At 40.1% G+C, this 288,358-nt stretch overlaps 2 protein-coding genes and 1 pseudogene across 4 annotated transcripts; all 3 read right to left on the bottom strand.

The window, feature by feature from the left end:
* Nucleotides 1-60,764: 60,764 nt before the first annotated feature.
* On the bottom strand, nt 60,765-87,218 carry FAAH2 (fatty acid amide hydrolase 2). The gene is made up of 11 exons (XM_031944293.1): nt 86,805-87,218; nt 82,281-82,363; nt 81,468-81,604; nt 80,154-80,363; nt 73,283-73,402; nt 71,945-72,080; nt 69,577-69,694; nt 66,418-66,537; nt 63,415-63,526; nt 62,541-62,735; nt 60,765-61,373 (listed from the first exon to the last, which is right to left on the bottom strand). Exons 1-11 carry the CDS (start codon nt 87,000-87,002, stop codon nt 61,198-61,200), a joined length of 1,605 nt encoding a protein of 534 aa, XP_031800153.1. The 5' UTR covers nt 87,003-87,218; the 3' UTR covers nt 60,765-61,197.
* Nucleotides 87,219-117,812: 30,594 nt separating this feature from the next.
* Nucleotides 117,813-121,581, bottom strand: LOC100919902 (annotated as a pseudogene).
* A 4,623-nt stretch (nt 121,582-126,204) lies between these two features.
* On the bottom strand, nt 126,205-225,714 carry TMLHE (trimethyllysine hydroxylase, epsilon). Of its 3 annotated transcripts, XM_031945142.1 has the most exons (9): nt 225,352-225,714; nt 199,918-200,089; nt 178,053-178,234; nt 167,708-167,884; nt 140,108-140,384; nt 134,237-134,356; nt 132,437-132,673; nt 131,518-131,656; nt 126,205-129,186 (listed from the first exon to the last, which is right to left on the bottom strand). In XM_031945142.1, exons 3-9 carry the CDS (start codon nt 178,231-178,233, stop codon nt 129,055-129,057), a joined length of 1,263 nt encoding a protein of 420 aa, XP_031801002.1. In that variant the 5' UTR covers nt 178,234; nt 199,918-200,089; nt 225,352-225,714; the 3' UTR covers nt 126,205-129,054. The 3 variants fall into 3 exon arrangements, with proteins under 3 accessions (XP_031801002.1, XP_031801004.1, XP_031801003.1); XM_031945144.1 differs by lacking the exon at nt 199,918-200,089; XM_031945143.1 differs by lacking the exon at nt 225,352-225,714 and having other exon boundaries at nt 199,918-200,165.
* Between the last annotated feature and the right edge of the window lie 62,644 nt (nt 225,715-288,358).

The following is a 288,358-nucleotide window of genomic DNA, read 5'->3' as shown; positions in this document are numbered from 1 at the left end:
CTCTCATAATATCCTTCTGGAAAAGATAAAGTGCAATAAGGCTACATGACAGTTCCGATAGTAGGCTCCAATGACTGGTCCAGTGACTGAACACAAGGAATAGTCTTTAAAGTCAGGTGGCAGGAAGTCTCTAGTTCCGAGCTTCACAGTCATCTGGGATTAACCCAGTGCTGTTAAACTTGTCTGTCAGTGACTTAGATAAAGGCATAGAGTATCTGGATCGAATTTGCAAATGACAAAGTTGGAAAGACTAGCTAGTAAAAATCTCTACAGACCAAATCACTGGATTGAATCTAATAAGATGAAATGTAATAATATCAGTCAATCAATAAAAATTTGTAAAATGCAGGCTATGTGCCATGCACTGTGCTAAAGGCTAAGAAGGCAAAAGGTATTTCCTGCCCTCAAGGAGCTCTAATCTAAGAGACATTCGGATGGGCATTCTTCCCTTTGGATTTTTAAAAATCAACTTAATGGGCAAAAGATGGGAGGTATGGCTAGACAGCAGTTCATCTGAAAAATATCTGAATCTTGTAGTGGGCAGCCAGTTCAAGGTAAACCAACAATTTAATATAGTAGCCAGGTTAATGCAATTTTCGGCTGCATTTGAGAGGCAGACTGCCAAGAGCTAAGGAGGTCAATGTCTACCTGGTCAGCCGACAGTGGCGGATTTGGGGTTTTTTCCAGTTTTTAGGTACCACATTATAAGAAGGAAATTAATAAGCTGACGAGAATTCAGAGAAGGACACCCAGGAGTAAAGGACCTTCATTTAATTAAGGGGACATAATAGCTGTAGTCAAATATTTGAAAAATTATGGAAAGAGGGATTAAATTTGCTCAGTTCATTCCAGAAGGTGGAATTGTAAAGAGCCATATTTGGCCAAAGTAGAAGTGGGGTCTTCCTCCCTGAAGATTTTTAAGAACAGGCCAAATGACCTCCTCCTCTGGTATGGTGCAAACAGGTATTGAAGCCTGAAATTAATCAAAGCCATCAGTTGAGGAAGATAGCATCTTTACTGAGATGGAAGGAATCAAACCTGCCATCCTGGAGGGACATCTAGTGTATTTCCCAACTCAAAAGACCTATGTAAAAAAAAAGCTCTTCATATCTTTAGGAGGAGAATGGGAGGAGAGAGTAAGAGGTAGCAAATCTGGTCATGAGACCTCAGTGACCCTGGCAGTCCAGACAAGGAAAGCTACTTCAATCTGGCTGTTTTGTCTTTCATGCCAGGAAGCCCAATGGAAAGGGACAAGGATGCTAGAAGCTGAGATCCAGCTTGAGCTGGGCTTAAGGCAAAATCCCTGGGGCGGGAGTGGAAAGGACATAGGGTATAGTTCAGCTCAACCTGATCAAGAATAAATATCGTAAGAATAGGAATGTAAAGACATTACCGAAATCCTGATATTACAAGGATCATTGAAGAGAGTGGCGGCCATATCACATTTGGTATTAACAATTTCTATCATGAAATTAACAATTTTCTGTTCTTCACTTCTCTGATTCTCATAAGACAGAGTTTTCTCAATGACTCACCAACTGGCATAACACTCAGTAATATGGGGAGAATGGGAGAGATCGAGCAACACATGTTGGGGATAGTCCCCAGCAAGCAAGCAGGCATTCCACAGAACAGAGGAACATAGGGAAGAAATTAAAAGGAAGGGTCCGTTTCATCAGAAACAAAAAGGGAAGGGTAACCCACTCACACTTGTCCATTTATTAGTTTTTGGATAGCTCATAGAGTTGTCTGGTTTCTAAGAACATCTCCTAATGTAGTCCTCTGGTCTCTCCTCTCAGACATCCTGGAATAGGTAGGGTTGTCAAGTCATTTGTAGAGATTCTTTTTTCTGTTGAAATCTCTTATAAAAATATATTTGAATACAACTCAAGTTTGTTTTGTTAAGCAAGTCAAGCAGAGAGATCTAGTAGAAAAACATCAAATTATGAACCAGAGAATGTGTTTTCCCTCATATTCCTTACTTTACTTATCTAAACCAAATATTTGGATACTGCAAAAACAGAATGATAGGAGAATCTAGAAAGAATTTATGAGTGTTTTATTTCTAGAATGAGGATTTTTAGTTTTGAATTTTATTTCTGCCCATATAGTTAGGTAGGCAGAGGCTAAAAGATGCCTTTTAAATTCACATCAACCCTACCGTCATTTAATTTCTGGCGTTCCTCTACTTCATACTTCACCTCAGATTTAAGTTCCAGAAAGGCAAGGAATTTTAATTTATTTTCTATATTTTCCTTGTGAGATGTTAGCAAACTGTTATGTTGATCGATTTAGGAATACAAATACAATAGAAATCAAATACAAACTGGAAATATCAGAAAATTCTGAACCAAATTCTCCTATTTGACATAATTTTCTGCTCTTGTTAGTGAATTTTCACCAAACCCCAAATCTAGTTATTTATTCATTCCTCCTCCCTCAGAAAGATAAGATTCTGCTAAGGAACTAATAACAGAACATTTTTAATGAGAAGATGACTCCTAATATGATATATTATACATTTTATATAAATATAATATGTATAATATAACAAAATATAAAATAAATTCATTTAAAAGTTATCGTATTACTTCAATTGGAACAAAAGTTTTCGAGATGGGATTATAAATGTATTGGTAAGTAGTTTCAAAATAGTCATATCAAGTAAATATAATAAAATATCATTTGCACCTTAAGAAATGCTCAGTAATCAGGTGATAATTCCAAATTTAAAAATAAACCCAAATAAAATTGACTTTTTCAATTTAGGTAACACAACATATTCCATAAATGACTCTCCTCTTAGGAAACCGAATGCATTACAATTCTTTCCGCCAAACAAAACAATGTCTCTGATCTAGTCTTAACAATTAAGAGAATATTTTGTTATGAAACATTTAAGGACACAAATATATAATTAGTAATAGATGACAAGGCCAAATACTCCTCTACTTGGTTGTTTAGAATATAGAAAAGACGAAAATTCTAAGCTAAATAGTTCAAATCTTACACCTGCATCTTATTATAGTAGCTCAGATGTGCTTCAGTATTAGTCAATGAGATAAAAATCTAGTGCTGTATTTAAAATGACATAATTATAGAGATTTACCATAAAAGAAGAGACCTATAAATATACAGTAAAGGAATAATGCTTGCCTTATTTCATGTCAATCCCAGCCAACAGTCAAATAGGTAGCATATCCAGGTTTAAAGTCAGCCAGGTGGGATATTTTTTATTTAACAGGAACTACATACTGGGAAAATTGAGTCAGGAGGCTCCTACCTCAGCCCACGAGGTAGTTCTCCCAGCCTTTCCCACGAGAACTCGACCTATAATTCATGGATGACAATCCCAGTGGATTGTTATTTCATAGCACTCCTTGATGATCGTACCTAGAGTCACAGTCAGAATAATATGTGCTATAGTCCCATAAAGTCTCAAATAGCAAGTTCCAATAGTCGTAGCTTTGGGTGGATTCGGTTATTAAAGATCATACGTCCTAGAAACAAGTATCGACTATAACACCACATTGATTACGGTAAGAGATTCAGCATATAAAAATGACAACTTCTTGGCCGTAGTTAGAGATTTTTGCTATATGAGGAAGAAGCAGGGACATGACTATCACACATCAATACTGTTCCTAAAGGCCCTACTCAAGGCTCAGAATGGTTATAAGCAGCCAAATACATAGAGCCAGGTGAGTAGCTGTCTTATATGGGAAAGTGAATTAAGAAAATACAACTCTGGTCTTCTCAAGTTTCCCTTCTTAACCTTCTTCCCAGGGACAGAGAGCTAGCTACCTACTGACTTTAGATCTCGGCTGTCACTCCCATTGGGCTGCTGTCATTTTTCTTGACGTCTCATTTAAGGTTGGCCCAAGGACACAACATACCGAAGAATAAAATTCAAAAAAGAACATTCACGATCTGAAACAAGTTTTGCCTCGAACAGCAAAGTTTTCCGGATCACAGTGGAGCTCCCTAAAGCCTATTTCTCTTTCTCAAATTTATCCTGATGCCACAGTGGACAGAGCATCAGCTCTGGAATCAGAAGGATCTGAGTTCAAATATGGCTTCAGACACATACTACTTACTAATTGTGTGACCCTGGTCATGTCACTTAACTCCAATTGCCTCACCAAAAACCAAAACAAAATAATTATCCTGATATAAAAAGCTAAGTTAGACTTTCATGAAGTAAATTAATTGGAAACCTTTAAACTGCCAGATAATTATCTCTTAATATTAAGACTAGGGTTGGTATAAAATGTAACTTCAGGATAGACTATTCCAGATATAACTTCATAATTCACAATAGTCATGCTATAACTCCCTAATTACCATGAATAAATTTCTAATTACCACTCCCTCCTCATCAAAAAGTGTTTCCAATGGGGAAGGAGATTTCAGTTTTCTAAATGAAGCAACTCCAACAATATACCCGATGAGATTGGCCCGATCATAATTAACCCTAGTAATTTAATAAATAATCTGACAATTTTCATAAATGATAGCAAAATAATTTTAGGTAGAACTTCCTCTTTACCATAGATATAATTACTTCAGAATATTAATAATTTTCAAACCTTTTTTAAAACAGTTCAGCTACTTATGTAGCATCATCTAGATCAGGAAAAAATTGTGATTCTATCAGTATATCTATCTGCACAATATCATAAACGATGGTATAGATTTAAGATATAAAACAAAACCCCATTTCTAGTCAGAATAGCTCAGTTCAGTTTTATAAATCTCTAAATTAAGCAGAAAATCATTCTGAATAAATTTAAGTGGAACTTACATAAACCATGTATAAACATTTCATTGTAATTAGGGGTACTAGGGATTTTTACCTCAGTAGCTCTTAGGTTTAAGCATTAAAGAATTCATAATATGTCCCCAGCAGAGTTGAAAGAAATTTATAATTATATAAAACATCTTATCAGAAAAAAACAACCAAAAAATTTCCATTATTATATCCGTAAATAAAATACTCTTTCCATTAATAGTATAACATAACAATATCCAAATTAAAAGAGAATCTATTTTTTAAACTATGTTGGTGTCACCAAGTTTCACAATATAGACGTACTTAATTTTATGGGAATGATACTAGGAAATACATGTAAAATTTTTAAAAACAGTTTGAATTCACACCTGTTATCATTAGATTAATGTAAAGTGTGCTGGGTTAAAGTATTACAAATGTCTGAGCCCTAAAGGTATTTAATCTAATGCTGGCAAGGCATGGTCCACTTTCCCAAGCAGAAACCTTTGAGAACTTTCAAAGAGGGAATTAATTAAATAATAAATCTGTACAGTGCAGGGAAACATTTAAAGTCCAAATAATGGTCATAAATCACCATAACCAATTGTTTTTTACCATTGCCAATATTTTTATGGTATTATCTTCTATATGTCTAAAGAGGGTTTGTTTTTAAAAAAAAAAAAAAACAGTCTTTTAACAATTAAATCCATAATCTAAAAGAATTAAAGAAGAGTTCACTTGTCAATTTTTCTAATACAATGAATTTTCAAATTAATGTTAAGTATTTTCTTTAATACATTGCAAATCACATAACTAAGGTAACTTGGCTTAAAAAAATCACACAGCTAACAAATTTCATGATCCATAATAGTATAATAAGTATTATGATGCTGATGATCATAAATTTCATTTAAAATGAGACCAGATTAAATTCAGTTACACTTGGACCTAATTTCCAAATAGTATCATATAGAACCTTGATTTGTAATTTCAATTAGTATTATATGTTGCACGAGGGCTATTTATCCCATGCTTTTCACAGTATTTCCAACTAAACCACTGTAAAAAAAAATCTTCAAAATGACCCCATAGAAGAAATTGTAATTAACGCATTTAGGAACACTTTGCTTATCACATTTCTCCTAACCTTCTATAGTTGTCTGTGTTGGCTTTCAAATCAAGTTACAATGTAATGTCCAGACCAGCTTTCTAGAGGATCTCTGGACTGACCTTGGTCTTAGGTCAAGTGATGAAGGCAGGAGAGCCACCAAGAGGATGGTCAAAGATGGAGGCCCCTTATTTCAAGTCCTTTCAGCCTTTAAATACCTCAGTATGATTACATCACTACAGCACACTGAGCATGTGCCAACTGTAGAACCATTACAGCACCATATCACGCTAAGTATATGCCAACTAGAGTGACTACATCATTACATCACACTAAATATATGTGAGCTAAAGAACCATTATTTCATCAATAGCACTAAGTGCTTAACTATAAGCACCCTGCTGTCCTTGTTTCAAGTATACCTTTCCCAGAGTTCTCCCACTATCTGCAGTCCTCTACATTACAAAATATTTATTTTTAATCTATTTACTGACACAGAAGTCAAACTTGCCATCTCAATATGCTTAGACCTTCTGAAACTGGCACAGCGGAGCCCAGAATAATTTTCCAGGGACAAGAGGAGCTTGGAATTGTGGTTCAACTACTGTGAATAGTGTGTCCTGCCTTTGTCCCCAACCCTTCCTAGCTACCTTTCATATTTTTCTTCCAGCCTTTATTTCTTTTTCCAAATCTTTCAAACCATTACCCAGACTAAACTCAGCAATCAGGGTTAAAGAACTTTAAAAAATACAATTGACCAAATGTCACACACATTATCAGAAAAAACAACAAAAAATTTCCATTATTATATCTATAAAATAAAAGACTATTTACACTGATAGTATAACATCATAATATTCAAATTAAAAGAGAATCTATTTTTTCTAGGGGCACACAGCTAGTATCAAGTGTCTGATACAGGATTTGAACTTGGGCTGTCCTGACTCCAGAACTGCTTTATCCAAAATCAGGTGTTCTCTAAAAGATCAAAAACTCTAGATCTCTCTTATTTTTCCAAATAGAGATAGAAACCCATATCACCTGTTCTTAGTTCTAATATAGGAAGAAGTTTGTGGGGCCCAATTCTTTCTTTAAAATCCATAAAGTTTTTTAAGTAATTACAAAATTACTTTTTTGTAATTTGTAAAATTGTAAAATTCCAAAAATGTTTAGGAATCCTCTTGAAACCCAGGAGTGGGGTTCTGGATTCTTCTGACCTTATTAACAGTTTATCTAATTTTTTTTTTTCTGCACAGATCAACTCACAGCTATTTTTTCAAAAGAACTCTTACTTTTACTTTGCAGAATCTGGAGTTAATAATTTAATGTCATAAGTCAAGAGTTGTATTTTTCCAGTTCTTACCAAATGTCACATACAAGCAGCTTTCACAATGGTAATAAACATTTTAAACAAAAATTGCTAAAATTTTAAAGTGATTGCATCGCATTATGAAATAAAGTATCTTAAAAGACCAAAAAAACTTTTTTTTTCCCACTTTTAAACACATTGTCCTGATATCCAATATACTGGATGGGCAAAGTTTGCCAGATTTAAATGGAATATGATCTAAAAATTTTAGCTTTGGGATCCAATTAAACCTGAATACATAAATTTTTAGTATTCAAGATAATTTTTGATTTAAAGATTTTAGCCTAAAGAGCAGGAAGAGATCTTACTCTATGGAGGCTTCTGAGTTAAACTACAATCATTTCCACACTCAGCTTCAGAGTCAGCACTTATTACATTTTTACTGAAGACCTTATTATAAAGGAGTATTTATTTAATTTCTTTTTTCCTTCCTTTTTATTTGTTTGGACTAAATTTTGATGTCTTGTGGAGTCATTAAGCTTCCATTTGCCTGGTTCTAGTTTTTAAGGTATGATTTTCTTCAGTTAGCTTTTGTATTTCTTTTTCCACTTGATTAATTCTGCTTTTCAATGTGTTTTTTTCCCAGTGGCCTTTTTTTTTTACATTTGGTCAATTGTATTTTTTAAGAAATTATTTTATCCAGTCACCTTTTTTCTTTTTTTAAGCTGTTGACTGTCTCTTGCATGTCTCTCATTTCTTTTCTCATTTTTTCTTCTACCTCTCTTATTTGCCTTTTAAACTACTTTATGAACACTCCCAAGAAGGCTCTTTGGACTTTAGACCAATGCATATCACCCTTTGAGATTTCCCGTGTGGGCATTTTGTCCTCATCTGAGTTGGTGTTTTGGTCTGCCCTCATAGTTGGTCATTTTCTTTCTTTTTCCCATCTTGTGATTTTTAAGGTCAAGCTCTGCTCCTGGAGCACAGGGTACACTGTCCCAAGCTTCTTGTGTAGTTCTGAGCCTTGGCTTTGAGCACAGGGACCCCTGTGTTTGCAGGGGGGAGCTTTGGCTGCTTTTTTCCAGGAAACAGTCTGGTTTCCCAGAGTTTGCCTTCTGAGCTGGGACTTGGTGCTGCCTCCCTGATTTGCTCCTCTACTGAGCCAGGGTCTCAGTTGCTGATCTGCTGTGATTAAGACCCTCTCGTGGGCTTTCCCAGAGTCTGTCTGAGCTGGGCTGAACCCCTTTTTCACCCCAGTGAGACTGACCTTTCTTGAGGTCCTTCCAGTTTGAATTGAGCTAGAGAATGGTTTCATTCTGTCCGATTGTGTTCAGAGGCTGATTTCATGTGTTTTTTGAGGAAAACTGGGAGAGCTTGAGCAGCTTCCCGATTTCATTCTGCCATCTTGGCTCCACCCCCAGAATGTCTTAATTTCTGTTGGATAAGTTATAGGTAGAAAGATTAGTTATTCCACTGAAGAGATCACCTGAAGAAAGAGTAGGGTTGGAGTATGATCTTCCCCCCAATTCCTGCCCTTCCTTTTTCTCCTCTCTCAATAGATATGCCGTATCAACCAGGTTATCTATTATAGAAATGTTTTAACAAATGAGTAAGCAAAAGGGCTTAGCCTTACTTAGAAATGAGCACTTTTGCTTAGCTTATTGTAAAAATATTGGGATTCTCACCTTCCTTTTGTACTGTTTCCTGAAACTTTCTTACTTCTCCAGGTGAAGAGATGAAAAGGTGAGAAAGATTTGTATTGGGTAAAAAAATCACACATTAGCCCAATTAGATAAAGGCCAAAAGTTTTAGCAAATCTTAATTTTAATTTTAAGCTAACCAAAATCCTAATCTGACAAAAGGAAGAAGTTTTTAGTTCAATTTTAACTTAAATTTGGCTAAAATGCCTTCCTGAGGGGCCACGTAGCTTAGGACAGGGAGCAGAATAAAGGATCTCTTTTAGTTGAAAATTTGATACCTCCTGAACTTTTTCAGCCCTTCAAGGAAAAGTCTCTACCCAAATAATAAAGGTGTCAACAAAGCCAAAAAGAAAAATACGATCAGTTAAATTAGCCTTATCACAATAACAAAGTTTACCAGGCCTCACACACATAAGAGATTTCACTTAACGTCTTTCCCTTGTTTTTTTCCGTTGCTTCTTCTCCTCGAGTTTAAACTCATCCTCTTATAAAAACCAATCATTAGAAATCAGTTGTATATAATAAAGAGACTTGTAGATTCTCATTAAACCTATTCCTTGTTTGGGAATTTCATCATCCATAACAAACTCTTTTTCCAAGGCCGATGACCTTGGCCACACCAATGATTTCAAGAAACCTGGCAAGCTTACTAATTTTAAATTAAGGTGAATCTACAGGGATCCCAGAGAAGGGGCTGAGCTTGTTTCTCTTGCCTGTTAATGTTAAGTATTTTCTTTAATACATTGCAAATCACATAACTGCCCTTAGGGTTGCTGTGGACTGTGCTCTTTGACACCTGGTTATATCCCAAGGTGAACTGCTCTGAAGAAACAGAATCAATCCAGATAGGGCTTTCAACTCATCTCCTTTCGACACACAGTAATTACCAGTTTGGGGTTTGAACATTATCACAATAACTCCACATAACTGAGTTGACAATCTTCACAATTTTCATAAGTGATGGCCAAATTTTCTTAGCTGTAACTTCCTCTTAACAACATAAAACAGGGTCAGCAGGGCTAATAATAAACACATTTTTTTACCTTCTTTTAGTTGTTGAGTTCATACTCTAATAACATCCAAGTTACTGGATGACAAGATAAATATGGGCACTACAATTTCTGAAAGAAGCCTCTTCGTATCAATTTTCTCTTTTTTCCCCCATCATTCCATAATTAGTATTTACTGAGTCTCATCACTCAGTAGTGACCCAACTGGTAGGATTTTTTTCCCTTTTGCTGAGTTATTGCAGCTCTGGGATTTCTCAGGAGGGAGTGGAATTCCTCTTCCTATTATTCCCTTAAATAAATTTCCCTTTCGCAAAATAGATAGGAGTCTCATATAATTTACAATCATGTTTCCAATTTTAACACACACACACACACACACACACACACACTCCAATTTTAAAAGTTACATTAAAATTGACCAACACTTAACTTTGGTTTGTAAGACTCCCTAAATCCTAACTATATGTTCCAATCAAGCTCAATTACTTTTAGGTTGTTTTCCCAATTCACATAAATCATTCCTCTTTGTGTGAGCCAAGAAAGGGTTAAGTGCTAGTTTTTATTTCAGAGTTCAGATTTTCACGCTGGAATTTTCACTGACACAGCCCCCCCCCCAATCTGCCTCTTGAATGCAGACCTGTTTATCGCCAGAGTTTTTAAAATGGCAGCAAACTTTTCATAGAACTCACTATATTTTCTTCATCTCTCTCTCTCTCATCCACCCAGCCTTGCTATAGTTAGGGAGAGAGAGTGAGAGAAAGAGCCTCTCTCCTTTATGCACTATCCTTCTATTCCTTGGGAACTTAGGTATTGGGATCTTATTAATTACCAATCAGGTGATATTAATTTATTTGAATTCACTTCCAAATTACCTTCATTCATCTCAGCATCTTAAAAACTTAAAATTATTTAGTATGAGGCAGCTACATTCAATAAGGAGATAGTAAAAACAGTTAACATTCATATAACATCTGCTCTATGCCAATCACTTTATACAATTGTGATCCTCACCACAATCCTGGGATACATGAACTGATGCTGAGTGAAACGAGCAGGACCAGGAGATCATTATATACTTCAACAGCAACACTATATGATGCCCAGTTCTGATGGACCTGGCCATCCTCAGCAACGAGATCAACCAAATCCTTTCCAATGGAGCAGGAATGAACTGAACCAGCTACGCCCAGAGAAAGAACTCTGGGAGATGACTAAAAACCATTACATTGAATTCCCAATCCCTATATTTTTGCCCACCTGCATTTTTTATTTCCTTCACAGGCTAATGGTACAATATTTCAGAGTCCGAGTCTTTTTGTACAGCAAAATAACGGTTTGGTCGTGTATACTTATTGTGTATCTAATTTACATTTTAATATATTTAACATCTACTGGTCATCCTGCCATCTGGGGGAGGGGGTGGGGGAAGGAGGGGAAAAATTGGAACAAGAGGTTTGGCAATTGTTAATGCTGTAAAGTTACTTATACATATAACCTGTAAATAAAAGGCTATTGAAATTTTTAAAAAATCCTGGAAGGTGGGCTCAATTATTATTCCCTTACAGAATGACTACTCCCAAACTTCACTAACAGATTACAAAAGCTCTGACTGACTATTAATATATTTAAATTTTTTTCCCAATTAATAATATACTCGGGCTCCTTTTTTGTCCTGCTTCTCTTAGAATCTGGAGAGGGTTAATACTTAATAAGTTATAAATCAAGAGTGCTTATCTCTCGCACAGTTTTCACCAATATTACTTATTTTAAAAACAGCTTTTACAATGTTAATATACATATTAAACAGATTACTGACATTCTAAAGTGATTTCGTTTAAGGCTATGATATAAAAGCCCTGATCATAGTGTCTTAAAAGACAAAAAATATTTTTGCAGTTTTAAATGTATTGTCCTGATGTCTGATATATTGTGGGGGGGCGGGGGCAAAGGCAGTTCTCAAGATTTAAAAATCTACAAACTTCAGCTTTGGGATCTTATTAAAATGAATTCATCGAGTCATCTACAGCCAGAGAGAGGACTGTGGGGACTGAATGTGGATCACCATATCACATTCTCACTCTTTTTGTTGTTGTTCTCTTGCATTTTATTTTCTTACTCATTTTCTTTCCGTTTTGATTGGATTTTTCTTATGCAGCAAGATAATTGTATAACTATGTTTATATATATTGGATTTAACATATATTTTAACATATATAATATATATTGGATTGCTTGCCATCTAGGGGAGGGGGTGGGGGAAGAAGGGAAAAGTTGGACCACAAGGCTCTGCAAGGGGCAATGTTGAAAAATTATCTCTGCATATGTTTTGAAAATAGAAAGTTTTCCAAAAAATGAATTCCTCTAACTTTGGAGTAACAACAATGAAACCTCTTAGCTTTCTTTCCTCAGTCCTTGCTAGCTTCAGGCTGCTAGGTCTAGATCTTCATCATTACAAAGCTATAAGTTAAAGCTCTGCCAAAGGGGAAAAAACATTTCACTAACTTTTTTGTGGCAGTCTCACACTGTCTTTTTAGGTTCTGAAGACCAAGTCATTCTAATTCTGCAAAAGGCAGCCTATTGTTGAGTCCAGTGGAATAGGAAGGGACTATCCCATTATGCCTTAAGCTTGAGGAATTTTTTCACAAGTACAGGGACTCAAAACAAAGTGCCATCCATCCAGAGAGAATCTGCTAGGTACAAGGACTATAGGCTGGGCACTAAGACCCAGGGAAATCTTGCCATGCTTTCACGGGGGGGGGGGGGGGGGGGAACACCTAAATTCTTCCTTAGGCCATTTATCTCCACACATATGTCTCCTGGAGAGAAGAGGAGACACAAGTTCCCAAATGGAGTGGTCCCCGTGAGTAGAGAGAGCTTGTTAATCAGGGTGCTGGAGTTGGAGAGGGTCAGAATCACAAGACTGCCCCATATTGGGTGCCAGGGATGTTGAGAGCTGTGGGTTGTAGGGAAAGAATTCAAGTTCCAATTGTCTCCAAATTAAGTATGGTGATTATTGGAGTCACACCCTCTTTGGGCCTCCAAAAGCCAGGCACCACCAGAATAAACCCAGGCATCATATAGAGAAGAAAGAGTAAGAAAGAACAGGAGAATTAGACAAATCAGGGAAATTGGGCCATCTCAGATATATTTGGACAAAGTCATGGGAAAAATTCCTGTGATTAGTATATTTCATGATATCCATGGAAAAATCTTTCTGTTCTAGAAAGAGAGAGAGTCAGAATATAGTAGCTAGTTATGCAAGGTAAAAGTTCCTTTTATACACTTAGGCCATTGGAGCTGGGGCAACAGCTAAGATTCCACTCACTATTCCCAAAACTTGCAAGTACCCGAACCCATACTATGAAGCCACTAGACAGACTACAAGAGCTTTTGCGGGGTCAGGTAAGTGGACTCCAAATTGATTGCCCATGAGTCTTGTTTTTCCTAATTCTTAATTAAAGAGACAAGTGTGATCCAACCAAAAATGATGTGACTCCAGATACAACCAGGATTATGTACTTACTTGACCTGGAGGAGAGGGGGCTTGGGATCGAGACACAAGAGGCCCATGCTAGTACAGGGAATCCGTAAATTCACTCCCAGAACCTTGGAAGATGTATCTTTGATGAATCCCACTAGCGCTGCCACCATTTAATGTCAAGTCCTGAAATAAATCAAAACCATGAATTAAGGAATAAAGCCTCTTTAATTAAGATAACAAGGTAGCAAATCTCCCAGGCTGGGGAATGTCCAGTGCATTTCCTAAGTCCAAGGCCCATGCAAAAGCTTCTTATACCTTTAGGAGGAGAAGGGGAGGAGAAGTAAGGTAGCAAGGCTTGGTTATGAGACTGCTCTGGTCCTTGGCAATCCAGACAAGGAAAGCCATTTCACTGAGACTATTCTGCTGTTCCTGCCATGAATCCAAATGGAAGGGGTCAAGGACACTGGAAACTGAGATGCAACTTAAGGTGGGCTCCCACCCAAAAGGCAAAATCTCTGGGGGCAGAGGGGGACCTAGGGTGTGGTTCAGCTCAACCTGATCTAGAATAAATATCTTAAGAGTAGGAATGTAAGGAATTACTGAAATTTTAATATTACAAGAATCATTTAAAGGAGCGGCCGTCCATATTGCATGTGGTATTAACAATTACTCTCATTATATTAACAAATACATTAATAATTTTCTGTCACAGAACTATTGTTCACGGATCAGTTCTGACATTCTCTCCGTCTCACAGGTTCTGTAATTCTGTAAAGACAGTACCCATGTGATATAGTGGAAAGTGGGCTTCATTTGTAGTAAGGATGATTGGATTTGAATCTTGGCTCTGATAGAATGGCTGTACAGTCATAAGTGACACATTTTTAAAACGTAGGAAATTAATAAATAATAATTATATAAGTGGATTATATATATTTAGATATACATATAAATTCATAAATAATAATTAAAAAGCAGAATTTTATATGTGAAATGGGTAAGAAATACAGAAACACTACAATAATTTGTGCAGCATTGACAACCTCTGACTGGTGTGTGGCCTGAGCCCTGGGCTGGGGTGGTAGTGAGTGGTGAAGGGTTAACAAAATTGAACAGGTCATATCTCTGGGCCATGGCAAAAAGAGACGAAATAGTATTTGCCTCTTCCCATAGCTCCTACTGCACCAATAGAGAAATAATAAATAGGGTATTTCACCTTTAAAAGGATCTGCAGTTTGCAAGTAGAAGTGGGTATTGGAAGTGTTGGAGCTTTTAAGTTATTATGAAGTGATCTCTTCCTTTCTTTCTCTCCCCCACTTTGCTTAGCCCTTCCTAGGCTCTAACAATCATGGCTGAAATTGAAGTGACTTAGCTGTGGTGTAAGGTAAGAGTGTAGGCCTAACCTTTTTCAAAACTCCAGTTGCTCGTAGGTGCCTTCCTAAGTGCCTAACTTGGTGAGTGAGGAGGAGAGTGCTTTGTATAGGCTTTCCAGAGATTTTTGTTAAATTTTCAGGATGAAACTGGAATCGGCTACAAATCAAGGCTTGATTTATTATTTTGTTAATTATCTGGAGCAGGGCTTCTTAAAATTTTTCCACCTGTGCCCTCTTTTTGCCTGAGAAATTTTTATGTGACTCCGGGTATGCAGGTATAGAATATAGGTAAACAAATCAAATATTCACTAATAATAAATCTGAAGCCTGAGAAATCTCTCCCCCTCTCCCCTTGGAACTAGAACACAAATATAATAATACACCAAAAAGGGTAAGCAAAGGAGCAAGAATTTCACCATGGGAAGGCCCTAGAGGAGTAGAGAAGATTTGGGGTCATACTCAAAAAAAGATAGTAAAGTTTAGAAAAAACATTCCTACTTCAAAGAAAAATGTCAAAGGGTCAAAAGCCCCCAAAAGTCCTTAGAAGAGCTTTAAGATGGCTTGAAAAATTAAAGAGTTTGAGAGAAAATTAGGGGGGGAAAGTGCAATCTACAAAAATCAAGAAAATCATGAAAAGAGTCAGACAAGAAGAGGATTCTGGGAAGATGGTCAAGTAGATCAGAAAATTCCAAGCTTTCCAGTTTTCACCCACAAAAAAGACACTGCCTCAAAGTGAATGTGCAATGGCAGAAATAATTTCAAATCAGGGTAAAGCAGTTGCCCTCCTCAGGCAATTTGAGAGGACCAAGGGAAAGACCCTACTTCCAGAGACAGAGGATCTACGCAGATGAATAGCAAATGTCTCCAGACAGACTTTGCCCTGGGCACAGCTGGGTTGGGCTTCAGGAACTTTCACCTCTGGGTGACTGACACTGCTGGGGTCTGACAGCTGAGTAGGAGAAGCTTAAAGGACTCATCACCTTGTGGTCACCAGGACCAGCTGTGCTGGCCAGATGTGGTCCTGGGCTGCATCTGTGGGTGGGAAGGAGCAAGCACCTGATTTCAATTCCAGGGCAGAGGGGAGAGCTGAAATTCGCAGCCTCAGAAGGGACCTCAGGGAGCAAGGATGTTTGCTGAGTAATGTGGTTGGGGGCTGTGGCTTGGGGGTGAAGAGGAATGCCTGAAGTTGGGCCTCCAGACAGAGCTCAGAGAATAACTTCAGAAGAAGGGGAGACTTGAGGCACCATTTTTCACACTCTGGGACTAGAGCTGCAGAAGAAAGAATAAATAAAAATAAAAATGAGTAAGCAAAGAGAAAGAACCTGATCATAGCTACTGTGGGGATAGAGAATATCTGGGTTCATATTCAGACAACAATAGTGAAGTTAAAAAAGCCACTCCTAACTCAAAGAATTACTCCATACTCAAAACAAGATAGTGAAGTTAAAAAAAAAACACGCCTACTCAAAGAAAAATGGCAAATGGTCATAAACTCAAAAAGAGTTCTTAGAAGAACTTGAAAAGGACTTCGAAAATCAAATAAAAGAGATGGAGGAGAAATTAGAGGGGAAATAAGAACAATCCAAGAAAATCAAGAAAAAATTAGGAGAATAAAGCCCATCAATTGGAAAAAGAGCTCCAGAAACTTAAGGAAGGAAATAACTCCTTGAAAACTAGAATTGGGAGCAGGGAAGCTAATGACATTATAGGACATCAAGAAGTAAAAAACAAAACAAAACCCACCAAAATCAAAAGAATGAAAAAGTAAAAGAGTTACTGACCAACTGATCGAGGAGAGACCATATAAAAATTAGTGACTTAGCTGAAAGTTATGAGCAAAAAGAGTCTTGATACAATATTACAAAAAATTATTAAGGAAAATGGCCCTGAAGTTCTAGAATGAGAGGGTAAAGTAAACATAGAAAAAATTTACCACTCACCTGAAAGAGATCCCAGGTTGAAAACTAATAGGAATATCATAGTTAAATTTTAAAGCTCCCACATTGCCTTCTTTAAACTCCATCTTTATCCCCTTGTGTATTTAAAAAAAATCTCTTAACATTAGAAAGATGAAGCACATCAACTGATTCAGGAATTTTTGGTATAATTTTAAAATAATTTTATATGATTTTGCTTATCTGTGCAAATGCACTAGAAAATCAAACCATTGCAAGCAGAGATTATACTTTTACTTTGAAATTATGATTCACTTTATTTGCCTAACGGATCGGCCAAAGAGCATACTGTGTGCCAATCGACCCCGAGCGGCCCTCTGCAATCATCTTTAGTTCCTGTCCTCTCTGATCTTATTACTTTGTTTTGCTTTTTTACCCCCTAGATCGGCCTTTCTCTTTCTCTTTTCTTGCTCTTAATGACCACGAGAGGTGGGATAACTTGTTCCCTTACTTCTTTTTAGGGACCTGTATGTATTTATCTTTCTTGTATTTCTTGGGTCCAGGGTTTTAGTAGGTAGAACATCCTGCTCCTATCTGAAGAGCATTTTGAGGGCTCCTTGACAGCTGAATGCCCCTCCCCCTTTTTCTGACCGCCTTTTGAGAATCTCCATGAGTCTGTCCAGAAATGAACTCGTATTTTCATTCCTTTTTGTAGTCAGAGGTTCAAGCAGTTCTCTTGGGCTGGGCAGCTAAAATGGAGTCACCTGGAGAGGAGCCCCCAAGTTGCTCTTGCTTCTGTGGGGAGTGAGAGCTTGGCCCGAGGCCTTACAGGTAGCTTGTTTGTCGGGGGTGAAGCAGTTCCTCATCAGGGATGAGGCTCCAGTCCTATCCATTAGGGGTGGAACACAAAGGTTGCTCTTAATTCTTCTCCGAATTGGGCTGTGTCTTTGGAGCTTTTGGGAGCTCGGAAACTAAAGTTTAAAGATTATTAGCTGACCGTGAGGCATTGCCCATAAACCACTTTCTCCTTTCCTCCCGTTGGCATCTGGCCTAGTTGGGGGGGACCCTCTGGATTTCTCCCCAAGAGTTTCCATTGCCCTTTCCTCTCTCAGGAGTCCTATTGAGGGGATTATGCTGAGCTTTGCACTGATGGGGGGGGGGCAGAAAAGTCCCTTGCAGCGCCACGAAGTCCACCAAAAGGAGGATGAGTTGACAAGTTATTCAAACTGGGGCTGGGGCTGGTGGGACGCGTCTGATGGGGGAATTCGGGAGGAATAATGGCCGGGATGCCAAGGGTTAAGGAGGTGGCCACACCTGGCGGAGGCCACACCTGGCGGAGGCCACACCTGGCGGAGGCCAGCTTCCCCGCAGAGACAGCCTTGGCCTGAAGCTTCCTTAGGCTGGGATGTAATTTAGAAATTGACTCCGATTTGAGGGCTTGCCGCGGATTTTCCTGGGCGCTTAAAGAGCTTTGGGCTTCCTTCCCCTCCACGAGTCTTTGTGCTGCGGCTAGTCCGGAGTCAGACTTGCATTTAGCCACCTCCTCACACCCAAATGCAGACCCTGGGCCTACTGGCCTTTGACTCCCTTTGGGGCGCGTCTGAGGGGGAGAGTTTTGTCTAAGACGAAATTGTCCATAAGGGGAAAGTGCCTCTGGAGGTCTTCCATAGCCCAGGGCTTTCCCTGGGCCTTCAGATCCATTCGCTTTGTCAGAGGAGCCTTTCCTTTTGGACTTTCTCTTTTTTTTTTTTATTATTATTATAGTAACTTTTTATTGCCAGAACCTATGCCAGGGTAATTTTTTTTTACAACATTATCCCTTGCACTCACTTCTGTTCTGATTTTTCCCTCCCGCCCTCCACCCCTCCCCTAGATGGCAAGCAGTCCTATATATGCTGAATGTGTCCTAGTATATCCTAGATACAATGTATGTGTGCAGATCCAAACAGTTTTCTTGTTGCACAGGGAGAATTGCATTCAGAAGGTAAAAATAACCCGGGAAGAAAAATAAAAATGCAAACAGTTTACATTCATTTCCCAGTGTATTTTCTTTGGGTGTAGCTGCTTCTGTCCCTCATTGATCAATTGAAACTGAATTAGGTCTCTTTGTCAAAGAAATCCACTTCCATCAGATTACCTCTTCATACAGTATCGTTGTTGACGTATATAATGATCTCTTGCTTCTGCTCATTTCACTTAGCATCAGTTCATGTAATTCTCTCCAGGCCTCTCTGTATTCATCCTGTTGGTCATTTCTTACAGAACAATAATATTCCATAACATTCATATACCACAATTTATTCAGCCATTCTCCGATTGATGGGCATCCATTCAGTTTCCAGCTTCTAGCCACTACAAAGAGGGCTGCCGCAAACATTTTGGCACATACTGGTGCCTTTCCCTTCTTAAGTATCTCCTTGGGGTATAAGCCCAGTAGTAGCACTGCTGGATCAAAGGGTATGCACATAGCCCTTTTTGTAGTGGCTAAAAACTGGAAACTGAATGGATGTCCATCAGTTGGAGAATGGCTGAATAAATTATGGTATATGAATATTATGGAATATTACTGTTCTGTAAGAAATGACCAACAGGATGATTTCAGAAAGGCCTGGAGAGACTTACACGAACTGATGCTGAGGAAAGAAGCAGGACAGAGATCATTATCTACTTCAACAACAATACTATATGATGACCAGTTCTGATGGACCAGGCCATCCTCAGCAACGAGATCAACCAAATCATTTCCAAAGGAGCAGTAATGAACTGAACTAGCTATGCCGAAAAAGAACCTGGGAGATATAAAACATACATTGAATTCCCAATCCCTATATTTATGCCCACCTGCATTTTTGATTTCCTTCACAAGCTAATTGTACAATATTTCAGAGTCTGATTCTTTTTGTACAGCAAAATAACGGTTTGGTCATGTATACTTATTGTGTATGTAATTTATATTTTAATATATTTAACATCTACTGGTCATCCTGCCATCTGGGGGAGGGGGTAGGGAGAAGGAGGGGAAAAATTGGAACAAGAGGTTTGGCAATTGTTAATGCTGTAAAGTTACCCATGCATATAACCTGTAAATAAAAGGCTATTAAAAAAAAAAAAACAACAAAGGGTATGCACATTTTGATAAGTTTTGGGGTATAATTCCAGATTGCTCTCCAGAATGGTTGGATTCGTTCACAACCCCACCAACAATGCATCAGTGTACCAGTTTTCCCACATCCCCTCCAACATTCATCATTATTTATTCCACATCTTAGCCAATCTGACAGGTGTGTAGTGGTATCTCAGAGTTGTCTTAATTTGCATTTCTCTGATTAATAATGATTTGGAACACTCTTTCATATGAGTGGTAATGATTTCAATTTCATCCTCTGAAAATTGTCTGTTCATATCCTTTGACCATTTCTCAATTGGAGAATGGCTTGGTTTCCTATAAATTACAGTCAGTTCTCTATATATTTTGGAAATGAGGCCTTTATCAGAACCTTTAACTGTGAAGATGTTTTCCCAGTTTATTGCTTCCCTTCTAATCTTGTTTACATTAGTTTTGTTTGTACAGAAGCTTTTTAATTTGATGTAATCAAAATTTTCTATTTTGTGATCAATAATGGTCTCTAGTTCGTCTTTAGTCACAAATTTCTTCCTCTTCCAGAAGTCTGAGAGATAAACTATCCTATGTTCCTCCAATTTGTTTATAACCTCGTACTTTATGTCTAAATCATGGACCCATTTTGATCTCATCTTGGTGTACAGTGTTAAGTGTGGGTCCATGCCTAATTTCTGCCATACTCATTTCCAGTTATCCCAGCAGTTTTTGTCAAATAATGAATTCTTATCCCCAAAGTGAGGATCTTTGGGTTTGTCAAACACTAAATTGCTATAGTTGACTATTCTCTCTCGTGAACCTAACCTGTTCCACTGATCAACTAATCTATTTCTTAGCCAATACCAAATGGTGACTGCTGCTTTATAATAGAATTTTAGATCAGGTACAGCTAGGCCACCTTCATTTGATTTTTTTTTCATTAATTCTTTTGAGATTCTCGACCTTTTATTATTCCATATGAATTTTGTTGTTATTTTTTCTAGATGGACTTTCTCTTTGATCTGAGCTACGGGTCTTTAGTCACTCAATCTCCCCGGAATCCTTTGGATTCCTAGTTAACCTCGATTTGAAACGCAGGCCCAGGAACGTCACATCCCAAACCGAGACCCTGTTTGGGTGATTAGGCCCCCGAAGGCCCCCAGGGTGGGGTTCGCTCTTCGTGGCCAGCCAGGGTCTCGGCACTTATTCATCCGAGATGAGCTGTCATTTGGAGGAAAAGTTGAAGCGCCCAAAACATGGAAGTGTTGTTGGCAACAATTGGTCGGTATTCACCCCGGTGCCCAAGTGCCAGAGACAAAAGAATCGCTATTCACGGCCCTGAGCAGCGATGGGGGGAGGGCGTGTGTGTGTGGGGGCGGGGGTGGGGGTGGGGAGAAACGCTGCCCAAGTTTCTCTGGCCCACGGTGACGAGGTCCTGGGGCGCTAGGTGGGCGGCAGGGAAAAAGCCTGAAGTGGAAAGATTCTGCCTGAGGCAAGCAGGGAAGGCCCCCGGGGCTCGGCTCGGCCGGGCCCCGAGGTGGTCTTGGGTAATGCATCTCTGTGGGCCATCAAAAAAAGTCAGGGCGTCAGTCCCCAGGTTACCCCTTGTAAATCTGTTCCGGGCCGGTCTGGAATCCCCGGCTTGGCCCCGTGGTTCTGCCTCAGGTGTCTTTCTCCTTTTCCAACTAACGCGCTCTTTGGGTGCGGACCCCCCTCGGGTTTCGGGGCCTCCAGCGCGGGCGGAGGGGCCTTCCTCTGGGTTTGGGGGCGTTCCACTGGGGAACTCAAGCCGCCCCCCCGGGCCCCCAGCCCTGGCCCAAGTTGTGGCAAATCCCCAAGGGACGGGTTTCCGGGGGGTGACGTGCGCACATCAGCGCCAGAGCCTGACGGGGAGGCAGTTTGCGGAACTCGGGGCTCCCACCCAGAGGGGGCCCGGACCCGGGGGCGCTCGGAGGGGGAGAAGGGTCTTTGAAAGGAGCCTCGGCACGTCTAAAAATATTTTTTCAAAAAACTTCCCTTCTCTCCCAGGGAGGTCGGGAAACACGAGCTTCCCGATCCTGGAGGAAAAAAAAGGGAAAGAAAAGAAAGCCTGAGGCTCTGAGGGGATTCTGAGCAACCGAGGTGTGAGGTAACAGGCTAACAGGGACCGTTTTAGAGACCAGCGCGTTAGAACAGACACAATGGGAAGAGAATAGAGCCGGGGCAGAAATAACATCATGGCAAAGAAAAGCAACTTGGAAGCCAAACAGAGCCGTCCGTGAGGGGCCTGGAGGCCCGGGAAGCCCCCGGGATTATCGGATCGCGTGGGTGCTTTCTGGTGGGCACCGGCCTACACGTGGGACACGGGCAGGGCTGAGCTTTGGGAGGGTCCCTCGGGGTTTGGAATGGGGAGGAAGTCAGGAAGGAACAAACACGGGGCCCCCAAATTGGAGATCCGGAGGGGGGAGGGGGCAAAGGGCGGGCTGTGTTTGGGAGATTTCAAGGTGGCCTGACAGGCAAATGAGGCAAAAGGACTAAAGGACCGGATAGGGCCAGGCCAGGAGGGGGCCCCGACAAGTGGAAAATTCAATAAGGGCAGTTCAGGCAGAAGCACAATGAGGTCAGTGCTAAAGTCCCCTTCCCTTTCTGCCATCGAACTCTGCCCCCTGGGGATGGGGAGGCCTCCGCCCAAGCCCCCCTGGGTTGCCTTCCCAGCTGGGGCATCCCAGACCGGGGCTTGCTCTAGACCCATCCCTCCAAGGGGCCCCGGCTGGGGGTGGCCGCCCCCCCCCCCGGCGGGACGGGCAAAGGCCCAGGGGCCCCCTCGGTGGAGGCCGAGAAAAAGCTTGTCCCGCGCCCTCGCGGAGATGTTAAAAATAAAGAGCACACGTTGGACTGGTCCCTTTCAACTCTGAGAGTCTCCCCCTTCCCCGCCTCGAGGCCTGGCTTTGGCAAGTCAAGGGCCCTCCCGGCCCTCCCGGGCTTCCATCCCAGCACCAGGCTCCAATCGAGAAGGTCCCCATTTGGGTCTCAGCCCCAGCCCTTCTGCACATTCGCGCTAGTCCCGGGTTCCTCAGCCTCCTCACCCAGGCTACAGCAGCCCTGGCACTGCCCCCTCACAGGGTGGGCACGAAGGGGACGCTCCGTCGGCCTGGGGGAGCCTCCCAAAGCTCCCTGGTCCGCGGACGCGATGGGAAACTGCTGGCCACTAGGTGGAGGAAGACCACGATTCGGAGCGTCCTCGGCCCTTCCTGCGCAGGGACTCGCAGGTTCTGACCCACTTCACCAAATTCGCATTGATGGAGCAGCTGCCATCTGCAGGAAGCGGGCTGGGGGCCCCGGGGAGGAGAAGCGGGGGGGGGGGCCTTGTCCTAGGGAGCTTCCGATCGGGGAGGGAGGTGAGGCACGGCCCCACCAGGCAGACGAGCAGCGGCATATGGCCCACCACGAGGCTTTGGAGATGCTGCTTGACTGACTGACTGACGAAATCTGCAGGGTTAAGGACCGGGGACACAGGGAGCAGGGAAGGACCACTTTTGCTCTGGACAGTTGGCGAAGGCTCCCTGGGAAAGCGAGCTCCTCTCCCGTGTAGGGAAGGGTGACCTCATTCCAGGGGTGGAGGCCGGCCTCAGATAGGGACAGAACCAGATCAGAAAATGGAGCAGCTCTTTTTTTTTTTTTTTTTTAACTAAAGCCAGTGCTTTTCTTTTAGTCAACAAAATGAAAACATACTCAATTTTAAATAAAATGAGCACCAATTCCCGCTAAGGAGCTGTTACAGAGCCATATTCTAGCCCGAGAACTGCATTTTTCGGAAACATAACGTTATACTAGAGAAAATCAGAGGAAGATAACCAGGAACAGTGAGGAGACTGGAAAAGATAGCTTATGTGGAGGAACTGAGCATTTTCAGTCTAGGGAATACTATTCTAGTCTAATGTTTTAGAAAGTATTATATTTAACTACTTTGATTAAAAAAAAAAAAAAACAGAAAGGAAACATATCAGCCAAGTGGGCATTCAACTAAACAACCCTAAAAGCAGACTACTAATCTGAGATGAATTTTCCTAATTTTCCTTTCCCTGATATATTCCTCTTCCCTTCCATTTCTATTCTCTGTTCAGGCACCAAAATGTAATGTTCAGTCTAGCCTTCTGGAGGTTCTCCGGTCGGGCCTTGGTCTCAGCAGGATCGTTACAACAAGGATAGTTGGGAATAGAGTCCAAAGTCTTATTGTCTCCTTCACAGTCTGTGTCTGCCAGAGTCTGTCTCCTTCACAGTCTGTCCCGGCTGACTGATCATGTACAGAGTTCTCTAACCCTTAAATCCCCTATTACAATTACATTATTACACATACTGAGTATGTGCCAGCTAGAGTGATTATAGCATTATATCAAACTAGAGTGATTATATTATTATATCATATTAGATATGTGTGAACTAGAGAACCATTATCTCATCAATTCCACTGAGTTAACACCTTGTTGTAAGTATCCTTGATTCAAGTAGACTTCTCCGGAGTTCTGCCCCTCTACAGTTTTTCTCTTAAGAGCAAGACATAACAGAAGCACTCTGAGATCCTCTGCCTGAGACCTTTCTTTCTATGACTTCTGACGATGATAGAGTTCTGAGGGGAACACATGTATCTTCTCCACACATTAAAAGATAATATTTTTCTTCCTTAGTCCTTTGTAATTCCTTGCTGATGTTTATCTTTTTGTTTCTCCCTCTTCCTGTACTTGTATTTCAGCATTTATATACAATTCTGGTATTTTCAGAGTAGAGGATTTCAGAAATGCTTGAAAATCCTCTATTTCTTTAAAGATCTATTTCTCACCTTGAGAATTATACTTAATTATTCTTGATTATAGTAAGTGTAGAAATTTTGCCTTCTGGAATATTATATTCTAAATGCTCTACTTTGATGGTGGCTACTAAATCTTGTATGAATCTGTGGTTCTTCAAAGCCTACTAGAATTTTTTTTCTGCTGTTTGCAGTATTTATTTAAACTTAGTAACTTGACATTTATGATATAATATTCCTGGGAGTGTCATTTTAGGATTTCTCTTAGAGAGTGACTGGTCAATTCTTTCAATTTTTACTGTGTCCTCTGGTTCTAAGAAATCTGGGCAGTTTTTTTTTATTTTTATTTTTATTTATTTAATAGCCTTTTATTTACAGGTTATATGCATGGATAACTTTACAACGTTAACAATTGCCAAACCTCTTGTTCCACTTTTTCACCTCTTACCCCCCACCCCGTCCCCTAGATGGCAGGATGACCAGTAGATGTTAAATACATTAAAATATAAATTAGATACACAATAAGTATACATGACAAAACGTTATTTTGCTGTACAAAAATCAGACTCTGTTTTGTACAATTAGCTTTGAAGGAAATCAAAAAATGCAGATGGGCATAAATATAGGTTGGGAATTCAATGTAATGGTTTTAGTTATCTCCCAAAGTTCTTTCTCTGGCTGTTGGTTCAGTTCATTCCTGCTCCATTGGAAAGGATTTGGTTGATCTCGTTTGAGGATGGCCAGGTCCATCAAGCGGTCATCATATAGTCTTTTGTTGAAGTATATAATGATCTCCTGGTCCCTCATTTCCCTCAGCATCAGTTCATGTCGTCTCTCCATTTCTGAAATCATCCTGTTGGTCATTTCTTACAACAATAATATTCCATAATATTCATAACCCAATTTATTCAGAATCTCAACTGATGGGCATCCCCTCAGTTTTCAGTTTGCCACTCAAGGGGGGCGCCACAAACATTCGTGCCATTTTCCCTTCTTTAAAAATCTCTTTGGGATATAAGCCCAGTAGTAACACTGCTGGATCAAAGGGTATGCACCGTTTAATAACTTTTTGAGCATAGTTCCAAATTGCTCTCCAGAATGGTTGGATGTATTCAAATTCTACCAACAATGTATCATGCCCTTTTTTCCCCTCAACATTCCATTATCTTTTCCTGTTGTTTTAGCCAATCTGACAGGGGTGTGGTGATATCTCAGAGTTGTCTTAACTTACATTTCTCTGATCAACAGAGATTTAGAGCACCTTTTCATATGACTAGAAAGTTTTAATTTCTTCATCTGAAAATTGCCTGTTCATATTCTTTGACCTAGTCAATTCTCTCTATATTTTTAAAAGAAGGCCTTTATCAGAACCTTTGCATGTAAATTTTTTCCCCAGTTTTCTGCTTCCTTTCTAATTGTCTCCATTAGTTTCGTTTGTACAAAAACTGTTTTATTTAATAGAATCAAAATTATCTCTTTGGTGTTCAATAATGAGTTCCAGTTCTTCTTTGGTCACAAATTTATTCCTTCTCCATACATCTGAGAGGTAAACTATCCTATGTTCTTCTAATTTGCTTATAATATCACTCTTTATATCTAAATCATGCATCCGTTTTGACCTTATTTTGGTATATGATGTTAGGTGTGGGTCATTGTCCAGTTTCTTCCATACTAGTTTCCAATTATCCCAGTAGTTTTTGTCAAATAGTGAGTTCTTATCCTAAAAGCTGGGATCTTTGGGTTTGTCAAACACTAGATTGCTATAGTTACTGACTATTTTGTCCTGTGAGCCTAAACTACTCCACAGTTTGACTACTGTTTCTTAGCCAATACCAAATGGTTTTGATGACCGCTGCTTTATAATACAGTTTTAGATCTGGCACAGCTAGACCAGCTTCATTAGCATTTTTTTTCATTAATCCCCGTGAAATTCTTGGCCTTTTGTTCTTTCAGATTAACTTTTTAATTTTTTTTCTAGCTCTATAAAATAACCTCTTGGGAGTATGATTGATATGGCATTAAATAAGTAGATTAATTTAGATCGTATTGTCATTTTTATTATATTTGTTTGGTCTACCCTTGAGCAATTTATATTTTTCCAACTGAATAGATCTGACTTTATTTGTGTGGAAAGTGTTTTGTAGTTGTGTTCATATAGTTCCTGCCTTTCCCTTTTCTGTTTTAAAAATATTTTTAATCACAAAAAATATTTTTTCTCACCTTCCCTACCCAACTCCTCCTTCAAATGAGAATGAAAGAAAAACAAAACCTGTTATAATGATTATCATCAAGCAAAACAAATATCTCCATTAGACAAGTCCAGAAATAAATATGTCTCATCTTGGACTCTGAGTCCTTCCACTTCTCTATCAGGAGGTAAATGATATGTTTCATCATTAATGCCCTGGAATCATGGTTGGTCAGGTACAGTGATCAAAGTTCATTTCATCAAGATCCTTTGGCTTTTAGAGTATCGTATTCCAAGGTCTCTGCTCCTTTATAATGGTGAATTAATAAATTAGAAGTGATTCTTACTGTGACTCCTTTGTACTTTCTTTCTGGATATTTTCAATATTTTTTCTTTGACCTGGAAGCTTTGGGTTTGGCTACAATATTCCTGGAAGTTTTCATTTGGGGATTTCTTTAAGGAGATGACTGGTAGATTTTAAAATTTTTACTTCACCCTCTGTTTCTAAGTGAGCTGGGCAGTTTTCTTTTAAGACTTTTGAAATAGGATGTGTATGCTTTTTTTGGTCAAGAATATCAGGTGGTCCAATGATCCTTAATTTTTTCTCCTTGATCTTTTTTTCAGGACAATTGTTTTTACTCTGAGATAGCTTACCTTTTTCTTTTATTTTTTTAATCTTTTGGGTTTGTTTTAATATTTCTTGTTGTTTGTCTTATAGAGTTATTGGCTTCGATTTGGTCCATTCTAATTTTTAGCGATTTTGTCACTCATGCAAGATTTTGTACCTCTTGTACCTTCCCAATTTTTTCTTCCATAGCTCTCATTTATTTTTCAATTTTCTCAAGTGCCCTCATTTCATTTATTAAAAATAGCATTTTAAAGCCTTTTTTAAAAAATTCTTGTTTCATATCTTGCAGGAATTGTAGTTGTTTGTATTTAAACTGTCTTTGTCAAAACAAACAAGCAAACATCCTTTGCTTGCAGATGTTTTGATGCCGTTCTCTTCTGGGTCTGAATCTCTGTGGTGTAGTTGTGGTGTGCTAGCGCTCCTTCTCATCCTAGGAATAGGACCTAGAGTCAATTCAACCATGTCCTATACCCACTGCCTGCAAAGAAATCCCTGTCATCTCTTTCTAATCAGTTTCCAATCACTTTACCATCTGTTAACTGAGAGCTCAGGAAGCAACAGTCACAATTCAGTCTGTCTCAAGGTCTGCACTGGATTATGCTCCATTCTCACCCTGGTCCAACACACCTTTCCTGCTGACCTCAGTCGTGTTGGGCTGGAAAATTGTTTTACCATGTCTTTTTGTGGATTCTAAAACAGAATTATTTTGAGGCATATATTTGGAGGAGAATTTGGGAGAGCTCAAGTGAATCCCTGCCATCTTGGCTCTGTCACACAATTTTATTACTCTTTTCAAAGAACATTTTTTTAATCTTATCTTTATTTTAGATTTTTTTTCAAAGAATATTTATTTCCCCTCTATCATCTAATATCTTCTCTTTTGTGCTTATTTTAGGCTTGTTTATTTTTGGATTTCTAATTTTTAAAACTCATATTAGGTTTATTGAGCCTCTCTTTTTTCCATTCTCTTAATTTATTTTTAGGTATATGATTTTCCTCTCAGGTTTTCTTTAGCTGCATCCATCCCAGTCCTCTTCTACCCACTCACTATTCACTAAATTTCATTGTTAAGTATATGGATACTTTGGATCAGTGTCTTTTGTTTATGCTCCCTGAACTGACCACTATTTTCATTGCATTATGGTCTGTGGAAGGATGCGCTTACTATTTCTGCCTTTTAAAATTTGTTTGCAAAATCTCTATGCCCTAATAAATAGTCAATTTTTTATAACAGTTCCATGTGAAAAATGTTAATTCTTTAGCATTTCCATTTAGAAGATGTCGAAAAACTTTTAGCTCTTTTGTTGTTTTGTTATATGTTCTAGCAATTTGTTCAGTTTTGTTTTCCCTTCTTTGTATTTCATTTATCCAAACCCGAGAGAGCCACATGAACATTTGCTAGTACATTTGTGTTACTGTCTTATGTCTTTTTGTAGCTCTGTTGTTTCCTTCATGAGGCTCAGTGATTAGAGCATTGCATCCAGTCAGGAAGACCAGAATTCAAATTTGTTCCTGGGACACTTACTAGCTGTGGAACCCTGGGCAATACAGGACGCTTCCCAGTTTCCTCAACTGTAAAATTCATTTAATAACAGCACTACCTTGCTAGGTTGTATCAAATGAGCTAAAGATATGAATTTAAATGATAAAGCATTGAAACATATCGATTTAATACTGATATTAGTTTATTGTTTATGGTTCCTTTCCATATAATGTTATTTTCCTGTTCATTCCTTTGTACATTTTGAATGTTTATTTTTGTTTTGTCTGGTTGTGTAGATTACAACTCCTGATTTTTTGGATTGACTTGATAATTCCTCTTATGAGAATGAATCTTGTGAGATTGTGGGGGGGTTTTCTTAGTCAAGCTACTAATTTTTCATTTTATTGGATTGAATGATTTACCTTTAGAGTTTATAAGAGCAAGATTTATGTTTTCCTCCTAATATTGTTTCTTTTTCCAAATGACTATTTTTTCTTTCTTCCTCAGTACTGTGTTCCTTCAGTTATATTATCCTAATCTACTTTAAGGCAATTTTATTTCCTCCAGCTCTCTTATACTTTCCTTCAACTCCCTTCCCCACTTTTCGTCTCTTTCCTTAATTTGGGAGTTTTTCCTATTTGCTGCCATACATACCTCCATTATGATTCATATCTACTTGTACCTCAATCTATCCCAGTGTTGGAAGTCTGCCCATCATTCCCTCTATGCAATACTCTGCTCAGATATAAAGACCTGTTCTTATTTCCTGCTGCTTTGACATCCTTCAGTCTACTATCTCTCCTTTATCAGCTTATCTAGCCTTTGATTACCCAACCATCCTCATTCCTGGTTGGTCCTGCAAGTGCATGAACCACCGAGCTGGTTTCTTAATTTGATAAAAGAAGAAATTGTTTCAAAGGAGTTAAATACTTTGTCCAAGGTTACACAAATCCTTGCTAGCAGAAATCTGATTCTCCAAATTAATAAATTTTCTGCTCTTTTCACTGGGCCATGTGCTTTGGATTCAGGAAGTTCATAAGTGGCCTCAGAACTTTACTAGCTGTATGCCTGGGCAAGTCACTTCAGTTCTATTTGCCTCAGTTTCCTCATCTATGAAATGGGCATAATAATAGCCCCTACCTCACAAGGATCTTGTGAAGATCAAATGAGATTATAATTACCAAGCGATTAACACAGTACCTGGTACAAAGTAAGTGCTATAGAAATGTTAGCAATTATTATTATTTTCCCTGCAGTGATACTCTATGAGTTCTTCAGGATCTACAGAACTTGATTAGAAGGCTAGAGACTTTCCACTGTGCCATATTCTCTCCTTATATCAAATCAAACCCATTTGGAATCCAATTTTTATATTTTATATTTTTTATATTTGAAGACCAAATATATAAAATATATTTTATATTTTATATAGTCCGCGCTTTTACTTAGCCTGGCTTTATATGCAAATTTAATTCAGCAAATGTTTAAGTGAACAGACTTCCAGATGGTTTTGGTCACACATTACATTTTATAGGGACAAATAATCCAATATCTGGTAATATTAAAGGAGCAACAGAAAATCTCAAGAAGTAAACATTACATACGTAAAACCAGTCATTACAATAATAATAATTGATCGATCCCCAAGTAAATCCAATTAGTACTTTTGATTTTAAAATATCTATTCCAACTAGCAGCTGTAATGTGATTTCAGCCTTTACTACTGTCTCTGGGCTTACAGGCTGGAACAATTAATGGGAGCCATGTGGAAAGGAGTTTTAGAGGACCATTATCTTTGGGAATGATCCCTGTGAGTCATTTGTCTCTTATGCCAGAATTGTTGTAACCTGGCTCAGCCACTCCTTGATCTCGAGGACTGCTCCAAAATATCCTGTTCTTGCTGAACCAGTTCAACCAAACTTTTGCTATCACCTCCCACTTCCCCCATTCCCACTCAATCACAAGGAAAAATAACTCTGATATTGATGCTTTCCCATGGAGTGCTTAGTCTAGGTGTCACTGATGTGATTGGGGTAGCAAAACTAGTTCAAAATAAGTATGTCACAAAGTCACAATGGCCATTCTCTTTTGCAAAAGGTATATTTATTTAGGGGAAGAGATTATAGACAAAATGAAGGGATATAACAGACACCAGGAATAGTAAATATGCAATAGAGTTAAAAGAGCAATAGGGTTACAGAGGAAAAGAATTTGGAAGGATCCATTAAAGGAATATTTCATGAAGCTTAAATATGCCATTGACTGACAGATTAGATCCATAGGGGACTTTAGTAGACTAACCAGAATTAATTATAATAAAGAGAAAGATGCCATCAGAGAGAAGGCACTATGAGGGGGAAGAAAGAGTAACTTCACAATGAACTTAGTCCTGAAAAGAACTTAGCAAAGATCTTCATCGTAACCAAATCTTTCATAATGGAGATATTTCCCAGCAGTAAAAGTATGAACTCAAGAGGGAGGGGTCAGAAACCAAGTGGAATACTAGACAGATCAGGTCCCAGACCTATGTAAAGATATGGTCATCAATGTCTCAAAGATTGTTTAAAGATGCACACAAGTTGGGGGAATAGACAAAGGAGTTTTAGCCTCACAATCACTCTATTCAAACAGGATATTGTTATTGGAATAGGTTATATATGAAGATCCAGATAGGCTTCCTCCTGACAGGAGAAGTCAGTTCACATCATCACCATTCACCTTCTGTCTCCTTCTCCTCCTTCTTTCACCCTTTGCCGAGACTTCCAAAGAGTACCACACTGAGACATTTATGTTCATTCTTTGCCCTCTTCACTAAGAGTCTTTGTGAGAAAAAATAAAAACAGGAGATGGGAAAAGAGGATGGAAAAGGAAATACTTGTTCTCCTTTCTTCTCAAAGAGAACCAGTGATATCATGAGGGTGATGTCTTGACTTGTGGTTAGTTCAATTTAAGGGAGGCAGAGGTGTGCAAGAAAAAAACAGGCTGAGGGGAAGACAAGGAAAAGAGGAGCTGCCCTACTGAGGAAAAAATCCCACTTGTCACACAAATAGTGACCAAATCCTGGTCTTCTGGCACTAAATGCAATACTCCAGTGTGTTGGAATCTCTACAAAGTGTTAAGACATTGGAGTTGAAAGAGACAATAGTTAGCTGGTTTGGCATGGTTCAGTGTGATTGATTTGATCTTAGAAAGAGATATTTTGGGCCAGAACTTGAAACAAGCTATACATAAATCCATCAATATGGGAGGGATTACACATAATTACATAAGCACATAGCAATATAACACAGGCTAGTAGTCATGTAACAAACAACATGAATTAACGTGAGAATTTACACATTTACACATTGTCCATTAGTTCATGTGCCAGGAATCCAATGATTCCTGTAAGCTTTGAGGTAAACAATTTTTCATATACAAATATTATACATGTCCATAAGTCCTAGAAATAGTCCCAAAGAAATCCATTGTCCATTAATGTGCCAAGAATCCAATAATAGATTTTAAAGTTATTTTAACAGTCTCATTATCAGCCATGCTCTTTCAGCATCAGATGTTTCTTGAATCTTCTCCTTTGTTTAGAGGTTTTTCTCTTTTTCTGTTTCTCTCTGATGGACAAGGCGAATACGGCTCGTTGGCACCCATCTGATTCCTTCTCCTCCTGTAGAGATACAAGCAAATCCTCTTCCCCAAGCAGTTAACCTATCTGATCCCTTCCATTCACCACTTTCTGGATCTCTCCACATCACCTGGCGATTATCTAGAGATAGTGGAGCTGCTCACACTGGACTCTGCTCTTCTGGTGGGTTATAAAACCTGTCTGCCGGAGCCAGTGCATCTTTATCAAAAATTAAAAATTTAATGGTATAGAGAACTAAATTTAGAAGTTCTCTATGGTTACCCGTGGCCAGTGCACCATTGTACTTTCATTCACTTTGGGAACTGCGGACTGCAAAGCCATTTTGGGGAATCACTGGAGATAAAACTTTTAAACTGGCTGAGTTCTATGTATCCTATAATCAATAAAATTGCCTTCTTCCTTCACTCTAGAAGAACAAAGCTGTCATTCTCTAGGAAAGAGAGAGAGAGTAATAGAGAGGTGTGATGCATGTACATCCTTCACAAAGTTTCAATTTTTAAAAGTTTTAGGGGTTTGCAAACCTCAGAACCCACTAGGATATTTTCCAGCACTTCTAATAATGCACAAGCCATCACATTTTCATCATAATTTGGAAATGCACAGTAAACAAATTGCATTTTAGTCATAAATTTAGCCTCCAGTTTATAATGCCACAAATTTCAGCCATTTAGATAAATAAAGCTTAAAAATGCAGACTTGGAGAGACCAGGCCTTCTTGAGGTTCCCCCCTGCAATTAACTAAAATGTGCCCCAAAGAGCTATGTTTCAGAACAGAATGAGCAGACCTCATAATGACCACTGACTACTCCAAGCAACGTAGGAGGTTTCTGTCATGTTTCCGTCATGGAAAAAGGATGCCACTAACTACTAAAATTTTACGCCAGATTTATGAACGTGATTCTGTTTTGAAACAGATTGAGTTGGGGATCTGGATCGGAAGAGTAGCCAAGACGCTTCATAAACACAAATGACAATCGGGCAACAGCACAAAACTACAGAAAGCACTAACTTGTCTCTATAAATCTCGCAGTTTAGAGTACAAGATTCTGTACTGCAAGTATCAGCACTTGATCTTCTCTAGAAGTTTCTAAATTGGTGAAGTCACCAGATGCAAACTGGAATGCCCTTGCAGATGGGGATCCAAGAAGGTCTGGGCTGGTCAGTCCCATCTGGGTCGCCAGAAGTATTGGGCAAATTCTCTTTAGGTCATGAAGTAGCCGCTGCCAATAAACCAGCAGGGATCAGAGACAGATTTTGCTGCAGTTTATTCACTCTGAGCGTGACACATCCCACCAGCAGTTGGAAACATGTCTATCACAACTTGGTTATATATTACATGAGACAAAGAAGAAAAGATGGTTGCTCACCATAGTGCAGCTGCTTAATTTTTTTTAAGTGTGTTCATTAAGGAAGATGGATACCTTAGTTGCAGGAGATTGACAAGGGATGTGTGTGACCTCGTTACTATAACTAGTTGCACATTGCCTGTCAGACTAGATAAAAGAAGGGAATATTCCTTAGGCTTTGGGAGCCTTTTTCTTTCAGCAATCATGTCTTTTTGTACCAATCAGAGGAACAAAGAAGACACTGGAGGGAAATAGCAGTTGTAGGTGGCCCTGCAGTTCAGGCGGCAAACACAGTAAAATGGTAGATAGAACCAAATGGAATCACTTATGTCCTCCCCCAAATCCACATGCAACAAACTTCAAAAATGTTAGAGTAGCCACAAGAACTCCCAAAATGAATGGAAGAAATGATGAAATGCTGAAATAAGATGTAGAACTGAATGAGAGCACTTGGAAAGAAAGAACACTCCTTAGAAGAGAAGGTAGACAACTTTATCAAAGTAATGGGAACCCTGAAAAATAGGATGATATAAACAGAACTCCATAGTTTTATAATAAGAAAACAAAAAGGGACCAAAATCCAAACAATGAGGCCAAAGACTAAGCAATTAGCCAAACAACTGAGGTATCTACTATCACTAACTAATCTGGAAAAGGAATACAGGAGAAATATTTTTAAAATCACTGTGGTCTCTGAAAACCATGAATAAACACAAAAATCACTTTTTTTTTTCAAAAAGAAAATTGGCCAGAACTAGAGATGCAAAGTGAGAATACTTTCAAATATATCCAATATGCCGATTTATTTTTCTTGACAATCCTTATTTATTTGAAAGGAGATCTTCTATGAGGGCTGAAAGGATGAGTTTGTGGGTAGTGTCAGACAAGCTAAAAAGAAGAAAGAATCAATAAAACCGAAAATATGCAGAAGAAAATAAAAGGATTTCAAAAAGTTGTACAAACAAGACAATAGTGTTACAAACATGAAATATTACATGTACTTTTCAAAAAAAAACTTTTCCGAAAAAGCTTTTACCCCTATTGCATACTGTAAGTGGCATTATGGATAGAGTCAAGAAGACTTGAGTCCAAACACAAGCTCAGATGCTTACTAGCTATGTGACTTTGGGCAAGCCAACTTGTGCCTGCCTCGGTGAGGGTTCAAATGGTAAAAGCCATAACAGGGGTGATGTGGGATGGGATGTGGGGTCCCTGTGATTCAGTGTCCAGTAAATAACCTTGTGTGTGGATGAGAACTAACTCAAACCAACCAGCACACGGCCTTAAAGTGTCTGAACATCTAACCACCTGCACTGCCCTTGAACCTGGGTTCTGGAACCAGGCCCAAAACATTAGTCAAACCACACTAATGTATGCATGATACTCTATAGCTGCTCCTTCCTTTGACTAATTTTTATAATGACTATTGGATTTGGGGGGATCTTTTGTGGGGATCCCTTGAATAGGCTGGCTGGCATCCCAGACTGCATGGCAGGGATCGGAGATCCATTGACTCATTTGGCAGCCACCCCAGGCAGCTCCTATGTAAGTAACCCAAATAAATGGACTTTTATATTCGTATTGGCTCTCCCAGCCTCTTTCTTTGGTACCAATTTGCCCCTTTGGTGGAGGGGTGCCCTTTGGTTGGAGAACTCTGGACCCTACACTGTTTCCTCATCTGTAAAAATAACAATAATAGCACCTACTTCCTCAGGTTGCTATGAGGATAAAATGAGGTAATATTGTAAAGTGTTTTGCAAATCTTAAAGGGTTATGGGAATGCTAGCTATCTCTGTGTACTTACACATCCCCCACTCCCTCATATCTACATCCATACAGACCCAAACACAACCTTATATACATATATGTATGCTCCTGGTATCCAGCAGAGTTGGGACTGGAATGGTGTAAGACTAGGGAATCACTCCCTATGGGAAAATTTTCTTAGCAATGATAGGCAAATAAGATATTTGAGGGCAGAAATGGACTTGATAGTATTCTTATTATGTCACATTGGTGGCTGCCTATTCTGGCTTTGGATTTGTCAATGTATCTTTAAAGAAAGCCCTGCTTTAACCTCTGCCAGGAGAAGGCAGGCTCTATTTCCTATTGGATGAGAATGCTGCTGCTAAGCCACGAGTGGAAAGAAGCAGATGCTCTAGGTAAACTCTTAGCAAATGTTTCCTTAGGATCTATTACTTCCTCTTCTGTGTGCTGAGCGCAGTGGGGAAATGCAGGGAAATCAGAGGGCAAGGACCTCTGGAGGGGGGGGGGGAGGAAGGAAGGAAGGAAGGAAGGAAGGAATGAAGGAAGAGAAGAAGGGAGGAAGGGAAGGAGGGAGGGAGGGAAGAAGGGAGGAAGACATGAATTTATTAAATACTGGCCCTCTAGAGAAAGGAAGGAAGGGAGGGAGGGAGGAAGGAAGGAAGGAAGGAAGGAAGGAAGGAAGAAAGAAAGAAAGAAAGAAAGAAAGAAAGAAAGAAAGAAAGAAAGAAAGAAAGAAAGAAAGAAAGAGAAGGAGGGAGAGAGGGAGAGAGGCAGGGAGGGAGGGAAGGGAAGGGAAGGGAAGGAAGGAAGGAAGGAAGGAAGGAAGGAAGGAAGGAAGGAAGGAAGGATTACCCCATAGCAACTCAGCTCCATTTATTTGTCACGTAAAAGATATCAGGCAGCAATCCCCAGACCTGGGCTCGGCAGGATTAATGACCTCTGAGGTACACAGCCCCTCAGATGGTATCAGAGCTTAGACAACAACTAGGAGATTTGCAAGCATACTGTGGGATCAACTGTCCACCTGAGAATTCTTTGTTATAAAGACTGACTCTCTGAGAGGGAAAAGGGAGAGGAATACAGGCGGCAAAGATATAAATAAAGATTTTTTAAAAAATCTGTCCATATAAGATGACTCAAGAGAGTAACGAGGCTTTTTAATATAGGTTCAAACAACATCAAAGGAAAGCTCACAAATCTTACACAAGTCACTTATTTGTTGTTCTTGTTGTTTGTCCTTTGTTCTCGAAGGGGACCATGACATCAGAAAGACACCATGACTTGCAAGTGATTTAGATTTGAGGGAGAGCTGTGCAAAGTCACCTGCCTCAGTTTCTCCTCTGGAGTCCTGTGGGTCCAGTGGCAGTTTACAACATAGAGGAATAGCTTAAAACTACGTGTCCCATCAGGGGGGAATATTAATATTAATATCAGCCAAACATGCCAGACAGACCAGGCATCAGCCAATTAAAGTTGAGGGTGAAGGGAGTGGGAAAGGAGCCCCCGAGTTGTATAAGCACAAAACGGAACCGTCTCAGGAGCTCATAGTGGTTAGGGTACATGAAGGCACAAGAGCAATGCTGAGTCATGAAATGGACAGTTGATCTATCAAAAGCAAGTCCTCCAGGCTTGTGTGGCCTCTGCAAGGCAGCTCCTCTGAATAACATGGTGCAGGTCAGGCCTTATAGCGATGTTACAGCTTGAAAAGGAAAGGTTTGTCTTGAGTCCCAATGCACAAGATTCCTCGTTATTGTGCTATATGAACCCAAAAGTTCTTCAACAAAATCCAAATTAGGAGCCCCAGGGTTTGAAATAATCTTACAGCCAGATAACTGTATGCCTTCTTCCCTTTCACTTATCTGGCCCCAGGAATACTTGATTTGGCTGCATGAAAGATCCTTTTAGTCACTCAGATGAGTTGTTTTCTATGTCTATCCAGTTAGGACACAGCATAATGTGAGGAGGCCTATTTTTTTTTTTTTTTTTTTTTTTTTGCTGAGGCAATTGGGATTAAGTGATTTGCCCAGGATCACACAACTTAACACTTGTTAAGTATCTGAGAAACCATTTCTATAAAATCAACTATCTTCCAGAGAAGGAATACTCTTTTTAGAGATGGCTAAGATGGGAGTTATTCATATTTGGCTCCATAAAGATGAATCCGTGTTACAATTAGCTCCCTAATGGGGATGTGCAAAAGAGAGAGACTAAGGTTCACAAAGGAAAAAAGTTTTGATAGACTAGATTTATATGGCCCCACCCTGCCCTGCCACACTCTATGCCCAGCATCTTCTGGGATAATTAAGTCTCACCTTCCAGGTGCAGCCCCACCAGAATGGCTTTGGACTTTTGCTGTGGGTGTTTTCCATCATGTAGTTATATAGATGTGGATTGAGCAAGTGGCAAAATTTGAACAAGGATTGGGACAGTTGTGGCTTGAGACAATCTAGGAAGAGATAGAAGAGTTGCAGATTCCAATATCTTACTAGATGGGAAGAAAGTAACAAACCCTCCTTTAAAGGAAGCTTTGGCTGGCTATGCCTCCTGAAATATGGGGTTGATAAGAAAGCAGTTGATCGTTAGCCCATGGGAGTGCTAGTGAACCGTATAGTGAAACTCAGCAGGTTTCCAGAGCCCTCGGGGCCCTTTAGTTTCACTTAAGCCTGACACGTTTTCTAAAGCCATTGCCTCATGTGGATTATTCAAGGAAGGCAATGGAGGACAGATCACAGAGAAGAGTATTATAGGCTCAGTATCTATGTGGGCCCTTTCATCAACTTCTGTGCATGTTAGTATGGTTAGAACCAAATGGAAACCCTTAGAGTTACCTGAACCATACCATATTTCTCTAGCTTTTTTTGTTGAATTGGGGCTTTGTGCCCCAGGAGCCAGGGGCCACCTCTCACTTTTGTGTGGGGGTAGTCAGCTTCACTTGATTTTATTCTGGCTCAACTCAAGTTCACAGACATATATTAAGCTCTTACTATGTTCCAGATCCTGTGATAATCACTGGGAAAACAAATAGAAGCAAAAAGAAAGTTTTTGCTCTCAAGGAGCTTCCATTCTAATGGGAAGACAATATATAATAGGAAGTTGAAAAAGTGCTGGAGAGGGAGAGTGGAAAAATACCTGGACAGATATTTGATAAAATGGAGCCTGGGGAGAAATGACAGTAAACTAGGATGGCCTGGGCATCTTCCTTAAAATACAGGTTGAGCAAAATAACTGTATGGATATTTTCACATATATTGTATTTAACATATACTTTAACATATTTAACATGTATTGGTCTACCTGCCATCTGGGGGAGAGGGTGGGAGGAAGGAGGGGAAAAATTGAAACAAAAGGTTTTGCAAGGATCAATGCTGAAAAATGACCCATGCATATATCTTGTAAATAAAAAGCTATAAACAAACAAACAAATAAATAAATGATTGAATGGATGAATGAATAAATAAATAAGTAAAATGCAGGTTGAGGGAAGAGACAACATAATCAGAGGAAAATACCTTAAAGGTAGAGTCAAGTGCCAGGATGAGATGACAGAGAAAGAAGTCCAAAGAGTCAAGAAAGAAATGAAGGAATCACATGGGTTCCTCCGCTGACTTCTACCTTCTGCAGTTAGGAGTCTGCTGCTCCTTCCCCACCCATCCTCCATCAGTCTTTGAGACAGGTAAAACATGTTTCCCTAGTTTGCTGATGATATTGCCTTTTATGTATAAATCATATACCGATTCTGACATTTGAAGATACAAAATGAGATGTTGGTCTATGAGCTGTTGGAGTTGTTGTTTTTTTTTTGTTTTTTTTTTTTTTTTTGTAAACAGGAAGAGGTGGTTTATTTTGCCAAAAGCTTTTTCTGCATCTGTTGAAATAATTGAGTTATTTTTCCTGTTTTTGTTATTAACAATTCATTATGCTTATAATTTTCCTAATATTTAAACAATCCATAATTCCTGGTATAAATTCAGGTGGCTAAAGTGTATAATCTTTTGGTTATTTTGCTGTAATCTTCTTTCTAGTATTTTATTGAAATCTTTGGTATCACTATTCATTAGGAGAATCCTTCTATAGTTTGCTTTCTCTGTTTTGATTTGCCTTAGCTATCATATTTGTCATGGAAGGAATTTGGTAGGACTCTTTACCAATCTTTTCAAGCAATTTCTGTAGTTTGGGAATGAATTGCTCTCTGGCCTATCATCTCTCTGCCAAAAGGTGAGAAACAGCCTTTCAGAGTTTGAATTGGTGATTATGTTAATCATAGGTCACAGCTTCCATTGTTTTTCTTTATAATATCGTAGACATTGTATAAATTGGCCTCCTATTTCCACTCTCCTCTGAGTCCACCTAGCCCTTTCGACATTTCTTATGATGCAATAATGTTCCACTGCTTTATTATATACCATCATTTGTTCAGCCATTGCACAATTGATAGACATCCATTTTGCCTCTAGCTCTTTGTTACAACAAAAAGGGCTGTTATAAATCTTTTTATGTCTATGAGTCCTTTGCCTATTTCTTTGAACCCTTTGGGGTAAACACATTGTATTGGGATCACTTGATAAAGCAAATTCATAATGTAAAGTCTTTTGAGGTTTAGATTTAAATTGCTTTCTGATGGATGTGACATAGGACCTCAAAGTTGTTTTCATTTTCGTTTTTCTTATTATTAGTGATTAGGTGCATTTTTTCATATCATAATTGGTAGCTTCTAGTTCTTTTGATACCTATTGACCACTTCTCCATTGGGAAATGATTCTTGTTCTTATATATTTGTATTAACTTCCTTTTCCAGAGATTTTCCCAGTAGCAATTACCAGTTACCATCTCCTCAATATAATTTATCAGTTATTGTCTTCCCTGTAATCCAGTCACCCTTCCAATATTTCCTCAATACTAACTAATTTTAATACTTAATTTTTAAAATTATTTTTCAATCAGCAAACATGCTTCCATTCCCTCCCATTCTAATCCCATCCCACCCCCAAATGAGAATGAAAGAAAAACAAAATTCCTCTTAGAGTATATTAAATGTTATAGTCAAGGAAAACATTTCTTTATTGGTCATGTGTTGTGTCCTGCTTTCTAGAGCCCCCAAGTTGGAGTGACAAAACGTATCATGCTTTCTAGAGCCCCCATGCCGGGATGGTTAAAATATACCATCTTAGTGGAGGAGTGATGAGGCAAGATTCCCGAGGATGGTGGGAATAGGGAGTCTGTTTATTCCCGGTTCTTTCATCCTTATATACCTTCATACCCTTATATAACCAAAGCAAAACTGCATATGTGCTAAGTATATATTGCACCTATGGGACCACGTGAACAACTTGCTATTGTGTGTAGTTTCCATCTGCTATCCTTCTGCCTCAATCACAACACAGGTTGTTACTGCCCCCCCCCGACTTCTCAGGAAGGCCGAGAGCCCTTAGGGGAGATGGGGAGTTGAACCACACATGGTCAGCAGGTTCCCTCTGGGCTGAAGGGTCTTATACCTCACCCAGACTTCCCCCACTGTCTGTAGCCCTCTATATCCATGCCCAACAAAATATGTCTCTATCAGGAGGTGGGTAAAATGCTTCTCCACTAATTAAAAATCAGTTAGCTTTTACAAAAAAATATATAGCAAGGAAGGAATTGTAAAACATCCCCTCAACTGGGGCATGTTCTGTCTTCTCCACATTTACTTAGTCCCTGGAAGAATGGGATCAGCCTTAAAGTAATTGGTTATTTCTCCATTGCATGTGAATTTTTAGCAAAGCTTTGTATCAAAGTATTATTTTAGTGGCAAAGATAGAGTCATGTGGAAATGAGACTATAATTTGATGGATTAAAATTGGTTGGAGTAGTGATTTCAAAGAATATTTTTAATAATTCAATGTCAAAGTTGCACTTCAGGGGAGTACTCCAAGGATCTATTCTGGACCTTGTGCTTGCTGTTTATCATTTTTACCTGTGAATTGTATAAAGGTCTCATCAAGATGCCAGTCTCATCAAATTTTTGCAGATGAAGCAAATCTGGGAGGGCTCTCTGACACATGGGATGGCAGAGTCAGGAATCAAAAGGTTCTTGATAGACTAGGAGAATGGACTGAAGGAAATAAGATTAAATTTAGTGGAGATAAATGCAAAGTCTTACACTTGCGAGCAAAAAAGAAATCAACTTTCCATGTATAAGAGACTTGGTCGGACAGCAGTTTATCTGAGAAAGGTCTGACTATTTTTAGTGAAGTGTCCGTTCGATATGAGTTTGATATGACAGCTAACAAAGCTTATGGCATCTATTGCAGGAATAAGGAGGTGGTAATCTCTCTATACTTTGCCTTCATTAGACCTTATTTGGAGTATTGTATTAAGTTCTGGGAACCACTCTTTAGATAAACCGAAAAGGTTCCAGAGGACAGCAGCCAAGATGGAAGCCATGTTATATGAGATTTGGTTTAGGGTTTAGGCAGAGGCATGAGCAAGGGGGAAATTTAGCCTTGGTCTGGAAAAGCTCCCTTGGAATTCAAACTGGCCCAAGGTGGAAGAGGTAGGAGTTTCACCCTCCCAGCAGAGGCTGGATGACCAGTACGCAGACATGTTCACTTAAGGGTTGGACTGGTCAGCCAATGACGACCCTTCAAACTCTTAGATCTTGTGATTCTTTTCTATTCTGAACTACACAGTAAGCTCCTTAAGGAGAGGAAACATTCTCCCACCCCAACACCCACACCCACACCCACACATACACACACGCTGCCTAACACTTCTGGTTATGTGGGAAGTCAATTAACATCAGGCTTTACATTGATTCATGGTCTGATTTATGAGAATTGCTTTAGTGCTGAAGTTTCTCAGTTTGCACAAAGGCATAACCTTAGTTTATCTAATTCCTTCAATTGTCTCTTTGGTGACAGTTTTCTAGGTATGAAATAGGAGCAATTGCTTCTTCATTAAACTTCATGAGATGAGCACTTGTGCTCTGTCTCTCCAGGTAATCAATGAATATGTGATCATTGAATTTAGGATTATAAATCGATTGCTGGCATATGGCAGGGAAGAACAAGTAGTAGGTTAATTAATTGTACTTTAAGTCATATTTCTCTTCCCATAAATTAAGCATTTAGTAAATGAAATCTATTTGTCTTGATTACAGGCTAGGAGCTTGCTCTATGATTTCATTAGTATTGGGAATTGCCACTGAGGAAACTTCCTTTGTCAATGGAATTCTGAACTTTTCCAAGAGTCCTAGGACACTTCGAGGTTAATTGATTTGCCCTGGATCTCAAGGCCAGTCTAGGTCAGCTTGAAGCCTCAGGTCTAAGGATGGCTCAGTACTCATAACAGCATACTAGCTCTTGCTTTTATGATGAATTAGTTAATTGAAATGTGTTTGAATTTGCTCATAGTGCAGATGAAATCTGCAAGTCATGTCGGAATAGAGCTTGGCCAATATTTCCATTTAAAAGTATTGGTCCTACTCCATCCCACCCCTCATTAGCAGGCACTGAGACTGTTCTTGGCTTCCTGGGCCCCGGCCCTCTGTCCTGCTCCTTCCCCGCCCCCTCCTCATTCAAGTCATCTCTTTCCTTGGTCTTTTTTCCTTTGAAAACATGTTTAACGACTCCTGACTTGGGTTTTTTATTTTTTTTAATGGTATTTTATTGTTCCAAATACAAGCTAAGATAGTTTTCAACATTCCTCTTAGGAAAATTTTGTCTTCCAAATTTTTCTGTCTCCCCCACCTCTTCCCCTGCACAGCAAGCAATCCAATATAGGAAAAACCTGTGCAATTATTTTAAACATATTTCCATATTCATCATGCTTCCAGGAAAAATCATGGTCTTGAGGGCTGAAAGTGGCCATAGCGTTGGCCTCGACCCTTCCTTTTCCTTAACAAAAGGGGAAACTGAGGCCTGCTGAGAAGCAGAACCGAGGCCAGAAGCTAGAGTTTCAAAATCTAAAAGCTTGGCTGCCCTCGACACCCGTCTCAGCCAGGCTCCCCCAGTGCAGCTAAAAATGTTAATGGGGAAGGAGAAGGTACACAATGTAATGGGCCTTGAACATGTAAGCCCAGGAGAGGCACCGGGTGCCAAGGGCGTCAGGAGGAAGTGTTCATGTCTCACTAAATAGTTAGCAAAGGTAGCCTTCAGAGTCAGCTAGGTGGCCCAGTGGTTGGAGCACCTGGTCCGGAGTCAGTCCGGCCTCGGCACTTGGCTACGTGACCCCAGGACTCCACCTGTTTGCCTTCATCCACTGTCACAGGAAATGCCGCACCATGCCAGTGTCTTTGCCCAGAATGCCCCGTGGCCGACCCTAGAGTGGCACAAGTGAACAACAAAACATGGATTTAAAGATTTTCTTAAAGTCATCGTCCCAAGAGCTGGAAGGGACCCCCTCCCCCCCAAACAACGACACCTCTCATTTCAGCAAATGGGAAAACCAAAGCCTAGGGACCTTGCATAAGATGCAGCCAGCAGGCTCAGGACCCCTCTCCTTTCTCTGTGATCACCACTGCACTCTTGGAGCACCCAGCTCCATCCTGAGGATGTGGGTTGAGTCCAATGTCATTTCCATGTCCCAAGGAAACCAGAAAAGGGCTGTGAAAGGAGAGCAGGAGGATGATGACTGACTTGCTAATTATCAAAGCCTGGTTCCCCTCTGGGAAATCTCTACATCAGCTCCTCCTTGGGGCTCAGGTCAGCCGTGGGCTTGTCTGGTGTGTGCCAAGGGGGGAAGGGGCAGGAGCGTCCCTTTCTGTTCTCCAGTGAGGTGGGCTGGGATCACAATGGTTCTTCTCGGTAGTCTGGGCTAGAAAAAAGAAGTAGGATGCAACTGCGGTTTCCAGTCAATTCTGGAAGGAAACAAAACAAAGCCCACATAGACTGGGTCTCTTCCTTCTAATGGAGCAAGTGAAATAAGCTGAGAAGGCTCAGCAAACGCAGTCGATCCGGGAGACTTCCTTGAGGGCCTTCTCCAGTTCTGTTCCCAGGGCCTGAAAGCGCGCCTTGCTCTGGGCAGACACCTAAGTCATTACTTAGGGGAATTCACCAGAGTGCCAGGAATGGGGTCTTGAGGCCCCTGAGATGCTGCCGCTGCTGGGAGCTGTCCAGTTTCCTGGCTTCTCCGCATTTTATTGACAAGCTAATTTCCCCAGTTTCCTCCTCTTCCAGATAAGGAGATTAGAGCACCCTGTTCCTAAGCTCCTTTTCAACTCTGAGTCCCTGACCCAGCTCAACCCTCTGTTACTTCATTTTTGGAACTTCTGGGGAGCACGATCTTCCTGTTCAAATCCCTCAATTAATCCCCCTCCCCCTCCTTGTTTCGACATTAACGGTACAGCTTGTGGCCATTTTGTTCCGATTCACTTTCTGATCATCAGCTTCATGCCCTATCAAAAGGGACACCCTTGAAGCTCCGGGTGAAGTAAGCCAGAAGCAACAGGGGGAGGTGCGACTTGGAGCCAGTTTGGTGGAGGTGGCTGCTGCTGCTGCCCAGTCTGGGTAACGTCTGGTGGGTTCCATCACTAAGGGCAGTTCCTCCTAAACTTGGGGGTCTTTGTGTTTTCCTGCCTTTGGCCACAGAGGCCGGCATCTGTGTTACTTGTATGACACAGAAGGATTCACTCTTATTATGACAAGAACCTGCAGCTTTCTGCTCATTGAGCGCATCCTGAAGTGGGTGGCTCCTCACCTTTGGGGGTGTCCTGGGCCCCTTTGGTTGTCAGTCTGATGAAACGTAGGGACCTTCCTCAGAATCACATTTTTTTGTTTTTTTTAAAGCTTTTTACTTTTAAAACATATGCACAGATAATTTTGCAACATAGTCTTGTATTTCAGATTTCCCCCTCCTTCCCTCACCTTTTCCCCCGATGGCAAGCAATCCAATATATGTTATACATGGTAAAATATAGGTTAAATACAATATTTTTGCATACATGTTCTCTTGTTGCATGAGAAAAATCAAATCAAACCAGAAAAAAAGAGAAGTAAAACAAAATGCAAGTAAACAACAACAAAAAGAGTGAAAATGCTATGTTATGAACCACACTCAATTCCCACAGTCCTCTCTCTGGTTATAGATGGCTCTCTTCATCACAAGATCATTGGAACTGACCTCAATCATCTTATTGTTGAAGAGAGACACGTCCATCAGAATTGATGATCATATAATCTTGTTGTTGCCATGTATTATGATCTCCTGGTTCTGCTAATTTCACATAGCATCATTTCCTGTAAGTCTCTCCAGGCATCTCTGAAATCATCCTGCTGGTCATTTCTTACAGAACAATAATATTCCATCACATTTATATACCATAATTTATTCAGCCATTCTCCAATTGATGGGCATCCACTCAGTTTCCATTTCCTTGCCAATACAAAAAGGGGCTGCCACAAACATTTTTGCACGTAGGGGTCCTTTTTGTGCCTTTAAGATCTCTTTGGGATATAGGCCCAATAGAAACACTGCTGGGTCAAAGGATATGCACAGTTTCATAACTTTTTGACATGGTTCCAAATTGCTCTTCAGAATGGCTGGATTGCTTCACAGTTCCACCAACAGTATATCAGTGTCCCAGTTTTCCCACATCCCCTCCAACATTCATCATTATCTTTTCCTGTTATTTTAACAATCTGACAGGTGTGTAGTGGTATCTCAGAATTGTTTTAATTTGCATTTCTCTGATCAATAGTGATTTGGAGCACCTTTTCATATGACTAAAGATGGTTTCCATTTCTTCATCTTAAAATTGTCAGTTCATATCCTTTGACCATTTATCAATTGGAGAATGGTTGAACTCATAAATTTGAATCAATTATATATTTTTTTAAATGAGGCCATTATCAGAAGTCTTAAATGTAAAAATGTTTTCCCAATTTATTGCTTCCTTTCTAATTTTATCTGTATTAGTTTTGTTTGTACAAAAACTTTTAACTTAATATAATCAAAATTATTTATTTGGTGTTCAATTATGTGTTCCAGTTCTTCTTTGGACATAAATTCCTTCCTTCTCCACCAATCAGAATTTGTTTATAATATCATAATGTCTAAATCATAAACCCATTTTGACCTTATCTTTGTATGTGGTGTTAGGTGTGGGTCGATACCTAATTTCTTCCATGCTAGTTTCCAATTTTCCCAGCAGTTTTTGCCAAATAATGAATTCTTATCCCAACAGCTGGGATCCGTGGGTTTGTCAAATACTAGATTGCTATAGTCATTGACTATTTTGTCCTGTGAACCTAACCTATTCCACTGATCACCTGCTCTCTTTCTTAGCCAGTACCAAATTTTTTGATAACCGCTGCTTTATAATATAGTTTTATATCTGGTACAGCTAAGTCACCTTCATTTGCATTTTTTTCATTAATTCCCTTGAAATTCTTAACCTATTTTTCTTCCAAATATACTATGTTATTATTTTTTCTAGGTCTATAAAATAATTTCTTGGGAGTTTGATTGGTATGGCACTAAATAAGTAGATTAATTTAGGTAGTAGTGTCATTTATATTATCTTCGCTCAACCTACCATGAATATGTAATATTTTTCCAAGAGCTTACCTCTGACTTTATTTGAGTGGAAAGTATTTTGTAGCTGGGTTCTTATAGTTCCTGACTTTCCTTTGGCAGATAGATTGTAGAGGACTGAAACTCTGGATAGGTGTACTTGAATCTGAGAAGGCAGAGCACTTAAGACTAATTACCTTTGGATGGGAGACAATGGCTTTATTAGCATATATTTAGATCATGGCTCTCCTCACCTTTGGCATTTGCTGAATGTTTGGTAATAAGATAATTGTAGGCAAGGATTGGGGGGTGGAGTGAGAGAAGGGAGAGTGACTTGGTAGCAGGAAGAGGAAGAGAGAGGCTCATCCTAAAGCTAGAAAGCTTTGCATGTGGTATGAGTCTAGCAACAAGGTTTATGGCAGAACCAACAACCCGTATGATGTGCAGTGCATCGTAGGTGGCAGTTCAGGTGAGTTTCCCATTGGAGGTCACGGGGAGAAATTAGCACGTGAAAACTCTATGGTGAAGTAAGGATCAATCAGTCAATCAATAACCACTGATCAAGTTCCTCCAATGTGCCAGGCACAGGTCTGAGTGTTGGGGATACAAAGGAGAAGCAGAAAGACATTCCCTGCCCCAAGGAGCTTGTGATCCAATGGAGCTGACAAATGGTCCTGACTGCCCGATTGTTCTGGCTTGTAAGCTGGTAGATAAAGCCATGGCTTCTTTAGGAAAATCTTTTCAACACCAACCTAAACTTTGAAAAGAGATCACTGCGGGATAGTTATTTATTTATCTGTATTTGTTTGTTTATCTATCTATTCGTGTATTTTTGCAAAAGCTTTCTAGCTTTAGGATGAGATTCCGGCAGCAAGTGTTAGCTCCCTATCTATATCTAAGACTGTGGTTTCCTCTACTGAAAAAAACAATCACTGTTATATTTTGTTATTACACTGCCTTCCTTTCTAACTTAATGTTATTCTTCATTTTATTTTTTATTCTGGCTTTAGTAAAGACAAAGATACATTTTCATATATAAAGTAGAACAAAAATAGAGCATCATTTGTGAAAACTAGAATCTCTATTACATTCATTTTGCTTTAAAAATGTGTCTAATCAATTCAGAGGGCAGCGAGGTCATGCAGTGGCTAGAGCACTAGTGCTGGAGTCAAGAACACCCGAGTACAAATCCGGCCTCAGAAACTTGACAATTACTAGCTGCCTCACCCCGGACGAGTCACTTCATCCTGATTGCCTCACCAAAACCCCCAAAACTCCCTAGACAATTAACCATGCTACTTTTTGTCTTTTATTTTTTCAATGAATAAGCATTGATATATTAATTATTTCATTAATAGAATGTTATATCATAGGATAGAATATAATCATGTGTAATACAATATGTGATGATAGTTAATATAATTATATAATAAATGAATGCTTAATTACATCATTTAATTAATAAATATAGTGCAAGATAAAAATAATATTATGATAGAATTAATTCCACACAATTACAAAATGGTATGGTTGATCATGTCACTTAATAATAAGAAATTGGAAATTGTTATGGGCCAGAACTGTGAAACAAGGATTCTCACAAGGTGTTAAATCAGTGGAATTGATAAAAACAATGGTTATTTAGTTCAGCATGGAGCTTAATAGTTCTCTAGTTCAGTACATGTACTTATTAGGACTTGATATAGTTCTACAAGATTCACACCTATAATAATGTAAATAAGAGAGCATATAAACTGGCAGCCTCAGCCACAGTCAGAGCCAGAGAAGACAAGTGGACTGGAGATTAAAGCACAAGCCTGGGAACTCAGAGACAGATATATTCACTCCATCTCACATTGCTGTGGTGGCAGGCTCTCCTCCTTAGCTTCTCCACTGAAACCAAGACTCCCAAAGGCCTCAAGAAAGCTAGCTGGGCCCCAGGCAAGGAAACTAGATTGTGAAGGAGATAATAAAGGATTTGGACTTTAATACCTGGTTATTCTTGTGATTACTCAACTGAAAAGAAGGCTGCTCCCAGACCTCCAGAAAACGAACAAGAACACTAGAGTAATCACAGCTACCTATAATTGTGTAACTAACACAATAAAATGAATGATGCAATTTGCATATTACATAATTGTACTATTATAATAATGTAATAATTGCAATGAATTTAATAATATGATAAATAAGTTCATAATTTTTGCAACTGTTTAGTTTCATGATTTTTAAATGAATTACAATAAATAATTTTATGATTAATCACATAATTTAATAATAAATTAGGTGCATAATAAAGCTGATTACATACAATGATATCAATTAATGACTAATTTTGTGAATAGTCATGTGATTTAACAATAAAAATAGTATAGTTATATAAACACATAATGTGATATTACAACTTTACAACTAAATATATAATTAATAAATGAGAGTATAATTAATATAGAACCCAATTATTAATGTAATATAATTTAATAATAATATATATCATTATATATTTAATCCTATATCAATTATACAATCAATATTGATACATAATTAACATGACCATAATATATTCTTTACATTATACAATCATGTATTACAAATGATAGAACATTGTAACATAAGTCTAACAATTACATAATTGATAATTGTATGAGAATGTAGTTTATTAATAAGTTAAACACAACATATAATGCAATTGTATGTTATCTATGATTGCTTAATACAATATACAAAACACTATGTTGTTATAGAATTACATGCTGCAATAAGAAATATCATAATTATTATAATAATCATACAATCAAAACATTATATAACTAATCATATAAACTGTTATCATTATATTACATACTTGATATTAATAGTAATTCATCATTAAATTGATCACATATAATAATTCAATTTTTATTAATCATATAATTTAATATAATTGCATGATTGATTATGATATAAAATTTGATAGGATAATTATGCAAGGTGATCATTGCAATTAATACCAATTCATAATATGGTTAATAAATAATGCATAATCATATAAAGTTAAATAGGGAATTAACTACATAATATGAAAATATTGATCACATATAATCATACGATTGCATTTTACATATCATTTAACATGATATAACCAGTTATATGTAATCAATAAGTATATGTAATTGACATAATATAGCATAACATACATAATATATGACCATATATAATATATAAAATGACAATTATATAATATAATAAAATAATTAATAGGACATAATTGTATAGATAATAAATGACTGATTATTGATATGTTTTATGAATAATAAATTCAACATACTATATAAAAGAATTGTACAACTGGCTATATGTAATTATATTTAATCATATATAATTAATATAAACATACAACTAATCATATGTACAACATAATATCACAGTTGCATATGATAATATAATAATTGCAATTAGTGCAATATAAGAATTGTATAATGAATTATATAACTAATAATAAAAATTTAAAATTTAACAACTGATAATTAAATTATTAGTTGTATATAATTGCATAACTGATGGTGACGGACTAATGGAATGATATTATGTGTATTGCAATATAATAATATTTTAATGTCATATGAATATGTTTCAATAATTGCATCCCTAATAGGTAAGTGTACAATTAATTATATAATTTAATAATAATAAATTCAATGTACTATATAACACAACTACACAATTAGCCATACATAATTATATTTGCTTATGCACATATAATTAATACAATTATGTGATTAACATTGTGTTATTAATAAATTAATCTCTAATTGTATAACTAATCTTATAATTTAATAATAATTTGATACAAGTCAAACAGCATTTTATATTTGATCCTAGAAATAATAGGGAGCCACTGGAGATTATTGTGCAGAAAAGGTCAAACTTGAGGAAAATCACTTTGATGACTGAATGGGGAGTGTATTGGAGTGGGAAAAGACTTGAGAAAAGACCAATCAGAAGGCTGATGCAATAGTCCCAGTATGGACGTGGACGGATAACTGCCTATACCAAGACAACAACTGTGTGAATGGAGAGAAGGGGATTTATACCACAAATATTGAAAAGTTAGATATGACAAGTTTTGGCAATAGATTGGTTAAACTGGGTGAGTGTGAATAATCAAGGATAACACTGAGACTGTGTACCCGAGTGACTGAGAGAATGCTGGTTCCCTTAGCAGTCACAGGGAAGTTTAGAAGGGGGAGAGTTTAGGGGAAATGATAATGAATTTTATTTTAGGCATATTAAGTTCAGGGAACGCTTCAGACGTCTTCATAGGAATTTGGAAATGTGAGACTGGAGATCAGCAGAAAAGATGAGCTGGATAAAGAAATTTGAGAATCTTCAGCATAAAGATGGTCATTAAATCCATGGGAGCTAATGAGATCAGCAAATGAAGTAGTGTAGAGGGAGAAGAGAAAAAGGTCCAGGACTGAACCTTAGGAGACACCTACCATGATGGGGCATGGTCTGGGTGAGGATCTAGCAAAGGAGACTGAGAAGTAGCATGGCAGGAGAAGAGAGATCCACTGGTCCCAAGAGAATGAGGATTGAGAAAAGTGCATTGGATCTGGAACTAAGAGATTGTAGAGCAAATTGTAGAGCAAATAATTTCAGTGGAATGATGAGATCAGGAGCCATTCTGGAGAGGGTTTAGAATTGAGTGAGAAAAAGTGAATGCACTGAAAGTAGATGGCACTTTCTAAAGAGGTTTAACGAGAATAAGGAGGCTACTTAGGATAGTCAGATCCAATAAGGTTATTTTAAGAGCAAGGAGACACATGAGCATGTTTTTAGGCAGCAGAGAAGGTGGCAGTGGATAGGGAGAGAGTATCGATTAGAGAGTGTGGGAGAGGCAATATGATAGAGAAGACTGGACAGGGTCAAGGATGCACATAGAGGGGTTTGCCTTGGCAAGGATAAGGGCCACCTCTTCCTGTGAGACAAGATATCTTAAATTCCATGGATCCAAAGCTGAAATCCATGGACCCTCTCACACCCTATTCCCATCCAAGCAGCTGTCAAATTCCCATCCAAGCAGCTGTTACTTTCATAACATCCCTGCATATGCCCCTTTCTCTCCTCTGGCGTTGCCATTCCTGGGTGCAAGTCCTTATCACCACCTGGATTTTCCCAATAGCTGCTGGAGGCTCTGACTGCCTCAACCTCTCCCCACTCCTATCTATGCTCCATTTAAAATAATCGTCCTAAAGGGCAGGTCTAATTATGCTGCCACCCCTCCCCATTCAATAAACTCCAGTGAGTCTCATCATATTTAGAAAAAAATATGAAATCCTCTGTTTAGTGGTCAAAGTCTTCATTCCTCCAAGTGTTCTGCAGTTCAGCGACATTACCCCATGGCTATTCCTCTTATACAACACTTCAGCTCAAGGAGATGGAGTCATTTTACATGCTTTGCTTCATCTTTGTAAGAAAGATTGTTCCACCAAGTAAAAGCTTGCTGGGGGAACCACCCAGATGTTGGAAAATTAAAGCAACAAGGCCTGATGTCTCCAAAAACGCATCCTCCAAATTCTTTGCTATGGCAGCATTGTGAATTTTCTCTTTCTTGGGCCTAATTCTGGTTACTCCTTCTGAATAAATTTGAAAACCAGAGCTCAGCAACAATGGTTTTTGTCCTCCAAGTTCTAAGAAGACCAAAATGACATCATTCTGTTAGGGTAAAATACATCCAGCCGTGGCTCATCCGATCAACAGAGTTTGGCAGGCTCCACAGGTCAGGCACAAATAGTCCATAGGAACATTTGTTGTGGTGATGTCTTTAACTTTGCACATCTCACTTTTTTAGAGTTCCTATAATTCTACTTTGCTCACTGACCACAGGGCCTTCCTTGATGTGGGCGCCCTATGCTTTCCAAATCTTTTCTAGGTTCTCTCACGTCTCAAACAGACCTTGAGAGTGCCCTTGTCTTGCTTCTTCTGACCTCCACATGAGCGTTTGCCTTCTGTGAGTTCTCCATAAAATAGTCTTTTTGGCAAACATACAAATAACATGGCAAGCCCATCAGAGTTATGCTCTCTGGAGTAGACTTGAATGCGTGGCACTGTAGCTTGAAAAATGACCTTTGTGCCCAGTACTTTTTCTTGCTAGGTGATCATCAGAACTTTCTTAACACAATTCAAATGGAAGCAATCCAGTTTCCTGGCATGGCAATGATACCCTGTCCAGATTTCAAAGTATACATCACAAGATCAGCACAATAGTTTGCCAGAACTGACTCAGTGTTTCGGAGGCTCCAAAGGAAAAAGAAATGTTAGGCTCCCTACCAAACTGCAGGGCTCCAGTGTATCCATCAACCTCATCACCTATGTGTATATTCCTGGAAAGTATACTGCAAGTATCCAAAACTTCTCCATTTGCTATAACTGATGGGTCCACAGATGGATGGTGTGGTGCTGGCTGGTGGATGACTTGGGAGTTTTGGTGTTAATTGTCAGGCAACATTAGTACGAGCAGCAGAGAATCGATCCAAACTGTTGCATCTCAGTTTCAGAGCTGCATTGAGTGCACAATCATCTGTGAACAAAAAGTTATACAACAGTTCTCCCTCCACTTTAGTCTTGGCTTGTAGCCTTTTCAAATTAAATAACTTCTCGTCAGTGCAATAGCTGACTTTGGCATTATTTTCTTTCTCATCGAAGATGTCCGACCACATTACTGACAACATCATATTAAAAAATATGGGACCAAGCACACAGCCCTATTTCTCTGCATTGGAGAGCGGGAGAGCGGGAGAGTATTGTGCATCATCCAAAACTCATGCAAGCATGCCATCATGAAATTGGTGTTCAATACTGATGGACTTCTCTGAGCAAACAAATTTTGACATGCTCTTCCACAATCCCTCACAACTGACAGTATCAAAGGCCTTCGATGAACATTGTGTATAGACTTCTGCTCTGTCTGGCATTTCTCCTGGAGCTGTCAGACAGCAAAAAGTTTATTAAACATTCCTTGGCCCTTTCTGACGCCACACTTGCTTCAGATAGATGACCATCTTCCAACTAAAGGATTAGGACTATTAAGGAGGACTCTGGCAAGAATCTTGCCAGCAGTGACTAAGAGAGAGATGGCCCTGTGATCGTCACAAGACAATCTATTTCCTTTACTTTAATAGAGGTAGACAATGGAGGTGTTTTTGAACTCCTGGGGGATAACTCTTCTTGCCATATAATCTAGAAAATTTCAGTCAGCTTTTACATGTGCAACGGACCCCCTTTCCCCACTTTGTAAATCTCAGAGGGAATAGAATCAGCACTAGGTGCTTTGTTACACAAGAGGAGCCTAATAACATTCAAAACTTCTTCTTCAGTTAGAACTTCAGCTAGCTTAACTTCAACCTGAGGTATGTGGTCGGTGGCTTCATCACTGATTGATGATGATCTGTTGAGAACATTCAGTTCATCTCTCCAGGATTCTGTTCTTATCACTGAATCAGTGTGGTTTCATCAGCACTGAGTAGTTGAGATGCACTTTAGATCTTTGGCCTATAAATAATCTTCAGGGAATGATAAAAGTGCTTTGAAATATCATCAGCACAGAACTGAATTTCATCTGCCTTCCTATGGAGTCAAGAATTCTGCATCTTGAAGATTCACTTGCACTTTACTTTTGATGAGTTCAATGATGCTTTCGTCGAGACAGATGTTTTACTGCTCATAAACCTTTGGAGTTCTTATTTTTTCATTTCATAGCTTTTGAATTTCCTCATCATTATTTTCAAACCAATCTTGATGTTTGTGAGTGTTCTGGCCCAGTTGGGTAGATTCAGTTCTGTACACCAAATCTCTGAAAGCTATATGCTCCTTTTCTGTTCTGCTATTGCCAGCTGTGCAGTAACTTAGCTTTTCCTCCAAGTTAGCAACAGATTTTATGCAAAGAGAATCACCCATAACTACTGACAATAAGTTTTCCGGTAATCATTTTGCCTTTGGACCACCACTTTTGTTGAATGTGAATATTCATCTTACAGAGGATAAATCTATGATCAGTCCAGCACTCTACAGTACACATTGCCTTCCTCACTCTCACATCCTGCTTGTCTCTTCTTGTTACAATGACATAGTCTGTTAAATGTTAATGTTTGCTGTGAGAATTGTATCCATAAAGTTTTATTGCATTCAGATGAATGGAAAACAGTATTGGTGGTGAGAAGGCCGTGAGATGCAGAAGTCTTCAGTAGTCAATGACCATTGCTGTTGCTGTCTCCAACTCCATTCTTCCCAAGGATTCCCTGCCATATCTGATATTCTGAGCCTACTCTGGCATTAAAGTCACGCAGAATTATAAGCCTGTCTTCTTGCAGCACATTAATTATGAGGGTCTTCAGATCTTTGTTTTTGTGTGTGTGCATTTTAATTGTGGAGTGGGATTCCTATCTACCATGATAAGTGTTTCAAGATTGGATGAAGCAGACAATTTTAGGGCACCTTTTCTAGCTGATTCCTCATGCCAAGAGGTAAGCAATACGATCCTTTAAAAAGGCTACCTGGACCAAATCCCATTGCTGTTCTAGTTCAGTGAGAAAATTACCTGATAACTAGGGCTGCCTGTTTAACTGTATCCACACCTGCTGCTTTGTCATTTGCCTATCACAACAGACTTTAAGGTAGGTAAAAATGGTGAAATGGTACAGGGGATTATCTTTTCACTTATGCGTCAGTTGGATTTAAGTGAGGCAGAGCTGTACAAAGTTCAGTCATTGAAGCCCAGTGAGCAAAAGTTGATGACTGATTGTTGGAATCCTTACAAAGTGTTAACTCATTAGAGTTGATAGAGACAATAATTATCTAATTTAGACTGGTTCAGTATGGTTGATCTGATCTTATAAGGACATGTTATGGGCCAGAACTTGAAACAAGGTACTAAGTGGAACTGATAGAAACAATACTTGTGTTCACACCTTTAGAGACCTCATATAAGCAAGAAGTTCTTAGGGCCAGAGGCACTCTGGGACAGACACAGGAGGACTCTGGGAGGAAGCCCACAAGCCCACTCTCAGAGGCGTCACCAGATTCATTTACTCCTTCTCACACCACCGTGGTGGCTGGCCTCCTGCACTTCCCTCACTGAGACCAGAAAGGCTGCCCAGCCCCAGGCAAGAAGACAAGAGATTTCATTCCATTTTCCACCTTTGTGCTGGCTGGAGGCTGAAGGACAAACCTTTGGATTTGGAAACATTCGGAAGGAGCTCTTGGAACCAAGCAGAGAGATAGGCCACCAAGAAAACTAACCGGGCTATTTTGGAGGAAGCAATAAAAGATCTGAACTTTTAACACCTGGCTGTATTTGGAGTGATTATTACTTGATCTGAAAGAAGGCTGCCTCCAGAAACCTCCCCAAGAAACCTGCTCCCAGAGAGAACCATTTTATTTTAAAGAAGAGAACACCACAACTGATGATGACTTAGGATATAATGGATGACTTTGGCATCTTTTAGATCTTACTAAGTTCTAAGTGCTACATAATGCCTGTTTCCACTGCCTTCAAGGTCCATTGCAACCAACCATTCACATCCATCTATTCCACTTCATGCTTGGGGTACAGATCTCCCTAACACACCAGTGGGTCTGAGGCTTCTCTGCTGAAATGGTTTACCAGAGTTTTCTTACTACATATGCTACGATTTCATGGCAGGTGGACACCAAAGATGGAAAGCAGACCTGAAAAGGGTGTGAAAGCCCTCACACTAGAGGTACTGCTCTTTCCTGAACACTCATACACCCCACTCAGCAACAATATGGGGAAAATGAAAGGGAGAGGAAGTAATGAAAGAGCTTACATCAAGTGACCTTGACCTCAGCAAAACTGGAGGCAAAGACATCTATTGAATAAGGAATTAATGAGGCTCCTTAATTAAAAGACTTTCCAAAGCTAATAAATATTCAAGAATCGGAATTGGGAACCTTTTATTTGGTCCTAAACAACTCTCTTTCCAGTCTCATATATTTAATTTTATTTTTCAGCTTTGGGAGTTTATTGCTGATGTGAGATTGATCTTTTTCTTTTACTATTATTTTTTGTTTTTACGATACATCACACAGTGACTGTATGCTTGTCACTCACGTATCACTCTTACTAAATTTTGAAGAGGCCTATTTTTACAGCTTAACCACATACTATTGATTTGTTTTTTATGTTTTTTATGACCACTCATGATACCGTCCATTAAAATAATGAAGAGTTAAAATCCCAGACCCTGGAAACACTGAAGTATTAAAATAATCTAGTCCACATTAGTCACATCACAAAAACCAAGGAAGGCCAACAAGGCCACAGAATCCTCACGGGTTCCTTGGGGTATATTAGGAATCATAGTCCAGGAGGGTGGGACAATTTGAACCATTATTCGCAAATCTGGAACCAAGAGGTGTGTTTTCATCAGATAGCAACAGAAATCGGTGTTATTGTTTCTAAGCCCTAGTTTTCAGAAAGAGAAACCCAGAATTAAACCCAAGGAAGAGAAAATTCATAAAATCACCATAGCAGAGAATTTGGGGCATACATTTTGAGGGATATCCGAGTCCCTTTCCTCTTTAGTTTCCCAATATTTGGATGGTCTTCTACCACCAGTCTTTTATTTGATGGATAAGCTTTCTTACGAAGGTGAAATTAGGCTTTTCCTAATAACGCATCCCTATCTATATACTTGAACTTCAATCACCTTTTCTCTTTCCTCACTATACTATGAAAAGAATACCTCTCATTTCATGCATGTATGTGTATGTGAGAGATGATCTCATATTTTCATATGTGCGGATGGGTATTTATATATTTATCCCTTGTATGCACTTAGCTGTTAGCTTAGTTTCCTCATGGGGAATGTGAGCTCCTATAGTGTGGAGACTATCTTTTCCCTTTCTTTATATCCCCAAGACTCAGCACAGAGCCTAGCACAGAGTATATGCTCACTAAATGCTTAGCATTCCAGAATCCAATATCTTCTTTTATAGGAAGGCTTGTCTGGTGTTTTGCCCATAGGTTGCCAATTTAGCATCCTTGGATGGATCCTTAACTACAGTGAGGTGTCCGGGACATTGCTCTAGGATGGAAAATTTAGAGGAAATCAAGAGTACTATCCTAGAACAAACTCTTTTCTTCCTTTCCCCAAATTGTCCCATGTATCAAAAAGGCTAGTTAAGATTTTATCCTTTAAATCTACTAAGCGTCTGCTCTCAAGGGCGACAAAAAGCAAAAACCCCTAATTTTTAAATAAAAGTCAAATGATTCAGAACAAGTAAAAATTAGCTTTGTGGCATTTACATCAAAACAATGAAGACAAAGAATGGCCCAAACTGTATTTGTTCAATATACTCCATGCAGTGTGGTTGTTACTTGTTTGTTTTCCAAACCATCAGTTGGGACCTAGAGTTAGAAACCCACATTTTAGCCAAGAGATGCAACTCAGTGTCTGCACTGAACTTGGCCCTCTTACAAATAAGATCAGGCAGGTAGCAACAAGAACTGCATTGAGAAAAGACTGACACATTTTCTCAGGTGCAAGTAACAGTAGTGAGATAAATCTGAAAGAACCAAGATTGAGTGTGATAAGGTGAGAAGGCAGTTTGGACCTGGAAATCCATGGAAATTGATGCTGAAGACAATTTGGTGAGTATGAATTGAAATTTGAAATACACAGAAGCTTCCAGAACTTTACCTAGTGGAGTTTTAGAACTCCATATGGATTTCTTTTTCTGTTCTTTGTACAGGAAAAGGTTTGTGTTTATTGGCATTTGTCAAGTTTGTGATAATAGAAAAGAAACCTTTTTTTGAAAAAGAAAAAGCAGCAAATGCATTAACTTTGGCCCTCTTTAGAAGGGGTATGAGGTAAACCTGGGGGGAGAAGAAATGGGGACAAGTGCGACAGAAAGTCTCATTGAAAAAGATCTTGAAGTAGGGAAAGTTTGAAAGCAAAAGGAGAAGAGGATGGTGGGAGATAATATGGGTAATGTATGAAACAATGAATGTGAGTTCAGACAGATTCTTGAGAGATAGTGAAGGCTAGAAGGGGCCGGCATGTTATAGTCCAGGATGTATTCCAAAGAAGAGTCAGACATAGCTGAACGATAACAACTATGTGGTCATTATTTTCCCTTTTTTCTTCATCATCTAGACATGACCAGGACGAACATTTGTTGGGAAGTATTTACTTAGTTTTTCTGGGCCATTAATCATCTTCCATCTTTTTCTAAGCTCTCTTAATCTCTCATATTATCTTTCTGCAGCATTAGGGAGAGTTCATTATGGATGTCTTAGTCACCAAGACCTTAGTCCACGGACTAACATCAAGAGAGGATTCACACATATTCCTAGAGAGCTAGAGCTTCGGTGCAATTTGGAATCTGGAGGTGTATGGTGTAATGAGGGAAGGGAGGAACCCATTACCTCCCCCCACCCCCCCCCACCGTGAGGGCTCAAACCAGTATAATCAAATTTAGAGAAGGTAGGCAGTGTTAGATACATTCCCAGATTGAAGTAGACACTGTTTTTAACAGGAAAAGAACTTACTGATTCAAACTAGAAGAATCTCTTAAAAAAAGAAGGCACACGGTTGCTTGCCATCCATTAGAACAGCTCGGAGAACACAAGATAAGATTTTGCTTCCAAGAACCAGGGAGCAGGTTAGGGAGATGCCAGGGAGGTGATGGGCAATTTTTGTGAGATTAGCTTCCAGATGTCCAGGAGGGATGGGAACAATGCAATAAGGAAGGCTCCTGCAGAGCGCTTGGCATGTAGTGGATACTTAAGAAATACCTGCTGACTAACCATCATTGCAGGACACCACTTCAGTACACCGATCGCACCCTACCTCTTGCTCTTTCTTTATCATCATGCCTGTTAGAGCAGCAGACAGCACACTCAGAATCTCTTTTCCCGTCTCTGCATAAAGAGCTGGCCTTAATCATATTCCCATTCTTTCCCCGCACCGGACCTGCACTGCAAATCCCTGTATGTTCATTAGACTTGAAGGCTTGCTAAAGCTCCATTTTCACTCTGTTCTTTTGTCTCCCTCTTTTAAAGACCATCCTTGAGCTTTATGAGCTGTAAAGCTGTGGGGTCTTGTGTCTAATGAAAAAGCCCTTAGTAGGGAGGAGGAGGGCACCGATTGATGATTGCCTGCCATCTTCTTTGCAGGAACGACAATTTTAAAGGTTACTTTTAAAAATGAAGGTTCAGTTTCTCGAAATTATTTTCAATAGATTTAGTCATTTGAGCTGGCCAGGAATTTCCCTTGGAAGGTGCTCTCCTTGCTAATCCTCATGAATTATCCCTCTCCTTTGGAGAGCCATTTTTTAAAAGATCTATTGGCCAAATGTGTAAGGTGCAAAGAAAGGGAATTTCAAATGAACCCCATCAACTACAGTACTGGCAACAGAATTCTCCTCCAGTTGACACAATTATGGAGGACTGAGTCGAAATGAAGCCCAATCCCTACTAGAGCGTTCGCTTTGGGGCTAGTATGTGATTCTTCCAGCCAGTACAACTATGAGCCAGGCAAAAGAGGTAGGAAAGTAACTTTCCAAGAAAAGGCACATCGAGAGCCTCCCCCTTCCCCCAACAACTGCCGATTAGATTTCTAGTGCCTGCTTCCTAACAACCTTAGAATGACAGAATTGTAGACGCTACAATTAGAGGCCAAATGTTCCCAGAACTTCAATCACTCTTTTATGGCAATTTCTGCTTCTTTATACCCCACACTTAGGCTCATTTGCATCTCGCCTGAAATGTGATGCCAAAATGAAATAAAGAACTCTAGATTAAGCAGGACAGAATCCAAAAGGAACAAAACTGATGTTAGTGAACTGTTGTAATAATGGGGATCCCGCTTACAATCCAACAAAGTCTCCAACTCTTCTTCACATGAATTCTTATCTAGTCATGCTTTCCCCATCCATTGTCTTGTGCCATTGATTTCTTGAATCCAGATGTTGGACTCTATCCTTGTGAAAGTTGATTCTTCTGTTAGTTTGATTTCTAAAAGCTTAACATGATCTTTTTTTTTTTTTTTTAGCTGAATATTAGTTAGCCCTCTTAGCTCTTTGTTTACCCACAAATAGGATAAATCTGAATTTTGGAAAGATAATTCTAGGCCTTTCCAGGACAGACCCAGCCACCAAAACTCTTCTCCAGGTACTGAGCCACGGCCAGAGTCAGGTGATCATTGAAGGGGCCAGCCACCACCTGGATACCCAGAGGAAGGCCCTTGCTATTCAGGCCAAGTGGGCACTGGGTCACAGGAAAGCCGAGTGCATTGAAGATGCCTAAAGGGAACAGAAAAAACAACATTTTGAAAATCACACTTGTTTTCTAAGATTCGTTGATTCCTCGTTCGTCACAAAAACTGTAGCTATTTTATTCACCTTCTATAAGTTCAGGGCTAAGTCAGCACAAAAGGTCAAAATTAACTGTATGCACGGCATCTCATTTTGGCGCTGCCGGCTATGTTACTTTTTCCAACACTACAAGTGAATGGTGCTGAAAAGATTACTGTATGACAAGGATAACTGGGTCAACGGAGAGACCCATAAAGTGAAGCCATGCTCGGCGCAAGAGAAAAAAGGAGATGAGCTAGGGTACTGTAGATGCTGCTGGGCAGGGGCAGATGTCATCTGGTTTGGTGATAAGGGAAGGTTTGCTGGGAAGGGGAGTGGAGAGATGTATATGCACAGAAACAAATGGGTATCAATCCATTGACAACATTGTGGTCAATACATATTAATACCTACTGAGGATGAGGAGAAGACCTTAATAAATGTGGACACTGCAGCAGTTTAGTGCAGGGCAGAGCAAAAAGTGGGGAAGTCTTGAGAGTTTTCTGGGAAATTACTATACTAACAAGGCAGGAATACTGTCAAACTAGAATAAAGCATGAATTACAAGAAAGTCATTGGGGATTACATCAATTGTGTGGGAAAGGACTTTGGCAGCCATCTGGTTTAACCCATACATAAAAGAAATCCTTATACTAACGCTTCCAAGGGATTGTTTGTCCAGCCTCTGCCAGAAGACCTGCAGGGAGGGAGAGCCCTGCAGTTGAAAGCTGCCACCTTAGGGTGACTAATCATTAGGAAATTTTTCCTGACATCTGGCCTAAATCTATCTCTTTGCTGCTTCCATCCTTGTTCTTGGTTCTATCTTCTGAAGCTACCAGAACAAATTGAACCCCCCACCACTTAGCGATCTTTCAAGCACAAGCACGACATCCCCACTGAATTGATTCTCCCAGGCTACACATGTCTAAGGCCTTCAAGGGCCTCATAATTGTATTAGAATTCAAATGGAATGGTTAGGAATAGAGGCACTCCACAGGTAAGCTGGCGGGCTTTGGTTTCGTAAAACAGTCAGTGCGCCCCCTCTGAATTCCCCATGACTGACGCTTCTGAGGATGGGTTGTGGACAATCTCATCTCTTTCCAAGCCGGAACCCACCTGTGTAAGCAAAGTTGAAAGGCCTTGTCAGAGGGAAGTGGTGCTTGGGAGCCACTCGAGGATGGGAGGGGTATAAGAAGACCCCATCATTTCCCAGCATGCCTACAAGCTCAGACCGAAGGACTTGCCTTAATTCTTCAAACCTGGCATAGGTCTGAGGGTCATGTTTGAGAACTGATTCCAACAGGCCCAGACCTACAGGTGACAATAAAAATCGATATGAAATTAGAAAGAATACTCACATTTAACGCTCCCTGCTTGGGAAAGTATTTCCATATATAGTCTCTGGTCCTCTTACTTTCCCTCAAAGAAATTGTCCGGTCTTTCAAAGACATGCATCACCCAAGGAAGGAGAATTTGCTCTCCTTCCTAGGCTTTTAACTAGCACCCTTTCTTACTCTATCCATGGCACAACCCAGGAGGTCATTCAACCCTCATCAGCAGGAAAGAAAACGGCAAGGTGTTCTGCCCCAAAAGCTTTCATAGAGCATCAGTTTAGGGCACAGGTTGGTTAAACTGTTGCCTCTTCCTGGTGCCTGAAGAGCCCTGCTGAGCAGCAGCTCCCTGCTCCGACCATTTTCAAGCCTGAATCCCCTGGAACACAACATATCTAATATTCAAAGCTTGCCCGCAGGCTAATTTACTGTAGTCACGAAAGAAAACAACAAGAAGAAACTTTGTAGTGTAACTTTTGGCACCACAACCCAGACCGACAGCTATCTTTCCATTCGGTAGCCACACCCACATTTCACAGATGGCCTTAGTCAGAAAGGGAACCATCCTGTGCAAAATGAAATTTGCAAGGATTTGGGGATTAAAAAGTGGCTCATGCTTCTTGCTGCCCTTTCCCCACGAGAGAAACTGGCTGATATACCAATAGAAGGGATGGTGTGTGTTGACATCCCAAGGACCCACTTCACCAGTTCCCAGAGGGGCCATACAGGCTTTCCATGATCTCCCAGCAGTTCCTGGAACTTCACTGATTCCTGGAATTTGTCAAATAAAACACACATAGGTGAATACTTGTGTTAATGATATTTTGAAGCAAATAGGTCAGAGTAATCTTCTCAGCTGCTCTTCCCAAAAGTCTGTGGAGGGAAGGGCAGAACCAAGATGGAAAAAATCAACAATTCCCCCAAGCTCTCCTCCAGATATTTAAATGAACACCTTTAAATGATGACCTAAAACAATCCTTGGAGCAGCAGAACCCATAAAATGATGGGGTGAAATAATTTCCCAGTGAAAAACAACTTAGGTCAGTAGAAAAGGTCTACTGCACGGATGGGCGCAGGCCACACCAGCACAGATTGGGCCCCGGCAAACCAGGAATAGGTCTTGGGAGTCAGCGAGTCAGCAGCAGGAGCAGCTGTTTCTGGAGCCCTCAGCCCACAGACAGGAAGGGGCTGAACAACTTTTCGGAAGGAGATCACAGGGGATCTCTCTCCATTAGTACTGAGGCAGGACTCTTTGCTTTGCCCATATCTGGATCCAGGTTACAGTCTCAGGTGGCAGGTCAGTGAGGAGGAGCACTTGCACACCAGAGCTTGCTGTCACGGTGAAACGGGGACTCGGCTCACAGTTCCAGGGCAGAAAAGAGTGCTTGTGGTCACTCAGAGACTAGAGCCCAGCCCAGGAGAGGAGTCAACATACCTCTCTTTAGATCATACCCCTTGAAGAATTGAAAAATTACATCCCTAGAAGGATTTCTAAAAACAGATGCACAAAATCCCTGAAGCTTGGGACAGTGCTCCCTCCACCCTGGAAACAAAAGCCTACTTTAAAAGTCAAGTTATGGTTTGGGAAAATGAACTAACAACAGAAAAAATACTCTGACCATAGAAAGTATCTATGGTGACAAAGAAGATCAAAACACACAGCAAGAAGAAGATAACAAAGCCAAATCTCCTAAATCCAAAGTCACCAACAAGAAAATTAAGAATCAGTCTCAGGTGATGGAAAAGCTCAAAAGGGATTTTGAAAAGCAAGAAAGAGAGATAGAGGGGAAATTGGGAAGAGAATTGAAGGTGATGCAAAAAAAAAAAAACATGAAAAACAAATCAATAGCTTGATAAAGGAGACACAAAAATACTGAAGAAAATAACACCTTAAAAAAACCTATTAGGCCAAATAGTAAAAGAGGTACAAAAAGTCAATGAGGACAGAAGAGTGCCTTAAAAAACAGAATTGGTCACAAGGGAAAAGAGGCATAAAAATTCACTGAAGAGAAGAACTCCTTAAAAAGTAGAATTGGCCAAACAGAAAAGGAGGTACAAAAGCTCAATGAAGAAAATTCCTTAAAAAGTAGACTTGAACAACTGGAAGCTAATGACTTTATGAGAAATCAAGAAACAACAAAACAAAACCAAAAGAATGAAGAAAGAGAACACAATGTGAAATGCAAAACAACTGACCTGGAAAATAGTTCAAGGAGAGATGATTTTACAATTATTGGACTACCTGAAAGTCATGATTTAAAAAAAGAGCCTAGACATCATATTTCAAGAACTCACCAAAGAAAACTGCCTTGATATTCTAGAACCAGAGGATAAAACAGAAATCAAAAGAATCCACTGATTATCTCCTCAAAGAGATCCCAAAATCAAAAACTTCCAGGAATATTATAGTCAAATTCAAAGCTCCCAGGTCAGAGAGAAAATTTTGCAAGCAGCCAGAAAGAAACCATTCAAGTATCATGGAACCACAATCAGAGTATTATAAGATCTAGCAGCTTCTACATTAAAGGATTAGAGGACTTGGAATATGATATTCCAGAGGGCAAAGGAGCTAGGACTACAACCAAAAATCACCTGTCCAGAAAAACTGAGTATAATTCTTCAGGGGAAAAAACTGATATCCAATAAAATAGAGGAGTTTCAAGCATTCTTGATGAGATCAGAACTGAATAGAAGAATCTGATTTTCAAAGATAAGATTAGAAAAGCATAAAAAGGTCAACAGGAAAGGGAAATCATAAAGGACTTAATAAGGTTAAACTTTTTACATTCCTATATGAGATGACACTTGTAACTCTTCATTACTAACAATGAGTATGATTGCTAATTAACATAATAAATAATGAGTATAATAATGAGCATTACTAATAATGGGCAGTTAGAAGTGGATATAGACAGGGAAGCGGCATGGTTTTAATATGAAGGGGCAATATCTTAAAAAATAAAATTAAGGAGTGAGAGAGAAATGTACTGGGAGAAATGGAAAAGGAAAGGGATAATGGGATAAATTATCTCACATAAGAGAGAAACTTTTTAAAAGTTTTTACAGTGGGGGAGAAGGGAAGAGGTGAAGAAGAGTGTAATTTAACCTTACTCTCATCAGAATTGTCTCACAGACAGAATAATGTACACACTCAATTAAGTACAGAAATCTATGTTACCCTGCAGGAAAGTAGGAGGGGAAGGGCCCAAGAGAAAGTGGTAGGGATGATAGAAAAGAGAATAGATTGGGGAAAAGGGAAGAGAGTTGTCAGGAGCAAAACACTTTAAAAGTTTAAATAATTTTTAAAAAGTCTATGGAGAGGATGGCGTCAGCCCTGGAGTCAGGAGGACCTGAGTTCAAATGTAAGACTCTGGGATCCAGCAGAAAACCATATAACAAGGAATATTAGGAAATTTGTTGCCTTTTCATGTTAATATAAAATTTGCCAAGAGAGATAAAAATAGATTTGTAGAATGAAAAAAAAAAAAAACGATCAAGGAAGAAGCATCCATCCTGAAAAGTTCTTGTTACTATAAACACAAATTGCAGTATTAAAATTCAGCATTCTGTCATCCATAGAATTAAATGGGATGTATTCGCAGCCACAGAAAACCCACAGTCTTCAAAGCATATTGTGAGACCACAACCCCAGGATACCATACCGTGCCATCATGGTTCCTGGCCGACATCACAGTGACCCAGATCTGGTAAGAGTATTTCATTTGGCTAAGTTTTACATGCCGAACTGAGGCACCTAGCACAGTCTCCAGGTGCTTCACCACCTAATATCAAATAAAAATAAAACAAAAAAAATTATCAGCTGAAATTTTTGGCTATATCAAAGTGAGTGAAGTATCCTATAAAACAGAAACAAGGATTCCAAGAAGGGGAGTTCACTTTTATCCTTCAGCCTACCAGAGGGAACCAATGACTCTCTCTGAATGATGAATGGCTAACACCATTGTGGCTGCACACTAAAGAGATAATAGAAATACTATCAGATTAAGAATGTTGAGTCAGACCTGGCTATGCATAGAAGCCCCTTTTTTCAGTTCTTACAGAGCCCCAAATAATGCATAGTCATAACAGGGTTCCACTCCCAGAATCGGGGGTTTGTTTGGGAAGAAGTTTCAGACTTACAACGAAAACAGTCTGATAGAAAATAGTATATTGTTTCTATATACTTCAAGCAAGGCATCGTCATTTAGCTATTGTTTTATAGCAGAACATAAAAAGAGAATTTCATAGGAAACCATGAATCTCCATTTCAGACATGTTACTTTTAAAATAGTTCCACTGATCTATGTTTTCTTTTGAATTTTCCATTCTCTCCTGTGCATTTTATTTTTTTTAACATATTTTAATTATTGTTCTATAAGAAATGATCAGTAGGCTGATTTCAGAAAGGTCTGGAGAGGCTTCCATGAACTGATGCTGAGTAAAATGAGTAGTACCAAGAGAACATTGTACATAGCAACAGCAAGATTATGTGATGATCAACTCTGATGGACGTGTCTATTTTCAACAATGAAGTGATTCAGGTCAATTCCAACAGACTTGTGAGGGAGAGAGCCATCTGCGCCCAGAGAGAGGATTATGGGAACTGAATGTGGATCACAAGATAGTATTTTCACCTTTCTGTTGTTGTTTGTTTTTTGTTTTCTTTCTCATTTTCTTCCTTTTTTATCTGATTTTTCTTGTGCAGCATGATAAACGTGTAAATATGTATAGAAGAATTACAAATGTTTAATATATATTGGATTACTTGTTATCTAGGGGAGGAAGAAAAATTTGGAACACAAGGTTTTGCAAGGGTGAATATTGAAAACTATCTTTTGCATATATTTTGAAAATAAATAGCTATTATTTTAAAAAGGAAGGGTGAAATAAAAATTTCTCTGCTCTTGGAAAAATATATTTTTTCCAATGACATGTAAAAATAATTTTAACATTTGTCTTTTTTTAAATTTTGAATTCCAAATCCTCTCCCACTTGTCCCCTTTCATTGAGAAGGAAATTTGGTTGAAGTTAAACATTTGCAGCTTTGAAAACATTTCCAAATTAGCTATATTATGAAAGAACACAGACCAAAAAAAAAAAAAACCCAAACAAGAAGTATATGAAAAGTAATATACTTGGATCTACATTCAGACTCCATGTCTTGGATCATTTTTGCTGAGAATAGCTATCATTCACAGTTGATGACTGCATAATACTGCTGTTACTGTGTACAATATTCTCCTGGTATTTCTCACTTAACATTGCAGAAGTTCATGTAAGTCTTCCCAGGTTTTTATGAAATCATCTGGCTTGTCATTTCTTATACATTTAAAAAAATATATTTAACATTTCCCTTTTCCAATTACATGTAAAAACAAATTTTAAAATTTGGGTTTTTTAATTTGGAGTCCCACATCTTCTCCTTCCCTCACTTCCCCCCTCACTGAGAAGACAAGCAATTTGATTTAGGTTATACATGTGCAAACACTCAAAACATATTTCCATAGCAATCCTGTGGGTCAGGAAGAGTTGGACATAACTGAAAAATCACTGAACAACAACATCAAAACTATGTAAGGAATTGACCCAGAATTAACCCATTGTGTTAGTGGTCAAAGAATACGAACTGCTTTCACAATAAAATTTACAACCACAGAAAAACATGCTCCAAATGTAAAGAAAGCAATCTGAAGTTCTACATCACTCTATACAAACTGGCACAGATTAAAAAACTAAGAATATTGGAAGGGCAATGGAAGACAAACACACTGATACACTTTGAATGAAGCTATGAAAGAAGTGGTCTAATTCTTTGGGATTGCAATTTGGAATTATTAAAGAAAAATTACTAAACTGACCATACCTTTTCTCATGGCAATCACACTACTGGACATAAAATGCAAAGGAATGATGAAAGTCCAATACACACCAAAATATGAATAGAAGCTTTTATAATTATGATGAAGAACTAAGCAAAAATTGGCTGAACACACACACACACACACACACACTCACCCTTGCAAGTTTTCCCCCAAATTTTTCTTGAATAGTAAATTTGTGCCCCACCAGGTGGGATCTTTGTGTTTATCAAATACCATGTTTACTTTGTTCATTCACTTCTATATGTTGAGTACCTAATGGATTCCATAGATCAACCACTCTGGTAAACAGCACCAAATTGTTTAGACCTTTATGGCTTTGTAGTACAGTTCAAGATTAGGTACTGCCAGACACCCTCTTCCCAATCTTTTCATTGATTCCCTTGATAGTCTTGACCTTTTGTCCCTTCAGATGAAATGATTATTTTTTTTCCTTAGAGCTATACAATAATTGTTTTCATTTGTATGGCACTGAAAAAGTAAAGTAATTTATGTAGATAGTGTTATTCTTATTATTTGGCTCAGTCTACATGAGTAATTCATAATTCTCTAATTACCTAGATATGCCTTTATTCGTGTCTATTTGCGACTAAGGCATAAAGATAAGAGGCATCAATACAACGGTTTGAAAAACCAAAAATCAAATGAGGAGTTATACTAGATGACTTCTAAGGTCCTTTTGAGTTCAAAATCTATGAACCCATGACTTCTCTCCACCACATACATACAGCCAATTATTTTACTTGAAGCTAGGAGTGTGAATCTGGTAGAACTTTTGCTATAATCACACGAAGTGGCATCCAACCAGTTCAATTTGGCTCTGGACAATACTCCTCACATGTTCATCATTAGTATTCTAAACTAGCAGACGGGAAAGGAAAAAAGGCTATTATGTCACTTCTTACGTGCTGATTATCATAAATCAGTATTGCTCCTACTTACGTTCTTCTGGGCCTGAAGCAATTCTTGGTCCACTCGCGACACAAGGAATGAGCCCCCATCATGTTCCATCCAGTAGAATTTTATTTTTTGGACTGGAAACCTTTTATCCAGCTGTAACCTGAAGGAAGGAATGGGATCTTAAGAAAATAGCTACCTCTGCCTCCTCCTCCTACCTAAAGTACTGAGCTATAAAAGACTTTTCTCAAGACTGTCAGAATCTTTGAACTTCAGATATAGAGGTTTCTTCCAAAACATTTCTATGTCACGTGTATACCAATAAAGAAAGACAACAGAGATTTAGGGGTAGGGCAGCACCTTCAGTCAGAGAGGTAAGAGAAGATAGGGGCAGCTAATATCTGCTGGCAGAAGAGAAGAAGTTCCTATCTGCCCCTGCAAATTAGATCATTAAGAGACCTTGGGGGCAAGAATAAAATTTAAAATGGGTTGGGTCTGGGGTTCCCCTCTAATTTTGATCAGTTGTAGGGGGATGACTTACAGGGGCAGGCAGTGATGAAAGCAACACACACCCAAAGCCACCTAAGCTTGACATCTCCCCCCAACTCCAATCAGTGGCCACGCCCCTGATCTTATACTTGGACAATCTCAGCCCAAGAGCGTCTCCTTCCTTTCCACTCTCCTGGCCATGCCTCTGGCTCAGGCTTTCTTAGACTGGCCCCAGGACTAGTGCCAAAGCTTCCTGATCTGTCTCATTGCCGGCCAGCTGTCCCCACTCCAGGACCCCTCTACGGAGCCAATCTGGTCACATCATTTGTCAACAAAGGTTGGGAGGATTACCAAACAGACACGTTCTAGTTTTGTTTTGGGTTTTTTTTAGAGACTTTCTCATACAAAGATGCAGACGAGAAAAGCATGCTAAAGCTCTTATTATTCCACTGGCCCCAAATCACCTCATATCAGAGACCTGGGACTTTTTTCTTGCTTCCTGATGGCAGTATACATGAACTAGAGGCAAGATGGGATTGGGTTACTTGAAGTCTTTTGCTGCTGAAAGATCCTCTCTCACTGAAGTGCCAGCTTCAATATAGGGACCGTATAAGTGAGAATACAACTCAGCTGTGAAGATCAAGCAGTGCACCCACTGACTCTTTTTCTATCGCTTTTCTATACTGCTTCTCTATCTCATTCAATAGCAGACATTTATTTAGGATCACAGGATCCGAGTTCTGGAGTGAACAGGGACCTCTCAGCCGAGGAAATTGAGGTTAACAGACCCAACTAAAGTTATCCATGTAACAAGAGGCGGGGGGGGGGTTTGAACTGAGACCCTTGGACTTTAGGTGGGATGTCCTTTCCATTTTGATTTAAGGAGAAGGAATGGCAAAGACTCCAGGATCTTTGGCAAAACAGACAGACCCATGGACAGCACTGGGATACTATGGTCCACTGGGTCACAAAGAGCCAAGCACAACTGGATGACTGAATGACAATAAAGCACATTCATACGTGATCTCCTTTGAACCTCACAACCACCCTGAGAGGGAGGTACTCTACATATTATTAAGTCTGTTTTTCAGAAGAAGAAACTGAGGCTCAAAGAGGCTCACTTCTGCATATAACCAAGAGGTTCATGCAGAGGGGAAGGATATGGGAGTAGTGTCCCACACCATTAGAAAGCCAGGGCCTGTGGATGCAGCAGCCTCTGACTCAACCCACACCTCCTCTTGGTGGGCTCTTTCTGTTCTTCCAGAGCCGTCTTGCCTCTAAATGAAGAATCCAGTCATGTCTGACTCTTCCTGACCCCTCTAGGGCTTTCTTGGCAGAGATCATGGAGTGATTAGACATTTCTTCTGCAGTCCATTTTACAGATAAGGAAACTGAGGCAGAGGGGATCAAGACACTTGCCCAGGATCACACAGCTAGTTATTATCTGCAGTTATATTTGAACTCAGGGAGATAAATCTTCCTGCCTCCTACCCCAGCACTCTACTGCTCCTTCCCTTCACTGGCACACCTTCCACTAATATACTTCAAGTGGAAGGAGGTGCCCACTGGAGAAAGGCTATCGTGCAGCTGGCAAATGTCTGGAGAAGGAAAAAGAGGAGCAGGAAGAAGCCGGGTAGTGCTGGGATCAGGAGAGGGCTAGGCTCCAACGCCACCGCCAACAATTCCTAGCCAAGTGACCATGGGCACATCTCAGCATCTCTTGAAGTCTCAGTTTCCTCATTTGGAAAAGGAAGACAATTGTTCCCACAAATCACACCCATGACATCCCACCATTCCCTTAAGAGGGTGAATCTCAGGCACTTTGTAATCTTCACAGCACCATCAAAACACCAGGCATTGTGAATTTAAAGAAAACACAAATGGTATCAAACAGTCATGGCATAGGATAATGTCAAGATGGTACTTATGGAGGCCAGGTCCCGCCATGACTCTCAGCATAGGTTCCAGATCCTCAGCATAGCGACACATGGGGCCGGTGCACTGGAACTCCTCCTGGGCTCCCATGGCCATGGGAAACTGGCCTTCATTGGAGACCACCCCTGAAAGCACAGGCATGTGGATTAGCCTGGAAAAGCCCCACACTTCTGACCTCCAGCCAGCTCCACACAAGCTTTCCTACATGCGTCTCATGGCAGAGGTAAAGGACCCGTGTAACCACTATAGCCCCGCCCCCAGCTGCAGCTGAAGTGAGACCAGAGGGAGAAAGAGGGAGATGATCTGGTTAAAGGGAAGCCTACAAAATCGGGGGAAGAGGAAAACAATAAGACGGCTTCCGGCTGCTTCCCATCCAGGTATCCTACGATAAGGTGAAACTCACTTATCTGCAAGGCACTTGTGGCTCTCCTGGCTGAAAGGAAGCAGTGCTCCAAAGCCACATGACTTCTAGAAAAGTCCCCTGAGTAAGATGGGGAGGGGGAAAGTGGCTCTAAAGGACAGTCTACATGCAGCCTCTAGATGCCCACCTGGCGCACTATCACAGACTCAATGTGCAAACCAGAACATGGGCTTTAGCTGAATGGAGAGGGCCCCCAGGCCTCTGGCCAGACTTAACCAGAGGCTAGAAGCCGGCCAGCTGCCTCAGTCCCTTCTGTAGGTGGGCTTATACCTCCTTGCCAAGGACAAAATGATTTTCTTTGTGGACAGAACTAGCCTCTCTTTAAAGAGGAGCTTTGTCTCATTGTTCAAATCTTTGTCTAATTCAGTACTTCAAGGGTCTGCAATTCTAGTGTCATGGCTACCAAGCAAAGTAGACTGCTAACCACCAGACCAGAAGATCATGTTCGCCCCCATCCCCCAAAGATTCTGCTCTCTCCTAACCTGACAGGCAGTATCTTCCTTGTAACAAGTGTCCGTATTCCCGCTGTGATTCTTTTTCATTCTTTTCCATACTAAATAACACAAATCTTTCCCTTTTCTTCCTGGATCCCATTTTATATCCTATTTTCTGGGCCTTCCATTTGTAGTGCTCAATTTTGAGATATCAAAAGACCAAGAACTGTACTCTTTAATTGTGACTTGTTTAGCATGTATATACTCAGACTGAAAACTAATTGAGAGCTCCCAGAATTACAATAGCACTTGACTTACTATTCCCCAAACCCTGTGCACATTTCTAAGTTATGGGAGCCTCAGCCCTGTGTAAGAGACTCTAATCTCCCTCATGACCAGGGTTCTCTCGCTGGAGAGCAAAGGATCTCTTCCCCCATACCCCTCTCTGCTCCTGGCCCCAGATAAACATTACCTGATGTGGGTTTATGTCCAAAGATGCCGTTGAAAAAAGCCGGCATGCGGATGCTGCCACCAATATCTGAGCCCACACCGATTACTGAACAGGCAGCAGCTAGGGCACAGCCTTCACCTCCTGAGAACACAAGAAAGACACCTTCAAGGAAACAAACAAGCCCTTCGACCGAATCCTGGTAGTGGAAAAGCAAGAACCCCTGAAACATCCTGCAGCACCCCATCGTGTGCACTGGACTAAATAAAGGCTTATATGAGTGGTCATCCTCGTCTTATCATCTCTTGGGTTTATCCAGGATCATCTCTAGGACATGTCCATGGGAGAAGGCAAAGGTTACTAAGGTACTCAACTATCGCCAAGTTGTCATGATTTTAGGTAAGAGCCTAGAACGTGAGTAGGAAGCAGAGCATCAGAGGAAGATCTCCTGGGCTAGATACATGGAGACTTCCAGACCTATTCCTGGAAAAACATGTTTGGAAAAGTTTGGGCAAGATCCTATTGAGAGCAACATCTGTTTGTTAGAAAGAAAACGACAGCCATGCGTGTGCTCTGCCATAAGTTGCATATTCTATGGGCCACAGAAATACAAATAATTCCACAGAGAGAAAAGGATGAAACTTCCCTCCAATCCTTCCACTCCAAAAATTCCATTTGTGCTCATGCCTTCTAGACTCTCCTAGGACATAGGGGCCATACTGGAGACTCCTTGAGGACCAGTAGCACTATCTATCGATCCCCAGTCTATAAAAGCCAATATCACCAAGTTCAATGGCAAGACAAAAGTCAAGATCACTGGGGGCGGTATGGGATGCAGTGTGGGCAACCCTGGTGCCTTTGACATCTGACCAAGCTCTAAGTGCTTCACAGCGCCTTGGTCAGCCATCTCCATGGCCAGCAGAACAAACTGTTTTGCCAGGGGAAGTCTCCATGTGCTTAGGGCAGACACCCCCAGCCTCACTGACAGGTCTGAGGACTATCGGTTACCCCCAAGCTGATTTAGCTAGTCTGCTGGGAGGGTGGGGCCACCGCACAGGCCACAGATACTGGGAGCCACAGCTAGGAGTGGCAGGTAGTTATAGAAAGAGATAGTATGAAATTAGAGTGGCCAAGCTTGGTCCCCAGATGAGAAAATGACTCTTCCTCTTACATTTGGGGAGTAGAGAATTTAAAAGGATCAAGAAATCTAAGGGAGAACTTACAAGAAGTACTCTGTTGTTGGTCATGTGTCAGTTGTGTTCAACTTTTTATACTCCCATCTGGGGTTTTCTTGGCAGAGATACTGGAATTTTTGTCTCATTTGACAGATGAGGAAACTGAGGCAAACACAGTGAAGTGACCTGCCCACAGTCACACAGCTAGAGAGTGTCTAAGGTGGGATTTGCACTCACCAAGGTGAGTTTTCCTAACTCTAGACTTAGCATTCTCTCCACCACAAGGGCTCCCTGTCTCACAGTAAGTACTTAGATCCCCATGAAAACACAGCCAAAAGCCTCTGAACACCAGGGAATGGGTGCAGGCTTAGCCAGGGAAGCCAGCAGTCTGCAGCAATGTTGTCTTGACCCCAAACCAGGGTTTTGGGTCTGGGGGCCAGGACTGGGAGAGCAGTGATCAAGGCCCAGCTGACACCTTGCCCATTCCAGCAGCATGGCATGCTGGCTGGTGCCACTCCTAAGGTCTCGGGAGAGTAGAGTGATTGGCATCCAGACTCTGGAGAATACAGATCAGTATCAAAAGAAGCTCCATGATTACTTCGGAATTCACAGAACTTGATCATAACAGAAGAAGTAAGCCTGGAAAAATGAGTAAATGTAACAAAAGATCAAAAATCATAAAAACAAAACCATCATAGAATCCAGGACACACAAGAAATAAGCCCAGAAGAAAACGGCTCAACACCGTCTCTGAGCAAAGCCTCAAGTCAACTTACGAAGCATTTGTCAAGCACCTACTGTGCCACAGATACAGAAGCACACTTAAAAACAGCTCATACCCTCCAAGAGCTCCCAGTCAGGACTCTACCTGAGACTTGAGAGAAGCCAGATAAATTCACAAGATGAAGGGTCTTGTGGGATGAACAGCAAGGAGGCCAGAGTCACTGAAATGCAGAGTACATGGGAGGGAAGGAAGTGTAAGGAGTGACAGAAGACAGGCACCCCATAGAAAAGGGCTTTAAAAACCAGAGGACTTTATATTTTATTTTGGAGCTCCTGGAATTTATTAAGTAGGAGGAAACAAGATCAGCCCTGAGATTTTAAGAAGATCGCTTTGGTGACTGAAAGAAAACTGGATTGGATTGGGAAGAAACTTGAGGCAGCAGATCATCAGCTGCTTATTGTACTAATCAAGGTGTGAGGTGATGAAATGCCAATATGGGGAAGTAGGATCAGAAGAGAGAAGGGGCCATATTGGAGAGCTGTTACTAAGGTAGAAAACCACAAGACTGGGCAACTGCTTAGGTATAGGAGGGGTGTAAGAAAGAGTAATCTGTATAACTGGAAGAATAGTGATTTCCTTTACTGTGTGTGTGTGTGTGTGTGTGTGTGTGTGTGCGCGCGTGCACACGTGCGCCCGGCAATTGGGATTAAGTGCCTTGCCCCCGGTCACACAACTAGGAAGTGTTATTGCCTGAGGCCAGATTTAAACTCAGGTCCTTGTTACTTCAGGGCTGGTGCTCTATCCATTGCGCCATGTAGATGCCTCCATAGTGATAGTCTTGGAAGTAATAAGAAAAAGAGGAAGCAGGGAGGGTTTGTGGGAAAAGATAATGAGTTCAGGTCTGCCTATGTTGAACTCAAGACATCCAGTAGGCAGTGGCTGATGTAAGAATGGAGGTGAGAAAAGAGGTTGGTACTGGACAAATAAATCTGATTTTCATCTGCATAAAGATGAGAGTTGAATACATGGGAGCTGATGAAATCATCAAGAAAAGTATTTTAAGGAGAGAAGATAAAAGGTTTCACAACAAAGCTTAAGAGAAGTTTAGCATAGTTAGCATGAGTGATCCAGACAAAGATCCAGCACAGATTAGGGAGAGCTCAGACAGAACCAGGAGGGTGGTTAACTGAAAGCTATAGTGAAAGCTCAAACAGCATAAGGATTGAGAAAAAGCCATTCGATGCAACAACTGGCCAAGATGTTGAAATGCATAGGCCGAACCAATATAATAAAAATGGCCATGCTACTTAGATTTATTTATTTAGGGCCATGCCAATCAAACTACCAAAGAATTCTTTCATAAAGCAAGAAAAAAGAACATCAAAATTCATCTGAAAGAACAGAAGGTCAAGAATATCATCAAGGGAAACAGTGGAGGGAAAATGAGGATAAAGGGGGCCTAAACAGTACCAAATCTCAAACTATTCTACAAAGCTGTAATCATTGAAACAATTTGGTACTGGATAAGAAATAGGGATGTTGATCAATGGAACAAATTAGGTACACAATGTATAGAAGCAAATTAGCACAGTAGTCTTGTGTTTGATAAACCAATGGATCCCAGCCACTGGAAAAAGAACTCATCATTGGACAAAAACTGCTGGGAAAAATGGAAATCATTTGGCAGAAATAAGGCACAGATCAATAGGTACAGGGGGACATGGAAGAAATTAATGATCAACCAAGAGATGGAGAGTTTCGTAGGAAGCAAAATGGATAACCTGGATGACATAAAATTTTAAATGTTTCTATGCAAAAAAAAAAAAAAAAGTGAATGCAGCTAAAATTCAAGGAGCAGCAGAAAACTGGGGGGAAAGCTTTGCAGCAAATTTCTCTGATAAGTTTCATTTCTAAATTAGAGAGGACCAAATCTACAAAAATAAGAGTCATTCCCCAATTGATAAATGGTCAAGAGTTTAATGGGCAATTTTCAGAGGAAGAAATTAAAGCCATCAATAATCAGGTGAAAAAATGCTCTAAATCACTATCGATTAAAGAAATGCAAATTAAAACAACTCAGAGGTAACACCTCACAAATCGTGAGACCGGCTAACATGTTAGAAAAGGACAATGGTAAATGCTGGAGAAGTAAAACAGCTGGCATACTAATGCATTGTTGGTGGAGTTGTGAACTAGTCTAACCATTCTGGAGAATAATTTGGACTAGCTCAAAGGGCTATCCAACCACGCATAATCTTTGACCCAGCGATACCACGACAAGGTCTGTATCCCAACGTCATCAAAGGAAAAAGAAAAAGACTGATATGTGCAAAAATATTTCTGGCAGCTCTTTTTGCGATAGCAAAGAATTGGAAACTGAGAAGATGCCCATCAATTGGGGAATGGCTGAGCAAATGATGGTATATGATTGTGATGGAATAATGTTGTCCTGTAAGGAAATGATGAGGAAAGTATTATACTATATTATGTAATTGCCACGCTATGCAATGTATATAACATATTATGCATATATTCGTATTAATTATATATGGTTAGATATAATCATATACAATTATATAACCAATTGTACAATTCTATTATATAGTATATTGAATTTATTGTATCAAAAACACATTAATATTCAATTGTTCATTATCCATACAATTATATTATATTATTTTCATATTATATAATTGTCATTTTATAGATAATATATAGTTATATATTATGCATGTTATATGATATTATGTCAATTACATATGTGCATTAATCGCATATAATAGACTATATCAACATATTATAGTAACATTATTGGGTTATATTATATATTATGTGCTGTTATTAAATTATTAACGTATATGCATAATTATGCAAATATGTATTAATTATTATGATTACATGTGGTCAACATTGTTGTTATATAGTTGATTCACTATTTAATTTCATACGATTAATTATGCAGTACTTATTAACCATACAACTAAATTATATTAATTGCAATCATCATACTGTATACTTATGCTATCAATTATCATATCATAATCAATCATGCAATTATGTTAAACTATATGGCTAATAATAAAGCTTATTATAATATATAATCAATTTAATGATCAAGTATATACCATGATAATAAAGTTGTATGATTAGTTCTAGAATATTTTATTGTATGATTATCATAATTATGACATGCTATTGCAGCATGAAATTATATACTATACAGTGTTTTATATCTTATATTATAATACTCATTGATAATATACAATTGAATTACGTATTATGTCTAATTTATGAACAAACTACATGATTACTCATAGTTACTTATCAACTGTGTGATTGTCATGTTAGATTTATATTATGTTACAATGCTTTATGATTTGTAATGCATGGTTTTATAATATGCATGTAGATTATGGTCATTTAATTATGCAGCAATGTTTATTACATAATTGATATAGGATTACATATATAATTACATAAGTTTTTATATCAATTATACTATCATTTCTTAGTTATATATTTATTAGATGATAAAGTTGTAATGTCATATTATATGTAATATATGATTATAATCAAATGTACCATTGCATAATATTGTTTTTATTCTTAAATTACATGACTATTCACAAAATTATTCATCAACCTATATAATTATGTGATCAGTTTTGCTATGCTTCTAATTTATTATTATATCATGTGATTAATCATAAAATTATTTATTGTAATTCATTTAAAAATCACAAAAATAAACAATTGCAAAAATTATGAACGTATTTATCATATTATTAAATTCACTGCAATTATTACATTATTATAATAGTACAATTAGATAATATATGTAGTGCATCTTTCATTTTATTGTGTTAGTTTCACAATTATAGGTAGCGTATAATTGTTTCCAATTTGTTATTATTAAGTGACATGATCAACCATACCATTTTGTAATTGTGTGGAATTAATTCTATCATAATATTATTTTTATCTTGCACTATATTTATTAATTAAATGATGTAATTAAGTATTCATTTATTATATAATTATATTAACTATCATCAAATATTGTATTACACATGATTATATTCTATCCTATGATATAACATTCTATTAATGAAATAATTAATATATCAATGCTTATTCATTGAAAAAATAAAAGACAAAAAGTAGCATGGTTAATTGTCTAGGGAGTTTTGGGGGTTTTGGTGAGGCAATCAGGATGAAGTGACTCGTCCGGGGTGAGGCAGCTAGTAATTGTCAAGTTTCTGAGGCCGGATTTGTACTCGGGTGTTCTTGACTCCAGCACTAGTGCTCTAGCCACTGCATGACCTCGCTGCCCTCTGAATTGATTAGACACATTTTTAAAGCAAAATGAATGTAATAGAGATTCTAGTTTTCACAAATGATGCTCTATTTTTGTTCTACTTTATATATGAAAATGTATCTTTGTCTTTACTAAAGCCAGAATAAAAAATAAAATGAAGAATAACATTAAGTTAGAAAGGAAGGCAGTGTAATAACAAAATATAACAGTGATTGTTTTTTTCAGTAGAGGAAACCACAGTCTTAGATATAGATAGGGAGCTAACACTTGCTGCCGGAATCTCATCCTAAAGCTAGAAAGCTTTTGCAAAAATACACGAATAGATAGATAAACAAACAAATAAATACAGATAAATAAATAACTATCCCGCAGTGATCTCTTTTCAAAGTTTAGGTTGGCGTTGAAAAGATTTTCCTAAAGATTTTCCATGGCTTTATCTACCAGCTTACAAGCCAGAACAATCGGGCAGTCAGGACCATTTGTCAGCTCCATTGGATCACAAGCTCCTTGGGGCAGGGAATGTCTTTCTGCTTCTCCTTTGTATCCCCAACACTCAGACCTGTGCCTGGCACATTGGAGGAACTTGATCAGTGGTTGTTGATTGACTGATTGATCCTTACTTCACCACAGAGTTTTCACATGCTAATTCCTCCCCGTGACCTCCAACGGGAAACTCACCTGAACTGCCACCTACGATGCACTGCACATCATACGGGTTGTTGGTTCTGCCATAAACCTTGTTGCTAGACTCATACCACATGCAAAGCTCGCTGCAATTGGTCACTCCGAGGGGGATCGCGCCAGCTTCCTTCAGCAACGCCACTACTGCGGCATCCGTTTGGGAGATGACATTCCGACGGTTCACCAGGCCGGAGGAATTGGGCATCCCTGGGACAAAGGTGGGACAAAACGACTTTGATTATTGGGGTTGGGTTTTCATGATATAATCAATATTGATACATCATAATATCACATTATGCATAGTACAGAGCCATGCATTCCATATAACATGTTAATAGAATATAAATAGAATACTTATTATTCTATTATATTCTATTATTGTATTTATATTAATAGAATATAAAGCTAACAATTACTTGATTAATAAGAAATTGAATGATTAATCATGTAATTTACTAATAAATTTAACATAATACATAATTTAATGGTATATGTTTTTTTTAATTTTTTTTGAAATTGAAATTGAAAAATTTGAATTTTTATGATGAGCACAGGTCAATCAGGTAATTCACTAATAAACACAATACATGATGTAATTGTATATGATATATGATTGAGTTTTATGATTAATTGACACAACAGAAAGATTTATGTTGAGCGAAAGATCCCAGTTGGCCCACATGCCCAGAGCCCTAAAAGAAAACAGAACAGCCTGACTAAACATAAATAAATAAACTAAGACGTCTAATGGAACCCAGGCCATTAAGTGAATGGGCAACTCTGAACTTTCCTCTTCCTTGGGCATGTTAGTGCATTGGAGGCATAGTATACACCCCCTCAGTCTGGCTTCCCTACAGAGCTGACTCCTAGAGGAGGCCTGCCCTGATTCCTCCATTTCTAGGCCCCACCCACCTAAATTGCCTTGTATGCCATTTACCAAGTCGTAATGCCTGGCACATAGTAGGCACTGGACAAAGGTCTATCCTTTCTGCTGGAGGCCCAGGGAAATAGATATCACCTCTCAAGTCAGTCCCAATACCCCTTGAGAGAAATAAAGGATAAGGCAACTAGATGGAGCAGTGGATCAGCCACTGGACTTGGAGTCAGGAGAACCTAACTTTAAACCCAGCCTCAGCAACTGAGTCCTTCCCAGCTGTGTGACACCGTGCGAGTCACTGAACCCCAATTGTCTCAGCAAAAAGAAAGAGAGAAACACAGACAGAGAGAGACAGAGAGACAGGGGGGAAGGGAGGCAAGGAGAGATGGAGAGAGACAATGAAACACAGAGAGAGAGAGAGAGAGAAAAGCTACCATGCAATTCAAAAGCTTCCTTGACAGTCAAAGGCACCCCCAAGAAGGGACATTTTTTTTCCAGTGTTGCTTCATCTTCTTGTTCCTCCAACAGCCTTCTATCTACATCCAAAGCTTCTTGCTGAGCTGCTTCAAATCTAAGGAGGAAGAACAAAAACTCTTATTTAAGAGAAAAGCATAAAAATAGGGAAAGTCATAGGCAAAAGGACATTTATTGTGAGGATCTGAAGTAGACTGCTACCTCAAGGAAGCCATTACTTCACTGGTAGCACAAAGGGTCCATCTCAAATGCTGGCAATCAGGGTTTTTCAGTATCTTGGTATACGTCTTCAGTCAAGGAGTGGAAATACTCTACTCTGATGAAAAGCAATTGGATTTTTAATCATGAAAGTATCTCTGAGGTCACCTGCAACTTAGGAGTCACAGAAAGACAGGCCAAAGAAGGTTTGCTAATATCAGGGTTATTTAGTGGAAAGGAGTCCAAGGTGGGCAAGCTGTGTTCCCTCCCGGTAGGCTTGCCTCCTGCCTCCTGCCTCCTGCTTGCCATGGCATTTTTCGAGCCGTTAGCTATGCCATCAAATGTTGCTGAAGACAATCAATCAAGAGGGAGCCACCATGAACGATGAAACTAAAGCACCTAGAACCCCACGGGTACCATCCCCAAGAGACACGGAGGTGGAAAATGTTGTTTCCCAATCATTGTCACTAAAAGGGACGACAAACATTGGAAAAAGCTGCAATTCCCTCTCACTGGCAGTAAATTCTTGCCTGCTGATGAATAACTACAAAAGCCGGTCGTGGACTCTGACTCACCGATCCTTGACGATGGCATTGATCATGGGGTTCACTTCCTTTATTCGGGTAATATATGTGTTAATGACATCTATACACTTCACCTGCAAAATTTAAAAAAAGTCCACATTAAGAAGCAAGTAGCAATGCACATTTGCAAAGACTTCAATGATGCCGTTGATGAATATTATTTCAATTACTTAATGAATTAATATTCAAGTAATGAATATTATGTAAATGAATTAATTTTCCATTAATGAATTTATTTGAATTAATTAGTGAATCAATATGGCACTGATGAATATTTTTGGTGCACTTACCTTGAACAAGGCAGTATGTGAGGAAGAAGAGGCATAGGGAAGGATACCAGAAGGATTAAGACATAGCCCTTGTTCTAAATCAACTTCCCATCTAGTGGGTAGAGAAATAGGACCCAAATCACCATCATATAGAGTAGACTGTTGGTATCATAATGTAGAAAGGAGATCAACCGAGATGGGAAGAAAGTTCACTGCAGGTAGAGGAAGCCACTTGTAAGGTGGCAAAAATGAAGGGAAAACCTACCCGGGGAAGACCAATTTTTAAAACCCCCAAAATAGACAGTTCCCTGTTCTCAAGGAGCTCACATTCTAATGGAAAAGATGGCATGTGCAGCAGGTTTCAGCTGCAGGTTGGAAAGGCCTGGTGGTTCTTGGGGTAGAAAGAGCAAATGGTCACCAATCATCTTAAATGTTATTTCCACTGATGGAGCCACATTCATATGCAATGGAGAGTCACATGATCCAAGGCCAGGTCTGAAATGGACAGAAAGTGATTCCTTGGATGATGGCTTCAGAGGCTGAGCTAGGAAGCAGGGCAAGTGGGGAGCACGGATCTTCCCAGCAGGTTGGGATGCTGCCTTTGGGACTTGAGGACAGAGGTGGTGCGGGTAGTAAACTGCCCAGTGTGCACTGCCTCCCGCTAGCCCTTTGTGGCTCGGCTAGGCTGACTTGCCTGCCGCAGAGCTGGTAGTTGGTCAGCATTTGAGGGGATTGAAGATTTGCACTGTAGTAGTGTAGGATGGAGTAGAGAGGGTAGAGATGGGGAGGCAGGGAAAGCAGTCAGAAAGCTGGTCAACAGCTTCTGCTGAGAGGGACAAGAAGCGGACAACAAAGTAAATCGAGTCATCTTACTTGAGAATGGAATTCCAGCGGATGCCCCTCTGTGAGTCACCAGGAAAGTGGCCACCCCTGAGGCTCAGGGAGCTGCTCACAATCACTCCCCCAGTGGAGGCTCTCCACTCTCCTCCTAGACCCCCACATGCCCAACTCCAGCATCTCTCCCACCCCACCGGTGGCGCCAGGAAGTTATGGTCAGCACAATTCCGCTAGGAATTGGCCGCACAGTAGGGCCTTGAGAAATACTAAAAGAATGAAAAGATGGAGAGAATAAAAGGAGGAGGAGACTGAACTTCGAGGAATTTTGTGTTTGGGTGATGGAGAGAAAAAGATTACCATTCAGAGAAGGAGGAAGAGAACTTGGATCTCAAGTACTCCAGAGGGGAAAGAGCCAGTGGAGGGCGAAGGGATCTGATGTTGCCCGAAAGTCCCTGAAAGCAAAATGGTCTTTAGACATTCTCTACGGCACCAGATGGATGTGAAGCTTCCCACTGAAGCTCTCTGACAAGGAAAGCTGTACCTGCTTTCTCTCAGAAGATATGTATTCTTTTAAGTCCTTACACAGGAGAGGGGGGTGGGAGAAGAATGGAACACAGAGTAACTGGCACACAGAGAGAGGAAAGGAACTGTGACCACTCTTATGTGATCTTATGCAAGATTTGTGGATCATGATTTTCTTGTTACTGAAATTGAGGATATTTGGGGAAAGGGTCAACTCTAGGGTCAGTGATTGTCATAAAGTCATCCATGGTCTCCAAACTTCACTAATCTCCATCATTGCTTATTTTTCCATCAGGGGTTTTCACCCAGGCCCTGTGAGCTTTTTGATCTTTTAAATTTTGGTAACTAGACTTCAGTTGGTATTTTATGTATTTAAAAATGTGATTCTGAGGAAGGTCCCTACGTTTCATCAGACTGACAACCAAAGGGGCCCAGGACACCCCCAAAGGTGAGGAGCCACCCACTTCAGGGTGTGCTCAATGAGCAGAAAGCTGCAGGTTCTTGTCATAATAAGAGTGAATCCTTCTGTGTCATACAAGTAACACAGATGCCGGCCTCTGTGGCCAAAGGCAGGAAAACACAAAGACCCCCAAGTTTAGGAGGAACTGCCCTTAGTGATGGAACCCACCAGACGTTACCCAGACTGGGCAGCAGCAGCAGCCACCTCCACCAAACTGGCTCCAAGTCGCACCTCCCCCTGTTGCTTCTGGCTTACTTCACCCGGAGCTTCAAGGGTGTCCCTTTTGATAGGGCCATGATGCTGATGATTAGAAAGTGAATCAGGACAAAATGGCTACAAGCTGTACCGTTAATGTCGAAACAAGGAGGGGGAGGGGGGTTATTTGAAGGATTTGAACAGGAAGATCGTGCTCCCCAGAAGTTCCAAAAATGAAGTAACAGAGGGTTGAGCTGGGTCAGGGACTCAGAGTTGAAAAGGAGCTTAGGAACAGGGTGCTCTAATCTCCTTATCTGGAAGAGGAGGAAACTGGGGAAATTAGCTTGTCAATAAAATGCGGAGAAGCCAGGAAACTGGACAGCTCCCAGCAGCGGCAGCATCTCAGGGGCCTCAAGACCCCATTCCTGGCACTCTGGTGAATTCCCCTAAGTAATGACTTAGGTGTCTGCCCAGAGCAAGGTGCGCTTTCAGGCCCTGGGAACAGAACTGGAGAAGGCCCTCAAGGAAGTCTCCCGGATCGACTGCCTTTGCTGAGCCTTCTCAGCTTATTTCACTTGCTCCATTAGAAGGAAGAGACCCAGTCTATGTGGGCTTTGTTTTGTTTCCTTCCAGAACTGACTGGAAACCGCAGTTGCATCCTACTTCTTTTTTCTAGCCCAGACTACCGAGAAGAACCATTGTGATCCCAGCCCACCTCACTGGAGAACAGAAAGGGACGCTCCTGCCCCTTCCCCCCTTGGCACACACCAGACAAGCCCACGGCTGACCTGAGCCCCAAGGAGGAGCTGATGTAGAGATTTCCCAGAGGGGAACCAGGCTTTGATAATTAGCAAGTCAGTCATCATCCTCCTGCTCTCCTTTCACAGCCCTTTTCTGGTTTCCTTGGGACATGGAAATGACATTGGACTCAACCCACATCCTCAGGATGGAGCTGGGTGCTCCAAGAGTGCAGTGGTGATCACAGAGAAAGGAGAGGGGTCCTGAGCCTGCTGGCTGCATCTTATGCAAGGTCCCTAGGCTTTGGTTTTCCCATTTGCTGAAATGAGAGGTGTCGTTGTTTGGGGGGGAGGGGGTCCCTTCCAGCTCTTGGGACGATGACTTTAAGAAAATCTTTAAATCCATGTTTTGTTGTTCACTTGTGCCACTCTAGGGTCGGCCACGGGGCATTCTGGGCAAAGACACTGGCATGGTGCGGCATTTCCTGTGACAGTGGATGAAGGCAAACAGGTGGAGTCCTGGGGTCACGTAGGCAAGTGCCGAGGCCGGACTGACTCCGGACCAGGTGCTCCAACCACTGGGCCACCTAGCTGACTCTGAAGGCTACCTTTGCTAACTATTTAGTGAGACATGAACACTTCCTCCTGACGCCCTTGGCACCCGGTGCCTCTCCTGGGCTTACATGTTCAAGACCCATTACATTGTGTACCTTCTCCTTCCCCATTAACATTTTTAGCTGCACTGGGGGAGCCTGGCTGAGACGGGTGTCGAGGGCAGCCAAGCTTTTAGATTTTGAAACCCTAGCTTCTGGCTTCTCAGCAGGCCTCAGTTTCCCCTTTTGTTAAGGAAAAGGAAGGGTCGAGGCCAACGCTATGGCCACTTTCTTGGGCAGCATGATGAATACGGAAATATGATTAAAAGAATCGCCCAGGTTTATCCTATATTGGATTACTTGCTGTGCGGGGTGGGGTGGGGGGGGGGGGGGGGCAGTAGGAGACAGAAGATTTTGGAACACAAGCTTTTCCTAAGAGGAATGTTGAAAACTATCTTAGCTTGTATTTGGAACAATAAAATACCATTAAAAAAAATAAAAAACCCAAGTCAGGAGTCGTTAAACATGTTCTCAAAGGAAAAAAGGCCAGGGAAAGAGATGACTTGAATGAGGAGGGGGAGGGGAAGGAGCAGGACCGAGGGCCGGGGCCCAGGAAGCCAAGAACAGCACCCCTAAAGAGCAGACTCGAACGCGGAAGAAGTCTTCGGCTCCAGGTGAGAGTGGGAGGGGAGGGGGTCCCGCAGAGTGGGCCCGGGGCATCTAAGGGGCCGGCTCGCCCGAGGACCAGGAACTACAACTCCCAGACCGCTTTGCGGCACGGCGACCAGCCTCACGCCGCAGCCCCCCAAAGGTCGGAGCCGCGGGGGGATCGAGCGCACGAGGAGCGCTGCGCCCCCTCCTGTTCCCCCTCCCCCGGTTCTCCCACTGCCTCGCCCCCTCACCTTCCTCCGGCGGATGAGTCTGGCCAGCTGCACCCCAGAAAGCAGCAGCAGGGGTTCGCTTGTGGGCTGAGCGATCCGGGAGTTGCGGGGGCACCGGGGGGAGTCGAAGGCTCGCGCCACGTAGCCGACGAGGCCAATGAAGAAACCGACGGTGCGCATCAGCAGCACCAGACCGCGCTTGGTGAGCGACAGTGACATGGCGGTGACAGGAGCCGGACTGGACTGCTCCTGGCCAACTAGGCGCGCGGGGACATCTTTTAAAGCGCTTACCCACAATGCCTCGCGACGCCTGCCCGCGCCTGCAGGGCGCGGTGCCAGAGATGCCAGGGTCTGGACAGCCCGTGTTCTCCGAGGGCACAGAACACTCGCTAGCGCGGGGGCCCTGCGGTGTCGGCCAGAGGGTGGCGCGCTGTGGACGAGAGTAGGATCGCACTGGCTCCGCCCGGGCTTGGCGTGAGGGGGAGGGGAAAGGGGAAGACTTCCCTCCTCCCTCCTTCTCCCCCCCCTCCCCCGCACCTTGCTGACCCGGATCGTTTCACCTGCCCCGCACTACAGCAGCTACCACAGGCTAGGGCACAGAGCCGCTGCTCCAGATGTGTAGTCACCTATTTTCCATACACTGATCATTCCTTGAAAGAAAGAACTTGGCTTTTTGTGCCTAGAACGCAACAAGTGCTTAGCGAATGCTACTGGATGGACGGACGGATGGATGGGGGGGGGGGGGGGGGAATGGACGGAGGGTGCGTGAATGAATGAATGAAAATACATCATCCCCTTCTCTATCTGAAAACAACCGCCAGCAGCCTCGGAAGAACCCCACCTCCACACCTCAGGCAAACTAGGTGTCTACAATTTATACCTGTTGTTCCTGTTCCCGCCTTCTGACCCAGCTGAATTTACCTAATCCCTCTTGCACCTTGTTCTGTCACTTTCAAGCCTGTCCTGCTCTTTGTGACCCCATTTAGGCTTTTCTTGGCGGGGACACTGAAGTATCCCCTATTTGATTCCACACTCCCTTCTTGCATGGTAGGTAACCCCTTCGTCTTGCTATCCAAATGACTGATACACTTACACATATGCACCTATGGATATGTATATGTATATATACATATATATATATATATATAATATTGCATATAAATGTGTGTATAGAAATATGATATAACTTAAAGATCCTTTAACTGGATTTGTAGATAAACCTGGTTTGATCATTTGTAGAGGAGCAAAGTAGAAGAAGAAGAGCATTTTTAGCAGCACTTATATCTAGTTTTCCCCCCAAATTAACCTCCCCATTCTCCCCGGGAGGAGCAAGTCTAGGCTGCCTTTGCTCAGTTCCTGGGAAACTAGGGAAATGTGTGTCTCCACAATCCTGGTTTCATATACAGAAACCAACAGTCCACTTCCCATCTACCTCCTACTTGTAATCCCACAGAACTGGCTGATAGCCTGCAGGTTGCCTTCTCTTGCCAACAGTGAGCATTTTATTAAGCACCACTACTTTGAGACACGGCTGCTAAGTCAGAGCTTCCTCACACCTTCCTTTTCTCTTGCCCCTCCTGGCATAGGGGGTTTCTTAGCACCATGTTGATTATCAACTCAGAGTCCTCATTTCAAAGAGCAATTATGAATTATATAGCCTTATACTGGAAATAGAGGACACCTTGGTACTGACTTAGCCCTGACTCTCACCAACTAGCTGTATGACTTTGGTTTTCACTCTTTCCTTGGACCTCAGTTTCCTCATCTGAAAATCTGTCCCCATCAAGTGCTACCATTTCTTGTGAAATTCTTGGTCCAGACAATCCAGATTTGAAATCAGATTGTGTTCCCCAACCTCCTCACTTACTTGGATTACATCATCTGAATTCCTTTTTATGTCTGATAGTCTGTGGTTTGGGTTCTATGATCATTGCCTCAGAAAACATTTTGTGCATAGAAACATCGTCATATATCGTGTCTGATTAACAGTCAGAGCAGCTTCCAAAAGTTTGTTTAATCAGAATTCTTCATAACTTCCTAACTCTTCCTAACTCATGTCTCCATATTCTCTCCTTTGACAGTCTCATCTCTCCTGCCCACATTTAGCACCACCTTTACATGAATGATGCCCAAGTCAATATTTCCCATCCTGTTCTGCCTCCAGAGCTTCAGGCTCCTTTCTCTAGCAGCCTGCTGCTCCACCTCAATATGCCTCAGATTAAACTCATCTAAAACTTCTACATGTCGAAACCTCTCCCTATATCTTGTCTGTTTCAGTTGATGGTACCACAGGTTTCCTAATCACTTGGATTTCAAATGAATAGAGTGTAATCCATGGACTCTTTTTTCTGCATTTCAATACTAATCTCCACCATCTAATCCTTGTAAGCTTGGGCAGCTCATTTAATCCCTCTAGGTCTGAGTCTCTTTTTCTCCCAAAGGGGAATATCTGCAGAATCCTTTCTCTTTAGATTAAGAAGGGGCTTAAATGACAAAGTGTGTTGAAACAACTGTACACATTTTAGAGCACTATGTAGAGCCAAGCCACTGTGGTCTTCCACTCTTCCCACTTAGTGCCTTAGCCACCACAATTAATTGATTGCCAAATTCTCTCAATTATGATTCCAACAATATTGCTAACATTCCTCTTTTCCAGTCTCATCACACACACCATTTAACCCTCATCACCTTTTAACTGAATTAATCTCTCCTAATCGGTCTCTCTACCTCCAATCTCATCTCTCTCCAGTCCATTCTTCACACCGATACCCAAACAGTATTACTAATGTACTGCTCTGATTGTGTCAAAAGCCTACTGAGACAGTAGTGGCTCTCTATTGCCTAGGGAAAAAGGTATAAAGTCCTTGACCTGGCACATTGAGGGCAGGAACAGTGGTTTTGTTTTCTTTGAATCTCCATCGATTAAACTTAGTGTCTGGCATAGTAAATGCTTAATAAATGCTCTGTCTCTTCTATTGATGAATTAGCTGTCTTGGAAGCCATTGGATAAACTGGAATAACCTTGTACAGGAAATCTGTTTAAAGCCTTCAGCAAGCTTCTGAAAAGAAATCATTTTGGAGGTATAGTGGATGAAGTGTCTGCTTGTTTATTTTAATTGGCTATGGCGCCAGAATTGTGTGTACATATGAGATTCTCTAGTGGAGAAACTCATACTTTTTCTTTTCTGGGGATGACCAAGAAAGAACTGCCACCAGCTAGGGAGAGGTTAGAGCTACTGTATCTTCCTACCTGGAATATCATGTATCCCATGACCAACGTGGTCCTGTTGATTACACCCCGACAAACCCCAACTGGGCCCTTGCTACTACTAGGACATCCCACTTTGCCTCCCTTGTCGATTTGATGTGGACTGAGATCTTTTGGGGGGAAATGATCTTTGGATTGAGCCCTGCGGCTGTCCCCCTTCTTAGGGGAGGTTCCTGGGTCTCAGGCTCTCCTCTGTCCCCCCTGCCCAGAAGGGGGACAGCCCCAGAGCTCACCCCAAAGATCATTCCCCTCCAAAAGATCACAATCCACATCAGATACACGATCTCACTCTCTTCTTTGGCAATTCCAAACCTCATCTTCCCTCAAATCTCCTATGGTTCCTCTTTCCTCCACCCCCTCAAAAAAACCTCAAAAGATGGCAGAGGCTGTCTTTTGCCATTTTTTGGTATCCATGACTCTTCATACAGTGTCCGACAAATAAGTGATTGATTAATTGGTTGAATCACCCGGCTAACATCTTTTTGAAGATCTTCATTGTTGGGGAAAGTCAGCGCCCCTGCAGTCAGCTGCTCATTCCACTTAAGGAAAACATATCTAGAGAACTCATCCTCAGATTGCTCTAATGCTTATGATACCTATAGCTTACACTCAGTGCTACTATCTCTGCTCCCAGGAACCAGGCAGGCTCTTTCTAGTCCTGTTGCCTGGTACCAGGCCTCTCTTCTTGTTGTATGATATAGCCAGCTTGTCTTCTTTAGCAGTTATGGATTCCAAAGTGTTCGGAATATTGGCAATACAGTGACATGGGACAATCAGCGAGAACAGTCATGACGAAACTAGTGTTAAAACTTTTAATAAATAAGAGTCAATGACTGAATTGTCTAAAATATTTTGGGGTTTGAAGTCAGCTACATGAGTGATGTGTGTGGTCCTTAGCATCTTAAAACTTTTACAAAGGTTAATTTGTTTACTGAAAGTAAATTTTAGCAAAAACACTTAATCTGATTTTTAAAAACCATTGATTTTTCTTTGCCTTGCCGTAATGCTGTACGCTTTCTTAATAAAGTCGACTTGCTTTTCTGAGAAGTTAAAAATGTATTCAGAGCAAAAACCATTCATAATAATTTGCCAGATATGTAGACAGCAGCCAAAATGTCAATATATGCAAAAAGTCAGATTACTGAGCACCTGCCTTCATCCATCAATCCATCAGTTCATATATATTGATTGAATGCTCAGCACTTTATGACATTTTGTTAAATGTCATAAGTGATGCAAAAGAAGTATAAGGCCTGATTCCTGCACTGGAGGAGCTTATGGTCTAGTTGGGGAAATAAATCACATACATGAAACAGCAAGAGAAAAATGCAAGCCAATGTTTTAATTGCAAGGTTGTGTAATACAGAGTCTACCATAAGGAATTCACAAATGTATGCCTTGGAATAATCCGGGGAAGCTTTGTGAAGTAGGTAGGACTTAAACTAGTCCTTGAAGGATTTGAGTAGGTGGATGGGGAGGGAGGGAAATTGTTCTAGGTCCTATGTATGTACCCGCATGATGTATGATGGGTACGGATGCAAGATGGCATTCTTGGAGCTTTTCACCTGCTTGTAACTTGGTAATTGATGAACATTGCCAAATCTGGTGTGTCATTCTTCATGAATCCATTGTGAAACACTTGGTACTGGAGAGAAATTGTCCTTGTCCTGTCAGGAAATTCTGCTACAATTCAGTTACTCCCTTTTGTCAAGTTTTCATTTGTCTTCATTACACAGACTGCTTGCTTTTGACTGGGAACAATTTCTTAGGGTTAGCGAGGTGGCACGGTGGATGGAGCACCGGGCTTGAAATAGGGAAGACTCCTCTTCATTTGTTCAAGTCTGGCCTCAGATACTTCTTAGCTGTGTGACCTTGGGCAACTCCCTTCATTCTGCCTCAGTTACCTCATCGGAAAATAAGCTGGAAAAGGAAATGGCAAAATCCTTTAGCGTCTTTACCAAGAAAATCCCAAAGCGTCAGATATGACTAAACAACAACACTTCTCTTTGGCTACTGACTCAAAAACTTTTTTTAAAAACTACCTTGTAAAAGCTATATATATATATATATATATATATATATATATATATATATATATATATATATAAAAAAAAAAAAACCTTACCTTGTTCTCTGAGGAGATGAATGTTGTCAGTAAAAAAAACAAAAAAAAAAAAAAAAAAAAAACAGCTACTGAGAAGAAACTAGTCTGAGTTAGTTGAGAGAAAAATAACCCTTATATTTTAGAGTACTTTGAATTTGCAAAGTTTGGGGCAGACAGTTTCTCATTTGATCTTTACAGCAACCCTAGAAGGTTGGCATTATTAACTCCAATTTACAGATGAGACATGCAGAAAGATAAAGTGATTTAGCTTGAGTCACATAACTAGGCAGTGGCATTTGAACCATTTCTGGATTCTAATTCCAGTGCTCTAAGCACCACGCCCAGATGCCTCGGTGTCTCAGGAGAAAGGAGCAAAGGGTAAAGATATGCTAGCCTTATTTGAGAACCTCTGACATAGAAAACACATGTGGCACAAAGCCTGGTCCCACCCACTGTCTTGCACACCCACAGAGGCACCCACCCAATCACTGACACACCTATCAGCGTGCAGATTCATATGCATAAAACACATCCCTACCAAAGACTTTAATGCACATGAAAACTCACCAATGCAAAGGAATGCATGACTTCTCACACAAAGAAGAATAGGTGGATGGAAGTTTGAGGAGTGGGTGAATAGATCAGCAGATAAAATGAAGGTTGTTTTTAAGCAGAGTGATTGGGGCAAAGGTACATCCTCAACAAAATTGGGGAAGTCAGGAGAGAGAGAGACAGGAAAGAAGAGAATGTGTTTCACTGCAGACATGTTGAGTTTGAAATGGCAAGAAGAATCCAAGTATGGAAACCAAGGGAACAGAGATTAGAAAATGAAGGGAGTAGTCTGTTGTCAAAAGGCGATAATAACAAATTGAGCACCTACTGGATTCACAATATTTGATAGACCCTGGGGGAAATTTCTGAGAAGATATGATTTTGGCTTCAGGGAGTTTGAAAGTCTAGTAACAGATAATACCGTCAAAGATATGGGATATTGACTGTGTACATGGAAACATTGCAAAATACAACATATATGCATTGCACATACCTATATATATATATACACACATATAAAAAGGTTGTTACCAGTTGGGTTGGGGTGTGGGCTGGGGAAAAACAGAGAGGCAATAAGAAAAAACTTGTCCATTTCAGTCAGTTGAGTCTAAAAGAATAGGTTCCAGGATTTCAGTAGACATGGCAAAAGACAGAATGATAGGGAATTTTGTTGTTATTCAGTCATTTTTCAGTCCTGTCTGTTAATAACCCATTAGGGATTTTCTTAGTAAAGATACTGGAGTAAAGAAATGCAGTGGTTTTCCATTTCCTTCTCCAGATGAAATTGAGGCAAACAGGGATAAGTACTTGCCCAGGGTCACATAGCTAGTTTCTGAGATTGGATTTGAACTCAACTACGAGTTTTCCTAACTCTAGGCCTGGCACTGTCCACCTAGCTCATAAATTTAGCGGTGGAAGTCACCTCAAGGATCATGTAGCTCATCCCCCTCATTTACAAATGAACAAACTGAGGCATGGTAACATTTTGAGAATCCAGAAGTGGCCCAAGGTTTTCAGACTATAGATTGAAGGTAGATCTCCAAAGAGGCAGAAGAATACAATTCATTGTTTGGGGGTAAGGAGGGAAGTTGTCTAGTTTGATCAAAGTGTGTGAAGGGAAAGAATCTGAGATAAAGCTAGAAATGAAGGTGGCACCAGGTTAAAGAGGATTTTCCTTGGGGGGAAAAAAGGAGTCACTGTCAACATTTTTTAAGTAGATTCAAGTAAATTTCAAAGATTTAATTATTTAATAAGATTCTACAATGATAACAACTGTTCAGTGGTCAAAGAGAATTAGGACTGAGAAAAAAAAGAGACCAATAGACTTGTTGATCACCCATGATATTAGTGATCTTTACGAAAACAGTTTTAATGGCTAGAACACCTCCATCCCTATCTCTGTCTTTTAGAATCCCTGATTTCCTTCAAGGCGCGAATTAAATACCACCTTGTACAAGAGGCCTTTCCTTGTCTACTCCCCAGTCCAAGCTACCCCATACTAGTGCCTTTTCCCCAATCACTCTCTATCTACTCTGTACATATCTACATATGTACATATGTATCTCCCAAGTAAAACTATATTTCCTGGAGGTCAGAGTCTGATTTTGTCTGTGGCATTACTTTTGGACTCACTCCTCCAACATGCATAGGCATAAGTAGATTTAGTTTCTAGAGGGTGGTTCTAGGAATTCTAGGAGTAACATGTAGGTGACCATCTTCTTATAGTTCATGAACTTGACTTAACTTGAGTGCTTCCCATTAACAATCAGCCAAGAAGAAACTGAGGCAAGATGTTGGAGTAAAGCAGAGATTTGCCTGAGCTCTCACAAATTTACCAACAAACCTTAAAATAGTAGAGTGGATTAAAAACCAGAGTCCTACAGTATTATTTGCAAAAAACACACTTGAAGTAAAGAAACAGAATAAAAATGGATGAAGCAGAATCTATTATGCTTCAGCTGAAGTTTAAGAAAAAAAGGAGAAATAGCAATTATGATCTCAGAGGAAAAGTAAAAATCGACTTAATTAAAAAATAATCAGGAAAAGGATAATTTATTAAAAGGTATCAAAGATAATGAAGTAATATAAATACTAAATATGTATTCATCAAGTGGCATAGTATCCAGATTCTTAAAGGAAAACTTAAATGAATTACAGGAAGGAATAGAAAAACAATACTGGTGGAGGATCTGGACTTTCTCCTATTAGAACTAGATCAATCTAACAAAAAAAAAAATAAACAAGAAAGAAGTTAAGTAGGTGAGCAGGAGTTTAGAAAAGTTACATATGTTAGACTTTTGGAGAAAATTGAATGAGAATAGAAAGGAAGATTTCTATTACACAATAATACATGGAATCTCCAGAAAAATGAGAGCAGAAAAAGTAAATGCACCCTTTTCAGATTTTAATGCAGTAAAATTATATTTACTAAAGAGCCATGGAAATACAGATGTAAATTAATTGGAAACTAATCTAATACTGAAGAATGAGTGGATTAAAGAACAAATCACAGAAACAATCAGTTTCATGAAAGAGAATGACAATGAGACAACATGGCAAACTTTATGGGATGCAGCCAAAGCAAATACATAGAAGAAAAGTTTTATCTCTAAATGCTCACATCAGTAAAATAAACAAAAAAGGAGATCAGTGAATTGGGCATGCAACAAAAAAAGAAAGAAAAAGAACAAATTAAAATTCCCAATTAAATACTAAATTGCACATCCTGAAAATCAAAGGATAGAATAATGAAATTTGAAAGAAAATCATTGAACTAATAAAACTAGGAGTTGATTTTATTTTAAAAAAGAACGCACAATAAAATAGACAAACCCCTGGCCAGTTTGATTTTTAAAGAAGAAAACCAGATTACCAGTATCAAAAATTAAAAGGGTGAATTCATCACCAATGAAGATGAAATTAAAGCCATTAGGATCTATTTTGCCCAATTATATGAAAACAAATCTAACAACCTAAGTGAAATGGATGAACATTTACAAAAATATAAGTCACTCAGATTAACAGAAGAGGAAATAGAGTACTTAAGTAATACTATCTTAGAAAAAGAAATTGGACAAGCCATCGATGAGCTTCCTACGAAAAAATCTCCAGGATCAGATAGATTCACAAGTGAATTCTACCGAATGTTTAAATAACATTTCAATACTATGTCAACTTTTTTGGAGAATAGGTAAAAATGGAATCCTTCCAAATTCCTTTTACAACTTATATCAATACTTAAACCAGAAAGAATAAAAACAGAGAAAGAAAACCTTAGACCAATTTCCTAATGAATATTGATGCAAATCATGGGTACTGTTTGATCCATCAATACTACTACTAGACTTATCCCTCAAAAAATTTGTAAAGAAAAAAGGGAAAAGGAATTTTTGTGTAAAAAAATTTAGCAGATCTTTTTGTAGTGAAAGAATTAGAAATTGAGGTGATGAAGGGAAAAAAAAGAAATTAAGATGATGCCTATCAATTAAGGAAGAGATGAACAAATTGTGGTCTATGACTGTGATGGAATACTGTCATACAAAAGAAATGATCAGCAGGTGCTTTCAGAAAAACTTGAAAAGACATGAATTGATATAAAGTGAAATGAGCAGAACCAGGAGATAATAGCCTGTTTTTAAAAAATTAAGAAAAATGAAACTTTGCTTATCACAAAGTATGTGTCATATGAAGGCTATGTAGAAGGGTATCAAATGCCGTCACTATTATGCACTATCCTCTTCAGAGACATACAATCCAGTTTGTATTTATAAAACACAAATAAAAGACAGCTTTAGAATAGGAAGGAACCTTCATCTAGTCCAATTCTCATTTACAGAGCAGCAAACTGAGGCCTATCTTACCTCAAAGGAAGAAGGAAAATATATTCAAGTTCAGCCCAAATTTTCTGATGCCAAATTCAATGCTTTTTCTACTTTCTTTTTTAAATGATTTAAGGTTTTTTTTCTTATTAATCTGTTTTCCATTAAGCAGATTTTTTTTTAAAAAGCCAAATCCCTCCCTCCCACATAGTTCAGCAATTCTCACATTAATCATGTCTAAAAGCACATCTCTTTCTCCATTTTACATTCATTATCTTTGTCCAGAGGGGAGTGGTGTTTTATACTTGTGGTTTATTGTTGCTTAGGTCGGAGGTCAGAGTTCTCAAGTCTTTCACAGTGGTATTCCTCTGAAGTGTTATCATTATATGAATTGTTCTCCTGGTTTTGTTCACTTACCTCTGCATCAATTCATAAAGACCATCCAAGTTTCCTCTGAAGTCAAACATTTTATTATTTCGTGTGGCACAATAATATTTCATAGTATTTATATACCACAATTTGCTTAATTATTCATTAATAATTTCCAATTTTTGGCTACCAGTAAAAGAACTGCTATGAATAATTTTGTACATATAATTTTTCTGTGGTTTGTTTGGTCTATGGGCCTCACAGTAATATAACTTGGTTAAATGGTGTGCAGAGTTTGATAACCTTCTAGGAAAAGCTCCAAATTGCTTTTCAGAATGACTGGATCAATTCGAATTCCACTAAGTGCAACAGCTTACCTGTTTCCCCACAGCCTCTCCAACATTTGCCCTTTTCTTTTTTGACTTCTTTTCCAGTCTGACAAATGTAAGGCAGAACTTCAACACTGTCTTAAATTATGTTTCTCTATTTTCTAGCTTGTACCCAAGAAGACCTAACAATAATGTTTTTAGTGATTTCAAGCATTTTTCCATGAGATATGGATAGTTTGCATATTTTCTTCTGAAAAATGTCTGCTCATATCTTTTGACCATTTATCTATTGGGAAATGGCTTTTTAGTCTTATTAATATGAATCAATTCCTTATATATCTTGGACATGACACTTGTGTCCTGATAAGAGAGGTGGGTGTTATTCTGTGTGATTCAAAGGGAGGCAGAATAGACATCTAGAACCTCTTGTCCCTCTACTCTTCTCCAAGGGAGACTTTCATTCCTATGAAGATGTAGGAGGTTGGAGCCAGACGCCATTCTGTTATCTTCAAAGAAACAGGGTGCCAGGACAAATGTGTATCTATGTACTCCCTTTATGTATTGTTCACATAGTGAATATATTTGGATTCTAACTCTTGATCCTTTTGTAATTGGAGGGGAAGGAGGACCCCAGTCTCTGTACCCAAGGCTTACCCTCCTTTCCATTAAATACTGGTTCTACAATGAATGCACCTAGTGCAGAGCAAAGAAAACTAATTTATACAAATCATAACTAAACAGAAATCAGAGAAGGTATACATAGGTATAGGTATATAGGTGTACACAAGGTATACATACATATATATATATATATACATATATATGTGTGTATGTGTATATATCAGACAATACAGACTGGAGGAACTCTCTCATTTGGAGTGAAATAACTCAGCCCAACAAGAGAGAGGATCCTGGATCTCACCCAAACTCCTTGTAGCAAACTGGGAACAAGGAAATGATGGATTCTGCCCTCCAAGTCTTCCTCTCAAGTCTTCCTGAGTCATTTCCTTCAGCAAATTGAAGAGGGGTTAGCATCATCCATCTCTTTCCAAGATGTAAGCCAAGAAGCACCCAAAGTGACTCGATGCTTGAAGAATCTTGAAAAAGGCTGGTGTTTCCCAAAGGAGTACTCAAGTTGATTTTCAATTGGAAAATCCTGGAAGGGACTGACAAAGATTAGAATTCTCTTGCCTCTTACCAACTCTCACATAGAGCAGGGCATTCATTCATCTACATCAAGAAGAAAAGAAATGGACAGGGATTGTACTTGTAAAGACTTTTGAATTCAAAATTTTGAATTTAAATCCATTTTGAATGGATTTTCTCTTTCTAGCTCTTCTGTCTGGGATCTGATAGTTACATATACAAATGTGAATGACATGTGCATTTTAAAATCCCAAACTTTCTGAAGTTATAAATTATTTCAATTAATTTTAGTTGATTTTCTAGGATTCTCTTTTTTGAAAATAGCTTTTTATTTCTCAAAATAAAAAGAGAGTTTTCAAAATTCACCTCTGCAAAACTTTGTGTTTTTCTCCTTATCTTCCCCACACCCTCTCCCCTAGACAGCAAGCAATTCAATATAGCTTTAAAAATATGCAATTATTCCAAAACATTTCCACGTTTGTCATGCTGCATAAGAAAAATCAGATCAAAAAGGAAAAAAAAAACCATGAAAAAGAAATAAAACAAGCAAACAATTGCAACAACAAAGGTGAAAATACTATGCTTTGATCCATATTCAGTCTCCATAGTCCTTTCTCTGAATGCTAATGACATTTCCCATCACAAGTTTTTTAGAATTGTCTTGGATGACTGTATTGCTGAGAAGAGCCAAGTCCATCAGTTAATCATCACATAATCTTGTTGCTGTGTACAATGTTCTCATTTAGTATCAGTTCATCTAAGTCTTTCCAGGATTTTCTGAGATCAGCCTGATTGTCATTTCTTATAGAACAATAATATTCTATTATATTCATCTTCTATAACTTATTCAGCCATTCCCCAACTGATGGGCATCCCCTCGATTTAGGATCCTCTTAATATGCCATCATATCATGTGCAAAAAAATGTTAATTTTGTTTTCTTTTTTGTATGAGCTTTTTCCCTCAATTATTTTGTCTTACTGTTTTAGCTAGCATTTCTAGCACTATGTTAAATAGTAGCAGTAATAATGGGCATCCTTGCATCACTTCTGATCTGTGCAAAAGGCCTCTTACTTTTCTCCATTACATATAATGTTTGCTTTATGATTCAGGTATCAACCATTTCCTGTATGAAGGAAAAGACCATTTATTCCTAGGATTCATAAGTTTTTAATGGAAATAAGCATTGGATTCTTTTCCAAAACATCTTTGCATCACTTGACATAACAATGTAGTTCTTGTTATTTATATTAACATGTTTTATTCTATTTACAGTTGTCCTTATGTCAAATCTTCCTTATATAAAACTAACCTTATAGTGTATAATCTTTCTGATGTGTTGTTGTAGCATATTTACTAATATTTTATTAAAAATCTTTGCAGTTTCAAAGAGCTATAAAACTGTGCATACTTTTTGAGTAACCAATACCACTATGAGACCTGTATCTCAAAGAGATTTTTTAAAGGGACCTATATATATATCTATTTAAAAATATTTATAATAGCTCTTTTGTAGTGAAAAAGAATTAGAAACTGAGGGATGCCTATCAATTAGGGGATGGCTGAACAAATTGTGATCTGTGATTGTAATATAGTATTTAATATGTATGACAGTACTCTAAGAAATGATGAGCAAGATGTTTTCTGAAATCCTGGGAAAAAAATGACATGAACTGTTGCAAAATGAAGTGGGAAGAACAATTAGACATTGTACACAGTAACAGCATTATTGAATGATTCTCAGCTGTGAATGACCTAGCTATTCCCAGCAGTGCAATAACCCAAGACAATTTTAAAGAACTCATCATGAAAAATACTATCCACCTCCAAAGAAAGAATTGATAGAGTCTGAATGCAGATTGAACTATACATTTTTTAAACTTTCTTTTTTTTGGTCTCTTTTCTTTCATAATATGATAAATATGGAAATATATCTTGCATGACTGCACATATATCATATTTCTTGTCTCCTCAGTGAGGGGGGATGGGGAGAGAAGGAGAAGGAGAATTTGGAAGTCATTTTTTAAAATGAATGTTAATAATAATAGATTGCTTGCTGTCTAGGGGAGGATGTGGGGGGTAAGGAAGGGAGAAAAATTTGGGACACAAGGTTTTGCAAGGGAAATGTTGAAAACTATTTGTATGTGTTTTGAAAATAAAAATTGATTATTAAAATTGTAATTAGAAATATATCTTATTTTTTAAATTTAACAACAATGTTCATTAAGGATATTGGTCTACACAACTGTATAAATATGCATACATATGTTGTATTTAATATATACTTTAACATATTTAAAATGCATGGGACTACCTGCCCTCTAGGGGAGGGGGTGGAGAGAAGGAGAGGAAAAGTTGGAGCAGAAGTTTTTGCAAGGCTCAGTGTTGAAAAATTACACATACATATGTTTTGTCAATAAAAAGCTATAATAAAAAAAGAATATTGGTCTACACAAATATGTTGAAAATGATTGTACATGTATAACCTAAATCAGATTGCTTGTTGTCTCGGGGAGGGGGAAGGGAAGGGAGGGAGGGAAGGAGAAAAAATTTGGAACTCAAAATCTTACAAAAATGAATGTCGAAAATTATATTTACATGTAATTGGAAAAACAAAAAAAATTATTGATCTATGTCTTTTTTGATTTTTCTCTCTATGGTTTGGGTATCAGGGCCATATCTATTTAACAGAAAGAAATTGGAAGAACATCTTTTATTATTGCCAACAATTTATTAGAATTCTTTGGCTTTTTAATGTTTGATAGAATTCACTTGTGAATCCATCTGATCCTGGAGTTTTTTTATGTTTTGGGAGATCAGCTATGGCTTATTTGATTTCTTTTCCTAATATTTAATTATTGAAATAATCTATTTCTACTTTTGTTAATCTGTTAATAGTTAATTTTGTAAGTATTCACCTATTTCCTTTAATTTATCAGCTTTATTATCATATATTTGAATAAAATAATTTTCTCTTCAGTTTTTGCAAATTCTCTTTTTCAAGTGTTGATACAATTTAATTTTCTTTTTTTTTTAAATCAGGTTGTTTGTTGATTTTATTTTTTTTTAGAAAAGCAACTTCTGGTTTTATTTACTACTTCAATGAATTAACTCAATTAGTTTAGCTGCTTTTAATTTTATTAACCTTCTTTAATATCTAGAATTTTAATTTGTTATTTGATTGGGGATTTCTTATTTTTGTGGTTCAGATTTTTCAATAGCATATCCAAGTTATCGATTTGTTCTTTTTTCTCTTTTGTTGATGAACACAATCGGACATAATTTTTTTCTCAGAAATGCTTTACCTGTAGCCCATAAATTTTGATATGTCATTTTCTTTGATGAAATAAACCTGTTCTATAATTTATTCTTTGGTCCACAAGTTCGTTAGAATTATGTTATTTAGTCTCTTATTTTAATTTTTTTTCTTTAAAGACTCTTTCGTAAAGTCTTTATTCCCTAATACACGGTCAGTTTTTTCTAATGGTTCCATGTATAGCTAAGAAGTATGCAAATTCCTCATTCAGTAATTTCTAGAAATCTTGCAATCTGATTTTTCTAAAGCTAGATTTAGGTCTTTATCTTCTTTCTTGTTTATATTTTGGCTTGATTTGTCTAGGACTGACACGGATATATTGATACACCCCAGTACTATAGCTTTACTTTGTCTCCTTTTAGATCAATTAACTGTTCCTTTAAATATTTAGTAACTTGCTTATTTGAAGAGGGTGTATGGGGTGGTCAAGGAGGGCTAGGTCCTCTGTGAAGTCTTGCCGAACTCTTTTCACCTACAGATGGTATCTACCTGACCCCCAACTCTCTATGGCTCCAAGAAGCTGTAGCATACCCAGTGGCAACACCCTAAGAAACCATCTCAGTAGATGAGGTTGAGGGTAACAAATAGACCTCAAACGGTGAATTGGGCCTGGGGTGTCTACCTCAAGCATGTGAAATCATCCTGATTCCCAGCATAATGGACAGGATGAGAACAATTTGTTCCAATGGCCATGAAGGCAGCTGAAACAGGTGTTACGGAGTGCTTAGAGATTGGCCAGTCAGTGAAAACTCCAAGGTCACCCACTACATCCAAAGCCATCTTCAGCTGTCCTGACTTTTGTCTTGCCACTGAACTTTGATGACTCTAAAAGAGGGCAACTTTACATTATTTAAATCTAATTCACACATGAGTCAAGACATCACTCCATGATATCGTTGATCCTCTTCAAAAAAAGGACACACAATAAAAAAATGTTATTAGGTGGCTTGGTGGATAAAGCCTGGAATCAGGAAGACCTGAGTTCAAATCTGCCTCAGACACTGAGTGCTACTGAGTGCATACAGCTTGTATGACACTGGGCAAATCATTTAACCCTGTTTGCCTGAGTTGCTTAGCTGTAAAATGAGCTGAAGAAGGAAATGGCAAACCACTCCAGTATCTCTGCCAAGAAAATCCCATATGGGGTCACAAAAAGTTGAACACGATTGAAACAACTGAACAACAACAAATACTGTGTTATTAGGCACGTATTAAGTGCCATTAAGCATAATGTAATTTTCCTGCTTGTCTTTTCTTTGTTTTTTTTACATTTTAATATTTTATTGTTTTATTTTTTTTACATTTAATATTTACCGTTGCCTTATCTGAAATCATGATAGCTAATCCGACTATTCTGAGTCCAGCTGTGTGTAATAGATTTTGCTCCAGCTTCTCATTTCAGCGCTATTCAAATAATTGTGTTTCAGTTGTATTCTGTTTTCTAATCCATTCTATTATTTTCTTCCATTTTATAAAAGAGTAGATTTCATTGACATTCACATATATGATTGTTAATCATTTTGTCCTCTTGTACTTTTTTCCCCCTTTTTTCTCCTTCCATCTTGGAAATTTGCCTGACACTTGAGACTTATAAAGTGAAATAGCCTGTTTTCTCTTTGTTGCAGCACTTCTCAATTCTCTTCTAGTCTATTCCTGATCCCAGGTTTTTATTTTTTTTTCTTTTCTTTTAGCCCCCATCCTTACATTCTCCTTTCCAGCATTTCAGATTATTTTGCATAGGCCAATTCAATTTTTATTTTGCTTTCTCTCTTAGACTCCTTTCTACCCCTCTTTTGTCCCTGTCTTCATCATCTATTCCCTTTTCAGTTTAATTTATTTATGTGTAATTGTACTCAGTCTTCCTTTAGCTGATTTACTAAATTACTATTTCCCTCACTCCTTCTTCTATACTTACATAGTCTTCATTTTACCTCTATTGTTGTTCAAGTTGAGACCTGTTCTTTATGATCCCATTAGGATTTTCTTGGCAAAGATACTGTAGTGGTTTGCCATTTTCTTCTCCAGCTCAGTTTACACATGAGAAACTGAGGCAAACTGGGTCATACATACAGTTAGTCAGTATCTGAGGTCAAATTTGAACTCAGATATTTGTGACTCCAGATTCTATTCACTGAGCTACCTAGCTGCCCTGTGTACCCTGTGTATACTGAAGTAGATCCTGGCTTTTGAGTCAGAACACTGTACTGTACATGGTTTTCTTGACAAGAAACTTAGCAAGGGTACTTCTCCAGTGGATTCAGGCAAAGAGAGGTTAAGTGCCCAAAGTCACAGAGCTATAGGTGTCTGAGGCTGAATATAAACTCAGTTCTTCCCGAGTCCGGGTCCAGAACTCTATCCATGGCATCACCTAGCTGACTTTATTATACAGTAGTAATTTCTCTCTGTCTGTTCCTTCTTTTCTCCCCAGTATTGTAACCTGGATCTCCTTTTATTTGTCTTCTAAGACTGGTAAAATAGAAAAAATCCAAATAGACTTTCTATTTAACATGTATGACTCTTAAAAAATAATAAAGGTTCCGAGGATAAACTTGTTTCTTATTTTTTATTAACATGTAAGGAATTTATCCCTACATATTCCCTTTAAGTTATACAAATACACACCCACACATACTTTTTTTATGTTTCTCTTGGCACGATTATTTCCATTTCTAAATGTCAACTTCATTCTAAGTTTTTCACCAGAAATTTTTGAAAATCTTCCATTCTACTAAAAATTCATTTTCCTATGCAGGATTTTATTTCATTTTTCTGGATAAGTTATCCTTGGATGTAGACTTTTATTTCTTGTCTTTGGGAGTATATTCCAAGCTCTCCTTTCCTTTAAGTGAAGTTTCACAGTTTTGCATCTTCTTTGATGTGGCTCCTTGGAATTTGGACTCTTTTTGGGATGCCTCAAGTATTTTTTCTTTCATCTGAGAGCCCTGGATTTCAGCTAAATGTTTCTGGACTTTTCATTTTGGAATTTCTTTTTGGTGGTAACCAATGGATGCCTTCTGTTTTCACTTTGCCCTCTGGATCTAAAACTTCTAGACAATTTTCATAGACAAATTTCCTGAAATATGCTACTCAGACTATTTTTCTGATTATAATTTTTGGTGACTAATAATTGTTAGATTGTCTCTCTTTAATTTTATTTTTTTTAGGTCAGTGGCTTTGGATATATTTCTTAGATTTTCTAGGTTTTTTATCTTTTGATTTTTTTCTGTTCTTTTTTTTTTGCCTTTCTTTCCTCCTTGATCAGAGTTTTCCTTGGTTTGCTCATTAAGGGTCATGAGACAAGGGAAAGTTTGTGCTTAGCTTAAGTTCCACAACAAAATGGTTTGGGCAGGACAGGGCGTACTTGGTCCTAAATATAATAAATCAGTAACTTTCTTTAAAATAGTATTTTATTTTTCCAAAGACATGTCAAGATACTTTTCAAAATTCATTTTTATAAAATTTTGTGTCCCAATTTTTTCTTCATTCCTCCCTTACTTCTCCCCTCCTCAAGAAAGCAAGCAATCTGATATAGATTAAATATGTGCAATTCTTTTAAACATATTTCCATATTTGTTTCGTTGTACAAGAAAAATCAGATCAAAAGGGGAAAAACCATGAGAAAGAAAAAAAGGCCAAGCATATAAACAACAACAACAGCAACAAAGTGAAATTACTATGCTTTGATCCAAATTCAGTCTCCATAATTTTCTCTCTATATGTGATTGACATTTTCCATCCCAAATCTATTGGAATTGACTCATTTGAGTCACTCTGGGACTCTGCCTGGATGCTCCATCCACAGACAGAATTCTCCCTACTGATGGTGGTTGTGGTGGGGAAATAAGCAAGGCTCATGGGCCTTCTCCTTTCTACCCATTACCTTTAGTGAAGGAGGAGGGAAAGAAGCATTTATTGTGTACCTATTATAAACCTAGCACCAGACTAAGAAGTAGGTGCTATTGTTATTCTCATTTTACAGCTGAGGAAACTGAGTCAAATAGAAGTTAAAGTGTTTTGCCCAGGGTTGTAAACAGCTAGTGAATTTTGAAGAATGGATTTGAACTGTCTTCTTGACTGAAGGCCCAGTCAAGCTGGGCTTTCTTTGTTACATCATTTAGTAACTTTAGTAGATCAAAAGCTTTCTTGGTTACATCATTTAGTCACCTTAAGGGTAGAGTTTGAGCTTCTTAATCTCCAAATGAAGGCAGGAAAAAACTCAAGGGCTTGCCCAAATATTTTGAATCTGAAGTTGGCCAATCAAGGAGGAAATCCCTAGCCAACCCTCTGCCAATATTCAGCAAATGACATGACTAAACAATGAATAAAGGAATGAAAGGGTTATAAAAATCTGTTTATTATATCATGCCTTGTTAAAAAAAAAACATTTAAAGAGAGTATGAGACTTTAACAAGAACATAACCACATTTTAACACATTTAAAATTTAAAAGAATTCAATGTAAAATATTAAAGTTAGGTGGCATAGTGAATAGAGTGCTGGGCCTGGAGGCAGGCCCAGACATTTACTAGCTGTATGATCTTGAGGAAGTCACTTAACCTCTGTCTCCTTCAATTTTCTCATCTGAATAAAAGGACTAATAATAATACCTCCCTTCCAGGGTTCTTGTGAAGTTCAAATGAGATAATAATTGTAAATCGGTTAGCACGGTGCCTGACACATAACACATAGATAAACAGATAAATGCTAATTTTTTTTATCATTATTACAACTTAATTTTCAGTAGAGACAATGCAGTATCTACATGAAGTATCGGGAATCCTCGTTTTTATTTGCAAGCAGAAAGACCTACTTCGATTCAGGGATTATCAAGTTAGATTGCTCCTCAAAAAAGCATTACTAAGTATCTTCTTCAAGGAATAAAAGAACTTACTGTACAAAGGAGAGTGGGATACCCTTACAGGGATATTCTGTAGACTTCTGACAGTTTCTGCTCTGAGAATTACTGAGTAACCTTGAAGAATTTACTTTACCTAGTTTTTTTCAATCCAGTTTTGATTCTAGGGGAATTTTCCCCTATATTACTATATACAAGCAATATGTATATATTATTATTATATAATACGGTATATATGTTATATACTGTATTACTATATACAAACAATATGCCTTTAGGCTATTCAAGACATATAATACTTAGGCTTTTAGTCAACCAAATGAGATTGATCATGTCTCTCCAATTCATTCTAATGTAATTGTCAGATTAATCTTCCAATCCAGAAAATTGATCATTTCAGTCTTAGAAAATTTCTTTAGCTCATGGTTGCCCACCAGATAAATCTCATATTCTTTAACTTGGTGTGTGAAGCCCTCTACAACGTGGGCTTTAGCATACTTTTTCAGACTTATACCACACCATTCCCCTTCTAACACCTTGAACAATAGCAAAACTCGGCTAATTAGTATTTCTTGAGCACATCCCATATGAAATCATAAAACTTGATAGTTGAAAGTAGTCGTGCTAGAACTGGCTCTAACCAGCTTGTAAGAATCTATTGTTAAATTTTCAGTGACCATTTATACCTTGGAAATTGACAAATGCTACAAATCAGGGCTTGACTTATTGGTAAGAGGTTGGCAAACTATGGACCCCAGTGCATAAGTTTATTCTTAACTTGGGGATCATATAAAAACAAGCAGAGAGCCAGATTTGGCTGATGAGATATAGTCTGCTGATATTAGCTCACAGGCCGTACAAAATCAAACATGGCTGGGACCAAGAACCATCGTTTGCTGACTCCTGGTCTAGACTTGAGAAAACATTAATAATGTAAATTAAACTTAAAGTGTATGCTGCATACATTTGGGGGGATGAGTTGCTAAATATTTACCAGCACATTCCTGGTTGGAAAAGGTAATATAGGACGTCTTATTCAGGGTTGGAATGGAAGAATTATTTTTAGATGGAGAAATCTTCTAGAATGTTCCTGTTTGTGGATAACATCACACTAACAGCATCAACCTCCAGAACATCACAGAATTCTTGAAATGAGATCCATGGTTTTTCCAGAGATTAGCTTAAAACTCCATTCAGAAAACAAATAAAGAGATAGAAAATAGCTACAGTCAATATTATGATATATGGTCAACTAATTCACTGAGTTAATACGGTATGTGCAAGATGGTCAAATCATTGGGCCTCAAAGTGAGAGGAGCAGCATAGGTTGCAATGCTTTCATGTATCCCAAGTTGTTTCCTATCACAAAGATTCATCTTTTCAAATGTTCTCCTGGTCATGCAATATGACTGTTAGTCTTGGAACACCACAGTGTCTAAGGATTCATAATTACAGATGACCCTGAGAGAAATGGAGAAATACATTGAGGAAACAGGTTTCCTCAGTGAAGGCATACTCAGAAAATGGCATAAGGAACATTCAGAGACAATTAAGTGGTACAGTGGATCCAATGTTAGTTAGGCTTGGAGCCAGAAAGTTCAAATCTGGCCTCAAATGACTTTCTACCATGTAGATCAAAAGCTATCCAAACTTTCTCATCCTGTGATGCAACTTCTTCCACAGAACCTCCACATATAGATATCCATCACTGTTGCCCACCTCCTTTCTCTTTTTATCATTTTATTATTTTATTTATTTATTTAATATTTTTCCCACTTACATTTAAAACAATTTTTTACATTTGTTTTTAAAATTTTTGAGTTCTAGGTTCTCTTCCTTATCCCTATCCTCAATTAAGAAGCCGCATGTGAAATTATGCAAAACATTTCCCTAAGAGGGATATTGTGAAAGAAAACTTAGATCTCCCACCTTAATGAAAAAAAAAACCCTCAAGAAAAATAGTTTAAACACAATCAGTTTCTTCTCTGGTAGAATTTTTCATTTTAAGTTTTTCAGAGTAGTCATGGATCATTGTACTGCTGAGAATAGCAAAGTCATTTACAGCTGGTCATCCCAGAACATTAGAGAGGCTTGGAGAGACCTACATGAACTGATGCTGAGTGAAATGAGCAGAACCAGGAGATCATTATACACTTCAACAAGACTATATGACAATCAATTCTGATGGATGTGGCTCTTTTCAACAGTGAGATGATGCAAACCAGTTCCACTTGTTTAGTGACCAAGAGAGCCATCTACACCCAGAGAGAGGCCTGTGGGAACAGAGGGTGGATCACAACATAGCATTCTCAGTCTCTCTGTTGTTGTTTGCTTGCATTTTGGTTTCTTTCTCAGTTTTTTTTTCCTTTCTTCTTGATCTGATTTTTCTTGTGCAGCGAGATAACCGTATAAATATATTGGATCGAACATGTATTTCAACATATTTAACATGTATTGGACTACCTGCCAGCTAGGGGAGGGAGTGGGGGGGAAGGAGGGAAGGTTTTGCAAAGGTCAGTGTTGGAAAAATTACAAGGCATATGTTTTGTAAATTAATTAATTAATTGAAAAATAAAATGATTGTATCAGTTCACAATTCCAAAAAAATTCTTTTGGTATCCATGCCAGTAGTGGTATCGTTAAGTCAAAGGATATACATAATATATAACCCTTTGAACATAGATCAGTTGGTGCATGGCTCTTATTTTTTTATAAATTTGACTCATTTCCCTCTATGTTTGAGAAATGAGTCCTTATAAGAGAAAATTGCTTCAAAATTCTTTTTACAATTACTATTGCTAACTGTATTTCTCTCCATTTATTCTCTTTCCTTTTACCCTGTCCCTCCTCAAAAGTGGCTTACTACTGACCACTCTGTCCCCTAATATGCCCTGTCTTTCTTAACCTCCTCCCTTTCTGTATCACATTCCCCATCTATTTTCCTGCAGAGTAAGATATATTTCTATTCCCATGTTGAATGTGTGTTATTTCCTCTTTGAACCAATTCTAATGACAGTAAGGGTCACTTACTCACCCTCTCTCCTCTCCCTCTTCCCCTCCACTGTAAAACGTTTTTCTTGCCTCTATTTTTATGGCAGATAATTTACATCATTCCATTTTCCCCTTTCTCTTTCTCCCAGTACTTTCCTCTCTCACCTCTTAATTTTGTCATTTTTAAAGATATCATCCCTTCATAATCAACTTACATCTGTCCCCTCTGTCTATATATATTCCTTCTAACTGCTTTAATAATGAGAAAGTTCTAATGAGTTACATAGATCATCCTTTTATGTGAGAATGTAAACAGATAAATCTTATTAAGTCCCTATGGTATCACTTTCCTGGTTACCTCCAGAGTCCTGTATTTGACCATCAGGTTTTCCATTCAGCTCTGGTCTTTTCCTCATAAATGCTTGAAAGACCTCAATTTCATTGAATGACTAACTTTTCCTCTGAAGAATTATACTCAGTTTTGTTGAGTAGATGATTTTTGGTTGTTCTCCTAGCTCCACTGATCTGTAGAATATCAATCCTTTAGTGTAGAAGCTGCTAAATCTTGGGTTATCCTGACTATGGCTCCACTATATTTGAATTATTTCTTTTTGGATGCTTGCAATATTTTTTCCCTTCTGTGAAAATCCCAGAATTTGGCTATGATATTCCTGGAAATTTTCATTTTAGAATCTCTTTCAGGAGGTAATCAGTGGATTCTTTCCGTTTTTATTTTGCCCTCTGCTTCTAGAATATCGGGACACTTTCCCTTGATAATTTCTTCTATTATTATTATAAAAGCTTTTTATTTTCAAAACATATGAACAGATAATTTTCAACATTCACCCTTGCAAAACCTTGTGTTCCAAATTTTTTCCTTCCCTCCTTCACCCTCTCCCCTAAATAGTAAGTAATCCAATATATGCTAAACATATACAATTCTTCCATACATATTTCCACAATTTTTCCATAATATTTCTGCCCAAGAAAAATCATATCAAAAAGGAAAAATAGAAAAAAAAAAAACAAAATGCAAACCAACAACAAAAAGAGTGAAAAATGCTATGTTGTTCTGTGCATACCCTTTGATCCAGCTGTGTTACTACTGGACTTATATTCCAAAGAGATTTTAAAGAAGGGAAAGGGACCTATATGAACAAGAATGTTTGTGGCAGCCCTTTTTGTAGTGGCTAGATAGTGGAAATTGAATGGATGCCCATCAATTGGAGAATGGCTGAATAAATTGTGGTATATGAATATTATGGAATATTATTGTTTGGTAAGAAATGACCAGCAGGATGATTTCAGAGAGGCCTGGAGAGACTGACATGAACTGATGCTGAGTGAAATGATCAGAACCAGGAGATCATTATATACTTCAACAACAATACTATACGATGATCAATTCTGATGGACGTGGCCCTCTTCAACAATGAGATGAACCAAATCAGTTCCAATAGAGCAGTAATGAACTGAACCAGCTACACCCAGGGAAAGAACTCTGGGAGATGACTAAGAACCACTACATTGAATTCCCAATCCCTCTATTTTTGTCCGCCTGCATTTTTGATTTCCTTCACAGGTTGATTGTACAATATTTCAAAGTCCGATTCTTTTTGTACAGCAAAATAATTGTTTGGGCATGTATACATATATTATATTTAACTTATACTTCAATATATGTAACATGTATTGGTCAACCTGCCATCTGGGGGAGGGGGTGGGGGGAAAGAGGGGAAAAGTTGGAACAAAAGGTTTTGCAATTGTCAATGCTGAAAAATTACCCATGTATATAACTTCTAAATAAAAAGCTATAATAAAAAAATGCTATGTTGTGATCCATACTCAGTTCCCACAGTCTTCTCTCTAGGTGCAAATGGCTCTCTTTATCCCAGGACAATTGGAACTGGCCTCAATCATCTTATTGTTGAAGAGAGCCATGTCCATCAGAATTGATGATTGTACAGTCTTGTGGTTGCTGTGTATGTACAATGATGTCCTGGTTCAGTTCATTTCACTCAGCATCAGTTCATGTAAGTCTCTCCAGGACTCTCTGAAATCATCCTGCTGATCATTTCTTATAGAACTATAATATAGTTTTATTTATATATATAATAATATACACTATTATTAATATTATATTTAATATGTAATATTAATTATAACATTAATAAGATGATATTATAATATATTATAATTATATAATATACAATCATATATTATATATTGATTATTTTAATTATATAATAATATAATTATAATAATATTGTAATAATATTGTGTTATTAATAATATATAATATAATAATATATATTATAGTTCTTATCGAACTATAATAGTCCATAACATTCCATAACATGGTTTATTCACACATTCTCCAATTGATGGGTTTCCACTCAGTTTCCAGTTTCTTGTGACTACAAAAAAGGAGTGCCAAAAACATTTTTGCACATGAGGGTCTCTTTCCCTCCTTTATGATCTCTTTGGGATACAGGCCCAGTAAAGACACTGCTGGATCAAAGAATATTATCAAATTATCAAATACATTGATAGCCCTTTGGGCATAGTTCCAAATTGCTCTCCAGAATGGTTCTCTACCAACAATGTATTAGTGTCCCAATTTCCCCACGTTCCCTCCTACATTTGTCTTTATCTTTTCCTGTCATTTTAACCAATCTGAGATATGTGTAGTGGTACTTCAAAGTTATCTTGATTTGCATTTCCCTGATCAATAGTGATTTAGAGCAGTATTTCATATGTCTGGAAATGGTTTTAATTTCTTCATCTGAAAATTGTTCAAATCCTTTGACCATTTTCCTTGATAATTTCCTGAAAAACGATGTTCAGGCTCTTTTTTTGATCATGACTTTTAGGTGGACCAGTAATTTTTAAATTATATCCCCTGTCTCCTGGATTTATTTTCCAGGTCAGTTGTTTTTCCAGTGAGATATTTGACATTATTTCTATTTTTTCATTTTTTTGGGTTTTGATTTATTATATCTTGATTTCTCATAAAGTCATTTGCTTCCATTTGCTCAATTTGAATTTTTAAAAAATATTTTCCTCAGTGAGCTTTACTATCTTCTTTCCCAATTGCCCAATTTTACTTTTTAAGGCATTTTTCTCCTTATTAGCTGTTTTGTATTTCCTTTTTCACCTTTCTCAATTCTCTTCCCATTTTTTCCTCTACCTCTCTTACTTGATTTTCACAATCCCTCTTAAGTTCTTCCATGGCCTGAGACCAATTTTTATTTTTCTTGGAAGCTTTGGATATAGGAGTTTTGACTTTGTTATCACCTTCCAAGTGTGTTTTGATCTTTTTTGTCATCATAATAACTTTCATTGCAACTTTTTTCGGATGTCTGCTCATTTTCCTAGCCTACCACTCAACTTAAGGCTCTGTTTCCAGGGTGGAGGGTGCACTGTCCCAAGCTTCAGGGCTTTCTGTAGCTCTTTTCAGAGATCTTTTTCAAGGAACCTGACCACAAGCCCCCTTTTTTGCCCTGGAGATGTGAGGAGTGTCTCTGCCCCACTGTAGCTGTAAGAGTTAGTGTGCTAAAGCAACAGTTGTGCTTAGTTGGCACTGGGGCCAGGTCCCAGGCTGGGGGTGCTTGACATGGCCTATGCTGGAATTGCCCACTGGACTCCCACCCTTGTGCCATCTTTTCTGCTGACCTTCCAAGTCCTCTTTGATGCCTCTGAGCCGAGGGGTCTAGAAATTGCCAGTACGGAAGTTGATTCAAAGTAAACCCAATCCCTACTTTTCTGGCCTGGGACAGGGCCTGGGGCCAGGTCACTGCTGCACTGATACTTCCTGCACTGGGACTGTGCATTGGGCTTCCACCCTAGTTCCACAGACCTTTTCTCCTGATCTTCTAAGTTGTCTTCAGTTGGAAAATGCCTATTCCGACTTTGGGGATGTGTTTAGATTTGTTTAGAATCACTATTTAAAGAGATTTGGAGCGGTTTGGACAAAAGGCTGGGTAAGTTCCTGCCTTTACTCTGCCATCTTGGCTCGGCCTGCCTCCTTTCTTGATCATACGTTTTTCATTGATATTCCTTTGTTCCTCAGACATCTCCTGCCCCTGAGCCTTTGTTCTGAGAGTCCTCGAATGGACACTGTTACCTCTGCTTCGGTGAAAGCCTTTTTTCTAGCACTACAGAAAGTCCTTCTAGAAGCACCTTTCCTCTCAAACTAATTTATAAATAATGACTTTGTATTTCTGCTCGCCATATTTATTTTCTACACACTTAGATCTGTACATTTTGTCTTTCCCTCTTTAGAATGGGAGCTCTGTTTTGCTTCAGTTTCTTCAACTATAAAATAGGGATAATCACTTGCAGGGTTATTATGAGGCTCAAATGATGTAATATTTATAAAAGCTTGGAATGTAATAGGTGTTAGGTAAATGCTTATCTCCTCCCCCTACCATGTATTTACTGGCACCCAAGAAATGTAAGAAGACCTAGAGTCTCTCGTAAGTTAGGTGAACACTTTGTGGAGATTCTACGGAAAAACTTGGACCACAGGATGCAGAAGTCTGAATAGCTTGTGATCTACACTGGTGGAGGGAATTCCCTTATCAGTGAGATCATGAATCTGTTGAAGTCTAAAAAGGACTTTCCAAATCACCCAGTCTAATTCTTGTGTACAGGACTAGCCTCTTCTTGGATACCTGTAGCAATGGATAATTTCTTGAGGCAGCCTATCTCATCGTGAGATATTCCTAATTGTTTGGAAATTCTAGTATCTCTATCACTATCTTACTGGATCTTGGCTTGGTCAGCCAATGTGGTTGTTGGCTCTCCTTCCCAGGTGCTTCCTGGTATCTGCGAGTTTGAGATTTACCATCTATGTCTTTGATCTATTCACTGAAAGAAAGCCAAAAAGAAGAGAGTCAATCATATTTGCCCGATTACATTCCACTGAAGACCTTCAAGTCAACATCAGGCTTATAATTATAATAATAAAGGAGCTTGGAGTGAGGATAGATTTCAGGCAGAGACATCAAGTCCTCTGCAATAAAAGTAGGCAAAGGATGAAGAAAACCTGAACTAGGCTGTTCTAATAGAGAGAAAGGATCAGTTGTGAAAGATATTATAGAGGTAGATGTGGCAACTGATTGGATGTGGGGTAAGAGAGAGTCGATCAGTGAACAAACATTAGTCAGCCAGGGTGCATTCTTATTAAGGGAGACGACAGGAAAATAGCTGTGTTTATTCAGGATAGAGAACTTCAGGGAAGTTCTGCTGCACAGGGTGGGATCTAAGATGAGTCTTGAAGGGAGACAGGAAAACTGAATGTAGAGGTGAGGAACTGAAGGAGAGCATTCCAGCCATGGAGAACAGCCAGTGCAAAGGTCATGGGTGAGGAATGGAGGATGACGTTGAGACGAGAAATCAGAGAGAATGAAAGGATTGTGACTTCATCACAGAAATGGGGACATCTGGAAGAAGAGGAGCTTTGCAGAAAAAGAGAGGGACATGTTGGTTTGCAATATCTCTGGGATGTGTAATTTGAAATGTTCAATAGGAAATTGAATGTGCAGCAGTGGACCTTGAGAGAAAACCTTAGATTACTTATATCCAGTCCCTGGTAGCAGATAGCCTGAGGGCTGAGAAAAGGCCAGCAGATTGGGAAATCGAGATTTTGATGGCTGAATTAGAGAGAGGAATCTCTTGATAATTGGAGTGATGAGTGGAAGCCAGATTAGAAAAGTTTGAGGAGCAAGTAAGAAAGCAAGCGGAAGCAATGAGTATAGATTGCTTTTACTAGGTGTTTGGCTGAGAAAGAAGAGAGGGAAAGAGGGAAGGAAGGGAAAGAAGAGGAGGCAGGTAGGAGGAGGAGGGAAGGGGAAAGGGGAGAGAGAGAAATAGAGACGGGGAGACAGACAGAAAAACAGAAACAGAGACAATTACAGAGAGATAGACAGAAAAACAGAGATAGAGACTTACAGAGAGACAGAAAAATAGAGAGAGACAGAGGCAGAGGGCCAGACGTCAGAAGGAGGAAAGGGAGAAGAAGCTTGAGGTTATAATTTGCTGGAGAAGATGGGAGAGAATGAATCCAAGGGTGTGCTGATAAATGTTTGGCAACATTTTCTCCAGAAAAAAATTTATGCACACACATTGTAAGCTGTGTCTTTCGTACGAGATTTTCAGAGTTTTATCTCTACTTTTAGCTAGATAAAAAGAATACAAATTTGTTTTCTCATCTATTGTTCAGTTGATATAATTGCCAGTTTTTTCTACTTAGTTTCTCTAGACAAAAGTCATGGTCAATCACTAGTATGGTCATTGATGGCACCAGTCTTTGGAATAATGCGAAAGTATAAAAATCTCATTGGCCATCTTGCTCCAACAAACAAAACAAAATCTCAAACAAGGTCCTTAATATACATGATCTAAACTGTATAGGAAAGACAACACATCAAATTCAGAATGAATATAGACTGTCCATTATAAACAATTGTGATGTTGCCATTCCTCCACACGGTGTTTAACACAGATTATAGTATTTTCCAAAATTCTAGTTATTCATTATTGAGTGTAAGCATCATCAGCTTTGCAGAACACTTTGGTATTTAAATGGAATAATAATACTCCTTTTAGTGTTTTAAAAAATACAAAAGTTTCTCTTCTGTATGAAGGAAAGCAAGTCCTGTCCCAAGCTTTTTAGTAACCAGACTTGATACCCAGAAATTGAGAAAAAATATAACTGCTATTTTTCAACAAGGAAGAGAAATTTTTTAGGTTAAAAATGCAATTCTTCTCAACATGAGAAATACTTATTAATCACAGTAGGGAACAACATGAAACTTGAAACAAGTTTTGTCTTGTGATAAGAATTTTTCAAATATGTATATACAGATTAACTTTGGCAAGGGTAACAATGAAACTGCGAGATAACATGAATTAAAATTTTTTGTTCAACTTGTTCAAGTTTCAAAGAAATTATTTTGGGAACAGGCCACACTGAAATATTTGTGACCTAACTTCCTTAAAGGCAGTCAAGCTATTCGTAACAATGTTAACTTACTGTGAAATGATTAACCAGTGTGGACAACAATTTGAGATTATGCCCAAAGGGCTATAACACTGTGTATACCCTTTGATCCAGCAGTGGCACTAATGGGTCTCTATCCCAAAGAGATCATAAAAAGGGGAAAGAACCCATATGTGCAAAACTTGTTTGTGGCACCTCTTTTTGTAGGGTCAAGGAACTGGAAAGTGAGTGGATGCCCATTAGTTGGAGAATGGTTGAATAAGTTATGGTATATAAAGATGAGGGAATATTATTGTTCTATAAGAACTGATGAGCAGGCTGATTTCAGAAAAGCCTGCAGAGACTTAAATGAATTGAATTAAAGTGAGCAGAACCAAGGGAACATTGTTCACAACGGCAACAAGATTATGTGATGGTCAACTCTGATGGCTGTGGCTCTTTTCAACAATTCAAGGGAATTCCAATAGACTAGTGATAGAAAATGCCATCTGCATCCAGAGAGAACTATGGAGACTGATTCCAGATCAAAGCATAGTATTTTTTACCTTTTTTGTGTTTTTTCCCCTTTGGTCTGATTTTTCTCACACAATATGATAAATATGGAAATATGTTTAAAAGGATTGCACATATTTAACCTATATCAGATTATTTGCTGTCTTGGGGAGGATGAGAGATAAGGGAGGGAGGAGAAAATTTTGAAACGCAAAGTCTTACAAAAATGAATGTTGAAAGCTATCTCTACATGTATTTGGAAAAATGAACTGTTATTTAAAAAACTAATCTGAAGTCAAAAAACCTCCAACAATATTGATTCACCCATATGGCCCGGTATTCTTGCTTAAGATATATGATTAACAGCAATCCTCACATAAGAATAAGATAGAGTGGAATTATCTTTGAGAACTTTCTCTGAATTTAAACATAAGCAATATTGGATTTATTCTGTGGAATAAAGACTAACACACATACACACATGCATGTCTGTGTGTATGTAAGTAGATGTAATGTATAGAAGTATCTAGTGTATAATGAAGGTCACATTTTCCATCCCTGGAAAGCTGCTGAGGGCCTCATCTGGCTTGGTACTCCTCTGTTCCAAGTTGTAAGTCATATCTCCTACCCAAATGAGTTCCTCAATGAAGGGAAATTTTTAAAATCAGTTTTCTGCTATGAAAAGGTCAAGCAGGGCAAAAGTAAACTTTATCTTGGGGTTGTAAACAGGATTGTAGTTTACAATCCACCATGCTGACACAGGACCCCAGCACAGGAGTCTCAGTCTACCAGCTGTGGACCTGCAACGAGTATAGTATTGCATCAAGGAGTTGGAGGGCCTCAATACAGCAAGGCATTCCTCCAATGCTCTGTCCCAGATAATCAGGTCCCCAGCCTTGTATAAAGCTCATCCTGAGTACACAGAATTGGTATGGGCCATCCACACCAGTCCCAGCAACAGCCACAGACTGATAGCAGGGGCTATTCCCCATACGAAATCTAGTCCAAGTATATTTCCTATTCTTGTTCTGGCCTGAGCAGCTGCTGCAGCTTGCACTATGACAGCCGGGTACTGGGTCTAACAATGGCATTGCTGTAAATCAAACGCCTTAATACATGCACTGGGATAAATCTTATGAACAGCTTCTCCTGATGTTTGGCCAGTTTCTCTGTCTAAGTAGTACTTCTGTACAAACACCACCTGATCACCGAGGCACCCTACCCACCCTACCCATTCTAACAGCACACTCTTGCCTATGTGCAGCCTCGGTCTTTCAATAGCTTCAATCCTGTGAACACGGGAGGGTTGCCCCAAGCAAAAGCTGCCTCCTCCAGACACCTGCTCCACATTGCCACCGACAGTAACAACTGGGCAGCTGGAAGGAACTTTGACAATCTGTCCTCCCCGAATATCCATTTCAAAGTAGGCGATTGAACACCACCATTCAGGCACAGGTTGATTGAAAATGAGTCTGGAATACAATCTAATTGGGAACTGATCAGTAATGTCCTGGATAGGGTGCCAGACAGAGGTGCTAAAGGTGACTATTTTGGTGGGAAGGTACATTAGGCATGTACATCACAGCTCCAGTGCAGGTGGTGATATTGTTATGATGATAAATAGCCATCTGAACAGTAAATTCACTCTGCTGTTGTCTTGGGTCACTAAAGCTATCTGCAAAAGTCCTTCACTGTGACTGCCTGGCAATATACTGGTAGCCACAGGAATGTTGGGAAAGTCAGTGGTGCTGGTAGTGGTAAAATCAGATGAAGCTAATATGGCTGAGTTTTTGATATGTCTCTAAAGGTGCATGATTATTCAACAGACGCTGTATGAGCTAAATTGAATGTCCTTCAGTGGACAAGGATGACCATCCCTCTAAATCATGAATATACTAAATGGAGCAGAACGTTGCCTTATCAGTCATGAGGAGTCAATGCCAGGTGATCCAACTTATTCATAGTGATGTGGGTTCACACAGGCACGATCATATTTTAGGTCAAAAGGACATTGATTGTATGTCATTGTTTAAGTTCATTTTTGTGAAGTTCAGGCCACCTTCAAAGATGAGCATACTTGACATGCTGAAAAATTCCCAACCACCCACCAGACCCCACCAAGCCTGCCATCGAATGGCCTCTGTGTTGTGACACATTTATTAAGCCTGGTCCATTTGTAGTCATAGTTGTTATTAAAGAATACAATTCATTCTTCTTTTTCAGCTTCTTTATGAAACTTTTGGTAGCTTTTTTGTTTCACAAATGTTTCACTTTTTGTCCTTTGTCCGAGGTACATCAAATTATAAACAATGCTCATATTTAGTGGAACTGTTAGTAATAGACATATTATCCCTCGGTTACTATTTTAAGTCTTTTGATTCAAATTATTCTAAAATCTTAAGAGCAATTGTGATCGGTCCCAGGAAGCAAGGAGAATTTCCAACAGTGCCCACGGGCAAAACAGTTACAGACAAGAGATTCTGGATAAGCTTCGTTCTGGCCTTTGTACGACCCCTAACCCCCACCTAGCCACAGAGCTGCTTCCTCCTTCTCCTCCCAGGCTCCTGGGGCCGGAAGGGGACAGGGCGCCACTGAGAGGATGCATGGATGTCACCAACTGGAATGCTCCATTAAAATGACCACACTTTCAAGTTTAAACTCACTTTCTTAAGTCTATTCAACCGACCAATCAATGGAGTCCTTGTTGCTAGTAATTGCTGATTTCTGAGGTACCGATGCTCTCACTGACAATTTAGTAATGTGCTTTCTCAAATCTATTAGAACTCATTACAGCACACCCTTGGAGCAACCACCCCGGTAGAGGGTCCGGCCTTGGAAAGGAGAAGGGCTTTATTATTGACAAAGATTAAAAGGAAGGTGATGAGAGTGGGGAACATGCCAAGGAGTTTTGAGATGAAAAGGAGCTACCTTCAGATTTCTCAGAACGGCAAAAGTCTTTGTGATGGGGTTGGAAGAGGTGGGGGGAGGTTGATGATTGAAGAACTAAGAAAGGAAGAGAAAGTTTAGAAGTTAGGAATAGCTTGGGTGGTGATTGAGACTGGTTGTTTGTAGTCCTTTGTTCTTGAAAACGACCAAAGTAATATACTAGGGGCATGTTCCCCTCTGGGAACATGGGAGCTACTCCCATACAGAACACAAATGGAACTATGTGCCTACAAATCAAGTTGCACTTGAATGTTGAATCCTTGTGGACATTTGGAAGCAATTTGATGACAGCCTGTGACAAGAACATGTTGTGTTTAATCAAAAGTTGTTGGTTTATATACTTTCCATGTGAACACCAAAATCATTGTGCAAATGGTCAACTACAGTTTCAAGTCACTGCAGAAACAAATCCATGATGCTTCAAAGATGTACATGTTTGATGTTACAGAAGAAAAAGTTATTTTTAAATAATATCATGAATAATTATTTATTGTTTACCATACCAGTAGAGGACTTTCATTGATTTTTTTTATCTTTTATTGATTGTTTATCTTTGAACCACTGTTGTGAACCTCCAAGAGGTTTGCAAAGAGAACTATGGAGACTGAATGTAGATCAAAGCCTAATATTTTCACCTTTTTTTGGTTGTTGTTTGTTTGCTCTTTCACATTTTGATCTGATTTTTCTTGTGAAGCATGATGTATGTGGAACTATGTTTAGAAGAATTGCCCATGTTTAACCTATATTGGATTGCTTGCTGTCTATGGGAAGAGGTGGGGGGAAGGATGGAGAAAAATTTGGAGCATGAGATTTTACAAAGGTGAATGTTGACAATTGGGAAAAATAAAAAGCTATAAAAAAACATTAGTTGGGGCAGCTAGGTGGCACAGTGGATAGAGCACTAGCTCTGAAATCAGGAGGACCTGAGTTCAAATCTGATCTCAGACACTTAACACTTCCTAGCTGTGTGACTCTGGCCAAATCACCTAACCCCAATTGCGTCAGCAAAAAAAGAACCACTAGGCTAGGCCAATTATGTCCTTTATAACCAACTCCATTTCTCATTACCATGATGATGGCCATAACTCAAGTTCTTACAGTGTGTCCAACTGCAAATGATCAGACCAATGAGTTTGGAATATGAGCTACCACATGTGAACATTTTGGATGGAGATGTCTCTAAATCTGTGCAGTTCACGTTTCTCTTGAGCCACAATTTGCTCATAGAGCACAGTGAAGGCCTTCTTTGATTTAAGTAGGTCATGTTGAACAGTCCTTTGCCAGTGTCTTTCGTGTCACCAATTAATTCCAAAGTTCTTCAGAGAGACCTTAAGAATGTCTTCATATCACTTTTTCTGGCAACTATGTGTCTTCCTTATGTGAATTCTCTGTGTCTTTTACGCAAATATATGTTTAGCATTCAAGCCCATCGGAGTTATACTCTCTGCAATAGAGTTTGAATGTTTGGCAATTTAGCTCAAGGACCTCAGTGTCTGATACCTCAACCTGCCAAGTGATCTTCAGAATCTTCCTAAGACAATTCAGGTGGAAGCGATGGATTCGGTTTCCTGGCTCGGCATTGGTATACTGTCCAGATTTCACAGGCATACGACAATGAGGTCAGCACAATGGTTCTGAAAACCTTCAGTTTACTAGACAGCCTAATATCTCTCCTCTATCACACTTTCCTTCAGAGCCTCCCAAACACTGACCTAGCTCTGGCAATGTGTGCACCACACATCTTATCATCTATGTGAACAACCCGAGTAAGTGAACTTATCCACAATGTTCAAAATTTCTCCATTTGCTGTAACCCTATATGGATGATGCCCACCATCCACTGGTGGAGAATCTATGTTTTCTTAATATTGTTAGGCCAAAATTAGCAAAAGCAGCAGAAAATCAACCCATGCTTTGTTGCATCTCGGTTTCGGAGATTGTATTTGGTACAAACCATTTATGAACAAAATATCATGTAACAATTCTCCTTCCCCTCTGCCTTGTAGCCTTTTCAAGTTAAATAACTTGTCACCAATAGTGCCTTTGTTGCCATGTTTGTCCTCATTGAAAACATCTGACAACATTGCTGAAAATATCTTGCTAAAAAGCATGGGGGCAAGAACACAATCTTGCTTCATTTCACTGATGACTGAGAAAGCATGAGAGCATCATCCATTATCCAAAACCTGGGCAAACATGACATTATGAAATCGACCTACAATATTGATGAACTTCTCTGGGCAACAAATTTTGCCATAATTTTCCACAAGGGTCTGGCTGGAGGCTCAGCATGAACCACACTTTCACCTCCCAGACAGCATGGAGGGCTGGAGGGGCTGAGTCTGGGAAGACTGAGGGAACCTCGACTGAGTCGGAATGCCAGGACCAGCAGGCGAAAAGGAACCAGCACACCAGGAGTGCAGAGGCAGGGCTGCTGCGGGCTGCTGGCACTTGCAGGAGGGAAGAGCGCTTGGTTTAGGGTTCCAAGTCACAGAGGAGAGCTAAAGTAAAGATAGAGGCATCATTCCTGCCCCCCCCCATTAGAGGTGCTTACACTAATACTTTTCATTTTAAAAATGAACTGGCAAAGAAGAAAGAACCCAATCACAGAAACTTATTAAGGAAAAAAGGAAGACTGGGGCTCACCTCCAGAGGACACTGAAGTAAAAAAAAAAAAAAAAAAAAGCTTTTTCCACCCCCAAAGAGTAATGTTAAATGGCTCTCTGCCCAAAGAGAATTTATAGAACTCAAAAAAGAGTTCAAAAATCAAATGAGAGACATTGAGGAAAAACTATAAAATAAAAATAGAAACCAAAACCATCCAATAAAAATAAGATTATGAAAAAAAGTTATCCAAGTAGAAAAGCAGACATGGAATCTTAAAGACAAAAATAGATTAGAATTTTGAAAATTAGAATTGGGTAAGGGGAAGGCAATGAAGCTATAAGAGACCAAGAAATAACAAAACAGATTCTAAAAAATGAAAAAACAGAACAGAATATGAAACATCTTATAAGAAAAATAACAGATCTGGAGAATAGATCAAGAAGAGAAAATATAAAAATAACTGGACTATCTGAAAGCTGTGACCAAAAAAAAGAACTTCAATATAATAATGCAAGAAATAATCCAAGAAAATTGTACTAGAGCGATAGAACATAAGGGGGAAGTAGAAATTTAAAAAACCCATTGATTACCACCTCAAAGAGATCCTTTTTGAAAAACACATAGGAATATAATTGCCAAATTTTAAAACCCCCAGATCAAAGGGAAAATTTTGCAAAAAACAAGAAAAAAAGCATTTAAAACAATTAGAATTGTGCAGGATTTATCAGCAGCCACAATAAAAGACTGCAGGTCTTTGTGGCCCAAAATATCATATTTAGCAAAAATTATCCATGATATTGAATGAAAAAAAAAGGCATTCAATGATCTTGCAGATTTTCAGGACTTGAAAACAAATTCAAACTCAATAGAAAATTTAACACATAAGGGCCAATCTCAAAGATTAATTTCAAGGAAATGTCCATGTTAAAAATTGTTTTTTACATGGAAATGTATATCATATGTTTAAGATTGAAATTAGCAGTTAGGTAGCTCAAAAGAAAGATTGGGGTAGCGTTGAGTATGATCTGACTCTTAAAAGCAAAATCATCCAGGAAAAGGTAAAAATAGTAATTATGTTATACAAATTAGGTGCAGAGGAAGAATAGACACAGAGATATTAGAGGGGGGAGGAGGGCTCATAGTTCTGAAAACTACTACATTGGGACTGGGTTCAATAGGCAATGCTACATATATATCACGATGGGTATAGCACCCTCCAGAATCTGTAAAGAAATATGGGGAAAGGGAAGGGGGAAGGGGAAGTAAAGGGTGAAAGAAGAAGACAAGGGAAGGCTCTTTATAGGCCCTCCTCCTTTCTTATACCTTTCCCCTACTATTTCTCTTTTCCCTTCTATTAGCCTCCCCCTTTCCTTTTCCTTTTCCCCTCTAACTTCCCTATAAGGTGAAAGCAGTTTCTCTGTGAAACCAAATATATATATATATATATATATATAAAATAATCTCTCTTTGAGCCAAATCTGATGAGAGTAAGATTCACACAATGTTCATCCCCTTTACTTTTTTCCCTAAATTATAATAGGTTAGGGGAGGTTGTAACAGCAATAGCAAGTTAAGAAGCAGAATTACAGCAGAAGAGTTCCCAAGGATAGGAAAAAAGTGATACACATAAATACTACAACAAGGATCAGGAGTGGAATTTATTAGAAAACAAAGTACAGCTAGTAATCATTGATCTTAGACAATGTCAAACTTAAAGATTCAATCAAGAGAAAAATCTACATTATGTCAGCCACACTAATCCGGTTTTACATATGTTTAGATACATGTTTACATATGGGTAAACTGCATGATTTTATGTATATTTCTGAGTATATGTAGATATGTATGCATATAGTTCTATGTAGGTATGTATATAGATAAATGTATATGTGGGGGGATCTGTGGGTAGGTGTGGATGTATGTGTGTGTGTGTATATATACATATGTGTGTATTCATGTAGATATGTATATCTCTATACCTATCTATCTATCTGTAAATATATCTGTGTTAAACTATAACCTGCTTGGGGGAGATGGGGAGGATGAAAGGGGGGAAAAAAGAATAAAGTAAAAAAATGCCCAGTAGAGAACAAAATATCAACCTACAAGGGAATAAAGAAAAGATAGACACTCATGAATATAATTTCTTGTACCATTATATATACTTTCTTGAAATGGTAGTTTATTTTTATAAATTTTGACTCTTCCCTGATGTTCTGCTGGGTACATGGCAATGTCGTTTTGTTTCTTTCTTTTTCCTTTTCTGCCTTTCTTTTTTCTTATTTAATCCAATAAATAGAATTAAAAAAAAAAAAAAAGCTTTGGTAGCTCCTATTGCTAAAAATAAGAATTATTTTTGCTGTGACAAAACATATCTGGTCAAAAGTCATTTTTAAAATTAACTAAACATGAGTATTATTAAAAAAAATAAAACTTCAAAAAAATTTTTAAAAATGATGAGCTGCCTGGTTTCAGAAAAACCTGGAAAGACTTGTATGAATTGATGCTGAGTGAAATGAGTAGAACCTGAACAACATTGTACATAGTAACAACAAGATTATGTGATGATCAACTGTACTTGGCTCTTCTTAGCAATGATTCAAGGCAGTTCCAATAGCTTTGGGATGGAAAATGCCATCCACAACCAGAAAGAGAACTATGTAAACTGAATATAGATCAAAGCATGGTATTTTCATTTTTTTGATTTGGTTTTCTTTCTCATGGGTTTTTTTCCCTTTTGGTCTGATTTTTCTTGCACAACGTGACAAATATAGAAATGTTTAAAAGAATTGCATATATTTAATCTGTATCAGATTACCTGGTGTCTTGGTGAGGGGGAGAGGCAAGGGAGGGAGGGAGAAAAGTTTGGAACAGAAAGTCTTATAAAAATGAATGTTGCCAATTACCTTGGCATATATTTGGAAGAATAAAATACTATTGGAAAAATTTTTTTTAAATCAGAGTTCAAGTCCAGCCTCAGAAATTACTAGCTGTGTGACCCTTGGAAGTCACTTAACCCTGTTTGGGAGAATGAGACGATTGCCCCTTTACAGAAGTTTGAACCAAGAAAAAAGAACATATAGTAAAGGACAGGGGAAAAACAAGAAAAATGACTGCCAAGAAATGTTTGTTTCAGAACACAAACTAAGTTCGTCATGAAATCCCAACCTTTTCTAACTACTCCTGAGAATAGGGAAGAACAGCCGGAGGTAGACTCCTTCGAATGTGCATCAAACAACCGTTATGGTTCAATAGATGACTCCACAGTAAAGGGTTTTTATGAGACAAAAGTCTAAGGAGGTTATATGAAAACATCTTAATGCAAAACCCTTTACATTTGATACCTGTTACAACCATTCCACTGATACTGGGGCAGGGGGAGTGTGCCAAATGATTCCCCACCCCTGACTTCGAAAACATCAAGACTTGCAATGTCACAAATGGTTGCCCCTTTGCACCAAAGGTAAAATTGGATTTCTGGATTAAGAGGATGTTGCCTTTGTTGAGGATGGGCTGGATGGCCTCTGGATGGAGACTCCTAGTTCTAGGAGTAGGCAGTATGTGTTCAGAAGACCAGGGATCAAATCCTGCCTCTGTGACTTTGGGTACTTTTTTGGACTTAGTTTCCTCATCTATCAAATTAGAAGGGTTGAAGCAGATGGTTTTTGAGGGACTTTCTAGCTCTAGATCTACAATCCTATGAACAAATAGAAAATACATTTTCTGCTATATATAGCATTTCTTTCCTAGGAGGGAAAATCAGAAAATTTGGGGGAAAATGCAAGGGTCTGGATTTAGAATTACTCTTGTATGCCACCACGATCTTGACATGTCAGAAAAGCCGCCCTCCATTCTCTTATTCAGATGAAAGCTGGAGAGTGAAGAGTGCTGTATATTGTTCTCATAGTGAAAGAACAGGGTTGGAACCATTCTGGGAAGGGGTCAAAGACCTGGAAATGCTCTGGGTGGCCAGTTTCCTCATTCTTTAAAAATGTTCTGCTCGAGGGTTTTGTTGTTGGTTTTTTGGGGGGGAGATTTTTTGGTATGGATCTGTTCTTTCCTCAGAACCTCCTTGGGTGAGGAGACTCCCTCCATCAATGGAGATCAATAACTCTTTTGTACCTTCTCTGTCAGAGGATTGTCCAGACCGCCATGAGGGCTAAGGGACTTGCCCAGGGTCACACAAACAGCAGGTGTCCAAGGTGGAATTGGAACTCAGGTTTTCTATCCGCTAGACCATGATGCCCCTCTGCACTTCTATTTGCTCATTTGTAAAAAACAGTGCTGTTGCCTCTTCCAAATACCATATGGGCTCAAGGAGCTCAAATGAGATAATGTATGTGGAATGTTTTAGAAATATTCTAGTGCTACATAAATCTATAAGGGATTATGATTATCAGAAATTCGGAACTATACCCCTAGGAGGTCAGGGGGGCACCACAGGGCAGAGTTCATATCTAGCCTCAGACACTTCCTAGCCATGCTACTCTGGACCAGTCACTTCATCTCTGTTTACTCCAGTTTCCTCCTCTGTCAAATGGAGACCATAATAGCATCCACCTCCCAGGGTTATTGTGAGGATCCACTGAGCTGACTGGAAAGTGCTTACACAGTTCATGGCAGATTCTCTAGAAATGCTTATTCTCTTCCTTTTCCTTCACCCTGAATCCATATGAACTTCTTCACCTTTCAAAAATTCAGTTTTCCCACCTCCCTCTTTACACACACACACACACACACACACACCTGTCTCATCCACTGTGCAAGTTCTCATCTGTAACATGGCTGGGTTGTCCTGGATGTGGTTTCTTAGGGCCCCTTAGGATTTCTGTAACATCTACTTCCTAGGGTTATTGGGAGGCAGAAAGGAGCCAAATGAAAGTGCCTTGTAAATGTGGAAGCCCAACAGAAATGGTCATCCTGCCACTCACAGACTACACAAGCAGAACAATGCAGGTACTTTGTAAATAAACCATCCTTGCTTACTGCTTGCTGACAGGTGAGCCAGGTGAGCCCTTTCCCCTTATCTGCATCAGGTCCTTCCATGTAAAATTTGGGCAGTTGGCCTGGTTTATTTCTAAAATCCCTTCAAAATGTGGCATCAAATGTTCGCTAATCTGGGTTCAAATGTGAATTCTGCCTCCGGGGCAGAGGCATTTGAGCTCTCTATGCCTCTCTCCAATGATGGTCTCCAAAGGCTTTGGCTCTAAATCCATGATCCTATAAGTCTTTTTCTTTTTTCTTCTTTGGGTCACAGTGTCCTCATCTACGAAATCAGGGGTTTTTATCAGAAGGTCTCTTCTATCTCTGCCATCCTGTGACTCCCCGCCCCCAAGTCCCAAGGGAGATGTTCTAGGAAACCCCTATAGCTACGAATGAAAATGTCAAAAGCAAAGCATGAGAATTCTCAGATGAAAGGCATTCAATACTTTCTAGTACCAAAGTTATAAAATAATGGAAACTGAGGAAAATAACCATGTACTGCTAAACTATGACTTAAAGGTGTCTCACTCTAAGTACAACCAAGGTCTTTGCCCTTCAAGGTCCTTGCATCCCAACTGTTTTTTTCTGCATGTGTAATTTTGGACGTGTCTGTTCCTCATCTACCAAATGATGGGCTTACACTGGAGGATCTTTAATAACCCTTCCTGGTCTGAATCCAAGATTCTGAGGTCAATAAAGGAGAGTGAACTGCATTTGGAATCATAAGACTCAGGGTCACATAGCTGTATGATCTTTGGAGTTCAAATCCAAGTCCAGGCACTTCTACTTATATGAGCTTGGATAAGTCACTTCCCGTATATAAAATGTGGGAATTGGATTATCTCTGAGGTCTCATCCAAATTTAAACTTCAGATTCCTTGATTCCACCTGCGCTCACGGACCTTGCTAAGCAGCAAAGGATGAATGATATAGACCTGAGAATCTCCCAGGATATCCTCGACCTTTCCATTGAGGGGATTAAGGAGTACTTGGGTTGAGTCCTGACTCTGATGAAAACTACCTCTAAGACCTTGGAATCAGCCATTCGATTTCCCAGGGCCTCTGTTTTCCCAATTTCCAAAGTGAGGGAGTTGACCTAAATGCTGAAGTCTCTCCCAACTCTCAGCAATATTGCTCCTAGTCTAAGACTGTTTTAAGGGCTTCAGATACAAAGGGATTTATTGTGGGGATAGCATGGGAGTGAACTGATCTGGATTATACCAAAAGGCCCAAGAATTAAAAAAAAAGCCTGCTCTATAAAAGAGAATGTAAAGTGTTTTGCCATTGGATGGGAGACTTTGAAGCCTAATAGGACCTCTCTTTTGTATGTTCCCATGTCAGTAACAAGAGAAAACTTAAATAATGTGGGATGCTCTAGGAGGCCAGTCTAAATATTGACACAAGAGTTCCTGCTCTTTAGGTCCTTGTGCAATTCTGTCTGGTAGCCAGTGTGCTTAGTGGCCATCAGGCTTCGTTTCCATGGCTGAAGTTTTAAGCTTGAAGCCCAAGGAAGCGGGCTGTATTTAGCACATCATCTCTCGTCAGGTAACAGCCACATAGCTGGCGATAGCCCGTGAATGATTCCCGGCCATGTAGAACACGCCAGTTGTCTATAAATAGGGCCTGTGAATGAATAAAAGGAAAGAGAAGATGCAGTCAGAAGAGAAGACTATGGGAGCCTGAAAACAAGGTTAGTTTATTTTTTTTGTAAATGATATTTTATTTTTTATAATTGTATGTAAAAAGATTTTGAGTTCAAATGTTTTCTCTCTCCCTTCCTCCTATCCCCCCTCCCCAAGATGGCAAGCAATCTGATACAGGCTCTACAGGTACAATCATGGAAACAAATCTCCACATTGGTCATGCTGTGAAATAAGAAACAGACAAAGGGAAAAACCACCCAAAAAACCCAAAAATGAATACACTATGTTTTCCTCTGCATTCAGACTTTATACTTCTTTCTCTAGAGGTAGAGAACATCATTTCATTATGAATCTTTTGGAATTGCCTTAGATCATCGTATTGCTGAGATGAGTCCATTATAGTTGATCCTCACGTAATCTTGTTATTGCTGGGTACAATGTTCTCCTGGTTCTGCTCATTTCCCTCACTATCAGTTCACGTAAGTCTTTCCAGGTTTTTCTGAAATCCCCTTTTCATCATGTCTTATATCACAATAGTATTTCATTATATTCATATACCCCAACTTCTTTAGCCAGTCCCCAACTGATGAAGAATTCCCTCAATTTTCAACTCTTTGCAACCCCCCAAACAGCTGTTCTAAACATTTTTGCACATGTGGGTCCTTTTTATGATCTCTTTGGGAGGGATTGCTGGGTCAAAGGGTATGCACAGTATGATTGCCCTTTGGGCAGAGTTCCAAATTGCTTGGAGGTTACTTTAAAGAAAAGCTTTAAATGGACTTCTCTGAATGAGCTCAAAAAACCAGTCCCCATCTGTAAGAAATGACCAGCAGGATGAATACAGAGAGGCTTGGAGAGACTGACATGAACTGATGCTGAGTGAAATGAGCAGGACCAGGAGATCATTATATACCTCAACAACAATACTGTATGAGGATGGATTCTGACGGAAGGGGATTTCTTCGACAAAGAGAAGATCTAACTCAGTTTCAATTGATCAGTAATGAACAGAAGCAGCTACACCCAAAGAAAGAACACTGGGAAATGAATGTCAACTGTTTGCATTTCTGTTTTGCTTCCCGGGTTATTTTTACCTTCTGAATCCAATTCTCCCTGTACAACAAGAGAACTGTTCAGTTCTGCACACATAGATTGTATCTAGGCTATACTGTGACTTATTTAACATATATAGGACTGCTTGCCATCTGGAGGAGGGGGTTCAGGAGGGAGGAGGAAAGTCGGAACAGAAGTGAGTGCATGGGATAATGTTGTAAAAAAATTACACTGGCATGGGTTCTGGCAATAAAAAGTTATTATAATAAAAAAAATCCAGTCCCCACATTTGAATATTCAATGTCTGAGGTAAGAGCATTAGAAACTATAAAGGAAAATGGTAGCACCATATGGTACCTATACTTGAGATTGTACTGGCTGAAATAATGACCTCTCAATGAAGAGAGCCCCCCAAAAACCAGGCAGCAGAATAGGAAGAGTCTCAACTGAACTCTCCAACAGTCCGTGTCCTCAAAGACCCGCAACAAACAGGTTAGGAGGTCTTGGGAAACTTAGTGAGTCTCAGTCATGGCACACTCTCTACTGGAAAGAAATGCTGTAAGGTTGAAATCGAGCATTTTTAAATGAGTGTTTTGTTCTTGGGATCCCCAAGCGCTACCTTCTCTATGAGGCCTTTCTGATCCCCTTCTGCTAGTGCTCCCTCTTCATAACCTCGGACTTTTTTATTTATTTTGTAGTTGCTTCAAACGCATGCTCTGTGAAGCGAAGCGTTTCCATTTCTGTCTTTATACACTTAGTGAGCTCAATGACTCCTTGGTGATTGGCTGATTAATAACAATTATTCCTCTTTTTCTGTTATTCTTCCACTTTCTCTTTTATTCTGGAAGGAGTAAGGAGCCACTGATGGTTCCAGCATAGAGGAGTGATGTAGTTAAGAGTTGGGCTTTGAGGAGATAATTTGGGCAGCTGGGTTTCTGATGGACCTTTTTAGAGAAAATGCAAGTGAAAGGACCCCTCTATGTTTTCCCTTACACAAAACACCATTACTGGGCTATTTCCCTAGAGTTTCTTATTCCCGGTCTGAAGGCCCCCAAATTTGAATGCTCTGTCCTGGGCCCTCTTCTCTCCTCCCTCTATCCTACTTCACTTGGGGATCTCATCAGCTCCCAGGCATTTAATGACCATCTCAAATTCACACTGAAAGCAAAAGCAAAGAGACCATCTAGAAAGCCCAATGCCTAACTCTTTAGCTGCAAGGCAAGCGACTTTCATTCCCTCCCCAAAGTGGGGCGCTCACCTTGCCTGGTTTCAGTTTGATCCATAATTCATTCTCTGGCCTCCTCAGCTCTGTTGTAAGAGTCCGGTGCGCCGCATACCAACGGTGGACAACATCATAAGGCACCGTGTTGATGACTGCACGGTCATAATTGTTATACCTGTGATACAAGTAGAAATCTTCTTTTATAAATAAGGCTTTGAGCCAAGTGCAAGCAACGACGTGATCATCCAGAGAGCATGAGAGGGAGACATAAGGGAAGAGGCGTCAGGGGATAATGCAGATCAGCCACTTGGGCAATTTCTGATGTTGGAGAGTTGTCTGTGGCATTGAGAGGTCACCCAGCCAGGCTGAGCCAGAGGCAGAACCTCAGGCCAGGCCTCCTGGACTCCAAGGTCTGCTTTCTCTCTCTCCTGTGATGTGTTTTACCTCTTACCAAGGTAAAACATGATCTAGCCTGTCCAGATCGCAGAGGAGACAATTGATGCCTTCATCACTAAAAGTGACTTGTACACATTCGAGGTGACCAGCACTTTTCTACTTATTTGTTAAAGGTCAATGAGGCTGGCAGACCTCATTTTGATTGACTTTTGGGTTTCTCCCTCTTGAATCCAAGCCTCTATTATAAGAATGTTTTCACTTTTTACTTTAATTTTAATCCCCCGCCCCAGGCCCTCTTCTGAGATTCTCTCTGGAGCAAAGGCCTTTAGTGATAAAGCCTGTGGCAGCAGCACTCCATTTCAACGGATTCCCAGGAAGCTCCTCAAAGGCAATGCCTCTGATCCTACAAGATGGCAATGTTATGGTGGGCACAGATGGAAGGACTTGGAGGGTTTTGATCAGGAGAGTAGGCTACAGGCTCAAGAGTCACTTTAGGGGAACACGAGATCTTGTAGGATGCTGGTTTTGCTTATCACATACTCTGCCCAAGCATGCTCACCTGATTAAGTAGAGTTCTTTGTTCCACGGGTGGATATTCAAGACTGGCCCAACTCCAATCATGTGATTGTGACATTCTCCCACATTTTCAATATACTCATGTTTCAGTGGCACCTTGCTGAGGAGATCAAAGTCTGCAGGAGCCCTCTGCAGGACTCTTTCTGCTGCATAGAATCCATCGACAAGCAGAGTTCTACCACCAGTCCCTTCATGTTTGAGACAATGAAATACCTGAATGCTAAAGGGAAAAAAAGGGAAATCAAGAGATCCTTCTGTTCATTGGCAAATAGAGGGTCTTACTGGAATGGAAAAGTATTTTGGAAACAAAATAGAAAATTCCTCTCATTAGTACCAATCCCATTACAAAAATATCCATTAAAAAGAGACCTGCCCAAATGGTCTCCCTGCAGCCCAATTTTGAGCAGATTATTCCTCTGCTTAGCTGAAGGTGGCTTCTTAGCACTTCAAGGAGAACAGAGAAAGGCGCTCCTTTTAAGGCCTACTTTCTAGGCTAGTGAAACATTTCTTCCCCTTCCTAACTCTCTGTTCCAGCTAAACTCTATCTTCTACACGTAGGTCTTAGTCTAGGCCAGCCATCCCAGAACTGCAATGTCCTTCCTCCTCAGAAAACGTGCAGTTCCTTTTGAGAGGGTTTCAGAAAACTCTTATTTAAAAAAAAAAACGAAACGCAACAAAACATTCCTTTATTATATTACTTATTAGACCATACAAACTTTCATTAAGAAACGTTTTGTGTGGTCTAATAAGTAATAGAAATGGCTGTTTCATGAATTCATTAATGAAATTGGTTGCTAGCATTGAGAAGTGAAAGTCTGAGGGATGTTTCTCTCCTGCAGATTAGCATAAGCAATGGTGACTCTGAATTCTGCTATCTTGAATTATTCTGGTGTATTTACAGAGCACCAATAATCTGATTTCAAATCTCTATTTGGGGAGGACCAATGACTCACTCTGTGTTCCACTACAGAGCTTTGGTGTGAGTAAGAGCTCCAAGGGGGGAAAAGTGCGACTAATAAAGACCAGCAGCTCAGAGATGGGCTTTCTTGGTGCTTCATTCCCTAATTCAAAATTGAGAAATAAACCATGCTAGGCTCAGAGGCAGTGGCGATGGCAGTGGCAACATTAGCAGCCCAGTGTTCTCCTCACAGAGGGGACAGGGGAAGGAGGACCAGCTACACAAGGTTCGGGGGTAACCTTTCCCTGACTAGCTCTCCTTTCCCTGACCTCTTTTCCAGTGAGAGATAATTACTTCCCCCTTTTGATGTTACCCCTTCTGTGTCCTTTCTGGCTTCATCAAGAAAAAAGCATGTCCTATCCTAGAAGAAACAGTATAGGATAGGGAGTGTGGCTTACATTTCAGAAGAAGGGGAAAAGAGCAATGGGGATTGTGTGTGTCAGGGAACGGGAAGCACAGATATTTGTTGCTGGTTTTCTGTGGAGAAAGGAATTTTTCTATACAAAAAGGAAATTCTAGATTCCATACAATAATCATTCCATGGAACAAATTACTGGGAGATTTCAATTGCTTAATAAAATGTAAATTCTTAGCTCTATAATTAAATCATTTTCTTTGCCCAGTTAAAATATTAGGGTTCACTAAGCTAAATGAGTACTATTAAATCACAGAATAATTGCATTTCTAGGAGGACAAGACCAAGAAAAATCAAAGTGGCTCCCTGGCCTTGGGTAGATCATGGAAAGGGCCAGCAGCCTACAGAAGACACACAGTTGCTTCCCTCATGAGAGGCCAGCTCTGATCCTGGTTAGTTGGTTCACATACCCACAAGGCTCTTGGAAATAAGTGGTGTCTGTGTGGCGATCCAGGGCTAGTTTGGTGTACGCTGTGTCTCCCCTGGAGAAATCAGAAGTAAAATACCACATCCTACCATAGATGGTTTCTCTGTAAGATAAAGAAAGAAGATGAATTGCTTGACATTTTTTCATTTAATTTTTGTCCCTTCAATCTTCTCCCTACTATCTACTCTGAAATACTTTATTTTTTTCATGGAAATCAATAAAACAACCCTGCTACTATCTGGGAAAAGATCACAAATTTCATCAAAGCTGAAGATGGCAATATCCTCACCAAAGGTCTGTTCACTGATCTCCCTTTCAAGAAGCTGGCGTTAGGATATAAAATATGACATCATCAGAGGCTCTGAAATCTCGAGCGACCTCTTAGAACCACAAACTAGAAAATCAGGTAGAAGGGGGAATAATCTAGAGATTATTCAATATGACCATTACCCAATGACCCAATATACCCCATAGCGTCCTAAAAAGTAGGCATTCAGCCTTGCCTTAAATACCTCCAACCATGGGAAGCTCACTTCTAAGGGGGTTGATTTGTCTGGCCAGCTCCATAGTTAGAAAATTGTTTCATATAATCAGCTAAGATGGAGTTCTCGGTGAATGTTAACTCCATGCTGACTGGCTTACTCGTGACAGCTCCAGAAATAAGTGTGGATCAGCATGAGACCCCTACTTCCCTATGGATTCTCTTTCTCAGGCAAACCACCCCGATTTCCTTCCCATTTCTTTCTGTCCATAGTCTTTATACCCATAATCAGCCAGGTAACACTTTTCCTCTGGGCCCTAAGGATGTGCTCCTAAGAACCAATCGCGTCCAGTATACATGTCCAAATAGGAGCCGACCAACATATCTGCCTTGAAACTATCACTTTTACTAAAAGCATAAAGGCGGGAGACTAATCCTGGTTCATTTGCTGAGAAAGTGCCTCACACTTGGAATTTTAGTTGCTTTAATGAAGTGACAATACACACCAGCTGCTTTATCTCTTCACTCAGCTGTTGTAGGATTGAGAGAAACTTAGGTAAAGTGTTGTAGGAATTGAAAGTGTCATTGGTATTACAGTAGGAAGAGACTTCATCAATCATTTCACAGTTCATGGAACAGATGGTTAATTGAGAACTCAAAGTCTTTTGTCTACAAATCCCTCTTACGCCAGATGGCCCTCTTTCCTCTCATTCTGTTCCCTGCCAAGTTGATTTTTCTTAATTCATACACAAAACTTTACCTTGGTCCCGATTAATTTCTCTGAAATTAGAGCTCATTTTTAGGTTGTGATCTTATGAATGTGTGATTCTGTCATTTGACAGCAGGCATCTCATCCATCCATCCATTCCACAAATTATAGGATCTCAAAGATGAGAAATACTTTAAGGACCATCTAGTCTATACCTTCTGAATCCAATTCTTCCTGTACAACAAGAAAGCTCTTTGGATCTGCACACATACATTGTATCTAGGATACACTAGGACATATTCAACATATATAGGACTGCTTGCCATCTAGGGGAGGGGGTGGAGGGTGGGAGGGAAAAATCGGAACAGAAGTGAGTGCAAGGGATAATGTTGTAAAAAAAAATTACTCTGGCATGGATTCTGTTAATAAAAAGTTACTATAATAATAAAAATAAATAAATAAATAAATAAAAATGGAAAAAAATGAATGTTGAAAACCATCCTTATATATATTTAGAAAAATAAAATATTATTGAGAAAAATGTTTTACTAATATAAATTGGATAATGTTATATTGTTTTGGAAAGATTGATTTTACAATACCTACATTTAAATTACATTTAAATTATAAAGTTTCACTGAATAGCATACTTAATATTATAAAATGTATTTTAACTCTGATAATTAGTATCATTGGCATGTTTTTAGGAATAGTACATTTCTATTTGTAGTTAAGATTTTTGTTTCTTTAATTATATAAATAAAAATAATAAATTAAAAAAAAAAGGACCATCTAATCTAACCTAGACCTGAATAAGAATTTCTCCTATAGCATACCCAATTACTGGCCAGTCAGCTTTTTGCCTGAAAACTTCAAGTGAAAGGGACTCCTCACTTCCCAGGGTGAACCCCTCCCACTTTGAGACATCCTGATGACATCAATCTGCATCCCTTTTTTCAGCTCCTGGTTTTGTCAACTAAGTAGGAGCTAGTCTAATCCCTGGGATGGCCCTTTTAAATACTTAAGTTTCTCTCCCCCATTTTCTCTTTTCCAGGTTAGACATACCCAATTCCCTTAACTAAGCCTCATGGGCTTTGCCCTACTGACTGCCCTACTCTCTGGACATCATTCAGTTTAAAAAACATCCTTTTAAAATGTGCTCCCCCCCCCCCCTCCTCCCACTACACCACTTGTGGTCTGAGCAGGGCAGTGACGCAGGCCTATCCCCTCTCTCGGACTGCATGATGAATCTCTCTGGTGTAGCCTAGGATTTGATCAGTGTTAGTATGCTGAGCTCTATGTAGGAAAATCCTGAGGGTGTGTTCACATGCACTGTGGTTTAGCTGTGCCTCCCCTGGCCTATGTGTTGGATTGATTTTTGAAACTCAGCTGTAGAATTGTTTCTCTCTGTTCTACAGTTCTTCTTGCTGGATCCATTCAGCCCATCTTTACAGACCTGAGATCAGAGATTACCTTCTCCTCACTAGCCCTGAGCTTCAGAGCATCTTCTTGGTGGAGTTTTATAGAGTGTAGGCCAGGGAAGCCAAAGACCTGGTGATAACCTGTAATGTTTTCTCTAATATGTAATCTTCTCTTGTTGGGGTTTTCTTGGGGTCTCTGGAGGCAGCCTTCCTTTCAGTTCAGTAATTACCCCAAGTGCAGCCAGGGATTAAGGTCCAAATCCTTTATTGTCTCTTTCCAAGTCTTGTCTCCTTTCCTGCGGCCCACTGAGCTTTGTTAGAGGCCTTCTGTAGTCTTAGTTCCGAGAGCTTGAGCTCCCGCCTGCCTTCTCTGCCCTCTGAATCTCCCTGACTTCCAAGGGGTTGTGCTTGAGCCTCCAGCCACCACAAAGGTGGAAGATGGAATGAATCAGTCTCGGCCTTGGAGATCTTCTAGTGTGTTTGTCCTTTCTGGCCCTCAGGCCTTCTTGCTTATATGCCCCACACTGAGTATACACCAATCATCATATCACTGGAAACCATTATATGTTGTAGGATTAAATCAATGCTAAACTAGACTTGCCCACTGTCTCCTCAATTCCACTTAGTGCCTTGTTTCAAGTTCTGGCCCATAACATCTCCTTGTAGGGTTAAATCAATCATATTGAACCATCTTAAATTAGATAATTATTGTCTCTATCCATTCCACTGACTTAGCACCTTGTAAGAATCCTTTGTTTCAAGTTCAGAGTTCTGGCCCATAAAAATAACCCTGGCTCTGCTACTGTACCTTCTGCTTAGGTCATGCATGTAGAACACATGTACTTGTTACTGGTCACTATGTGTATACAAGTACCCACACTGTGATACTCCTGGGCTTCCATAATTGCAACAACAGAGATCCTCAGTCCTCGCTCCCTCTTGCTGCTAATTCCGGTGCCCACTGGCCACAGCCATCTGGTTTTCCACATGTGTTGGCCACCCAGGTTAGCTAGGAAGTAGCTAACCACAGACACATTGGGAAATTCCATTTATGCTGTTCGTCCCCATAATCTCCAGTTAAGCCCAGCTCTCTAGTGCTCCAGCAGAGGACTCATGAGAGAGGCTGCTGTCAAGGAAATCCTGGCTCCAGGAGCCATCAGAGAAATCTAATGGACTATAGGATCCTGAAACTCTAGAGGTCACTAAGTCTAGCTCTATGCCCTTTTGACAGAGGAGAAACTCTTAAGGGTTAAGCTCCACTTTGAGGGAAAGAGGACCCTCGGTCACATACAGAAGGTGTAACCAAAGGACTAGGCCCCTTGAAATGGCCACTCTGGGGACAGTCAAGACGAGGTCGATGTCATTGCGGTTCAGCTCCCAGCTCTCTCACCTATTCTCCCATTTGACCCTGATGGAACAGACCAGACAGCTGTTTGTTCTTTGCGTCATTTTACGGTCTGTAGTCAAATAGCTGGTATGGGATGAAGGCGAGAATAATTCCTGGGCTCCCCCCAGCACGCCACAGCAAATCCCACAGCAGTACTCACAGTCATTTAACAGAGCTTTTTAAACAGCGATTCTGTGGCCTCTTAGAAATGATGAAGATCATCTCCAGAACACAAGAGAGGAATTAGGTTCCCTGACTTCTTTTTGGACTCCAAGCCCAGTGCCTTCCCCTCCCTCCCCCAGTCTCCCCACCAACCTTCTGCTGCTGTAACAAAAGCCACTGAGCATGAGTGGCTGAACTCTACCTCGGGCCTCTCCCCACTCCTCTAAACTTGACCTTCATACCTCCTTGGCCACCCACATTTACCACATCAGGCTTCACTTCTCGTCTGGGACATGAACCCTGAAAGCTTGCCCTAGCCTAGCCACTGTTTATTAGCAGCTTCCTAACTGGACTCCCTTTCTCCATTTTCGTCCAACTATTCCACACAGCTAACAGACTGGGATTTCTAGAGGATGGGAATTAGCCACTATGCCAGTCTCCTGTTCAAGGAGTTTCAGCAGCTCCTATTATCACTTAAACAAAACTGCAGTTCCTCTTGTTATCTCCATTCACAAATTGGCTCCAACCTAGTTCCCTAGACTCTGTTTCTTCATTCTCTATTGTTGCTAAACAGTCTTATCTGCTGCTACCTGTACACAGTATTTCCCCATCTGACCCCAGGTCTGGCTGCCTGGCCTGGAAGGCCCTCCCTCCTCCTCACCTTCCACCTCTATCTTGAAGAATCAAGATTCAGCTCAACTGCTAACTCATTTCTAGATTTTTTCAGGTGTTAAGTTGCCTGCCACCATCCCCTGCCATTGCCATCTGTCAAATTACTCCGCATTTGCTTTGTTTATGTTTTCTTCTTAAACTTTCCCCCCCCCTACAACCTGATTTTGCCCAAGAAATTTTTACGTGACCCCGAGTATATGGGTATATAACATAGGCAGAAGAACCAAACATTTACTGATAACAAATCATAATTCCACAACCTCCACATTCACTTATGTGACCTCATGTGGGGTCGCAACCCACAGTTTAAGAAGCTTTGTTGTAAAAACACATGTTGGATCCAAACAATCAAATATCAACAAGTCATTGAGGTCCCTGTATTTGTGCCCCTGGCACCAAGTGTAATACTGAGCTCCACAGCAAGCACTTAGTAATTGCTTGCTGAATTGCAATGAAATGAGCTGGGGAGGCCCTTGATCATCCCTTTTTGTCTAACCAAGATTGTCTAAGGCTGTACTTGCTGCTTATTTAAATCCTCCTCTTGCTGCACCTGTTCCTATTCTGCCCTGGAAAGTAGAGACAGTTCATGACTTCCTCCTGAACTCAAGTGAATTCTTTATGATCATTTTGGATTTTTATGTGCAATCTAGTCTAGAATTTCATCAGGGAATAGCATGAAGCTTACCCAGAATTTACCTTTCCTTCCCTTTGTTTTAATTTCTAGGATGGCCCTTTTCAAATCACAATACAAGTACTGCACAGGTCAACAGAGAATCAGTGGTCTGGAAAATCTCTTAGATTGCTCTATATGCCTCCCTATTTGAAACAGAAATTCTGATTTGTAGAGATTAGAAATTGCAGCCTAAAATGAAGTATCAGAGACCTTACTGCCACATGAGATTTTGAATCTATGCATGAGAATGAATGATCAAGTCATGTTTGATTTCTGGCTCTCAGGCTCTGCAAATTAATCATGGTGGACTTGAGAAATTGGATGTTGGCAAGGTCCTGCTGGGGTTTACCTGATCAAACTGATTCTGCCTGCTAACTTTTCTGTATCCTCTTGAGTTGGAGGGACATTCTCTACAAATGCAATCCCGTAGAGCAGGAAATTCTGCAGAAACTCCTTCAGGCCATCTTTGGTCTCCAAAAAACTCTGGAAGTCGACAGGCAACACTTGAGCCTGCTGGTAGATCTCTGCGTTCCACAAAATTTTAGGCTGGACAGCCTGCTTCTGCCCTTCATAGCTATTCTTCAGCAGCCACTCCAAACTGTACCTGGTCACATGACCATCCGGCCCTTTGGAAAGAAACAAAGGAAGCATCACAAAGTGGGCTGAGTGGGATGGCAAGAAGCGTGGCTGAAACTGGCCCTCTCAGCAACCAGTGCCAGAGCCCCATTCTACACCGCACAAGGTTTATGACAGCACCTACCCCCTCGACAGCCCCTGCTACCAAAGAATTGGAAAAGAACGGTCTCATAGCCAAAGAAAGCCCTCAGCACTGTCAAATGGCTCAAGATTAGAAAGGAATCTCATTTTATCAATGGAAACCATTTGTAAAAATATCTATTGCCATCTGTTTTGTCACTGCTCCCTAAGAATCATAAGAGAAATGTCAAATCAAATAAAGGAAATAAAAATCCAGCTTGCGGGGAAAACCTGTGATTTGTGTTGTCTCCTCCATTAGAATGTAGATTCCTTGATAGTAGTATTAAACTTCTCTTTATTTTCTCAGTGCTTAGCACGGGGCTTTGTACATAGAAAACGGTGAGCAAAGCCTTTTTATTGTCCAAAATGGAACCCCAAACCCTCCCCTCCTCCCAGTCAATAACTTCAACAAGCATTTATGAAGTGTGCACTGTGTGCAAGTCGCTGCAGGTTCAAAGAAAGTCAGAAAGCAGCCCTTGCTCTTAAGGAACTCCTACTCTAATGGAGGAAAGAACATGGAGATGGCGAGGTATAAATAAGATCTAGGCTAGATAAACTGGAGATGGTATCAGAAGAAAAGCAATAAGATCAAAACCTAGGAAAACATTGAGACTTGAAGAAAGCCAGAAAACCCAGGGCCCAGTGATGAGGAAGGAGAGCCTTCTGGGATTGGGGGATAGCCAGTGAAAATGCCCCGAACTGGAAGATGGATTAAGATAGAGCCCAAGGGGAAGGCCAGTCCCAGCCGACTATATGCATACTGGGGATGGGGTAGAGGGAGTAAAATGAAAGAAGCCTGGGAAAGAAAGCTAAGAAGGAGCCAAGTTATGAAGACGTTAAAAGCTACACAGGTGGTTTGATATTTTAATCTGGGGGCCACCATGAGGGTGACATGCCCAGACCTGGCTGAAAGGAGAATGGATTGTATTAATAGCTAAAATAGCCAACATTTCTAAGGCACTTACTAGGTGCCAGGCACTGTGCTAAGAGCTTTCCAATCATTACCTCGTTTGATCCCCACAAACAAGCCTGGAAGGAGGCAGATAGAGGCCAAGGCCACAGTCACGCAGCTAGTAGGTATATGAAACCAGATTGGAATTCAGGTTTTCCTGACTCCAAGTCTGGCACTTTCTCCACTGTGGAGCTTCTTTCAGCTCTAGAGGGGAGACACTCAAGGAAGGAAGACCAACCAATAGGCTACTACAAAGGTCCAGACACGAAGTAACGAGAGTCTGCACCAGAGTGGTAGGCAGTGTCACAGTACCGGAGGAGACATATAGAAGACTCCAGTCATGTCAATCGTGTCTGACCTTTTGTGACCCCATCTGACATTTTCTTGGCAAAGATATTGGCATGCTTTACCATTTCCTTCTCATATTACAGATGAGAAAACCAAAGCCAAAAGGGTGGTTGATGTGTTCAGGGTCACACAGTAAGTCTCTGAGGCCAGAATATGAATTCAGGTTTTCCTGACTCCAAGCCAGACATGTTATTTAGAAGACTGACTTGGATCTGAAGGGTGAGAAATGGTGAGGACTCAAAGTTTGTGAGCCTGGGAGGACAGACCCTTGGCATTAATAGACGGTGAGGAGGGAGGAAGGTTTAGGGAGAAAGATAGAGAATTCAGCCACGGACAACATTGAGTTTCAGCTGTCCAAAAGATACTTGGAGATCCAAGACCAAAGGTCAGCAGAGAGGCCACAAAAGAGCTGGAGAGAGGTTATTAGGGCTGGACAAACAGACCAGCGGAGAGATTCCAAGCTTTTCTATCACTGTTGGCTACACTAGCATCCTCCCAGTCACCTTCGTGCAGGCCTTCATCCTCTCACACCTGCCCCAGCCTTCTAGTTATCTCCCCACCTCAGAACTTCCTCAATGCAGTCAAAATGATTTGTCTAAAGCTCCCTCCCATTCAATAGATTTCAGTGACTTCCTATGGCCTCTAGAATCAAAACCCAAATCCTCTGCTTGTGGTTCAAAGTTCTGCATAACCTGGCCCTCCTCCCTTTCCACTCTTCCTTCCTGCTTTCCCAAACTTGGCGTTCCAGTGACAATTGCTGTTTTCATATGTGGATCTCCATGTCCCGACCGTGTGCCTTTTCACTAGCGGACCCTCATAGCTGGAATGTTCTCCCTTCTCTCCTCTGCCTCCCTCCTGGCTTAAAGAAGAGGCCCTTCCTCGGAGATTACCTTCTGCCAATTCTCTATGTAGGCCAAGAAAAAATGGTTAGAACTGAACATGGAACAGCTGATCAGTTTAAGACTGGAAAAAGAGTAAGACGAGGCTGTAGATTGTGTCCTTATTTGATTAACTTTGATACAGAGTACATCATGTGAAACGCTAGGCCCGAAGAAACAAAAGCTGAAATTAAGACTGGGAGAAATATCAACAATCTCAGATACACAGATGATCCCACTCTGGTGGCAGAAAATGAAGGGGAATTAAGCCTCCTGATGAAGATGAAAGAGGAGCATGTAAAAGCTGGCTTGAAGCTTAACATAAAAAAAACAAAATAAGATCTTGGCAACTGCCCCATCAATTCCTGGCAAATAAGGGGGAAAAAATGAAAACAGCAGCAGATTTTGTATTCTTGTGCTCAAAGATCCCTGCAGACGGTGATTGTGGCCACAAAATTAAAAGATGCTTGCTCCTTGGAAGAAAAGCTCTAGACAATGCAACCTTGTAGATAACGGGTGTGTATATAACTGCATGCTATCTGCCCCATCAGAATAGGGGAGCTCCTCAAGACTAGGGCCTGTCTTTGTGCCTTTTCTCTGTATCCCTAATACTTCCTGTCTCATTAGTGCTTAATCAGTGCTCATTGAGTGGCTAAGTTTTTCATTCATTCATTAAAAAATCATTTTTATAGATGAGGACTCTAAGAGGCTTAAAAATGATTTCCCTAAGGACATGAAGAAAGGCAGTAGAAGAGCTGAGTCACACTTTCAGTTCTTTTGGTTCCCTGTTGAGGAACTTTAGACCCTGAAAACCAAGGTTCTAATTAATTTTCAGAATAAAAATGTTAATCCAAGGGGTTTATATACGGTTATCTGGGTTTTGTTTCTCCCCTCCCCACCCCAGCTGAGACCTCTAAAATACAAATATTTTATTGTAAAACTAATTACAGCAACCACTGCATTTGAATCAATCCATTTCTATCAGATGTTTCTCACCAAATGACCCTAGGAAAACCCATTTTTAGTATATATTCACCCATATAATATTTGTAGGCCTTTCTATATACAAGTGCAGAATAAAGAAAAATGAATGACATTAGTAAGAACAGGAAAAATGTTGTCATCAATCCTTTCATGCTGCTGCCACTATCTTTACTCCAAGAATCAAAGGCAGAAATACAGGGGATAAGAATCCTATTACTGAGGTTAGAAAACACATTTCAAATTTGATGTTGAGAAATATATTAAGTGTAGGTTGCAGAAAATCAACCTGTATGTGTGCCAAGTATATCCAACTCTGCAAGGTGATTTTGTAGCATTGTCTGGGATCCTCCGGTTTCTTTCCTATCTCATCTCATTACCTTCTGCAGCCCAAGACAGGAAATTGGCTACAGCAAGCAAGCGGTTCTGAGAAAAACACATCAGGTATCATAGCAAGGCAACGAAGGGTGTGGCCAGCTGATAAATAATTCCAGGAAGACAAAGCTTTCCACTTAAAGTTGAGGGGACAAAAATACTAACTGAGATGAAGTGAACATTTTAACATCAGAATATCAGAGAGAAATAAGCTCCTTTTGCTACATGCTACAATTGAAGCTAGAATAGCAGAGGAACCATATTCTTGAATGAATGGCTTTGTAGAGAGGGAAGGATGGAGTACCCAGGGAAATGTAGGGAGAATGCTTTGACCCAACACCTGATGACACAGGTTGGATTGCCTCCGAGAGATCTCCTAAGAAGTGATATGTCATTGCTTCTGACTAGGAGACAAAGGAAGTAACAGGTGAGAATCCCCCCTTGAGGAAGGAAGGCTTACAGGTGCAAAGAGACTTTGGAGGAAGGAATGAGTTAAACACTCAAAGGATGAAACATCAAAACAAAGCTAAGTTCAGACTTCCATTATCAGGCTGCACATGAGCTGAGCTTTAAGGGAAACTAAGAATCCCAGGGATGAGAAGGAGTGCATTCGAGGCATCAATTTTTTAAAAAAAGAAGAAAACCAAATTACCAGTATCAAAAATGGAAAAAAAATGAATCCACAACTAATAAAGATAAAATTAAAATGAATTTGAAGATCTATTTTGCCCAACTATATGCCCCCAAAACTTAAAATTTCTAAATGAAATGAATAGTTACAAAAATAGAAACTGCCCAGATAAACAAGAGTAAACAAAGTATTTAAATAACCCTATCTTAGAAAAAGAAATTAAATAAGCCATATGTGACCTCCTTAAGAAAAACCCCCAAGAACAGATGGATTTACAAGTGAATTCTATCAAATATCTAAAGGAAATTAATTCCAAGATTATATATATATATATATATATATATATATATATATATATATATACATATATATATAAACTGGTTGAAAAAATTGGTAAAGGAGTTCTACTAAATTCAACACAAATATGGTTTCAATATCTAAACCCGGGAGAGCAAAAACAGAGAAAGAAAACTATATGCCAATTACCCTAATGAATATCGATGTAAAAATTCTAAATAAAATATTTACAAAGAGGTTACAGCAATCTTATCACAAAGGTCATGTACTGTGACAGGTGGGATTTATACCAAGATACTAGGAGAACATTAAGTAAAATTGACCATATCATTGACCAAAAACCATATGATAATATCAATAGATTCAGAAATCATTTTTTAAATAATGCAACACATTCTTATTTAAAACACTGGAAAGCATAGGAATAAATGGAATTTTTCTTAAAATGATAAATGGTATCCAAAACCAGGAGCAAATAATAAAAACTGCTGGGGAAACTGATAAACAGTATGGCAGAAACTAGGCATAGACTAACATATCCCAAGATAGAGTCAAAATGGGTACATGATTTAGACATAGTGTGTACTATAATAAGCAAAATAGGGGACTGGGGAAATTTTACCTGTTAGAACTTTAGATAAGGGAAAATTTTATGGCCAGATAAGAGATAGAGAGGATTATAGGAAATAAAATGGATAATTTCTATTACATTAAATTAAAAGGGATTTGTACAAAAATCCAGTATAACCAAAAGGAAAGGAAAGCAGGAAACTGGGGGTGGGGGGGGATAGAGTCAGTAAGTGGGTTTCTCTGATGAAAGCCTCATTTCTCAAATACATAGAAAACTTAGCAAAATGTATAATAACACAAGTCATTGTGTTATTGATAAATGGCCAAAGGATATGAACAGACAGTTTTCAGAAGAGGAAATAAAAGCTAAAAATAATCACATAAAAATGCTCTAAATCCCTGATAATTAGGGAAATGCAAATTAAAACAGCTCTCAAGTGCCACTTCACACTCATCAGATTGAGTAACATGACAGAAAAGGAAAATGACAAATACTGGAGGGGATGTGGAAAAATGGGGACACTAGTGCATACTAGTGCAACCATTTGTCAGAATAAGTTGGAATTGTTTCCAAAGGGCTATCAAATTATACACACACACACACACACACACACACACATATATATATATATATATATATATATATATATATATATATATATATATATATATATTCCTTGATCCAACAATATTGCTATGAGGTCTGTTTCCTAAGGAGATCAAAGAAAAAGGAAAAGGACCCAAATGTGAAAAATATTTATAGTAGCTTTTTTGTAGTTACAAAGAGTTGGAAATGGAAGGGATGCCCATGAATGGGGGAATGGATAAACAAGTAATGGTTTATGATTGTGAAGGAACACTGTTGTGCTCTAAGAAATGACAATAGGATGGTTTAAAAAAACTTGTGTGAATTGAAACAAACTGAAGTGAGCACATCCAGGAGAACATTGTACACAGTGTTAGCAATATTTAGATATCAACTCTGAGAGATTTAGCATGATGAAAAATGTTATCCATCTCTAAGAAGAGAAAAGATGAACTCTGAATACAGATTGAATCAGAGCCCCCCTTTATTTCTTGATTTTTCTTCCTTCTTCCTCCCCCCCAACCTGACAAATGTGGAAGAAAGTTTTGCATGGCTTCATATGTATAATGGGTATGATCTTTGCCTTCTCAATGAGGGAGGAATAGGCTGGAAGGAAAGAGAAAATTTGGAACGAAAAAAAATTTTTTATATTAAAATAAAGGTTAAAAAGTTTTTATACAAACAAAACTAATGCGGACAAGATTAGAAGGAAGGAATACACTGGGGAAACATTTTTACATTCAAAGGTCCTGATAAAGGCCTCATTTCTAAAATATAGAGAGAATTGATTCAAATCTATAAGAATTCAAGTCATTCTCCAATTGATAAATGATCAAGGGATATGAACAGACAATTTTCAGATGAAGAAATTGAAACTTTCTAATCATATGAAAAGGTGCTCTAAATCACTATTGATCAGAGAAATGCAAATTAAGACAACTCTAGGGTACCACCACACACCTCTCAGATTAGCTAAGATGACAAGAAAAGATAACACCGAATATTGTAGGAAATGCAGGAAAACTGGGACACTAATATTGTTGGTGGAGTTGTGAACTGATCCAACCCTTCTGGAGGCATTTTGGAACTATGTTCAAAAGGTTATCAAAATGTGCATACTCTGGTCCAGCAGTGTTACTACTGGACCTATATGTAAAAAAGGAGGGAAAGGGAACCACATGTGCAAAAATATTTGTGGCAGTGCTTTTTGTAGTGGTCAGAAACTAGAAACTAAGTGGATGCCCATCAGTTGGAGAATGGCTGAATAAGTGATGGTATATGAATGTGATGGAATATTATTTTTCTATAAGAAATGACCAACAGGATGATCTCAAAGAGGCCTGGAAAGACTTACATGAACTGATGCTGAGTGAAATGAGCAGGACCAGGAGATCACTGTACACGGCAACAACAGGATTATCAACAATGAAATGATTCAGGCCCGTTTTAATGATTTTGTTATGAAGAGAGCCATCTACACCCAGAAAGAGGACTGTGGAAACCGAGTGAGAATCACAATACAGCATTTTCACTCTTTTTGTTGCATTTTATTTTCTTTCTCGTTTTTTTTCCTTTCTGATTTGATTTTTCTTGTGCAGCAAGATAATTGTATAAATATATATGGGTTTATTGAGTTTAACATATATTTTACCATGTTTAACATATATTGGATTACTTGCCATCTAGGGGAGAAGTGGGGGATGGGAGGAATTGGAACACAAGGTTTTGCAAGGGTCAATGTTGAAAAATTATCCATGCAGATGTTTTGAAAATAAAAAGTCTTAATAAAAAAATTTTAAAACCCAGTCTTGAAATGGAATCTGGACTATCGATGCTAGTAGGGTTGTAAGGGAGTGAGGGGGAAATGGGCATTGAAAAAGGTGAATATGAGTAAAGCAGAACTGAAGTAGCTCAGAAGAAACACGAGATGTACAATATTAGAGAAGCCACCCTAAATGCTCATAGGGACTATTTGTGGCTGACTGTGGCAGAACATTCTGAGCTTGTTAGTCTGATCAGCCATAGTTGGACATATTGTAACTTAACTCTAACATAGTGATCTCATTCTGGTCCTCTTCGAGAATGAAGGACAGTAACCAATCAACACTAAGAATGAGGTAATGGATTGACAGACATTAGACTTGAGCAGAGTTTGCTGGACACCCCCTTTGTAGCTCAAAGGGAAATAGTGTTAGATGGAGCTGAAACTCAGCAAGGGTAATTGATTCATCAGGGATCAGTAGGGATCCCCTACAGCACACAGTGAGAACATCAGCCGAGGATGGGATATACCTCGGGAAGAAAAAGACCTAAGCTTCCAGGAGGCAGCTTGTGTTCTAGGCATTGATTGTATGTATCAAGTGCACTGGGGATAGATGCAATGACTAGACAATAACACAAACTCTGCCCTCAAGAAGCTTTTGTTTTACTATTGAAGAAGACATACAGAATATACACGAATAAGAAGACTATAAGCTAGGATATTATGAAGGCAACAAAGAGATTCAGAGAAATAGCAAAGAGATTTGAGGAGGGAGAGGAAGAAAACTTTCAGCTGGGGAGGTATATTTTATTTTATTTCTTGCTAAGGCAATTGGGATTAAGCCACTTGTGTGCCCAGGGTCACACAGCCAGGGAGTGTTAAGTGCCTTGAGGTCAGATTTGAACTCTGGTCCTCCTGACTTCAGAGCTGGTGCTCTATCCACTGCACCAACTAGCTGCCCCTGAGGAGGTTTATAATATCTTTATGGAGAATATGGCAGCTGAGAAGAATCTCGAAGAAGACGGGCTTCTGAAAAGGAGAAATAAGGAGAGCAAACATACCAAGCAGGAAGGATAGCTTGGACAAAGGTAGGTGAAGGATGTCTTAGAGAAGAGAGAGACTGAAGAAGAGATGAGCCAGAGTAATGATGGCAGTTCAGGTGAAAAAAGATGCTTGAAGTCATACAGCCAATAAAATCCAAAGACTGGGAGAGATGATCCCCAAGATCCCTTCAGACTCCAAATTTGATGAGCCTATGAGGATGATAAGGGTTTGAACTGAGGGAGGGGGAGACGGGAGAGCGAAGTGGCCATATGAGTGGAGATAGGCAAACAGATAAGATGCTATGTCTATGAAGTCTACAATCCTTGCAAACTGCTTGGATTTGAATGGGGAAAAGACAAGAGGAAAAAAATCAAAGCTAATTCCAAGGTTTTGAGAAGAAGTGATCAACAAGAGGGTGGTGCTATCAACACCAAAAAGAATCTGAGAGGAGGAGGAAGGTGCTGGATTCGATTTTGGAAATGTTGAAATTGACTTTTTAGTGGGATATCCAGGGGAATCCATTCACCAAGAAAGTAGAGATTTGACAATAAAACTCCAGAAAGACACATTAACTTACAAGTCGTCTCTGGACAGGAGATAATTGAATTGTGGTAATGACAGAGCCCTGAGAGAAACCAAATGATAGGAGGAAGGCATTGTGCAACTGAAAGAGACTTAAGAAGATGTCATCAAAGAGGTGTCAGTGTGGTACAGTGGAAAGAACCCTGGATTTGGGCTCAAGGGGCCCAAATTCAAATCTTAGCTCTGGCACTTAATGTTTGCATTCGATTCTGGACAAGTCACTTGATCTTCAGTTTCTTCATCTGTAAAATGAAGAGCATTGACCTCTAAATCCCTTGCAGTTTTCAGTCTATGAGCCCGGGAGGTGGGAGGAGAACCGGATGAGTGCAATGTCATGGAAAGCAAAGGGACGAGAGGAACCAAGTCAAGATAGGCAGAGAGGTCAAGGAGAAGGAAAAGCTGGAAAAAGCCGTTGGAGTTCGCAGTGAACACTGGATACAGTAACAAGAGTAGGATTGTCCTCTAAAAAAAAAGCTTCTAGGTGGCACAGTAGATAGAGCACCAGCTCTGAAGTCAGGAAGACCTGAGTTCAAGGTGGTCTCAGACACTTAGCACTTCCTGGCTGTGTGACTCTGGGAAGTCATTTAATCCGCAGTGCCTCAGCAAAGAAAAAAAAAGGAGGGGGTGGGGGACAGGGGTTTGACTCTTTTCAACAATGATTCAAGGTAATTCTAATAGACTTAGGGCAGAAACATTGTCGTCGTTTGTTTGCTTTTTTTTTCTCTCATAGTTTTCCCCCCTTTGATCTGATTTTTCTTGCAGAGCAGAACATTGGACACAGTAATGAGAAGATTATGTGATGATCAGTTGGAAGGACTTGGCTCTTTTCACCAATGTGGTGATTCAATGTCATTCCCACAGATTTGGAATAGAGAGCTTTTTGGTGTTTGCTTTTTTACTTCTTGTAGTTGCTCCCCTTTTGATCTGAATTTTTCTTGCACCACATGATGACTATGGGAATATGTTTAGAGGAACTGTACAAGTTTAAGCTGATGGCCATTTGCTTGTTGTCTTGGGGAGGGGAGGGGGGGGATCTGGAACACAAAGATGAATGTTGAAAAGTAGCTTTGCATGCATTTGGAAAAATAGAATATTGGGGGAAGAAGTTTATTTTGAACCTGAAGATCACATGGTTTAACCCTTAGCATTTAAGAAAGCAAATGGATGTAGGGGATAATATTTAAGGGAACAGATAGATGAGGGGCATTTTAAGGGACCAGGCAGGTGAGAGGGGATTTTTAAGAGAGCAGATAGATGAGGGGGGATATTTAAGGGAGCAGATGGCAAGAAGGCAATATTCCCTGTCTCTGAGGAGAGAGCAGAGGGTGGCCTCCAGCCCCTCCCGGCGGGGATGAAAGTCTCCCTTGGAAAACAGGGAATTGGGTTGGGGGAGCATAGGGGAAAGATGTCTCTTCTGTCTCCTCTCGGGCCATACAAAGATCCCCTTCACTCCATGTGGGGACGGCCCCACGGTGGAGATGGACTGGCCCAGATTTGGCCTCCGACACTCGCTCGCAGCCTCGGCGGACCCTGGTCCTCTTTGCCCTTGCCCTGATTTCACGAATTACGGACATATGGGGGCTCCTGCCTCAGACAGCACATGACATCACCGTCTCGCCTCAGTACGGAGCAGACGGGACTGGTGGCTGTGCGCTCGTTGCTCAGCAGGGGGAGCCAGAGACTGCCGGATCCCCCGATCACGGCCGACAAGCTGGATCTTTGTTAACGCCGCCTTCCCGTGTACCAGGCTGGGCTACAAAGAAGGTGTCTCCGCGTCTTATGGGGGGACACACAAGAAATTCTGGGGGGAAATGCAACAGTCTGGGGGGGGGGCAGGTAAACCCCTCATAAACAGGTGGCCGTGAGCTGAGCCGTGAAGAAATCTAGGGATTACAAGAGAAAGGGCAGGCCTGCCTGGCGGGGGTCACCACCCACGCAAAGGCTTGTGGGGGAAGTAAAGCAGGTGCAAGGAATGGAAGCGCAATAGGCTCCCAAGTCCACGGGAGCCAGGAAGGGCTTCAAATGGCAGCTTTCCCCGGAGAGGCGGGGCTGGGACACGGCTCCCCTCTGGCAGTCTGCGGAAGCCAAAGGCGCCCCCGTCAGAACTGGGGCCTCCGTCCCCGCCCGCAGGAAAGCCTGGGTCTCAGTTAGAGTCCGATGCTATCCCTGGCGTGGGCGAGTGCCCCTCCCCGCAGTCCCCCGCCTCCCGGGTTCGAGGACCAGCTCTGAAGCAAGAGGGAGGCAGCGAGACTTCTAGAGCGCAGGAGGGCCAGCGTCACGGCTGAACATCAGAAAGACTCTTTAGGCAGCCGGGGTGGGGGGGGTGCGCAAAGAAGGGAGGAGGGAGGGGGGAAGGAACAGAGGGGGCATCCATCGGGGTAGACGGGGCCCAGTCTGAGGGGGGAAGGGAGGAAGGACCAGACGCGACACCTGATTGGATGGGGAGGAGCGGGGAAGGGGCAGCAAGGGGCGGGGGAGGCTGCAGCGGCCCTGGCCGGGAACCGTCAGCCGTCAGCCGAGCCAGGCGGCTGGGGCTTAAGGAGCGCATGCGCAAACACACATCCAAAGCCAGGCACACAGATGCAGACACACACGTCATGCACACTCACATACATTGAACACACGCAGACACACGATGTCCACAAACTTGCACACACGCAAATATACCCACTCATATATGTGCCCCCATAGCCACATGTATACATATATACACATGCACACACAGATACACCTACATACAGACACGCACAAATACCCACAACACTGAGCCACAAACACACACATTCTTGAAGTACAGGCCCAGAGCGCACCGGGTCTCCCTCCTTCCGAGAGATCCTGGCCCCCTCACGCCTGTAAGCTCTGGCTATTAGGGATGGCCGCCCTTACAGCTCCGCCGCCCCAGCCGCAGCTCCCACCTCCACCTCCTAGTCCTGCCTCTTAGGTCAAGCCCAAGACAGCTGCCCTTGCTGCCACGGGACAGCCCTCTCGATATTTGAAAATCCCCTTCCCATCCCCTTTCCCATCCCCAACCTTCTCCGGGCTACACGCATTAACCATCCCCCACCTGAAAACTTCTGGTGGACAAATGGAATGAACATCCTATCTCTGCCTTCATCCAGATCCTTGGTAAAACGCTAAACCGCGTGTGCCCGAGGCACTCCGCTGGAGATCTCTCCTCATGCCCCGGATCCACTCATCACTACTCTGCAGATTCTCTTATTTGATCCAATCGATTCTCAATGTATTTCACTAGGCTGCCATCTCCCCCACAACCCCCATCCTGGCCACAGAGACGGCCTGTGAAACCCTGTGCCCCGTCCCACTGAAATCTAGTTAGACAATGCATGTGAGGTCTGCCCTTCGGTACCTCTCCACCAGTCCCGGGAGCCAATGAAAGCCACTAAGCCCAACCAGCAACGCTCACCAGCCACCCCTAGAATTTTGTCAGGTATTAAAGCCAAGTTCACAAGCCCATGTCTCGTATGCTCTCTTCCTTTTTTGAGACTTGAGCCTGTGACCCTCCTGCAGAACCGTGATGCTCTGTTTTTCTGCCTCCATTTCAAAGAATGCTGGGAATGATTTGGTAATCCCACTAAGTGGCTCTTACCAGGCCTAGACCTACTGAGGAACTCCTGAAGGCAGCTAGAATCTATATGTGATTCTTGAGGCAGGAGCATCCCTCTGCCTTTGCTTGGAAAGGAGGGAATGACACAGGCAGCCAGACCCACAGAGCTTCCGGAACCTTCCGGGAAATGGAAAAGGTAGTGGAGGTGAGACCAGAGCGGAAGTCAGTCTTACCCTTTCCCTGCTGCTACAGTCACCAGGCCTCACAAAACACAATGGCTCTCGCCTCAGTAGATCTGCTCCACTGAAGGTGTGAGACGGCTGCCCACTTGGCTCCTCTTAGGACCAGATGGTCTCTGAAGTTCCTTCCAAGTTTTGGTAAGGCCGCCTCAAAACGGGCCTGTGAATGTCCAGAGTCGGGTTTTTTAGAATGGACCCAATGGAGCCCGGAACTCTGTTTAATCCTTGGGTAGGAAGGAACCTCCTACAGACACTAGCATGGCAGACTCAGCTGGCCTATTCTCCCAGACTCAAAAGAGAAAATGGTGGCTGTTGGTAGTGTCCACACTGTTACACCAGGTGGGCTTCCAAAAGCAGCCTATTGCTGACAGCTGGAGTAGTCAAGGAGAAAGAAGTGGCCAGAGTTGGATAAGCCACCTGACACTTTCTTCCCTTTTGTGGCCAGGAATGTGGCTCCTTCCTTCTTCCTTCTACTGTTTAAAACATTGTCATGGGACTACTGTGCTTACAGGGACACTTGCCCAGTGGAAATCTTGTCTACAAAAACTTCTTAAGTCTTATTGGAAGAGCATTGATTTCTGATGCTTTCTGGGAAAAAAAAATAAGGCTTCCTAGCTGAAGGGTATCCTTCAGCTAGGAAGCATGCCACAGTACTCAGAACTCTGGAGCTGAGGGCAGGAAGACCTGAGTTCAAATTCTACCTCAGGCACATACTAGTTATATGACCTTCACCAAATCATTTCACCTGTCTCAGTTTCCACATCTGTAAAATGAGGATAACAATAGTCCCTCCCTCCCAAGATCGTTGTGAAGATCAAATGAGATCAGATTTGTCAAATGCTTAGCATAGTCCCTGGCACGAAGGAGGTGCTGAATAAAGGCGTGTTTCCTTCCTTCCAGATGGATACTCAGAAAGATTTGGGACCTAGGTCACATAGACAACAAAATACACTTGTCCACACCCTGTGGTCTCTGACAACGAATGAATCAGATGTTTCACTGAGTAGTTAGATGTTTGGATTTTAACTGCCCCGGTTTCCTCATTCAAATTAGTAGAGCAGCAACAGCCATACTCCCACAGACCATCGAATCTGAATTCCAGGCCAAACACGATGTAATCTGGGATAGTTCAGGTCTTGTAAAGAGCAATAAGAACCAGGGCGCCTGAACTCAAAATTAACAGTTGTCTCTGCTTGGAAGAGTAGGGAGACTTAAATCATCTAGAATAGGATGATCAGAGATGCCTTTGGAGTTGCCACGAAAGACCCTTGGTCAACCTTGGGGCCACCTTAGAAGATGAAAACATGGTCTGTTATTACTTACAAAGACACAAAAGATGGTTTGATTTTCTTGAAGACTATGATGGATGGATGGTATTATGGCAGGTTTAGGGCTGCAAAATAACCATTAAGACAGGATTACTGTCTGCTTTATTAGAGTGTGCTCTGGCACTGATATAAGATAGAGACAGATATCATAAATACAGTTTTATATCATACACACACATATACATGTGTGTATGTGTAATATAAGGGTTTGTGGGAAGCTTTCAAAGAAGGAGTTTCCCTGCCTTTCCACTTAATCAGAAATGAATAAAAGACAAACACTACTATGTGTTTGTTCTTTGGATTCAGTTCTTTGAAAATGTGGACCATCTTTTGATTTTCTTTATGTTCCCATTGCCTCACACAGTGCCCGGCATATAGCAGACATGGAATAAATATCTGTTGAATGAATGCAAAAATGAACAAGTGAATTCTTATTTCGAAGATCTGAGAGAAGGAGTTTCCAGAGGAGCACGGTAGGATTGGACACAGTCCAGCGATGTGTTTTTCTGCTATTGAGTCATGGGGTACCTTTAGCGGCCTGCCTTTAAGAGATCTATATTCTATTGGGGGGGGGGCAATGTGTGAGTAAACAGAAAACCAAGCAATGTAAATCCATCATGTAGGAGGTGACCCTTGTAAACTAAGTATTGAGGAAAGCTAGAGATTCAAGGAAAGGAAAATGAGGAGGACGTGCAACCTTGGCGAGGGTTGGGGAAGCCATGTGTCTAAAGGCATGGAGATGGGACATGGCATGGTAAGGAGGACCTGAGTTCAAATCTGACCTCAGACACTTAAAATGTCCTAGCTGTGTGACCCTGGGCAAGTCACTTAACCCCAATTGCCTCAGCAAAAAACAAAAACTTGACTTTCAGCAGATTGGCAAATATGACAAAAGAGAGGAGTCGATTTCAAGAGAACTGGGGGAAGGTGGGTACATAAGGAAGTTCTTGGTGGAGTTGTTAACTGCTATTGTAAAGAATAAATTAAAATTATGCTACAAACAGTGACCAAAAAACCCAATCTCAACGTCCACACCGTTTAACCTAGAAATACCACCAAGGAGATCGAGGACAGAAAGAAGTTTCCCCATGGAACAAAAAAAATGTCCATAGCAGTCTTTGTAGTAGCAAAGAAGTAGAAACAAAGTGGGTGCTCCTTGATTGGAGAAGTGGTACCCCACGGTGGTAGATGAATACAGTGCAATATTACTGTGCCTTAAAAAATAAAAATGAACTGATGCAGATTCAAGTGAATAGAGCCAAGAAGACAGTACATAGGATGGCCACGACAATGCAAAAACTGAAAGTGAAGTTTGGTAATTATAATTCCCAGAAGAGATCACAGAAAAGAAGGGGACCTGTGGGTGTGTGAAATTGGGCCTTTACTTGAGGTGTCATCACCATATTTGGTGGCTTAGCTGAATTGCTTTTCTCCTCTTTTTAAAAATTGTATTTTATAAGGAAATGACAATGAGGGAGGGATATATTTGGGAATGACGCAAAAGAAATCAATAAAAATTAAATTAAAAAAAAAGAAATTGCTTACATGATCAGCCTAATTTCCCTTCCTCCCCACCCCTACCCACACAGGGCTCTGCTCTAATAGGCTCAGTCATTTAATTTTCAGTGTGAGCATTTATGGCTGGGAAACTGACAAATGCAATAAATCAGGATGTGATGATTGTTTTGTAGATGTTTAAACTTAGGAAAGTGATGGATAAAATGGTAATAATGCAGATGAAACTTTAAAAGTTTCTCATGAGGGGCAGCTTGACGGCACAGTGAATAGAATAGCAGCCCTGGAGTCAGGAGGACCTGAGTTCAAAGCGGTCTCAGACACTTAACACTTCCTAGCTGTGTGACCCTGGTCAAGTCACTTAACCCCAACTGCCTAGTCAAAATAATAATAATAATAATAATAAATAAAAGATTTCTCGTGAGCATGTTTGCTTCTGAAAAGCTGCTAGTTAAACATTTACCAGCATACTTCTGCCCTCTCTCATTATTCCCAGCTGGTCTATGGGGAAAAAAATAAAGGAAGAGATTGCTATATGGAATATACTGAAATAAACTAGGGAACCATGAAAAGAAGCCTTAGGGGTTGAGATGAGTGGACCATCTCGGCTGGACTTTCATGAACTTCCCATCTGGTTGGATCCCACTTTATCCTGGTTCCAGCTGTCGTCCTGTCTCCAGTTCCAGCTGTCTCAGCCTTGTGTCTGCTGCAGGCCTTAGCTTCCAATGGGCCCCAACTCTGCTTTGTGAATGCAGTCCCTCCCCACCCCCAGGCCTCTCTGCTCCCAGGCTGGGAAAAGAAGGGGAAGCCAGAGGTCTTTTAAAGAGCAACAGAAGAGGGAGCTAGGATATTGGGAAGCGGCTGCCTCATTCATTTCCTAGTGGTGTCACTGAGCAATTTCCTTCAGTCACATTCCGGGAGGCATTATGAAAACTTGCTCTGTTCCTCTCCCACTCTTTCCTGCCACTCACAGAAACATGGCTGCCTCCAGAAAACACCGCACCCCCAGCTTCCCCCTCTGATCTTGTATCTAGCTTCTCTCCTGTTCCTGCTCAGCCTCTGACACACGCACTGGGCCCAGGGGAGTAGATATGCTGCTGGGTCTCCATAGCTACTTCCTGAGCCACCTACTGTCATCACCAGCCAGCAAGCTATTTTCCTCAGAGGTTTATATTCTCTCATTTTATTGCCCTTTATTATGCAAGTCCCCATAGTCATGGATCATCTGCCGGTGTATATTGGGAGGAACTTGAAGGGAGAGACCATGCCTTATTTATCTGTTTCCTCCTGGCCCAAAACAGGGGACACAGTAGGCACTCAATAAATGTTAAAACAAATGGATGATCCAATTTTAAAAAATACTCTCTTCTTTTTCAAGAAATTCAGGTCTCGGCTCACAATCTTACTCTCTGTCTCACGCTTTATTTGTCTTTATTTGTGTCCCCTCAGGAAATCTGCCCTCCCAGTGCAGCCTCTTAAATTTGCGTGATGAACATCTTCAGTCCATCCGAGTAACACCGGGATGGTCAGACCTCCAGTTTTGTTCTTGCTGGTAGCTCCAGCTCGGCACGCTGAATGTGATCTGAAGAAGGGGTTCCTTCTATATAGGACCAAGGACCTGCCTTTATAAACAATGTGACACAACTTCTGGATAGAAACTCAACTAGGAAGCTCATATACTGTCATATGCCCAAGAACAGTCTCACAAGGAAAGGCCGTTTGGAAACTGGATAGAGCTGCATGGCTACCCATAACTAGGAGAGGGCCAACACCCAAAGGCGCCCCCACCCAAGATGTGCCAAACGAGGGCCTCAATGACCCCGTGTGAGGGAGAGGCAATGGCTTCTGATACGCAAAGTGAATGAAAGACTCTGATTTGTGCACAGCTCATGCCTGAAACACTGAAACTCCTGTGAAACAGCTAGTTAATTAACTCATTTTTCTACCTTGGGGATTCCATTTATGAACCAGGATATATAGTTTAGGAGAATGAACTGTGAGCTTCTGGGAAAAGCATACCGCGTACTCTAGGTCATTTTAATGTTTAGCCCGGGGATACGGGTGCCCCCACATCTTCTGTTTATAGTCGGTTGGTCAATATGTTGGAAAAAAATTTAACATGTTATGATCTTGAGTTTACTGTTTTACTAGAAGAAATATCAGAATGCTACGGTTGAGTTAGTTTTCCCCAGCCTCCCTCCCACTCCCCCACCCATTCCGATGGCTGATAATCTGAGAACAAGTACTTTCTTTGTTTGCTTAATTTAGTGGATGACACTATGTCCTGGAAATGTGATAATTTACTTTTTTGTACAATAACATTGTTAGTGTCTAATATCCTCTGGCTTTTGCCTGTGATAATAGATTTGAGCTAGAAAGGCCCTCGGGGGCCAGAGAGTTCAAATTCCCTCCTGTGTTAGGGGGATGGGGAAATTGAGACCCAGAGAAATGAAGCCCAAGGTCACATGGTGAAGGGATGGACACTGAAAAATAAATTCTCTTTAATCTGTAAAGGATTAAACAAAAGTGCTTAAGAGAAACCCGAAAGCCCAGGTAAGGAAGGGGGTGGCAAGACATGCTCCAGCAGCCCTCTACAAGTTCAAGTCATCAGGCCTGGCTGATCTAAGTCCTAAGAATGAGGGGGTATGACTGCTGAGTCACTGACACTGATTGCTAAAAGACTATGGTTAATAGGAGTCACAGCACTAGAGACGAGCAAATATCACCTGATTTTCCAGAAAAAGATGAGAAGGGAATGATGGCGGAGTAGGGAGTTCCAAGCTCCCTGCATTTTCCCCATGAACAAGATGGAATAGCACAGCATTCCCATCAAAAGATACCGTATATGTGGGAAGCAACAGGACACAACTGAGCCCTTGCCATACTCTGTGCTGCCCTTTCTGCACAACAAGCTGACCAACGGGGCGCTGCCCTTCCCATTCGCCATTCTGGGACCCCTGCCTGAGGCTTTTGAAGCAAAGACCTCAGCAAAACCTTTAGCTGGTCGTGCTATTCCGGGGATCCTTTCATATCATGGCTTGGACCTTTCCTTCTGCTCCCTCCAATCTGTTCATGGTCTCTCCTTTTTTAAAGTCAATAATGGTCCTTAATCACTAGAACACACGGTGACGGCATCCTCCTAGAAGTTGGGGGCCCACAAGCACCAGAGGACAAAACTAGATAGATGGAAGTCATAGAGACATATTTTGACTCAATCTAAAGAAAATCTTAATAAACCAGAGTTTTCGGATTTGAAAAGATCTGCCTTCAGTGGGAAATAGCCTCGTATCACTGGAACGCTTCAAGCGGAGAACTTGGGGGATAGAAGGAAGGGTTACGTTTAGAAGATTCTGCTTCTATAATTTGATGAAATTCAAATGACAACATTTTAATCACTTCCTGGATAAACCACATTTTAAAATTTACCATACGAAATAGAATCATTTTATGAGCAAACCAAACTACACATTTTTCTGTTCCTGAATGAATAAGGAGACTAGATTTGCAGTGTCTTAGGCCCAGAGAGGAACACAACCTGGACTTCGGAAGGGTAGATGGTAATGCTCGCCCCAGGGTTTGCTAGTCCATCTGTGCACACGTGCTCGTTATTTGTATTCTGATTTCATGAACTCTGAAATTCTTCTATTTGGTTGTAACCTTCTGTCATTTCATTTTTCCATGCCTCTTGTAACCTCTTCATTCTCATCATGATCTCTGATTATTTCAGAGGTCATCATACCTGCACTGGCTCTCTTCCCCTCCCTTCCCTATGCCACCCAACTGGTGTACCAGTTCAAATCTGGTTTTGAATCTCTTATACAGATGTTTTTATCACAACCAGATATTGCCCAAACCCAAACCTGGATTACTCCTACCAGTCAAATACTTCACTGTGACTGCATGCTGCTGAATGGAACTGGTGGAAATCCCAAAACTATGTTGTCAATCAAAAAGCATTTATTAAGCACCTACTGTGTACTAGACACTGTACTAAGTGCTGGAGATACAAAGAAAGGCAAAAGACATTGTCTGCCCTCAAAGGGGTCATAGTGTAATAAGACAGGGTGCAGAGAGACAATACACTAAATGCAGCTGAAAAGTGAAAGGAAAGGAAGGTAGTAGTCCAGTGCAGGGATATGACCGAGTGCTCACTGAGCACAAACTGGGGGACATGAAGAGATGCCTGATCTAGGAGCCCTCTTGCAAGGCAGGCCTTGGGAGGAGTTCTTTGCTCTGGGGCACAGGATACCAAAGGAATTGATGAGCTATGAGTAGCAATGCCGATGCAACCTCAAAAGATAATGAGTTTCCTGGGAACTTGATGAAGACCAGTCCAAAGGAAGGAAACTGGGTGGGAAAAAAAGTTAGCCAACTGTTACTCAGGCCCAAGTGTGCTACCAGGACACAGAGATGGATCTTAATCCGAGTTTCCTGCTGCTTGCAAAACAGAACACAAAGGCAGCCAGATGTTCCACAGCTGCAAGAGTATAAGTGAAATCCAAAGATGGGAGTTGTCAGGGAAGAGGATACCAAGAATGGCTCTCTGGAGCTCGGGCCCAGCTCTGATTCAGCTAAGGGCCCCAAAGAGATTTAGTCCATCATTCAATAAACACTTATTATATGCCTATTATGTGGGAAAGACTATACTGGATGGGGAGGAGACAAAGCTAAAGCTGAATTCACACCAACCTTCAGGGAACCTAGAAATAGATAATGATGTACAGTACAGCATGGGTCTGCTACAAATGTATATTGTTTATCTTAACTGCAGCAAGGGGATCCTTGTATTCCTCCCTAATTGTCCTGCTGTCTCTCCAGAGGCTATTTTATACCTTGTTAATCTTCTCAGACCCATTCCAGTACTCTTCTATGACCTACTTGGATGAGGACATCCCTCATAGCTCACAAACAAACCCCCCCCTCAAAAAAAAAGGAGTCTATTCACTGAGAGCTCCCTCTTCTGTTCACATATCCCCCAGACAAATTTCCCTACTATATTCTCTGATGGAGAAATGGCCCTCCTACTTGCCAAAGCAATCCCCTCCATATATACTTCTTTCTTAGAAACTTAAAAATGTTTATTGAGTTAATATCAGATAGGCAAATCTTACCCCCACTCACAGTGTCCCCTCGAAATCATTTTAAAAATTCAATTTTTATTTCTTTCCTGCTCTGAATTCTTTCCCTCTCGCCTCTTCCTGACCCTCACTGAAAAAGCAAGAAAAATGAAATCTGTTCCAAACATGAATTGTCACGCAGAACAAATTCCTGCATTATACATATCTCTCAGCTTTACAAATGTGCCTCAGTCTTCCCTGTGAGTCCATTACTTCTCTATGTGCAGGTGGGTAGCATGTTTCATGAGTTCTCTGGAATTGTGCCTGTTCCTTGTATTGATCAGAGTTCTAAATCTGTCAAGGTTGTCTGGCTCCACAATATTGCTGTTATAATATCAAGTGTTTGTTCTATTGGTTCTGCTCATTTCACTTTGCAAAAATTTGAGTTTTCTCAGGTGTGTTTGAAACCTTATAGCATAGTAGTATAACAAAGTAGTCTTCATATCTAAAAGAGGGAGAGTTAAAACAGAGAAAGAAATGAAAGCCAATATCTCTAATGAATATTAAGACACATCTTAAAAATAAATCATTTTCTAGACTAACTAGACCAGATCACAGCTCCAATGACAGGCCATTAATGTACCTGTTTTCCCACAGCCCCTTCAGCATTTGTCACTTTCCTTTTTTGTCAACTTTGCCAATTTGAGAGGCGTGAAGTGGTACGTCAGTTGTTTTAATTTGCCTTTCTCTAATTATTAATGATTTAGAGCATTTTCAATATGATTATTTCTAGTCTAGATTTCTTCCTCTCAAATTGCCTATTCATAGGCCCATCCATAACATTTACTTTCTTAATCATTTGATATACTTGCTATTTTATTCTTCTTGCCAAATTTTATTGTCACTTTTCTTAGTTCTACAAACTAAATTGGTAGTTTGATTGGGATGGCACGGAATAAATGAATTGACTTAGGGAGCACTGTAATTTTTATTACAATGGTTGGCCTACCTATGAGCAATGCATATTTCTCCAATTGTTCAGATCTGCCTTTATTTTTGTAAAGAATGTTTTATAGATGCTGAGTGAAATGAGCAGGACCAGGAGATCATTATATACTTCAACAACAGTACTAGATGATGACCAGTTCTGATGGATCAGGCCATCCTCAGCAACGAGATCAACCAAATCATTTCTAATGGAGCAGTAATGAACTGAACTAGCTATACCCAGAAAAAGAACTCTGGGAGATGACTAAAAACCATTACATTGAATTCCCAATCCCTATATTTATGCACACCTGCATCTTTGATTTCCTTCACAAGCTAATTGTACAATAATTCAGAGTCTGATTCTTTTTGTACAGCAAAATAACGTTTTGGTCATGTATACTTATTGTGTATCTAAGTTTTATTTTAATATATTTAACATCTACTGGTCATCCTGCCATTTAGGGGAGGGGGTGGGGGGGTAAGAGGTGAAAAACTGGAACAAGAGGTTTGGCAATTGTTAATGCTGTAAAGTTACCCATGTATATATCCTGTAAATAAAAGGCTATTAAAAAAAAAAAAAAGAATGTTTTATAATTGTGTTCATGTAGTTCCTGTGTGTTTCAGAAGATTACTGGGCATCCTTACTTTACTTCTGTATTTATTGGGAAAAGTTTTAATTGCTTTCAATTCAGGAAGCACTTATTAAGTGCCTATCATATGCCAGGCACTGTGCTAAGCAATTACCTTATACATTCTCTAATTATTTTAAATGTAATTCCTCTTTCTAGCTCTTCCTGATGGATTTTGTTAGTAATATACAAACATGCCGATGATTTGTATGTTTCTTTTATATCCTGCAACTTTGCTGAAGAAATTAATTATTTCAGCTCTCTGTTTCACTTGACTCTCTAGGGTTCTCTGAGTAATATCATTAACATCGGCAACAATGATCATTTTGTTTCTTCTTTGCCTATATTCTTCCAATTTTTTCTTCTTGTCTTATTGCTCTAACTAGCATTGCTAGTACAATACTGAATAGCAATGATGATACTGGATGTACTTCCTTAACCCATGCATAATCTTACTGGAAAGGCAACTCTCTTATCTCAGTGACAAAAGATGCTGACTCTTCATGTTAGATAATACTTATCATTTTAAGGAAAGCTCTGCTAATTTCCGTTTTCTAGTGTTGTTAACAGGAATGGGTGTCCTGTCTTGTCCAAAGCTTTTTTTTTTTGCATTTAGTGATTTAATTATATTATTTTTGTGGGTTTGATTATTAATATGTTCAGTTATGTTTATAGTTTTCCTAATATTGAACTAGCCCTGCCTTTTTTTAAAATTCATCCTAGTCATAATATGTAATCTGTGATATATTGCTGGAGTGCCCTTAATGATGTTTTATTTTTAAGATGTGTATTAATGTTCATTAGAGATATTTTCATTTCTTTCTCTGTTTTAACTCTCCCTCTTTTAGATATGAAGACTATATTTGTGTCATAGAAGGAATTTGGTAAGATTTCTTTTTATGGTTTTTCAAACAGTTTATGTAGTACTGGAATTGATTGTTCTTTAAAAGTTTGGTGGAATTTGCTTATAAATCCATCTAGTCTAAGGTTTTTTTAATTTTTCTTTGGGAGTCATGTATAGTTTGTCCAATTTCCTTTTCAATGACAGAATTATTTGAAAAGCTTTTTTCCACTTCTATTAATCTGGGCTTTCAAATCATGTGACTAATAAGATCGTAGATTACACATTTTCTACAATTCCCACTTCTCAAACCTTTCCAAAACAAAAGTTGTACACAAATGATAAAGCGACCTTATTTATTTCCATGATCTAGGACACCAAGAACCCAAAGATTGGAAAAGAGCAAAAACAAATACTAGAACTGACACCCACTAACCCTGAACTCACTTAGCACCCTTTCTCCCCCTGCCAAACTAGTAGCAACATGGTCACACTAGGAAACCCAAGGGCACTCACAGATGTACATCAAAACCCACTTTCCATCTGCAGCTCTGCTTGGCTTCAATTCCAGAGAATAAGATTCCCTCTCCCCCATGATGGCTAGCTCTACATTCCCCCCTCCTTCTAGTTTCCTTTTATGTGTTGTTTTCTCTCCCCTTACATTGTAAGGTTCTTTGAGGGTAGGGACTATCCTTCTTTTTCTTATTTATATCCCTAATACTTGGCACAGTCCCTGGCACATGGTAGGCACTTAATAAATGCTTACTGAAAAGAAATTAATTAAAACCTTTTTCCAGTAAAGACAGGAGTGAAGTAAGGATGCCCAGCAACAAGAGAAAGGACTTAAAGGAATAAAAATAGATAAATAATTGGAGATAAAACTATCCCTGTTTGCCGATAATAGGATGCTTTCCTTGGAAAACTCCAGGTCCAGAGGACTTATGATAAAGCACACTAGCTCCTCCTGACGGAGAGGTGGTGGACTGAGACATATTTTTGGTGACATGGTTACCTGGTAATTGGTTTTGCTTGACCCTATACGTTTATAACTTTTTTTCTTTCTCATTGGGGAAGGGGGATAAGAGGGATAGATGAGGAAGGTGAATTTAAAGTATCTCTTAAGAGCAGTAACTGGTTTTGGTTTTGTATTTGTTCCCCTAGTGCTTAGAATAGTGGTTGACACATAGTAAATAAACACCTAGCAACTGCTTTTTAAAAATTAATTAATTAATAGCCTAAAAAGACTGGAAGGTCTTTAGAGTAAAAATCGCATAAGAAGGCAATGAAACTGTCCTTGAGACTTAATAAGCTAAGGCAATTAAGACTCAAGTGTTGATGCAGCTTCCAGACAATCCAACTTGATAGGTCTCCATTGCTGTACCAGTCCATGTACCCTTCTGAATGAGAGTTTGCCGCAGTGGCAACTGTGAAGGGAGATGTACCTACTTGAAATGATTCTGAATCACTGTGGACTATCATTTCTGTGTAACTGTGGCATAAACTGCCTTTCACCGAGGGTTTTATGGCCTACAAGTGGGATTTTGTTCCCATTTGGAACTTGAGTCAGTAGCTCAGAAGGCGGCAATGGGCCCTGGGATTTTGGAGGTGTGGGGACAGTTATCTATGCAGGGCCCCTCATCCTGAAGCCTTTTCTCTCTTCACCCTCCCTTTCTCTTTTTCTATCCATCCATCTTGCATCATGTGGTTTCTAGTCCCTTGGCCAGGAAGTTTTGCTTCAGATAATTCACAGTATAAACATGGGCTTCTTTGCAAGGTGCCAGATCTTCCTGGCCGATTTCAATTCCTGCTAAAACTATCTTGGTGATCCCACCAAACTTTATGGGCTCTTTTGTAGCCAGGGATAGGATATTCTCAATGGACATATGTGGATCTGACTGTTAAGTGAGGCAGAAGGTGGCTTAATGAGCCTTGATTCCCTGTAGAAAAAAAGCTGTGCTAAGTAGTTGGCTGCCTTCTTATTATTCCAGTCTGTGACCTGTCTAGGCAACTGGGTGATCAACCATTCATTTTTATCCATCCTGGAATGGCTTGTGGAGAACTCCTATGGATGAGTGGCTATGAACAGCTTGAACTAAATTGGCCAAATTTTATAGCGTACTTCTGGTGCCAGTTTCCAAGCCCTGTCCCCATTTGCCCTGCAGGGGTTTCTAGCTGACTCTCCAACCACATGATAGCTCATATAGTTCATTCCTCCATAGCAAGAATTCATATGGAATCAGCTCAGCTCTCTGGGTAGGATCACCTTCTGGATTTATAGCTCAGGCAGGTGTAACAAGGAGAATCCCTATGGAGTGAGAGCCAGAGGCAGGGCTGGGAGCTATCCATGGTGCCAACAGAACTCTAGTGAGGAGAGCCCATCCAGACAGCAATTAATCTGTTCTAAGAATCACAGGTTTAGAGCTCAAAGAGACATTAGAGGTCATCTATTTCAAGCCCCTCATTTTAGAGAGGAATAAACAGAGGCACAGAGAGGCTAAGTGACATGATCAGGGTCACCAGATATTAAATGACAAAGCTGAGATTTGAACTAAGAACCTCTAACTCCAAATTCTTTCCACTGTGAGAGTATGACCCAAAGGAAAAAAATAAAGGCAGTAAGGCTAAAGCTTAGAAGGAACTGAGTCCAGCAAGGGAAACTAAGGACAACAAAAAATATGGATTTTTCAGGCTATGAGTACAGAATTTAAAAAGAAGGCTCAAGGTAGGCCAGAAAATTGGCTTGGAGAATTACCACCAAAGAGAAGATAAAGCTGTCAAATTCTGCTTTCTCTGGCAAGGAGAATAATAGGACAAAGACAGCTGAAAGAGAGCGAGAGAAATGAGATACTAAGAAAGCACCTAGGAATCCAGTGATTTACCCAATCACTTGGTCCAGATGAACTACATTGGTCTGATACTAGAAGAGCTGGCTTTATAATTGCAAAGGCATGGCACCACAAGATTAGAGAAAGCCAAACGTTCCAATTTTCAAAAAAACAGAAGAGAACTATAGTCTACTGAGCTAGACCTTGATTTCAGTGAAAATTATGTAATAGATCATTCAAGAGATGGCTGGCCAACGCCTAGAAAAGGAAGCCGGGAGGAGAATAGACTAATATCATTTCCTTTTCTGAACAGGTCACTCGGCTAGAAGAAAAGGAGCATATTGTGAAGATCATTTATCTGCTCTTGCCAAAACTTTTGATTAATTACTTATTCTTGTGAAGACAGTGGAGTTTGTCTCCTGATCTCCAATCTTGCATCTTTCAACCATATCAAACTGGTTGTCCGGGAGTCACCTGAAACTCTTCACTTTGTCCAAAACAACTCATTATCTTTCCCCTTAAGCCCTACCTTTTCTGTTACTGCAGAGGGCAGCATCCTCCTCCTAGTCTCTTAGACTGGCTACTGAGGTCTCATCCCCGACCCTGAACTCTCTCGCTCCCCAGATCCAGGATGTTGCCATGGCCTGTCAGTTCTACCTTTACAGCATCCCTCGAATATGCCTCCTTCTCTTCTCAGGCACTGCCCCCACCTCATGGCTGAACTATTGCAATAGCCTTGGGTAAATCTGCCGGCCTCAAATCTCTCCCCACTGCAGACATGGGCAACCAAGATAGTGAATGGACTTGATCCCATGTCATAGGAAGATTTACTGAAGAACTTAGGCAAGTTGAGCTTGAAGAAGGGAGTGCTCAGTGGGATCACGTGGAGCAGGGATTAGACCTGTTTTGTCTAATGAGAAGGACATAACCAGGAGTAATAAATAGGAGTTGCAAAGAAACTAATTTAGGATAGATACCAGGATAAGCTTTTTAACAAAAGTGGCAAGGTTGCTTTGAGAGACAGTGGGATCCCCATTCCCGGGAGCTCTTCAAATGGCCTTTGAAGGACCACTTGTTGGGTCTATTATAATAGGAACTAGATTTGATGGCCACTGAGATTGTTCCCAATTCTCTAATTCTTCTTGTTGTTGTTGTTAAATGCTTCTTGGCTACATTTATTAATCCTGAGTTTACTTACATGTGAGAAAGAGCATGGTCTCATTCAAACGTATAGTCTGAGGCTTGATGCCCAAGTCCACACTAGCAGTGTCCAAGCTGCGTTGATTGGTCTTGGAGTTATAGCAAGATGCCGAGCGGCAGTGGTCTCTGAGCCAGACGTAATCAAATCTCATCACCGTGCCGGCATAGCGTAGTTCTGGGGGAAAGACAGAGAATATTGACAATAGAGACATTTGTTTGGCAAAAGTGAAAATTCAGAGATTCAGAAAGTAACCTACAAACCCAACTAGAGAACATCAAGGTGAAGATCTTGGAGCATATTTATGGATGCTCTAAGAGTCCTATCTTTTCAAGCTGCCTTGCAGGCAGGAGAAAGCATTACTTCCCAAATGTCTGGGGCCCTGTCAGATGCAGCTTTAACACCCATAGCTTTTCTTCAGCAGGGCTGGTGTTCTAGCCACTGCACTATCTGGCTACTCCTTCAGTTTCTTTCTTGTCCTCTCCACTCTTGTACTAAAGACACTTTATCATTTACCATGTCTCTGAAGTACCAGAATATATAACTCTCAATTCAAGTCAATCAGCCCTTATTGAGTGACTGTGTGATAGGCGATGTCTTTACTGCTGGACAGACACAGTCAAAAATGGCAAAAATATTTGTATATATGTAAATATATGTATATATATATTTGTGTCTAAGCTTTATATATTTATATATAAACACATACATATGTATATTTAAGTGTATGTATAAATAGAAAGTAATTTCCAGGAGAATGGGAAGGGTAGAGGGTACCCTGAAGGGAGTTAGTGATTCCATGAGGCAAAGATGAAGAGACCCTGAACCAAGGTGTCCAGGTGGACAGTCCCATAGGCTCCTGTACTTAGAAAGCACTTCATAATATCATTTGGCATCACCTGATAACATCCTTGCTTCACTTTACAAATGCTGGGCCCTAGTTGTTATTTTGGAAACTTCTGTAACACAGCAATAATAAAGACAAGGCCCTCACAAGTCCTAAATCATCCCAGAGCAGAGGTGAAGAGCACTGACTGCCCACTGATGTTTTAACTCCTGTCCTAAAATGCTGACTTCTGCCTGCTAGCCGCCCCCCCAGCCTTTGATGTCATGAGTTTGAAGAGTATGAACTAATCAGTTTAACTGAGGTAGGATTTTGTAAAAGGGAATAAGAGAGAATCTGAATGGAAAGTCAAGTTGATGTATACTTATTAGGTACAGATCTGTGTACTAGAAGAGGAACAAATATAAGGCAAGCCTTCTGAGAATTCATAGGCTATTTTACGGAAAAAAATCTTCCTGTAAAATTCATTTAGAACATGGATTAACAAATGTCCCCCTGCTCCAAAGCTCACAATGGATTCCTATTGTACATGTAATACCTAGGTCTTAGTGCTCATCTAAAAAACAAAACAAAACAAAACAAAAAAAAAACAAAAACAGGTGACAATAACCCTTCTACCAATGAACCCACCGAGGTCACCTGGGGAAGAGATTGAGATTGGTGAACTGTAACTTGCCAAATTGGATTTATAATGAACAGGGATACAAGGATGGTTCAACATTAGGAAAATAATCAAAACATATCATCTTAAAAATCAAAGAATACAAAAGCACATATTATCTCAAGGGATACAGAAAAAGTCAGTGAAAAAAATAACACTCTTTACACTAAAAATCCAACAAAGTACAGGCTTAGAAGGATTTTTTCAATATCATAAGTATCTATCTAATTGTATACAACGTGAATGTACTAGAAACTTTTCCAATAAAAATGAGAACAAAGCAAAGATATTTATTCTTCCAATTACTATGTGATGGTTCTGTAAATGCTAGCAATTAGTGGTGAGACAAAACAAAGAAATTAAATGTGCTAAGATGGGAAAAGAAGAGATAAAATTATTCCTATTTACTGATTTCCTGAGGGAATACTAGGAAAATCCTAACAAATCAGCAAAGATACTAATTGAGACAATTAATATGTTAAGCAAAGTTGCAGGCTATCAAAAAATCCTCAAAAATTAACTGTATTTATCTATAATACTAATCAAATCCAAGAGGCAATATAAGAAAGGGAAATCCTATTCCAAATAATTACAAAATTCATAGCATAAGAAGTGTCAAATTCACAGTCTACAAAACTTCCAAGTAAAGCTCAAGCCAGATTAGAATATAATTGGAAAATTTTAACAACATAAATAATGCTAATTTGTTTGTTTTCTAGGTTAATATGCAGTCTACTTTCATTTGGGTTTGATTTCACTGTTGTACACATTCAGTTACCAAGTTCTCCTTAAAAGAAATAATGAGTAACTTAAATATCTGGAAGAATAGTCAGTAATTCTGTCTGGGTCTGGCCAATATCATAAAAATGACATGTTAATTTACATTTTTAATGTTATAGCAATGAAAGTATCAAAGGAATGGAACTTGATAAAATAAAAACAAATTTCATTTGGAAGAACAAAAGATTTAGAAGATCCAGAAAAATGATGAAAAAGAGAAATAGCACTTCCACATTTCCAAGTACATAATAAATCACAGTCATAAAAACCTTGGGTTTAAAAAAATAAAAGCTAGAGATAAAGAATATAGACTATATAGAATCAGAAACAGTGGATTTCAAAAACCCAGTGTTTGATAAAAGCTGAATTTACTTAGGGAAAAAAACTCCCTATTTGACAGAAACTTCTGAGAAAACTAAAAAGCAGTATGGCACAAATTAGGCTTAAAACATCATCCTGCACCACATGCCATATATATTTCATTTTTTAAGTTTTTGTTTATATTTTTTGTTTCTTATATTACCATAATTAATAATTAATCTATACCTTACTTTCTCACTTCCAGAGCCATACCACATAACAAATAGTAACTGGTCAATAACATTGAAAAAGTCTAAAAAGGTAGATTTCCCCCCCCCCCCCCCCCCCCCCAAGAGGTAGACAAAGGTGTTTCCTCATTTTTCTTCATTCAAGTTCCACTTAATGTTTATAATTTTGCTATATTTACTTTTGATTTTTTGGTGTGTCCTTGTTCTTTTCATTCACATCACTGTACCATGTATACTGATTTCTTGGGTCTGATGACTTCACTGGGCATCAATTCATACAGAATGCTCAATACTTCTCTGGATCTGTCACATCCAGTATTTTTTTTACAGTGCAATAATATTCCATTCATGTACTTTGTACATAACAAATAATTTGTTTAGCCATTCCCCAATCAATTGGCAACTACTTTGTTTCCAATTCTTAGCTATCATAAAAAGTATTGCTATAAATATTTTGGACTATATGGGGACTTTTCACTAATTGATGGCTTACTTGGGGAATAAGCCCAGTAATGGAATCTCTGACACAGTTTAGTGTCTTTATTTGCATAATCCTAAACTGCTTTTCAAAATAGCCACAAATACTATTTGTGTGTCCGCTTTCCCGTAACCCCTCCAACATCAACTGTTGCCATTTTTTGTCATTTTCCCCAATTTTCAGAGTGTAGGGTAAAGTATCAGGATGATTTTGAATTGTATTTCTCTTATTATTAGTTATTTGGAGCTTTTTTTCATGTGATTGCGAATACTTTGCAATTTTAAAAAAAATTATTCATGTCCTTTTGATGAGGTCTTGGTAATTAGGTGGGGTTAGTTTTGAAACTGTCAATGCTGAAAATTTACCCATGCATATATCTTGTAAATAAAAAGCTATAATAATAATAAAAAAAAACTAGGCGAGGTTGGCAGAGAAAGCCTGACACACTGATAAGATTGCTACCTGAGGAATTTGTAACCAAAGAAGAAGTAGAGATCATTATTAATCACAAAATAGAACATTTTGATTATATTAAATTGAAAAGCTTTTGTACAAACAAAACTAATGCAGACAAGATTAGAAGGGAAGCAATAAAATGGGAAAACATTTTTACAGTCAAAGGTTCTGATAAAGGCCTCATTTCCAAAATACATAAAGAATTATCTCTAATTTATAAGAAATCAAGCCGTTCTCCAATTGATAAATGATCCAAGAAGACGAACAATTTTCAGGCAAAGAAGTTGATACTATTTCTAGCCATATGAAAAGATGCTCTAAGTCATTATTAATCAGAGAAATGCCAATTAAGACAACTCTGAGATACCACTACACACCTCTCAGATTGGCTAGGATGACAGGAAAAGATAATGCTGAATGTTGGAGGGGATGTGGGAAAACTGGGGCACTGATACATTGTTGGTGGAATTGTGAAGACATCCAGGCATTCTGGAGAACAATTTGGAATTATGCTCAAAAAGTTTACAAACTCTGCATATCCAGCAGTGCTACTACTGGGCTTATATTCTAAAGAGATACTAAAGAAGGGAAAGGGATCTGTATGTACCAAAATGTTTGTGGCAGCTCTCTTTGTAATGGCTAGAAACTGGAAACTGAGTGGATCCCCATCAATTGGAGAATGGCTGAATAAATTGTGGTATATGAATATTATGGAATATTATTGTTCTGTAAGAAATGACCAACAGGATGATTTCAGAGAGGCTTGGAGAGACTTACAGGAACTGATGCTGAGTGAAATGAGCAGGACCAAGAGATATGTGGTGATCAATTCTGATGGACATGGCTCTCTTTAACAATGAGATGAACCAAATCCATTCCATTTGTTCAATGATGAATAGAACCAGCTACACCCAGAGTAAGAACTCTGGGAAATGAGTGTGAACCACTACATAGCATTCCCAATCCCTCTATTTTTGTCCACCTGCATTTTTGATTTCCTTCACGGGTTAATTGTGCACTATTTCAAAGTCCGATTCTTCTTGTACTGCAAAATGACTGTATGGGCATGTATACAGATATTGTATTTAACTTATACTTTAGCATATTTAACATGTATTGGTCAACCTGCCATCTGGGGGAGGGGGTGGGGGAAGAAGGGGAAAAATTGGAACAAAAGGTTTTGCAATTGTCAATGCTGAAAAATTACCCATACATATATCTTGTAAATAAAAAGCTATAATAAAAAAAAGATTGCTATCTGAGGCAAGCAGGGAAGGACACTGATGGGGATCAAGCTCAACCTTACAGTCCCACCCCTGTGGGGTAACCCCATCTTAATGTATGCAAACAGAAAGCTAAGTTATGATGTCAAATCCCCAAGGTTAAATTTCTCCTATTAATGTGCCCATGGTCTATGCCATCTTTGCGGAATCCCTTTTGGGTTAGCCCACCTTGTGCTGTCTTTCTTCCCATCCCCTCTCCCCCATGCTTCATAATGTCTTTCTCCTTCTTATAACTAACTCTTTTAGGGTACTACACTCCTCTATGGATTTAACCTACCAGTCAATGGCATACTCGTACCTCTTGACCCCTTTCTCCTGGTTAATTGTGAGTTCCACTAGGGAATTTGTCATCTCCATTGTTCATTGTTAAAATCCCTATGTGCTCTCCTCCCATCTATCTACTTCGTATTTACCACTCCTGGTACCTATTTTACCTCTTCTCATAAATAAATCTACTTTTTGGCAAAGACAAATCCCTTGTGAGTTCTTCACATGTGCTGCTACTGAACCTCATCATTTGGTGCCTATATCAATCTCATCACTTTGACCATTTATCTATTAAACAGTGGCTATTATCTAACTCTTGTATCTAACTCTAACCCTAACCATAAATTTATCAATATTGATGCAAAATTTTTAAATAAAATACTAGCAAAGAGATTATCACAGTATATCACAAAGATCATAATCATGCTAGATCTCTACTAGAAATGCAAGACTGGTTCGATATTAGGAAAACTATAAATGTAATTGACCAAATCAAAAATAAAAAAAAACCCCAAATAATATGATTATTTCAATAGATGCAGAAAAAGCTTTCCTGTTCTTGGAGAAGGAAGAACAAAGAGTGAATGAAAGAAGACTCAGTAAATTAGAAGGATTGTTTTGAAAATTAATTTTGAAGTATGTTTCAGCTATGAAGGATCAGGAAAATGTAGTGTTAGATTAGTGTGGAGAAAGATGAAGACTTTTATTCCTGTAAATTTGTGAATACTATTTCAAGATAGGCTTGTTATATTCAATTAGGAGATATCTATTTCATTACCAGTTAACAAAGATTACTCTGGCAAATCCTTTGATTCAGAAAGCACTCCAAAATTTGATTTTATAGTACATTTTTCAGGCAAAGCTTAAATGCTCAATGTCATCTGTTCTCCTTTCTTTACCTTGCCTGATAAGGTTCATTTTCTTGGATCTAGAGTACAAGGCTATGCTAATTAAGCAGCACTCCTTTGTAATCTGCAGATTTACTTGTCTGCATCCTATGCTGACTTCCAGCCAGGGACTCTGAAACAATATTGTAATGCAGTCTTATTTAAAGTAAGCTGTATTTTGTCCTTCCCCAGCCCCTTACCTTCCACCCCGCTTAGAAAGATTATAATATCTGACCCTAAGTTAAACAGGTTTTTATAGAAAATACTTTGGGGATTTGGCATTGGGGTAAAATGTAAGGCTAAATTGTAAGAATAAGACTCATTTTTGTATCCCTGAGTGCAATTGGTTTTTTAATTGCTTTATATTGATTTCTGGATCTACCTGATACAGAATGCCTAACTTCACAGACTAATGATTTCTTTTTTTCTGCAAGAAAATTTAAGAATGCATTTAACTGAACTGATGTCGTTTGCCTGGCAATAAGTTTTGTTTTAGATCTATGGTTTAAATTCTGCATGGTTTTTATTATGTATAGTTTCTTCTGTTGTGCTTTTGGGAAACCATAATATAAGAAATTCTATTCCATTGTACCTAAAATGTAATAATTTTTAACTATTTTGTTTAGATGGCCCTTTGCCCCTCTGCCTACAGATTGCCTGTAATAGCTAATTGAGGCTCCTTTGGGGTTTACTTGGAAATGCCTATGTCTTGAAGGAGATAATGAGCCCTTTCCCCAGGATTCTCACAAGGGAATGACTTGTTTGTTCTTTGTATAATGAATGGTCTGATTGATGTATGAATGTGATGTCTATTCATTTTATGTAGAAATTTCTAGAATGTGAATATTTTCCCAATTTCTTCGTAATTGATTTTTGTACCAGAATGTGTTTCACCTGACAAAGTAAAATGATGAATGAATGCTTTCATTAAGATGTTTTATATATCCTTGGTAAACATTGTTACTAATTGTTTACTAACGGTTTATACGACATGAAAACGGTTTTGCTTAATTAGAAACAGTAGAAAGTCGGCTATGTGGGATGGAACCGTGAATTGGAATTGCTCTACGTTTTGAATTCAGGTATAATTGTGTTTTTGAAGCCCTAAATCCATCATTCAAGGGAAATGCTAAATATTGCTTAGATTAAGTCCCTTTGTGGGAATGCTCTTGATAAATGGGAAAGATTGGGAAGTTGAAAAGATGGAATTAAGAAGGTGATGACAGGATTTTCTTGACTCAGATTCTCTAACTGAGCTATTTTCTTTCTGAAGAGAAACATTTTCTACCTGGTTAATTCCGGGTCTGGCTCTGATGAAATCCCGTGAATAGGGTAAAACTGTGGCCCGAATGGCTGTTCCAAAAGGTATCTATTGCTTTTACCTGAAGTCAAACTGAACTAAAGGAATTTTCCTTGCTATACCTATGACAGGGGAATTGATGATTTGGGGCCTGAGGAACAAATGCTAATTTGACTCAACAGAGTCTTTCCTCCTTTCATCGTGTGATGATAATTTTTCATTTTTTAATCAATTTTTATTATGCCATTTCTTCTGGAACATTTTGATTCACTAAAGCCTGTTTTCTGTTCACATTAACTTCACCTGGCTAAACCTGGCTCATGGGAATGATAATATTAAGAGAAGACCCACAATCTTAATTTTAACCAAATAGCCAGGCCAAAAAGGATTTTGAGCTTCCCAAGGCGATTTAACTAACTATTTGTGAAGTACTTCTATTAACTCCTACTCTGTATTTATCTCTAGGGCATGCTAATCTCTCTCAATGTAGTTCTTCATCTGGAACATAACTTACAAATAGGGTATGTTTAATTAGATTTCTTTCCTAAGGAAATGTATGAAATTATGATTCTGTTTAACTAAGTTTGTTGAATCTTTATGACCTAAGAACTATCTATCCATCTATCTGTCTATCTGTCTGTCTGTCTGTCTAATACAAGGGTCAAATAAAGACAGGAAAAGCAAGTGGCATGTAAAGATTGAAATTCTCTGAATGGTCGAATATACTTTAGGCATTATAATTTAATGTTCTTCTTACAGCTCTGCTGTTGATAAGGTTAGTTTCATAAGCCATAAGGCACGACCTGGTTTTTATCACATGAATTAATTATTGGAAAGGCAATGTGATTAGATTTTGTCAGGTTATTACATTAAATTATGCCGTCTTATTGCTAGAAGGTTTAAACAACATTAACCTAGGGAACCTTTACAAGTGACTTGGAACCTTAAATGCATCTACTAGAAGGAAGACCTCTCCAAAACTCCGCGAAGGAACAAGGCCTGGTCCAGGCATTATTACCAACTATTTAATTATTATCAATTAATTAAACCTAATTAAGGATATCAGGATATTTGAACTAAACTGGACACTTCATAAACACTGGTCTAGGGCAGGCTCTTTTAGTACATTATTTACAAAGGAAAATGTTTCTTAGAAGCAGATGACTTCATGGGACAGCTAAACTCAAGAATACGTTGTCTAACTCTGAGGTACTACTATACACTTCTCAGATTGGCTAAGATGACAGGAATATGGCAGGGGATGGGGGAGAACTGGGACACTAATACATTGTTGGTGGAACTGTAAATGGATCCAGCCATTCGGGAGAGCAATCTGGAACTATGCCTAAGAGGCTATCAAACTGTGTATACCTTTGACCCAGCAGTGCCACTTACTGGGTCTGTATCCCAAAGAGATCTTAAAGGAGGGAAAGGGACCCCCATGTGTAAAAATTTTTGTAGCAGCCCTTTATGTGGTGGCATGGAAACCAATAAGGAGAAAATAGAAGGGACTTACCCAAGATCATACAGGTGGGATGTTATGGAGCTGGGATTCGAACTCAAGAGTTCTTACTTCAAATCCAGGGCCTCTCTATTGCATCAAACTATCCCTTAAATGCACTAATATTCATGTTGTTCCTCCCCCATCCCAAAGTTGAATGCAAGCTCCTTGAGGACAGACTTTTGTTTTTTCCCTTTTGTCCTCCCAACGCCCAAGAAGCTAGGGGATGCTGCAGTGGATGGAGTACTGGCCTACAGTCCTGAAAACTCCTCTTCCTGAGTTCAAATCTGGCCTCAAACTAGTGACACTGGCAAATCACTTAGCCCTGTTTACCTCAGTTACTCATCTGTAAAATGAGCTAGAGAAGAAAATACATGGCAAACCACTGGCCAAGAAAATCCTAAACGGAGTAACAAAGAATTGGATAGAACATAAAACCCCTAAGGCCCAGCATAGTGTCTGATATATAGTAGGTGACTCATAAATGCTTGCTGAATGGATGAATGCTCTACCTGCTGTCACTGTCTCCCCTCTCCAACCCATCCTCAAAAAAACTGTTAAAATCATCTCTCTAAAGAAGAAGTCTGACCACATCACCCCCAGGTTCTCACCCCGCCATCTTGTTTCCTACATTCCATTCAAGACTCAGGCCTTGTTACGCTTATCACAAGTTTTCTGTTCTAGGAGTGAAAAGGGACTATTTGTTAACTGTTGCCCAAACTCATTGCCCATGTCTGATCTCCACATATTCACATGTCTAGATACAGCCATGCCATCCACCTCTCAAAATTTTTCTCTTTTGGGGAAGCTAGATGGCACAGTGGCTAGAGCACTGGCTCTGGACTCAGGAGGACCTGAGTTCAAATCCAGCCTCAGAGACTTAACACTTACTAGCTGTGTGACCCTGAGCAAGTCACCAAACTTCATTTACCTCACCAAAAAAACTAGGAAGGAAGGGAGGGAGGGAGGATAGAAGGAAGCAAGAAAGGAGGAACAAACAATAAAATTCTCTTTCTTTAAGGTCCCCCCTTTTCCCTCCAATTCTCTCCCCCTACATCTTGTCCTCAGTGCTGGCCAGGAACACTCTGCTCAGCTTTCTCCTTCATGCTCCCCTTGACAACTACTTTCTATATGATTTTTTGAGTCTTCTCCATAAGTCAGGCACCTTCTAGTATGCTATCTTTACTGTCATCATCTCTAATAGGTGGAGGGTAGAGTGGGAGTAGGATTCAGGTGCTAGAGGTTCTCTAGACATCTCAGAAGCATCTCAAGATAGCATCAAAATCCTTCTCCTCAGTCTATGTCTCTGAATTCCAGTCCTGCTATCAGCCAGCTCCTACCCAAATGATCCTCATGCTGCTGCCAGGCACAGTCCCGAGGCCCCAGGGCCGTGTGCTGCCATCGACGAGCCGCTGGAAGTCTGTTTGGGAAACAAGGATGCTTTAGGTCCTGGTGTCTCACTCCTCCCTTCAACTGGTGCTGAATGCCGCAGAATATCTGGGGTAGCCTCTGGTACCACATCCTGGGGAGAAGAGCAAAGGAAACGTGAGCCAAGAGGTGTCATTTAACCTAGTTAGAGGTGACAGGGACTTAATGATGTCAAGGTCAGAGGGTCAGCTTCAATTTGGGAAAACTAAGCACAAAGGGCCCCAAATCATTGTTTTCAGTTGCCTCACCCACTATTCACTTGGTCTCCAATAATCCGGCTTTTGCCTCTGTTACCACAATAAACTTTAATCACAAAATCTTACAGATGAAAGAGAACTCAGAGGCCATCTAGTTCAATCTCTAAATGATGGAACAAGGATGCTGCAATAAGAGGGGCATAGCTTCCAAAAAGAGGGAAACGAAATCCCCTTTGCCCTCTGCCATGGCCAGGTTTCATCTGTAGTACTGGGTTCTCTTCTGGGAACCATTTTTTAAGGACAAGGTTGAGATGGAGATTCCTAGACGAGGGCAACCAGTATGGAGAAAAGTCTTAAATTCATTGTCATATGAAGAACCGGCCATGTTTGGCCTAGAGAAGAAATGACTCCATTATTTGAAAGGCTGTCACGTGTAAGAGAGATTCAACTAGAAGCAATGGGGAAGGGGGTACAAAAATGAAAATTTAAGCTTACACTTAATCCTTCCTAGTTATGTGACCCTGGGCAAGTCACTTAACCTCAATTGCCTCAGCACAAAAAAAGAATTTTTTTTAAGCTTGATGTCAGGAAAAAAACAAACCAAAAAGAAAAAACAAAAATAAACTTCTTAACAATTAGACCAAAAGGGAAGTGGACTACTTGGTGAAGTAGTGGGTTTGCCTCAGGAAGTCTTCAAGCAAAGGGTGCATGATCACTTCTTAGAGATAGAAGAGCAGGATTTTTCTTCAGTGATGAGTTGGCCTAGATGATGTCCCTTTCACCTCTGAAATGGCATGATTCCATGAAGAGCCTCTATGGCGGCCTAAATGTAATTCACTAATGGTGCCTAAAACAATGGCCTCTTTCCAATTCTCATCTTCCATGATTTTTTGGTAGCATTTGATTCCCAATGATAAATATCTCCTTCCTTAAACTCTCATACCCCCTACTTCAAATGATCTCTTTTGCTTGGCTTCTATAACATCCTGTTCTTCTTATTTTCCTTCTTTTCCAAGCACTTCTCCATTTCTTTTAATTGGCTCTCCTCATTCTTCCTACCTCCCGTGCCCTTACCTTCTCTTCTTTTAATTCTTCACTCAGTTCTCTGCAGACCTTACCCACTCTCAAATCACTAGGCTGATTCCTTCAAGATCTCTATCTACACAAGTGCAGAGTCAAAATGGTAGAATAAAGGGAATACTGTTGTTGAGACCTCCCCAACATTTTCTTCTAAACAACTGTTTAAAAATCATGTCAAATAAAATTCTAAATGGTGCAACCAACAAACAGGCAGAGGGGAACCTTTTTAGGCCCAAGATGGCTTAGAAGGACAGAAAAAGAGGTCTGCAGCACTGGTGTGGGGGCTGGCCAGGGAAATCTTGCAGCAGAATGACATCAGCTTGGGCCTTGAAGGTTGCAGGACGGCAGAAACAGAAGCCTTCAGCAGCCAGAGATAGTAAAAAGATCGAACACCTAGTCAGAAAGAAATTACAAGGGACCTCCGGGGGACACCAGACATAAAACTAGGTACCATTTGGCAACTCCTCTGCCCCTTAACTAGTTCAGGGTTGCAGTTTCAGGAAGGAAAGAAGTACATATAGGAACAGAGGTCCAAAGGTCCTAGTTGGGTAAGGACCAAAACAGGCCAAGAGAGCAGTGGCTATAACCTCTCCTTTGATGACCCTAGCTTGGAAGCACTGAAAACTTACGTGTCTCTAAAACTAGTTGTGAAAATAGGAGAAGAACATAAAAGACAGAAGTCAGATCAGTCATTTTTCCCCCCACTCCCACTCCCAGAGCTGAGAAGAGTCCAACTTCTACATAAAGTCCAAAATCAAAAAACAAGCTGGAAAAATGAGCAAAAAAAACCAAAAAATGAACCTAGGAAAAGTTGCTGTTGTAATAGGGAAGCTGAAGACACAAACTTGGAAGAAGACATGGAAACAAAACCTCAAAGAAAAATGGGGGAAAAAATTACAGCAGTGTTCTCTGACAAATGTCTCATTTCTCAAATACATAGGGAACTGAGCCAAATTTATTTTAAAAAATAACAGTCATTCTCCAATTGATAGATAACACAAAAGATATGAACAGGCAGTTTTCAAAAAAAAAATCAAAATTCTCAAGTCAAAAATAAATACTCTAAGTCACTAATAATTAGAGAAATGCTAATTAAAACAACTCATACTCATTCGATTAGGTAAGACAACAGGAAAGGAAAATGACAAATGCTGAGGAAGATGTGGAAAAATAGACACAAATGTACTGTTGTTGAAGCTGTGAAGTGGAACAACCATTATGGAGCTCTGTCCAAAAGACCATATACTACTGTGCATACCCTTTGGCCCAGCAATGCCGAGGCTGGGTCTACATTCTAAAGAAATTTTTTAAAAAAGGAAAGGGACCACTATGTTCAAAAATATTGTAGCAGCTCTTTTAAGTGATGCAAAGAATTAGAAACTGAGCAAGGAATGACTGAACAAGCTGTAGTATACAAATATGATGGAACACTGTTGTGCTATAAAAATGACAAAGGGGATGGTTTTCAGAAAATCCTGGAAAGGCTTATGTGAACTGACGCAAAGTGAAGTAAGCAGAATGTGCAGAACATTGTATATGGTAACAGCAATATTGTAAGGATGTTCAACTGTAAAAGATTCAGCAACTCCGATTGATACAATAATCCTTGATCATTCCAAAGGACTCATAATGGAAAATACCATCCACCTCCAAAGAGAGAACTGATTAACTCGCAGTGTAGATTGAAGCACATATTTTTCACTTTATTTTTCTTGCTTTCTCCCCCCTTCCTTTTACAACATGGCTAATAGGGAAATGTGTTTTGCATGACTTCACATGTATAATGGTGCACATATTCCAATCTGGCACATTCTGTGTAGAACCCCTGGCTCTGACAACTAGCCTTGCTCGCCTTCCCGATGGGTTGGAAGTCTAGAGGGAGGGAAGGAAAAAATTTGGAAATCAAAATTTTCTTGACAAGACAATCAGGGTTACATAGCTTGTAAGTGTCAAGAGTCTCAGGTCAAATATGAACTCGGGTCGTCCAGACTCCAGAGATTCTATCCACTGTGCCAAAATATATATTTTTTAAAAAGGGAAAAGAAAGATCTCTAGCTCCAGTCCTGATTTGTTAACCCAGATGACTACAGGGCATCCACACTTGGATGAACTCAGTATGTCTCAAATAATCCTTCCCACAACTAACTCCATCTCAAAATCAGATACTCTATGCAAATTTTCAATTTCTTTCAATGTCACCAGCTTCCTAATTCCCCAGTCTTTCAACCTCAGTAAGAGTTGTCTATCTTCTTGTATTTGTGTCCGATCACTTACCATGTCACATTGGTTCTTCCTTTATACCTCCTGAATTCATCTTTTTTCTTTCTATTTCCCTTGTCAGGCCCTCATCAATTTCTGCCTGTATTACTGCAATAATTTCCTAACAGGTTTTCCTGCTGCCAATCCATCCTATACATTATTGCCAAAGTAATCTTCTTAAAAACCCTGTCATTCCCTTATTTGAAAACTCATGATCACTCCCAACTGTCCATCAAATCAAGCTTCTCTAACTGGAAATATAATCTTCCAGGTGTGAATATTGCCAATATTCTCTTTTCTCTCTTCTAGTGATGAGCACAGGGCAATCAATAAAAGACTTATTTTTGTGAAATTATTAATACAAATCCTAACTTTATGTCAGATGTTGACAAACCAAGTGGCCTCTTTCTGCACACATGAATAGAAAATGTTCTTTTTCCATTTTTTTCTTACAAAAATGGCTTCAGAAAATTTGTCCTTTTAAGATATCCACAATTAAAGTAAGATATTTTTGTATTCCACACTTCCCTGGAGATTGAATTCAAAAGCAAAGAAAGTTTCCAGCCACACCGACCCTCCATTTTCCAAAGTGACAGAAAGAAAACAAAAGAGGAGATTAATAGTCAAGAAACATTTATTAATAACCTACTATGTGTCAGCACTATGCTAAGTGCTGGGGATACAAATATGAAAAAGAAAGGTAGTCTCTGCTCTCAAAGAGCTTAGAATTGAATGAGAGTAGACAAGACACAAAAGAAACTAAAAAATGAAGGATGGAGGTCTGACATGGGGCCATGATGGAGAAGGCCCAAAGTAGAGTCAAGTAGGTAAATAAAGAGCTGCTCTGAGCTAAACTCCCCTTTTAGATGGCAGTATGGTGTTCACAGCCTCACCCTGCAATCAGAGAGGCAGAGGGTGTTAAGGAGGGAGAAGACAAAGGCTTTTAAGATCTTACAGGATGATGAGGTTATTCCAATAATGAGCTTCCCGGGGCCTGAAGGAGAAGCCAGTCAGAGAGGTACCAAAATAATATTAAAGATGCTCAGGGGCAGCTAGCATTTCAGCAGAAGTGAAGGGGAAAAAGTGCCATCATCCAAAGTAAAACATTAATACTGTCCTACTTACCAGCCCCCCCCCCCCACTTCAATCTGATTTTGTTTTGTTTTGTTTTCATCTCACATCTTCCTCCTTACCCTAATCTCGCGGATATATTCCTACAGAGCCTGGCCCCTCTGGAGAGATGGCTCCTAAACAAGTAGGCAAAAATATATAGTGGGAGAACACGGCTTGATCCCTATCTATTTTAGAAAGATGCTAGTTGTCAGAGCCAGAGGTTCTATGTAGGATGTACCAGATTGGAATACATGCAATTAAGTAGTCACACATCAATGTAAATCTGTCTGAAATTCAATCCTATTTCCCTTCTATTAAACAGTGGAGGCAGTTCTCTTTAGAAGTGCAGACATTTATATGTGGACTACCTGAAGAATCTATGTTTCGTGCTGCTTTTGTCTAGCCCCTGGCAAGTCCTAGACTGCCACCTAATCAATACATGTTCAGGAAATGTTTCCAGAATCCTAAAAAAATAATTTTTTCTTGACCTCCTACCCTCTCAAGCTTCTTCTTCATTTCTCTTTTCCTTTACTAATAAATTTTCTGGGGGGAAAATTGGGAAAAGTAGAACCCTGAAGCCTCTATTCCCTAGCCCCTCTTCATCTTTTCTCCATTACCCTCCCCATTCTCTCTTCCTCATACCACCCCTTCTTTTCCTTCACCTCCTTTGGCCATCAGGTTTCTGTCTTCTCTGAGGTACTAATACTTCTCTCCCCAAAATCACCAAATACTTGCTAATAACACGGCCCAATCTATCAGTCTTGGATCAGTTTTCATCCTTTTAGATCTCTCTGAATCACCCAACACGACTTTCTCTTACTATCCTGTAGACAATCTCTTCCCTTGGCTTCAGATACCACAATCCCCAGATTCTCTTCTTACACTCTTCTTCACTGGCTCTCAAATCTTTCATAGGAGCATTGGCCAGAGCTGTGTTTTAGGCTCTTTTCTCTTCCCTGGATACCTTTTCCTCTTTCATCTACTCCAAATTTTCTACCATTTTTCATTCTAACCAAATTGAACTGGTGGCCACCTACCAAGCATGTCTTCTGCTCTTCTCCTGCCATACGCCATCTTCATGCTTTAATTTGTGTAAAATGTCTTTCCTCCCCCTTTTTCCCCATTGAATTCAAACTCATTATGTAAAATCCATCTCCAATACCACCACATCCTGGAAGCTTTTCTTTTAGGTTATCAACTCTAAAACTTACCTAGAAGTTTGGATTTCAATTCCCCAATGCACTGAACATGGGTATTAGTTATTTGTGTTTACTTCTTATTCCTCTACTATAGTATATAGATAACTCCACAGACCATTAAACTTTGTATTGTCTTTAGAGTCTCCCACAGCATCCAGTATATGGCAAACACTTGATAAATGAATGCATTTGAGACTGATGAAAATACAATTCAGCTCGCTTTAGAATTCAAGTCAAACATTTACTAAACAGCTACTATATGCAAGACACCGAGCTTGGTATTAAATACATTCTAAAATTAAATTACTGTTCAGTCACACACAGTTTGGGATTCTCTGTCTTTGCCACAGTTCAAATCTGTTACTATGGATAACTAAAGAATAGCATTCACTCTCCTCAAAATGAACTAAGTCAATGCATACAAGGAGAGCAACAGAAAAGGTTTTTAAAAATATGTTGGAAAGGGGGGCAGCTAGGCAGAGTGATTAGAGCACCAGCCCTGAAGTCAGGAGGACCTGGGTTCAAATCTGGTCTTAATACTTAACACTTAACATTTCCTAGCTGTGTGGACCTAGGCAAGTCACTTAAACTTAGTTGCCTCAGCAAAAAAAAAAATATGTTGGAAGGGACAAGAAGATGATTAAAACAGGGATGGGGGGTTTGCTTCTTGAGCCTATGAAAGTATGATACAGGATTATGGAGAGAATATAGATGTGCTCAACTCTTATGCTCCTTCTGCTTTTTCTGCCAAGAAGAATGATCTCTGGACTGAGAAAGCTAGAGCAGAAAAAGTTAAAGCATATCTGAAACCCAAAATCATAATGATTCAAGGGATGTATTGAACTTCAAGAGATTGTAAGAGAGGACCCAGCTAGCCTCCATTAGTTCAAGTCACTAGGGGTCTAGATGCCCTGCATCCCAGGGTGCTGAAAGAATTAATAAATGTGATTGCTGAGCTACTGTTATTGTGTCCTGCTTTCTAGAGCCCCCAAGTTGGGGTGACAAAATGTACCGGTGCTTTCTAGAACCCCCACACCAGGGTGATTAAAATATACCTTCCTGGTGGAGAAGTGATGAGGCGGGACTCCTGAGGATGGTGGGAAAATGGAGTCGGTTTATTTCAAGGGCTTTTCCCTTTTTATAACATAACAAAAACAACACTGCTCACATGGGACCACATAAACAACCTGCTATTGTATGTAGTTTGCCACCTGGTATCCCTCTGCTTCAATCACAACACAGGTTGTCACCACCCCTTGACTTCTCAGGAAGACCAGGAGTGCTTAGGGGAGATGGGGAGCTGAACCAGACATTGTTAGCAGGTTCCCTCTGAGCTGAAGGGTCTTATACCTTACCCAGAGTTCCCTCACTGAATGTGACCCTATACATACTGTAAGAGATTTCAGGGGAAAAAATGTTGCCATTGGGAAATATAACAAGGACAAGAGATCTGGACTTTTGAAAAAAAAAGTAAAACCCCCAAACTATAAATCTGGAGTTTTTTTAAAAAGGGATACCTTTGTGAAAGGGAAATGATGAACATTAAAAGCCAGCATAAATATCACTAAAAATCACTAAAAATAGTGATAAAGAATTAACTCCTTTTGTCATTTAGTAGGATTACTATAACTGAGAGATGAAAAAACATTCTACTGTCAGAATACACAGATTTCAGTGTGGAGAGATGGAGCAACGGGAGCTAGGTGATAGTATAAAGATTTAAAACTGGCTGAATGAGTAAATCCAAAGAGTACTCATTAATAAATTGATGCCAGCTTGGAGGAACATCCCTAGCTGCCCTATGACCTTCAACATTTTTAAATTTTTATTTTTATATTCAATTTAACAACTCCACAAAGGACATTTCCACATACAGAGAACAGAGAAATATGAATGCTCCTGTAAGTCTTCATTATGTCTAGCTCACTTTTCTTTTTAAGGAGATAAGTTCCAACTGTAGAATTCAAAGACCATTCAATGTTTTTAAGACTAACATGGCTACAGAGATGACATTTCTCAAATCTACAGATAACATGAAGTGGGGTTAGAAGACATCTCAGCAGGCTAAAACAATGAGAAGTTACTGAGATGAAATATAAAAAGATCAGTATAAAATATTACACTGGAGTTCAAAGAAAAGCAAAATCCAAAATGTAAAATAAATAGACAACAATGCCTGTGATATAGATCTACGGAATTTTAGAGGACCACAAAGGCAACATGAACCAACAGCATGAGACAGGATCAAAGATTACACAGGCTTCATTAAGAGAAATATATAAAAGAAATGATGAGCAAGATGCTCTCAGAAAAACCTGCAAAGTCCTCTATGAGCTCAAAGTGAAATGTACTGTGTGCAATGTAATAGCAATGGTGTAGGATGATCAACTGTGAATGACTTGGCTTTTTTCAGCAACACAATGATCGGAGACTACTCAGAAAGACTTATGATGAAAAATGCTACCCATATCCAGAGAAAGAACTGATTGTGGCTAAATACAGATGGAAATATACTACTTTTTTCTACAGGGTGTTTTTTTTTGGGGGGGGGGAGATCTATGTTTTCTTTTACAGCATGACTTTTGTGGAGATGTTTTACACAACATCACATGGGGCTTCTTAGTGGGGAGAAGGGGGAGAATCTGGAACTCAAAGTTTTAAAAACAAATATAAAAAATGTTTTAATGTAACTAGGGAGAAGAAAATATTAAAACATGAAAAAAGAGAAACACGCCATCCAGAATGGATAATGTGACAGCTGTACTACATTGTGGCATCAGCAAACCACATGTGGCGCATCACGTTTTGTGTGGGGCACATTTCTGGAACAATGCTGAAAAACTAGAGCATGTCCAGAGGAAGGGGAGAATGACAAGCAGACCAGAGACTAAGACACACAAAACTGGATTAAAGGAATGTGGAAAAGACTAAAAGGCTGGGGAAATTACAGGTGACTTCCAATATTTCAGGGAATAAGGTTTTTCCATCTTCTAGCCCAGAGAGCAGATATTGCTGGGAGGCAGATTTTAACTCAATTTGAAGGAAAAACTTAATCATGATTAGAGTTGCCTCAGGAGGTAGGACAATGATCAGAGACCCTTAAGTAAGACTGAAATACTTATTTGTACAGGAAATTAAAGGAGACTTGGGCTTGAGTACAGGTTGACCAGATGACCTCATGGATCCCTTCTGATCCTGAGACTTATAAAAAACATTATAGCACCTTGTTCTCTTCTGTAATTCCTTGACCTCTAATAGTTTTCTGTCTCTTAAGTTTTATCTCCCTAGTTAGACTACAAACTCCTTGAGGACAGTCAGGGTCACGACCTCCTTTCACACATCCAAAATGTTAAGCTTCCAGTAGGTTCTCACTCTCCTTTCGTCCAATCAAACATCAGGCACAGTAGCCAAAGCTCCTGGAGAATTGTTGAAGTTTTCAATTCTAGTCATCGCCAGCAATTATGTAATGGGGCCACCTGCATTTCTTCATCATTATTACAAAGGAAGAAAGATCGCTTCTTGGAAGGCTTTAAGCCAACAGCACATTTTGCTTCTGTTGATTTTTCCTTCAAAATGTGTCTCCAATTGAGCCCTCTCTCTCCATCCCTATTGCCACAACTCTAGGACATGCCCTGATTACTTCACACCTGGACAAATGCCATAGCCTAGCTGGTCTCCACTCCTGCAGTCACTTTCCCCCCTTCCAATGGCACACCCCTGCCAGACTAATTTGTTTAAAATACCACTTTCATCATCTCACTCCCTTAGTGAAAGAAGGACAATGGCTCCCCATTATCTCCAGGATACAGTTCTAGTTCTTCAATAAGGCATCCAAGGTCCTCCGTGATTGAACCTCATCTAATTCATCCAATATTAGAGCCTGTCATACCCACCGTTCCCATAGTTCTCTCTGCTTACTATTTCTTCCTTGATCTCCTCTGCCCATTCAAAACCCACCCACACTTCAAAGCTATGTTTTCTTTTACAGCATGACTTTTATGGAGATGTTTTACACAACATCACATGGGGCTTCTTAGTGGGGAGAAGGGGGAGAATCCCCCTTCATTCGATCCAACAAATCCTTTCGATATACCTACTATGTACAAGTGTGAGGTTCTACAAACACAACCAATCACTACTTTAAGGAACTTAGACCCACTAGGGGGATACAAAATATAAACAGAAGGAAATGCAGGATCATTTGAAGAGAGAGAAAGTAGTAACAACTGAGAGGAATCAAAGAAGGCTTCAAGGAAGAGGTGGTAATCGACTAAGAAAGAAGAGAAGGATTCTGAGAGGCAGAGGTGAGAGGTGGGGGGGGGATGGAATAACATCCAAGAGATAGAACAGGAAGCTGGGGGGGGGGAGGTTGCAACTTGATGTTGTGTGTGCAAAGAGAATTAATGTGAAATAAGTCTGAAAATCCAGGCAGTAGTACACCTTAAAATCCTGCCTAAGAAATTTGTCTTCTGTCCCACAGTCAATAGGGAGCTGTGGAAGGCTTTTGAACAGGGAAGTTCCACAAAATCTCAATTCAACAGGCATCTACTAAGCTTCTCTTTTGTGTCTGGCATCGTTAGCCATTAGGGAAGCAAAGACAAAAACAAAACCCCAAAACAAAAGCCCAAACAGTCCTTGTCCTCAGAGAGCTTACATTCTTCTGGGGAAACACAACATATACACAGAGAAGCATATACAAAATAATTTCAGGAAAGAGCAAGCAACTGGGGGTCTCAGGAAAGGCCTCGGATGAGCAATGTGACCTGAGGCTTGAATGAGGCCTGAGATCTGAAGAGAAAAAGGTAAGGGATAGGACATTCCAGGCCTGGGTAAAAGTGTGGAGAAGGGAGATGACATGTCAGTTTCTGGTAATGTCTACTAGGCCACTTTGTCTTAAACAGAGTAAGAAGGAAAATACTATTGAATAAGTCTTCAAAGATAGATGAGAGCCAGATTGAAAAGGATTTTAAATGTCAAGATGAGTTTGAATGTTATCCTAGAGGCAACAGGGAATCATTTTAGCAGAGGTGCATGGACAGACATGTGATTTAGGAATATCAGTTTGGGAGCTGGGTAGAAAATGGATGAAAGAAGGGGCAGGGAGAGTCTAGAAGCAAGAAGACCAAGTAGGAAGAGATTTCAATAGACTACTGAAACACAGACTAGGTGAGAGGTGATAAGATCCTGAATTAAAGGTAAACTGTAAAATCTAGTTCCATCTTCTGTGGAAGAAAATAACTAGAAAAAAAGATTTGAGTTGAATAAGGAAAGCAAGTGATTTGGAGGGGTTTGGACTAGAAGTCAGTCACCGAATACAGCAAAAAGAAACTTGGAAGAATTTGAAGGAGAATAATATCAGGTCCAGTTTCTACTGTGGGACAAATATGAGAAAACTGAAGAAGAATGAGAATGATTGATGATCTTAAGGAGAAAAGACCTAAAGAGAAAGAAAAGAAAAAGGTATCTAGTAAGGCAAATTGTCAAGTGAAACAAATCCATCTACCAATTGGTAAATGAAACAGATTGAATGAAACAAGAGAAGAGGTTGGCTGTGAGTGGTTGATGAGGGTTGTAAGGCTGTAAAGGCTGTAAAGGTCTTCCAAAAATGCTTAGGAAGTTGTAAACACCCATGACTAGTTCAAAAAACAAGGTTGAGAAGATCGATCAGTATGAACAGGGGGGAAATTTTGCAGTGATTTATATAGAGTATCCAATATTTGTATTTTTGTCACAGTCAAGTGACTTGTTATTTATGGGCCAAGTGTCTGCCCTCCCTCCTGGAAAATTAGGTGAAGGAACTCAAGGACTACCTTTCCATATTCCAGGTTATCAAAGACAATAAACTAAGGAAGTAGAGATCATTAGAGGTGAGAAGTCAAAAAGAACCTGAACTAGCATAAGGAAGTTGGGGGAGACCAAGGGTATAGAAAAAGAGATCACACAGAAAGATCCAGAATTCCCACATCAACAGTCTACTACAAGCATGCAGAATGAAATACTTTAAGTACTTGGGAATGATGGCTGGGACTGTACAAGACCTGGCAGCTTCTATTCTAAAAAAGAGGAGATTTTGGAATATGATACTCCAGTAGGCTTTAAAATCAAGAATTTTTTTAAAAGCAAAGTTTATTATTATCCTGCAGGATGGGGATGGAAGGGACAGTGAATGAACCTTTAGTGGAATATTAAATTCTCAAGCATTTATCATGAAAAGACCAGAGTTGAGTAGAAACTCTGAAATACAAGCTTAATAGTCAAGATAAACAAAGAAAGGTAAATTTGTTTGAATGATTAGAAGGTGCTGCATGCTAACACTTTAAAAGGAAAAGAAGAAACAAGTATTCCTTTAGAACCTGGATGTCTTCAAAGGATATTGATGGCGTTAAAGTGGGGGGGGGGAGTTCTGGGAATGGATTGATTCTGTGAGGGGATGGAGAAGAGAGGGAGTAAAGCAAGCAAAAAATACAAACGTGACAGAAGGGACAGGGATGAAGTTTACTCTTCCTTGAAATAGAAAAAGATGGGTTCAACACACTCAGAAAGAAATACATAAAATATATTGGGAAAATAAGTCAGGATTGAGAGGGGGAAGTGTTAAGAGGAAGGATAACACAAGGGAGGGAATAATTGCAAGCAAAACAAACTTCTTGATCCCAAAAAGGTGGATTAAAAATAGAAAAAATAAAGTAAATATCTTGAATATAAGATGATACCCATAAACTGGAAATTAACGAAACAAAATGTGGTATATAAATGTAATAGAATATTATTGCACTTTTATTAATGATGAAAGAGACCAGAGGTATAATACTTAGTAGTGTGAATTGTTCCCAAGTGAAGTGATCAGAATCAAAAGAACACTTTGTGAAATGACATCAATAGTATAAAGAAAAACAATTTTGACTTAGGAACTCTAATCAATATAATAATTGTATTGATGTAATGTCTCTAGAGGACATATAATGGAGTATATTATTCACCTTCTAAATAAAGGTAATAGACTCAAGGTGCAGAAAGACATATATTTCTGGACATTCCCATTATTTAAATTTGTTTTGACTGTTTATTTGTTAAAATGTTTTTCTTTTTTTCTAATGCAATAGTCATCGGTAGTAATACTGATAACTTCCCTCCCCAAAAAGAGGGTCACTGAAAAATTTTTGTAAATGCTCAGAGTAGAACCAGAGGAAGTACAGATAAGCAGTATAGAAGTGAAAATAATATCAAGCCAACAGACATTCATCAACAAACTATTATGGGCCATATTATATACTGGCTTCTCATACAGTCTTTTGGGGTTCAGAAATGGAATTTTTTATGTTTTGAGTTCAAAATAAAATAAAATGAAAATGAACTGACATGGCTTTATCAAGAACAAGTCATGACAGATGAACTTAATTTCCTTTGTTTGACAAAGATCCTAAACTGAAAGATGAGAGAAAAATAAACTGTGCTACAGTTTATTTAGATTTTAGCAGGCATCTGATAAATCATTTCATCCTTTTTTTGTAGAAAAGATGTATACTAGACAAAAATACAACAACAATAATAACAAAAAAACAGCTAGCACATATGGTGTCTACAATGTGCCAGGCACTTTACAAATATTATCTCATGTGATCCTCACAACAACCCTAAGAAATAGATGTTATTATGTTCCCTATTTTACAGAGGAGGAAACTGATGGAGGCCAAGGTGATGTGATTTGCCCAGGGTCCCATAGCTGATGAGTGTCTGAGGCCATTTTTGAACTCAAGTCTTCTTGATTCCAAGCCCTAAACTCTGTGTACTAGGCTGCTTCCTAATACAATTAGATAGACTGAGAACTGGTTGAATGGTCAGTCTCAAGAAAGCTGATAGTCATTCAGTGTGAACTTGCCAGGATCTATGCTTGATCCTGGATAAAGGCAAAAATAACTTGCTCATCAAATGTGCAGATGTCAATAAACTGGGAGAGTTAATACAATGGATGACAAAGCCAGATCCCAAAATGTCTCATCAGGCATCCAATAAGATGAAATTTGGTGAGGATAAATTTCAGATCTTACACTTGGGTTCAATGAATCAATTTCGCAATCAGAAGACAGGAAAAGCTAGTTAAACAGCAGCTTGCTTCAAGCTTTGTATGAGTCAGCCATGCAATATGGTGGCCACATAACCTAAAGCTGTCTTGAACTCTAAGAGAGGTCTACAAGCTAAGAATAAGGAGATGCTAGATCCGCTGTCCTCTTTCTAGATGGAAGGAAGGAAGGAAGGAGAGAGAGAAAGACAAAGGAAAGAAATAAAAAGAGAAAGGAAAAAAGAAAAGAAAGAAAAAAGGGAGAGAGGGAAGGAGAGAGATATGAAGGAAGAAAGAAAGAGAAAGAAAAATAGTTACAGATAGGAGAGGGAGAGAAAGAGAGAAAGAGATGAAAAATAAGCTAGGGATCATTCAAAGGCTAGTGAAAGGCCTTGGGTCTATATCCCATAAGGATTATCTGAAGGAATAGAGGATTTACAGCCTGGAAAAGACTCAGGGGAATAAAATATCTGCTTTCAAGAACTTGAATGACCACCTTCACAAGGAAGAGAGATTCGACTTGTTTCATTTAATCCTAGGGACAGAACTAGTAGCAATTTGTTAGGAAAAGCCTAACAATCAGAACTGTCCAAAAGGGGAATGGTCCCCGGGTGGCACCACAGAGTGTTCATTTACAGTCAGAAAAACATCTCCCCGAGGTCAAATATGGCCTCAGACACTTAACTGTGTGACCCTGGACAAGTCACTTCACCCTATTTGCCTCAGTTCCCACATCTGTAAAATGAGCTGGAAAAGGAAATGGCAAACTACTCCAATATATCTACCAAGAAAACCCCGAATGGGGTCACAAAGAATCGGATACAGTTGAAACAAATGAATAACAAAAAGGAGAACAGGCTGCCCTTAGGATTCTCCATTCTTGAAGCTTTTTTTGTTTTGAGTTCAAAATAACAAAATAAAATGAAAAAAAAAAAAAAAACCAGTCATGGCTTTATCAAGAACAAGTCATACCAGACAAACTTAATTTCTTTTTTTTTTTTTTTTTACAGAAATCCTAAACTGAAAGATTAGCCTATAGCATATGTTACCATGGGGATTCCTTCTTCTGAATATGGTCACTGAGCTCCCTTCCAACTTTCACATTTTAGGATCCTGCGATTTTAAGTTTAATGTAATAAACATTTGTCAAGCACCGACTCCATGCCAGATACTCTGTTAAGTGCTGGGGATACAGAAGAGAAAAAGAAAAAGAGTCCCAATCTAATAAAACAAGGCTCCGGGACAGCAGGAACTGTCTTTCTTTTGCATCAATTGTATCCTGATAAGCACCCAACGCCTCCTTTCTCATAAGCAATGACTTATCAATCTTGTCAATTCTACCTCTACAGCATCACTAGCAACTCTCATCTCTCTCCACTCCCACAATCATAGGTGTAATAATAGCAGGAGGAGCTACAGAAGTTGACCCATGGCTTATAACAGTCCTTTAAGAAGTACTATCATGGGGCAGCTAGGTGGCACAGTAAATAGCATACCAGCCCGTTAGTCAGGATGACCCGAATTCAAATCTGCCTTCAGATACTGAACACTTCCTGGCTGTGTGACCCTGGGCAAGTCACTTAACCCTAATTGTCTCAGCAAAAAATTTAAAAAGTTAAATTAAAAAAATTTTTAAAAGATACTATCTCAACTTTACAAGTGGGGAAACTGAGACTCAAAGATAAAATAGAACCTAGTTCACTCGCCTTTGTACTATGGCCCAATGCAATCATGTCTTAATAGATGTCTTTGTTTCTGGTCAGCTTGTTTCTCGATGCATCTTCCACACAGCTGCCAAAACTACCCACTCTGCTGGAACAACCTTGAATGGTGGCATAAATAAATAAACTAAAATAAAAACTCAACTGGGCATCCCAAACCTTCACAATTCAATCCATGCCTTCAGACAGATCTCGTGTCAACCATACATGTTTACCAAGTTGGTTTTTGTGCCATTACCCCAAAGGCACCTCTTAAAATCCTTAGCTTCCTGAAAGACTCCACAGAGACGCCACCTCTTCCAAGAAGACTCTACTAAGCCACCTCCTTATTAGCGCTTTCTCCCATCTCAGATTCTCCATCCATCCTGAATTAAGAGAATGTAAGCTCACTGAGGGGAGAGTGTTTTTCCTTTGTCTCTATATCCCCATCGGCTCTTCACTTATACTGTTAGATGGTACTGGATCAGATGAGGAATCAAAGATCCATGAATGTATATTGCCCTGCTAATGGATGAGCTGGGGCTAGACCCCAGGTTTCCAGAAGGAGCTGCCATGCTGCCTGCTGGCCTACACGTGGGCTTCCTTCCCCTTTCTACCTTCCATTTGTCGTCCATTTGTTGTGGACTAGCTCCTTAACTGGGTTCAAATCAGTTCACTTACTTCAGTCATCTCTTCAATTCCATCATGAACCCCGAGAAGCAAGGAATCGGCTAGCAGCTCTGTTGTTCTCCCACAGTGCCAGGAACATAGTAGGTGGTTAATACTCTCATGTTCCCTTGAATCGCATTAATATTCCCCCAGCAGCCATCGGAGTAGCCAAAGCTGCTGGAGTTGTGCCATTGCTCTAAGTTCTAGTCATAGCAAGCAATTATATAATGGGTCTACCTGCATCTCTTCCTGGTTGTTACTAAGAAATAAGTAAAAAGAGTCACCTCCTACAAAGCTCCGAGCCAACAGACCATTTTGTTTGGAGACAGTGACAGTTGTTCCTGAGGAGAATCAAAATGTCCTCATTGAACTGTATTAAGGGATTACAAAAAGACAAATGGCTCTGGCTCTGCTGTCTATTCATTCTCATTCTCTCTCTCTCTCTCTCCCCCCCTCCCCCTCTGTCCTTCTATCCTGCTTCTCTCTACACCTCCTGTCTCTCTTCCCCTCCCCCTCTCCTCCTCCCCTTTCCTTCTCTCCCCCCTTCCCTCTCTCCCCTTTCTTTCCCCCCTCATGGAGCCCTATGGAAGCATTGATTTTCACATGCTCATCCTCCATCCAATTAGAAGACAATGACCAAGCAATGCACAAGTATTTATTAAGCACCTACTGTGTGACAGGCACTTATCAGGTATATGCCCAAACGAGTCAAGAAGAGAAAACCCCCTCCCCAAAAGCAATAAGGATGGGGTAAGAGCAGGCCTGACAATAGACTATGAGGAATAAAGAGAGGTGGATGTGGAAAGCCCAGGAGGAGTTAGAGAATTTCCACAGCCGAGAAGGCCCAGAAGTGGCTGAATCCCCTCCCCTCTAATTTGGTTCTGAATCTCCCCCCTCTGATTTGGTTCTGAATCCCCCCCCCCATGATTTGGTTCTGAATCCCCTCCCCTCTGATTTGGTTCTGAATCCCCCCCCATGATTTGGTTCTCCCCTTCCCTCCTTCACCAGACTATGGCAATTGCTCACAGCAATAGACTGACAATCTGGCTCAGCTGCTGAAAAATTTTTAAAAGGTGGTATCAGTAGGAATAGAAGGATTCTGCCACTAGTTCTGTTGTATGACCCTGACCGAGTCACTTCCCCTAAGTTTTCCTTTTTGTAAAAGGAAGCAGTTGGGAAACTGAGTGGATGCCCATCAATTGGAGAATGGCTGAATAAATTTGTGGTATATGAATATTATGGAATATTATTGTTCTGTAAGAAATGACCAACAGGATGATTTCAGAAAGGCCTGGAGAGACTTACATGAACTGATGCTGAGTGAAATGAGCAGGGCCAGGAGATCATCATATACTTCAACAACAAGACTATATGATGACCAGTTCTGATGGACCTGGCCATCCTCAGCAACGAGATCAACCAAATCATTTCCAAAGGAGCAGTAATGAACTGAACCAGCTACGCCCGGAGAAAGAACTCTGGGAGATGACTAAAAACCATTACATTGAATTCCCAATCCCTATATTTATGCCCACCTGCATTTCTGATTTCCTTCACAGGCTAATTGTACAATATTTCAGAGTCTGATTCTCTTTGTACAGCAAAATAACGTTTCGGTCATGTATACTTATTGTGTATCTAATTTATATTTTAATATATTTAACATCTACTGGTCATCCTGCCATCTGGGGGAGGGGGGAGGGGTAAGAGGTGAAAAATTGGAACAAGAGGTTTGGCAATTGTTAATGCTGTAAAGTTACCCATATATATAACCTGTAAATAAAAGGCTATTGGAAAAAAAACTCCCACTCAAGTGGTGTTATCCTCAAGGCCAGCTTAGCAAGCCAGAAGGCGCCCGGGCAGATGTTGAACCCGGGTCTTTCGGCACCAAACGTTGATGCTGCGTTTCCCTGCTCTCCAAAAGAGCTCACAATGGAGCTGAGAAAAACATCCTTCCACACCTGAAACGACTAACACACAACATAACCAGTGCCTGCCGGCACGTGATTAACCGTGGCTGAGATGTAAGCCGTGCCCAAGAATCAGGAGCCCTCACATGAGGAGTTCCTAGCGGGCCCCAATCTTTCCCCGGCTGCCTGGAACAACAGGAAAGATGTGACAGGCGTGGGAAAGGAGCAGCTCCTAGAGCTGCTCCGAGGACATGTTAATTACGGCTTTATTTATCTTAGCCACCCTAATGTGTCTTCAGGGGCAAGGGCCAAGCTCTTCATTAACATACCTCAAGCACCTAGTACAAGGCTGCCTCTTTGTTCCGTGGGGACCCGAGTGACCCTGCTCAGGCTTTCAGGCCGAGGCCGGCCGGCTGTCGCATCGCTCCCGGCCCACCCCCAACGCAAGTGTTCCCCAAGTCTCTCTCGTAGGCCTCTCTCCATGCTCTTCAATGACCTCATTAGCTCTCCTGGCTCCACTATCACTTCTATGCCAGTAACTGCCAGATCTACAAAACAAGAGACCGAACCGAGCTCTCGGCCTCTTGCTAGATCTTGCAATGTAGATGTCCTCAGAACACCCAGAACGGAACCTGGGCCTGTTCCAGTCCCGACCCACCCCTTTCCCAAACTCCTCTGCTTCTGTCCCAGCACGGCCCAGTCTCCCAGGTAGAACCTTAGCCTTTCCCTCCACTGCTCCCACCGCCTCGCGCCAGTCAGCTGCTGGAGCTTACCCTGGTCCTCTCTAATGGATTTCTGGATGTGATTTTTCCAATTACGAATAAAAACAATTGGGGACATTTGTTATTTTTCAAATTCTGAGTTCCAAATTCTCTCCTTCCTCCCCACCCCCCCTGAGAAAGGCCAGCTATCTGCTAGAGAGTCTTCAAGTTTCACAATGGATTTCCAGACTTGATTTCATTTGTCCAATTAAAGGTAAAAACAATTTGGGACATTTGCCTTCTTTCAAATTCTCTCCTTCTTCTCCTCCCCCTCCTTGAGAAAGGCGAGCTATTTGCTATAGGGTCTATATGCTTCACAATAGATTCCACGTCCCATTCCTCTTCTCTATTCACACAGACACCCTTCCTTCAAGCCCTCATCATTTATTGCTTTGGAAAAGCCTCCTAATTGGTCTTTCTGTCTCAAGTCTCTCCCCACTCCATTCTATCCAGTTTGCAAAGTAATTTTCCTTAATTGCAGACCTGACTGTCATTCCCATACATAGTTAAATGCAGGGACTCTCTATTGCTTCTAGGAGTAAAAAGCATCTCCTCTCTTTAGCTTTGAAAATTCTTCACAACCTGGCCCCACTTATCTCATCCTTATTCCACAATCATCTGAATGTGGCACTCAAATGAGGGGCCAAACTCTGTGTGTGGGTGCATCTGTCTGTCTCTGTCTCTCTGTCTCTCTCTCCTCTCTGTCTTCTCTCTCTTCTCATCTCTGTGTCCCTCTCTCACTTTGTCTCTCCATCTCTGTCCCTCTCTCTCTCTCTCTGTCTCTCTGTCTCTCTCTCTCTGTCTGTCTCTCTCTCTCTCTGTCTGTCTGTCTCTCTCTCTCTCACACACACACACACACATACACACACACACTCTTATGTCTCATCTGTTTTAAGACTGACAATTTTCCATTATGGAGCACTGCAGTGGAGAGAGGACCAAGCCTCAGTCAGTCAAGATCATCTTCCTGAGTTCAAATCCAGCCTCAGACACTTCCTGGCTGGATGACCCCAGGCAAGTCACTTCACCCTGTTTGCCTCAGTCTCCTCATCTATAAAATGAGCTAGAGAAGGAAATGTCAGCTCACTCCAGGATCTCCGCCAAGAAAAACCCAATGGGGTCACTGAGAGTCAGATACAACTGAAATGAGGCAACAATAATAGCAAAAAGTCCCCCATGCCTGAAACTCACTCTTTCCTCACCTCTGCTTCCTGGACAAGTGTCCAAGCCCAAGTTCATTGATATGAAGTAATGAAGCAGAAGAGCGAGAGCCAAGAGGCAGAGTCCTGCTCGGAGGACCTGTGGATTTTAATTCAATTCCATGAATGTTGCTGGAGTTTCTATTACACATGAGGCATGGTACTAGGCGTGGGGGACCCAGAGACAAAGAACAGAGCAGGCCGTGTCCTCAAGCAGTAGCAAGTGCTCTCCTGGACTTGCCACTTGCACACTCCAGTGGAGCCACAGTCTTCTCAATTTGGAAATTTCCTCCAAAGATATAGAATCTTCCGTAATTCATGGCCGTCTAGCTCTTACCCATGTCCTCCTATAGGTTTGCCACAGAGTATCTATTCAGAGGGCTGGAATCTGTGCTTTCTTGGAGCACCTGCACTGTCTATCCGTTCCTCCTGACCCTATCCCAGAATCCACTGTTTTTCTAATGATATCCTCCATTTCTGTTCTGCTCTAAAGTTCCCCATTGAATGTGGACTTGGAATCAGGAAGACCTGAGTTCCAATTTGACCACTGTGTGACCCTGGAAAGGTCATTTTACATGTGTCTGCCTCAATTTCTTTATCTGTAAAATGGGGATAATAAGAGCCTCTCCCTCCTAGGGTTGTTGTGAAGATCAAATGAAATAATTCATTGTAAAGCATAGTGGTAAGCACTCCATAAATGTTAGTTATCAGCACATAGTAAGCCCTCTATAAATGTTAGCTATTAGCACATAGTAAGCCCTCTGTAAATGTTAGCTATTAGCACATAGTAAGCCCTCTGTAAATATTAGCTATTAGCTGTTATATGTTCCAGCTTATTTATACCTGCCATGGGCCTTTCCAACACAACTGTAGAATACTGCTATTAGAAAGATGAGCCTCCGTTTCTAGAAACATTTTGCCATCTGGCCTGCTCTCCCCCTGCTGTTTGGCCGTCCATTTAGACGGCCCGCCCCAGACGTCTGTACTGAGGTCAAGCATCCAACTGGATGGCACGGCCTAGGCAATGGGCGTGATTCATCCAATTGGTGTTTTCCTGTGGAGACAGGTAGGCCATGATTCCGATCGATTAGAGATCTCTTTCTGGAGAGGCTTAGCCACATTTCAGACCATAAAGGAGCATCTCTAGGAATCCTCCTCCCCGATGTCCTCCATCAGCCAAGTCAAGAAGCACTCACTATGTACTAGGCATTTTGTGAAACACTTGTATCTAAACCAAAAGAAAGGCTGTCCCTGATCTCCAGGACCACACAGGAGCACACCAGGTTGCTGCAGGAGGAGCTTCCTAAAGGGGCCTGGAAGGCTGGGGGCCCAGGTGAGAAGTGGCTGGGACACCCGAGGCGCGCTGGACTAAGAAGCCGAGGGGACGAGGAACGTTAGCCCAGCCACACAGATTCGTGGGACCGGCTGCCTTGCATTTTCTGCCCTATCCTGATATTAGGGAACGGGACTAGTCAGCTCTGGATACTCCTTTCAGGCTTCCGGCTCAAGATCTGAAAGGGACCCAAGAGGCCCCTGATTCCCCCCTCTCCCTTTGGGAATAGAAAGGGAGGCCCGGAGAGGCCAAGTCCCTAGCTCCAAACGCGGCCTGCTTTTCTTTACATGGCGCCTACCTGCTATGGATGGAAGGCGGCTGCTCGGACACCGGGGTCCCCAGAGAAGTGAATAGAGAGTGGGTCCTGGAGCCTTGCACAGGAGGTGGTCCTAATGAGCCTCACTCCGGGGGAGTCGGTGACTCTAGGTGAAGAGGGAGTACATTCCAGACATGAGGAACGGCCAGGCAGTCTGTGGAAGAGAACACTGTGTACAGGAAACAGCTAGCAGGCCCATTTGGCTGGAAAAGAGAGCGGTTTGAAAGGGAGTAATGTGACATAAGTATAGCAAGTTGGGTGGAAGCCAGATGGAGGAAGGCGTTAGATGCCAGGCCGGGGAGTTGGATTCCAGAGGCCAGAGAGCCCCAGAAGATTTCGGGAGGGGGGGAGGGGATGATGCGGTGGTCAGATCTGGGTTCTGGGAATATCCATTTGGCAGCCGCGTGTGAGGGGCCGCTCTGGAGGAGGGCGGCCAGCCCGCTCACCCAAGCTGAGACAATGATCCCCAGAGGCAGCCGGGCGGAGCTCGGTCCCGGGTGGGCTCGGAAAACCCGGGGGGGGGGGGCGAGGAGGGGGTGCCGGTCCCTAACCCGCATGTCACCTCGTCGGAGAGCCAGCGTGAGCGCCCCCGCCCCCTCCTGGCGGCTTCCCAGGCACCCTGACACGCGGAGGGGAATAACTACTCTTTCATTGATTGATTCTAGCACCGCTTCAGCTGCCCGGGAGGGGAACACGGGTCCCCCGGGGCTCGAAGCCGCACAAAAGCGGACTTAAGAGAGATCTGCTGAAGTTTGGAACTGGGAACACATTTGTCCTCAGAAATGTTCGAGATCGCGGTTAGGTTCCCGGGCCAGCCCGCAAAGCCCCACGGAGCCTTCGGGGCAGGAGCCGCGCCGCCCGCTCACAGAGGAAACTAGAAGCCAAGAGCGCCGCCCAAGCAGGCCCTCCGCTATCCCAGGCGGCCGGACCTCGGCGTCCCGAGCACGCTCAAAAGCCCAAGGTGTACACAGGGCCCCTCCCCCCGCACGGCTACCGAGAGCCGGGAGGCCCTCGGGCCGGCATTTGGACTCAATTTACACACGATTCCAACAAAGAGCCGGGTTCTCTAATTTCTCAGACTCCTACGGAGAAGCAGCCAATTAGAAAGGGGCGGGGGGCGGGGGGCGGGGAGGGAGAGGGGCCGGGGCTCTGGATGTGCCGGCAACCGAAGGGAGGCCGGGATCTGACGGCAAGAAAGGAGACGGGGCACGCGCGCGCGCGCGCGCGCGCACACACACACACTCTCCCAGATGCCTCAATAAACCAGCCAGAGTACACACTCGCTCTTGTTCCCAGAGGCAGAAAGGCCCGCGGCAGGCCACCGAGGCGTTCTAGGTGGTCCGAAGGGGCCCCCCTTGGCAGCAAAGAGAGTTGGAATTTCAGCTGCGCCCCCTCCCGCCCCCTGCCCCCCGCCCCCACCAAAACACAGGCTCCTCCAACTAGCGAGCGATGCCTTCAATCGCTCCGGCAGCAACAGCCTTTCTGGGCACAATTAGGAGATAAAAGGCCGAAAATCCCCCGGCTCCGACGGCTTATTCACACTCAAGTCAGCCCAGTCAAAATGCCGAGCAAAGACAGGGATCAAAGGGTTTTCCTGTTTTCTTTGGGATGAAGTGAGAGAGCAGAGGCTGCCCCCAGAAGAGGAGCGCGGGGGCAAGGACGGGCGGGCCTTGCCCGTCCCAACTCGCAGTGCCGCTACCCCATCTCTTCTCCTTTTCAGGGGCCGCTGGGCCTCGCCGGGGAGCAGCCAGGGCAGCCTCTACTCCTGTGGGCCTCACTGCGGTTCTCCTTCCCTCCCTCCACACTAAACTCGGGCCTCGCTGGGGAGCAGCCTTTGCTCCCGTGGGCCTCACTGAGGTTCTCCTTCCCTCCACACTAATGTCGGCTTCAGCCCAGGTCAGGAGGAAAATCCTTGCCTCGATCTCACAACTGGGATGGTTCCCAGCCCTCCTTGCCCAGAGACCAGAGCAAAGTGCTTCTCAGTTATGGAATGGTGATGGAGCTTGGGGATCTAAAAGCCAAGCTTCTTTTCAAGTGGCATGAGAGGACTTGAGACTACCACACAGCATCATGGGTACCTGGCGCTTAGCATTCCCGTTTCCCGGGCTCTCCAGAGCTGCCGCCTTGGCACACACGTCACCTCCACCTTTCCCGAGGCTCCCAGTACCGCTCGGGAACTCTTGATGGACATCTCCAAGGCCCTCCTGGTAGAGGAGGCCGCCTCCCACTACTGGACTCTGGGGGGATGGTTTGCCAATCCCGTGCCAGCCTTTTGTTGTCCCATCCTTTGTTCCTCAGCCCCCCCACTCCCCCGGGCCCCGGCCATCTGCTTAACTCTTCTGGCTACCACTGGCTCACTCCTTGCCCTTCAGCTAGGGTGGCCTGTCCCACAGCCCAACGCAGAGTGTTTCCCTTTCTCACAGAAGCACGCAGCTGCCTAGTCCCCTGACATTTGCTCTCCTGTCCTCCTCAGAAGGCACTTCCTTAAGGCTCCAGCCCTCCTGCCCCTACCACTGCTCTGTCAGACTTTCAGCACACTCACTCCTCGATTCACGGGTCACAGCTACAAGCAGAGGCCTCTGAGAAGGGGCTGCTCTGCTTTCTACCTTGGTGCCCTGTATCTTGCCCATCTCACACTCTGCAAGCACTCACTAATGTTTGCTGCACTGGAAGACTCTCACAGTGTGGCTGTGTTCAATTCACTTCAGTGCTCTGGGACTCAGTTTCCCCCTTTATAAAATAAATGATGTAACCACCGAGTCAGTTTATTCTCAGGAATTGATAAAATGAGCTTATCCTCTTCCTATTATTAATCACAATGAGGTCATTTTCCCAGACTCTTTGTTAGTACATTTGAGAGAACCCTCAGTTTTCCCAAACTGTCTTTCTGACAGTCTCAATGTCTTGATACACATCCTTGTCAGTCTCTAGATCTCACCCTTATTTCCCCTTCCTCCCTCTGATGTATACAAAGTTGTGTCCCCCCAAAGCAAATTGCTCAGTCGGCATGATTTCTGCATCCCGAGTTTTTGTGTCATGAATCGAAGCATTATACTGTTTCTTAATATTCTTTTACAATTAGGCTCTCACAAATCTTACTTCATATTTTGATTTCATATTATCACTTCATAAGGAAGCCGGACTTGATGGTCTCTAAAGTTTCGACCAGCCCTCAGTCTCAGACCCTTCTATGTTTGCCACACAGTAAGCCTTTATAAATGTTTATTGATTGACTGACTGGATGGTAGAGAATGAAAGGAAGCCTCATTCCCAGCTGCCAAGGTCTTTCAGAAACCCTCAACTTTGGCCTCTTGACTCATCTCCCCCTCAGCCTTTTCTTCCTCTTCTATAGCTTCCCTCCAGAAACACTTTGGGGGACCCAAGGATTTCTTTCCCTTAGAGCCTCACAGGGGCTGTAAGATAGTCTTATTGTATATTGTGTATAGACAAGGGAGGAGGCAAAAGCACCGAGACACAGGTAGCGCCGGGATTTGGAGGTACAAAGGACACTAACAAGATTGATTTGCGGGGAACTCCTCCTAGGGACCACTGCAGCAGAGGAACTCGTGGGTGGGCCAGCACTGAGTCCCGGAATCTGACCTCTGACACGGGTAGCCAGTCTAAGGGTGGCTCTCCAACCCCTGGGCACAAACTAGCTTTCTCAGCCGTTCTTCCTTCTTGTTCCGATTCTTCTCCCACAACACAACTCACGTGAGACTGTTTTAACATAACTGACCGTGTGTAACCTGCATCAGTTTGTTTACTATTGAGGGGAGGGAGGAGGAGGAGGAGGAGGAGAGGAGAAAAATCTGGAACTGAAAAGCTGACAAAAATCAATGTTGTAAAGTGTCTTTGCGCGTAATTGGGAAAATAGAAAATACTATTAAGTGCAAAAAATGTCCCCAGATCCATTCATGATCTCCTTCAGAAGAACTGGCGCTGGCACTTCTGAGCTTTACAAATTGGCACAAACCGCTAGACCCTGCTGAGTCTCAAATCCCTTCTGTCAAAAGTAGGGGGGCTGAATATACCCACGACCTCCCCCGCAAGATTATGGCTAAGAAATGGCTGTTGCCCCGAGAGGGCTCGGGCAATCTCAGAGATCCCGCTCCTCGGGGGGGGGGGGGCTCTCCCTGTCCAAAGAAGGCCCCTAGTGATGGCTGCACCGGCTCCCCTTCCCCCCAGTGGGAATCAACAGCAAGCCCAGGTGGCCCCAGGCCCCAGCCCCTGATGCTGCTCTCACTTGACCCAGATTAGAAGAGTTAACCATGTATATGGCTGAAAACAGGACTGACTCCATTTTGACCTATATTTGCTGTTTGTTACTATATTTCTTTGTGTCTCTGGGAGATGCCTCTTTGACAAGGACTGAATGTGTCCTTGTGTACCTCCCTTCCCCCCATCACTTTATGGTTACAAAAGAAAACTCGTAGTGTATGAATAGTTCCAGGAACTCACTCCCTTCTCTTTATCCTATGGAAGAAGGCCCAGTGGGAGCTTAACAGATGCTAATTAACTAACTTGACGGATAAAGAAGATACTGTTTTCTTCTTTGGACTGTGAGGACTATGTTAAAGGACACATTCTTTCCTTAGCAGAACAATTAAAGCATGCAAAGAAGTATCTTTTCCTGCCCTCCATGATCTAACCCCAGACTTCTGGGGCCTTTTGTTAGGCTCGGAGGGGCAGGTAGCCCAAGAGGAGGGCGGCCTGTGTGTTGACGGACAGAGTGCGGCTGTGTGGGCATGTGCAGGTGCCATCCGTGGGACGGTGAAGCCCGCCATCTTAGGATGGGGCGTTCACCCCCCTGGAGTAGACGGATGATCTACCTGCCCGAAGGTTATGGACCCATCGGCCTGGATCCTGTGCTGTCTTCACAGCGGCTGCTGGCCAAAGACTTGTCCTGGAGAATTCTTACAAGTGAGCCCGGTGGGCACCTTTTATGTGCCCCCTTCCCCTGGGATCCCGGTGAACCTGTTTCCACACTCCCTTCTTTTTACATTCTTATTTAATAGTTTTCTTTTTCCTCAGTTATATTTAAAACAATTTTACATTTGTTTTTCAAACTCTGAGTACCAGATTTTCTCCTTTATTCCCACCCCACACCCCATTAAGAAAGCAAACATTTTCAGAAAAGTCATGTTTCCATCCTCCCATCTTATGTTGTATTTCTCCTCAACAAAGTTGACTCGCTCTCTTTTCCGGCCGCTGACTGCCCAGGTTTCCAAGCTTCCTTGTACTGAGTGCACTTCAGAATCCCCCAAACCACACTCCAAACTAAGGCATTCTTTCGCTGGACAGAAGGGAAAATTTAGGGCTAGAGAGATTTTGCTGAGGTCCCATAGAGCCAGAATTAGAACTCATGGCTTGGGACTGCTTCTCAAACCAGGGTTCCCTCCCTCCCCTCCAAAATGTGAGGGTTTGTTGTTAGAATGCAGAGGTGTTTTATCTCCCGTCACATGGTTCCCTGGGAACGCAGGCCATGTGACTCATTCCAACTCTGCTGCTAATGATTTAAGAAGCCCCTTTTTCTATTTTGATTAAGCAGGAATCTCATTCCCAGAGACTTCATCAATTGCATGATCGGTGTTGGCTATTACAGCATAGAATTTGGGGGCTTAAGGATAACCCTGATTCATCCAGAGTTTGGGTGCTTCAGGATGGGGGAGAAGGAAAAAAAGATGTTCTGGTGAAGAGGGAAACACGGAAAGAATGCATGACAAAACCTTCCAACAAAATCATTACAAAAAGAGCTTGCCTACACGCGGCGACAGGCTGCAGTACTTCGGAAAATCCATTTGTGCGAAACAACTCCTTCGTGGACAATGGAAGGTAAATAAGACCCTATGGTGCCTGAAGACAAAATGGACTAAGATTGCTCAGGGACATCGGTATTTAGGGAAAAGTAGGTTCCGTGACAGGAGTGAACAGCTCAGGGAACACCTGAGCTGGAAAGAGTTTTGGAAACTGTCTAGGCCACCTATGTCTCTGCCCCATTCATGACCTAGTGGATAGAATGCTGGCCTCAAAGATTGGTTAACACCTCCTCCACAGCTGGCCAATCATGTCTCCTCGAGTCTCTGAGCGTTCAGGGCCTGAGCAGTGGCTAATATGCATTAGGAGGAATTTTCCTCCCTCCCTAGAAGTCCTTAAAGTGATGAAAATCACAGGTCCTGCCCAAAATAACAACCTCCAAATGACCTGTCTTCCAGGCTTGTTGTAAATCAAATCTGAGTGGGCTTCTGCAAACCTTCAATGCTTTCTAAATATCAGCTTGGAATGGCCTCCAAGAAGCTCTCGGTCTCTACTGGAAAGCCTCTCTGGAGTGACAGGACACTCACTACCTCCAGAGGTGGCCTCTTCCACTCTTGAATTGCTTCTAATTACTTGTCCATTTTTCATTCCATCAAGCCTACATCTGAAGAGTTTCCAAAACTTTGCCCATTTGTTTCTCTTTCTTCCCCTTGGGGCCAACAGAGCCAGACGACTCCTTCCAAAATTTGAAGATAGTGTGTGTTCCATCCCTCCCTCATTTCCTCTCCTTCTCCTCCTTTCCCTCCTCCTTTCTTCCCAAGAGTTGTTTCAATTGATCCTCAAGTGGCTTGGGCTGCATTCCCTTCCCCAAGCTGTCCACACTCATCCCAATGCACTCCACCTTAACGGAAATTCAAGAGGAGGAAGGAGTCTCAAAGGCCACCTAGTTGAACCTGCAGTTGGACAGAAATCTCCTTTATAACACCAAGGACCTTCTTTAAAACATGGTACTGAGAATTAAGGACAATCCTCAAAACACTCTCTGACTGAGGCAGAGTATAGAACACTTGTCACCTGTAGTCTTGGGAGTTCTGGCTCTCAATAAAGTCTAAGAATGTATTAGCTATTGACCACACAACATCCCACAGCGGACTCCTAAAGAGCAAATTATCTGCTAAGACCCCAAGACTTTCTGCCACAGGAACTGTCTTTTAACCAGACCCGGCTGATCTTCTACCCGATTTTGTTAACCCAAATGTAGGGCCTTCTGTTTATTTCCATTAGATTCCATCAGATTTGGTTGGGCCCGTCATTCCAACAGTCGGAATTATTGTGACTCCCAACTCAATTATCCAAAACAGTTGAAAATTGGCCAAGCATCTCATCTGTGCCTTCATCCAGCTCAATGACAAAAAAGGCTAAGGACAAATCCCTGGAGCTCGCCCTTCCTACCTGTCCTTTCCTACCTATGGAGTCACTTTGACTTTGGATCAGGTCCTCCTGGAAAGCGCATGCGATTCTTTGGGCGGCTGCCTCTCAGCTTCGACAACTTGCCTCTTGAGGTTGACAGTCACAGACAGGTGATGAAGAAAGAAATTGGGTAGAACAGAATAAAGAATTCTGGGAAACAATTTTCTAGGCTCTTGGGGTTTGCTCTCTCCTTCTCCAGCACTGGACCCTTTAGATTACAAAGCTGGGGGAGGGAAGCCACCACCGAGCCAATGACTCCGACCTCTTCCTACTGTATCTTGCTCCTTCCTGAATCACTTCAGTTCTCAGACCTATTTCCTTCTCTGTAAAAATGTGGGCACTAATGATCCTTAGACTACTTAGCCTGGGCCACTGTGATAAAAGCTCCTTGGAACCCTTAAATTCCTTTATCAATAGACTTTTGCTTATTTTGACTGAATATGAGAAGTGCCAGCTGCTGGGGTGAGGAAGCTCCATTGGCATAACCACCATCAACTTAGGCCCAAGTTCACCACTTCCCTCTGGTGTCTAAGAACCTCCTTATTCTTGGTGGTTGGGGCCCATCACCCATCCTGGGCTTTGGAGAGAGAGAGAGACCATTGCACAAGGTTTTCCTGTTTCTTGAGGGCAAGGAAAGGGCAGCTGGGGATGCTGTAGTGGATGGAACGCTGCCCCTTCATCAGGAAGGCTCATCTTCCTAAATTCAAATCTGGCCTCAGATGCTCACTAGCTATGTGACCCTGGGCAAGTCACTTCACCCTGTTTGCCTCAGTTTCCTCATCTGTAAAATGAACTGGAGAAGGAAATGGCCGACCACGCCAATATCTCTGCCAAGAAAACCCCAAATGGGGTCATGAAGAATTGGACACAACTCAACAACGACAAGGGGAAAGGAACAAGCATTTCCTAATCACCCATTATGTGCCAGGCACCATACTACTTTACAAATATAATCTTATTTGTCCTCACAAGAGCCCTGTGAGGTAAGTGCTATTATTATTCCCATTTTACAGCTAGGAACTCTGATGCTAAGAAAAATGAAGCTACTTGCTCAGGTTCACACATCTAGTTAAATATGGCTGAAGCCATATTTGAATTTAGGCCTTCCTAACTCCCGGCCCTGTCCCTGTATCTTTAAGGGTGGGAAATGGGTTCCAGACAGCCAAGAAGTTCCTGATAAGTCTCCTCATCTGAGGATTTCATGACTAAGTTGCAAACATAAGATAGGTACAGAGTAAATTGAGTCTCTCTAAGTCTCTAAGCTGAATGTCATCTGCTTAAGTCAGTGTTCAGTAAGCAGAGGAGGCCTAATACTTAATCATTGTGTCCAAAGCCAGGAAATCATAGAAATGGTTTGAGGCAGACCAATTAAGAAGTCAGCCAATGGAATAGGCATGTGAGCTACAATCTCAGGCTGTAGCAGCAGAGAATGAGGGCAGAAGGGATGAGGCAGCCTGATCCAAGGGGGCTTAAGACTAGAAAAAGAATTTCCAAAAGAATTAGAAAAGGAGTAGATGCCCATCAAATGGGGAATGGCTGAATAAGTTAGGTTAAAGTAATGGCATATTATTATTGTTCTATAAAAAATGATGAACAAGCTGATTTTAGAAAGGTTTGGAAAGATTTACAAGAACTGATCCTGAGCAAAACAAGTAGAACCAAGAAAACTGTAACAACAAGATAGTTCGATGATCAACTATGACAGACTTAATTCTTCTTAGCAGTTCACTGATCCAAAGCAATCCCAAACTTTGGATGGAAGACACCATCTGCATCCAGAAAGAGAACTACGGAGACCAGATGTAAATCAACCCATGCTATATTCACTTTTTTCTCTCTCTCATGGTTTTCCTCTTTTGTTCTAATTTTTCTCTCCCAACATGATTCATCAGGGAATGTGTTTTAAAAAATTAAATTTGCATGATTCCATTCTACTCTATTGAATTTTGGTACAATAAACTTTTGTATATTAAAAAAACACTGAAGCCCAAAAGAGGCCTGAGCCAAAGTAGGGATCTGAACAGGATGGGCTTAGGGCATCCAGCCCTTCAGTCATGGTAAGGCCCCTCGGCAGAAGGTATGGCTTGTTTCGCCCTTAAGGGGCTGACCCTTGAATCAGAGGACCTGATGTGGATCCTCCACATTTGTGGGACCTTGGGCAAAGCCCTGCTTACTCAGCTGACAAGCAAGAAGCTCAGTTAGACAATCCCTAAGGTTTCTTCTGGCTCAGGATCCAGTCCTACACACCTGTGTCTACATGCCCAGCTATTAGGCCCTTCTCTCCAGATGGCTGATGGCAAATCTCTTCTTCTGGACTTAGGAAGGGGCTCAGCTGAAGCCTAAGCAGAGGCTGATTACTCTCAATGCTTCTGGACTCTCGATCATCAAGCCCTCCTCACCCCCACCACACCCTTGCAGATTCCCCCACCTCCAAGGTCAAGGGCAAAGTAGGGAAACTACAACCCCCAAAGCAGGGATTCTTCCCCTGTTCTTACTATCTCTTTGGTAGCCTGGTGACTTCTCAGAATCATGTTTTTAAATATCTAAGGGGAATGCTAAATTTGAGGTAGAGGTTAGTGAAAATAAAGGTAACAATTTTTTTTTCTCATCTAAACTCACAGACCTTAGGTTAAGTAACCTTCCCCTAAACAAACCCTGGCAGTTAGTTGGCACATTGGACAGAGCACTGGGTCTGGAGTCAGGAAGACTGAGTTCAAATTTGACCTTAGACACTTACTAGCTGTTTGATCCTGCTGGGCAAGTCACCTGATCTTTTGTGCCTCAGTTTTCTCATCTGTAAAATCATCTGGAGAAGGAAATGGCAAACCAGTCCATATCTTTGCCAAGAAAAACCTAAATGGGATCATGGAAGGTCAGAGATGACTAAAATGAGTGAACAACAAGATGGTTTGATCCTTTGATAATGAGAGCGCACCAGGCCACATCTTCTCCTCCGAAAAGCCCAGTGCCTTTCTCCTTAGGTATCAATGGAATTGACAGTACCCTGCATTTGCTCTGTTCCACCCTAGGCTGTGCCCTCCCCCAATCTCAAGGCTCTCTGGAATTTGAATGGGCTTAGTTCCTTGCCTTGACTCCATGATGAAATCACTATGCTTGGTCCAGAGGTGACTCTGAAGTTTGGTGCCTGACTATGTGGGGCCCCTGGTTCCCTTCAAGAATTCCCAGAAGGGAGTCAGGTATCATTGATACCTGATTACAGTCAATTCGGTGTCCCTAATAACAACAAAAAACAAACTCAGAGAACTTTCAAGCCCTGGTTATCAAGGCAGGCAATCAGCTCCCTAGCAGAAAGAACCATGTCAGTGGCATCGGGGTGGCGTGCTGCTGACACAGGCCCTTGGGGGTTGCAGGATGCCAAGTGACATCCTCAGGCTCTGAATCTTTGGGAGTGCTGCTAGCCGTTACGGAAACTTGTTCAACGACCACAAATATTTCTTAAGTCCTTACTATGTGCGAGACACTTGGGAGAGAAAAGTAAAAATGAGACAGTCCCTGTTCTCAAGGGAAGACCATTTTGCTAGGGGAAAACATAGACACAGATAAATCAATATCTAGTATATTCAATATGACTCGCAAAGTATTGTGGGAAGGGAACTCGGGATCAACTACTGGGAGAGGCTCCTGCCTCGCCTGAGCATTCTAGTAGAATGTGGCACTTCTGGGAATTCTTGAAGGGAACCAGGGGCCCCACACAGTCAGGCACCAAACTTCAGAGTCACCTCTGGACCAAGCATAGTGATTTCATCATGGAGTCAAGGCAAGGAACTAAGCCCATTCAAATTCCAGAGAGCCTTGAGATTGGGGGAGGACACAGCCTAGGGTGGAACAGAGCAAATGCAGGGTACAGTCAATTCCAAAGAATCAGATTAGATCCATGGGGAAGTTATATAACACTGATAAAATACGGTGCAAAAATTCATGAAATAGTCAGAATCATTTGGGCAAGGACCACCGGAAGGGAAAAAAGAAGACAGGAAGAAGAGAAGGACAAAATGGTCCAAAACAGCCAAAGACAGCAGGATCCTGTTGTGCTAAGAGGACACGATTTTTCGATATTTGTTCATAGAACTTATTTCTCTACTTAAAGCAGAACAGAGAATTTCTTGACTTGCAAAGCCTCCTATTTTTTAGAAAACAAAATGCAACAAGGGTGTCTACTCCTGTGGCTATGAATGACTCTGACTGATGTGGCTGGCAAGGGAGAAGTGATAGAAGAAAATGACCTTAGCATCACATCTTAGAATTTCTGTCAGATAAGGACCGAAAATTTCAGGGAAAGGGTCAGAGAAACTGGCCAAATGAAAAGGCATTTGTCTAGCAAAGTGCTTTATTCAAAAAAATAAATAAATAAAAGCTAGGCAGGGTCCCAAGGCTTAAGGCATCACAGGGAAAGTCAGATAGAGAACAGAATTCCAATAGTCCCCAAACCAGCTCATGAATAAAGAAGAAAAGAAGGGACTCCCTAAATAGACCAATATGGCTACTCAGGGAACTCAGAAACTGAGGTAAAATTTTGAAAATGCGTATACAGAGATGGGTAGAAAGGAAGAAGGAAAGCATGGCTCCGACTTGTAAGAATGCCAGGAGTTTGAAAACACAGAAGAAGCCAAGTCTGATGAAGACTGAATGCTAGGGATGATCCAAAGCACTCCTTAAGCTGCGGTGGGGACAAGAGGAACATAAATGAGGGAGAGAACTGCTACTTGGGGGGTTAGGTCTGGTCTCCAGGGATGACACAGAGAGAGAGGGAACAACTACTCAGCTCCTACCTTGCTCTTGTTTCTTCAATCAGAAAAGGCTAGAATTCAAGTGGGTCATATACAGCTTGATCCCAGGATCAAGGAAATAAGAAAGAGTACACCCAAGCATGAAGGGAATTCAAGTCCTCAGGTGGCCGTGAGCCCTAAGGACTGAGTTGTTTTCTGTGATCATGGCAGGGTCCCCAAGAATGGGAGAAGGGCCATGAGGCAGGATAGAAAGAAATGGGCTGGTTTTCAAACGTGAGGGAAATAGAAGAATTTTTCAGGCCAGAGGCATACATGCTTAACTTGGATTCCTGGAGATTTGGGAGAATGTATTCTTAAAGAACTCTGAGAAGGCCCACATCAGGGAGAGACCTGGTAAGAACAGGCGACAGGAACAGACAGGCTTTCATAGCCGATTTGCTGCAGTGGACCACATTTTCACCGTAACACAGTTGACTGAGTGGTAAAGAAACTATAAGACCCTTCAGTGTTTACTGACTGCACTGGACCTAGTAGAGCAACATTTAGCCTTTAGGACTCTCCTTAGGAAAGGTGGGACTCTGCTCAGGTCAGAACTGAACAAGCTGATAATTTTCAACACTAAAATTCTATTATTCTCATTGTAGTCCTTCCCAAAGGGAGCCTTCCTACAGGATTCAACACCTGTAAACACCCTGACTGAAAATATTCACGGTGCCCTCTGGGATATTGAACAAGCAGACTCCATTTCAGGAGAGCAAGAATGTGTGTGTGTGTGTGTGTGTGTGTGTGTGTGTGTGTGTGTTTGTATGAGACGGAGACACACAGACTGAGACAGAAAGAGAAAACACACAAACACAGAGAAAACAGACAGAAACAGACACACAGAGAGAAACTAAGTCAGAGAAAGCCAAATATCCAATTTTTTTTTTAAAGAGAGAGAAATAGAAGTTACAATGAATGGAAACAAAACAAAACAGTTTGCAAGAATATTAAAAATGCTAAAAAGCAATGCTACACACAGTCCAGCAAACTTGGGGGTACATCAAAATAGATAACCACAAAAATATTAACAACCAAAACTGATGGGCAGGAAAGAGATAACGAATTTCCAAAAGAGAATTTGGAACAACTTATCGAGAAGCTGCTACTTTAAAATCAAATCACAAACCCAAAACTCCTATGTGAGTGTTAGTAAATATTTTAAGAACTCAATAATTCTTTTGTTGCAAAAACTTGTTTTGAAAAAACAGAGAGGGGGGATAGTTTGTTCTACTCAAACTCTAACAGTTTCAGAAAGATATAGATAAACTGGAGAAAGGCTACAGAAGAGCAGGCTGGATGGCCTTGGGTTCCTGCCACAGGAAGATCAGTTGAAAAACCAGGAGCTGTTTAGCTTGGAGAAGTAGGGACTGGAGGTGGGGAATAACTGCTTTTAAGGGCTCATAAGGTAGTGGGAAGAATCAGAAGCAAAGGACAGAAGTGGAAAAGAGACCAGGTGAGGCTAAATTGTGTTATAATGAAATAAAAAAAACCAAGTATGATTCAGACATGTGATTTATTCAGCAAGGCATGCAACTGCCCAAACAAAACAGGGCCAGAGCTCTCAGTAGCCCCAGAGACCCTGAACCCCGGTTTCTCTATGGTTAACATACAATTTGGAGGGAGCAATAAACAGGATGTGAGGATTGAGCCACCTGATTTCTTTTTGGTAGAGGTGACTGGGAGACACTCAGGTAAGGGGGAGAGAGAGATTCTTGTGGATGATGAGGACAGGGAGTAGTCTTGCAAAATCAGGTGATTTCCATAGAGTTGGAACTTAATTTCACAAAATGGTAGATAAAGGCCAAAAGGATAATGCAAGAAAATGATTCCTAGCGCTATTGACTTAACGAATCAGTATTTTGTCAGATGCTAAATGCTGTCTACAGTCTACAGAAGGTAAACCCAAAATAAATAAAATGGAACTTGTAGGGGAGCCCCAAATAGCTGGGGAGGAAACAGGAAAGACCTCGTGGAGTAGCAATATCTGATTTGAGCTTTGAAAGGAAACTAAGGATAATGAAGGTAGAGATGAAGAGGGAGAGCACTGCAGCCACATGTGACAGGCAAAGGCATGGAGACAGGAAATGAAATGGTTTAAGAAATAGCAAAATGGCTAGTTTGGCAGGGCCTTGGTCATGTGAAGTGTAGAAAGCAGTGGGAAGAACACTGGACTTATGCCAATCCCACAGTTTGCAATCAAATCCTGTCACTGGCACTTACGACTTCTATGACCCTGCACTTCTCTTTCCCGTATCAAAATGAAGGAGCTAGGGCAGGGGTCCTCAAACTACAGCCGTGGGCCAGACGCGGCAGCTGAGGATGATTATCCCCCTCACCCAGGGCCATGAAGTTTCTTTATTTAAAGGCCCACAAAGCAAAGTTATTTTTACTATAGTCCGGCCTCCAACAATCTGAGGGACAGGGAACTGGCCCCCTATTTTAAAAATTTGAGGACCCCTGAGCTAGGGTATCTTTCAGGGCGTCTTCCATCCCTACATCTAGAGATAGCCCAGGATCCTGTGAAAGAGAGGCTGGGCCCAGGCTGGGAAGGGCCTTCAAAGACAAACAGGAATTTGCATTCTGTTTTTGTGACAATAAGGAGTTTACTTAGCAGGCCCATGACATGGTCTGGACTCTGCTTCCGAGGTACAGAGAACTTTGGTAACTGTATGGAAAGGGAAGAGACTTGAGTTAAAGAGATGCTACACCAGCAAGTTGTTGCAAGGCCCCCAGGAGAGCATCAGCCATGCATGTAGGCCCAAGCAAAAGGATATGAGAGATATAGTAAAGGTAGAACTGACAAAATGACAGATGGTCATTCGCGTAACGTGAGGGAGAGCAAAGAATTTGGGTCAACTCCAAGGTTATGAACTTGGGTGACTGGAAGGAAGGTTGTGACAGATATAGGGAAGGTCAGTAAGAAAGATGGATTTGGGGAAGGAGAGAGAAAAGAAATTCTTTTTAGGATGTATAGAATTTGAGATGCTCATGGAACCTCCAGTTAGAAGAGCCCAAATGGCAGTTGGTGATTCAGGGCTAGAGCTCAGGAGAGAGGCTAGGGCTAGATCCTTAGATCTGGGACTCAGCTGTATACAGATAATGTTTGACTCCATTGGTGAGACTGGAACCTGAGAAGTTTCTCTTCTTAAGGCCTTGAGTGAAGCCTTAAGGTACACCTTCATTTGGGATGTCTTGGATGATGCTCTAGCAAAGAAAACTGAGAAGGAATGACTACACAGGAGAGCAAAGAGAGAACAACTAGTGGAGAGAGGATATCCAGGAAAAAGGGATACTCAGTGCTAAATGCTATAGATGAGGCACGAGGAATAAGAACAAGAAGAGGCCATAAAATCAGCAAGGGAGGAATCACTGATAACTTTGGGGAGAACAATTACAGTTGAGTGATGGGGCTGGAAACCATAATGGAGAGGATTTGAGAAGGGAGAGAGAGAAGTGGAGGCAATGAGTGTAGACAGCTTCTGCATTTGCCCCATTCCTTCTCAATCCTAAAAATAAAAAACAACCTATCCAAAGCTTCTAGACCCTCAAACTCTCATCTTCTCTTTCTCTCCTTCCTTTGTCCGGTCAACAAGCGTGTCATACTCATCACCTCTGCTTCCTCCCTCTTTCCTCCTGATATTCTCTCCACTGGAGGTTTTCACAACACTACTCCGAACTGGCTCCCATCCAAGTTGTCCGCCTCATCCTTCTCAGCTGCCTTTACTGGTCCATCAACCATATCACTCACTCTAACTGGCTAGTATGAAAGGTCCTGTCCCACATCCTCTTTCTTCTCCTTTACTTTGTCTGTCTGCCTGTCTCTGTCTTTCTCTACTACCCCCTTCCAGAAACTCATCAGCTCCTCTATGGAAAGGACTCACTGTTTTGTAGCCACCCCTAGTCTCCTGAGCTCCAATTCCACACCAAAAGCCTTCAGGCTGTGGATCCAGTCTGCTTCTCATACTCAACAAAACTCATCCTTCTTCCTCAAACCCTCCCTCTTCCAAGCTTCCCTGTTTCTGCTGACGGTGGAGCCACGCTCCCATTCCCTCACTCACAACCTCTATGTCATACCCTACTTTTGAACACTCGGCAACACCTCCGATCCAATGACTAGCCAGATTTCGAAGTTCTATGTGGGACAAGGTGCTAGACTCCCCCCTTACCCAAACTGACTACTCGGAGGCATCTCCAGATACAAACAGAAAGCATTTATTTGGTCCTTGCAAGGAGAGATTCAAGCACATCGACTGGACAAAGTTCCAGCATGGTGTGTGGCCCGTGGAAACAGAGAATGGATTATATAGCAAAAAAAAAAAAAAGATGGGCACAACCCCCCTTCCTTGATTTTTAAATTCATTGAATGGACTAAAAAGAAAGTAACCATTGACCAATGTCTACTTCCCGGGGCACATGACTTCCTGAAGCCTAGACTTAGGGTTTGACCTTTTCTGCCCCACAGCCCTGAGAACAGGGATCATGTGACTTCCAGAAACTTAGGCCTAAGGTCCTACAACTTGAGAAATCCTCACCTGGTCCCATTCAGTTCCTACCTTTAACATCTCTCCCATATATCTTTTTCCCTCTTCCCCACCCACTGATATGCATCTGAACCATCTGGAATGCTTTTTTAATGGTCTTCCTGACTCAAGTATCTTCCCATTCAAAGCCATTCTCCACACTGTTGCCAAAGGTCTAACTGCTTCTCCTGGTCAATAAATTTCATCGCCCTATCTATCATCAGGAGACTAGGGACGGCATAAATATCAAACACAGACTACTTGCTTTGGCATTTAAAACCTTTCCCAGCCTGGCTTTATCTTTCTTCTTCTTTTTTTTAATTATAGCTTTTTATTGACAAAACATACGCTTGGGTAATTTTTCAACACTGACCTTTGCAAAAACTTCTGTTCCAACTTTCTCCCTCCTTCCCCCACCCCTTCCCCTAGATGGCAGGCAGTCTCATACTTGTTAAATATGTTAAAGTATATGTTAAATGCAACATATGTATACATATTTATACAGTTACCTTGTTATACAAGAAAAATTGGATTTAGAAAGAAGGTAAAAATAACCTGAGAAGAAAAACAAAAATGCAACAAAGAATAACAGAAAGAGTGGAAATGCCATGTTGTGAGCCACACTCATTTCCCAGTGTTCTTTTCCTGGGTGTGGCTGGTTCTGTTCATTACAGATCAATTGGAACTGATTTGGATCCTCTCTGTCTCTCCTCACTTCCTAAAAGCATAAACTCCCTGACCACCATTTAGGAAAAGAAGCCCAGGTCCGAACACATCCTCAATTTCTCACTTTGGAATTTCTAGCCTCAGAATCTTCCCCAGCCCCCCCCCCCCCCCCCCCGCCCCAACCCTCTGCTTTGCCGCTTCCTTTCGTGTTGTGTCTCCTCCATTAGCCCCAGTTCTTCATGGGAAGGAATTGTCTTTTGCCTCTTTTTGTAGCTCCAGTACTTAGCTTAGGGCCTGGAACATACTGGAAGTTTAGTAAGTGTTTATTGACTGACTGACTAGTGGTGTAATTCTGACGGGTCACTTTACTTCTGTAAGCCTCAGTTTCCTCATCAGTAAAATGGTGACAGTAAGGATAGCATCCATGTGGTAGGGTATTGTGAGAGTCCAATAAGATAATTTCTGTATGACGCTTGGAAGCCAACCTTCAAGTGCTCTATGAACATAAGCTCTAATCATGACTATACATACAGGCTAAGCAATCCGTCTTTTAAACTCTCCACGGCCTACACAACTCTCTGAGAGTTAGCTCAAGAAGTATTGGGAGTTTCCTATGGCACTGAAATCTACAGTCTGCCCTCCCCCTAAAAGTGCTGACTTTCCCTTTCTTAGAGTATTTCAAGCTGACCAAGGACTCTCTTCACAAAATCCCTAAGAGCCGGGATATGTCAATATTATTATCCTCATTTTGCAGAGGAAGAAACTGGGTCTGAGAGGTCAAGCAACTGCCCCACAGTCACACAGCATGCAACAGAACTCATGTCATCTCTTCCAAAGTCAGTCTCAAGCATTAATTAAGTATGGAATATGTGCTAGGCGTTGTACTAATGCTAGGGATACAAAGAACAAAAGGCTCCTGCCCCCCCCCCCCAATAATGAGGGAGATAACAAGGAAATAAGGCTACATAAAAACAGACACAGGATAGATGAAAGGGAAGCTGGAAGAGCTGGCCAATAATGCCTTGTGGAGAACAGCCCTTGACCTGAATGTTGAGGAAAGCCGAGGAAGGGAGGTTAAGGTGGAAGGGAAGAGCCAATGTAGGTGTTTGTGTTTGATCCTGGAGTAATAGGGCACCAGTGAAGTTCACTGAACAGAAGAGCAACATAGTCAGACATACATTTTAGAAAAATCGCTTGGGCAGCTGAGCGAAGGATGTTCTGGAACAGAGATCTGGGGCAGGGAAAATAGCTAGAAGGTTACTGGAGCAGTCCAGGGGAGAGGTGATCAGGACCTGAACTAGGTCAGTAGCTGTGTGAGTGGACAGAATGGGACTTCTATGAGATGCTGTGAAGTAGCAATGACACTGAACGGGATCTGGAAGATGAATGAGAGGGAGAAGTCAAGAAGAAGCCAAGGCCGGAAACCAGCATGACCGGGAGGATGGGGATGCCCTCCACAGTAAGAGGGAAGTTTGGAATAGGGAGGGATCTGGGGGAAAAGACAATGAATGGGCCGGATTGGACTATATTGAGTGAGGTGTCCATTGATTGAGACATCCAGTTTGAAATGTCCAAGAAGCAGCTAGAGGGACTGGGACGTAGTTCAGTGAAGAGACTGATTGGTCATATAGATCTGGGAGGCATCTACATGGAAATGAGCGTGAAAGCAGGGGAGCTAATGAGATCACCAAGTAACCCGATAGAGGATAAAAAGAAGGCTAAGAATCGAGTCCGAGGGCATACATGCAAATTAATGGCAAAGGGCCAAAGCAAGAGTCAGCAAAGTTTGAGAATCACTGTCTACTGTAGGCCCTAAGCCCAGACTAAGCGCTGGGTCTCTGCATCCTACCCATGTGGGTCCAAGGCAGAAAAAAAGTTTCCAAATTGCTCTCCTTGACTAGCAGTTTTGCCATTTGAGGGAGAACTCACAGAGGGGAGGGAAGGAGTCGGGGCCATAGCTAGTGACTCAGGTGTTCTGAGAGGATGAACCCCAGAGGACACGTGCTCTCAGCCTGGCCAGAGCATTAGATCTCAGGACCCAATGCCGATCAGAATCTTCAGTTAGACCCAAATCTCTTCCCAGAAATGGATCCTCCTTAACACTTAATCCTGAGCATAGATGCTGATCCTTCATGTCTACCATGTTTCTTTTTAAAAGCTAAAAAAGGAAAGCATGAGGCTATTAGCATGAGGACTGCAACTCACTTATTTTTTACAGGAAGAAAAGATGTCTATTATAACAGAACTTGGGAATCTTCTATTTTTGCCTTCAGTCAACAAGCATTTATTAAGTGTCTACTGTGTGTGAGGCACTGGGAGAAGATACAAAGATAACTAAGATATGACCCAGCCCTTAAGAAAGTTAAAATATCACAGAGGAAACAAGATACACATACAATGAACAAAAAACACAAAATAGGGCAGCCCATGACACTTATAAGAAGTACAGAAGTAAAGAGATTTCATGGGGAAAGAACCTTCTCCCCAACAATGGGAATCAAGGAAGACCTTGTGGAAGTGGTAGCTTTTGAGCTGGACCTTGAAAAATGGGTGAAATGTCAGCAGAGAATGGGGGAGGAAAGGCATTCAAGATGTAGGAAACAATATGAACAGAGCAATATGCAAATACAGAAGAGAAGGTTATGTTAGGCCAACAAAGAAGGCTACAAATTGAGCCCAAGGGCACACATGCAATTAAGGCAATGGGCCAAAGCAAGAGCCAGCAAAGTTTGGGAAGCAATAAGAATATAAACAAGAAACAAACAAGAAAAGTGATAATGGGGGACAGAGACAGGTGGGCATTATAGAATGCCCGGATGTCGGAGGAAAAAGAGACTTCCCAGGCTTCCAGACCAATCCGCACCTAAAGAATTTCCCTTAGAGCAGAGCTGCTAGGGCTCCTCCAGCCTTTGCCACCTCCCAAGGCCAACCACCCCGCTATGGGACAGCTAGGAGGTTCTCCCTTGTGGCACTGGGCCTCGCATGTCAGTCTAAGCTTAGTGTGCTGCTTACTAGGACATTCATGAGAAACATCCATAAGTCACAATCACGTTCCCCCCCCCACCCCGCCACATTTGAGTACTGAAGCGATCCCGCACAGATTATCTGGGAGCAAGGAAAAGGAAGGTCTAGAGTAAGAACCCTACCCCTGGTGGCAGTGACAGGACTCTTTTGGAAGAACTCATCGTTTGCCCTTGCCCTTCCCTCTTACTTCATCTGGCTGGTCACAGGCTTGATGGTTACACTTCTGAAAATACGCTTCATGCAATTAAGCAATATTAAATAAGCAATAAAAAACACAGGACCAAACTTCACCGAGGAGCACAACAGGTTTAAGAAAAACTAGCATCAGCAAAACCTTGACATCACTGTAATTCTCAGGGCAAAAGCAGGCAGAACACAATCTCCCCAATGGCCCTAACAAAGCCATATCGCCTCCCTTCCCACAGGAAGATTTTCTGGTCCTTGAAGAAGATACAAAAGTTGTCTATAATGTTCTTCTATGCAATTATCTAACTTGTGAGTACAAAGAAGAAACATTTGCAAAGTCAAACTGGAGCAGGAAAAAATGAGACAGAACCAAGAAACATTCCTGAGATACCCCGATCATGGGAAAGAAGGGGAGTAACTAATGTTATCAATATCTTCCCTGGCTTATAAAAAGGCTCAGCCCCAACAAAGAGACAAGTCTGAGATTGGCTCCTTCTCCTGCTGTCTCTGACTCGGAGAGCTAGGTGGAAACTAGTGCACCTGGACGTCTGAGGGCAAATGGGCTCTGCCGGAGGGGGACTAGCGCTCTCGAAGCCCATCTCCAAGGACGCCCTCATTTTTCGACTGAATCAGGAACTCCCCCAGTGCCCAGCAAGAACATCCAGCCCGGCTTCTGAGAAAGGTATCTGGTTAGTGCTAACCTAGCTCTGGGGAAGGGCAAACTCTCGGGTGTGACTCCGGTCCCCAAATTCATATGTCTGCTTCCTTTTGGGGGCAAGTCTTTTCTGCCTGTGGTTATGTCTGTTACTGGGGGAAGTTCTTCCTAATAGAAATTCCTCATAATTTAACTAATTCCTATTTAGATGAATGATGGTTTCCTTGTGTTTTTGAGCTAAAAATTCTCAAGATAATCCATGAGTATTTTAATACTGTATGCTAAATATAGCCATGCGACTGTTTCAAGGAAAGACCTATGAAAGGGAGAGATTGGGAGGACTTTAGGCTGAAGCAAAAAGGTCCCAAGTTCTCTTTGACATGTGTCAAAGGAACCAAGGCCAGGCTAGGCTTATTTCTCATAATTCTGATGGGAAATTAGAGCACAGATTTTTGAAAGAATGAAACAGTACTAACAATGTAGAATGTGGATCCCATAAGCATCCAGAGAAGCCAATGAATGATGGGGGATATATTTGAAGGTATGTGTAAGGAACGCTGAGATGTTCCTAACCAGTGGGGAGGCTGGACTAGAAGGGGGAAGACAACGGAAGCAGGAACATCTCTTGGGAGGTTATTGCAACACAATGGATGAGAGTAAGGAGAGTCTGAACTAGACTGGTAGCAGGACAAGAGATGGGAAGATGAGGGTTTGGGAGCTATTAGCCAGAATCCGAACCAAGGCAGATTATATGAAAATTGGGGGCCATAATGCTGCCTAGGTCAGTGGGCTGTGACTAGACAGAGCAAGGAGGAGGGAAATGAGAAGGAGAAGGCTAGAAAAAGAATAAAAAGGAGAAATGGTTTTGTTAGGTTTTTCCTTTTGGTACTTCTCTTGTAGATTTTTAGCATCTTCCATAATGACTCTTTCTACAGACCTGCAGAAGTCAACTGGGGAAAGGATGTTAGTATTAGGCTGGAGGCATGGACCGGATGACCCACAAGGGTACTTCCCGCTCCAACGCGAGGCTTTCCTTCATTACCTCATAGGATCATAGATTTCTAAGCAAAAGGGCCTTCAAGGCCATATAATCCAAACTCTGAATTGCAGAGGAGCTACTGAGGCCTTCATGAAGATTAAGGGGTTTCCCAATTTAACAAAAGTTATTAGTAGCAGCAGATATAGAATTTATAGTCAGGCCTCCCACTTCCAAATCCAGAACTCCTTCAATGGTTCCAGGTAGGGAGGCCAATGCTTCTCCTGTGCTACTAGGCTAGAAGGGATGCCTATGTGGTTCTGCCACTCAGGAAGGTCTCTGGTTGCAGAGGGTAGCAAGGACCTGAGCCTCTATACCACTTCAGTAACTTGGAGGCCCAATTAGGGAAATAGGGAAATAAATGGAGAGAAGTAAGACCTCTCACTCTACCAAATGAGGGTGACCTCAGCAGTGTTCCATTCAAGCCACATTTTGGGTTTAGACCTCTCAATCATGCTGTCTAGCTAAACAGGAAATGCTGTCAGGCCACATCTCAGCCAGCTAGACTCCAGCCCTGAATTCCTTACTGCTACACTGGCCCGGGGCCATTGAAAAATGGGAGCTAAAGTGGAAATGGAGCTTGAGTGATGGAATGCTGATTTATGAACAACTGGGCTGGAACCCATCACAGAGAAGGCAGTGAAGTAGAATGTGGTTCAGGAGACCTTGGTTCTAGTCTCAGCTGCATCCTTAGCAAGCTCAATGACCTGAGGACTCTCTTCTCTGGGCTTTAATTTCTTCTTCTATAAAATGAGAATGAGTACTAGATGGTCTCCAAAGTCTTTGTCACCTCTAAAATTATATGACTCTATTCTGAAAGTATCAAAGGGCCCCTCTTTCAGCAGGGAAAGGGAAGGGGGAAAGGGAGGTTCTGTGACTTTTGACTTTTAGTTCAGGCATCAGGCACCATGAGACCTGAGCTGATAGGCCACCTGTCGATTCATGTTCTTGACTAGTCACATCATCATTACCACCTCTGACCTTACCCTCTCCCACAAACCCCATCCACAGAATGAGTTGAGAGAAATGAGGTGTCCTTCCATTCTGAAATCTCTTATTTCACATCCTCTTTAAGCTGAGTTCCCTGTTCTTTAGTCTCCCCTTCTACTTGTCCCTTTGGATGTCCACTCAATCCTGGGGTGCCTAGTTTTCCCCTCAGAGAGGGCACTGCCATTTCTTTAGCTATCCCACTTCTCTGTGGAGTCCTTCAACTGGAGAGAGTGTAGGAGAGTGGGAAGGCAGGTGGACTTGGAGCCCAAGGTCCTGCATTTAAATTTCAACTCTGCCCCTTACTGCCCATGTGAGTTCCTTGGCAAACTGTGGAAGCCTCTTTGGGCCTCAGTTTCCTCATCTATAAACTGAAAAGAGTCAATTAGTTGAAATTTAAGGTCCATTCCAGCTCTCTAACGTCTTATGACCTTAAGCTCTGCCCTCTTCCTCAAGCTTTAGTTCTATGTTTATAGATCCATCCCTTTGTCATGTCATCTCCATAAGACTAAAACCCTAAAAGCCTCAAAAAATACTCTAAAAGAGCTTCCTACCCACATGCCCAAAAGATCTATCCAAATTTTCTCATTTTTGTAAATCATTTTTTCAGTGCCCTAGAAGTAAAAAGATGGAGATGTTTTTGTCTTTTGTAGCCTATCATTCACCAGTTCCCACTAACAAAAAATCCTCTGCAGATTCTCTCACGTTGTTCCTTGCTCTCTATTACTACTATAGTTCAGCCCTATTCTAACTTTACTTCTAACTCTGAAATCAGAATTTGTCTAACTGCCTCCTCTCGCTGGCCTCCCAGACTTGGCTCCACTTTCAATTCATCTTGTGCCACGATTTTATATGAAATGGCCTAAAGCACCGCTTTTATGATGTCACCACTCTGCTCTAAAACTGATATTGGCTCCCAATTGCCCATCATAGGCATCGGTGACCTAGGAATGAGAACTCTTCTAGGTCTTCTGTGGCCCCACATTTGGCTAACAAATCCAGGGCCCAAGGAAAATTTCAGAAGTAAAATCTTTTGTTAGCATGGACTAAGCCATAAAGGATTCCTATTAACTGGGGGATTTGTACTTTATAAGAGCTCAGTATCTCTTATAAATCCCCGGGATCCGGCAGAACTTTTGCCTCCTCCACGCTGCCCCCCTGGACATTTCCTGCATATGTCAGGTTCATCTACCACCTCCATGCAGGCTTTTCTTTTTCTGCTTCCCCCTTTCTAGAATGTCTTCCCTAGGGTCCCCGGCTCTATCTGAAACCTCACTTTGCTTTGAGATCGGGCTTGGAGTCCCATGGCTTTTCTGCGCTGTTCTCCTTTCACGGGTGTGTGCTTAGCTCGGTGCCCGCCACATGCTAAGTGCTCTGTAAATGTTAGTTATCAGTATTATTGTTTACTGGCATGTCCCACTTGGTTTCGAAGCTACTGGAAACTGGGCTTTCTATTCTCCTGCAGCTGCTGGAGAGGGTAGTTCTGGAGCTCTCCAAGAGCCTCTGTCTGGGTAGCCCAATCCCTACACAAGATCCACACCATTCCTAGCTTTTTTCCAGTTCCGATCATCACCAACTATGGCAGAACTTTGCACAACGGGCTATTTTCATCGGAAAGACCGGGAAAATGACTAAAGAGTGCAGGGAGGCTGTCAGTGTGTAGATAAGGAAGAAATCAAATGGGACTGAGAGAGAAATCTCTGCAGCCCTGCGAGGAACTGACCTTCCAGCTGGAGGGAGTCAGAGGCGGGCCCTGGCAAGGGGAGAGAGGAGCTGGGGAACGAGGTTGCCCCATCTTTAAAAGAGACTGTCACCGCCAGGCTCTGGTTACAGGCCGGGGAGGGGAATAGGCCCCCTCCTTTCAGTGGCACCGCCTGGGAGTGAAGGTGAGGCCTGTTCCACAGAAAGTGCAAGCATGGCCGAGCCTCCTTCCCACCTTTCCAAATAGCCATTTGTCTCTTCACCCCGGCCGGCGTTCCAGGCTGTGCCGTGCATGCCCAGGTCTGCCCCCGCTCCCTCCTCTGGGAAATGATGACCTTAAACCGGCAGGCCTTGGGAAAGCTGGCACTGTGGCTCCCAGGGACCCAGGCTCCCGGGCCACAGCCACGGCCAGTGCTTGTAACAACCAGGCTGGCCAGGCGCTCCCCCCTCCCCCCCCCCCCCCGGTTCTGCGCTTGCGGGCAGCCTCTCCCCCCTCACTTAGCCGGCGCAGAAGGAGCCCCTTTAGGGGCGGGAGGGACGGGCAGATGCCCCATTCCCAACCCCGAGTCCCCCAAGCCCGCCCCCCAGCCCCGCCCCGAGCCCACCCTGTCTGCGGTCTGCACCCACCTGCGCGGGAGGCGGCGGGCCGGCGGCGGGCGGCCCCCAGGGCACCGGCAGGAGGGGGAGGGTTCGGGGAGGGGGAGGGGTGGCGGACCGAGACTTCGGCCCCGCCCCCACCCAGCTCTTTCCGGCCAAGACGGCTACGCGGCCCTACCCAGGCTCCCCGTGGCCTGAGAGGGAGAGAGGCGGGTAGAGGGCCTGGGGGGCCCGCGGGAGGGGGTCGGCCCGCCACGTGGAGCCCGCCAGGCCCGGGCAGCGCCGCGCCCCCCGCTTCCCTCCCAGCAGTGCCGCGCTGGCACTGCGTTAACACCGGGAACGGCAGCTGTGCGCGCGCCGGCCGGCCGGAGGGGGGGAGCTGGGGGAGGGCGGGGAGACGGGGAGCGGGGCCGAGATCGGGAGGACGGGGGCGGGCCCCGACAGCCTCCGAGCCGGCGGAGCCCGCCGCTCCCCTGAGCGGGAGGGAGCTTTGCCTCGCCCGCGCAGCCCCGCCACGGACGGCCTCGATTTACCCTTAACGACTTTGCACTACTATTCCTGCTTTCTGACTCTTCTCACCCACCGCTTTTGTTTGCTTCTCGTAAATAATAATAACTTACCCCTAAAGCTTTGCCGAGCACTTTACACATGTTAACTCCCATTCCCATTTTACTGATGAGGAAACTGAGGCTGAGAGGTTGAGTGACAGGGTCACAAAGCTAGTAAGTAGCAAAGAACCCCAGGTCTTCCCGACTCCCGAGTCTGGCACTGGAGGCCCTGGGGTAGCCGTGTTTGCACTCCCACCCCTACCAGCTAAAGACACTATGCAAGATACTTCTGTAATTCAATTCATTTCCTATCCCTTTCAGACGCTCCCTGACAGTTGTTCTTAAACCTCCGGAAGAAAGATTTGCTTTGGGACATTATTTCCAACAGGTGGAATTAAAGAGCAAGAGTTGCAAGGGACTTGCCTCATTTACTCAGAACCCCTCCATTTAAAGGGAGGAAGCCAGAGAAGTGCTGCTCTCCCAAGGTCACCCAGATAATGAGCACCCCAGATGAATGGGAGCGCTGCCTGCTCCACTGGGGCCCTCCTTCTACCCCCCCCCCCCCCTTTGCATCTGTCCCTGCCCTCATATCCGAGCATCCTAAGAGCCAGCAGGGCCCTAGAGGAGATGTAGTCCAATTCCTTCATCTTATAAATGAGGAAACTGAGGCCTGGGGAGGAAAGTGACTTGTCTGAAGTTCCATGGGATTGAAGTCCTGCATTTACCAAAAGAAAGACGAGAGAGAGAGAGAGAGAGAGAGAAAGAGAGAGAGAGAAGGGAAAATGGCCTAGGCCAAAGGCTGGAGGGACATGTGCAGTTGAGGGATATGCCATGAATGAGTAACTGGCAAAGGAAACCAAGATGTATCAGATGGGAAGAAGACAACTAAAAGAGAGGAGGGTCAGAAAAGGCCAGAGAGAAGAGAAAAGTAGCCCAAAGCAGAGGCTCAATTGTGTCATGGGAAATAAAACTTTGTATGCAACTCTTAGATGAGGGTTTGTATCTTGTCTCAAAGAGATGACTAACACACACATATACGCAAAAAAAGGGAAAATAAGCACACTAAGAGAGCTGCAACCTAACCCCCCAAAAATGGGCATCATCCAACATGGAAAACCATTGGGACGGATGGGTTACCAGTCATTGTTCTGCAGGTTTTGCTTTGAACTAATCAATATCCTACCGTGCCATATTTAACATGTGTAGGCCTGCTTGCCATCTGGGGGAGGGGGTAGAGGGAGGGAGGGGAAAAATTGGAACAAAAGTGAGTGCAAGGGATAATGTTGTAAAAAATTACCCAGGCATGGGCTCTGGCAATAAAAAGTTATTAAAAAAAAAAAAAAAAAAGAACTAATCAATATCCAAAGTCCCATCTAGGTCTGATTGATAGTGTGTCTTTTTATGGCATACAACTATTGGATCTAGAGATGTCCTTTGGGTCTCAACTGTCATCAGGAGAATGGAAAATCAGATGTAGGTTGAATGAGGGGGAAAGATACTAGAACATAGATTATCATGCATTGAGTCTTCAAACACAGCAAATATAATGACAAGTGAGCAGACATCTCAGACCATAAAAAGCAAGAATATCAGTGCCCACAAGGGTTCTTATCTTAGAGTAGCTACTCAGAGCTCCATTTCCTACAAACCATGAAGGACGCTTTCCAACTCAGAGCTCAACATCCAAGGTCCCTTTCAGGTCTGATAGTCCATCTTTCTATCATGTATAAATGTTGAAGCATGGTCCATCTGATCTAGAAGTGTCCTTTGGCTCTCAACTGTCATCAGTGCAACAGTCGATGGAACATAGGTTGATCGAGGTGGATTGACTTGAGATCCTGGAGTGTATGAATACAAGCCAGTATCTGAAGAAGGAGCTTTGCATCATCAAACAGGAATGACTTCTCCGAGGGGAGGGTTGCAAGTCATAAATGCAGGTTTAACTTTAAAATGATCAATACCCCAAGCCCCATCTAGGTCCGATAGTCTATCTTTCTATGATATACAACCTGAAACTTAGTCTATCGGATCTGGAAGGGTCCTTTGGCTCTCAACTGTCATCAGTGCAACAGTCGATGGAACATAGGTTGATCGAGGTGGATTGACTTGAGATCCTGGAGTGTATGAATACAAGCCAGTATCTGAAGAAGGAGCTTTGCATCATCAAACAGGAATGACTTCTCCGAGGGGAGGGTTGCAAGTCATAAATGCAGGTTTAACTTTAAAATGATCAATACCCCAAGCCCCATCTAGGTCCGATAGTCTATCTTTCTATGATATACAACCTGAAACTTAGTCTATCGGATCTGGAAGGGTCCTTTGGCTCTCAACTGTCATCAGTGCAACAGTCGATGGAACATAGGTTGATCGAGGTGGATTGACTTGAGATCCTGGAGTGTATGAATACAAGCCAGTATCTGAAGAAGGAGCTTTGCATCATCAAACAGGAATGACTTCTCCGAGGGGAGGGTTGCAAGTCATAAATGCAGGTTTAACTTTAAAATGATCAATACCCCAAGCCCCATCTAGGTCCGATAGTCTATCTTTCTATGATATACAACCTGAAACTTAGTCTATCGGATCTGGAAGGGTCCTTTGGCTCTCAACTGTCATCAGTGCAACAGTCGATGGAACATAGGTTGATCGAGGTGGATTGACTTGAGATCCTGGAGTGTATGAATACAAGCCAGTATCTGAAGAAGGAGCTTTGCATCATCAAACAGGAATGACTTCTCCGAGGGGAGGGTTGCAAGTCATAAATGCAGGTTTAACTTTAAAATGATCAATACCCCAAGCCCCATTTAGGTCCGATAGTCTATCTTTCTATGATATACAACCTGAAACTTAGTCTATCGGATCTAGAAGTGTCCTTTGGCTCTCAACTTTCATCAGAAGATATAGGTTGGGAAAAAAAAAAGAAGATATAGGTTGGTTGAGACAGAAGGATGCTAGTGACTGTAGATAAATATCATGAGAGAGTAAGAAAACATCTCAGACCATAAAAAGTAAGAACATTCATGCCCATAAGGCTTTTTACCCTAAAGCAGTTACTATTAAAGCAGAAAGAACCCTATAAACCTTGAGAGATGGTTTACAACTCACAGCTCAACATCCATGCTCCCATCCGGGTCTGATATTTTCTCTTTCTCTGCTTTTGTAAAACTTGGACCATAGTCTCTCTGACATATAGATTGATCTAGGTTGATGGACCCAAGATCATGAAATACATGAATACAAACTAGTATCTTGAAAAGGAGCTGTGCATCCTTAAAACATGGGTGACCATTAAGAGAAAAGGGTTAAAAATCATTACTCTGTAGGTTTTGCTTTTGAACTAATAGGCATTCAAAGTCCCACCTAGATCTGATAGTCTATCTCCTATGATGTACGATTTGGAACTTAATCTATCCGATCTAAAAGTTGGCTCCCAATTGGGAACAAAAGAATGGACTAACAGATATAGGTTGATTGTGGCAGAAGGACTTCAAAGCATGGATTGGCATGTAAGTAAAGAGTCTTCAACCACTTAACATATAATGACAGAGGAAAAAGACATCTCACACCAAAGAAAGTAAGTCATCAACCCCCCAGAGCTTTTCACCTTAAGATAGTGACTATCAGAGCAAAAAAGGGCCCCTTTAGATCTTAGGACAGCATTGGAAGTCTATAGGAAACAGACTGTCGGGGCTGAGAAATTCCTTAAAAGACAACAGAAGAGTGTCAGAGCTGCAAATGACTTCGGAACAAAGATTGTTCAGGTGGGAAATGCCAACTGAACACAGAAAGGCAGAAGTAGAAGGGACATTAGGACTGAGGACACAGATTTCCCAAGATATAAGCCCTTCAGACATGAATTAAAGCATATAAAAACACAAATTAGAACACAAATTGTTATCCTAAGAAGGGACTATGGATCACTGAATATGGATGAACTTTGAGAAGGATGATTTCCAAATTATCTTTCTGCAGGTTTTTTTTTATTATAGCTTTTTATTTACCAGATATATATTCATGGGTAATTTTACAGCACTGACAACTGCCAAACCTTTTGTTCCAATTTTTCCCTTTCTTCCCCCCACCCCCTCCCCCAGATGGCAGGTTGACCAATACATGTCTTTCTGCAGGTTTTGCTGTAAACTACTCAACATCCAGGGTCCCATCTAGGTCTGATAGTCTATCTTTCTATGATGTAACACTGGAAAAGTAGTCTATCGGATCTAGAAGTGTTCTTTGGATATCAACTGTCATGAGTGGAATGAAAATTTAAACAGGTCTGATGGAGGCAGGAGAACCCAAGAGCATGGAGTGGCATGTCTATGTCTTCATACCACTGAACATATAGTGACAGAGGAAAAGGACATCTCAACTACAGAAAGTAAGTACATCAGCCTCCTTCTTCTCCCCCCATTCCCCAGAATTTTTCACCTTGAAATACTTACTATCAGAGCAGAAAGCGCCTCCTTATATCTTTGAAGGACAATGTTGGAAGTCCATAGGACACAAGACTGATAGTCTGAGAAAGTCCTTAAAAGACATAACAGAGTGACAAAGTTGGGAAGGATTTTAGAACAGAGATTGTAGAGGTGGAAAATGTCAATTGAACACAGAAAGACAGAGGTAGAATGGATATTAGAACTGAGAATGTAAGCTATGCTCATGTCCTTTGACATTCGTAACTTGGGGAGTAACTCATACTATTATAAATTTGATTCAGTTCTTTATGTATTTGGAGGTGAAGACTTTATTAGAAAGACTTGGTGTAAATTGTTTTTCTAAGTCTCTTGCCTCCCTTCTGGTCTTGACTGTATTGGTTTTGTTTGCAGAAAAAAAACTAATTGTTGCAGTCGAGATAATCCAGTTTACATCCTGTAATTCTGCCATTTATTGGTCAAAATTTTTCCTTTCCACATAAATCTGAAACATGAAATATTCCATGTCCCCCTGGTTTGCTTGTGATATCATCTTTAGTGCCATACCCATTTCAGCATGTTAGTCTGTTGGGCTATTGTTTTTCATAGTGTTGAGCCAGCTTTGCATTGCTAAAGTGGGTCCTCTCTAGTCATAGTATAGAGTCTTTGTGATTTATTGCTGTGATCTCTGCCATATTTTGATTAAAAGTTTTGTAACAATATTCCAAGAAAAAAAAGAGAACGTAGGCTATCCAAATGAGGATTTGAAGCATATAACTTGAAAATGCAAACTGTAATCATGAGAATGAACTGTGTATCAGCGAACATGGAGGACCATTGGGAAGGATGGTCTCCAAGTCATCTTTCTGCAGGTTTTGCTTTCAACTAGTTGACACCTAAGGTCCCATACAGGTCCGATATTCTATCTTTCAATGATCTAAACCTTGAAAAGTAGTCTGTAAGACCCAGATGTGCCCTTTGGATATCATCTGTCGTGACTGGAATGGAAAATTGAACAGAACTGCTGGAGGTGGAAAGACCCAAGAGTATGGAATGGCATATTTACAAAAAGTCTTCAACCGCTGAACGTATCATGACAGAGGACAAAGATGTCTCACATCACAGAAAGTAAGTACATCAGCTTCAGGAGTACATCAGTACTGTAATACTGTAAGTAAAGTAAGTACATCAGCTGTGGGAGATACAGCTGATGAATAAATGGAATGATCAAACTGGATGTACCATTAGAACATACTGTGTTAGAGGGGACCTTAGTACAGAGAATAGAGATGATCTCATTTGGATGGGCTAAAGCACATGTATTTAAAGCAGATCCCTTTAGAAGATACACTGTTAAGATTAGAAAGTGCTGGTAAACTTGAACATGGCTCACTAGGAAGGGGATATAATATAAGGAATACCTCTTAAGGTTTTAGATTAAATCATCTCTATGTTCCTTCTTTTTCTGACATTTGAGATTTATATGATTTTGTGGATCTTAGAGTTTAAAAGGTATAACTCTAGCCCAATACCTACTCTCTTTGAGATTACTGTGCTTTGCTTGCATTATCAGCATATTTTCTTTTAATGTTATTTTTTTCTTTTAGATTTTCCTTTACTTCTGTTTATTTGAATTTATCTATTATTCTATTGTTCTCTTTTGGGTTTTTTGGTGAAGTGTGCCATGGCAGATTCCAGTTTTTCTATTGTGCTCATTATTCTTGCTCTGCAGGACATTTATCTCCACTCATAATTCTCAATTCTATTTTAAGCTATTTAGGAACCACATTATTTTTTAATTCCATAGGGTCCTCTGCCTCATCAAGCATCGAATTGTTTTCCTTCATTTTACAGTATTTTGATTCATGGATTCTTGAACTTATTTTTGTATCTGGAGGTCATATATTCTTTTGTTGTTCCTGTTTTTCCTATTGATTTGGTTGTGTTCAAAATCTTTGAGTTTTCTTCTTCCTGAGATCATTGGTGATTTTGGTTTCATGCCAGCGCAGCCCACCCTACACCTTAGAATGTAACTCCAATTCCAAAAGTCCATCGGTGCAGGACTTTCTCCTTTTCTGTCAAGATCGATATCCTATGCCTGGGCAAAGAATCAGAAAGGGAGACATGAGAATTCTTTAGTCTTCTTGAGTCTTCTTTGAGTTATCTTAGTTGCTGAATCTCTTCAGACTTTGGGCACTCCTGGCTTTCAGCTTCAAGATGGATAAGACCAACACTGCTTCAGGTTACTGAAGGAAAAGATCCTGGGAAAGCACGAGAGGATCTGGCTTTCTCCATCATATCTCTATTCCCAGGTAGCTACAGTAGCAACTTCCAAGAAGTTCCCCTTGGATGAGATCTGGGACTCTCTCTGTGGGTCTTTGCATTTTCTGGCGTGTATTCTCTCATGTATACTTTCTCTGGTTTCTGGTTTGTTACCACTTTGTATAAATGTTTTTTTTAAGTACTATGTGTATTCATTGTAGAACTGATATTTGGAGGTAAAGGAGTCAAGCATAAATTGAGAAACCTTGGCATTCAAGGGACTCACAACTTAGCTGATGAGTGGAAAGCCAACCCATTTAAAGTAAATGAGAGATCACTAGGACCTATTGTCCATAGGAAAGTTAGTTGGACTTTCTAATCAACAGGTAGAGATAATTGATGGACACTTACCTAAAAAAAGTTGAGAAAAAGAGACTTCCAATAGTTACGCAAAGACTTTCTGACCCCAAATGAGCACTGACAGTGATGCATCTACTGAAGGGAATTGTGTGTATTACGACAGGGCAGGAGAATTGACTCAAAGGAATTCCTCTCCTGACCCAAACTGCTACCGAGATTCCTAGGGTACAGATTCAACACACAAAGCTCAAACATACTGAAAGCCAATATGACCTAGCTGCCAGCCCAGGTGTAGACATACAAGTCTATAATGAGCTTGATCACTGGTCTACACCCAATAATAGTAGAGCATAGGAGCGGAAAGATCAGTCAGTGACAGGAGAAGGCCTATCGGGTCAGTCACTAGGCTAAATTATTGTTACAAGTAAACCTAAAGATCTCTAAGTGATAATACTAGAGATAGCTCATGTGAAAAATCCTTTGCATGTAATTGCTAATTTTTACTATTATACATGTGAATAGTTCCATATTTGAGTTACGCTTGTATGTTTTTTGATCTTCTTTTGATTATGTTTTGTGTTATGTTCATGCTATAGCAATGTCTCTTCATTGTTTTGTATACATGTTACTGCTTAGAGTTAAATTCTATTTTCTATATAGGCCTCCTGAAAGTGTTACTGTTGTAGCTAGCCTGTATTGCTTTGTTGATTAGTCATGCTTATTGCTTTTGATTGATTGCTGTGTACTATGGATATGCATGTACTTTTGAAATGTGCATATGTTCTATGTCCTGTTGGACATGTTTTTGCTGAGATAGCCTCACAGCTGATGCTCTTCATGGTGCTAGTCTACTGCAGCTATTGTTAATGTGGACTTATTTTATTTCAGTTTCAATGATACCTAAGGTTGGCGACCTGAGATGCTAGGAAAATCATCCTTTTTGTTTCAAAACACTGGTATTTATGTTTGTATTGTACACTCCCAGGTTTTTGACTTGCCCGACTTGATCTTTGTAAGGGACTGAAAAGAGTTTTGGCCCAGGGGAGGAATGTAATCCCAATCCCAAAGCCCGTTGGTATGAGACTCTCTTCTTATTGGTGGAAATCCTGGACCTGTGCGAAGGGTGCGATAGATAACAAGATTTAGTTCATCTGAGTTACCTTGCTCCCAACAGGAGAGCTCGTTAATTCTGTATTGTCTGGTATATATTCTCCTAGGTATAAATTCTCTGAATTCTGTTTTGCTACTGATTTGAATAAATGATGATTTTTTTGTTAAGTGCTATCTGTGTTTATTGTGGAACTGGTATTTGGAGGGAAAGAGGGTCAAGTCTTGGAACCAGAGCTTGGTGTCCCTTTTCCCCCAATATTTAAATGGCAACCAGAAGGTAGCTTGACCCTGAAAATCACATCCCCTAGACTAAATAATATTTAAAGGAGCAGATAGGTATAATTCTCTGAGGAGAGTAAAGTGGCAGCCTCTGTCCTCAGCTTCCTGCTTTCCCTCCTGGCAGAAAACAAGTCTCCTCTGGAGAAAAGTAGGGTGAAAAGAAGCTAGAGATGTCTATTTTGCCTCCCTTTGAGTCCCACAAAGATATGCCTAAGCTACATGTAAAGCATAGTTATGGAAGTAATGAACATGAGCTTAGACAGACGTTGGGAGATAGTGGAGGAAAGAAGGACCTAATGTGTTATGGTCCATGGGGTCACAAAGAGTCAGACATGACTGAATGACCGATCAACAACAACAACACTTTTTTCTTGCACTTACTTCTTGAGTCACTTATCTCTAATGATGGTTTCCTTGGGGGCTTGATCTCAAAGCATCTCAGACTCCTCCCACACTGGACAATTCATAGTTTACTAGTCATGGTCTCTGTGGTCAGAAGTGGCCCCAGCTGGATGCTGGAAAAGAAAAAAAGAACATGCAATTCTATACTTATTGAATGAAAATGTATAATATAATACTTGAAGATTAATTTTGTTGGATTAGTCTGCAAGTGAATTTCACTTGTTCATATTTTGTTCATAATTTCCCTATGTTGTTATTCAACAAGCCCTCAGGCACGGTGCACAGCCTCTTATCTGCACCATGTCCTGTCCTGGCGACTTGACATCTTCTTTCTGTTTTTTAGTTCTTTGTCCAGCCACTGAAGTTAGTAACATTGGCAGTTTGGAGCTTTGCAGCATTGGTGCTATGCGGTTGTTCACTCTGGCACCGGCTCTGTTGGTGTTACAAAGTTTTGGGACGGATCCCATCTTTGCTGGAGCGACAGGATTGTTGTTTCTCAACTAGGGCAAATTTCTTCAGTCTGGAGCCAGAGTTTCCATGGCACTGAAAAGAGGGAGAAGGAACAGGAGTGTGGGAGTGGGTTCAGTTGTAAGCTTGTTTTGTATCCTTGACTCGCTCTGCTAGTACAGCTTCATGGTTGGTGTTGTGGGAGGTGGGAGAGGAGTACTGAGTGACTTCGTGGCCAATAAATATCAGTTCATGATTTCTGAGGGTATTTTTAACCTTCTTTTGGATTCTGGGGATCCTAGAGCATGGAGACAACTGAAGTTACTTTATCTTTGGTACATAATTTCTGTTTTGGAGTTGAGAGTTTATATGCAGCAGAAAAGAAGTTTAGTTTTTTTGTCTAGTTGCTCACATGACCTAAAAGACTTAATAGAGGGGAAAAAAGCCAAGGGGAAAGGGAATGTATCAGAGAAGAAATTAGGAAACTAATATTTCTCGTAATTGGTGACCATGAGGGAAAATAGTATAGAAGATGGCAGGGGGAAATGGACACCAAACCTCACTTTTATCTGAATGGGACAAAAGAGGGTTGAGCACAAGATTGTATAGAAAGAACATATTTCGTAATCTTTTTTATATCCTAGACTTTTTTGGCAGTCTGGCGAAGCCTGTAGACCCCTGCTCAGAATAATGTTTTTAAATAATTGAAGGAAATGCTACATTTCAGTTAGAGACTAGTAAGATAAAGATGAATTTTTTTCCTATGGACTTCCTTAAACTTCTCCATGTACCCCTGTGTGTATATAGAGGGGTTTCTGTGGACCCTAAGTTAGTCAACCATGATGCAGAGATATATTAAATACAAAAGGACAAGCTGAAGACAAAGAGGACAGAATTTAAGAGACTATTTGTTGAAAGGGGAAAAAAAAGTATAAAAACCAGTACTCAGAGTCTGGGCTAGGTAAAGAAAGTGAGAGCAGGAAGTACTTTAATAGCCAATTAACACTATTGATAATATTCCTTCTTTTTCTCTGTTCTTTTCCTTGTAATGAGGTATGTGGGCAGTAAATAGAGGAACAATTAAAAAAGTATATAATGAAAGGAAATAGACAATTAACAATCAGATCTACAAATGGCAATGGGATGAACTTACACATAAAATGATGAAGGATATCACAATGGATTAGAATACAACCATATATTGTATTCAAGAAACATATTTGAAACATAAATATTCACACAGAGTTAAAAAGGAAGGGATGAATAAGAAGTTATTATGTCTCAAACTAACTTTAAAAAGTAGGAGTAATAATTTCCAAGAATAATCTCCAAGAAAGCAATAATAAAAATAAACATTGTTGAAAGGGATAAGCAGAGAAAATGTATTAGGCTTAAAGGTACTATTGATAATGAAATAATATCAATATGTTTAACAAAATGAACAGTTACACAGTACTGGTTGATCTCCTTAACGTGTCTTTTCCATACATAGATAAATAAAAAAAAAGATTAACCAAAAAAAATCCATTAAGGAACTGAATAGCATTTTAGGAAAGTTAATATGATAGCCCTCTAGCAATTACTGAATGATGATAGAAAGGAATATAGTTATTTCCTCAGCTGTATATGACAATTTTACAAAAACTGATCATGATTCTCTGGATCATGTGACCAACAAGATGGAGGACCATTCATTTCCTCTGATCCTTAGGACTTCGCAAACCTCTCCAAAACAGGAACTATGCACAAAAGAGAAATGAAGTTTAGTTGTCTCCAAAGTCTAGGACACTAAGAACCCTAGTGAAATAACAATTCAATGTACTTTCAACAGAAAAGGTTTAAATCCCAAACTCCTAATTCCCTCACTCAGCACCCCTCTTCCACTCCTCATCACTGAATGAGGGCTGTATAAACCAACTTATTGCCTTGAAATAGAACAAAACTCTACCATTCCTCCCCCCACTGCCAGGAAAAAACAAAAGACAGAAGTTTGCTCTGGTTTCGACAGCAGCATGACAGTGCTCAGGAATACAATAGAGCTCAATCAGAGAACTGAGGATGGGAGAATTGGGGCAGGACATGTTTGTGTGGTTGTGTGGCACTCCGTTAAGCCTGAGGGAAAGAGAACAGCATCCAGCTGGAGCCAGTTGTGTCACCACAGAAGTCACTTGGGACAGAGACCGAGGCTTGTGAAATGTGCCCAGTTTAGAAGAAGGCTGGATGGTTTTGAGGTCCAGAACCAGGGAAACCACAAAGTTGAAGAAGTCAGAAAGTAAGTAATAATGAAAAAGAAATTACCAAATATCTCAAGAAAAAGAAAACTTAATTAAAGACCTTGAGAATAAACAAATGTAGAAAAACAGAAATATATTCATTGCTGACCAAAATGCAATAATATTATACACAATTAAAAGTATTTGAAAAGAGGACTGAAACATAAATGGAGACTCTATAATTTATTTGATCCTAAAGAATTTGGGGGTCAAAGAATAAATCCCGAATCAACATAATATTAGCAAAGAAAATTACAAAAATGAGACAACATACCAAAATTTGGGGGATGCAACCAAAACAGCCCCTGGGGTAAATGAATATCTCTAGACTTTTATCAACAAATGATAGAAAGAATAAATCAATGAATGCAGCACAAAAACTACAAACACAAAAGCAACAAACAAAACATAAAAATAGAAATTGTGAAAATTTAATGAAATAAATAAACCATTAGGTAAATTGATTTTTCCAAGCTGCCAAATGTCAAAAAAAAAAAAATGAAAAAGGAGAATTCACCAAAAAATGACAAGAAAATAAAGGAATTATTAAGGACTATTTTGCCCAATAATGTGCCAACAAAACTGGTAACAAGATAAATGTATATTTGTAAAAATATAAAATGCCTAGATTCTTAATCTAAACAACAAATAGAAAATTTATATCAGCACACCTCAGAAAAAGTAACAAATAATTCACAAATCAGAGGGGAAAAAAAAGAATGGGTGTACAAGTAAATGATTATCCAACATTCAAAGATGTTGAAATACATGGGAGCTGTTGGAATACACAGGAGCCACCTGACAGTGGCTGCTAGAGATCCAACCCAGACCTGCAGAATGGATCTGACCTCTCTGACTGAGAGGCCATTGCATTGTCTGACCTCTCTCCTCTTTCCTCTGCCTCCAATCTATCTCATTCCCAGTCCACAACACCTGTGTCAGCAAAAGCTGCCCTGCAGCTCCTTCAGATGCTATGATCCACAGCTGTGGAGGCTCTCAGAGAATTGACCTGTCCCTTAACACAAAGAAGAATTAATGAAAATATCACATAAACATTTGAAAATGTAGAAAAGGAAAGGATTTTTTTTTTCCTGAGGCAATTGAGGTTAAGTGACTAGCCCAGTCACACAGCTAGGAAGTATTAAGTGTTTGAGGTCAGATTTGAACTCAGGTCATCCTGACTTCAGGGCTGGTGCTCTTTCCAAGGCACCACCTAGCTGCTCCCAAGAAAAGATTTTTACCAAATTCCTTCTATGAAACAAATACGGCCTTCCTACCTAAACCAGGGAAAAAGAAAGCTGTGGACCTATATCTCTAACTTCAGAGCAAAAATGTTGAATGAGATATAAGAAAGAGGCTATTACAGCATACTGAAAATGTTTTATACTTATGCAGTATAACACTGTGTCCATGCTGGAATTACACCAAGAAAGTAGGATTAATTCAGGATTAGAAAAACACTCAATATAACAGACCATATTGCTCTCCAGGCTGTACTGCTGACTCATTTTCACAGGACTTTCTTTACCATCCCATAGAAATCTCTTCACTCTGGAAGCTCATTTCACTCTTGGAGTATCCTCTGCCTCTAGGGCCTCTCCCTCTGGTTGACTGGTTCTTCCTGGAACCTCCATTTTAAGGAGGACAATAATAATGTTTATAATGGCTAGCATTTATACAGTACCTAAAGGCACTGTGCTTTACAATTTACAATTATTATCTCATTTGCTCCTCACAACCCTGTGAAAGAGGTGCTGCCATTGTTGTGATTTTACAATTGAGGAAACTGAGGTTGAGAACTTAAGGAACTTGCCCAGGGTCACACAATTAGTGGCTAAGGTTGGATTTGAACCCAGGACTTCCTGACTCTATCCCTTCCATTCTATCCATTGTGATACCTAGTTGCTAATAAAGAAATCATATGATCATATTGATAAGGAAAAGCTTTAGGCAAAATTCAATATCCATTTCTGTTGAAAACAGTCCCCCCAAAGCAGAAAAATAGTCTTTTCCTTTTTATGATGTATAGTATCAATCTAAAACCTGAAGTGATTCATTTTTATAGCGAATAGTATTAATCTAAAACCTGAAGTGAACATTATCTATGATGGAGAAATGTTATGGACCTTTCCAGTTTGGGCTGGAAATCCCCACTGTCATTAATGTTGCTTGAATTAGCCCTAGAAGTGCTTAATATGTAATACAATAAAAAGAAATTGAGAGCATGACTATATTGTAGAAGCATATTAAAATCTATTTTAATTCAACTGAAAATATTGAAACAAATATTTTTCACGTATAAAGTCCTTTCCAGACATAGCAAATTTCTTAAGAAAAAATGGCCTCCACTCAAATTCTTTTCACCTATTTCTTAGGTTTAACCTTTTTGTTTAGGAAAACTGAGTATAAAGTTGAGCAGGGTAATCAAATTAGAAGGAAAAATACTTCATGTCAAATTAAGCTCATTGCCTTCTTCCTCTTTCCCCACACCACCCAATCTTTTGAGGGAACCCTAGGGTAAGGACTTACCTATGGGGCAGTTAGGTGGCACAGGGGGTGGAGTGCTAGGCCTGAAGTCAGGAAGGTGCATCTTCCTGAGTTCAAATCTGGTCTCAGATATTTATTGTGTCACTCTGAGGAAGTCGATTCACCCTACTTGCCTCAATGTCTTCATCTGCAAAATGAGCTGGAGAAGGAAATGGAAGACCACTTTGTTATTTTTGCCAAGAAAACCCCAAATGGGGTCACAAAGTTGGAAATGATTTAACAAGAACAAAGGAAATTATCTTCTTTTCCCATTTCCTGAAGGGACTAAACTACAGATCGGATCTTTTTTAATTAACTCAGGCCTCCTGTGATTAGCTGAGTGTTGGGAGAAGAGCCCTTGAGAGATTGGTCAAAAAAGGATTGAGTTGTTTTAAGAGAATAATCCCTTAGGGATTTCCCAAAAATATTAATAGACTCTATTTTTTTAACTGAAGATGAATATTAATGCTAAATTACATAGAAAAGTGTTCCTTGTTTAAGATTTCTATAAATATTACTTCAAAATATCTTGTTCTAGATATGTTCAGGGAATATGAGGGAACTTTGTCAGTGGGGGACATTTCTCTTTTAAGCAGAATAATATTTGGATTAGAATACTGATAAATTAATCAAAAAAAATTGTCTGGCAGACATGCCTAAAACCTATAGTTTTAATATTATTTTTGGCAAAGAGGAAATGAAATCACTGTTTTTTACAAATGTCACGATGGCTTATTTATAAAAAACCCTTGGGCTTCCACTGAACAATTAATTGAAAAAGCTAATAAGTTCAGCAAAGCAGCAAGACAGAAAATAAGAAGCACAGAAATTAGCAGCCATCAAAAACCTAACAGGAAGAGATCGAGAAATTACACTTAAATAACTTCTGAATGTATAAAAGATAAAGGAGTCCACTTATCAAAACACACTAAGAAATTAGTTGATACAAATAGAAGAGCTACAAAACAGAAATAGACAAATAGTAATATTACTCATGGTTGGGTTCAGGCAATAAAATAAAAATGGTAATATTACCTAAATGAACACATTCAGTGTCATACCAATAAAATGATCACAGTTACTTTATAGAATTAGCATAAAATGTCACCTGACATAACCAAAAATCTAGAATCCCAAGGGACATAATGAAAAATATGGTAAGGAAGGAGGCCCAGAAGTATCAAAATTCTGACTATCCTATGAAGCAGTAATCATCAAAACTCCTTGGTTCTGATTGGGAAAAAGAAAAATTGATCATGGAACAGATGATTACATATGTAAGCTCCAGGAGCAAATAATTGTGGAGGTCTTTGTAGTATATATATTCAGGAATTCCTTCCAAGACTTTCTTAACGCTAGCCTCGGCAATAAGAGTGAAGAAAGAGATTAAAGGAATAGGTAATGAGTATAAAAAAATAAATAAATAAAGTAGGTAATGAGGAAACCAAACTGTCACTCTTTGCAGATGATATGATGGTATACTTAGAGAATCCCAGAGATTCTACTGAAAAGCTATTAGAAATAATTCATAACTTTAGCAAGGTTGCAGGATACAAAATAAATCCCCATAAATCCTCAGCATTTTTATACATCACCAACAAAATCCAACAGCAAGAGATACAAAGAGAAATTCTGTTCAAAATAACTGTCGAGAGCATAAAATATTTGGGAATCTATCTACCAAAGGAAAGTCAAGACTTTCTTAAGAAATTTATGTTTTTCTGAATCCTGAATCCCCAGAAAAACTGTTTAAAAAATTGGAGAAAATATTAAAATCCTCCTCTGAGAATTAAAGGTTAACAACATTGAGATGTTACTGATTCTAAGGATCTACTGATGTCAAGTTGAAATTAAGAGAAGAAAAAAGTCAAAGATCAGGTCAATATTTCTGGGAATTAGGAGAAGCGCTGGTAGGAGAGAAATAGTTATGATCTAGTTAATCAAGTTTTCTTTTCATTGTTGCCATGCTGTAATTGTATATTCATAGTCCTGTCACCTGAATGGTGAGTGATTCTTGCAAATAAAATAAATATTACTAAATTTATATGTATGGTATGCTTTATGCAAATCCCATAAATGGTGTTCCAAGAAATAACAACTTTTAGAAGCAAAATAGATCCTTAAATTGACAATTTGGACACATGATTCTGTGTATGGTTGCTAACCTTGCTAGGAGATCTGAATGCTATATTTTTCAAATCCTATCCAAAAATGTTCTCTGACTTTTCCATAGTTCAATTATTCACCATAGACTAGAGCTGCTAGTCTATACTGAGCATAACTCAATATACTACTGAGCAAATACTACTGAGCATAACATTCCTTGTTTATTGAGCTAAGTTTTTAGATATTCATAATAATGAGGTAAAAATATGAAAAACATTGGAAGTATTTTGAGAAAAAGAATCAGTCAGCTCATTGCCATGTGGTTTAAATAATTGTCCCAATGTAATAATAAGCCACATGTTTATTATTATAATTTTTTACAAAAAAATCTCCAAAACTTTTAGTGTATCATAGAAAAGCAATTCATTGTTGCTTATCATGGTCACTAATTATTATGCAAAAACATGCAAATATAATGTTATGAATAACATATGATTTTGAAAATTCACAGGAATTCTGATTTCTTCTTTTTGAAACCTGAAGATTAATATCTGTCAGAATTTGGAAATACCATCTAATAGCATATTATCTAAACTCCTCCCCCCCACCAAGTCCAACCTTCTAAGTATCTAACTATTAGGGTAAGGATTTAGTGTTCAACAAAACAGCTTAAAAAATGGAAATTTGTTTGTAGATCATGGCAGAAGGGTTTCCTTATGTTTTTACACAAGGTTGCTCCAGGACTTAGAACATTTTATCCCAATAGTGTGTGTGTGTGTGTGTGTGTGTGTGTGTGTGTGTGTTATGTTTCTGCCCAAATCATAGGTTAAGATATTTAATAGAATACGATTCAGAGTAGATAGTGCTCCATCCATGTTAAAAATGGAATAATTTCTGACTTCTCTTTGGATTGAGCCACTAAACTAATTCTGAAGTCATCTACTTTTTCTTTTAAATAACTAGCTTCTTTCTCTTTTCTGTGATGATAATATGAATGACTTCAAGAAATGTTCCTTTGCTATATCCCTGAGCTCTCAACCTTTGTCCAAAAAGGGATCAACTTGAGGTTAGTGAGACCTGTCTTACTCTTGATGAAGGGATGTTGGCTCTTTGTGATGACCGCTTCCCTTTCCAAATGCTCACAGACTCTCCCTTTGGTAGTACATTCTGAAATTTTATCAGGAATTAACATCAATCTCACTGACCTATAGTCTGAATATCTCTCTATCTCACTCTCTTTTTTTGAAAATCATGTTAAACTGTGATATAGTTCATTTAGGCCCCTTAACTTATCTAGGGTACTAGGTACTACTCTATCTTCTTTACTTATTTGGGGTTTGAACAACTATTGTCATTTTGTCTTTTTTATCATCTTTCTTGGGTGGGAAAACAGAAGCAAAATCAGATTTAAGTAGTCCTGTCTTCTCTGTTGTCTGCAATCACCCCATTACTCCAAGTAACGATCTTAGTCCTTTCTTGATCTTCTTGACATAGACATAGCAAAGAGCAGACCAAACCAAATCAAAATGTCACTTTGGTTTTTGATAGCATTCCTTTTCACCATCACCTTCTCATTGAGAGCTTCATTACTCCCAACAATCTGCTTAAGAACCTGAGACATTAATAACCATTTCTGTCTTTGTTTTCACCTTCTGTATGTATCTTTCAAAAACTCTAAATTGATTGATGAGTTCCCCATGCATCTACAATGGTCTCTATAAACCACCTTGTTTTCTCATCAAAATTGTGATATCATCAGTCACTGAGGTTCATTCCAATTTTGTGATTTTGTGGATTGGGGAGATCAGGAAAACTTATCCACAAAAATTTATACCTGAGTTGAGTCTTGGAGGAGCATAGAGATTCTAGGAGGCAGAAATGGGAAGATTCCAGATGTTCAGCCTAGAGAAGGCAAGGGATTAAGGCTTGCAAATTTACAAAATATCTGGTCCCTCCAGCCTCTTCCAGGTAACAGATTTGGGAAAGATAGTGGTTTCAGGTGTTTTACTTCAGAACATCCAGGCTATTGTGGTGAAGAACTTGAAGCATCCCATGGGTGTCCCCGGAGTTTGTTAAGTGCTAGACAGGCAGGCCATACTTGCCTCTGGTCTCCAGTCATTTACACTCCTTGATCCCCAGCACTGATCAGATGTACTCATAGAGTGTATCTTTGCACTGGCAGTACTGAACATGCTACCAGGCTATTAGAAGCGATGCCAGGGTTGGAAGAACACACAGGCTCCTCTGGAAGGCCCCCATACTTTCAATTTCTTCTCATCCATTCAACTCAATTCTTCTCTTAATTCCCTCCCCAACCAGCATCTCCTGCCATCAAAGGGTTATGTCTACATGTCCCTTAGAATTGTCCCAGTGGAAAGGGATGTTGAGTGGATGAATAAAGGAGATCAACGGGTTCAGAACTCTTCAGGCAGCATCCAAGAGTGAACCAGTGGATGGATGTTAAGCGGGTGAGGCTGGTGAGGTGGCAACAGATGACTGACAGTGAATTCACTGAAACTAAGTAGTCCAGAAGAGACCAGAAATGACTTCCAAAGAGACTTATCAGTACTTGCAATGTGGTAAAGCAGGGCATCTGAAAGCTCAGTGTTGGCAAAAGGATAAAGTAAAAGAACAGGGTGAGAGAACAAGACCCCAAACCCCATGTCTGAAATGCAATAAGGGCTTCCACTGGGCGTCAGAATGTAGAGTGACTCAGGGAAACAAGAAGTGAAGCTCGGCTCCAGGGCCCCAGGCAAAAAACACTTGGGGCATGATGGCAGCTGCTATTACACCCAGAGAGTCTTTAAAAATTCAGTACTCCAACATGATCAGTTAGCAGAGAAGCAACCTGATGGGGGAAAGGGATTGCAATTAGGAAGAATAGAGTTGTATGCAGCTGGGACTACTGAGATATCCCCTGGAGAGGTGAAATCTGTCCATGCCTGAGCTATATAGATTCCTTTCCTCCACACACAGTAGCTTTGACCATTTCACCTCCTAAAAGTGCTCACAAAACAGTGTTTATCCATACACTGACTTGGGAAATGGGGGAATATGTAGCTATTATCCTAGTCACTAGTACAGGCAGACAATGTGTGACTTATCACCCAGGAGAAGTAATAGCATCAGGTTTACGGATACATGCAATTTGGTGATATTTACCCAGATTCTGACTCCCAACAACAGAATTCAGGAATATTCTAGACTGCAGCAGTTACAACTGACCATCCTATGCTCACTATCTATGTAAATGGTATACCATTGGAAGGGCTGGTAGACACAGGTGCAGATCCTACACTCATTAGAGGTGCCAACTGGCCCAGTCACTGGCCAAAGATTAAGGCAGACACCCATATATCTGGAATAGGAGGATCAATAGCAGCTGAAGTTAGTGCTGCCCCTTTGAAATGGATATTTGAAGGTGAAAAGGAGTTTTTACTCCTGTTGTAGTTGAAAAATCCTCATCAGTCCATGGGGAAGAGACAACTTACAGCACTTAGGATTGCAATTGAGTACTTCAACTTTTTAGGCAGGGTGTGCATTTGTTGAAGGCCTGTCAACACTCTCACCTGTTCCCATTCAATGGAAAACTGATACACCTGTATGGATAGAAGAGCGGCCCTTAACAAGTGAAAAAATTCAGGCTTTATTAGATATAGTACAGGAGCAAATTGACCAAGGACACTTAATAACCTTTTCTAAGAACTTGGAATTCCCCTGTATTTGTTAGAAAGAAAGAAAAGAAAAGAAAAGAAAAGAAAAGAAAAGAAAAGAAAAGAAAAGAAAAGAAAAGAAAAGAAAAGAAAAGAAAAGAAAAGAAAAGAAAAGAAAAGAAAAGAAAAGAAAAGAAAAGAAAAGAAAAAAAAGAAAGAAAGAAAGAAAGAAAGAAAGAAAGAAAGAAAGAAAGAAAGAAAGAAAGAAAGAAAGAAAGAAAGAAAGAAAGAAAGAAAGAAAAGAAATCTGGAAAATGAAGGATGTTGACTGATTTGAGAAGAGTAAATGAACAGATGGAAACATGGGAGCTTTTCAGCCTGGCCTTCCATCTCCTACTCAATTGCCTAGAGAATGGCCTCTTTGGGTTATAGACATCAAGGATTGCTTCTATTCTATCCCTCTAGATAAGGAGGATATGAAAAGATTTGCCTTTTCAGCACCCAGTGTTAACTTAGGTGAACTTTATAAAAGATATGAATGGACAGTTTTGCCACAGGGTGAAAACAGCCCTACCATGTGTCAAATGTGTGAGGCAGCTGCTTTTACTCCTGTAAGAAAAGCGTTTCCAAAAGTTATGTTACTACATTACACGGATGATACCTTGGGGTGTGCACCTGAGGAGCAAATGTTAAAAGCATGTCTACAAAAGACCATAGAAACACTAAGGAACTACCAATTGCATATAGCTCCAGAAAAAATTCAAAGACATGCTCCTTTTCAATATTTAGATTATGACGTATATTCCAAGGTACAATACAAAAATTCTCTTTAAGAACAGAGAAGTTGAACACCTTAAATGACTTTCACAAATTGATAGGAAATATCCAATGGATGCATCCAGTGTTAGGCTTAACTACCATTAGTTACAATTACAACCATTGTATGACATTTTAAGGGGAGACACTGCTTTAAATTCATCATGCCAGCTTACAAAAGAAGCTCAAGAAGCTTTGAGTGATGTTGAACTAGCTTTATCGAATGTGGTTGAAAGTCACTCAAAAACCCTTGGAAATATCAGTTTTTGCTACAAAAGAGGCACCCACAGCAGTCCTTCGTCAAGGAGACAGTGTGATAGAGTGGGTGAACCTTCCGGCACAACCAGAACAGAGCCTTACTCTTTACCCAGTGCTTGTGGCTAGAATCTTGTTAAAATCCATTAAGCAAGTAATATAATTATCTGGGATAAGACCTGACAAGATATACACCTTTTATACCAATGCACAAATTAATGTATGCTGTGAAACCATCCCAGAGTGGCAAATTTTAGTGGCCATGGCTACAAATTTTACAATGGGTCTCCATTAAAGATAACCCGGCTATTACAACGATTGGCCATGGATTTTTGAAGAAAAGATTTCTAAGGTTCCTCTTAAAGGACCAACTATCTTTACAGATGCATCCAAACATAACATTTGTGCTATATATTCTACTGATCTAGCTATAAAAAAGTAGTCAGAACTTCCTTTCAGTTCACTCAGCAGAATGAATTGTATGTGATCATTCTAGCCCTTACTTATCATCCAGGAGATGTAAACATAATATCTGATTCGGCCCATTCAGTAGGTGTGGTATAAAGAATTGCCACAGCCCAAATAAAATTTGTAGCTTCTAATATATATTAGCTCTTTAAGAAACTTCAAGAGCAAGTGAGAAAGCATCCAGATAAGGTTTATATCTTGCATGTCCTCTCATAATGGACTTCCAGGTCCTAATTTTGCCGGTAATTCAAAGGCAGATAGCCTTCTAACCATGTTGGCCAATACTCCTTTATTTCAAGAAGCCGAAGAATCTCATTCTAAATATCATCAGGCTGCCCGAGCTTTACGTCTGCAATTTGGGATAACAAAAGAGGAAGCCAGGAGCATAGTAAAAGCCTGTACGGATTGCCTTCCTTTCCATGCTCCTATGCTCCCTCCAGGGAAGAACCCTCGTGGTTTGAGACCCAATGAAATCTGGCAAATGGATGTGACCCATTATAAGTCTTTGGGTCATCTGTCTTTTAACCACGTTGTGGTAGACACCCATTCAGGATTTACTTTTGCAATACAAGCAGCAAAAGAGACAGCCCGAGTGGTCACTGAATTCCTTATACACTTTTTTGCAATTATGGATGTGCCACAAGTCACAAAAACAGACAATGGTCCTTCATATACTTCTAAACATTTTGCACACTTTTGTGCACAGTATAAGATTTTACACACCACTGGCATACCCTTTAATCCTCAAGGACAGGCAATAGTAGAGAGGAGAAACAGAGACACCAAGACACTCCTCCAAAAACAAAAGACAGGGCGAGCCACAGGTAACCTAGATTACTCCTAAATTTAGCCCTCTATACCATTAATTTTTTGATTTTTAATGGGGATGCACTGGCTCCGGCAGACAGGTTTCATAACCCATCAGAAGGGCAGTGTCCAGTGCGAGCAGCTCCACTATCTTTAGATAATCACCAGATGATGTAGAGAGATCCAGGAAGTGGTGAATGGAAGGGACCAGGTAGATTAACTGCTTGGGGGAGAGGGTTTGCTTGCATCTCAACAGATGGAGAAGGAACTCGATGGGTGCTAATGAGCCGTATCTGCTTTGTCCATGGGAGAGAGATGGAAAAAGAAAAGACCCTCAAAACAAAGGAGAAGACCCAAGAAACAGCAGATGGTTCTATCGCTGACTGTGTCCACCACTGAAAGAGCTTGGCAGTTAACCTAATGTGTATTATTATTGACTCATGAACATCAAAAATAATTGTCAATGAGACTGATGCAGAGCTTCACAACCTGCAGGAATCATTGGATTCCCCGAGACATGAGTGATGGACAATCGATTGGTTCTGGACTATCCCTTGTCTGCTGAAGGAGCTGTATGTATGGTTGTGAATTGATACTTATTTTCTACACCTTCCTTCTGGGACTTGTGGAAATCTTTATAGTATTTTGTTTATTCATATTGTTTATTCTATTACTACTTGCTTGTATGATATTACAACTTGCCTGTGTGATTCCTCCCATGGTGCTGGATCTAACCATTGGTATAGATCTGCTTCAATTAAAACAAAAGAAAGAGTGAGATGTACACACATCCACAATGGGGGAACTCTGGATAAGGTATAAGACCCTTCAACCCAGAGGGAACCTGTTAACAACGTCGTCTGGTTCGACTCCCCATCTCCCCTAAGAGTTCTCAGCCTTCCTGAGAAGTCAGGGACCGGTGATAACCTGTGTCATGATTGAGGCAGAGGGATACTGAGTGGCAAAGAGTGATACCAGGTGGCAAACTACATACAATAGCAAGTTGTTTATGTGGTCCCACCTGTGCAGTATATACTTAATGCATGCCCAGTGTTGCTTTGCTTATATAAGTGTATGAGGGTATACAAGGGTAAAAGAACTGGGAATAAACGGACTCCATATTTCCACCATCCTCAGGAGTCTTACCTCATCCCTTCTCCACTAGGACGGTATGTTTTAATCACCCCAGAATGGGGGCTCCAGAAATCACAGTACATTTTAATCACATTTTATCACCCCAACTTGGGGGCTTTAGAAATCAGGACGCAACATTTTAATCACCCCGGCATGGGGGCTCTAGAAAGCACAGTATGTTTTGCCACCCCAACTAGGGGGCTCTGGAAAGCAGGACACAACAGGCTAGATGGTGTCCTCTGGTCACAGGGAGAAGGAGCATCACAATAGATAGATGATTAAGAGGGCAACTTATGCTTGGAAGAAAAATGAAATTCTCTGGCATTTGGGGCTCTGAATATACATACTTGTGGAAGGAGGGCAGAGCAAGGAGAAAGGATGGCTCAGGACATGACCACCTCTTAAGACTGAGGCCTGCTTGCTCCTGTACTCTTGCTCCAAGAAGTCCCTTCTCTTTGATCTCCGGACTTCTTCTGTTCTGACACCCTACCCCATTTTTTCTCTCTACCTCTCATCCTTTCAACTCAGAACCAGAATCTCTGATCCTCTTTAGGAACATCACTTTTCGTCAGGGAAATACATGAATCAACAGCACCAGGTAGAAAGAATCCAGCCTGCAGTGGCTCTGTGAACTCTGGAGGATGAAGCCAAATCCTTCCGTCATTCTATCAGTGCAGTGGGTAAGGGGGTGCAATGAAGCCGAGTATATAAGAAGCAAGCAGCGATAGCAGCAGGCCAAGGGATTACTGCCCTATGGGGGATTAGTCTGGGTGCTTAAGGGAAGGAAGCAATGCTAAGATTGGCAGAAGGTTTGGGTAAACTAGCTGATGACATCCTGCAGTCACAGAGAAGTTTCTGGAAAGAGAGGGAAAGAAAGCTCAGGGTAGGACTCTAACATCTCCAAGCTATAGCCATGCCCCTTGATTGTGTTCTTTTGATTTGTATCCGCGTTCAGTGCTCATCATTTCTCCCCCCTGGGAGTGGCAGCCAGGAGGGAACACAACATCTCTCTCTTCAGGCAGCTCGCCCATGGAGTCTGTGCCATTTTAGAGCTGGACACATTTCCCCCTGTGGGATGGTCTGATATAAATATGCATCTCAGGTTCAGCAAATAGCCTTCGAGACCCCTGCTGTGAGGCAAGTGCAGCGTTGATCACTATTTGAGGATTCATTGCTCAAAAATTCTTGGGAAAACAATGTCATTATAATTTCCTCCAGAAAAAAAATGGTTTCTAAGGGCACTCAGATGACAAGCTAAAATCCATCTTTTGCAACCAATTTCTTTCTCCCAAATCCCTGTGCTCAGACCCGGGGTTAATCCAAGATTCTTACAAGGATATCCTTGAAAGAATGATGGATGTTTATAACATGATTTAATGGGGATAAGAAAAAGGGGATAAGCAGGAAATTTTCCCCAGACCATAATATTTCAGACTTTGAAAAAAATGCAACCAAAGTAATTGCTTGATTTTTGCTCTCCTTACATTCTGGGGGTGTGTGTGTGGGGGGGGGGTTCAAGTATAGTTCTGGACCATTATGAGAGTATTATTTGCATGTCTATATTGAATAGTTTCAGAGTACCCCAGGGCTCTTCTAGGGGGACACTAGGAGAGGAATTGGAGACTTCTTGCTCAGTTTCCTTTACACCTCCACTTATGTACTACCCAGAGAGAGTGCTAGATTGCCCTGAAACTGCCCAAGCAGGCTTCTTTAGGGAAGGGACATTAGAGCTCTGGCAACCTGAGTTCTGACTTCAGGGTACCACGTGAGAGAGATGATTTTTAAATGATTTCTCCCTTCCTTTATTTCTTTTAAAAAATAATAACAGATTGTTATTTTTCAAAATACGTGCAAAGAAAGTTTTCAACATTCACCCCCTGCACAATCTTGTGTTCCAGGTTTAAGAAAGATGATTATTATCACTGGGATTTGGGTCTCATCTTTTGTGATGGGATCTAGATAGAAACAGTGTGAGGTCAAGTTGCTCTCCAGCTATTACTCTTTTCTTTTATGGTTCTATGGATGATTTCGCAGCTACATATAATGGTTATTTTTGGTAGATGAGCATGTTTGGGTGTATGTTGTACGTGGTGTTTGGGAATTATCAGCATCTTGTATGGGACCACTATTGCTGATATTGTTCTTAAAATTTTTAAGGATCAATATTATATCTCCAAGGTTATGGGCAACAGTTCTGTCTGGATACAGTACAATTCAATTATTGGATTCTCAATGATATTTTGGAGCTCCAAGGGAGGAACAGAACAGACATTTATATAGCACCTGCTATGTTCCAGGATCAGTGCTAAGTGCTTTATAAACATCTATTTTGATCCTCGCACAAACCCTGGGAGATAGGTACTCTTATTATCCCCATTTTAAGATGAGGGAACTGAGACAAAGATTAAGTAATTTATGTAGCTAAAAATGTCTGCGGCAGGATTTGAATTCAGAACTTCAGGCCCAGTGCTCTCTCCTTTGTATCAACTAGCTTCATTTGTAATATGAGGATTTGTCAACTATTAGTTTTAAAGATAGCCAACAATCGTGTCTTTCTAGGCATCCAGTAGATGCTAAGTTTTTGCAATAATAGGGTTTCTTCATCAATCAATGAGTCAATGCTACTTTAGGATAACTTTTGTTTAATTTTTAGTAGGGATGATCTGGCTCTGAATCATTATCATAAGCTTCTATATTTCTAGAAATAAATTGAATGATGGATTTAATACTTCTTGAAGAAGACAACATATGCAAAGATAAGATAAACAGAAGAAAGACCCGTAAAAGAGTTAAAAGTCAATGCAGAGAACCAGCATGACTCCCAGAAAAGAACTGAGACAAGACATTTCCTCATTTTCTGCTTTTGCAGAGCTGGGAGGTCCATAGTGGTAGACCATTGCATATATTTTCACATTTTCTAGTACATTGATCAGTGCTGCCCATTTTTCCTCCTTCCTTTGTTAAAAATATTCTCTGGAATATTTTGAATAAAAATGGCTCTCTGGAAGGGGAGAAATAAGGCTGAGGTCAAAACAGAAGCTCTCAGCAAAAAGGTATCTTGTCAAAGTGCTGTTATGATGGGCTTTGCGGGGCATATGTAAGATCCTTCAATCTTTGGCTTCTTTGGGGAATATACTCAGCAGGGGAAGTGCTGGGTCAGAAGAAATGGACATTTTCATTACTGTTTTTTTCTTTAGCATAATCCCAAATTAAAAAGCATCCATTTGAATTGTGAATTGCCACACTGAATCGAGATGGATGGGGATGGGTGCCAGGCTATTTACCAGCCTGAACCAATCCACAGTGACTGCAGCAATCATGTTCCTCTTGGAAGAGGTGATGAGTTCTGGATATAGAATTAGAAGCTCTTACAAAGTTGCAGGAGGCTGTAAAAGTTACCAACCTTCAGAAGCTTTTTGAAAATGGAATTGAAGCCTCTTTCCTCATAAACTCCACCACTTGCACCTACATACAACAAGCCAAACCTATCCCCCACGTAACAGCCCTTCAAATATTTTATTCTGGCTATCGTGGCTCTTGTAAATATTTTCATTGTCCACACTAAATGTCTCCATCCCTTCAGACACTGCTCATAAAACACGATTTTCAGAGCCCCTGCTCCCCTCTGAATGCTCTCTAGCTTCTTGTGATCCTTTCAAAAATGTGGCCCCAGAATTGATCACAGTCCTTCAGATGTATCCTGACCAGGGCAGAGGACAGCAGGACTTTAAGAACTTCCTTTGTTCTGGACAATGAATTGCTATTAATGCAGTGGAAGATTGCATTAGCTTTTTTTTTTTTTGGCTGCTGTGTCCTAGTGTTAGCTCATATTGAGATTGCTATTCACTCAAACCCTTAACAGCATTTGAAATATGGAACTCTTTGTGAGATTGGGGCTTCAAACACAAATTACTGAGAGTGTTTCCAAAGTGATCTTCTCATATTGAGTTTGGTCATCAATAAGAAATGTCATTTGTACTAATAACTAAGATAACAAGTTTAAGGGAAATTCTCTGTAATTTATTAACAGAGCTTTCACTTTTCAAATTAGCAAAGAGATTTGCATTTGAAATTTGGATGCTCTTTTACTGTCCCTTGGCAAGGCAAATATAAATTGTATTAATGAATTTGGATGACTCTTGTTATATGACTATATGATTGATGAATACGCTCATATTTTTTAAGGAGTTGACAATTAGAAAAAATTCAGATGGATTCTTAACTTGTAAAATCTATCTTGCAAAATGAAAGGAATAATAATACCCTTATATCCTGTGGGCGAGTAATTATTTTACTACTTTCCATAAGGGGCAACTTTAAAAAGAAGATTCTATCCAAGATCATTGGCCCGGTAGGGAGATGTCCTTTCACCTTGATGTAAGGGAAAAGAACAACAACAACAAAAACCATTCTGCTTTAAGCTGAAGTGAATTGAGCTAGGGGTATCTACAATGGTTCCCTCCCGGAAATCCTCAGCAGTGGACTAGAGGGCTTTATAAGGCTTCTTCCAGCTCCAAATTATAGCTGAGTTTAGAGCAAGACTTCTTCATTTTTTCCCACTCATGGCATCTTTTCACGCAAGAAATTTTTACACAAGCACAGGTCTATAGTATATAAAATAGACATACAAATCAAACATTTACTGATAAGAAATCATAAAGAAAAATTATTTTAAAACAATTCTTGGGTACACACATAATTCTATTATTTATTAAAGATGAAAGCAAATTTGCATACTAATGAGATGGATGTGTTTGGGTTTTTTTACATAAATAATTAAATCTTGGTGGAATATCTGATACTTTTTACTGTTACCAAATTTTTCATGACCCCCACATTCAGTTTTGCGACCCCATATGGGTTCACAACCTACAGTTTTAAAAGTTTTGGTCTAGATCACATGACTAATACTTTACAAATATTTGTTACATGGAAAACAATCTCTACTTCATATTCAAATTTGTTGTTACATAGTTACGACTGACAACATGATTTTTTACATTAGAGGAAAAGTGAGTGAATTGTTATAAGTAACTTTCAAAGTGTACCTTAACTTTGTTTACACTAACTTTTTAAGGATTTAGTTCTTATAAGCTAAAGATCAACTGCAGTAGAGATAGAAATTTGCTTCTGAGCTCTGCAACAAAAAAAATATTCGATACGCAGAGCCAAGATCCAGAAATTTGTGCATTTCTCTTTCTTTGTAAATCAGATTAAACTTTAAAAGAATGAAATTCTGGTCCTTGGATGTGGCTTGGATTTTGAGTTCCCTGAAGTATCAGCAAATTCAATTTATTAAACATTCATTGAGAGCCTACTATGTGCCAACAACTGTTCTGGGTTTTGAGGATTCAAAACCAAAAACGAAACAATATATGTCCTCCACGAACCAGGCAAAAACACTATGTACAGTAACAAATACATAAAAGGGACACAGCATTTACAACTAGGGGGCTTAGGGAAGAAGGGTGTGGCGGAAAGATTGCTGAATTGAGATGACCTTCCTCATCTGTAAAATGAGATCATTGTACTGGACCTCTAGGGTCTCTTTCTGCTCCAAATGTACGATACTGTAAAAGTTTCTCTTGAGTCAAGTCTTGAAGGAATATATAAATAAAAAAAAATCTGCAGTGGGAAGTTAAGAAGGGAGAGTATAAGGAGAGTATTCCAGCCATGGTGGATATTTTGTGAGAATGTAAGCAACTAGGAGATAGTCTAGAGGAACTAGATTCCTAAATTTTAAAATGCGCTTATGTAAACAGCACTTTAAAACATTTGCTCCATTTTTCCATGCTCCTAATCTATTTCAATTGATTTTGAACTGACTCCTATTCATATGGTGATGATTTCTTCCATATGTTTAGAAACAACAACCAAGGTATAAGTCATGTTATTAATGTAACTCTGTTAGAATAATTAGCTTGTTTTAAGTCTAAAGGACACTAATAGCCCCTAAGGATTATTTGATTCCCTCCTCTGTTAGCTTTAGGAAGTTTATTTTTAAAGACATTTTATAGCTATCTCTAAGTATGACTTCCTGTATCCCCTCCCAGAAAGTCAGCCCATATAACAAAAAAAGTTAAAGAAAAAAGTTTTTTAAAAAAAGTCAGCAAAATAGACCAATACATAAGAAGAAAAAACCTGGAAAAGATGCTCGATGTACCACATTCACACTTCCCACCTCTGCAAAAAAGAGGGATAGCAATTTCTTCTCATCTCTTCTTTGGAACCATGCTTTTACTCTATAATTTGCAGCCTTGTCTTCTAATTGTTTTGTGGTCGTTCTTTTCAATTACATTATTATAGTCATTGCATATATTGTTTTCTCGTCTCTGCACCAATTTATGCAGTTTTTTCTATACTTTCTATTATTATTCATATCCTCTGACCACTCATTCACTGGGACATGATTTTATTTTTTGAGTGTTTGCTTTCACCTTATCTGATAGCAAGATGTAACACCTACCTTTGTGGATTCATTTGTTGCATAGCACATTTTTTTATCACCTTGATTTTATGTTGTATGGATTTTTGTTTTTTAAAAGTGTTCTTTGTAAGCAACAGATTTTAGGGTTTTCTTCTTTCCCAGTGAAACCTTTTCATTTAAAAAAAAAAACTTTTTTCCTTTAAGCTTTCATGTTAAGCTAAGATTTTTAAGGAAGGTCATCCTGGCCTGCATTGTGAGCTATTGCTATTCAGAACACATTATTCCGTTTCTTCCTGTGTTGTCTGGTGAGTGTAAAGTAGTCTTGTATTATGAGAGTTTCCTTCCATTTGTATTTGAAAATGCTTCTAATTTTCTGAAGTATTTTTTCTCAATGGAATTATTCAATTTAAGCATTATATTTTTGGAATTGTCTTAGAATTATCTTTGGAATAGGTCTTGATTGTTTTTTTTCTTCTGAAGTGTTCTATGGATTCTTTTGATTTGTACTTTGTTTTTCTGTGTTCAAAAGTTATGGACACTTTTATTGTATTATTTCTTGCATCTCTGCTGGTTGAAATCTTCTGCAGCACAGAATACTGCCACCATGACAATTTCTGCAACCTAAAACCTGAATCTCCAGGGCTTTTGAAAGAGCAAAAAGATCGTGGAGTTTTAGGTTGGGTTTTATTGTAAATCTGTGGGTCAGGCCCTTGGGATGGCTAGTGCAGCCTTGCTGCAGGTAATGTAGTGGGAAATGGAGGAGGGCATGCTCTGCAAGATCAAGGTAGATGTCAATTTTTTTTAACCTTTCTTTGAGTTCCAGGTGTGCTAGACCATGGAGACAGCTTAAATTGCTTTACTTTGGGCACTTGATTTCTGTTTTGGAGAGTTTGGAAAGGTCACAAAGATCAGAGGAAATATCTAATCCTCCATCTTGTTGTTTACATCATCCTTTGCATTTGAATTTTTTTCCAATAACTCTCTTTTCTTTGTTTTTTGGTATTTTTCTTGGGGGGGAGCAATACTATAGCTATTTCCTCTCCCTCCCAAAGAAAACAAAGAAAAAACATTTCAAAAGAAACAAGCATAATCAATCAAAACAAATTCAAACATTGCATATATTCAAAAACATGTTTCTGATTCTTTACTTTGAATCTACCGTCTCTCTGTCAAGAAATCACTATCATGCTTTCTCATCCTTCCTCTAGAGTCATGGTTTTTCAGAGCTCTCAAATTTTTCTAAGCTGTTTGTCTTTACCATATTGTTATTACTATATAAATTATTCTCTTGGTTATTTTTGCTCATTTAATTCTGCCTCAGTTCATACAAGTCTTCTCAGGTTTCGCCGAAACATGTTATTTAATATAGTAAAATAACATTCAGTCAAATTGAAGGTATTCTGAAGATAGTTTGTATTTCCTGGAGAATCAGTTGTTACAGTTGGAAACTGGTAAATGCTACAAATCAGAGCTTGATTTTTGCTGTTATTGTTGTTGTTGTTGTCTACACTTAAGAAAGGGATCTGGAAAATATTAATAATACAGATGAAACTTAAATGAGTCATGTATTCATTTTTCTAGAGATCTGATTAACCAACACACCACTGAATTAAATCCATGTACTATATAATTTGTTCAGCAATTCCCAAACTGAAGGCACCCCTTTGGGTCCATTTCTTTGCAATGACAAAAAAATGCTGCTATAAATATTTTTGTAGATATGACTATTTTCTCTTTTAGTTGGTCTTTAGGTCTAGTATTGCTATCACTGGGTCAAAGGGTATGCCCTTTACTGCCTTTTGAACTAGAATGGCTAGACCAATACCCAGCTCTATGCAGGGTGTAACAGTGTGCTTCTCTCTTCCCACAGTGCAACAAAACATTTGTCACATTGTCAATTAGTATGAGTTAGAACTTCAATTTTAGTTTGAATTTCTATATTACTAACTTGTAACATTCTTTTGTATATGGCCATTGATCATTTATAATTTTTTGATTAAGAATTGCTTGTTAATAATCTTATTCTTTGACCATTTATCAACTGGGAAACAATCATTATTCTTATGTATTTGAATCAGCTCCATATATAACTTGAGTATTTTACTTTAATGCAAAAAATATTTTTCCTGTTATTGGTTTTCCTTCTAATTTTAACTATACTGATTTTGTTTGTGCAAAACCCACTCAGTTTTATGTAATCAAAATTGTGCGTTTTATTTTCTGTGATCTCTCTCCCTTGTCTAGTCATATGCTCTTCCCCATCTGTAGTTTCAAAAGGCATTTTTCCTTGATCTTTTCGTTTATTAAAGATGCAAGCTTTGATACCTAGGTAACATAGTTATTTATAACTTATTGTGGTACATGGTATGAGATGTTAGTTCAGAACAGGGGTTCTTAATGTGTTTTGTCATATGCCCCTTGGCAGTCTGGTAAAACCTATGGATCTCTTCAGAGTGCAATGCTTTAAAATAATTGAAGTTCATACTAAATTTCAGTTAGAGGTTAGTATAAATAAAGATATCATTTTTCCCATCTGAATACATTGCCCATTGAAATCTATCCATGAAATCCAAGTTAAGAACCCCTGATCTAAACACAATTTCTGCCAGACTGTTTTTTAGTTTTCATAACAATTTTTGTTAAATAATAAGTTATTACTTCAGAAGGTTTCTTTAGGCTTTTTGAACACTAAACTACTATGTTGGTCTGTTTCTGTATATTTTGGTCCTGATCTGTTCCACTGATTAACCTCTTATTTTTTTTTTTATCATTTCATGAGTACTATAGCATACTTTAAGATTTGGTAGTGCTAGGTCCCTCTTTTTTTCTTTATTTCCCTTGAGAATCTTGACTTTTTATTCCTTTAAATAAATTTTCCTCTAGCTCTATAAAGTAATTTCTTGGGATTTTGAATGGAATGATACTGAATAAGTAAATAAATGTTGTTGCAGTCTTGTCATTTTAATTATATTGACATGACTCAGCCAGAGGCCATTAGTATTTCTTCCCTTACTTGGGTATCTTTATTTTCATAGAGTGTTTTGTAGTTACTATGTATGAGTTGGTAAATGGGCTCAAATATTTTATATGTGCAATAATTGTTTTAAATTCAATTTCTCTTTCTATCTATTCCTGATAAGTTTTATTGGTAAAATATAGAAAGGTGTTTTTATTTTATGTATTGATTTTTACTGAAATTATTATTTCAATTTCAGCACTTTGCTGAAATAGCTTATAACAGTGCTTCTCAAACTTTTGTTTTCAGTATCTTTATCCTATTAAAAATGATTGAGGAGCTCTCCAAAGCGGTTTTGTTTATCTGGATTATATTTATAGACATTTACCATATTGGAAATGCAAACTATTTTTGAATTTGTAGACCTTCTAAAAGAGTTTCAGAGAGCCCTGGGGTTCTCTTGACCATACTTTGAGAACCACTGGCTTATAACAAAAGTACTTTTCTAGTGCCTCATCACTGTGTAGCAGGGACCTGGAATACTTAAAGAACTCCTGGAACAGGAGAACATAAGTTCTGATTTCAGAAAAGTCTGAGAAGAATTACATGAACTGATGCTAAGCAAAGTGAGCAGAAACAAGGTAATATTGTACATAGTAACAACAAAATTATGTGACGATCAACTGTGATGAACTTGCCTCTTCAACAATGAGGTGATTCAAAGCAATTCCAATAGACTTGCAATGGAAAGTGCCATCTGTATCTAGAGAGAGAACTATGGAGATTGAATATGGATCACCACTTAGTATTTTCACCTTTTTTATTGTTGTTTATTTGCTTGCTTTTTTCTTTCTTGTGTTTTTTTTTCCCTTTTGATCTGATTTGTTTTTGAGCAGCATGACCAATATGGAAATATGTTTAGAAGAATTGCACATTTTTAACCTATATCAGATTGTTTGCTGTCTGGGGGAGGGAGAAAGAGGGAGGAGAGGGAGAAAAATTTGGAACACAAGGTTTTGCAAAGGTAAATGTTAAAAACTTATCTGCATGTTTTTGGAAAAATAATTTTTTTAAAAAAAAGAATATAATCTCTGTTAGATTTTAATAAGCTGAAAAGACTAGGAGTATGACACTGGTGACAAATTGTGTACACTCTCCAAAGGCCAGCTTAGCTAGATATGGAGAAGTTCATCACCAGAAGCTGCACCAGTAGGGGACAAATATTTTACCCATAGGGCTCCAGTAAACAGATTAAAAATACAAAATAGCTTTTAGTCCTGTACATTCCTCCTCCACTTCTGCAGTGTTGATGGTGAATTGAAGCAAGAGGTCAGAGGGTGTTAAGAATCACAGTTTTTGGTCCATCTACAAATATTAATTTAATTATTGGCACTCTAAATATGAAATTTTGTCCAATGACTAATGAGTTGGTACACCACTGGAAGAATTGAACCATATCCATATTGACATTATTATTATAAATGAAATGAGAAGAAATAAAGACATTTCAGCTAAAGTGAAGGACAATCACATGTTGTGATTGTGTTTGTGATTGTGATTCACCTCAATGAGGTGAATAAAGAAGTTGTTAGAGTGGGTTTTGGTGTGCCCCCAAAGACAATGAGAAACAATAATTTCCTGGGGCCCTTGGTCATCTCACCTAACATTGCTCATGGGATAGCTATGCAAACAAATGCTTGGGAAAATGACTACATCTTCCTTAAAGGATAAAAGCTTTAAAAGATTTGATTAACTTGACAAGCTTTTTAAAAAAACAAGTCAGCAAAATTTTGCTACTTGGCATCTTCATGGGAAGTCTGGTACAAGGAGAGGATGCTGCAAAATAAGCTCTTAATTAGGAATACTTCTAGGTCACATGGTGGCTTCCTACCTGCAGAGTCAATCCTAATAGGATGAGATATTTCCCTTACAAGGAGTGGGGCACAGGTAGATAGAAAGAGCTCGAATGACTGATCATTTCATGAGGACACACCCTCGAGCACCCATCCACACACCAAAAGAGTGTTATCAATTGCTGAAAACCTTAACTTAAGAAGACCAAAGCCTCCCACTGTATCAGGGGCCATCTCTAGTCATCTCGATCTAGATCTGGCCACTGGACTCAGATGACTCTGGAAGGAAAAGTGAGGCATGGCCCTCCCTCACTTAAATCCAATTCACTTGCATGTCCTGGCGTCACCTCCTTGATGTCACGGTCCTCTTTGGAAATGAAGGGCAAATAACATCAGTTCCTGGACACATCCACATAAAGCTTTCTCATTCCCAGTATATTCCCAAAAGCAAGCAAATAAACAACAACAACAAAGGTGAAAATACTAAGTGGGGTTTGTTGATATATCTGAAGGCTCCACTGACTCCCAAATATACAACAGGGTCACCCTTAACATTTAGGGCTTCTCGGACTTAGCCTGGAATACTGGAAAGGGCTAGGACTACTTGACACTATCATATATGTCACTTTGACCCTCAGGGACCAGAATAGACCAAGAATTAATTAAGAGAGAATTGGGTACAGCCAATAGAGTTGATAGAAATCATGGATTTCTTATTTCCTTTTGATGAGTCATATGAATGGTCTTTCTGTTCATTAATAAATTCTTAAGGAGTGTTCAGGTACATTGCTGTTCTGTTCCTTGAGATCTAGAAATAGTGATTTATTTGACAATAAAGAATGATGTCTCAAGGAATAGTGGCTCTACTTAGAACGTGGTCTCCAAAGGAAAGAGATATATTTGACCAGATATATAATACACACTAGTTTGGGACAGCTCTGAGTGCATGTGTGTGTGGTGCACATGCGCGTGCTCACACGTGCCTGTCTGTTAAAGGCATTAGTCAGAGGTATGAAGGTGAGGCATGAGCTGGTAGACTGTATGCTTGAGGGGGTAAATGTATGGTAAATAAGGGGAACTCCAGACTCAGCCATGGATTTTTCTGTTTTGAACAGTGGCTAAAGTGTTTTAAGCACAGTTCAGCTTGGCTGCAGGGGAACGCCAAGAGGAAGCAAGCAAAGCCTCCCGATTTAATATTGCTCAGTGTGTGCCTTCTGGCATCTCAGCTTTTTGACCCCTCCCCCCCAAACTAGAGGGAGAAGTCTAATTATTCCCTATCCTGCCTCCCCTTCCCACCCACCAACTCCACAAACACTGGGATAGAGTGAGGAGGGAAAGCCTTGGAGTCATAGCCTCAGCCAGCCCAGGGAAAGGTAACGAAAGTCAAGCTCAGCTTGGATAATGTTTGAGAGAATTTCCCTGAAAGAACTGAGTATTGGGAAATTTTATTCGAGTGCTGTGGAAACCTTGGACGTGTGGCTTTGTTTTCTAAATAGGATAGTGTATAGGAACTATACAGATAGTTTTCTTTCTTGTTTCCAGAAACCTTCACCTGTTTGAATGTGGGTTCTTATGAAAATTGTACCAGATAGATCAACCAAATCATTTCCAATGGAGCAGTAATGAACTGAACCAGCTACGCCCAGAGAAAGAACTCTGGGAGATGACTAAAAACCATGATATTGAACTCCCAATCCCTCTATTTATGCCCACCTGCATTTTGGATTTCCTTCACAAGCTCATTGTACAATATTTCAGAGTCTGATTCTTTTTGTACAGCAAAATAACGGTTTGGTCATGTAGACTTATTGTGTATCTAATTTATATTTTAATATATTTAACATCTACTGGTCATCCTGCCATCTGGGGGAGGGGGTGGGGGGTAAGAGGTGAAAAATTGGAACAAGAGGTTTGGCAATTGTTAATGCTGTAAAGTTACCCATACATATAACCTGTAAATAAAAGGCTATTAAATAAAAAAGAAAAAGAAAAAGAAAGAAAATTGTACCAGATAGTTGGCAAGTTATCTTGAGGTTGCCTTAAGATGATTAGAAACTCCTTTGCCCAACCTCAAATGCTAAGTTTGAAAGGTCCCAAGTCAGGAGCTGCTAGAGAGAAAAAAAGATTTCCTGACACAGTGATTTTCTTCTTAGAGAAAGAAGAGAATCATTTCCTATAGGTCCTGCATAGCATCCTTCTTGGAGAGCAAAGCCAAGGACTCACTTAGACACTGAAGACCAAAGAGGAAAGGGAAACTTGTAGAGAAGATGTCCACAATGCCTAAAGGAATCATTTTCAAGTATTATCTTGTTAACTCTACCTGAAATTGCTCCAGGAAAATCTCTTCATACCCTCAGATTATAGCATTATGGGAAATATTAGCACTTTTGGTTTCCCCAAATATGGGCAATGTGGTTTCCAGCAGCTGTTATTTCACTCTACCTAACATGCTCACAATGCAAAGTACTCACAAGACTCAAAGGACATAAACAGATATGGAGCTGTGTAAAACACCCTTTCATGAGGAAGCTGAACAGGGAGCTGCTGTCTGGTTAATATTCTGACATACTGTTGAGTCCTTCTTTTCCACAGAGTCCTATACAGTCTCTTAAAGACTCATAGTGCCACTCTATGATTTAGACTTCCCCAGAAAGCAACCACAGTTTGAGGGCTGCTGAACAAGCAACTTTTCTTCTTAGTTGATCTGCATTGTCTGGGCAACTCATTGGCTTTGTTTTCCAAGTAGGATACTATACAGGAATTATAGTCTTCCTCTTTCTCCAAAGAGCACGGGGCATAAGGAAATCCCCTTCTCTCTCCCAAAAAAAGAACGGAAATTTGGAAATTCTCAAAGCTTGAGATTAACCATGAGGTTAAGAAATGTAAGAAAATTCCTTTCTCTTGCTGGAAGGTTAGATTCTAGGATTGTGCTGCCTAAGAGAGTCAGTCATCCCTCTTTCACACAGGAGACTGGGCTCACCAATATTGCCTATGAACTACCCTTTCGGGCACAGGTGTGTGATCCGTGTCTACCTCTAGTATATGCTTCTGGTCTAAGCCATTGTTGGATTCCCTTGGTTGGAGCAAACTACTAAATTTCTCAATCCTCCTCCTAATCCAGAACACCTCTCCATTCTGCTGTGCACTGGCCTGTCTTCTCAAAGTCCAAAGGAGAGCAAGAGAGAAGGAGAAGGAGCACTGGTCAGGGAGTCCAGAAGACTTGACTTGGAATTGTTGGTGGAGCTGTGAATGAATCCAGCTACTCTAGAAAGCAATTTAGAACTATGCCCCCACATACTTTTTAGAAGTCAAAGAAAACTGCTCTTTTTGTGCTAGCCCCAAACTGCAATCTAAGGGGAGAGCCTCCTATTGGGAAATGGCTAAACTGCTATATAAATGTAATGGAATAAATGATGAAATGGATAATCTCAGGAAAACAGGAAGATCACCATGAAATAATGCAGAGCAAAGTAAGCACAACTGGGAGAACCATTGATACAATGATAACGGTATTATAGAGAAAAATGACTTTGGTCAGATTTTAGAACTCTGATCAACACAATGATCATTCCAAGGGAGTGGAGATGACACATGCCATTCACCTCCTGCCAGAGAGGTGGTGAACTGAAAACGCATTTTCAGGCATGGCCAATGGGGAAATTCATTTTTCCAGATTATGCCTTGGGCAGCTAGGTAGTGTAGTGGATAGAGCATCAGCCCTGAAGTCAGGAGGACTTGAGTTCAAATCTGGTCTCAGACACTTAACACTTCCTAGCTGTGTGACCCCCTTACTAATCCCAATTGCCTCAGCAAAAAAAAAAAAAAAAAAAAAAAAAAAAAAAAAAAAAAAAAAAAAAAGAAAGAAAAGAAAAAAAGAAAAGGCTTTACTCTTCTTTTCTTGTCTTTTCCTGGAGGCTTCTTTTTCTTTCTTTTTTTCATTGGAGGTGATGTCTCTTTAGAAAGATGGACTAATAAAATGATATGTATGCAAGTATACCCTAAAAGAACAATGGATTTGTGATCTCCCCAACGTGACCATCCCCTCCAATGCTCCAATCACAACCCATTCTTACAAGCTTATCTTATTCATATCTTGCCATAAGTTGGGCACAAGCCTAGGGGCTTTCTTCCTGTTCTCTTGACATAATAAGGAAACCCACAGAACACAATGTACTGGTCATTACTCCCTGTCAGTATATGATCGTCTGGTGACGTCTCTATCCCATTCCTCCTTTGTCCTTTGGTGTGACATATGGCAGTCTTGCTCTCACCCAACCCATACCTTTATGATGTTCATGGCTTAAGCTCAGTTTTAGTCTTTAAAGACCAGATGTGGTATGCCACCACCAGAAGAATATTGGTATGAAAAAAATGGGCCTCAAATGACAAAAGAGAATTCACAATCAATGAAGAAGAAAGGAGATTATCAGAAACTCCTTTGCCCAATTATATGACAATGAAACTGACAGCCTAAATGAAATAGATGACTTGCAAAATATAAAATTAACATTACAACGAATAGAGAATTTCAGTCTTGCAAATTCAGAAGAAGGAATTCAGCAAGTCAAAATGAACTCCCAAAGGAAAGAAAATAACAACCAAAGACCAGATGAATTTGTAAGTGAATTCTATCAAACAATCGAAAACAATTGCTCTTCATATTACATAAGCTGTTTACAAAAATAGTAAAAGAAAGGATCCTACCAAACTCCTTCTAGATATAAACTAAAGAGAATCAAAACAGAGAAAGAAACCCAATGTTCTTTTTTTCTAATTGAAGTTTTTTTTTTTTATTTTCAAAACATATGCAAGGATGATTTCTCAACATTAACCCTTGAAAAACCTTGTGTTCCAATTTCCCCCCTTCCTCTCACTCCCTTCCCTAGATGGCAAGTAATCCAATATATGTTAAAAATGGTAAAAATATATGTTAAATCCAATATAGGCATATATATTCCCACAATTATCTTGCTGCACAAAAAAATCAAATCAAAAAAGAAGAAAATGAGAAAGAAAACAAAATGCAAACAACTACAAAAAGAGTGAAAATGCTATGTTGTGATCCACACTCAGTTCTCATAGTCCTCTCTCTGGGTATAGATGGCTCTCATCACCACAAGATCATGGAACTGGCCTGAATCATCTTATTGCTGAAAAGAGCCACGTCCATCAGAATTGATCATTGTATAATCTTGTTGTCGTCGTGTACAATGATCTCCTGGTTCTGCTTATTTCACTTAACATCAGTTCCTGTAAGTCTCTCCAGGCCTCTCTGAAATCCTCCTGCTGGGCATTTCTTACAGAACAATAATATTGCATAACATTCATATACTATAACTTATTCAGCCATTCTCCAACTGATGGGTATCCATTCGGCTGCCACAAACATTTTTGTCCATGTGGGTCCCTTTCCCTCCTTTAAGATCTCTTTGGGATATAAGCCTAGTAGAAATACTGCTGGATCAAAGGATATGCACAATTTGATAACCCTTTGGGCATAGTTCAAAATTGCTTTCCAGAATGGTTAGATCTGTTCACAATTCCACCAACAATGTATCAGTGTCCCAGTTTTCCCACATCCCCTCCAATATTCGTCATTATCTTTTCCTGTCATCTTAGCCAATCTGAGAGGTGTGTAATGGCGTCTCAGAGTTGTCTTAATTTGCATTTCTCTGATCAATACTGATTTAGAGCACTTTTTCATATGACTCAACATGGAAATCCAGTATTCTTAATAAAGACAAAGAGGCTATAGCAACATATCACTAAGATTGTACATTGTGACCTGGTTGAATTTAGAGCAGAAATGCAGGTAGATTTAATATTAATTGACAACAAAGATCATATGATGTATCAATAGAAAAAGCTTTTTTGTTAGTAATTGGGATTAAGTGACTTGCCCGGGATCACACAGCTAATAAGTGCTGACTCTAGGGCTGATACTCTATCTACTGTACCACCTGGCTGCCCCTAGGAAAAGCTTTTTGACAAAATATGATACCCATTCCTGTTTAGAAGGGGAAAAAATCACTAGAAAACATAAACAGACAAAGGACTGGGGGAGAAGTCAATCTCCAAAGTAGGGCAGTCAGGAAAGAAATGAAGAAAGTAGTTATCCTGCTTATAGAGAAGACTTTCTTGTGGAGAAATCACAGAAGCATGACTCACCATGTCAGAACCCTCTAGTTCTGACTCAAATTGCTATTGAGATCAAGATTTTGTTTGGAAGTCAAGCAACAAGAAATAATAGCCATGGCTCATGCTTGAAGCAGTTTATCTATAGGAGTAATCTAGAGGTTTAACTCACTGATGAATTAATGAGATTAATTCACTGATGTTATTGAAAGTGTGATTTTGTTTTTAGGTTTGATATTTTAATTGTTTCAGGATGATTTTATGTTTGTGTCCTATATGTGACCAAGTTTGGGGCTTTACACTTTGGAAAATATAATGGTAGGGAAAAGGATTTTAGCAATGGTGAGGAGACTTGGAATTTGATCCATATGTAATGTTCAGACAGGGGTTAGGTCTGAAGATCTGGTGGCTGTGATGGCTTTGTTCATAGAAATCAAAGCAATGTTACAAGCCATAGGTAAATGACTTTAACTGACACAGACCAAAGAAAAGCTATGGGCTTTTTCTAGCATGATTTCCAAATATTCAGGCCTCTGGCTAATAACAATATAATGGGCTTATATTGCCAACTGAAGGCAGGCTTATAAAAAGCATGTAGGCTCCCTTTACTATTTAAACAGTTAACATTTATTTAAGCTCTTCAACCTATTGTAGAAGAGTATTGCTTCCTGAATGAATTGGCTCCAATGAATAGTCATATAGGGAAGGTAATTGGTAACCAATTGCATAATGTTCATTCAGAGATTCGGAGATGACTTGCAATGCTTGTGAGCAGTGGAGGTTTTTAGGTAGGGTAGATACCTTGGTAACTATAGTTGCTTCTCACTATTGGCATGCAGTCCTGTTTTGATCTTGGTTCCATGTATTGGCTAGAGTTGCAAAATGGTTCTCAAAATTATAATTGCTGCACCCATGCAAGGGGAGACTGTTGGCAGCTGGCTTTCTCGAGTATTCATGACTTAAATACTGTAGCTAGAGTTTTAACTCTGAGTGGCATATCTATTAAATCATTTCCAGAAAGATATTTGGGAGCAATAGGAAAGTATGGAAAAATAATCTCTAAAAGCAATGGCAGAATTTCCCCCAAATATTCAATTGATTATGAAAAGGGAAAGTAAGTAGGTGGTTCAGTAGATAGAGCACTGGATCATAGTTCAAATCTAACTTCAGACATTTCCTAGCTGTGTGACCCTGACCAAGTCACTAAAACCCTGTCTATGTAAAACTAGAGAAGGAAATGGTAAACCATTCCAGTTTCTTTGCTGAGAAAATCCCAAGAATATTTGGTCCACAGGGTCACAAAAAGTCAGACAGGACTGAACAACAAGGACAATGATGAAGAGAAGAGCATTAAGAATTAACCACCAATTTGAGCCTAGTATTTTCACCTTTTGTTGTTGTTTGTTTGTTTTTTCCTTTCTCGTGTTTTTTCCCTTTTTGATCTAATTCTTCTTGCACAGCATGACAAATGCGGAAATTTGTTTAGAAGAATTGAAGATGTTTAATCTCTATTGGATTGCTTGCTGTCTAGAAAAGGGGGGAAGGGGTGGGGGAGTGAGAAAAATTTGGAACACAAGGTTTTACAAAGGTGAATGTGGAAGACTATCTTTGCATGTATTTGGAAAAATAAAAAGCTATAAAATAAAAATTAAATTAAAAAAAGAATTAACCACCAGATATTAGGTTAAGTGCTGGGATCTTAACAAAGACAAAAGTGAGCTGGCTCCTTCTCACAAAGAATTTCCATTCCAGTAGGACAAGAGTTCTTAATCTAGGCTTGTGAAGAGATTTCAAGGGCCTATGATTTTGAAGGGGAAAATGTGAACTGATTCAACCATTCTGGAGAGCATTTTGGAACTATGTCCAATGTATGTGCATATTCTGACCCAAAAAGGACACTATTATATCTATCTCAAAGAGAGGTTAAAAAGGGAAAGAATCTGTCTGCACACAAAAATTTGTAGCAACTCTTTTAGTAGTAGCAAAAAATTGGAAATAGAAGTGATGCCCATCAATTAGAGAATGGTTGAACAAGTTGTAGTAGATGATTGGAATGGAATATTATTATGCGATAAGAAATGATGAGCAAGATGGTTTCAGAAAAATTTGGAAAGACAACATTAACTGATACAAAGTGAAATGAGCAAAACCAGGAGAACATTGTACACAGCAACAGTATTATTATACAGTGATCAACTGTGAATGATGTAGTTATTCTCAGAAAGACAATAATCCAAGACAATTCCAAAGCACTTCTGATGAAAACTGCTCTCCATCTCCAAAGAAAGAACTGATGGCATCTTTTTTGCAACTTTCTTTATTTTTCTTGGGTGTTTTTTTTGGTCTGTGTTTTTATTCACAACATAACTGATATGGAAATATGTTTTGCATGACTGTACATATATAAACTATATCAAATTGCTTACCATCTCAGGAAGGGGGGAAGGAAATCAGAGAAGTAAATAATTTGGAATGCTATTTTTAAATTGAGTGTTTGAAAATGTCTTTACATGTATTTAGGGGGAAATAAAATATTAAGTAAAATAAGAAAAGTGCTCCTTTAAAATTGGAATTGTTTAAGCTGAATCTGACGCCTTGAGAAATCAAGAAACAAAAAAGCAAAGTCAAAGACTGAAAAAGTAGAAGAAAGCATGAAATATTTCATAGGAAAAACAACTGTCCTGGAAAATGGATCAAGAAGAGATTAAGACTGCCTGAAATTTATAACTAAAAAAATTCTAGGTACCATATTTCAATAAACTATAAAAGAAAATCTTAGAACCAAAGGGCAAAGTAGAAATGGAAAAAAAATCTATAAGTTACCTCCTGAAAAAAAAATCTCTAAACAAAATCTCCCAGAAATATTTTAGCCAATATTCAAAACTATATGGTCAAAGAGATAATACTACAATAGCCAAAAAGAAAGAATCCAAGTACTGTGGAGCTACAGTCCTGATCACACAAGACTTAGTAGCTACCACTCAAAAGGAATGGAGTGCTAGAATATGATATTTCAAAAAGCAAAAGAGCTAGGATTACAACCAAGAATAATTAACCCAGAAAAACTGTGTATAATACTTCAGGGAAACAAATGGATATTTAATGAAATAGAAAACTTCCAAGAATTCCTGATGCAAAACCCAGCATTGAATAGAAAATATGACATCCAAACAAGCTTTTCTTGAGTCACAAGAAAAGCATTAGAAGGTAAACATGGGTGAGAAATCATAAGGGACTAAATAAGGTTAATTTTTTTTAACATTCTTCAATAGAGAGATGTTACATATAACCTCTCAGAGTTTTATCACCACCAGGGATCTTAGAGGGAGTCTAATTAGGTAGGTGTAATTCTATTATGATGAGAGGACCTCAAAAAGGGAATAGAAGGGTTAAAAAGGGGGTTTCACTGGGGAAGAGGGGAAGGGAGAAGAAAGGGGGAAATTATCTGACATAAATGGGGTACAGAAGAAAGAGGTTATAAAAAGGATAGAAAGATGGGGAGCAAGAAAAACTTCAGCTTCCCTCACATCTGACTTGGTTCAAGGTGAGAAAAATATACATACACAGAATGATGGATACAGAAATTCATCTTATTCAACAGAAAAGTAGAAGCAAAGGGAATTAAGAGGAAAGGGAAATGGGACAGGAAAATAAGAGTAGTCAGAACTAAACAGACTCTTCAGGAGAAGAGAGGGTAAAAAAAGAGAAAGAAAAACATAAGAGAATATGATGGAAGTAAATATGTTAGCAAGCATAACAGTGAATGTGAATGGAATGAAGTCACCCATAAAATGTATATATTTAAAAGCTTATATCAAGAAAAGAGAGAAAAAATAGATAAACAAATTGGGTGTTCATATAAAAAAACTTGAAAAATAATAAATTAAAAATTTCAAATCAAATACCAAAAAGAAATTCTAAAAATAATAGAGGAATTAATAAAAACTGAAAGTTAAAAAAATTACCTTTGAACTAATAAATAAATAAAACTAGGAGCTGTTTTTTTTTTAAGAAAAAAAGATAAGCCATTGACTAATTTCCTTTTAAAATGGATTAGGTCAAATTACCAATATAAAAAATGAACAAGGTAAATTCACAAACAATGAAAATAAAATTAAAGTAATTATTAGGAGCCCAACTATACGTCAAACTGACAATCTAAATAAAGTGGATGAATAGTTACAAAAATACAAATTGATCAGATTAAAAGAACAGGAAATAGAATTCTTAAATAATCCTGTTTTAGAAAACAAAATTGTATAAGCTAGAAAAGAGCTCTCTAAGGAAAATTCTTTAGGACCAGATGGATTTACAAGCAAATTCTTTAGTCATTTTTAAATCATGTCTGACACTTCGTAAACCCATTTGAGGTTTTCTTGGCAAAGATACTAGAATGGTTTGCCATTTCCTTCTCCATCTCATTTAACAGATCAGGAAACTAAGGCAAACAGGATTAAGTGACTTGCTTAGGGTCACACAGCTGGTAAACCAGATTTGAATTCAGGAAGATGAGTCTTCCTGATTCCAGACCTGATGGCCTACCCACTATGCTACCTAGCTGAAAATTCTACCAAAGATTTAAAAAACAATTAATTCCCTAGTTGTCAAGGGAAACCAGGAACTATATGAACACAATTACAAAACATTTTCCACACAAATAAAGTCAGATCTAATCAGTTGGAAAAATATCAAGTGCTCACGAGTGCTCACGAGTAGGCTGAGCAAATATAATAAAAAATGACAAGACTACCTAAATTAGTCTACTTGTTCAGTGCCATACCAATCAAACTCCCAAGAAATTATTTAACAGATCTAGAAAAAAACAATACAAAGTTCATCTGGAAGAACAAAAGGGCAAGAATTTCAAGGGAATTAATAAAAAATATGCTAATGAAGGTGGCCTAGCTGTGCCAGACCTAAAACTATATTATAAAACAGTAGTCATCAAAACTGTTTGGTACTGGCTAAGAAATAGAGTAGTCAATCAATGGAATACGTTAGGATCACAAGACAAAATAGTCAACTATAGCAATCTAGTGTTTGACAAACCCAAAGACCCCAGCTTTTGGGATAAGAATTCACTATTTGACAAAAACTGCTGGGAAAATTGGAAACTAGCATGGGAGAAATTAGGGCTTGACCCACACCTAACATTGTATACCAATATAAGGTCAAAATGGGTTCATGATTTAGACATAAAGAGAGATAATATAAGCAAATTAGAGGAACATAGGATAGCTTACCTCTCAGATCTGTGGAAAAGAAAGGAAAGGAATTTTTGTCCAAAGAAGAACTGGAACTCATAACTGAACACCAGATAGATAATTTTGATTATATTAAGTTAAAAAGTTATTGTACAAACAAAACTAATGCAGACAAGATTAGAAGGGAAGCAATACACTGGGAAAACATTTTTCCATTCGAAGGTTCTGATAAAGGCCTCATTTCTAAAATATATGGAAAATTGACTCAAATTTATAAGAATTCAAGCCATTCTCCAGTTGATCAATGCTCAAAGGATATTAACAGACATTTATGAAGATGAAGAAATAAAAACCATTTCTAATCATATGAGAAGGTGCTCTAAATCACTATTGATCAGAGAAATGAAAATCAAGACAACTCTGAGATACCACTACACATCTCTCAGATTTGCTAGGATGACAGGAAAAGATAATGATGAATGTTGGAAGGGATGTGGGAAAACTGCAACACTAATAATAAATTGTTGGGGAAATGGTGAACGACTCCAGTCATTCTGGAGAGCAATTTGGAACTATGCCCAAAGGGTTATCAAATTGTACATACCCTTTGATCCAGCAGTATTTCTATTAGACTTATATCCCAAAGAGATACTAAAGAAAGGAAAGGGACCCACATGGGCAAAACTGAGTGGATGCCCATCAGCTGGAGAATGGCTGAATAAGTCATGGTATATGAATATTATGAAATATTATGGTTCTATAAGAAGCGATCAGCAGGATAATTTCAGAGAGGCTTGTAGAGACTTACATGAACATTACATTAAGTGAAATGAGCAGAACCAGGAGATCATTGTACATGGCAACAACAATATTATATGATGATCAATTCTGATCAATGTGACTTTTTCCAACAATGAAATAACTGATGCCAGTTCCAGTGATCTTGTGCCAAAGGGAGCCATCTACACCCAGAGAGAGGACTGTGGGAACTGAATATGGATCACAGCATAACCTTCTCACTCTTTTTATTGTTGTTTGCTTGCATTTTGTTTTCTTACTCATTTATTTTTGTTTTTATATGATTTTTCTTGTGCAGCAAGAGAATTGTATAAATATGTTTATACATACTGGATTTAACATATATTGGATTGCTTGCCATCTAGGAGAGGGAGTGGGGGGAAGTAGGAGAAAATCTGAAACACATGGCTATGCAAGGGTTAATGATGTCAAATTATTCATGCATATGTTTTGAAAATAAAAAGTTTTAAAAATAAAAAAAATAAAAAACAAAAAAGAATAATTAATTCCAATATCATATGAACTGTTTGAAAAAATAGGTAAAGAAACCATTCTGGAGAACAATATAGAGTTATGACCAAAGGGCTGAAAAATTGTGTACCCTCTTTCATCCAGCAGTGTTTTTACTGGGTTTGTATCACAAAGAGATCATTAAAAGGGGAAAAGGATCCACATGTGAAAAAATATTTGTGGCAGCCCTTTTTGTAGTGGCAAGAAACTGGAAATTGAGTGAATGCCTATCAGGTGGAGAATGGCTGAAAGTATATGTGTGTGTATATGTGTGTGTGTGTGTGTGTGTGTGTGTGTGTGTATAAGTATATATAAAATATATGAATGCAATGGAATATTTTTGGTCTATAAGAAACGATCAGCAGAATGATTTCAGAGAGGCCTGGAAAGACTCACATGAACTGATGCTAACTGAAGTGAGTAAAACCAAGAGAACACTGTACACAGCAACAACAAAATTATGTGAAGGTTAACTCTGATAGACGTGGCTCTTTTCAACAATGAGATAATTCAGGACAATTCCAATAGACTTGTGATGGAAAGCACTATCTGCAATCAGAGAGAGGACTGTGGGGACTGAGTATGGATCACAACATAGTATTTTCACATTCACAAGTTGTTGCTTACTTGCTTTTTTTCTTTCTCATTTTTTATAAATTTTGATCTGATTTTTCTTGTGCAGCATGATAAATGTGGAAATATGTTTAGAGGAATTGCACATGTTTAACCTATATTGGATTACTTGCTGTCTAGGGGAAAGAGGGGGTAAAGGGAGGGATAAAAATTTGGAACACAAGGTTTTTAAGGGTGAATGTTGAAAACTATCTTTGCACATATTTTGAAAATAAAAAGCTATTATTAAAAATTAAAATAACAACAGCAAAAAAGGAGCCAAAACAGAGAAAGAAAACTATAGATACATTTTTCTAATGAATCAATATTCAACATTGATACAATATTGATAATTGATTGATAAATAAGAATATTGATTCTTATTTATAAGAATAAATTACTACCAAAGGGATTTCAACAATATATCACAAAGGTCATATTTATATCCAGGTTGGATTTATACCAGAATGTAGGGCTATCTCATTATTCGGAAAACTATAAACATAATTGACTATATCAACAACAAAAATAACAAAAATCATATGATTATTTCAAAAGATTCAGAAAAGGCTTTTGACAAAATGCAACACTCATTCTTTACAACAACAACAATACTGGAAAGTACATGAATAAGATGATAAACAATATCCATATAAAACCTAGAAGAAACATTATCTATCATGGGGATAAGCTAGAAACCTTTCCAGTAAGATCAGGGTGAAGCAAAATATCTGCTCTCATTATCATTATTAAATATTGTATTAGAAATAAAAGATATAGTAATAAGACGAGAAAGTGAAGGAATAAGCATAAACAAGAAGGAAACAAAACTCTTTTTTGCAGATGATATTATGGTTTAATTAAAGAACCCTATAGAGTCAATCGTTAAGTGAAAAAATTAACAACTTCAGCAAAGTGGCAGAATATAAAATGAACTCACATAATTCAACCATATATATATTACCAACAAAATCTAGAAGAAAGAGAGAAATCCCCTTTAAAAAAGCTATCGAAATTGATTTGCTTTTTCAATGCCATAGCAATCAAAGTATCAAAGCATTTTTATAGAGCTAGAAAATTAACAAAATTCATGTGGTGGTCAACCAAAAGATCACAAATATCATAGATATTAATTTTCATTGATTCAATGAAAACAAAAGCATGAAGGAAGGAGGCTTCTTTTCTTAGTACCAAATCTCAATCTATATTACAAAGCTGTAATTATCAAAACAATATGGTACTGGATGAGAAATAGAGTGGCTAATGAATAAAACTGTGGGATAGTGACCCTTACCCAAATTAAAATCAGAGAATCTCAAGATAAAAAGCAAAAAATGATTCATTGCAATCTTATGAGAAAGGGCAACTCCCAATAGACAAGATGTCAGTAGAGGAGTGCAAAGCGCAAACTGCAAAACACAAGATTATATAGACCCTAAACAGAAGCCCCTGACCCTTCCCCAACTTTTCTCCCATTGTCTTGGGGAGTCCAGGTTTACACTCTAAATGCAGAGATCTATCCCAGAAACAAAAGAATACTAGTAAATAACAAACTCCTTACCCATTAAATTCTTAAATACTAATTAGGAGGTTTGGGGGTGGGGGGAAAAACAGGAGGGAAATGTTTGAACACCTGTAGCTTTTAGTTATAACTCAACTTGTTATTGCAAAGTCTCGAGTCACAATTAGAGCATAGGTTGAGGCCACATTCCCATGAGAGTTCTTCACTCAGTTTTTATCATTCAAGCACTCCTCTTTAGTCATTAACCTTCGAAGACCTCTCACGCCATTTTCCTCAACCATCTATTCCTCAGGCTCCAATCCCTCTGGGTCTGGTTTGTCCTTTCTCTCTAATGGAGTCCGTTTTGTTCTTTTAATACTTCAAGTCTAATTGGGCCTTCCCCCCAAGTTGTTCAATATTTACTATCCTAAGCAGTGATGTCTGCACTACCCTTGTGATAAGCTGTATCAGGGAGTAGTATGACTAGTTAAAGCTATCAGCAGGAACCCAAAAACCTGTTTCCAGCAGCTGCTTCCAGACCAAGACCACCAAGAAGACTCACCAATGGTGAGAACCAGGTTTTGAATGGGACATGGGCCAATTTTCTGATGTCTTTGGCAATTTCCTTTACTATTTATCTATTATCATCAATTTTTACACAGCAAGTAGCTAGATTTAATTTCCCACAAACTCCACCTTCTTCAGCCAACAAGTAGTCTAATACCAATCTGTGCTGGGGTACTGCTTCTCTAGTCTGTGTGGCCTGGTTTGCTAACAAATGCAGTGCCTTTGTCATCTGATTAGCAATTATTTCAACCATCACCTGAAGCCTAATGAGCCCATTCAGTATACAATTTGGGGTTCTGTAACCCCAACTTCCATCTGGGACCATCTATTATCCCAACCATTTATATCTCCAGTAGGTAACCCTTCACAAATAAAGATGCCTATCATTAGCAATAACAGAAATGCTAAAAGAAACAGATATGCATGTAGCAACAGATAGATGACTAAGCCTAATACTTACCTACTTATTTAGGATACAACGACCACATATTTTCAGATAGGAAACTGGTGTTGTTTGGACCAGCAATCCTTGCTTCCTAAGGGCTGAAAGGGATGAGAACATTGCCAGGATGTAATTCCTTAAAAACTTATCCTTTGTTTCAAAAGAGGATCTTTTCCTTTCTCTTCCCAAATAAAATAAACCAAATAGCATCTCATACGGGGAAAGTCACAGATCACTTCTGGTGACAGTTCGAATTTTTTAATAAAACAATCGGCAAACATTTGGTCCAAGGCAATTTAGTTTCTAACACCAAGTTAGTAGTCCATTTCTTAAGAATGATTCATTCTTTCCACTTTCTCTAGTGAGGGCAGATGCCCAGGTGCATGGAATTGTCACTCAATCCCTCCCCATTATTTCTTATAAAATCTTATGATGGGATACAGCTTCTAGGGGAAATATAGCAGTAATCCCGAGGTCCCCTACCTTAAAGTATTATTGTTTTAACAATCTGTCTGCCAATGATTCTAAAGTCTCTTGGCCTTAGGAATAATACTATAGTATAATCCTACAAACATTGCTGACTATCAGATAGACAATCTGTTGATCAGTGATAAAACCAAGTTCCTGAGACAATAGTGAATAGACCACCCCTCAAACCTATCTGTGAGCCATAAAATTAGCAAATAAATAATATGTAGCTCTTGTCTCTCTAACTTTGTCCTATAAATTTATCTTCTTACTCCTGGTTCTCTGCTCAATCCTTTTTGAAACTTAGCCTGCTTCGGTTGGCATTACAATTGTGGTGTCTTTCCCCTCTCCCCTCCCCCATGCCACATGGCATCTCCCCTAACTCCACTAGGCTTCCCAAGCCCACTTCTCCTCTTTATAGCTAACTCTTTTAGGGTGCTGAGTCCCTTTCAGGATTTAGCCTGCCAGCTAAGGGCTTAGTAACCTCATGGGGTGTTCCCTTTCTACTGGGTAATTGTAAGTTCCAATGAGGAACTTGTCTTTCATATGCTCTCCCACTTTATTTCATATTTATCCCTCCCAGTGTCTATTGTATCTTTTCATTTTGTCTGTAACTATTCTGCTGAATAGATCTACCTTTTGCCAAAGAGAATGGCCATTGTGAATTCTTCACATGACTGAACCCCAACTTTTGGTACCTGCCATTATTTGGTGATAAACCCTACATCATCGATAACATCATCTGGTGCTCAAAACCCTTGGCCGCCTTCTTGACAAAAGGTAAGGTATGCAAACCTCCATATTTTTTCCTACTTCTCATCTAAAGTGGGGGTGTCACATCTGGAAACCACTTTGTTCACTGAGTGTTGAGTAATGGACCTGAAAATAGGGGGATAAAATGCATATCTCCACTTCTATATGCTTAAGAGTAGGATCTGAGGTTTTTAGAAGTGTCTGAGTCTCCAATATTGCAGAGAAAACTAGTGTAATGTCTGTCCATCTAAGATTTTAAAAGCGCATTTTTCTCTGTTCTGTTCCTGTTTCTGTGCTTGCATTGTTTTTTGCCAGTCCCAGCAGTTTGCCTTGGCTTTACAATTCAAACTAACCTGAAATTTTCCTAAGTTAAGCTTCTTTTCTTGGAGGAGAGATTCGAAATCCAAGACTGTCCTAATTAGATCACTGCCTTGATTAAAAATCTCTGCAGCTTGTGGTTGTGTTCAGCTTCTCCGATGTATGGTAGGCTCCCCAAAATCCTCTCTTCATTTCCTGGAGTCAACCTCACTTTCTCTCTAGATGGGGACCTCTTGGGTCCCCAACTTCCCAAGTCCAAAAATCCTCTCGGACTCCAAGATATAAAAGAGTGTGGTCCTTTCAGCTTCTCCTCAGGAGATACTTCCCCATGGTCTCTCTAGCTAGAGACTGCCTGGTGGGTGGCTTGGGAAAATCTGGGGACCTCTTATACCTTAAGGTCGTTCCCTTTTCCCTCCAAATGAACAGGCCATGGAATGAGAACCCTTAAATCAATTGAGGAAAATGGGACAAAATCGTGTCCAACAAATAATTTGTTCTATTGTTGAAAACGGGTTCTTCTTTCATAAACTTTTGCAACTGAAGTCATTTGTATTGAATGAGAAAAGATACTAGTAAATCCTTTGTATTTTTATAACATAATATATTTTAAAATATTTTCCCACTGATAGACATACATCTATGCCCTAGAAACACTATAAATATTTTGGACTTTCAGATTAATTCTGAAAAGATCCAATTCTCAGTTAGATTAAGTACTTTAAACTGATTTTTAATTATTCTGCTTAAATTCATTTAGAACTAACCCTAATTAAACTGTGAATTTGGGATCCTTAATGTAAATTTAGCTAACTTATCAGGTCAACATTTTAGCTTTAAATGAGTAATTCTCTCTTTTCAATTGAAAATTGTGATCCTCTTCCACGTGGATTTGCAGAGAATAATCCCATAGATGATGCAGTAGAGTCCCGAAATTGGCCAAGTGTTCTAGATCTATGATCCTGCTTGGACAGTCGCAGGTACTCTTGCTGACATTTAATGGAAAGTCAGATAATTTAAATTAGGGATTCTACTAAAATAGCAAATGCAGAATGGTAATGCAGTTGACATTCCAGATTTTATCATAGCTGAGTTCTCCCTAGAAAGCTGCCATTTCTGATATTTAATAGACTTCCTAAAATTATCAGTACTAATTCACCCCTAAGAAATCACAGTGATCATTCATTGTAGGATTTTAGTGGCTGAATTAGTCATGATGATGAAAAATGATCAAGTTACTAAAGTTTCCAGGAAAAGTCCTTACCATGTGGCCAGAAAGGTAGCTCTCTTTTATGTAAGATGCCTTTTAGTGTAGAATGTAAACTTTGTCCACATGATGAGCTATGCCCCTTTCCAATTTGAAGCAGCCATTGTTCCAGTGGAAGACAGAGACCTCCAGCCCTTGTCCCCAGAATTTCTGCTCCCCAAAATACAGAAAAGGAGGAAACGATAGGTCACAGCTTAGGATCTACTCTCTAGGCAAGGATTGTGAAGCAATGAAAACCGTTTTTCTCCATATTTGTCTCCAAGAAAATCCTCATCCTAATTTATTTTCCTTATCTCTTTTTACCACTTTGTAGGCTATTAGAATCGCTAGCTAAGCACTAAATTTTAGAATTACTAATTTGCTAGACCTCTTCAGAGTCTAGCCTGAAAACCTGCTGGCCTTCTCTTTCTTCCAAAGGTAAGAGGGTCCCCCCCCATTTTAAATCCCACTCCTCCAGAGTAGCAGGCCCCCAGTAAAGTCCATCTTGTTTCCTGGAACATGGGGGTGACCTAATAGCAAATTGGGGTGCTGTTGGTCAGATTTATTTGGGGGATGCCTCAGATAGATCATTTCATTTTGCGTTGACCCCACTTTTTCTGGGATGCTGGGACTGTGGGAGTCAGCTTATTAAGGACTGGGACTGGGACCTTCTTGTCAAAAGTGCCTTTTGGCAAGGAGAACGCCTCATTGTGCCCAAGATAGGCTCTCTAAGTTAAGAGAATCTCTTCGACTAGAGGAGGTTTCCTTTTGCAGACCTTGGTGTAAAATTACTTATGCAAGTAGCTTTTTGCTAGCTCTTTCAGCCCCTAAGAGAGGAAGGACTGTGGATGATTTTTATTTTGAGCCCCTCCCTCATCCCTGAAGGCCTCTTAGTTCTGAGCTAGGGAACTAGTTCTGAAATAGGGAAAGTCTTTAACTGTCAAGTCATAAAGAAAAACCTGATATAGTTTTTAAATTTAGCACTGGCCATTTTGAACAGAACAGAAATAGTTAAAGTTACGGAACTGCTAAAACATTTGAGCAGATTCTGGGGTTTTTGAAACTAATCATTAAGTTGTTTGGCACTAATGGCCCTGTTTCTTCTTAATTAACTCAAAAGGGAAACACGTTTGCTAGAAAACTTAGTAAATACTAATTGATAAGTAATGGTTCTTTCTGGAATTATAGTACTGAGAATTGGCTGTAACTAAAAGCCTTGTCAGTCCTGTAAGGCTTGCAGAAAAGCTTCAAGCTCTCCCTTAGAGAGGCTTGTGGAATATGTCCTGGCTAACCTGGCTTCTTCTGAAGTTTCTTCTGGTATCCCAGCCAACATCTTTGATATAACTCCTCAACATTTCTGGGATGAAAGGTGTTGAAATTGGAATTGGGATTCTGAAATTATATGAGATAATTACTATTAACTACAGCGTGCTATAATTGTTAACTTGTTTATTCTAGTATAAGAGCTTAGAAACTCGTGTGCAAATGCTTAAGTATTATTATTGGAAATTTACATCTGAATTGGATTTGATTGTTTGTAGAAACCGAGTCACATGCTTATTATATCTCCTAACTGGATGAAATGTGTTTAGGGTGTTATGTTACTTTCTAAATTGTATATTGTGCAATTATAAAATGTTATGAGCTACGTTTTAAAATTCTGTCAGCCTCGTGTGCTTACTTTGTGAAGTTTTCACTCAAAATTATCATCTATGTTCTGAATTTTAGAATTGTCTTGCTTCTTTAACAAAAAATTATTAGTTGAATCTTCCCAGTAGCTATTGAGTTCTTTCTGGGATGGTAGTACTGGGACAAATTATTTTCTTGAGTTATTTGATACAATAAAGACTTTATCTAGATGGATTTTTTGCTTGGCTCTGTCAGCCCATTTTTTTCAGTAGCTAGCAAAGTCATAAACCTTAAGAAATGAGCTTGATATGTAATGTGCAATTCCCATACAAGAAAGGAAATACAGGTATAATCTGAAATTTAGGATTGAAAATTGTATGGAAGTTTTATTTTAGATCAGTTGGCATGATTATAAATGAGGGTGTAGTCCACCCTACTCTCACTGGGTGGGGCTGTTTCTAACCTGGCCTAAGCCCTTCCCCTCACTTCACTGATTACTGGGGGAGGTGGAAAGAATCCCACTGGTGCTCAGCCCTTCTCTGGGCCCTGCCCTGGCTGGTTAAACATTTCCCCAACAGGACAGCTGCTCATTCCTCAATCCATCATGTGGAAATTAGCACCAGTCTTCCACCAAGCTACCCACCTGGCAAAAAGGGTCCTTGGCACACTATTGAGACCCCCTTTCAGCCTATGTTTACAAGGTATTAATAACTGAATATCTGTTTTCATTTTTCAAGTCTGTGGCAGTTGTTTTAAGAACAAAATCATTTCTGTAATGCTAAAGATCACTTAGATAAGATGTTGTATCAAGTTTCTACTGCTTAGTAATGCAAGAAACTTCTAAGAGAAGTTTATTAGATTTCTGGTTAGCTGCAAATTCTCTGCAAATGGTTATTTCAAAATTCATCCAGCAAATTATCTAGTATTTATTAAGTGCATCAGGGTTTCATTGTTTACTGCCTTCCACCATATCAACCCTAAAATAGTTTTAGGCACCATGATTTGTAAGCTTTTTTCTTTTTAGATCTAAAACCTCTGATAGGGGATTGGGCTAGTTGAGAAAAATTGGGGGGACTATACCTAATATTTTTTTGAGTTTGAATCCAGCTGTGGATGAGGACCAATAAGTCAGAGAACCCACCATCCCAGAGAAACACCACAGAACTTCAGAAGGTGGAGGTTGTTGATCTGCGTAAAAGGAGTTTGAAAGATGGCTTTTTGAGCTCTACTTGAGATCAGACCCTTCTAACTTGATCCCCCAAATTATGTTCCTTTCTATAGAAATGATTCCCATCTATTTCTGAGTCTGGCAAGGGGGGTGGAATTCATGTGTGGTTTTCATACTGAAATCAAACGGCTAAGGATACTTTGTCCTGTCCCTGCTTTTTCTCCTATAACAAATCACTATATTCAGAGCAAATGAACCTTAAGCTTTAAGCTGACCATGACCATTAAAAGCCATGAGCAAGATGCAAGTATTCAATTTTCCTGTTTGCTATCTGAAAACGTAAATGACTGTTTTCCATCATTGGACAGGTGAATATTTGGCCTCGTCATCTGCCTCTTACTAGAAATATATCATATTAGAAATATGTTTTATGAGATCTTTAAATCTTTCAAATTGTAAGAACATTTACCTACTGATGCAATTGTTTGTGAGACCCAACTGCTATTCTCATGCAGTGTGATTTAGCAGTTTTTTTTACTTGTAACTTAGAATTCTTGTTATATCTATACAAAAAGTCAATTCTATGTAAGTTAATGAGAAATAACATCTGTTTGTCCTGTGTATCTGACACACAAGCATGTTTTTAATACCCTATTTGATATGCACAGAACGAGTCATAGGAAATTGGTTTTGCAGTCACAAAAGAAGCTGCTATGATTCTGACCTTCTTCCTCCCCCAGTTGTCTAAGCAATGGACTTTTGATTAAAGGCCTATCCCAAGTGGGGAAATCTGAAAACTCCACTTTTATTGTATATACACAGAAAGTCATGTTATCATATCAAACCCCAAGGTTATAGTTCTCTGCTGAGGTCAGATCTACCCAACTAAGCCTGTTTCTATTCCTGAGGCAGAGAAAATTCCTCAGGAGGAACAGCCAGGCCAGCCCAAGAACAGAAAAGTCTCTACTAACAGAGATCACACTTTGTTTTGGCCTGCTGAGCCCTTTGCAGAGTGACTAGCCTTCGGGTCACCCAAACTGTGGCTAAGGCACTTAAAATTAATTATTATCTCTACTCTACCTGGCAGATTCTATCTTTAGAAAAGATAGAAAAGATTCTATTCCCTTTAAACCCACCTCCCGGGGATAAGAGCTTTGCTCTTAGTGCTCTCTCAAACTCTCCCCGCCCCATCTTGTGGGTTCCTGTCAGTTCAAGAGAGGAGAACTTTTGGTCAGACTAGGACAAAGCCTGATCTCAACCTGTTATCCTCTCTACCCGATGCCTAAGTCTTTTTGAACACTTTGGCACATGTGTCCTTGGCCACCCAAGTGACCCCTTTGCTGTTTGCAAGGCTACCGACTTCTGTTTCTTGGGTTTGTCTTAGGCTTTGCTCACCTTCAAGTGACCATCACTAGACAACTTGTTTACCAGCTTTAGGGATCTGACTCAGAATTCATTGGATAACTCACTTCAGTCACCTTCTGGCCCACCCCTATAAATGAGCTTTATGTCCATTCCCAGCAGGAAATAGTTTCAGAAGACGAGATCATTGCCCCATACTGGAAAGAACTTTGGGTCCCATTTGTTTGGAGGGAACCCCAACTGGCTGTTGGAGTGAATGTTAACTAGTGTCTCAATGGGCCCCCAGTTAATTTCTGTTACCGTGCCTTGGTCATTAACTTTGTCCCCCTATGATATCACCAAATTTTGGCTTCAGTTTATGTCAGAAACATTCCACCCCATAGAACATGATATTTCACTCTCACTTTCTGAACACTACTTAACAAGTGTCCCAGGATCTGGCCCCTAAAATTTCAGCATTGGTCTGATAGACCCCCTTCTACTTAAGGACTCCCAACACACATTTCAAAAGATTTCTTTAACAAATTAAAGGACTAAGGAATGATAAGATACAACTTCTAGGAGAAATATAGCAGTAATCCTGAGGTCCCCCCTACCTTAGAGTGCTATTGTTCTAACAATCTGTCTATCAATGATTCTAAAGTCTCTTGGCCTTAGGAATAATACTATAGTATAATCCTACAAACATTGCTGACTATCAGATAGACAATCTGTTGATCAGTGATAAAACCAAGTTCCTGAGACAATAGTGAATAGACCACCCCTCAAACCTATCTGTGAGCCATAAAATTAGCAAATAAATAATATGTAGCTCTTGTCTCTCTAACTTTGTCCTATAAATTTATCTTCTTACTCCTGGTTCTCTGCTCAATCCTTTTTGAAACTTAGCCTGCTTCGGTTGGCATTACAATTGTGGTGTCTTTCCCCTCTCCCCTCCCCCATGCCACATGGCATCTCCCCTAACTCCACTAGGCTTCCCAAGCCCACTTCTTCTCTTTACAGCTAACTCTTTTAGGGTGCTGAGTCCCTTTCAGGATTTAGCCTGCCAGCTAAGGGCTAAGTAACCTCATGAGGTGTTCCCTTTCTACTGGGTAATTGTGAGTTTTACTGAGGAACTTGTCTTTCATATGCTCTCCCACTTTATTTCATATTTATCCTCCCCAGTGTCTATTGTATATCTTTTCATTTTGTCTGTAACCTTCCCCTGAATAGATCTACCTTTTGCCAAAGAGAATGGCCATTGTGAATTCTTCACATGACTGAACCCCAACTTTTGGTACCTGCCATTATTTGGTGATAAACCCTACATCATAAATCACATCACCTAGAAATAAAGTATATTCCATTATCAGAACCATTAGTCTCTATCAATCTATACTTAGGTACAATTTGTACACTTAAGGCAGCAAAGCTTAGGGGGGAACTTCCACCCATTCTATCAAATGGTCTACTGTAATCAGTAAATATCTCATTTTCCCCACTGGTGTCATTTCAGTAAAACCTAACTTGAATATTCTGGAACCAGGCTCCCTCCTTTCAGATACAATTTGTTTTGCAATTACACTTATTCCTCTATGCCAAATTTTCTTGCTTTTACTTCTTTGTTAAGGAGAGAAAGCAAAACAAACCTAAGATTCAGAATATAGGTAATATCTAAATAACTTTGGACCATATTTCACAAAATTTATGCCACATATTCAGCAGGGCTGACAAAATGTTAAAACACAACTCATACAATTTTTACAAATTGTCTAGATACAATTTAGAAAGCAACATGATCCAATTAGGAGATACAAACATGTGATCTTTTTAGGTAAGTTACCAGAGAACTTTGTTTCAATACCCCAATTTTTTTTAACTTAAAATCAAATCAAATACAGATTCAAATTTCTAGTAATAATACTTCAATATCAATGCATACATATTTCTAAAATCTTATACCAGAATAAATAAGGTCACAATTTTAGTACATACTAGTTAATAATAAATATCTCACACAATTTTCAGAATCAGAATTCCAATTTAAACACATACCACCCCATAATTTAAGATGGCAGAAAACCGCCCCTTCAAGTTCATCTACAAGGCTTTAAGAAATTAGCAAACTTTAGGACACTGGGAGAGAAGGTTAGAAAAATTTGGATCTAGGCATCCAGCTATAGGTCTGTGGCCCGGCAACTAATGCACCCTCCATGCCAGAAATGCTGAGGGACCATGTCAAAGATGTTGGGGGTATCAATGCAAACCCCAGAAGAATCCAGGCCAGTGAGGGATTACAGCCTACCCAGAAAAGATTCCACAAGTCTCTCTAAAGGAGAAAAGCATGGAAAATCCCAGACAGGGTGGAGTTTTTTTTTTGGTTTGGTTTTGTTTTTGCAATTTTTGCAGGCTTTGCAACCTGAGACTTCAGGCCCTCAGAAGGCTTTTAGTCACATCAATTAGGCCTACTTAAAAATACAATAGACTAACTCAAGTTAGGGAACAGAGAGACAGTGCCAAGCAACTTAATGATTAGTTTCAAAAACCCTAGAATCTGCTAAAATGTTTTAGCAGTTCTATAACTTTAACTATTTCTGCAGACCCAAATCGGCCAGTTCTAGTTCTACAAAAATGTCTGTTTTTTTCTCTCTTTTTTCTTTTCGGCGTGTCATGGAAAAAGTTTCCCTATCCCAGAACTAGTTATTCCTCTCTCTAGCTAAAAGCTATTTGCATAAATTCAATTATGTACAAAATAAGCGACTTTAAATCCCAGATAGCCAGATCTTTTCCTTTGTAATTTAGCTGACTGAGAAAACACAAAAGATAAAACACAAGCTCTCTCTCTCTCTCTCACTCACACACACACACACACACACACACACACACACACACACACACACAAAAACTGCTTTTCATGTTCCCCTCCTTCAAGTGGAGGCAAGGAAGGGAGTTCTGGAGCAGAAGCATCAAAAGCCTGCAGGCTGAGTATAGAAGACTCCTTTGAATTTACACTCAGTCCTCAGGATATCAACCATTCCTCTGAATGGGGTGCCTCCCCAACAAAACAACAGTATTTAACCCCTATAGGTTTTGGTACCTAAAGGCTATCTTCCTGGGACACTAGATAAGTTTTTAGAACCAGCTATCTTAGATTGTTCCTTTCCCAAGGTTCACAGTATCTTGTCCTCTCTTTGATGAAGAGCCCACCCTGATCTTACCAAAAAGAAATGGGAGCATCCTTATGTATTCTAACCACTCAAAGTCTTCCAATCCCAATCACCCAGACAGTTAACCAGTTCTTATCAAAGGGAAAGTCCCCTTACAGTCTCTAACCACTTAGAGTCTCTCCCTACCTCCTCACCAGTTTCTTGCCCTATCTGGGTTGTGTACAATTTACCTGACTGGTTTCAAACTTTTCTCAGCTGGCTTATCCCCTGAGCCAAATTAATCCTCTACCGTCACTTCCATTTTTGCTTTCTCCGAGTGTCTCTCTTTGGGAATTCACTCGATCAGGATTGGGCGTCCCCAAGCCGAGTCCAAGGACCAGGGAAGAACTCTCTGGAGGGTACCTGCCCAAGGATTTGGTACAGAAAGACCCCTTACAAACAGGAAATATCCCAGATGAGCCCCCAAAACTGTGTGGGACAGCAATCTTTACCCAAAGGATAAAATCAGAGATTCTCAAAGTAAAAAACAAAAAAGGATTCATTATAATCTATTACAATTACAAAGGCAACTCCCAACAGACAAGGTGTCAGTAGAGGGGTGCAAAGCACAAGCTGCAAACACAGGATTATATAGACCCTAAAAGCAGAAGACCCCAACCACCTTCTCCCATTGACTTGGAAGTTCTAATTTACCCAGAGACTAAATATCTACCCCAGAAACAAAGAATACTAGTCAATAACACGTGCTTTACCATATACTTAATGCCAATGGAAGAAGGCGGGGAGGGAACAGGTGGGAAATGTTTATTTATCTAAGGTAATCGAACACCTGCAGCTTTTAGCATATCTCAACTTGTTATTGGAAAGTCTCAAGTCACAATTAGGGCACAGTCGAGGCCACTTCTTATGAGAGGTCTTCACTCAGTTTATCCCATTCAGAACAGATTAAATACATACTAAGAAAATCAAATGAGCACAATAATCACAGTTTGATAAACCCAAAGATCTTAGTTATCGGGCTAAAAACTCACTATTTGATAAAAATTGTTGGGAAAACTGACAGTAGTCTAACAGAAATTAGGCATAGATCATCATTTCACAATGTATACCAAAATAAACTCAAATAAGTTTTCTGAATTAAATCATATGCACTCTTTTATAACTTATTCTTTGCTTTTCAGAATCTGGAGTTAATTCTTTATAATTCATTCATAAGTCAAGAGAGTTGCATTTTTACCAATATTTCTTATACTGTTGTTTTTTCAATGGTAACATACACTTCAAATATACATCAATAAATTCTAAATTGATTGCATTTTAAGATTACTATGGAGAAATCCTGATCAAAATGGGCCTTCAAGGACAAAAACTTAATTTTACAATTTTAAACATTGCCCTGATGTCAGATATCGTAGGGAACAGAATATCATCAGAGAAAAGGAATGACACCCCTGACTCTGACCAGAAGATCTTGTCGCCAGTACTTCCCAGGTGGATTTAGACATAAAGAGAAAGAAGTGCTCCTAAAAGTAGACAGAAACCTTACCCTCAAGCTACTGCTTCTTTGAGTTAAAACAAAATTCCTTTTCACACACAGCTTCTGCTAGATACCTCGTTTAAGCTTCTGCTAGATACCTCGTTGAAAGAAAGAGTGGTTATTCAACTTCCAAAATTGGGGAGGAAGAAGAGGAAGGGAATACCTGGAGAAAAGCCAGGGCCAGGTTTTTTGGGGTCTGGGAAAAAGAAAATCTATCTTTAAGATACACATGCATTACTGCTCCTTGGGGAAACTACTCTGCTATTTCTTTTCTTGTTTGGAGGGCCCATTTTTTTCCTTTCTACCATTTTGGGCAATATGGCCCTTTTTCCTGCAGTTACATGAATTTAAATAACCTAATTGCTTTTTCATTACCCATTTTCCAAGGCTCATTTAAGGGAATCCCTTTTGCTCTGCTGCTTTTGCTATTCTTAGTTCCTATTATATGCAAAAATTCATAAACTTAAATCTTCTAACTCATTCTTTTGAATGGCTAGAAATCCCTCCCAAAGGCCACATAGTTTAGCATGGATGGGAGACTATCAATTAATCC

Source organism: Sarcophilus harrisii, chromosome X, assembly GCF_902635505.1.
Source record: "Sarcophilus harrisii chromosome X, mSarHar1.11, whole genome shotgun sequence".
NCBI classification, from domain to species: Eukaryota; Metazoa; Chordata; class Mammalia; order Dasyuromorphia; family Dasyuridae; genus Sarcophilus; species Sarcophilus harrisii.
This window is presented reverse-complemented; position numbering and strand designations above follow the sequence as displayed.

What these genes read in the sequence shown, in the direction of transcription:
- FAAH2 (XM_031944293.1), bottom strand. Translation starts at nt 87,002, where the DNA reads ATGTCACTGTCGCTCACCAAGCGCGGTCTGGTGCTGCTGATGCGCACC. An exon ending in GACTCATCCGCCGGAGGAAG is followed by an intron (nt 82,364 to 86,804) that starts GTGAGGGGGCGA and finishes TAAATTTTGCAG; the next exon opens with GTGAAGTGTATAGATGTCAT. An exon ending in CCAGGAACCATGATGGCACG is followed by an intron (nt 63,527 to 66,417) that starts GTATGGTATCCT and finishes GACAAATTCCAG; the next exon opens with GAATCAGTGAAGTTCCAGGA.
- TMLHE (XM_031945142.1), bottom strand. Translation starts at nt 178,233, where the DNA reads ATGTGGTACCAGAGGCTACCCCAGATATTCTGCGGCATTCAGCACCAG. An exon ending in GGCAGAATCAGTTTGATCAG is followed by an intron (nt 134,357 to 140,107) that starts GTAAACCCCAGC and finishes TTTATCTTACAG; the next exon opens with AGAAACCATCTATGGTAGGA. An exon ending in TATTTCCAAGAGCCTTGTGG is followed by an intron (nt 132,674 to 134,236) that starts GTATGTGAACCA and finishes TTTTCCCTTTAG; the next exon opens with CATTCAGGTATTTCATTGTC.